The 203,590-nt window shown below is 41.5% G+C and overlaps 4 protein-coding genes and 1 long non-coding RNA gene across 8 annotated transcripts; 3 read left to right on the top strand and 2 right to left on the bottom strand.

Moving 5' to 3' along the window:
* The first annotated feature begins 1,009 nt into the window (after window positions 1–1,009).
* LOC136749794 (TBC1 domain family member 24) lies at window positions 1,010–8,287 on the top strand. Of its 3 annotated transcripts, none has more exons than XM_066704346.1 (7): window positions 1,010–1,499; window positions 2,154–3,135; window positions 3,278–3,436; window positions 5,572–5,635; window positions 5,870–5,971; window positions 6,302–6,587; window positions 7,222–8,287. In XM_066704346.1, the coding sequence occupies exons 1-7, from the start codon at window positions 1,106–1,108 to the stop codon at window positions 7,410–7,412; spliced, it is 2,178 nt and encodes a 725-aa protein (XP_066560443.1). In that variant the 5' UTR covers window positions 1,010–1,105; the 3' UTR covers window positions 7,413–8,287. The 3 variants fall into 3 exon arrangements, with proteins under 3 accessions (XP_066560443.1, XP_066560442.1, XP_066560441.1); XM_066704345.1 differs by having other exon boundaries at window positions 2,151–3,135; XM_066704344.1 differs by having other exon boundaries at window positions 1,011–1,499; window positions 2,109–3,135.
* A 427-nt stretch (window positions 8,288–8,714) lies between these two features.
* Window positions 8,715–22,772, top strand: cfap52 (cilia and flagella associated protein 52). The gene is made up of 14 exons (XM_066704347.1): window positions 8,715–8,876; window positions 9,291–9,490; window positions 9,768–9,904; window positions 10,948–11,076; window positions 11,782–11,881; window positions 12,166–12,282; window positions 12,984–13,084; window positions 13,247–13,417; window positions 13,983–14,131; window positions 14,728–14,873; window positions 15,109–15,260; window positions 16,142–16,244; window positions 19,108–19,219; window positions 22,402–22,772. Exons 1-14 carry the CDS (start codon window positions 8,816–8,818, stop codon window positions 22,593–22,595), a joined length of 1,872 nt encoding a protein of 623 aa, XP_066560444.1. The 5' UTR covers window positions 8,715–8,815; the 3' UTR covers window positions 22,596–22,772.
* An 859-nt stretch (window positions 22,773–23,631) lies between these two features.
* LOC136749797 (uncharacterized) lies at window positions 23,632–25,662 on the bottom strand. Of its 2 annotated transcripts, none has more exons than XR_010816791.1 (2): window positions 25,565–25,662; window positions 23,632–24,318 (listed from the first exon to the last, which is right to left on the bottom strand). It is a non-coding gene; the product is annotated as an uncharacterized LOC136749797 (long non-coding RNA). The 2 variants fall into 2 exon arrangements; XR_010816792.1 differs by having other exon boundaries at window positions 23,632–24,303; window positions 25,565–25,624.
* Window positions 25,507–146,333, top strand: usp43a (ubiquitin specific peptidase 43a). Its single transcript, XM_066704343.1, has 15 exons — window positions 25,507–26,453; window positions 39,194–39,340; window positions 67,129–67,229; window positions 81,197–81,289; window positions 87,703–87,838; window positions 90,953–91,097; window positions 102,059–102,221; window positions 111,752–111,863; window positions 121,452–121,555; window positions 130,918–130,995; window positions 132,036–132,165; window positions 134,098–134,422; window positions 135,128–135,286; window positions 135,549–135,710; window positions 141,383–146,333. Exons 1-15 carry the CDS (start codon window positions 25,857–25,859, stop codon window positions 142,480–142,482), a joined length of 3,552 nt encoding a protein of 1,183 aa, XP_066560440.1. The 5' UTR covers window positions 25,507–25,856; the 3' UTR covers window positions 142,483–146,333.
* Window positions 146,334–201,055: 54,722 nt separating this feature from the next.
* On the bottom strand, window positions 201,056–202,099 carry mchr1a (melanin-concentrating hormone receptor 1a). Its single transcript, XM_066705712.1, has one exon. The coding sequence runs from the start codon at window positions 202,097–202,099 to the stop codon at window positions 201,101–201,103; it is 999 nt and encodes a 332-aa protein (XP_066561809.1). The 3' UTR covers window positions 201,056–201,100.
* Between the last annotated feature and the right edge of the window lie 1,491 nt (window positions 202,100–203,590).

The raw sequence follows: 203,590 nt of genomic DNA, 5'->3' as shown, positions 1-203,590 counted from the left end.
CAGTAGGGTGGGGGGTCTCCCAGGACCAGGGTTGGGAACCCCTGCACCACAGTAAAGAAAGCGAACAACTGTTCATTTCAGGTATTTTTTGGCACCAGGCCCACAGAAAACATAACAATATACGAAATGCCTGTATGGTGGAGGATCGGCAGTTTGAACCTTTGGCATGTGGTCTGTTTGTTTTCATTGAACACAAGCACAAAGCTAACCAGGACTATATCCCATCCTCTGGACTTGCAAACCAGGTTTGAGCAGTTTGACAATTGCCATTTTAAGGGTGATTCCAGGTGGTAAGATCCTAGATTGAACTCTACCTGCCATGTAGGTGTGAAGTGTTTGACAACAAACACGCTCTGTTTGAATGATAGCAAAGGCTTCTTGCATGAAAAGACACGGTTAATGTTTGTGCAGTTCTTGGAAGAAAACATTATTCGCCTGACATTTTAATTTCTTAGAACAGCATTTAGAAAGATCTGATTTCCAGAAAACAGTTCTGTCTTATGCAAAAGTCAGTTAATAATTTATAGAACCTGTTCAAATAAAATAGGCATGTTTCAAAGTTATTTTTTAAATGTGTGCATAACCCAAGCAAACAAACATGTGTTGTTGTCTGTGGGGCATAACAGAACTTGATTTATTTTTAAAAGATAAAAATGCAAAATAAGCCACACTGGAGACCTTTCAATTATATATTCAACAAATCTATGGCCAGGGCAAATATCATTCTGTTACTTTATGTTAGTTGTTTTTTATTTGTTTGTTTATTTTTTAAAATCTTATCTGGTATGTTTTGAACCACAACATGCTGATAATATGCTTTTCACGTTGGGGGACATCAGTCAGGATGTCTGGGTGTCTGGGGAGGAAAGACATCTGCTGTTGGATGATCAGGGATAAGGGGAATTTTCCACCCTGAAGCTGGTAGAAATTGTAAACACCAAGACAGGGCTTCCTTCTCTTACAAGTACATCACATGTTATCAAACTTGGAGGCCTGGCCTTGTGTACAATCAATAAACACAGTGACTGTAGATGTCACTTTGCTCTCTATACTCCTGCAGTATAGTCACACAGGACAGTCTACTATAAAGAGGAATATCAACAACATGCTCCATGTTCCCCGTAAACACGATATTTCCAGCGGCATGGACCTAGACATCCCTCAGATAGACATTCTGAAAATAGACGAGGAGCTTCCAGACCTCTCAAGTTCTAGAAGACCAAGATCACAATCCTTCTATAACAGCAAACATGGGAAAAACCTTGAAGAAGACGAAGTTTCAGAGCCGGATTCGAGTAGGCCCCGGTCAAAGTCCTTCTACACTTCTGAGACATTACAACGCTATCACCTAGGAGCTTTCAGCAGGTCAAACGCTTTGAAACCTCGAACATTTTCTTTCCTGAATGCTGATGGTAAACTGTCTCGGTTAAATCTGAAGAGGTCCAAGACAGACCCCAGCAGCAAGAGCAATGCATCAAAAGATCTTGAGGATAAGACAAGTAAGATCAACTGCTAAACTACAATACGATCTTAACTGCAAGAAGGCTAAAGTACTAAAGAAATGGTAGCAGAAATTTTGGCAGATATAAAAATGCAGGTTATGTTGGATTTTTTTATTTGTATTTATCCATTTAAAGTTATGAAAATCAAGTTTTAATTTGATTAATAATATAATTCTGTATGTCACTGTGAAAAACATGTGCGTTTTAGTGATTCTTCAATCAATAACCAATCAACTACTTTGAAACATTCTTATTTTCTTATGTACCGAGATTACATTTTTCTGAACTGTTTGATTTATTTATGGGTTTTCTTTCTGAAGAAATGCAAATGAATATGACCAATGATATATAGCTTTATTCCAGGAGAATGGGTACTGAACAGTGTGATCCTGTATTATTTATAAGTGCAGAGAGAGATAAAAATAACTGTTAAAACAGGAAATAAAATAGGGTTAATTCTGAAGAAAAGCTGTCTTGTCCTGCTCCACAAGTATCTAACCCTAATCCCAATGTATCTCTCTTGAAAAGCATATGCAAGGATAAAAAAGTGCTACATGATAAATGGCCCTGATAGAGCACCCTTCCCTCACCTTTGTTTTCTCCTAGGAAAGAATGCATTCAATAATCCAATGTTGACCATATCTGAAGCAGATAACCGGGAGAAGAACTTGTCCCCGGAGATGGAATACGGACAGTTTGTGGACTGGGTGAAGATCGACCCTGTCTCTGCAATGATCTACCAGAAGATCCTGAAAAGCGATCATAAGCAGCTGAAGGGCATGGCCAGGGCGGGCTGCTGGTCCCGGACCCACACTCTTAGGGCCAAGGCCTACCACCACATCATCCACAGCATCAACTGCAGGTCCATCACCCCAGACAGGGAGGTGTACCAGCAGCTGTCGGGGGAACTGTTTGGGGAGCACAAAGTGAGCACTCACCCTTTGCCAGACTATATGGGGGACAGTTTCATCCCCATATACTGTCTCAACAAGGCCGGCCTGAACTCGGTGAAGAAGATTCTTCTCTGCATCGGCAGCCATTTCCCAGACATCACGTTCTGCCCGGTCCTGCCTGCTCTGGTGTCCCTCCTGCTCCACTATAGTGTAGACGAAGCTGAGTGCTTTCACAGCATTTGCCGTCTCATTGCCTACAATGACCCGGCCAGGCACTTTTTGGACCAGACTTTCCTCAGCTACAGGGCTTCATGCATGACCTTCGGAGACCTGGCCAACAAGTTCTGCAACAGTGGACACAAGCTCATCACCACCTCCAACCAGAGCTTCTTTGATGCCTATTCGGACTGGATCACTTGGATCTTTGGTGGTGGGCTTCCCTTCGAGTATGCCACCCGGGTCCTGGATGTATACCTGCTGGAAGGCTACAAAGTGCTCTATCGAGTGGCCCTGACTCTGCTCGCTGAGTACAAGGTTGCTGTGGCCTCCAAGGCATCACACAACGGTGACATCAGTCTGGATATTAATAGCTTCCTGGAGAATATCACCCACCATATCACTGTGGACAAGCTGCTGGAGAAGGCCTTCAACATTCACCTGTCACAGAAAAAAATCGATCTCCTCCTGGCTGCCAACAAGAGCACCCTCATGCAAAAGGGCATCACTATCCATCAGAGGAGGTAAGAATGATTTTTTCAGGTGCTTAACTTTTCTCCATGTCGAGTACAACAGTGCATGATCATGTTCTCAACTGTGTCCTGAAAACACATAGTTGTGTAGATTATGTCACCTAACTTAATGGCACGCTCTCTGTCCCCACAGGCAGTCGGTGCACATCGCTGTAGATTTCGATAGCTTTGGCTCCAGCATTGTCACTGGGCAAGAGATGAGGATTGTCTGGTCCTGGATCCCAGAGCGCTTTGCCCTGCTTTATCCCATCATGCTGTTCAGCACCAGAGAACATGGGCGCAGCCTGTCATCGTGAGTATTTCCTGAATGACACTAAGCTCTAAAGACAAAATATCTGTTTATTTATTTATCTATCTATACAATTTAATGATATGCTATTTGTCTGCATTGCATTTGAATGCATGCTGAACTGGAAAGTGTTTTATGAATTTAAACATCAGTATCCTGAGCATTAGGCATAAACTAAAATCATGAAAAGCTGTCATTGTGCAGAAGGTCTATTGTTGGTTTTGGATTTCTTTGGCATATCCAAGCCCGACCACTTGTACTGTACTTACCGTATCATTCACAATATATCTTACACCTATATCAGAAGATATAATAAAGCCCTGACTTAGAATAACACCATATGGATCCAGCAAATGACTACATTACAACGCCCCGGGATGTTGGTTACCGAGCTTTGCAAAGGGCACACGTTATCAGTCTCAACATGTTTTTATCAGTCTCAACATGAGTCTGACAGTGTGTGCTTTAGTGCTCTATTAAGAACTAATTTTACTAACACAACACCCTGAGAAATCTGTTTGAGTTAAAAATAACGTTGGTGTTCAAACAGAGCAGACTTACTGCCATTGCCAGGCAAGGTGGATTCAGGGACCTCTCGAGAACCCAAGAAAAGGAAGGGAATACTATTCGGATATGGAGAGTTTTCTTCGAAAGGGATGTGCTGTTTTCGTATGACTGAGGGAGGGTTTCAGTCAGTCAGCTATCTCCAAGTGAATCCCTCTTCTTCAGGCTGAATTAAACATAATTTACAAAACAGGCACTGTGGCCCACAATGTGGGCATTGATGGTGGTGGGAAGACAGGGGGCCTCCATGATGTTTTGTGTCAGGGATCAGTGAGGCAGGGTGGCTGGGGGACGAATAACAAGAACATCTCCATACAAACCACCTTCTCATGCCATGCCTTTGAGGAGCAGTACATGTGCAATGCTTTTTACATCTTTTTTCTTATTCTATTGTACACTTTTACAGTAACTCATTTTTACACCCATTTGGCAAGACATTCCACACACTGGATTTTAATTTAATAGTCCATTTTGTTTGAAAATAAGTTCTTCCATGTGTATCACATTGTGAAACTTCAGTAAGCCTCTATATACATAAATGTTTCTGAACAAAAGTGTTACTGTGCGTTTAGCAATAATAACCTCCACTGTGGAGAAGTGAATTGATTTCCTATATGTAAGCCTTGACAATTTTTCTGCTTTCCATATAAGTCCCTCAGAAATGTCAAGAGGTTAATAGCAGCTCTTTGTCTGGGATGGCTGCCTCCGTGTATGCTAAATTCTTCTTCTTTTTATGATTACATTTCCTCTCATCTTTCCCCCATCGCTCAGACATACTCACTTGCTCTAGCAAGCACAGCCATGAATGGGCACCTGCCACAAAGCAGGGTGGTCTGGGCCGGATGTGACCCCTTCTGTCCCTGACACTAAATAGGTCTGAACAAGACCTGATCCCCAATGCACTTTCACCTCTGCGGGGGCTGCAGAACAGACACACGGCTCTCCATTGATTTCACACAAAAGAATAAAAGACTCGAAGATGCTGATTAACGTTTGGAAGTTATCTTCTGAGGATTGTCTAAGAAGATGAACCATAATGAGACCCCGCTTCAACAAAATGGTTATTTACAATAACGAATACTCCATCTAGGCTCCATACTTCACCCTATGCAAGTAATTGAAGTTTAGGGTGTCTTTATGTAAAATAATAATTCACTGACGCAAATGCCAAGCAAACCTGAATGAATGAAACACAGACTTATAACAGAGCACAGTCACAGTCTTGTTTGCATGCCGATGTTGTTTAGGTTAACGGAACAGAAGCGTTGACCTTGCTGACCTCTATTGTTTGTAATAAAAAAATATTTTGTAATTAACCTAAAGCCAGATGAGATGGCAACCTGTATGGATAATTAAGTTAAACCGGACAGAATTTTACCCAGTAATGTATTTTAATGACATACAGTATATTCTTATATTTATGATACTATCAAAAGCACAAATATATGTGTGTCAAATAATTTGATTTCACATTCATGTGAAAGTTATAGAGCATTGTGAGTACTGTTAACTGTGGAATAAAAAAACATACTTTGTTTTTCTCATTCTAAAACAAGTCTGTTTTTCTACCCCAGGTTTTATTCCCATGTCGAGTGTTTCGAGCCAACTGTTCTGCTGATCCGAACGGAGGAGGGGGAGGTGAGCAGATACACATCTAGAATTAGCATTGTTTTAGTACAGAGGCATTGGAACACAATGGTCACACATGGCAGCTGGACCAGTGAGATGTCTAAAGATAAAAGACTGCAAAAAAAATATATATACATATACTTTCATGTATATCAAATCTCATATCAAACAAACTTTAAATTCTTTGCATATCAAACAAAGTGCCCAAGGTCTTGGTGATTCTTGGTATCATTCTCTCTGCAGGTGTGCGGTGCATTCCTGTCTTCCGACTGGAGTGAGAGGAATAAACCAGGCAGCAGGGGCACCAGGCTTTTTTTTGGGACCGGGGAATGCTTTGTTTTTACTGTAAGTGAATAGGAACCTGAACATGGAGGTGTCCACAGCAGTGTGTGGCTGTCACTGCTCTTTTGTTAAGCTCTTCAACATGTTGAGTGCTGATAAAATTCCCCTTATCTGAGAATTAAAAATAAAAATGACATTTGGGGAGAAATTGTATGTTTTTAAACTGAGCTTTTCATTAGGATAATCTTGCGGTGAGTGTGACACGTCTTTAGTTACTTTCCCGTTTCTGTTTGTGAATTTTCATGGATATTCAGAACTCTTCTCGGTCTTATTCACCTGAAGGAGACAGGTGTGAATTAATCTGAATATGAAGCTCTGGTTTCCCTCCTCCAGCTGCATCCAGACACCGAGCGATACGAGTGGGCCTTCCTCCACATGACGGACATCGCCAAAGAAGACCTCCCCCTGTCCTCCTTGCCCTCCCTCTCACCCTCACCCCCCCCCCCTGAGGTGACCTTGACCTGCCCTGATGGGACCACCCAGGATCCCAGCTACCATTTCCCCCCATCCCCAGTGCTCACTGAGATGCCCCCCCCAAGTCTAACTCCCAAAGTTCCAGAGCAGCACCCCCTGTCAGCCTCCATGTTTATGGCTGGGGGCAAGGAGAGGATTATCATCGGTAAGTTGTTCAGGAGTGAAGCTAACACTCTCTTTATGTGACATGTCTCGCCCCCGTGTTGATCTTGGTTTCTCGAATTCAAAGATGTAAAAAGTCTTGAGTGGCCTATGCTTGAAATGCAGTTTTGGTCCAGTTTAAAAAAAACGGCAACAACAACAACAACAATTATTACAGTTGTTGTAAATTGTAATTCTACTTACTTAACTAAGACAAGATTAGTTGCATATTGAGCTTAGCTTCAGATGACATTGTTAGCTAGGCTTTGGGTTGTTGCAAAGGCCTCATCCCAACTCAATCCTCACATCGCTGATAGACGGTATGAAACCTACTGACTTGATTTAACCACCTAACCATCTCAGAACTTCAACCTAGCCCTAACTCTTGCCATTACCGCCAATACCCTTACCAAATTGTTTCACATTGCTAGTGATGGGGCTAGTACAGATATTTATGGACCTAACTGTATTAAACCATAATCCCAAATAATAAATCCTCCTAGACCACATTCTACTAGAGACTACAAATGTACTTCATGATTCATTCCAGTCTCAACGATATTTGTACATATTCAGATGTTTTGCAATGTTTGAGGAACAGGACAGGTGAACACACTGTCCTCTCACTTGATCCTCAGGCGGAGGTGGGGGGCAGGCTCTGTGCATCGAGGCAGACCTGCTCAACGGGCGGACAGAACGATGCGACACCTTCGAGAACTCTCCCCTCTGCAGAGAACACTTCAAAATCCAGTGCCTGGAAGTCTGGGGGATCCAAAGCTCGACCAAATTCACATCGGCTTCCAGCAAACAGTCTGTTGATTATATATAGACCAAGAATGAGGTTTTGCTTCTGCTTCACATGAATTGTTAAATATTTGAGTCATGCTAATACTGTATTTCCCTCTTATTTAATACTCTTAGCATATAAAATATGTTTTACATTTTTCAGATAAAGAGATTCTTTATCACCCCCCAGGTGTAAAGTTGTATGTCAAAGCTTTTATTTCTGCAAGGTTTTGTGTGTTTTGTGGAATATGTGCAACAACCAAAGTAAAAATATGTGATATCAAGTTACAATATAACTTTATAGGAAAATTATTTTAAGAATGACATAGTATATATTATTGAAATTGTTATACTGCATAAATAAATACAAAGGGCATAATTTGTTCATTAGGTTCCTTTACAACAACTTTTAATGTCTGTAAATCTCGTCCAGGAATTATTATTGAACTACATGTGCATTGTTTCCTTCAGTAATGCCAGCTTCTAGCACTGTGGTTTTATTAATATTTGATTTTATATAAAAATAAAAAACACCCACAAAGGTGGTTTGGTTTTTCAGACAAAAGTTAAGTCACTAATAATTGTTCTCTCACAGATACAATGGATACAATGGTTTAAAAACCATTCATTATTCTGCATGTAATATATAATTATAATTATAATTAGTAGCAGTAGAAGTAGATTATTGTTCGTATTATTTTATGATTTTAATGGTTTGGGTACAGCGTTTTTTAAATCTGCTTCTATTGACATGTGATGTTGAAATGTGATGTATATTGTAAGATATAATTATATGTGAATTTGAAGAAATGTTGTTCAGTGAACCTGGAGTAAAGGCAATATATTGTATTGATGTTTAGATGTATCGTGAGAAGTGCTCCCACAAAAAGTGCTTGAATTAAAGTTTTTCCTCTTTTCTGTTGTTTCACTCGGCTAATCCAAAATGAAAATAACCTGGTATTTTGTAGTACTATAATGTTCTGTAGTATAGTTTAGTGAAGTGTTGTACTGTACTTGTATTAAAACAGTGTGTTAATACAGTCTAGTGTAGCACTGTTACATGCATACTGCTGTATTATCACTACTTCTAACACTACACTAACATAACTACTTTTATACTACCCCCAATAACCTTCATACTACTATCCATAATGACACATATTGAATGATGCATTGTGCAAAAAGTATTGTCTAATTTGCTAGGATACTTTAAACTCTACTTTTAACCATAATAAGGACAAGAGGGTAACTTTCCCATCACCGCGCATGTCCCAAAAAGTAAGAGCGAACTCAAACAACCTCACTGCGCATGTGTAAGCTCTGGTTTCATAGTAACGGCTGCAAACAAACTGCTCAGTTACTAGGTAGCGGCTGCGGGTTTCTTGCGGGAAAATATCCAACAGGCTGGAAATCAAAAAGTTAACATTTTAAACGACAAAAAAAAACATGTCTGCAGACACGCAGGAGGTGCCTCAGCTGGAGCTGGAATCAGTCATTGGATTTAACGGTAATAATTACCACTACTTCAATTCAAGACTTGAATATAAACTGGCACGAAGAATAACACGTTTGTATTCAGATCTCGTTGAGTGGCTCTGTCATTGATTAGTGGTCATGTAAACACATAACTATCATGAGTAACAAACTATGCACGTTTAAAAAGACATTATGTATTTTACTTAGCAGTTTGCATTTGATATAAGTTGTAGTAAACTTTATGTGGCCTATATAATTTGCATACTGTATACATTATACAAAATGGTACAATCTGCTACAAATTGAAGCACTTTGAATGAATGGATTCAATGTACCAAGTGTCATGCATAGTTAAGCGATAATAATAGTGTGCTTAGCTGGTAGGTTAATAAAAATCCTTATGGAGACGTTTTGTTTCACCGAAATACTTTTATTTCCACCCCAGGACAGGTGTTTTCTGGCCTGATTGTCCACCCTGACCGGGAGCACATTATTTACCCCCTGGGATGCACAGTCATCATCAAGAGCCTCAACAACAACAAGCAGGAATTTCTGCACGGACACACCAACAACGTGTCCTGTGTCACCGTGTCCCGGAGTGGGAAATATGTGGCTTCTGGACAGGTCACTTTCATGGGATTCAAGGTAAGGAAAAAAAAAGAGAAGATTTTTCACAATTAAAATGCTTTTCCACTTAACGGTGTGGAGTAGGCTGTGTGGAAATAAATCCTCATTGAAAAGCATGAAACTCTGAGGCACTGACACAACAACATGTGAAAAAGGGGGTGTTGTAGACGTATATATCTATAGGCACCGTATATATTAAAATAGTCATAATATTTATTAACTGTTCTAGGTAAATAAACATGCATTGCTGACGATGGGTTGTCTGGATGCCATTTTCTGTTTCTCCTCGTTGCAGGCAGATGTGATCATCTGGGATTACGACAGGAAGGACATGTATGCCAGATTGCAGCTTCACAAGGCGAAAGTGGAAGCTCTAGCTTTTTCCCCAAATGACCTATATTTGGTGTCCCTTGGAGGCCAGGATGATGGCAGGTAACCTTTGGCTGACAGAATCGATGTGATAAATTTATACGCGTGTGATTTGTAGGCCATGCAGATAATTAGTCCCTATGTGTATTCATCCCCATTGCACAATGACACACCAGGTCATATAACACGCCGAGCTACAGTGGGCATCGAGTTGCTGGCAGATCGTGCTCTTTCCTAGCAGGCTGTGGCTTCTGGTTTGGGCCTCTCACTCCAGTGCCCCTGCCAGCTCTTTGATCCACTTCTCTCAAGGTTTTGACCTGGTTTTCATAGCATGGCCTTATGAGCATGCGGTAGTTACTGTTATTATCAGCGTGATGATTATCGTTTCTTTGGCTGACACCAGTGCCCGAGGCAACTGAAATTGCAAGAAGAAAATGCGCAAAAGTAACAAGTAAAAAAACATTTTTACAAGAAAAAATGAAAAACAGTAACAAAACAACAATAAATGATAATGAAACCAAAGACTGAGGCAGAGTGCTTTCGACATGAGGGTAACGTTTCAAGTCTAGTCACGTTCAGATTTTCAGATCCTGTTAGGTCTACACTAAGCACATATGGTTAGCTCTTGGGGTTTATTGCTAGCAATGTGTATTCATAACAAATGGGTTCTGACCATTCCTGGAAATCAGAGAAAATCTGGAAAATATCAAACTTTATTTTCCAAGCCTGGTAAAGTAATGGAAAACAACACTAGAACAATGTTATGAACAGAGTAGTCCATGCACTCATTAAAAAACTACCAAATAACTAAACACTGCAAATTAAAACCTGGGATAAATTGGAGCAGACTAATAAAGCATTCAGTGCAGATGTGGTTCTGGGGGCTGTGTTGTATCTCGGGAAACCGCTAAAAATGTAACACAAAGCTCTGGATAAAGTCACTATCCCTCAGGGGCTTTGGGAACCCTGTGTAAGCATTGTTTTGAGTCCCCTCATTGTTCTGTTTGTAAATGTGCAGTGTTGCCAACATGTGACTGCTGTTTACAGTGTTCTTAGTACTACAGTGACATTTACTGTCAACACACGGGTTGTGTTTTGTTGAGCAGCATCGTTGTATGGAATGTGGAGAGCAGAGAGGCGATCTGCGGCAGCCCGGCCTCCGCTCACAGCGCCGGACACTGCCTGACGGTGAAGTTCTCCAACCAAAGTGATGACACCTTCGTATCAGCTGGGCAGTAAGTTTCATGGAACCGTGAGCGATACTTCTTGTGTGTTAATTTTAATTAGTAGACTGGGGTTCCCAACCCAGGTCTTGGAGGGCCCCCTACCCTGCTGGTTTTTGTTCCAACTGAGCTCTCAATTACTTAATTGAACCTTAATTGAAGTAACAATCTGCTTAGATTTTACTTTTTAAATTGTGTAAAAAAATAGTTTTTTCTATAATAATTATAATTAATTATAAATAAATAATTATATAATTCTATACTTAACTTCAAACCCCTACTGTTTAAAATAATGAAAAGGCTCTGATTTAGGACATTATTTGTTCAATTAAGAAATTAAGAGGTCAGTTGGAACAAAAGGGAGACCTCCAGGACTAGGGTAGGGAACCACTGAAGTAGACCACTGCATTAAAACTGTATTCCAACCATTTGAAGTCACACCTGCTTAACATAATGAATTGTGCAGCATAACAACCTCTTCTGCCCACTTAACCCATTACACACTAAAACAAACCTGACTCTCAGAAGGTTGTTTAATTGATTTAATGTGTCATTTCCAAAATACAACAGCAAACACAACTTCAGATTGGTAAGTTTTAATGAGCCCCAGGTAACCTACCGATCTAATCATTATTATCAGTCCTATTATTATTATTATTATTATTATTATTATTATTATTATTATTATTATTATTATTAATTCTCTTTCTTTCGCAGCGGCACACTGCGGGTCTGGGAGCTGGATCTGCCAAACAGGAAGATACGTCCCACCGAGTGCCAGACAGGACAGCTGAAGAGAATCGTCAAATGCCTCGAAGTAAGTCGGCATCAGAGTAGAGGGATGCTAGTGTACTTAAAAATACGCTGTTCACTTTGTATGGGTATAAGACAAGAAGGAATATACATGTATTATATATCTGAAATAAAATTATGTTGCTAGAAACGTTATTTCGGTTTACGTCTTGAACGTGTTCTAAATCGAAATCATGATGTAAATACATTTACACAACTGCACAGGGGAATCATATGTATGTACTTATTCAAACACAATCCACTGTTTCTTCAACGGTCTGTGTTTTGGATCTGACGCTTGTGTTTTAGATTCCAGAGGATGATAGTTTTTTCTACTGTGGAACAACGAGTGGAGATATCCTAAAAGTTAATTTCAGGACCAAACTTCTGAACTGCTGTGGCCCCGTGAAGGAGAAATTCAGCAAGGTTGGTCCCATCAGAGAAACACACTAACACGAGGACGGGATTGTATCATTGATTTGAAGACCACATTGAAATCTGAAAAGCTGAAACACTGACTTTCTATTGGATTAGGTTCATGTTAGTTTAAAATTGCTTCTAGACTGACAGGAATATATATATATGTGTGTGTGTGTGTGTGTGTGCACACATTGTGTCCATATGTTTATTACACATGAATGGATGTTTGTGACAATGACCGTTGTAATCGTAGTTCATAAAGAGTGACAGACATTTACTTAAGTCTCCATTGTGTATAATGTTGGAAACTTAGCTTTTATATATATAAAAAGCACTGCTATAACTGGGGTTCATTGTATCCAATACAGAACAGTATTGTTTGCTGGGAAGAAAACAGGGCCATAAAACATACTGTACAGAGTTAAAAGCTCCTGTTACACCAATTAAAAATACATTCTCAGCTTTGGCTATGGCTGATTTTCAGAAACAAAAGCAAAAATATATAATTGTATTATTGTCTTATCTACAAAAGGACTGCTTGTAGGGAAAATAAATTATGTAAATTAGTCTGAGCCTTAATTGACTGAACGTACTATAACTATTTAATTGCTTTTCAAGTCACTGTACATCTCCACACATGATTTCTCTTGTGTGCCGATTTTGATGAGATCAAGGTGAAGTGAGCCGCTGTGGTTGTGCCTCCTTAGGGAGTCAACGCTGTTCAGGTGCTGAAAACAGGAGACATGCTGGTGGGCTCGGGGGACGGCAGCTTCTCTCTGTGCCGAGGAGCAAACTTCAAACCTGTCAAGTAAGTTCTCCTCCAACAGAGTCCAAAGCGATGGAAAGCACAGCTCGTCTATGAAAAGTAAACTCTTTTAGCTTTCCGAATGGCTGATTTGGTCACTGATTCTGCGTGTGTGGTTCACTCTGTCTCTTTTTGGGTCCAATTGTTCCAATGTCTCTCCCCAAGGAAAGTGCAGCTGGAAGGGGGCGTGACCTCGATCGCCTTGCGAGGGCAGGGGCACCAGTTCTTCGCGGGCACCGAATCTTCACAGATCTACCGCTTTAACTACACAGACTTTAAAGAGGAACTGGTCAGCACGGGTCACAACCACACCGTGAACGACATCGCCTTCCCCCTGTGAGTGCCGCATGATCTGGGTCTACAGCACTGCCGTGTCAGTGAGAGTTTCACATGGTTTCTTTTAAAAACCCATCCAATTAGGAAAATTAAGAGGACACATTAAGAATGACCAGGTGCTTATCACCGACTAGACTGTTGGCTGGTTTGTTTGTTTTTAAATGCAATTTATCTGTATAATGGAAATGTGGCTTAGTCTAGAGCTAGCTACAGGCTACAGACATGCAGCTCTGTGGTTTTTTTTCCCTCTTTGAAATATCTTGTTTTGTTATCTGTATGGGCACCACCAGGGGGAGACGGTAGATAAACGAATGGTGACTTCAATGTGGGAATATGGTGAAAGCATGACTAGACAGAGTACTTTATTTTGTTGAGGAGAAGGTGCATCAATCTTGAGGAATAGCACCAGGTGACAGGAAATATGAAATATACATATTGAATCGGTCCTCCCCTGTGGATTTCTATAGGACTCTGTGTATGAGTGTTGATATTTATTACTGTGCCTTTCCATGCATAATAAAAAAGTGAGTTTCTTAAAAAGACAGCACCTCAATTCCCCCTGCAGTGGCACATCTGACCTGTTTGCCACGTGCTCCAAGAACGACATCCGCGTGTGGCACACCGACACCTCCAGGGAGCTGCTCCGGATCTCGGTGCCCAACATGACGTGCCACGCCGTGGAGTTCATGAGCGACGGCAGGAGCATTATCAGCGGTGAGGGGGGTTTCATTTAATTTCACTCTTGCTTTAACACCACATTCAATATGTTTGCGCTGATGACTTTGTGGAAAACGTAATGGGTGCATAAAAGTCTCTCGGCTGGAAAAAGTCAAATAAAACCCTTTTTTTTTCTGAGAGAAGCAAAACAACTAGGTATTAAGTTCCTTTGTACCTTCTTTGATTAATCCAGGTGCCCAGAAGCTGACTTAGTGTGACAGGCTCAGGTTAAAGAAGACACCTATTCCACACAAAATAAATAAATGAATCCCGTGACCATTTTCTTTTACTACTCCTACCTTAAAATGTTTATGGACTGACTGGCACATATACATCATCTGAACATTTGAAATGTAAGATGTAGACGGGGTGCAAATTGCGCGGATGAATCCACCTTGTTTTGTAAACCTATTTAGACAGGAATTGTTTTTAAAAGTACCGCTTGTTTTTTTTTAACTGCTTATGCCCATGATAGATTTGAACTGCTTTCAAAATAAGAAGAAGATACGAGGTTTGAAATGAAGACCCTCAGACTGACAGATTGTTAGGGGGCTCAAACCACTCTTTTCTGGTTGGTGTTTCTCTCTCTCTAGCCTGGAACGATGGGAAGATCCGAGTCTTTACCCCGGAAAGCGGTAAATTGATGTTGGTCATCAACAACGCCCACAGCATGGGTGTGACAGCCATCAGCGCCACCAGCGACTGTAAGAAGATCGTGAGTGGAGGGGGAGAGGGGCAGGTGAGCCACACGTGGGAGAAACTGATTAAACGAGAGTGACGTGTCCAAAATGAACCAATCTTACGAGTGGCTGAGCTACAGCCTGTCATGTGTTTTCTGCGTTCCCACTAGTCATAGTTTAAATAACTGAAATGTAGTTAATTGCTCTTTTTTTTGCCTGTTTTAGTTTTTTTTTTAAAGAGAATGACATGTCCTGTTCCTATTCTCTTATTTATTCCTGTCTTCTCGTGTCGAGGTGCGAGTTTGGGAGATCGGTAAAGACAGTCATCGCCTGGTTGAGGCCATGAAGGAGCACAAAGCCACAATCTCCTGTATAAAGATAAAGAGGAACAACCAGGAGTGCGTCACTGCCAGCTCTGATGGGACCTGCATCATCTGGGACCTGGTGTGAGTAACTCTGCTCCCCTGCTGCATTGGGACTGGTGTTCATCTGACATCTGCCAAGAAAAAGTAGCCTGAAAAAACAAAACAAGAGAAAACTAGAATTTAAAGTGTCTGAAGAGACCTTGTTGTACTTGTTGCAAAGTTTATTTTTGAATAGATATATTTTCTTATGGTAGTATACTCTCAGTGATGGTTTATAGGTTATTGTAAGTAGTAGAGGTAGAATTTAGGTTAGTAGTTAATAGTTAATAGTGTGTAAGTAGAAGTATATGTGTGTGATAAAAGTATGTATGTAATCGTTTCATTACATTGTAATATTGTCACATTGCAACAACAGTACACAGCACTACAGTACATTGGAGTGAAAGTGTAATAGAATAGAAAAGGTGAAAAGGTAAATTTAGGTACTTTCTTTCTGACTTGATCAGCACCATCAATCGGCGTCTCTCCAGGATTACTTGATATACAGTCTAGCAACTTTATTTCAAGCTCAAGTACAACCATCTTAGTCTGCTTACATTTTCCACCTCACCTTGTCAGACCCTGGCTCTCCGCTCCGGGAATCGGGAATTGTCAACGAACACCTAATGGTCTATTTTGAACTCTTCTCTGCTTCACAACACTTACATTCCTACTGAACCACAAACCGTGTCAAAGTTTTATACGTAATGTAAAAGTGGTGTTGGTTTTAAAATTAAATGAAGTGCTGCTTGATGGATCGAGAAACCCGCGCCGCCTCTCACTGCAAATTAGAAAGTGGTGAAGGCACTGAGTGAGGGTACGAGGAACAGTGAACTTATTTTTTTGGCCTGAAGATAACCTTCCAGCTGGCTCAATTGAGTGATTTCATCCCCCCGTCTCTTTTTTGTCATTGCCCTTGCTAGCCGGTTTGTGAGGAATCAGATGGTGCTGGCCAACACGCTGTTCAGATGCGTCTGCTACCATCCGGAAGAGTTTCAGATCATCACCAGCGGCACCGACAGGAAGGTAAGACGGCGGGAAACGCGTTAATGGACACATATTGTAGGGGTGGCGCTGAGAGCTCTGGCATTGTCTATCCTCTGTGGAGCGGCTCAGTGCTTTCTGATGTGAATTATTCTTTGTGCAGCCCCTCTGAATGCCCATTCATTAGTCTGCTATAAGATGTTCTGCAACAGTGACTGACTTTTGGTGTCGGTGAACAGACGCAAAGCATCAGACTTCGTAATAAGCAAGCTTGAAGAGGTATGGCAATCTGGACAGTCACTGTGGGATCTCTTATACCAGCGGATCTAAACCAAGACCCCAACCCCCCATTCATCATTGCTTCATGTTTCTCAGTTCTCTCTCACTAAACGATTTGGATTTGATAAAGCAATGCATGATGGGCACAATCTCTGTAAATCTTTATAATAATTATTTAAAATGTACTCGTCAATTTGATTTTATTATTATTATTAGACGTCTTTAAAATGGACAAGAATTAATTAGCATTAGTGAAAGCAAGCCAAAAAAAGTTTTTTGCTCACATATTGTACTTCCTGTTTTACTGCTCTCAAGAATGGCTCTCCGGAAGGCTGGTATCCCAGTTACATGCTATTTAATGACACCTCAGGATGGATTGTCTTTGTTCTTATTCATGAATAAATAACTGGATAAGTGTTCACTCTGTAGCCAACGCTGACGCTCACTAAGCAGCTGATTAGTGACCAGTAACAGGACGGACACTGTGGGTGGACAGTGAAGATGCCGCTGTGGAGAATCTGGCTTCACACCTTCGTGCAGATGGCATCAGTGCCTGCTGAGTGAAAGAGAGCCAGAAATACCATCTGTTGGCTGGAGACAGAGCTCGGCAGTCTTGTTCAGGACAAACGGCCCGAGAGGTTAATTTGTGCTGAGGGGCTCTACGTACTATGGAAAGAACTGCATGAAACAGATCTTGTATATAGTTCTGTGTGTTTCCTCCAACAGGGTATTGATGGCTAAGCACACCATTTAGAGAGAGGGGGTGAGCAGTTTGGAAAAGTCATTAGAACACATTTCTGGGGCGCTCCAGGAATCTGCTCTTGCCATTGTGACAGTAATTTATATATAAGATCTTCTGTTAAAATCCTGACACTGGTGAGCTGGGCCCCCGTCGTTAGCTAATTAAGAACATCGATAATTTGGCTCAATCGAGGAAGAATATGCCAAATAAATCCTACCATCTTCTTACTTAAAAACTGGGCCCTGTCCATTTATATATATAGTTTAACTGGATGGCTGTCAGAGTCTCACAGACCAGAAAAACAGATCACAAAACCCGAATATGCAACTTGATCTTAGATAAAGAGAAAGTTGTTTAATATTAGTGTTTACTACGTGACCGTGACCAAATATATGACCGAATCTGCAGCAAACACAACTGTTGATTGGAAGGCATGTGGTTATTTATGGATGTAAAGGTTTCTCCCTGAGTGGCCTAATTAAAGAGAGACAGGATTATTAATACGTGAGGAACACATAAGTGGATTACAATGTGAAATACATTGATAGCAAAACCCCCGGGTGAATGAAAGAAGAGTGAGAAAAAAAAAAAGGTTCTACTTAGTTCTACACTGTAGCAGAGTTTAAGCCATCCTCTGTGATCCATTGCTTTGGCATACAGAAACGATATGAGATGAGACAGAAGAACAGATAATCTACCACTGAAGTTTCACATTTACCTCAAGTTAATTGACTTCTCAGAAGCAGAAAAGGCCAGGCCAAGACCATCTTCCTCAGCTTATTAGCAAAACCGCAGAACCTAAAGCGTCTCCCCACAACACCAACGCTGCTGTCACTAATAAATGTCCGGATGTTCGGAGGAGATCAGATATAAATAATCACAGTCTCACCACGGCCACAATGTGAAATCAAGATGTCAAGCTCCTACCGTGTCTTGTATAGTGTTTCTGTAATGTTTAGAATAAGCACAACATCCCAAAGTCAAGTACTGGTAGCAGGAAAATTTGAAGAGGAAAGAAAAAAGGCCACAGAGAGAAAGAAAGCAGTAATAACATACATTAATCTAATTTAAAAAGAGTTTAAGCGCTCCTAGTTCAATTCCAGTCAGATGTGGCGCTGCGAAGGATTGCAAAGAAACGAGGGGTATTTTCATCTCGTTAGAAGCCGCAAGTCCTCTCTCCCTCCAAACTTCTCCTTTGTTTTTAATTTACAATCGTGTTGAAATAATAAAAAAAACGTCCTCGACTGTCGTGTTAATAACTCACTATAAATATCTTCAAATAACCACTGCTGGCAGCTCAAGCTGGAGGGAGACGGCTGCCAGCCCCAGAAACGATGAGATCTCATTGCGAGGCACAAACACAGCTTTTTGAGCTGCTGTACGTTGAACTGTGATAGATGCCAGTGCTGTGCATTTACATATAGAGGACTTATTAGGAGATCCAGCCCGAGCCACGAAAGCCACAAATGAGTTGAATCCTGTCCAGAATTGATGAAGACATTTGAGCCTTAAGTGCCTCATACCTTCACATAATAAGTGCTAGAACACAAGCAGGACGGATCCTGTAATGTGGTTTATATCAGGTTAAGATAGGAATAAACTATAAAAATATGTAGGCCGCTGAAATGGGTAATTGTAAGACACACACCAGACTGTATTAACAACATAATGGGTTATCAGCAGGAGTGATGGGACATGGGGACTTATCTGGGGACATTAAAGACAGAGGATCCGTTTTGCTTATCGGATCACAGACCCAGTCTCGGACCACTTAGCATGATTTACTCTTCATTAAATCATAATAACACATGTTGTTGTCATTGTTCATATGATCTCATGCTGTACAATTTGAACTAGTCTAAGTCTGTTCCCTGGCCTCTGCAGATCGAATACTGGGAAGTGTTTGACGGCTCTGCTCTCAGAGAACTGGAGGGCTCTCTGTCTGGGTCCATTAACGGCTTGGAAATCTCCCAGGATGGCCATCACTTTATCACAGGTAGGGGTCGCAGGGCAGCAATACATCAATAATATCAGAGGACACGGCTTGCCTGTAATATATATATATATATATATATATACACTCACCTAAAGGATTATTAGGAACACCTGTTCAATTTCTCATTAATGCAATTATCTAACCAACCAATCACATAGCAGTTGCTTCAATGCATTTAGGGGTGTGGTCCTGGTCAAGACAATCTCCTGAACTCCAAACTGAATGTCTGAATGGGAAAGAAAGGTGATTTAAGCAATTTTGAGCGTGGCATGGTTGTTGGTGCCAGACGGGCCGGTCTGAGTATTTCACAATCTGCTCAGTTACTGGGATTTTCACGCACAACCATTTCTAGGGTTTACAAAGAATGGTGTGAAAAGGGAAAAACATCCAGTATGCGGCAGTCCTGTGGGCGAAAATGCCTTGTTGATGCTAGAGGTCAGAGGAGAATGGGCCGACTGATTCAAGCCGATAGAAGAGCAACTTTGACTGAAATAACCACTCGTTACAACCGAGGTATGCAGCAAAGCATTTGTGAAGCCACAACACGTACAACCTTGAGGCGGATGGGCCACAACAGCAGAAGACCCCACCGGGTACCACTCATCTCCACTACAAATAGGAAAAAGAGGCTACAATTTGCACAAGCTCACCAAAATTGCACAGTTGAAGACTGGAAAAATGTTGCCTGGTCTGATGAGTCTCGATTTCTGTTGAGACATTCAGATGGTAGAGTCAGAATTTGGTGTAAACAGAATGAGAACATGGATCCATCATGCCTTGTTACCACTGTGCAGGCTGGTGGTGGTGGTGTAATGGTGTGGGGGATGTTTTCTTGGCACACTTTAGGCCCCTTAGTGCCAATTGGGCATCGTTTAAATGCCACGGCCTACCTGAGCATTGTTTCTGACCATGTCCATCCCTTTATGACCACCATGTACCCATCCTCTGATGGCTACTTCCAGCAGGATAATGCACCATGTCACAAAGGTCCAATCATTTCAAATTGGTTTCTTGAACATGACAATGAGTTCACTGTACTAAACTGGCCCCCACAGTCACCAGATCTCAACCCAATAGAGCATCTTTGGGATGTGGTGGAACGGGAGCTTCGTGCCCTGGATGTGCATCCCACAAATCTCCATCAACTGCAAGATGCTATCCTATCAATATGGGCCAACATTTCTAAAGAATGCTTTCAGCACCTTGTTGAATCAATGCCACGTAGAATTAAGGCAGTTCTGAAGGCGAAAGGGGGTCAAACACAGTATTAGTATGGTGTTCCTAATAATCCTTTAGGTGAGTGTATACTACCGTTAAAAAGTTCGGGGTCACTTAGAAATGTCCTTGTTTTCCATGAAAACATACATGAAATGAGTTTGAATAGGAAATCTAGTCATTGACAAGGTTAGAAATAATGATTTTTAATTGAAATAATAATTGTGTCCTTCAAACTTTGCTTTCGTCCAAGAATCCTCCATTTGCAGCAATTACAGCCTTGCAGACCTTTGGCATTCTAGTTGTCAGTTTATTGAGGTAATCTGAAGAGATTTCACCCCGTGCTTCCTGATGCATCTCCCACAAGTTGGACTGGCTTGATGGGCACTTCTTACGTACCATACGGTCAAGCTGCTCCCACAACAGCTCAATAGGGTTGAGATCTGGTGACTGTGCTGGCCACTCCATTATAGATAGAATACCAGCTGACTGCTTCTTCCCTAAATAGTTCTTGCATAGTTTGGGTTTGGGTCATTGTCATTGAGGAAATTGGCTCCAATCAAGCGCTGTACATAGGGTATGGCATGGCTTCGCAAAATGGAGTGATAGACTTCCTTCTTCAAGATCCCTTTTACCCTGTACAAATCTCACACTTTACCACCAACAAAGCACCCCCAGATCATCACATTGTCTCCACCATGCTTGACAGATGGCGTCAAGCACTCCTCCAGCATCTTTTCATTTGGTCTGCGTCTCACGAATGTTCTTCTTTGTGATCCAAACATCTCAAACTTAGATTCGTCTGTCCATAACACTTTTTTCCAATCTTCCTCTGTCCACTGTCTGTGTTCTTTTGCCCATCTTAATCTTTTCTTTTTATTGGCCAGTCAGTCTTTTTCTTTGCAACTCTGCCTAGAAGGCCAGCATGAGACTGGTGTTTTGTGGGTACTATTTAATGAAGCTGCCAGTTGAGGACCTGTGAGGCGTCTGTTTCTCAAACTAGACACTCTAATGTATTTGTCCTCTTGCTCAGTTGTGCACCGGGGCCTCCCACTCCTCTTTCTGTTGTGGTTAGAGCCAGTTTGCGCTGTTCTGTGAAGGGAGTAGTACACAGCGTTGTACAGGATCTTCAGTTTCTTGGCAATTTCTCGCATGGAATAGCCTTCATTTCTCAGAACAAGAATGGACTGACGAGTTTCAGAAGAAAGTTCTTTGTTTCTGGCCATTCTGAGCCTGTAATCGAACCCACAATTGCTGATGATCCAGATACTCAACTAGTCTAAAGAAGGCCAGTTTTATTGCTTCTTTAATCAGCACAACAGTTTTCAGCTGTGCTAACATCATTGCAAAAGGGTTTTCTAATGATCAATTAGCCTTTTAAAATGATAAACGTGGATTAGCAAACACAACATGCAATTGGAACACAGGACTGATGGTGGCTGATAATGGGCCTCTGTACGCCTACGTAGATATTCCATTACAAATCAGCCGTTTCCAGCTACAATAGTCATTTGCAACATTAACAATGTCTACACTGTATTTCTCATCAATTTGAATGGACACAAGGAAATGTGTAAGTGACCCCAAACTTTTGAATGGTAGTCTGTATATAGATATTTATTTATTTATTTATTTATTTATTCCCTATTTCGTCTGATATCCCACTTCATGCTTCAGAACAGACAAGAGACAATAAAAGCAGGGGAAAAAAACATGAACGCAATTGTACCATGCATTGCCTTTGATGTTTAAACACTGAAAGCACATTTAGACATTTCAGGCATCAGTGGACAGGCTTGTTGTTGTGTTGTTTCTCTCCAAAATAGATTAGGTCTACTTTAGTGGACTACGAGGAGAGCGCTTTGATGTCAATCCAGACATCAGGAAATCAAAGGTGTGGGCTCGTTTGTGCAGCTATTTTCAGCTCATTTTTTGGGGTGTTGGGGGGTCTTGTTTTTTCAATGCAGGAGGGGATGACAAGCTGGTGAAGGTGTGGGGCTACACCGAGGGAGAGGTGACGCACATCGGCGTGGGACACAGTGGGAACATCACCCGCGTCAAGATCTGCTCCAACAGCCGGTACATCATCAGCACCAGCGCCGACGGGGCGGTTCTCCGCTGGAGGTATCCGCACCCCGTCTCGGAGCAGAACCCCCACTGATGGACTTCCAGCCCGGTGCCCCGGTGTCATGTCATCTCAGAGCCCGTGAGGACGTCCACACTGCGGCTGTCATGGCGTCTTTATTTCCTTTCTTCTAAACTTCAGTAAATTAATTTCCCCTCTTCTCTCAAATAAACCATTTTGAAGAAGAAAATAAATGAGCAGAGTTGCATGAAGTCACTTTGTTTGAGCACATCATGCAGGGAACCCCTTTCCCATTTTTGTTTTTTAAATCTCACAGGCAAAGTAGCCAAGTCACATGATACTGACTCATCTGTAAGTAGGTGGGCATTGCAGCAGAAACTGGATATATTTGTTAATTTGTTTTTATTAAAAAGTGAATAAGCAAACAGGAAATGTCACACTTTTTTATGAGCCTTTATTTGATGTATGTATTGTAGTGCAACAGGACTCAATTTGGCACCGTTGTGTAAATAATGCCTGATTCAAATGTCAGTGTATTTCCCGGTGAGCACAGAGCCATGCAGTCAAACTACAACTGAACTTGTAAAGTAAAGACTTGCGGAGAAAAAGAACCCCTGTCTTGCTTGACTTCTCTGTAGCAGCCCTTAGCATCGACTGAAGTGTCATCTGGATTGTCCCCCAGAGGGCAGGAGTGAGGTGTTTTGGGGGGGTGATTGCTGGCTGTTCATTCTGAGTTCATTCTTTTTTTCGGTTCCTCAGAAACAAGCTCAATAATTGCCCACAAACTCTGCCAGTGCACAGTTGCATTAAGTCAGCAAAACATCAGACTTACAAAATAGGGCATTTGAGTGTCCCAGCCTGCCCTGAGTGCTGAGCAGAGCTGGGGCTACTTCAGTGCCCTACTTGCTCTGAGTTGTGAAGAGGAGCAGTGGGGGGGGCGGGGGCCAAGTCAGGTACACTTGAGTTTCTGCCTTTGGAGGACAGTTATTAGGGGGTCTCTGATGCGTTTCTCAGAATGATCTGTCCACACCTCAGTCCAAGAATGGTTTGTGATGCATACACCAGCCCTTACACATTACACTGAAAATAGATAACACACAAGACATGCAAACATATTTAAAGGCATATAATAAAATGTACTCTTCACGTGTTGTTCTTAGAACTGTCCCAAACTAGTTTTGTTAAAAAATACACCGATCAGCCATAACATTATGACCACTGACAGGAGAAGTGAATAACACTGATAATCTTGTTATCATGGCACCTGTCAGTGGGTGGGATATATTAGGCAGCAAGTGAACATTTTGTCCTCTAAGTTGATGTGTTAGAAGCATGAACAATTGGCAAGGACGAGCTACTGTAGCTCAAATTGCTGAAAAAGTGAATGCTGGTTCTGATAGAAAGGTGTCAGAACACACAGTGCATCGCAGTTTGTTGCGTATGGGGCTTCGTAGCCGCAGACCAGTCAGGGTGCCCATGCTGACCCCTGTCCACTGCCGAAAGCACCTACAATGGGCACGTGAGCATCAGAACTGGACCACGGAGCAATGGAAGAAGGTGGCCTGGTCTGATGAATCACGAGTTCAAGATGTTGACTTGGCCTCCAAATTCCCCAGATCTCAATCCAATCGAGCATCTGTGGGACAAACAAGATCCATGGAGGCCCCACCTCGCAACTTACAGGGCTTAAAGGATCTGCTGCTGACGTCTTGGTGCCAAATACCACAGCACACCTTCAGAGGTCTAGTGGAGTCCACGCCTCGACGGGTCAGGGCTGTTTTGGCTGCAAAAGGGGGACCTACACAATATTAGGCAGGCGGTCATAATGTTATGGCTGATCAGTGTATATAATGCTCAAAAACATATGAGATCATTTATCCACATGCACATGACTAAACTAGAAAACAACTGAAAAAACAACATGGAAAAATCTGACCTGGCTCTATTAAGAACTGCATTATATGTTATTTTTGACATTATTGGGGTCTAACAGAGATATTTCAAACATAACATCAGTACACCTGTTTTACACCAGTAAAAAACATCAGGGTGTAAACAACACAAAGAAAAATGTGTTACTCAATACAGGTTTAATAAAAACACACAGAGAAGTGTAACTCCAAGAAAACCTCAGTTATACAGCACATATTTGACTACATTGTCTTTATACTGAAATTAATTTACCTATTGAATGCCATCAAATCTTCACGTTTAAAGCAGCCGCGGTACAAATCTCCCATTTATTAAGTGGTTTCACTTTTAAATTACCTCTTAAATTGCAGTTGTGTTAGTAATACTATCAATAATATATACACATCACTTAATATACTATTCTAGCAAATAACAACATCAACAAAACAAACAGACGAACCCTGCCGTCACAAGAGTTAAGAGCTTTTTCCTGTTGGGCGGATGCCAGTCGGCACATCGGCACTGGAGGTGTCGTGCGTTTCTCTCCCTCACCACAAGGGGGCTTCAAGCACTTCTCTGCGAAAATCCAAACTAATTTACACCTTAATTGAGAGCACTTCATTAGGATATATATCGAACAGGAAGACATCAAACAAAAACTCAAAAACACAGTTTAATGTTGCGATCTTCAAATGTGATTGATATGTTTAAGATAAATTGCCAAATAAACACATTTCGGGTAAATATATTGGAACCGGAATAAAGAATGCTGAACTAGGATGTATTGTGACCGATTACATACATGTTGCGTATCTTTCAGTGTCAAAACTGCGATCGTGCTCGGATCACATAACGCGTCAATGGATTCGTGCTGGTCGTCCTGCAAAGCCCGCCGCTCTTGCACGCTGTGTCCGCGGCACTAGCGCCAGCTTTCCCGGTGTGGAGCAGCGTGTGTGCGGCCAGAGCCAATAACACGCAGCGGCACCTTTTCAAACTAAACCAGGCTAATAAGATTCAGAGTGGGAGGGCGGATCTGCTCTCCATCCACCAAACAGAAACACAGCCGCCCCTGGAGGAGAGAGAGAGCGCAGGAGCGACACAGAGACAGAAATATGGAGTTTCAGACAACTCACCTTTCCAGTCTTTCCAGGTGTCAGTCGTAGAGAAGAATAGGAGCGATGCGCGGAGGATCTGGCAGGCATCCTCGGCATGTCTGAGGCACGTTATCACACATGCACATCTGGCTCCTCTGCTGTGCCTTGGCACCCCACCGGTGCCACCGCCGTCTGCGCCCCCGCTGCCGCTGCGTCGCCTGAGGAGGAACTGCGCGCCTCCGGGGCCGGCAGGTGAGGCGCTGCGGCTTGTGCGGCTTGTGCGGCTTCTGGGTTTTCGGTTCTGTATGCATTGATCTCTCCCAACACAAGCATGGATCACCACAGGGAGAGCACAAGCAAGAAGCCGGCCAAGAATAAAACGTCCAAGCGCAAGGAGAAGAAACACAAACCCGGGAGGCTGTTCAGGAGGAAATCGCTCAAGTCGGTGGGGCATTTCATGAACCGGATTCTGAAAACTCTGGGCACTTTGGCGCACTTCGGCGACCCCGACGCGCCCGACCTGGAGGACGACGACGGGGGGTTTCGGGACGGGACCCCCTGCACGCTCAGTGCCAACTCAGGAAACCTGCAGGACGAGGTCCAGGCCGGCGGGGACAACCCGGGGAAGAAGAGCTCGACCCTGTCCTCCCACGGGTCCACCAAGGAGCGCCTGTCGTGGGGCTTCGGGGACAAGACGCCGGGCGTCCTGGGCTTGAAGAACCACGGCAACACCTGCTTCATGAACGCGGTGGTCCAGTGCCTGAGCAACACGGACCTGCTGGCCGAGTACCTGGGGCTGGAGCAGTACAAGCCCGACGTCAACGGGCTGCTGAGGAGCGAGGAGCCGGCCGTCACCGAGGTGCTGGCCTCGGTGGTGCGGGCGCTGTGGACGCTGGAGTACACGCCGCAGCTGTCCGTGGAGTTCAAGGTAGGTCACCGGAGTGTGGCCCGCTGTGTGGCCCGCTGTGTGTTTGAGGGATGTGGTCACTGGACTGATCTGAGCCAGCTGGACCCCCGGCCAGCAAACTTCAATTCACTAGAATACATTCAACATGGAGCACAACTCGGGGTGTGTGCATCTTCACGAAGGGGCCGGTGCAGGGCCAGGCGCCGGGGCTGTGGGTGTTTCTGCTGTGTTCAGGATTTTGTGCCAGAGCTTGATTAATTCGTGCCGCAACAGGTTTCACTCTTTTTTCTCGCTGTAATGAGATGAACAGGGATATGCAGATTTTTTAAATATATATATACTTTTATTTCCCCATGGCTTGTAGCGTAGTGACGCTTCCGTGAATCCGCACAGGTGATCCGGGCGGAGGAGGAGCTTTTACTGCCGGCATTATTGAACTGACGCCTAGAGGCCGGATCAATGCGGGAAGTATTGTAGTTTCCCACGGAGAGTGCATCCTTTTTTAGATCGGGATTTTACCCGGACAGGTGCACCGATCGTGTCTGGGGTCTTGGTGCCGCTCAGGGACCCGCAGATCGTACTCCTGCGTGGGTTTTACTAGCGGGTAACACTGGCTTAACTCAGTGTTTGCAGTAATAAACGAGACCAGCCTGCTTTGGATTGCTGCCTAATGGGAGCTTAATCCCAAAGCGCCTGGAAACCGTTCAGTTTTCCAGCGTGGGTTTATAGGCACATCATCATTACATTACTACGGCACAAGGTAATGTTCAGTGTTGAGGCAGATCTGATCAAGGGAGGTGATGGTATCTAAATTCCCAGGCCACAGCGACTTTTGAAATCCCTGCCATATCTGATACCCTTGTAATCTTGTGCATATGTTGAACATTGTATGTGAGTGGGTGTTAAACCAGGTACGTCACCTTGGATTGCCTCTGCTAAATCATCATCATCATCATATTCATTTTGCCCCCCATATATTAAGCAATCATATGAATATGGCAAATGTTCAAAATCTATTGAAAGGAACATGGGAGCACAGTCAAGAAGTTTTAAATCTGTTTAATCTCATGAGCTCTGAGGTTAATGGTTGGGAGGCTTCATGTTTTCGTCAGACTGCATTCCTGCATACAGGCAGGTGGAAGGACTGGAATGTGGGTTAGGAAGACTTTCTGGTTTCATAGTAGTATCATTATTCCCTATGTATCCTCAAGCCGTGAAGGTATATTTAGCCTGACGGATTTATATCAGAGTCATTTGCAAGTAAGTGTTGATGTGTTAATGTGTGACACGCCTGGCTCTTGTAAGAAATGACAGTACTTAAGGGCAGACCGGAGGAAGGTGGAATACACACAGTTACTCTACACTGCTTGTGTGTATCGTCCCAGGTGCTCACCCCCTCAGTCTCGAGTTCATCTGATAGAAATCATCTCTCTGCGTTCAGATTGCTTGATTCCTGTTTCCCATTGCTAGACAATCATATGCATGTCATAAATATAAATACATTTCTACCCATGCAGTGTTGATGGTAGTTGAGCTGCACGGCAGAACTACAAAGTGAGTGATCCTATCCTGCCCCTTCATTGTGTGGACTGCTCTCTGTGGGAATCGGCCCTGGAGGCTCTTGCAGGGAAGAAGGCGAAGCGAAGCATAATAGTGTAGTGAGTATAATTTAGTGGCCCCTGTTGGTACCCAGCTACCCCCATGCCTCCTCTTGCTGACTGCCGTGGAGAAGTTCCGCTTAACAGGGAGTATTAATCGATAGGTCCCGAGACTTGCTGGAAAACGTATGGCATGTGTCTCCTTCTGTCTGAGATAAGGGCTGCCCAAAGCCCCAGTGAATGATAGTTTCTAGCTGTGTATTAAAACATAACCGTCCCTGCTTCCTCAAACTATCAGAGGAGATGGGTTTTGTCCTGATTTGCCAGAAAGGTACTGGATTTCCAGGAATATTTGGTGGAGTTGTTTTCCGCAGCTGCCTGTGATAATACAATTACAGCCTTATATAATGGATACAGTTAAATAAAATAACACCATCTCATCAAGCTGGGTGGATGAAATTAGTCGGGGGGGGGGGGGGGGGGGGGACTGGTTACAGATATACAGGGCGGCACAGGATTGACAAGTGGGGAACGCTTGTGTACAAAGGGAAGGTTGTCAGTAAATATTAAATGTTGCATATGAAAGGTGAAATGGCTCTGTTTGAGGGCCCAGATGATGACCAAAGTGTCAGGGCTGTGTTCACACTGCCCCTTTGTTGCGGTCTGTGATGCTATATCAGGGTGTTACTGCCCAGTTTGCACCGTTCTCCTCTAATAGTTATCAGGGTTCACACTGCTAAAGACAACAGTGTGGAAATGTACCCTGACAGCCATGTAGATGCATCAAACCAATTACGGTTTCTAAATGACTGGGGGGGAACAAAACAAACACACAAAAAACCCCTTCTCTACAGCCAGCATCTGGGAATTGATGCGTTCGTTTGGGACAACAATGGGAATATGCCACGCGTCTCATTTTCAGATTGCTTTGCCACATAAGTAGACGAGTAATTATGCTTTGATTTAGAGCACAGCAAACAATCCTGAGGTTTAGTGTGTGTGTGTGTTAATGTAGCCCAGCACTTGACACTGTAAAAATAGCCTGTCAGAAACCCTCTCAGGATCTATACTGCGTTCCGCAAATAATGAGACAATGGTGACACTTACATTCTCCGATGGTGATAACTCGGTGAAACTAAGAGGAAATCGTCTGGGATTTAGCCGGGTTATGTCTTTATCAAGAACGGTACATTGCATTGAAAGAAAGCATAAGAATTTCAGTTGGGAAGGAGGATTTTTCACCAAATGACTGTCTTTGGATCAAAGTGGCTGCAAATAGTAATAGCTCAGAGGATTTTTGTCGATGAAACTGAAGACTATAATGCCATTTTAATAGACCTCAATAAATGGCTGCTATTTTATGTCAGTTATTGAAAATAACAGGTTTTTAAGAATCTGATATTGCTGCTTCCTATTTGTGTCGATTGTGTACAATTAAAAATGGTTAATCACAGTACACTCGATGATTGCAAATAGCTCTGCTTTGTGCACTGCGTTTGTGTCCAAACACAACAAGGCGTTGGTGCTGTGGATTGGTAGGTACAGTATGTGTAGATAAAGCATCCTTAGCAATTCCTTATTTTTAGAGTGTGGAAGGAAAACAGTAATTAGCCGCAGTCTGTGTCAGCAAAGGTCTCAATAGACGGGCGCGTCACATTGTTTTAATCATAGGTGGCCAGTGATATAGGCAGCTGCGGAAAAACACAAACTATTTTGTTTGGGCGGTGCAGGGATATGGTGTCCACTGATATTTCATCTGTCCTTTGAAGTGTCTTCAGACAGAGGTGATGTTTGTACTGCTTGCACGTTAAAGAAGCTCCCTGACATAATCTACAGTGACCTTGCTGTTTAAGATGCTCACCCATCTCCAGCGGTGGGCCCACCCCTGACACATCCCACCCGCCCCCTTCCACGACATCCCGCGTTTAAGAGACGCCTGGTTTCACGCTCCGAATGTCGCACTCGAAAGCTGCTTGATATTCTGGCAATGTTGTCGTTGCCTCTCAGCTCAGCGCATGCTAATCAGACCTGGAAATGCATTGGCGTGCGCTGATATGGCGTCTGAAGACTGGGAGGTCACTGGGCTTTGGTGTGTTTTTTTTTTTTTTGACTGTGCTTGTGTTTTCAACCCACAAGCGCTGATCTGCACTTCACAGCACACAATCCTGAGCAATGAGCCTCCTGTTCTCCGGGGAATCGCAGCCAAATTCAAACCAAAGAAAAACAGACAAGCGAAAATCAGAAACTGGCAGGATGGGTTATTTGAGTGTAATTCAGCATGCCGGTGTAAATCTGTAGTGTTACACTCTGTTGTCGTATGTGTGCATGATGAGGTGAGGGTTGTATTTCTGTGACTGCGGTTTAAACCAAGAACTTGCATTTTAATAAAGAACTCTCCACATGATCCTGACAATGTGAAGCATATAATTACTCGCCACTTTCTTAAACACATAATTCCTAATCATTCATCCAAATAATATCCCCGCAATGAGGCGTTGGCACACCCTGGGTTTTGAGAAACTCCCATACGTCTAAGGCACGGTTCGTTTAACTAAAATCAAATGCGACTTAATCGATTGAATTTCTCATTAATGACTGCACTCTGAATTGGAGAGCAGCGTGGTATTAAATTCCGAAGCTTGTTCAGTTGTCTACTGTTGCTACAGAGTGTGTGTGTTTGTGTGTTAAGTCTGTTTGTGAGTCGGGCCCCTTCCCTCTACCTAACCCCTGTGGGCTTTTTCATTCAAATCCATACTTGGGGGGCAAAGCAAAGTCACCTTTGAACCCTCTCGTTCTCTCGCGCACAATAGCAGACTTCACGGCAGATATCAAGGTGCAAAGTCCCTTGGAAAGTCAGAACTTTGTGGTGACATCTCCGAGGGGTTGATTCATGTGTTACAAGAGAGGTAACGGCAGTAGCACGAGTGCACTTTGAACCCCAGTCAGCAGAAACCTCTGTCTAAGGGAGCTAGCGTCTCTTTGGGCCATTCCTGTACCATACTTGTGTTTTTATCCCCCTCACACACACACACACAAACACTTGTAGAGTGAGATTTAAGCATTTTGCTTCTGATCAGCTGGTGAGTAAAAACCTAGACAGCTCAGAGAGTTCTCAGCCGGTCTTTCCCCTGCAATCATCCTCTTAACACCGCTGGTAAAATTCAAACGGGGAACCAAAAAAATAATTCCGCTCACTTGTGGAGACTGTTATGGTTGCGCTGGATGACTTTCTTGTGTTCCCCCGAATGACGAATGAAGCAGCCGGGAGACCGGGGAACAAAGAGAGGCTCTGTAAGTTTCTGCTTCGTTTGTTTGTTTTGAAGCAGCGAGGTCTGAAGGCACAAAGGACCGCACAGAAATCATACTCCTCGAGAAGAATGGCATTCTCCTCCGAGTGATCATATCAGCTTTTTCAGTCATACCCTCGGCGGTTGGGAAGGCCTTTGTGCTGCTCATTTCAGCATCCAGAGCACCCCGCGGAGTAAAACCATTTCTCTTGCAGCCGACTGTAAAGGAGCTGACAGTAATTCTACTTACAGAACCTGTGGGTGTGAGAGAAATCCTTTCAGTCGCCGCGTGGGCCCGAATGTGTGCCCGACCGCGCATGAAACAAAGCCGATGCCGTTTCATTTGTGTCTTTCCTGTTGACCGTACACTCCAAAATAAATATCCTAGCCTCTTCCTTAAGCTTTCATCCTTAATAGGCGTATAGTGTTTTGAAAGCGCTATCCAGGTTATTCCGAGGGAGAGAATGTAGTTTAATATTCAGGTTTTCTGTGAAGGCACTTCTTCTAGCTGGTTACACCTGGTGGTACAATTGGACACCCGGGCTGTTTCCACTTAAAAGACCATATAGACAAACGGCAGAATTTTGTACATCAGTGATTTATCCTAAGCTTCTCCCTGTTGAATTGTAGACTCTAGGGTGACTGAAGCTACATTCAGTTTTCCTGTCCAGGTGACGAATCCCTCGGTCTGTGTGATGTATTCCTCTACGTACAAAAAGCAGAGTGTGAAAAAATGTAATTCGTCTTGCAACCACCAGAGACTTGACCTTGACTTGTTGAATGTAGCTTCAGTCGCCATGGAGTTGCCCTTTGCTTGACCTTAATTGAAGGCAGTTTTATGTCAATATCTTAATGTTTAACGAGCGTGTCATTAAAGTGGGTTTCCGACAGAGAGAGCGCGCAACTAGATCTGACAAAACATTGTCTACAAGCGTGGCTGTGCTGACAGATTGTCGACGGTGGAAACTTGCAGAGGATTGCCGAGTGCCAGATATGGTAATGGGAATGAATACTTCGAATGAATAGGTCATATATCTGTGTCCGATGGTAACAAATCAGCCGCGGTGACATAAGGTGAAATTATCACTTGCCCCGTTGGGCAGGTAATCTGACAGACAGAACCTGGCACCTGTGTCGGGCAGTCGGGCAGTCCCTTATGTTGAACCATGCAATTTATGATACTTTGTGTGTGTCAGCAGCAACGGAGGCAGGTCCTATTTGGCTTATTCCCCCTTTCTCTTGCCTTATTCACCTGTCAATGTAATGCTAGTTTTCCCAAAAGCTCTTAAAAATCATTGATTGCTGACATCAATGTCCTTTGAGTCTTTGAGCTCTTAAGATACATTGCAGGATAATAAAGTATTTTTAGTATGAATGGTAAGATTTATAAATATCAATAACTATGACGACTGTTTCCCAGAAAATAAACCGCTCAGGGTGATTTATTATTGTAGTATTTAATTGTATATTTTAGGCACTATTTATAATACTAAGGGAGGGAAGGGAGCTGAAATCAATGGCCCTGCTGCAGAGAGAGACAAGTTTTATATTTTTGTCCATGGGTTGTGCACACACAAGTGACAGAAAAGTGCAGACCAAGGTGCAGCTTTGCCATGGAGACACCACGGCCCAGACAACACGGACGAGCGCAAACAAGGATTAGAGGCTAAAGCAAATACTGTGCTTTCTCCCAGGAACTTTCTGCCCGGGTCAGCAAAGGACAGAGATTTAGCAACTACCTATATTATTATACCTCACTATATTGTATGTGACTAGATTTGTATGGAACGATATCTGATTGGAGTAATTATGGTGGATTATCCAAACATTATCCGTGGCACACTGTTGCAGCATGTATCATTTCATCATCTTATCTTAAAATATACCCCCTTTATAATATGTAGTTCAAATGTTAGGGCTGTCCCACAGCTTCAGACGGTATAGTTTCCAGCAGTGCTCCGCAGGGGCTGGCCACGGTGGACAGAATTGACATGATCTGTCTCAGCCAGTGTGATTTCCACACAGGCAGCCCGGGACGAGTCAAAACAGAGTAAACAATACCCGGGGCAGAGTTAACAATTACCCCGCTGAGATGATTGCTCTAAATGAGCGAAATCATCTCTGATTACTGTAATTTTGTTTTGATAGATGCAAATAAACCAACGTGTAATTATGTTGTTTCAGGGAAGGAGATCGCTCTCTCGTCATTAAGAATCTTTCTGGAAAGTTTTTTTTTTTTTTTAACTGAAAGTTAAAATGAAAATGCCTTGTATCCTACCATCAATACATTTAGGCAAACATAACATTTCCCAGCACTTCTCACAGAGCTGTTGGAAACGCCTAGGTTTGTGACGTAGTGCAAGATTGTGTTGGTCCTCACTGTACAATGGCTTCAACTCTGCCCATACGCCAGTCTTCAAAATATCATGATACTCAGCCACAAAATCCAAGCTCTGCACAGCACATTACTTCAGTGACAATCCATGACCGGTGGACTGAGGCTTGACCGTTTGGTAATAGTGTTTCTGTCCAGTTTCAGACTCTTCTGCGGCACTGTGTGGGTACCATCTCATCTTACTGTTGAACAACCGCGAATGACACTTTTGAGAGCTGCAGCATGTCAGACTGCTATAGACTCCACAATCGCCTGGAGTGTTTTTCATGTTGGTAAATAAGCGGCAGAGAGTTTCAAAACAGATGCTGAGAAAATTAGCATCAGTTCTACATCCAAAACGCACTATTGGGGTTTTTCTTGTTCTTTCTCTCTCTCCCTTTCGCTTTAAGAGAAACTGTACTTTGAAAAAATCCTCATTGTCATTTTTTTGTTGTTGTTGCTAGGGCTGTTACAAAACATATCCTAACACATACAGTATGTTACCAAAAGAAGGAGGCGTGTTGGTCATGTATTGATTGCGCTGAGGTGGATTTTCTCACCCAACAAATGATCAGAAACATGGTTAACAAAAGGACCATATCCATTAAACCTTTTGTGTGAAACTATTAATATTTGGATCCTAATGACTTGTTGTGTACAGTTAGGTCCATAAATATTTGGACAGTGACACAATGGACATCATTTTGGCTCTGTACGCCACCACAATTGAAAGGAAACAATCAAGATGTGTTTCAAGTGTAGACTTTCATCTTTGATTTGAGGGTAGTTACATCCAAATTGGTGAATGGTGTAGGAATTACACCCATTTTTATATGTGGTCCCTCCAATTTTAGGGGCTCAAAAGTATTTGGACAAACTAACAATCATTAATTCAATTGTGAATTTCAATACTTGATGGTAAATCCTTTGCAGTCAATGACTGCCTGAAGTCTGGAACCCATAGACATCAGCAGATGCTGGGTTTCTTCCCTGGTGATGCTCTGCCAGGCCTGCACTGCAGCTGTCTTTAGTTCCTGCTTGTTCTTGGGGTGTGTTGCCTTCAGTTTTGCCTTCAGCAAGTGAAATGCTGCTCAATTGGATTCATGTCAGGTGATTGACTTGGCCATTGCAGAACATTTGACTTCTTCACCTTAAAAAAAGGCTTGGGTTACTTTTGCAGTATGCTTCTGGTCATTGTCCATCTGTACTGTGAAGCACTGTCCAATGAGTTTTTAAGTATTTTGCTGAATCGGAGCAGATAATATAGGCCTAAACTCTTCAGAATTCATCATCAATAAATACAAGGGAACCAGTTCCCTTGGCAGCCATACATGCCCATGCCATCACATGCTTCACAGATGAGGTGGTATGCTTCGGATCATGAGCAGTTCCTTCCCTTCTCCATACTCTTCTCTTCCCATCATTCTGGTACAAGTTGATCTTTGTCTCATCTGTTATAAGATGTTGTTCCAGAACTATACAGGGTTCTTTAGATGTTTTTTGGCAAACTCTAATCTGGTCTTCCTGTTTCCTGTTTACATCTTGTGGTAAACCCTCTGTATTTACTCTGGTGAAGTCTTCTCTTGATTGTTGACTTTGACACAGATACCTCCTGGAGGGTGTTCTTGATCTGGCCAACTGTTGTGGAGTTTCTCTTCACCAGGGAAAGAATTCTTCTGTCATCCACCACAGTTGTTTTCCTTGGTCCTCCGGGCCTTTTGGTGTTCCTGAGCTCACCAGTGCGTTCTTTCTTTTTAAGAATGTACCAAATAGTTGATTTGGCCACCTCATGTTTTTGCTATCTCTCTGATTGGTTTGTTTTGATTGCTAAGGCAAAACTGAAGGCACAACACCCCAAGAGCAAGCAGGAACTAAAGACAGCTGCAGTGCAGGCCTGGCAGAGCATCACCAGGGAAGAAACCCAGCATCTGGTGATGTCTATGGGTTCCAGACTTCAGGCAGTCATTTACTGCAAAGGATTTGCCACCAAGTATTGAAACTCACAATTTAATTCATGATTATGTTAGTTTGTCCAAATACTTTTGAGCCCCTAAAACTGGGGGGACCACATATAAAAATGGGTGTAATTCCTACACCGTTCACCCAATTTGGATGTAACTACCCTCAAATTAAAGGTGAAAGTCTACACTTAAAGCACATCTTGATTGCTTTCTTTCAAATCTATTGTGGTGGTGTCCATTGTATTATGGTATACTTAGCATCAGTGATTTTATTTATTAATGTCTCTCTTTCTATTTGTGTGAAGTCAGCTCAGAGAGGAGCCAGCGTTTGAAGCATGATTTGCTTCCCACCCTGTAATGACAGTTTTTGAATGATGGGCAGAATGGTTCAAATATAGCCTCTTGTAATCAGTGGAGGGGTTTGGATGGCTTAAATCAGGATGGGTTTGGTCCTACAGAGCCTGTGTCTCATTTAGAGGAATCTATCCACTTCCTGTCTCTCCACGGTCCATCCTTCACTTCTGTCCCCAAGCTTTTCCTGTCCCTCTGTGCTCCAGCTGTGCATCTCTGCACAGTTCTACCTGGAATGCACTTGTGTCATGGAATCACAGACTTGCACAAACCCTGTCCTCAGAGATGTCCGTTATCAAGGCCTTCACAGTTCCTCTAAAGCATTTTTCTTATTCAGACAACAATTCAATGTCTGCTTCTATGTAAAGCTTGAATAGTCCGCTCCCCCAGCTGAACCTTTATTGTGCTCTGTATGAATACACTTAATGCACTTAATGCCTTTCTATTGGGTACGAAGTTATATCTGTAGCGTTGCGATCTCACTCCTCAATTAAACAGTTATGCCAAGTCACACTTTCCTTTTCTAAAGAAAAACCCAGATGAATTGAGAATAACCTTCCTCCTACCTGTAGGGCCAGCAGCCTCCTCGCCTCACACTGGCCTCGGCATGGTTTCGTAGCTGACAAAGGGCTGTCCTTGGTGGTAAGTGATTAGCAATCGAAGGCCTCCCACACCCCTTGCGTTGTAATTAAGGTCATTAATTAACAGTGTCACAGTGGGGGGTCTCGCTGGCTTTTGTTTTGATGTTGACAGCTCGATGAATGCCGTTTTAATGAGCAAAGGAAAAACATGCAGCTTCTCCCATTCACTGGCAATGCGAAACAGGGACGAAACTCCGTTTGAAGGTGAAAAATGGAAGGGCTTTTCCCCACGAAGTGAGTGATGAGAAGAAATATTGAGCCCAGCTCCCCCGCATTGCTGATGGATGTGCCGTGGAAGTTAATTTCTTGTAGGTCAGTTTTGAGAGCAATATAGAAATCTCTGCCGTGTCAAAATCCTCAGGAGTTAATTATGAGAGGGCCCGCTTTCCCGAGCAGCAGGTTTACACAGGGGGGATACCGAAGGTCAACAAAACAATCGCTTTGCCAAAGAGTCACAATGAGGGTTTCCGGTACAGTATATCAGAAGTGGCACGAAGGGTCACTTTCACTACGGCTGTTATTTGGTTTTTCGCAACCACCATAGTGGACATACAGACGTCAGTGCCTTGTGTCCATCACTACCAGAGATCATAGCAGTAACTCTGGACGTCACCTCCTTTCCCCGGCTCTCATCTGAATTTATTTCACAGCTTCAGAGCCAGCAGGCGATTACAAGGTTGCGTTTATGACCTGTTTATTGAAGAAATCCCTCACAACACATGCTGTAAAACCGGCCTTCTAAAACAGCTGCTCTTGTGATTTAACAAAGTTTGAAAGTAGACTAGTGTTGTAATTTGAATAGATTTTTTTTAATCTAAATTATAAGGGCGTCATCTGTTCCTGTATGGCTTCACAACCAATAGTGTAGAAGTCTGTAAAGTTATGCTTGTGCAATTTTTAGGGCTGTTGGAAGTCCGTCTATTCTGATTTATTTCCCTTCCTGACTTTATCTGAACGACGCACACCAATTGAACTAGGTTCCACTGTTAAATCGCACAATGATGTTCTACTCTCTGTAAAGTCTCCTGATTGCTTTTAATTAGCAAGAAATCTGTGTTTCACTCCCAGCAGGTGCCTTTCATGTTTTTTTTCTTGAGATATTCAGCACAGGTGTGCATTGCAAACATGTAGGCATCACAGTACTGTGTAATATCAAGAAACTAATACATAAAACTGAGCACCGACTTGTTCCCATTCACAGTTACAATGCCCAATCTATTCCCCACGGGACTGAAGGTGAGGCGTGTGCGGTGACAATACCTAATCAGTAAAGAGCCCGACATTTCTTTTTGAATGGAAAACATGCAAATATAAGTAGGAGAAACTAATTGTGTGATTTAAGAATGGAAATGTGATCAGTTGATATGTGTTGCTAAAAAAAAAAAAAAAAAGACTTATGGGAACAGCTGGACTCCTGCCAGCCTCTGTGATTTTATTTTCTATTGTAATCGCACAGCACTGCTAGGCTCAAGAGTAATTACACTTGAGAAGTAAAGTAAAGTTGCCGAATGTCATGCTGTACACACACCTCTGCGCTGAGTAGGAGGGCACAGAACGCATGTGTGATTTTGCCTCAGGCTGAGATGTTTTCAGCATCTTCTCGGGTCTGTATCCTAGTTCACATTGTGCTGGGCTCGGGCTCGGGGACAGGGGATTTCGCATCTCCTGCTTCAGTTTACATTGCAGGTCTGCAGTAAAACGTCATATCATGCGGTGCTCAGGAACATCACAGTGTTGGAAGTGTATACCCTCCACAATACTGAGAATGTGTGTTCCTTCAGGGACTGAAGAATATAATTGATCATAATTGATGTTGTCTGGGTTAAAGACAGCCCGCTCTGTAGACAAACCTCTTGAAAGAGAGGAATCGGCAAAGACAGGGATACGTGTGGAATTCCAATAAAATAAACCCAACGGCAAATTCATGTTTTAGTGAAAATACGTTTCTTTCATGTTTCCAAAATCAGCAAACAAAGCTTTGGACAAATGTTTGCACTCCAGGGCTGTGAACCTTTGACCTTGTCAAGATCACAGACTTGTACACTAGGATCTACTTAGGTTTACGTGTGTGATTATTTTTGTTGAATGCCGTTTTATAATTCTTTCAAATCCAGAGCAGCCGGGGATTGCTCAGTCTAAACTATTGTTTAATTTGTATTGTGAGGTTACTCTGTGGTGATGCAGTTTGTTTAGGGGATGTTGCAACTCTTCCCAAGGATCTTCAGCAGACCTAAAACGTCTGTGTTTTTATTTCTTGTCTAAACAAAGATTTGATGTTTATACTGGTTCTTTTATCCATGCGTGAACCAGAATAATAATATATTATGATTTGACAAGATTTCAAATCCTGTTTTGTTAAGAGTAGGCTGGTGCATCAATGATTTAAAGTTAAATGTGTGGCATAGTGCCATTTCAAGAACATTGTCTAAGAAGGGGCCTCGCTAGGTCAATAAAACCTCAGAGTACATTACTCTCACAGTGAGCAAACTCTTTCTCCTTCTGCAATACATAAATGTCTTTTAACACTGTTGCTTTGTTTCTCTCCCCAGAATATCGTCTCAAAGTACGGCTCCCAGTTCAGAGGCAACTCGCAGCACGATGCTCTCGAATTCCTACTCTGGCTTCTGGATCGGGTCCACGAGGATGTCAACTCCTCCCCCAACAACAACAACAACAAGACCAAAGCTCCCGGGAAGGTAAGGGACTGTCTCCCGGCTCCCCCTCCCCCCCGCCTGGACACAGTGACTGAGTGCCGGCCATGGGTGAATGAAACGTAAGCAGATTAGAGCCATGTGTTCATTTGATAGCCTAGCCTCTTTCAGCACCGTCAGACAGCAGAGACAGTCTAATTGTATTGTCCATAGCCCCCAGATGGAGAAAAAATACTATTGTTTCTATCCACTGTGGAACAGACTCTTATTTTTCACAGACGCAAATCCCCTCTCATTCATTTCTCTTCCTTGAAAAACAAAATAATAAAAAAAACAACCGGGCCAAGCTCTCTCCCACAATGGCTTTAGCACAGAGAAACCTCCATCCTGCCAGTGTGCAGGTATGTGTGCCGTCAGGATTGTCCGAGGGTTATAGGTCGCCATAGTTGTGTGGCAGCAGAGACAGAACTGAAGCCAAAGGGCAGAAGCTTTGTGCTGACAGACTGGGTGTGCGGGAGGCGTGTTGACTGCTGCCCGCTGCTGCCCGGCCAACTGTGTCTGTTCTTGGCCACTGAGCCGCTCTGTCTTGGCAGCGAGAGGCACAGCGCCGTCTCCCACACTCTCCAGTCTCGTAAATCTCGGGGATTAGAGCTCTCTTGGGCCAGGGAGACGGCGAGCCGCTGATACGATATGATGACTGGTGATCACGGAGCAGATATATATATATTTTTAATGGTTTGGATTAAAGAGAGGAGAGAACATGAGAAGCAGCAGAAGTATTCCCAGGTCGGGGCTGCTGCAGGAGACTGGAATCCTTTAGTGGCGTTTCATAAACACACAGACATGAAATGCTTTTTAGTCATTATTAATGGCGGGGGAGATGTTTTACAATAACTATCAAGTGGCTTGAAAATCGATCCTGGAGTGGAACAAATCTTCCTCGGGTTCACAGGCAAGAATTTATGAGCGAAGAACAAGAGAGCATGAAAAACTGTACATTTGTGGTACCAGTATAGGAAGTATGCACTTTGCAGTGGAATTAGAAGTGTGTGTGTGTGTGTGTGTGTGTGTGTGTGTATTTTAAAGTCACAGTTTGTTCTTCTCAGCCAAGCTTTAAAGCCGTGATCACAGCGCACAATGCGACGCTTCTCTTCCCATGTGTTGTGGAAGGCTGTAATGTTGTGAACACAGCAAGCCACCTTGAAAAAGTCCTGTTAGATCTGGAATAAGCTGGTAGAAATCGGAATGAATACCAGCCATACCTTCGCTTGACATCTCTCTCCTTTCTGTTGGCTGGGTGGGGTGCTTTTAATGTATCGCTTGAAATCCCGGCCTATTGACTGAACAGAATTAACGAGGAGCAGACTTTTGTTTAATGAACGCAGCTCTCCTCCGATACCTGAATGGAATAATTCAACAGCACGGAGGCCCCGCTGTCTCCTATTGCAGGGTCCGTATTCACCAAGCCGCCTGACAAAACGTCCCACTGTGTGGTACACATGTACTGGTCTTCAAAACCAATCAAAGATGCGGGGTTTCTAACAGTGGTGGGAAAATGTGAATTGTTTCATTTTTTGTGCCTGGTTACATCCAGGGATCTGCAGTATGAATAATCTCCTGTGGCTAAATATAGGCTCTGTGTTTTTAATATTTACTCCGGCCTCTCCCGCCTCTCCGAACAGTCTTTCGGTTTTGTGCGACGTTACGAACTGCTGCCAACTTGCTGGCAAATGAATTCAGCCTGCATAACTGCTTATTCATCGCAGCTGTATTCATTGATGCTGATGAAATTAATTCTTTTGTGCCGGCACATAAATGGGGCAGAGTCTTCGGCTGTAAATACAGAGATTGTTGGAGTCACCTTTTTGAAAAGCTTCTTCTGTGCAATTTCCCCTCACTGAAGGCTTCAGCGGCATTTAACATAAATGCTTAAAGTGCCATCAGTGACAGCCGTGTTATGGGCGGCAGATGAGCCGGGAGAACAGGAGGGCAGTGTCTGTAAGGAGCTGCTGTGGGAGACAGACTAAGGTGGGGGGGTTTCTAATGCATGGAGAGTGTGTACAGCATTTGTCGCTTTAAAGACCCAAAGTATTATTGTAAGACATGTAGGGCAGGTTTCACTGACCAGACTAGCACTAGTCACGGACTACCCGATGTTAGGTACATTAGTCCTAGACCAGTACTAATCAAAGTCTATGAAATCAGTGTACTGTTTCAGTAAAGCATGATATGCAAACTTTTAGCTGATCTAAAAAACAGAAGAAATGATTGTGTCCTACCCAACTCTACCTCATGGTAAGTTTGTAGGGGCTCCATTCTTCCTTTGTCAAGGGAATTGTTTTCCAGCTTGAGTCTTTAATAGTGTATTTCATGGCTTATCCCTTTCTTGGGCTATAGTAATAACCAAAGTGTTTATGATATTATAAATAGCTTTAAATCTCTCATTAACTCCAGTGAGTCATAACAGTTTAAGTCCCATGATGTAGAAGACTTTATGATTATAGGTTAGCGAAATATATTTGTATTGTTCCCCCTTTTTTCCTTGTCATTCTTATTTGCAATCTCCTTTCTTGCTTTCAATCTCTGGATATCTTTATTTTTAGCTGTGTACAAGATAATGAGTCACGTGACTTCCTGGAACAGATGAACTGTCTTCTGGCCCATCTGCATAGTTTTGAGTGAAATAAACTGTTCTTGTTCTGCTATGGCAACTCGGACGGGACACTGGGCATGGCAAGGGGCCGGACCTCGCTTCTGTCTTGGCTTAGTGACAGATCTGTCTTTATTCCCCCCCAATGAAACTGACACACTGTATCCATGGATCAGTGCAGAATGGCTCAGAGAAGTTGGCTGCATGGAGGGGCAATAGAAAAATGTCAGAATTGTGTAGAAGAAACCCTTTGATTGTCCTCCTAATCGTGCCTTATTGAACTGTTAATCTCTGAGCTGTGCAATAGATATGTGCATGCCATTCCTGAAATGCTTCTTCCTGGGGGTATGTAAAGAAAGATGTGCCCATTCGTACAATTGATGTTCACCGTTTCATCTCCTGTAGAAATGTAAAAGTTTATTTAAGGAGTTCTATCGTTCGTCAAAGTTTGCCTGGTGCTGCACAGTAATTACACCAACCTACTTTGTGAAATAGTGATATAGGAAGGAATGAAAGGCAGCCATTGCTGTGAAGAAACCTTTCCACACAAAATCTGGGCTGCGGTATATGAGGAAGTCTTTAAGATCGTTGTCGGGAGACAGGTGGTGTGAGTGGGAGAGAAAAGGATAGTTGGCTTGGATATCTGCAGAGACAGTCAAACAGACTTCGAGTTACTTGCAAATGTGAGCAGAAGGGAAACTTCAGCAGAATTTGATTCTTGATCTTGATGGTTTGACAATTTCTGTGTAAAGAAGCGTGACTGCTGCAAAATTAAACCGGTATGGGATTTGAGGGTGTCTGGGGAAAAATGTGTTGCAGTTTCCCGTTTCAAAGCTGGCCTGCCTCCTAGCCAATGAAAACCCTCGATGGTGTGAGTCTTCTAACGATTGGTTTACCTGAAATTATTTATTATTATTATTATTATTATTTATTGCTTAGCAGACGTTATTTATTTTCTCTAAAGTACAAAATGGGTCTTTGGCGAACAGAGCCCGTCGTTATTTAGGATTTATTGCATGCTTTTTGTTTATTTTATACTCGGGCAATAGCCTTTGATTTGTATTCTTTATATATGGCAGTGAATACTAACTATGTCCTGAAAGACTAGCAAACCCGAAGGTCACAAACATTGGAAGGTTTTTCATTTTGGTTGTGGTTGTTAATGGCAAGATCATGGATTCTACAGATTCATGACATCTACTATTAGGATTCATAATTAATGTCTGCTACACATTTTAGTTGAAATTAATGTCAGCCCGCCTGTTGTTTTCACAGCCCCAGTAGCCAGTGGTCAGAGCGAGGAATTGTTATGCTGCTCCTAACGTTGAGGCATTGTTGAAACCCAGATCTTAAAGCATTTTGTGTCTAATCCTATTACAAGCTCTGATCCAATGGTACGTCTTACATATCAAAGCAGTAATGGATTTGTCCCTGTTTACATCGTTTTGTGTGGAGAGCAGTGGGCAGGTTAAGTGTGTTTTACTGCTGAACTACACAAGGTTAGTTAGTTGCGCAACATGGGTCTTGAATCAGTGTAAAGGGCCTGTTTGTTTTCTTCCCCATGAAAGCATTCAGCAATTGCAACACCATAGCATAAGCTTGGAAACGATGGTATCTGAGTGTTAGTAAGTTTAGAAACAGGCCCAGTGTGCTTGATCTTGGTTTAGTTTTCATTAAAACTGTTCATTAGAGTTTGCCCCATCAGAAGCCACACAAAACTGTTTGAATCACGTGCCACGTGGGTGGCGGCTCAAGGGCTGCCCGCAGAATGTGTGCTGCAGAAGTGACAAATATGTACATTAGTGCTGTCACAGTTATTTCTCCGTTAGTACATCTTCCGCATGTACTGGCTGCCCCGGCCATGCAGGAGACGCTAAATATATTCCTGAAATGATTTCCTAAGCCCCAGATCGTTCTATACACTCGCCTGCTCGCCGTCAGTGGCTGCTAATCTCCAGGACCACCTGTTACGAAAAGAATGGGTATTTGAACGGCTGGGCACGCGGGTCGTGTGTATCTAGCGATGCACTTCAAGAAAACCTCAATCATAATCTGAAATGAGCTGACCTTTACCGCGGGAATGTGGCTCAGGGAAGGTCTGGTTTGTGTCGCCCGGCCATGGAGAGGGAATACAGAGTAGATGCAACTCTCGGGGCTGAGATGGCAGGGAGGAATGTGGGAAGTAGGTGCCATCTGACGAGAGCCTGTGTGTGGTCTTATTTAATACAGTGATACCCACATTCTCCACCCCTCCCTCCCTCCCTGTGTAATGTATGTAATGTATGTTATATATTTATGATTAAAAGTAAAAAATAACATATCTAGTCCACTCTTCAGAGCTACCCAGAACAGAAAGCTCTGCCGTCCTGACGATACACGTGGACACATTATGTATGCATTATTCCAGCTTAAACGTCAGTAATGGCTGGCCTGTGTTGCAAAGCTACCTTTATGTAAACCGTTTTGACTTGGTAATTCAGTCCCTAGGTGCTGCCGTTCCTGTGCTGATGGCAACTGCAATCCTTTCTTTTCATCCTCTGGACTGTGCGAAGTGCTAATTCATTATGGGCGGATGACAAAAAAATAAATCAATATAAATAAACATGCAATGATTGACATCTTCTGCTCTGGAGGCCTGACAACTATTATCAGTGTTATGTTGGAGATACAGTCTACACTGGACTGACGCTTCCCGATTTAAAACCCAGAAGACGAGATGCCATCCGCATGCTTTCGGTGGACCCCCGGAGTTGCAGGTGTCCTATGTCTCATTTTGGTTTTGGTTTCCTCTTATTTTAATTTTCCATTCCCTCTCACGAATAATCACACCTTTTGTATTAGATTTAAGTGAGCTGCCTATACTTTCCTTATTCGTTACTAAACAAAACAACTTCAATATTGTGGAGGGAAGCTTCAAAGACCTTAATGATGCCTATTCTTTTTTTAGTTTGTTTGTTTGTTGGTTTGTTTGGTTGTTAGTTCCCCCCAGGCCTTCATAATTCTTAATTGCAGGTATATGTTTAGCTTTGAATTGGGAGGCAAGGTATTCGCCAACGATTGAGCCAGACTTGATGTGGTACTTGTTGAGATTTTGATTTGTTATATTTCTACAGTGAGGGGAAAAAAGTATTTGATCCCCTGCTGATTTTGTACGTTTGCCCACTGACTGAGAAATGATCAGTCTATAATTTTAATGGTAGGTGTATTTTAACAGTGAGAGACAGAATAACAACAAAAAAATCCAGAAAAACGCATTTCAAAAAAGTTATGAATTGATGTGCATGTTAATGAGGGAAATAAGTATTTGACCCCTTCGACTTAGTACTTGGTGGCAAAACCCTTGTTGGCAATCACAGAGGTCAGACGTTTCTTGTAGTTGGCCACCAGGTTTGCACACATCTCAGGAGGGATTTTGTCCCACTCCTCTTTGCAGATCCTCTCCAAGTCATTAAGGTTTCGAGGCTGACGTTTGGCAACTCGAACCTTCAGCTCCCTCCACAGATTTTCTGTGGGATTAAGGTCTGGAGACTGGCTGGGCCACTCCAGGACCTTAATGTGCTTCTTCTTGAGCCACTCCTTTGTTGCCTTGGCTGTGTGTTTTGGGTCATTGTCATGCTGGAATACCCATCCACAACCCATTTTCAATGCCCTGGCTGAGGGAAGGAGGTTCTCACCCAAGATTTGAAGGTACATGGCCCCGTCCATCGTCCCTTTGATGCGGTACAGTTGTCCTGTCCCCTTAGCAGAAAAACACCCCCAAAGCATAATGTTTCCATCTCCATGTTTGACGGTGGGGATGGTGTTCTTGGGGTCTTTCCTCCTCCTCCAAACACGGCGAGTTGAGTTGATTTTGGTCTCATCTGACCCCAACACTTTCACCCAGTTCTCCTCTGAATCATTCAGATGTTCATTGGCAAACTTCAGACGGGCCTGTACATGTGCTTTCTTGAGCAGGGGGGCCTTGCGGGCGCTGCAGTATTTCAGTCCTTCACGGCGTAGTGTGTTACCAATTGTTTTCTTGGTGACTATGGTCCCAGCTGCCTTGAGATCATTAACAAGATCCTCCCGTGTGGTTCTGGACTGATTCCTCACCGTTCTCATGATCATTGAAACTCCACGAGGTGAGATCTTGCATGGAGCCCCAGACTGAGGGAGACTGACAGTTATTTTGTGTTTCTTCCATTTGCGAATAATCGCACCAACTGTTGTCACCTTCTCACCAAGCTGCTGGCGATGGTCTTGTAGCCCATTCCAGCCTTGTGTAGGTCTACAATCTTGTCCCTGACATCCTTGGACAGCTCTTTGGTCTTGGCCATGGTGGAGAGTTTGGAATCTGATTGATTGATTGCTTCTGTGGACAGGTGTCTTTTATACAGGTAATGAGCTGAGATTAGGAGCAGTCCCTTTAAGAGAGTGCTCCTAATCTCAGCTCGTTACCTGTATAAAAGACACCTGGGAGCCAGAAATCTTGCTGATTGATAGGGGATCAAATACTTATTTCCCTCATTAACATGCAAATCAATTTATAACTTTTTTGAAATGCATTTTTCTGGATTTTTTTGTTGTTATTCTGTCTCTCACTGTTAAAATACACCTACCATTAAAATTATACAATGATCATTTCTTTTTCAGTGGGCAAACATACAAAATCAGCAGGGGATCAATTTTTTTTTTCCCTCACTGTAGATGTCTAGTCAATGTCTTAACAATCTGTGCAGTTTTGGGGTCTGAAAATCTGCCTGCATCCATGGTCTGAGTCAAATGGATCGATATGCTTCAAGCAGGCTGAGTACAATTGGTTTTAAAGACGTTGCTACACCAGCCGAACGCTGGTGACATCAAAGACGTGGATTGCGTGGTCTCCTGAACTCTCGCCACGATCAGATTACAATGCCAGTGACATACTTGAAATGCTTTAAATTCCACGTGGCGGAGCTCTTTTGGCAAGAAAGTGGATTTGTGGATGAATGTTTTTCTATCCACCCGAACCTATTCTTTTTGTATTGATAGAAAACGAAATTGATTTTCTCTGATGACGGAAAGTAACACTGAAAGTCAATAATATTAAAACACACACACACACACACACACACACACAACTTCTCATTGTAGAATCAGAACGAACTTGACAGATGTCTGCTGGGTTTGTCCATCCCTCCTTTGCCAAGGAAACATTAACAGGATCGGTCTATTGGCAGTGTTGTGTTGTGCTTTTTTTTTTTTTTTTTTTTTTATCAGTGTGAAAACATGCATGCTGATAACAGAGTCTCTGGGATTGCAGTAATAATCCAAGGGCTAGTACCTCCTAATAGGATTTACGGAGCAAAGAAACTTTCAAATCTCTGCCTTATAAAATATTTCTCAACATGCCTCTCCTTTCTGAAAGTAGGCTTCATGCATTATTTACATTTATCTGTTTAAGTATCTTTTCAGTTCCTTATTCTAAATGTGGTTCATTTTACTAGATATTGAGAAATTAATGATTGATCGGGCTATTCCCAACTTTTTAGGTGTGCATTTCCCCTTTCTGATGTGGTCTTGTAATATAGACATCAAGACCACCATCAAAGACAACAGGAAGCATTTGGGATCTCTTGTAATTATATTTACCTGGACAGGAGGTGGATCTGAATAGGCATTCATGACAATGAATTGCATATCTATACAGAGAGAAGACTGGACTGAAACCAATACTTATGTTTGTATTATTATTATTGTATGGTTCTTGGCAGATGCGCTTATCCACGGCGATTGATTTACACAATAAGCAATGTAAGCATTGCAGAAGTGCAGTAGTGCAATCGATAAAAAATTACAATAAGCCTACATCCCAGTTCAATGAGGTAACAAGTGCAGATATAACACAGGCCAGGGCAGAGGAATAATCACAGCCAAACAATAGATGTCCCAACAATGTAAATAAGCAGGAGCATAGTTATATAGTGGAAAATTACAAGAGTGCTGAACTGCTCAGGTTAATAAGCTGCTATGTTATAAGTACTGTCTGCCAAAAAGAATAGGAATAATGCAAAAATTACATAAAATACAGATTGGATAACCTGAGATTTTTTTCTTTCCTTTCTAACTGAGGTATAATTGAACAATTTTACAACCACGCACTGGACCTTGTGCCTTTACCAGACATGCAGTTCAATACGAGAGAGTCAGTGTTCTGCTGAGGAAATTAATGGGGATTTTCCCAGCTTTCGATCAACGGGGCATACTGTGTCTGATGGGGATGAAATCGTGTTCCGGTCTGCTGTCACTGGAAGGGCATGGGAGCTGGCCATGGCCGAGAGGTGAAGAGTCTGAGGCCGAGGAGGCAGGGAAGTGGGATCCTGTCACTCAGAGCTGCCGACTACTGCCAGCCCTGCGGGGGGACAAATTGCAGATAAAGCCAGTTACGTGGTGATGAAAGCGAATCAAAAAATCACTCTGGCAATGAAAGCTTTCAAGGGATTTGAACTGATCCCAACCATTCACTTCACAGGATAAAACGGAGAGCGAGAGACGGGGAGAGAGAGAGAGAGAGACAGAGACCGAGACAGAGACACGGGAGGGATCTAGAGGTACAAACCCCAGTGTGGCAGGTTGTGGTGGCACAGAATTAAATGGGGAAACAAGCCTGTTCTTTTCAACTGCCATTCAGGAGTGAGTGACAGATTCGAGGGACATCAGGAAGGGGGGGAGATAATCTGAAAACGTGCAAAATCACCCCCATTCCTCCTGGTTTCATGTCCGTATCACTTCACAAAGACATAGTGACAGCGCAGCACATTCAAAAAACTACATGAAGGGAGAAATCGTGTCTGAAGTTACTAAAGGCTTTTGGAAAGTTCTGTGCCCGGCGGGGGGTCCAGTGACGTCTCCTGGCGGGGTCGCTGCGCTGAAACGTTCATGCTTGGCTGCCTGACGTTTGCAGGCACCGGGATCTCTTCATATTTTGATTGAAGCATCAGAAAGATGGTGCATAAATGATTAAAACCCCTCGAGGATATGGAGGACCTTAAAATACAAAGAGCTTGAGCTACGAATCACGGGAACATTAGACACAGATCGATCAGTTCAGATTGCGAATCCGACATCCGGCACTCAAATGCTCCTTTGAAAGACCAGCAGCATTAATATTTTAAACGCGTACCATAATCAGCTGGTTGCAGATCCTTTATTTAGGGAGTTTGGATGTCATCGTATTGCAAGGTTACACCACGCTTTCTTTCTCTTTCTCTTCCTTAGTTATATGAAATCTTTACATGATATGTGTCCAAGGGCCTGGATTTTTCAACCGTGCCTAATTGGGATAATTTAAAACACAAAAGGCTTAGCGATTTGATCTGTGGATGGGATTGAACATAATCCCAGATTTAAACCACAGTTTCTAATTTATTAAACAAATTATGAGATTTGTAGTTTAACGGACAAGAAAACTCTAACTCATTGGGGACATGGGTTCAAATCCAACCTGTGTGACAAGATAAGTGAATGCAGTGTTTTTATACTGAGTCTGTGGATAATATAGAAGAAATAAAGAAAGAAAATCAATAATATCTTTGAAGCCAGAGCATTATAAGGAAGCGAAGCAAAAAATGCATGAGCCAGAACAAAGTGGTCAGAGTAGGGCCATGCTGACCACAAGGCATGATGGGAAACCTCCCCTCACTTAGGAGTGGGCAGGTTTTTCAGTGTGAAGAAACGGTCCACTGCGATCATCTCTCTCCTTTCACATGAATTATAAATAGATGGACCTTGACATAGCATTTATAAAAACAATAAACAAACAAATAAAACATTAAAAAGGAACAGAGAGGCTGAATTTGAGCTTGCAGTACAGTATTACACACGGGCCAGTGCATCTCCGCAATTTTTGGAGCTGAACCCCGTGACGTCTCCGGATAAGCCCATTTGTTCTGATCCCCCTGGCGGGTCGCCCCATCAGTCTCCAGCCCCCAGATTTGTGAACTCCCCCTGTCGGAGAGCCAACCACTCGTCTCCTGCGATGCCATTTTAAGGCCTCTAATGGATTTCATTCGGTCCTGAAATATTTAACAATGTCTTAAAAAACATTTTATTAAATCTGTAAATATTTCAAAATGCCTTTACATAGTTCACGAAACCTTTAAATATTTAGAGACGTCTTTACTTTCGGCAAGGATTCTTTTTTTTCATGATTCACCTTTAAGTTCAAAAGAGAAGTATTTGAATCTGCTTTGGGGTCCGTTGCACTGAAGACATTGTTGGAAATTCAAAGGTGTGAAGGACAACAGAATAGAAAGAGTGGATTGAATTCAGTGCATAAACACACTCGCATTATTTTACTATTCAGAGTCGATTGGGAGTGGAATTGCAGTGTGAAGTCATGGTTTGGGTTCTGGACTCTGGGATTATTTTTTCTATTGTGCTGGTTTTCTTCATAAAGTAATAGTCAGGTTTATTCATAAATAGTAGAAAACATCTCCGCTGGTGTGAGTGGTAAATTATTTGGATGGTTTATGGACTTCTCTGAAAAACATCAGAAACAAAATACACATCTGAGAATAATGATTAACTTCGTAACTTTTTTTTCCAGACTGTTCTTCTCCGAAAGATTTATGGCTCCCTTCTTGGGGGATCTGATTCTGCCAAATAACAAAATCAGAGCAGATCTGAAATATGGAGCAAATGCTTGAAACATCCATCGAAATCGGCGATCAAAGCAGATGTAATTACATGCCGAAAATACATTTACATTGATTTGTGTTTTGCTTCAGTCGGGGTGTAGCTGGTATGAAGACAATATTAAACCGCAGCCAAACAAACTGACGAGGGAATGTGTTTAGCCGGGGTGCAGTTACCAGTGGTTAGAAAAGAACATGCTGAAGCTTCACAATCTGAACTGAAGTTAATGGTGGAATGTATACATTTTTTGAAGACGAGGAAATCTAATATATTTTCTGCTGAAATCTAACTGAAAACACATCTGTGGTCAGATAAACACCGGGGTGGAATCAGCAGCACGTCACAATTGAGGCGGTATTCTCTAACGAACGAATGTTTCATTATCTTTTCACCACTCCTCAAGGGAATGAGTAACACGTACATTATAGAACGTGCTTTTGTTCAAAGACTCCTCACTGAGGTTGAGGTTTTTCCAGCTGCCCCGTGGTCACAGAACGTGTCGTTTGTCTAGCCAGATAAGCCCCGAGTTCCTGAAGTCGCCTTGCGGTCCCTTTCATTCATGTTTCTCCTCATCTCGCGTCACCCCTAATCTCCCGTGGATTAAGTGGCGAGAGAGAGACGCACACGTGAGTGCTGAATGCAGGGCATGGGGATACGAATTGAGGACCACCCTTAGGGTGGGTCGATATGAATCGTGGCTACATTGTAGCGTGAGTCTTGTGCTAAAGCTCAAGTTTCCCCAGCCCCCCGAAACACCTCGATCTTGTCAAAGCAATTTCCAGAACAATCAAATTAATTTAAACAATACAGGAATATGTGAGCACTTATTTAATTCCAGGTTTTTGTTTTGGACCCTTTCAGACACCTGAGGAAGTGAATCCTCTGTTGTTGAAGGAGAGAGACCACGCTGTATGGAACAAAATAAAATAGTGTGGCTGAAAAGCAGCACAATTCCAATTTTCACTCATTCTTCTGGGTAAAAATCCTTATCTTGACCCTTAACATATCTGTAGTATGTAACCAGAGTTTTTGCTGTGTATAGTTGTGGTCGATCTATTCCCTATTGGGGATGAATTTCCAAACTTTTCCTTCCTTTTTTTAAATTTTTATTTACCTTAGTCACAGCTGTGACACAACATATTGCGTAGGATCTTTTTTTTCTTTTTCCCCATGTGTCATTCATTACAACGCAATAACCTAAAGCTATGTCTCCCCTCAAAGCTGCCCAGCCAGAAAAACAACTCTGAGGAAGGACTTCCATTGTTGCCGGGCCCTTATGTCACTGTGTTTGTTTTCTCTCTCACCTGAACGCTGACGCTGTTTGTCAGCTGTGTCCTCTTACTCATCCCTGTGCTACGCAGGGCTTTCAACAACACCGTGTGCAAAGTCCTGACCCCTCACCCTGACATAGAAGAGATGGGCGCTGTTTACTCGCAGTATTAGGCTCCCCGTGCATTTGAATCCATTTTTTTCCGTGTGATACAGGGGAAAGTATTGTTTGAGAACATGCTGTGAAAACATCCTGAAAGATTAATGCAGACGGAGCCTTCTAAATTGTTGCTTGAGGCTCAATAGATTTTTTTGGTATTTTGTCAGCAGTTCAGGTTGAGGCATTTGAGTTGATGTAATTGTTGATTTTTCTGTAGCCCAGAGCCTTTCTGCCTAAGGCGGACCTTTGATATTATTTACATAAACTTCCTCTGTAACCTTCATTCTGATGAGCCACCGTAGGGTAGGTGTCTCCAACAGTGAGGCTGGAGCCATGAACATAATCGTTGGGACTAATTTAGCCAAATAACTTTTCTTCAACTGCTGTGATTGGGAACATGAGACCAAAACCACTGCCCAGCACTGCAATGTACATCACCGCTGATAAGGTCACTACAGCAAGATATGTTTGTGTTATGTGAACCAGTATAGGCACAATGGATTCCTGTAAGCAGAGACTGCTTGCCTCCTTTGACCTACTGGTTTTCCAGCTTTCTAAGAAGGACCAAGTGAGGTTGAATTATCAGCTTGTGAAGGGGTTTGCGCAACACTTGGGACATTGGGTTAAAATCTCTCTTGCAAAGGTGCCCGTTCAATAACTGATATCTCAACTTAAAGACTGTTTTATTTAATATTTCAGGTCTGGCACTCTTTCCTCTTTATTGTAAAGAGACTACATGTAGCCCTACCATCCCTCTCGGTTTAAATGGAAGTAGGAGCTGTATTTACACTAATGATGTCTAATTTTGACATCGGTCCCGATTAAATAAAAATGTTAACCCACGCACTAATTGCAAATTATAAACTCAATGCCAGCCCCTTATTAAGGAACAAAGCCAGTACCAGTTCAGTCATTTGTGATTAGTGGGTTAGTCAGAGTTTTGATTTACTCTTACATATACGTCATATATGTTGCATTTATAGCCGACCGAGCCTCTCGGATGAACTCTTTTATGTAATGCTTAGGAATGCACGCTTGTTGTAAATGAGGTTTAGAGGATTAAAAACCTTTCAAACCTCCAAATCAGACCCTGAAGTGGAACCACGACCGAACTGGCGGAGGTTCAATCCAGTTCACTCTGTAGAAAAGATGTTTTTTAAATCTTTCCAAAAATGTAGCAATGGAAATCAATTACCAGTAAATCTGTTGCTACAAATCAGGTCTTAAGTTTTTTTTGTATCCCCCTCAGAGATTTAATTGGAGAGCTCCCCTCCCTTGGCTATGTGTAAATCTCACTGCTGTCTTTCTCATTCCTCCGTCTGCCTCTTGATTTGAAGTTTTATGTTTGTATGAAGTGGCGAGTACGCTATCAAAACAGCATTCTTTATTTTATGACAGAGCATGAAAATACTGCATGTAAATCAAGACAGAGGTTCAAAGTATCAACGTATAGGAGGAGCATTCCCGGGGAAATTATTATTTATGTCTTGCACAATCGCAAGATTTGATTCCCTGTTTGTTTTCACTTTTTGCTAGAGGCACTTGAACCAAACCTTCCCCCTGGCGGTGTCTATGCCTCTCACCAGTGGTGCTAGCAGCCTTTACTGACTGAAACTTTCTCAGCCATGATGACAACTAGGGGGATAATCTTCTACTGAATCAAAACTGTGCCCATGTCAGAACTGGAGGGCAAGTTCTTGACTGGCCCACGAGTGTAAATTACAAACTGTTGCGTTTTTATTTATAAGCAGAAGAAAGTGACTACTGACAATAAATGAAGCCACGAGTGGGTACAAGTTTGTAATTTGCAAATCTGTGGGTTTGGTGAAGAATTTGATTTGGTCTAGGCCACTGTAAAGAGAAAACAAATGCCAAAAAAGAAAAGAAAAAGCTCCACTGTAAGGCTGCTAATTTATTTTGCGTATTATTTGTCACAAAATAAATTTAGCTAGACTCCGAATAGAAGGCTGTTCTCTCTAGACAACGCATGCCAACTCATATCTCATTCTTTGGAGCTGCCAAGAGCACTTGTCTGTAGGGGGTTATTTTCTTCCCTCTCTTTGTATTGTATTGGGCCCTGCGAGCATTTCCATAGAAACAAGCACAGGGCCAGGAGCGAGGATGTGAACAATGCTATTAGTCAAACTACACCTCTCTGGCATTGAGACACATCTGATATAAGTAAATAGTTCATAAATGTGCTGGACACTTTCAATTAACTAATGGTGCTTTTACTAGGATCTGTCAGTTAAATTATTTTATAAATTATTTTTTTTACAGTTGTTTGGTTTTCACAATGAATGTTCATTTGAACAAAGCACAAAATCTCTTTCAACTAGATTATGTTGAGGAGAGTATTTTTAACTGTTACAATGTCTTTGAATGTTCTTCTGCTCAAGAGGACTTCAGTGTCCTTCAAAATATTTTTTAGTGTGGGATCTAATCAATTTATATATATGAAACAAATTCGTTTTATTTAGTTTGTTGGCCACACATTCTGAATAGACTATCTGAAACATGTTTTAGGAGATAAATGAATATACCAACGTAATATACAAAGAGAGTGGTTATGAATTACACGGGAACAGCTTAAAGTAGTCATTTGGAGATGGCACACTTTCTGTGGAGGCGGCTCAAGTGATTGAGTGTGTTTGTTGGCCTGAAACTAACCCTCCTTCCTTCATTTATGTCTTTTTTTCTAATTATTTACCTGGGTCAGGATTTGTGAAGTTCCTGAAGTTGTAATTGTATTAAATGTTTTATTGTCACTTGTTTATTTGGGAACTTCAAGGCTGTTCCCCTGTCATAGGTCCCCTCCCATCCAGCCAAACTCCTGAAGTGCTTCGCTGTCGGAGTGAAACACACTGGCGCATCTCTGCTGATAATGAACTCGTTCTGTGATCAGAGGGAGACGTGGGAGGTGACGGACCGGGGGGGGACAAGATCCACAGAGAGGGATTACAATTGGAGGGCTGTGTGTGTGTGTGTGAGAGAGAGAGAGCGTTAGTGTGTGTGTGTGTGTCTCTGTGTGACAGAGAGTAAAGAGGAATGCGTCTGGCTTCCTTGCATTCTCGCCCCGACCGCAGCACTGCTGTAAGCCGTGTTGAATGGCATGAATTACCGACAGGCATCTGGGCTGAAAGGATGCAGTGACTCAGCCTGTTTACTGCACTGGTGGCGTTTCACCACTCCTCACATTATTGCTGACCTTTCCGTTCTCTTTCAAACACTGCCATTTTATTCCGTTATCTGCGCTGTTGATTTTAAAGAGGAAAAAAACTTGCAAAGTGGACGCGGGGCGGTTCATTAACAATGCCAGGCAGGCTTTCCTCAGACTCTTTTTGATCTTTTTGTTCTCCCTTGAAGAAGTTTAAAACATGTTGACACGGACCAATTGAGCTGAAAATTCACACTGTCACCGAACAAAAGTGATGGCTTTTGAAATATATATATTTTCTTGTTCTGGTTCTCGGTTTAAAGCTCATATTATGTCCCCCCACCCACCTCACAAAAAACTGCATTGGACCACAGCAACTTGAGTCATCAGTGCAATGACAGTACCTTGTGAAGAATTAATTTGGGGGGTTTCTTTGTCTTTTAAGCACCTTCTGAGAAGCGAATCGGATCCCCCAGCGTAGTAATTTGTGCCATCTTGGGTTTTATGCCACTTTGTGTCATGTTTTCTGTATAGTCAGGCAAAAGGAGACACAAAATATAAAAAATATATTCGCTTTTATGCTTTTGCAGCACAATTTATGCCGCACATCAGAATTCTCATTTGCGTCTCCGTAACTTCGGCATTGAATGCTCAATGTTTTCTATAGCCAAGCTGTAAATTGGAGAGGAAGGCTTTGCAGGTGATTAACCAGTCTCTCCTCTCCTGTCCACTGGGTTGCCTGCTTTTGCGACTTGTGAGTTTTATCTCTGAAACTATACAGAACCCTACAGCCGACTGGTTCTTTACCGTTAAAGTGACAAAACTCACCTGTGCATTTGACAAGCATTTGATAATTACTCTTCCCTGGTTTTGATTGGCAGATCCTGCTCCCTCATGTATTTTAATCTTTTTTTATCTGTATAAAAGAAAAGGACTGGAGAGAACGAAATTAATTTTAAACCCACACTCACTCACTCTCTCCCCGTCTCAAGGCCGGCGCTGTATATCGCAATCCTAGAAATAGACCCGAATGTGATTCTTAACCAGCAGACAGTGAGATTTAATTAAGGGGGTTTGAAAGAACATGGGCATTAAAATTTTGCACAAATGAATCACTGATTCAGAGCGGAACAGTTTTAATGCTCCACTGTAAGTCTTTGGTCGACCACGCAGTTTTCCTCCTGGCTCTCGGTGCCTCTGTCTCTCGTGCACTTGACAAGCAACACAATGGTACCGAATACATAAAGTGGGTTAAGTAGGGTTTGTAATTGTTTTAATTCATTAATAATTCAGTTTCATTGAATAGATGACTATTTGAATGGGCAAATTATTTCTGCATGCTACATATTTCCTACTGCACTAATGTTTTTGTTTTTTTCAATCTATTATTATTTTTCAATCTGCCTTTCATTATTTTTGTGTTGTGCGATTGTAAAATGTTCAACAACCAAAATTTTGAATGTAATTCTGTATCACAATGCAGTAATTCAATAGAAAACCATGTTTTTAGATTTGTGTACATAGATTGTAATAAACCACAGGAACTCTTTATCTGGTCTCTGTGTAAATATAGGTGTCTGTGTAATCCAGTGGAGGTATCCCAGTATTTAAACAACGTGGGCTGAACATTGATTTACAGTGTTAACCCCTGTAGGAGATGGGTCCTTCTCCGCAGGGTGAGCCAGGGGTTACATCAGGAATTGATGGAGTAATAGCTTTGACACTTACAAAGTGAGCTGGTTTCACACACTGTCAACAGCAAATTGGAACGGAGGAATTTATTTTCTCATCCCTAAGCCTATTACATTAAATGTGTCTTGGGTTCAGAGTTTAATGGGCAAAAAGCGTTGTTTTCAAGGGACCTATATAAAAGCCTGCCGAAGCCTTGGGGGAGGGGGGGCCTGATGTACGAGGCAAGTAAGACATGGCTCTTTGCCCTCCCTTGTAATGTCTGCATAAAAGACTCTGTCCTCCGTCTTTCATAAATTATATCGATTAAAAGTAATGTCTCACAGGGGCAGGCCTATTCCGAGACGTAAGAGAGATCCGGCAGCCTGTCACGCGTAGTGATTGATGCTACGTGAGGTGCCATCTGTCGGTAACAATTAAAGCCATCTTACCCAAGGTGCTTATTGTGCCGACCCGTTCGAATGGGCTGTCCTGACGCTTAGCAGGTCGTCTCTCCGGTGAGGTCAGGTGCCAACAGATAACGTTAAGCTATGTCTTGCTCGTCTCTGAGGTATTAATGGCCCGCAGGTCTTTCATCTTGAAGTAACAGGGTGAAGGCAAAGTTCAGACCGCTGCAGACAGGGGGATTCTTCACACGATGGATATATCCCCTCTACGTTAAACAAGAAAAGAAATGGAATCCCTTTAATGTGGACTTAATCCGTGTTCTGTAAACACGTTGAAATATCTCTGGTCTTCCTTTGATCCGGTTTAGTTTGGTTTTCCTTTCCCGTGTGAGGGAATTCACGAGTATTTATTCTAGCGCTTGCTGGCTCCATTCGTGCTGGAGCAGAGAGTGACCTTTGGCCTTCGCTGAAGATACGGCACGGATGGGGCCTTACTGTGAGCTCGGATAGTCCTAGAGCTCTTAAGATGCGGTTGTCAGGTTTACATGACCTTTGCCTTTCACACATCACTTTTTATTAGACGTCTGTCCTCATGCACAACTTTTTCTTCTTTTTAAGCTAGGCAATACACACTTCAGCTGAACGTGACCATTATTTTGTTTGTATTTAAATCCTATGCGTCTCAGTGCCTTTTCTCACACTGCAACTGTCACGGTCGTCGTGGTTTTGTGTGAATAGGGTATAATATTGTCAGCCCTCCCGTACCTCAGCCCACAGCAGGACTGTGCGTTCTGTGATGCGTGCCGTATGAATCTCTTTGAAGGGAGTCTGCTTCCATTTGTAGGTCGTCGCCTGGCATATGGCAACGCCGTGGTGCCGAGCGAACAGACCGATGATCACATGGAGACGGCCCATTGTGGCCCGAATTTGCTCCTGGTTGTTTTGTTTAGTTTCCTTTTTTTGGGGGGGTGGGGGGCGCTCTGAAAATCTATTTTTAGAAACTATCCTGATGCACCCGGAAAGACGGCCTGAGCAAGAGAGGAGAAAGCTTTGCGACAGTGGAAAATGTATTATTATTAGGCTTGCTTGTTTGAAAGAGTTCAGGTATCGCCATCGCTGCCCCAGATTAGCCTGCCATCTTTTTTTTTCATAACCCACTAACTCCTCTATGTACTCTATCTTTACCTCTATGCTCAATTATTTAGCACCTGTCCATTATGGCAGGCGTTTGCCCCATATTTCCAGGCTCTGTAACGGCTTAGGCCTCGCCCGGGTGAGTGGTTTTACACAGCCGTAAAGTTATTGCTTTCACAGAACGCCAAACCCGCCCAGACTCTTTAACCAGATGAAGAAACATCAGGAAAGGTAAAAACCTAAGTGTATCTTTGGTTTACAGACAATAACAATAGGACTTGCCAAGGTGTCACTGTGTTTTCAACAGAAAAAACTCAAGAGTGTTTTCTTGGATATACATTTACAGTAAATCAGGTCAGTGTGTGACATAATTAATTTCAAAGCAAAGGACTATTCAAAACCTCTCTGACTGAGTCTTTCAAGATTTGGACATGTGTTTCTGTACTCTGCTGAATATGTAGTACACAGTCATATTCAGTCTCTTGTAACCTGTCTGTGTCTTTTTAGCAGATGGACAAAAACAAACAAACAAAAACAACAAACACAGTCTACAGCTGTCTGGGCTGACGTGTTGAGGTGAATAGACCCTTAAAAGTCTCACATGTATTGCTTCCCAGTCACAGTTTCAGCCTGCAGTTTGCCTGGTAATTATATTCCCACTGTTTTCTGCACTGTAGCCCGATTACGTCCAGACGATACGAGAGTGTGAGAAAATAAATGGCGATTTACCATAGTTTTATCATCTGTCCATTGAGCGGGTTTTTGCCGTAGCTATTAGTTATAAATCTTTGTTATTTATCTAAATCCTGGAAATCAATTACACTGCCAGGGGTGTCGGGGCTGAGGATGCAAGTTTTAATTTGCTTAGTGCATCAGGGGATCTCAATGTGTTTCTGTTAGAATCGGGGCTTTTGGATTAGGCACAGTGTGACAATGTGATGGCTTAGCGTAACTTGAATATTAGTATTCATGTATTAATGCTCCTAGCTGGATTCTATTTTTGGTTAGACAGGCCTTATGGAGGTTGACAATGGCTGAGGAAAAAAAAGAAAAAAGATCTTACCCGGCACGGCACACTGTTCCTTTCACTCTGCTACAAAAAGCTTGAGTAAAATTGAGCAAGCACTGTGTTCAATAGCCATGCCTTTTCATGGTGTGCATGTCCATAGAAGTGCCTTTTGACCTACTTTTGAAAAGTACTGAAGCAAAGCAAATCAACTGTCTGTATTAGAAAGAAAAAAAGTTAAAGTTCCTGTCATGAATTACTGAATTTGTTCTTCAGAAAGCCTTCTCAAGTAGACTACCTTTAAACATCTAAAGTGGGGGTAGGACATGTGCATTTGCATTTGATCCAGATCCAGACAAAATACCTTTTTCTTTTGGCGGTTTCACATGGTCTCTTTCCTAGGAATAAATAACGGAGCAACTGGAGTATATATAAATAAACTGTACCAAAGTAACACTAGTTACAAAACTGCAGTATACAGCCACTTCTGAGTAATGGAGACATTGTATTCATACCTGCTGCACATATGAGGTTTATGACAATCCCTTTACCTATCACCCATCTGTGATACACTCTCTGTGTGACCGCCGTATAGAAGTGTTGTTTACTGAGACCAGCCAGCGCCGGGGACTGTGAGGTCTCTGGATACGCAATTAGGCGGGAGCGCACACTGTGGCCTCTTTTCTAAAGCCCAGTAGATCCCATGACATCTGGAAAAGATGCTGCCGAATTCTGAAAACCATTTAAATAAACATTACTTGTCCACCGTCGGGCATTCATTATTGATAGATCTGTGCGGGACAAATTCATGACACAGATAGCTGGTACAGTTGGCCGTAGAGCCGATTTTAACATTTCAGTGATAGTCTCTTGTAGTGTAATGCCTTTTTTAAGTAGTCTTATCCTCTTCTTCATTATCTTATCTTAGTGGTGGGCATCATTCTTTCTTTTCTTTCTTTCCTGAGCTTGGCAGAGCATGTTGCCTCTCAGATGGAAAGCAAACACACATGGCTTTGGGAATCCAGGTCACAGAATGAAAAAGACAAATGGAATTAGACTGTATGTATATTTACTCTTCTGTCCGTTTGTGGTTGAATTCTTATTACTGTAGATGTCGACCTTTATGTCTACCATGCGGGAGATCACACTTGAGTTACAAAATGCCAGGATTCGTCATCGGCTAGCCTGTGGGATTGTGTTCTTTTTTGCTGTTAGTTTGTTTTTGTTTGTTGGCCTGATATTTGTGTGACAATACCAACCAAACCTGATTATATGTTCAGCCCAACCACAAGAACATTTTTAAACCCTTTTTTTTTTTTTTAATAGCCTAGGTTGTTTAGTTGTTTAAGGAGCTTCTGAAACAATGCATTCAATTGTTTGTGTATTTTGTACTTATAACGTACCGTGGGGTTCCAGCCACAGCAAGACTCGATCCCTGTTCTCCCACGCCACAGTGCAGTGACCTTGCCACAACACCAAAAGGCCCAGGCCTCTTCACAAGACTTCAGAATTGCTTCACAAGATGGACCGACACAGCCTCTGCATCCCACTGCTGACACCAGTGTAACGTACTGTGGGGTTCCAGCCACGCGACACTCGAACCCCGTTCTCACAGCAACCTTACCACAACCCTAAAAGGCCCTGGCCTTTTAATGAGAATCACTACCATATATTTATGTAGGTTGCTCAAAATGTTTTTTAGATATTTAGAATTTCAGTTCTACAGTAGGTTAGGGTTTTGCATTCTACTGTAGCAGTCCTTAATAAAAGTGACTCCCTCCGTAAAGGTTAGACTGAATAAAGGGAATTAATGCACATTTAACAACACATTCAAAGAGCAGGTTGTTCATAGTTTCCAAAGTAAGAAATGGTGCTATATCCTACCTATAAGTCATACTGACCTTTTAAACCCTCCTTTGGGAAAGAAAACATAAGTTTTAAAAATGCTGAAATTATAGTTCCCGAAGTACGTACTTTTCCCTACATAGGTATCTTTGAGGGAAGCGTGTTTATTTGTGAAACCGCTTTATACCACTTAGACAAAAATTCCCCCCCCTGTCATTTTCTCAAATACCAGTTCCAAGATTTTCTGTTTTAAAGTGAGTACCTTAGGGGGTCGAACTGCTAAAATGAACTCGAAGGACTCGGCTGTTGAGGTTTAACACTAATATGTATTTATGTGCCGTGTCTGACTGAATGAAGAGACTTCTATACTGTTGAGGAGAAGAGTTTCCCTTTAGGTGATCTGAGAATTTTTTCAACGTGTGCTTGCAATGATATTTGAGCCGTCCTTCAGAGCTAAACTTAAATCCAGGGCATTGTCTTAAATATGGACTTAACATGTCATTTCAAAACGAGCCTCCAAATTTAGGATCTAGGACCAGCGGGGGGCTTTTTCATCATTATTAGCAGTACAGGTGTTCGCTCTGGGAAGACAAACAAGGCCACACTCAAAGAGACGGTCTGTTTCTCTATTTCCATCTGTTGCCTCATCGTGTTGGTGCATGTGTGTACGTGTGTCTGTGCATTTGTGTGTGTGTGAGAGAAAACTCACACACAAACTGGAATCCTCTAACATGAAAGAAAGCGAAAACTGAATAATTTGGCAAAAGTGATACAATTACCTCTGAATGCCTAGTCTTTAAGCTCCTTTCACACACACACAAAAAAAGAAACAAGATAACAGTGGAATGCATTCTTGTCCCAGGTTTGTTCTTCTTTCTTCCACTGTGGCCGCGTGCCAGAACCTGAATTAATTCTTAAAGGACCCCCCCCACCCCCCACCCCAAGATGTTTCAACTTTCATTCCCTCCCCGATCGTCCATTTGCCTTTTGATTGTCCGAGCCGCGAGTTCAGGGGGTTAGTGACTGCACTCACTCTGGCGAAGGGAAGGGAGTGGGTCTGTGAACTCGGAGCGGACGAGCTCCTGCGACCCGCGGGACAGCCGGCCTTTTGTGCATCTCCACTGGAGTGTTCTGCTGTGAAAGGTCCTGTTTTTTCTCAGGCTCGGTAATGTGCAAGTGGATAGCTTTTATGGTCCCATAGACTGAGACTGAATGGATGCACCTTTTCTCAGAAACTCGAAACCAGCAAAGCAGTTTTTTTTTGTTTAAAACTGTGATTAGTGGTCATGGTTAAGTTATCACCCTGGGAACAATTTCAGAAACCAAAGCAACCCAAATCATTTTCTTTTCTTTTTCTTTTTCTTTCTCTCTTTTTCTTGTATGTCCAAATTATATCTCACTTTGAAAATGTTGTTTTCCCAGTATATAGCGTTCTGCCTCCGTTTTAATATGCTGCTGGAATCATTCTCCCTTAAGGAATTAACAGCAACCATGAAGGGAAGGAGTTTGAAATTGAAAGTGCACATGTGTCTGTTTGCAGCTTCTGCTGTGAGATTAAGACATTTTCTAATTTAAACAGGGCTTTTTGTCCCTTGAGGGAAAATGGTATGAGAACTGGATGGAAGGGAAATGGTTGAAAGGAATAAAATAAAAGCAGAACGCTCTCAGGCGGTCCTTTGTATTTGTACTTCAGCTGGACCAAAACTTTCTCGACCAAGAGAAACAAAAAGTTGAAAAAATGGCTTACAGTAACTGAGTTAACCCAAGTGAAAATTAATACTTTTTATTATTTTTATTATTTCAATGGAACTCTTTGTATCCTTAAAACTGTCCGTTCCAACAGTGTTTTTTTTGTTTGTTTTTGTGTGCCTACTGAAGTGTTACTACCATAGGGTTGTGCAGAAAACAGGATCTCCCCCAAGAAATGTAGTCTTTTTCTTTACATGCATACGTTTTCTGTCTTGCACTGATAAAAGCCTGTCTGTGCTTCTGCATGGCGTATATTTATGGAGAAAGCATCTGTAGTTTGCTATGTTTTAACAGGACAGTAAAGCCAGTATGGGTTTATCGTTTTTGAAAGAGCAGCTGGATTGGACTGGTTTCTCTTATCGGCATCCTAAATGGTTTGCACGGAGTGAAACAGACATGTGAATCTTTAAAGCCCAGAGGGAAATCTGAAAGGCAATGAGCTGTTAATATCGCTTCCTGAAGAACAGCGTATAAAGGGAATAAAATGTAATGCTAATACAACTTTTCTTCACATATTCAGCATGTTCAAGGTCTCGCATTGATCAAGAAATCACCAGAAGAGATGGCATTATAAGCCTGTCTGTTTCAGTAGTGCTGTTAGAAACCGGCTGAGGCCAGAGTTTTGTGAAACTGGCTCAAGTCATTATACAGCGTTGGTGCTGAAGGAGCGAAATTTTGAGTATCTGCTATTTACTTCAGAATAGGCACACCTGTAATTGGATAAATATGAGGTCTGTATTCTGAGTACTATTCCCATTTGTATTTGGAGACATTTTTCCATTTAGATGTTCAAGATATTTGGGATGGAAGCTGTGAATGTGAGATATGCACGATATATAATGTATTACTGTGTGTGTTTCACATTTGAATAAGTTCCGTCTTTAATTGCACTCCATGAAAGTCTGCATAAACAGGCGTGCTACCCGCTGAGCTCAGGTGTCTGCAAACCTCTTTCCAAAGCCTTGTAAGAGCTCAGCAGGGAGTCGGTGCAGACAGCACTGTTCGTAGATGGAGAAAGTCAAACTCCAGAGCACCCAGTCATCCAGGGTTACCTGCTTTTGATTCCTAGAACTCAGGCAAGAAAACCATTTTGCTGCTAAACATAGATTCGGATACTTACTGCATTCAAACTACGAGGCCGTACTCCACATTGGGAGAGGAATGTGTCAGCGAGACCACATACTGAAGCACGGCACTTTAGCACAATTATCTACTGCACTGGTCTCTGGCATTCATTTTATATTGATTAGCAATTAGAGGCTGTAAGTGGTTGCCTAATTTAAAGACTACGGTTGCCTCCTTCCTACTTTTTACAGTTTTTCTCATATACATGGTGGAAAAAGGCTTAGTGATATGTAAATGATTATTTAATTGTATATTATGAATAAGCCCTCTCACTGAGGGGAAAAATAAATACCACACCGAGAGGGGCAATGCAGATATTCAGCATCGGCTTGTTTTAAATCCCTTTGTCAGGTCTTAATTTGATTCAAGGTCCTTTGAGTTTTTAAATTTAAAAACTGAGTTGAAGATTTGGTTGTTTCAGCAAGTTTCCCCCCTAGACAGAAAGGAGAAAAGACCAGGGAACAAAGGAAGTGCTTAATTGTAGGCCTACTCACACAGAAGCACAAACAGTGGAGCTATTTCATATCTGAAGACCGTGTTATTCTTCTTTAAAAGAAAAATCAAAGATATAAATGAGAGAATGGTACCAGCTGGGCTGCTTGTATTCATGATAGATGTATAATATATGGAAAAAGTGCGCACAATGAGGTATAGCACGTCCTCGAAAAAGGGCTGCCAGGACTGCATTTGAAATCAATATTAAACTCAGCTGCTACTGTTGTGTTTATCTGCAAATCAATTGGCCATCTTTCACATTATAAATGAATAATTTGTTACTACTCTTCAGTCATGATAAGATATTTACAAGCCATTTATCCAGATATATACTTTAGTATTTTCAACGAAGACCCAGAAGGATTCCCCTAACCATTTGAATGATAAATAGCCCTTTTAAAGGAAGTGTTTGAAATATATATCTTAACAAAAGTTTCTGAACAATCTAAAAGAACTGAAAAACTTCCCTTCGGGTTTTTGATTGCTACTTTCCTCATCCGGACTCTGTGACCACTGGTCTCTGGGCTATGGAGATCATTGACTGCACTTTGGGCATGGGCCTTGCCTGGTTCAGCCCCTCACGAGCCCTGATGACAATTAATCCCAACAGCAATAAGCTACAAAATTGCAGAATTTATTTCCACACACAGCAAAAAACACTCATTAAATTTAATCACAGCAATCTTTAATGTCATTATGCTATCAAAGTCGGCTCCCCCATCGAGCTGTCAGTCCAGGTAATTAACCTAGAAAAGATTCAGTGAATGTGCTGCTGTCACCGAGCAATAGATATTGAAAGATTATTGTTGTCAAAAATTAAATGGATGCAAGAGACTAAAACACACAGGGAAGTGTAGATTGATGCAGGCCTTTAGTGTGGATGATCTTGGTCTCATTTTGAAAATGTTTGTTTGTGTTTTATTAAGATATTCTCTAGTAATCAATTCAAGCAGTCCTTTGTACATTTTTGCACTGCGCAGGTGCAGACAACTTCATTTAATTTTGATTTATATACGTTTTCTTAATCAGTCTTAATTGCCGTTTATTGCCAGCATATTCTGTACTTTAAATCTTTTTGCTAGGTCAATAGTTTGACAGGAGTTTACAGAAAAGCATAGTAATTGTGTCTCATTTAACTGAAGAGAAATGCATCACAATTAGACAATCAGTGATTTTTTCTTTTGTGACTGAGGTTTTAAATATTTACAGTACAGCACACTGTGATGGCATGGGGATGTGTTCGACCTGCACAGTGGCTAATCTAGTAAAAGACTCTGCTCCTAGTTAAAGATGGGTGTTGTAGCCTGGAGGCTTTGCATCGAATTATTGGATCACAAATGAACAAGCACATTCTCGAGGCAGGTTAACTGTGGGAGTGGACATCAGAAATGGTCTGTCATACATGTGCCAAAAGCTCCCGTATGGGCTCACAGTGTACATGGCAGATGGCTTCTCAGTTCACACTTCTCAGAGGGCGTGTGGGTTTGTCTTCATTGGTCCCAGGCGGGAAGTAGAATTGGTTTGTTTTATCAAGTAATAAATCCAAAGTTGTGGATATGAAATGGAAGAGATCATAATTTAATTTCAAAATAAAAATAGCAGTAGGGATGTTTAATGTTTGATGCGCCTGATTTAATCTTTTAGATTGTTGTCCTTCATTATTGGCACTCTCTCATATCGTATGGGAGGGAGGTGCTGTATTAAATATCTAAGTGTCCTCATCACAGGAATAACAGAAGCATCACTGTCTGTTTTGTGCACATATCCCTCTGTTCAAACTTTTATGGCAAAAGCAAAAACCCTTAATCAAACTTTTAACATGCAGGAGGCTGGAGCGATTCCATGTCCAATTCTGAGCAGGCCTCCAGCAATGCTTTAATACTGTTTCTTTATGTATGTTTTAGCCTTATAAAATATTATCACTCCTCCCTTTTCAGTAGAATATGTTCAGGGTATTAATGAGGACAAAGGAAAGTGGAGACGATGTTGAAAGCCAAAGTGACTTTGAAACCATAAAACTGTGGTTGATTAGCGAGATGGGCCTGCAGTTGGTGTTTTTTTTATTTTTTTATTAAGCTTTCAGCTCCAGGGCATTTCTGTGATGGTGGTTTACTCTATGGAAATTACACCTCAACCCCCTGCACTTCCCTGCAAATGCGGCCTGTGTGTCTCTTTAGCTTACCGTAAATACACCAGGCGGGACTTATTAGAACTCCATATGGAGACGGGTCCCTTGGTTCACAGCCATTGCCGTATGTTCCCAGGGCCCTCCCCAAGCACAATTAGCAGTACATAGAGGGAAGAAGATACAGAGAAACTTATGAATGTAAAACATGCAAAATGAATGCAACATCCAGGCAGCAGAAAACAGCAATCCCAAGGGTTGAGATTAGACAGGGCTCATTTGCAGTGGGGCTTGGGGGAGAGTCATGTAGTGGGATCCCGGGGCAGGTGGTTGGTGGTGGTGTGCAGAGACCCCCGCACTCATTGAGTTCTCAAATGTCTATTTCCAGGGCCCGACCGGAGTGGAGGAGAGTGCTACTGTTGGGCCAGCGACCGCACAAGCAGGAGTGCGGCACAGCTTTGTACAAGAGCATTTCCAGGCACAGTACAGGTAAGGACAGTATTTCCACTGACCCAACACAGGATGCATTGGTTTACAAACAGTCTTATGCAGTTAAAAATCTTTTATAGTTTATGCTGCTGTAAGAAGATGCCGCAAAATGTCTTCCTCAGCCCAGTGCTACTGTGAAATGTTTAAAATGTTCATTTTAAAATAATAATGGTACTATTCACATAACAGAGCATGTAATTCCAAGCCTCATTATAATCCATAACTAGCTCAGCAATTATCCCTGCACCCTCTTTGGAGCACTCAGCCACTCATTATTTCAGCTGGACTAATCTTCCTAAAGATGGACTCCCCAAGGTCCAGTCCAGTACAAAGGAAATTGTGGTTCTTACTGTGAGAAAAAAATGAAACCAAAGAGTGTGTCTGCCGTTGTGTCCAGGATGGGTCTTTTCATGCTGCGGTACTGCATAGATCCTATCCAACTTCCTGCCAGACTCTCCGTTCATCTTATGTCCCACACCAGGGCAATCCTGAGATGTGGGCTTCTCTCAGAGTTGGGTTTTATGGCTTTAAAGATCCACTTGCTTAAATAATATAAAGAGGAGGTCACGACAAACACAACACCGCTCGACACAACACTTTTCAATGTGTGTAGGCTGGAACAAGTTTTGACGTAACTGCTGAAAGGTCCATTCAGCCCTGTGGTTGAAGTAGTATAATGAATACAAAAAACATATTTGAAACATGCAGCTTATACATAAATACATATATTTTAGCTTTTCACTGACAGCATGCGAATCACAAACCAGATTTCAGCAACGTTTAAATGTTTTTAAACAACTTGTTCTGCTGCAGCATACACAGTTTGAACTTCTTTGAATGTATTTAGATTTTTTTTCAATATAGTTTGAGAAGGTCATCCAAAATTTTGAAGCTATCAAACTGTGTGTGTGTGGGTGGGGGGGCGTATCCATGCCAACAGGTGTTTCATTTGCATAAAAAAACACACCGACTAACCTTTAAATGGGTCAGGATCATATCCGAGTGCTTCCTGCATTGAATTTGGCTTTATTTATTTATTTCCAAAGCACAGTATGAATAAGTTTAAAGCCACAAAAAAAATGAAAAGGCATATTCTAAAAATGTGTGAACCTGTTGTCCATTTATCTTTCGAATCGGCGGGCTCTGCAGTGGCCCTGTCACTGATCCGGTGTTTTCAAATCAATTTTCTTGAAAGCTTCTAACAATGATAATAGAGCTATCATTAGCTGCTGTCTGCTCCCAGAACTGCCTTCATCGATTCTGGCCCGTGTGCTCGCGGGGACGCAGTTATCACAAGGGCTTTTGGCAGGAGACCGTTGGCACGGTGCGCTGAAGGTCGCGATGCCCTGGTTAAAAATCACTTCCTCTTTAACTGCGGCAGGGTCACCGAGGGCTAAACTCACATGGATGTGTGAAACAAAGATAATTTTGCAGTCTAGCATGGCAAGAGAATGCTTCCATTGATTACCCCTGCCCTCCCACCCAAAGAAAATGTTTCCATAGTTATTCATTACTCACTACACTGTGGATTTAAAGAAGATCCTTCTTTGCTTTAATTTCACACTGGAAACTGAAACAGCTTGTCTCTGCTCTATTAGGTTTTAACGCTGTTAAAATGACAGTAAAGGGAAATAATTCAAACCTGCCGTGGACATGTTGGTTTTTTTTTTCTTTCCATCTCTCCTTTGCTATTCTAGTCAAGTGATTTTTCGTGTAACCTGTTTGCCGTCATTCAAAAGCCTGTTTTGGTAACGCCGGAGTCTGACCGTGCATGATCGGGACACATTAACAATTTATTAGCACAAGACAAAACATGTCTCCAGACTCATAAGCAAACCCTAAAGATAATTTGAGGTCTGTGTTTTTTAGGATGATTTTTTGTTTTCTTTTATATAAAATGAGCACCTTTAAATAATAGCCTACTTGATCCATTCATTTTTTATGTAATTCTATTTTTTTATATATATAGTGGCCTTTTCAAAATACTTTTCGAAAAATATATAATAATTTTTGGGAATGTCTCCTGAGGTCTACTTTCCTATGAGAAACAGCCTCTTTTGCCCAGTGATTATAAATATTTTAGTGACCTGTATCCATAGATACATTTGTCCCACCATTCTCTTAGTGCCGTTAAAATCCCACGGGTTTTACTGCTTTCAATTGATCTGCTATAAAAACTCACACGGTCCTTCCTTTGCGGTGCTTGACACATCGTTCATAATGGCGTGGGCTGACATCCCATTATGGCCCATTGAAGACCCTGTCCTCATTGATAGGACGAGGAAATAAAATCCAGAATAAACGTAACGGAGACCGCCGGGCTTCCTGTTTGAAACGGCTCTGTCTTCAGGGACTCACATTACCATGCAGACGGTAGCCTAATTATTTCTCACTCCAGTAATTACAAGCCTGAAACATCAATAATGACGTGCCTTGATGTGAAGAGGACTCGATTACACTATCCTTCCCTGTGGTGTGTGAACTCAAATAAAGGGTTCGGCGAGTGTGCAGGGTGAACACGCTATAACTGAGTCATGTTTAACGTATCGGGATTACTGTGGTTCTGATTAGACGCAGTTAAAATGTTATTTTCGTGTGAATGCAGGTCTCTCAGTGTTGCTTGAATGTTAATGCTCTTGATGAAAGTCAGAGGAATGGCCCCCAGCGATGTCTCCTGAGATTTGCACAAGGAGGAAGATCTACAGGCTGACCGTACAGTTACTTAGTTAAAAATTCCTGTCTGTCCCCCCTTATGAAAAAGTGTAATCCGTCTCACGCCATGAGCACCAAGTCATAAGCAACCCCATGCGAGAAGTAACCCTGTGTGTGATGCATCGAGGTATCAAGTTCTAGAAATCTGCATTGAAGGACTACATAATTATACATTTTGATTTTCTTCTAAGAGTTCTGCTCAGCCCTCCCTGCATTTCCTAACGCATAACCTTTTCGGATCTGTGCATCAGTGCTATACACTAATTACTAGACTCTGTTAAACTTTTAAGTTGCCTTGTAATTTTCTGAGCAGTTTTCTCACAGCCATGCTGTTTGAACGAGGAGAAAGCTTGCCTAATTGCTACCCAGCTGCAGACATATCTTAACTTGCAGTCGGTTTTGACCGAAGGGAGGTGGGAGAGTCTAGGAAGACTCAAAGGTCTGTGCAGAAGCCGGGCTTGGTGTTGCTGAATAAGATCAGTGTGATAGGCTGTGTTTATCTGCTCAGGCACTATCTCGCATTCAACAGTGGCAACGCGGTGTTACGTTGGCAGTCGTTTTCCTGGATAATCACACAACCAGCATGTGAATCCTCGGCACGCCCTGCCGTGTCCTGTTGAGTAAACACGGACTGTATGCTCTTTGGAATAGTTTGCATCACAGGTTGAATGGAAGTACAATAAAGGTAGCGATCATGAGACAGTATGGACCCAGATCTTTATCTGGACTGTTTAAGCATAAAGTCACACACTAAAGCCACACATTACAGCACTAAACAGAACTCTGAATAATTGTTTGTATACCTTTTTATTGTCCTATTTACTCACTTAATACTCTGTGTGAGAGAAACTTGTTTTATTTGTGTGTTTGTTAGTAATATCGTACTAGATATTACAGGACTGCATTTGTTACTACAGGATATATTCTTTTAGTAACTAGGAATGATAGGGAAAGAAATAAAAGCACCCCACTGTGACGATTACAGCACCGTTGATGGACTGGGGTGGCAGATGCATGGTGAGCTTTAACAACTTCCTTATAGATGCACAATTGCCAGTCCTGTCTGGTTTCCTCTTTGAAAGTAATTATTTAACTGCTGTTGCAGAGCCGCCTATACTTATTAACAGAAACAAATTTGCAAGCCTATACACTTTTTTTTTTTTTCCCTTTCTTAAGCAACACCTTATGGTGTTCAGCTGCGCACTGAATAAAGATCTGCAGATGCAAGCACCAAGCTTTGAGTTTCATTGTAGAGAGGCAGCAGAACTCCCATCACTGCGTCTGTCTTCACCCTGTTATTAATTGAGAGGCTTTCGCAGAACTGCCGCGGTCCCTGCTGCCCTAAGAGATGTAAGGGCCCCGTGGGCAGCAGGGCCCCGGCTCTGGCCATCTGATTAGCGAGAATCGGGAACTGATGAGCTAACTAGTCTCCGCGCAGTGTCTGTGCTGGGAGTCAGTTCCCTAACATCTTGAGTGTCGGTCTAATGGCTTTCGAATGTCATGGCAGTCTCGGGGGCTGGGGATCTGGACAGGACCGAGTGTGATTTGAGGAATTGGTCTCCTGGGCCGGATTGAAAGAAACAAAAGAATAGCAGGAGCTGGCCAGATTGATAACGGGCTGCCCTGTGCTCAGACCAGGGTGTGTCCCATGCAGGGCTGAGGAATATAAAAGCCCTGTTTTTAATTTGATTGGTCTAACTGACGGGAAGAGTGGCATGGTGGACGTAGCCCACAGGAGAACCCCTTCTTGTTGATTATTATAACGGTGTTGGAAATTGGACCACAGTAAAACTTGTTTATGATTTTGCAAATAGCAAACCATTAAATTGCAATAAACATGCCATTAAGATTTAATTGTATCAGTTTCCCATTTATTTATGGGATAAGAATACATCATGTCTCTATTATGGCCACGTTGGCCCCCGGACCCCAATCAGACTGTGCTCGGATTGGATTAGATATTTACAGAGCAAGATTCACATAGAGCTTATTTATTACCGTTTTCCCAGAAAGCATTGGTTTTATCAGGCTAGAATGATTACATGCATATTTATTTATTTACTGAAACTGAAGTGAAATATATTGAAATACAGCCAACAGCTCACAAATTCTCATTCAGAAACATAATATTATTATGGCAGGATATAGACTCTACACAAAACAAGTTTTTTTTTTTTTTTTTATATTAGGATAATAAAGCAAGTCAACAACAATAGTGTGTGTCTGTATTTCTTTTCTTCAAATAAATGACAAAATCCTGACATAATAGACAGTATACCTATGCCCACGTGCACATATAACTCTTTACAAATTATTGTATTTGGTCTCTAAATTACTGTACAGTGCAGGAAGATATTGTTTGACTGCAAGTAATCATATCCTTTCCTTTCATATCCATTTTTAATGTATAGTATAATGATTTGTGCATTTTTATTGTCTTATTATATAATGTGAAATCAAAAGTGCTAATATATAAAAAAAAAAAATCTGTGACCAGACACTTGTCAAATGCCACGGAGAGGACACACGTTCAAAGAATACACTCCGTACTCTGTAGTATTTTGCCAGGAACGTTGCTACGTGTAGCGGTGGATGGCCGGACAGGCCCCTGGACTGTGACGGTGTGGGGCCGAGGCAGATGTTTTCCCAGCCTCTGCTGGAATGTATGATGTCATGCTCCTTATCACACCATTAGCGCGGAGATTTAGATTGTTATTTTAAAGCCGTCATTTATCCTGCCTGGACTTTACAACCTGGGAGTGGAAATACCTCTCTGGGTCCTTTGAAGTCTCTGACTCACCGAATGTTTTGCACCTGAAGTCAGTCTAGGGTCTGATCATGTACGCATTGGGTGTATGGGATGTTTTGTTTGGCCACTGAGAAAAAAATATATAATAATACCTCACCTAATTTATTTTGCACATAATGAATCCCATGTCAGCTCATTGGGGGCTCTGACAAACAGGCAATTATCCGTCTGATGTCTCTGTTTGTCCAACCTTGAACTCCACTGAGTGAAATAAATGCCTTGCCAATTACCCTGACCTGCTACCACTCAGACTAATCGCAGTGCTGCTGCGACGGCCCGGTTTCATTTGTTAGCCTTTACAGCATTAAGGTATGATTTACTTTGCCTGTGAATACAAACAAATTATGTGATCAGTACTACACAAGTCCAGGACAATCGGCACTGTGCTAGCATGTCAATAACACAGGCTTACCTTGAGTCTAATGCATATTGATATACCACTTAATGGCCAGAGTGCCAGTATTGGTGTGGTATGTACTGTTATACTGCTCAGAGCAAAGCAACACTCGATAGGTTGTGCTCAATGCTGCAGATGTTTCACTAAACTAGAAATTCATACTAATTCACAGCATTTAATTTGCTATTAAGAAAAGGCTGTCGATCCTAAGCATCCCATGTTTACCACTCTGCAACAAACTCAAGTTAATTGCCAACATTTCTTAATTATATGCCGATATCTGCACAAGCTCCAGCCTGCATGGACTATTTCCAGCTTTCCTCGGGAAACGTGTTTTGGTTTATGCCTGCCACCAACTTCTGTAACGACTCGTCGAGTCCGGGCCCACGCAGGACTCCTGTCGTTACGTAGTTCTTGAGATTAGGTGGATATGCCAGCCTGAATGATGCACGTACTCAATAACTCGGAAGAAACATATGAAAAAGAAATCTCTCTCTCTGGTGTTCATTAAATATACTTTATTAAAGGGAAAGATAGTTGAGTGTATTGAGGTCTCATTTTGATATTGATTTGTCGTTATTCAGCATCACTGTTATCCGCCACCATCCGGCGGTAATTTACATCTTTCTCTGAGTGATTTCAGCTTTTTCTTCTTTAATTCAATTGCATATGGCTTGAGGAAGCCTTTTTTATAGGAGACCTGCACAAAATGCTTGCCTGAAGAAGCCCTCTGAATGCAGGTCATTGCTTTGCGATTGTGTCCCGTTCTCTGCTCTATTGTAGCGTCTCTTGTAGCCCAGAATAAAACGACTTTAGAATGCAGGGAAAACGGTTGCGAAGAATTAGTGCATTAGCTTTCATATCTTGCAACAACAGATGGCCACGCACATTCATGTTCCTTTTAGTAACTGCTGATGCTGAAGCATTGTGACAGCTAGTCTTGACATGGGAAACCTGAAATCATATGAAATAAGGATAATGTGAAATACTTATCACCCATGGAAATAATAGTTACTTAATTAAATAAAGTAAAGCTAATGACATAAACTCTGCATTCATTGTTACTCCTCAACTTCCATATTATTCCATATTCCATATTCCATATTCCATATTCCATATTCTGGTCCAGAGCTCTGGGTAGCTGGGTTGCTTTTCTGAAAGTCGCCACAAGATCAGCTTCCATCGGGTCAGTAGCTCTGCCTGGACGGACTCAGCAGGGCAAACTACTGAACTTTTCTTCAGGGTTAAATAATTTCCATCAGGGAATTGCCCATACCACAACCTCCAAGCTACTGGTCTCTTGCTTGATGCTGCAACACGAAGAGTCTCACAGGTGGAGAATATTTCATCAATGAGTGAAAAGACAGATCTCACACGGTTGTGCACGGCGATGTGAGAAGTTCTGTGAAGGAAGTTCTTGGATCTGTCGTGCAGTCTTTGGATTCCTTCTCTGCGTTTAATTTACTGCATTGCTTCTGTGCCAAAATGGGCTTGCTCTCTCCGCTGGAGGTGGTAGTTAGCTGTGGATGTGGGTCACCTCCCTCAAGGTGCACGGGCGTGTCCCAGACTGATTTATGCCCCCCGGAGCATATTCTAAACCAGATGTCTTAAATATTTTATTCATTGAAACGTACTTCCTCTGCGCATCTAGGTTATGCGCATCTAGGTTTTCTGTAAGAAATGAAAGGTGTTTTATGTATATGTGAGAAAACGAGGCCTTCATAAATCAGCATAAATCTCTTTCTGTTCAGAGAGGCCACTGTACAGAGAGACATGTCAACCTAGTTAAATAATGCTTTCTTTACCCTTGGATTTGTTTACCCTCCTGTGTGTATGTCGAACACTGCCTGAGATAGGAAATGCATTTAAACAGTTTAGCTTTTGGTTTAATTTCCCAAGGTGGCAACTCTTTGTGAGGGTTTTGTACGTTGGGGTTTGGAGCGAGAGCTTAGTGCAGCGATCCAGCAAGGCAGGCGAGTGCATGACCGGGAAACTCAGCACTTTACAAACCTCACTTCATTCTGCTGTAGGGGGAGGTCTGTCACACGGCGGCAAATTTGGCAAACTCCGAATACTGCAATTCCATGGGGTCCCTTGCAAGCAATCAAACCAGTTACCAAGTTGAGCTGTCGTTCCTCTCCGGACTGCCCCCGGCTTTTGTAATCATGACCTCTTCAGTCTCTTATATTATTTGGTTCTCCTACCTTTAGCTGAGAAATTTGACATGCCTAACAACCGTGAGATCCCTACCTGTCAAATAACAGGGGGCGCAGCAATACCAGCCAATGTACCATCGTCTGTGCAGCATTTCACTGTTGCCAAAAACCAACATTTTTTTTTTTTTTTTATTTAATTTAAAAAGAAAAAAAGGACTATCCCTTTCTGAATACAATGTGAAATAAAATGGATTCAGCTTAAAGGGAAAGTGACACAATCTGTGGTAAGGTTCAATACTGTTTACCATCCGCACCTCCCCAGCCTGGTGTCTTTTGTGAAACTGCGAAACAGGCTTTGGTTTCTGCTGATGACTTGGAAAACGTGTTTTCTAGAACTTGAATGATTTTTGGAGATTACCTGGTTTAAAAAAGCTCTGTGGTCATTTATGTGCTTGGATAATACACATATCCACCCCCTCAAAACCCCATGCAGTAGCAGTAGCCATAGGTCTAAATACAGATGTAATTGTAATTGGACATGAGAATGAATGACTCTGCGAGGGACTCACTTCTTTATATTTAGTAGCCGTGTCAGAATTAAATAATTACCCAGTACAAAAACGGGTATCTGGGTTGTACTTCAGTGTGGCAAGGTATCTTCGATATTAATGCCTTCTGTGTGCTTCAAACCCAAATGGGTTTCCCTCCAACCTGCGCATTTCAGAGAGAGAAGTTGGTGCGACAGTAAAAGTATTAAATGAAGGAAGGCATTGTATGTACATTGAGCCGACAGGACCCACTTTTACTAGAGATGCTTTTCAGTAAATTTAGCACCACCACAATAAAATAACTGTTTGAGTACTAATATCAGCAGGAGTCTTGCGTTATTGCATTAGGACGTTGTTGATTCGGTTGTAATGGAAAACAGCACTTCAGGGATTATTAGCACGATGGTGCCTTATGTTTAATAATGCTACTCTTGTACTTACATTAGCGCTGCATTCGCACTGGCGCAAAGCCTCGCCTGAGTAAATGATGAAAAATAGCCGGGGCTGCTGTTCATTGACAGGCAGAATTATAACAGCCCAGAATGAGGGAGTTCGCTGATAAACGACTCGTTAAAGCAGAAAATTGTTTCCAAACCGAGAACAGGCAGAGAAACGGGCTTTACTCTTGACGGCTGCAACTTCTCCCCTGCAGGAGGCTGGGGGTCCCAGAGTTATAATGAGGTGGGAACACAAGGAACATGCCACTACTGCAGACTTAAATCTTGATTGAATTTAAGGACTGTTTAGGCAGATCTGAAGGGAGGAGGACATTTGCTGTTGGATCATAGGCAGAATGTGTCATTTCATAGTTGCATTTCTTTGAAAATTACAGACCACACAGCCCTGTAAGAGATGTAGTAGTTAGATCAATCATCACTGACCAAAAGCCACAGGTAATCTGTATACAACTGCTCACTGAAATTCAAAGCAAAGACCACCCACAACCTAATACTTTTTCAGTCCACAACTCTCACACATGATCACTGTATCAATTACTGTGAAGTGTAACTATTTGCTAGTACACACCATGAAGGTAAATGTGCCACAAGTTGCACTTGACAGGAAAATACGTAGATAATTATTTCCTTATTGATTATTCATGTGGCTTGCATCAAAACAACAAAAAACAGAAACCCCTAGAAAACATGATTATCCTGAAAAGCAAATTGTGTTTCCTGCAACAAGTAGTCACACTGTCATTCTCTCTCATCTTGGCCGGTTAATGCATCTTGTATGAACTTTAACTTGTGTAAATGGATGATGAGTGGTTTAGTTAAAGAGCTTCAGAAAATGGAACAATGCACCACACAACTGGTATTTTTTAAAGCCTGATGTGTGTGTGCTGTAGATTATATTCAGATTGCCAAAATGGTCGATATGGTAACTCAGTTGGATGGGACTCAAAGTCAGTCTGATAACGAGCTGCTTGCTATTGCATTTTCGGGGCTGCTGGCCAGCTTGGAAGGCATTTGATTTAGTGACTAATTCATAGATCCTTCGCTTGAATATTGTTACTTTGGTCCGACAGTCAAAGAATATAAAGAAATCTGAACTGATTTTCTCCTCTTTCTTCGCTTGTAGGTCGGGTGACAGAACATTACAATAAAGCAGGGCAATCCATTTCAAGTTAGCGCAGGTTTGGTCACCAAAGCAACCGGCTGTCGGCATTTAGTTCTCCCTTCAAATAAAACTGAAACAAATCGCTGTGGATCTGTGACTGTAGTCTGCAACACCTTCCCACTTAAGAGCTGAGAAACAGATTTCTTGGCTCGTTTTAGCAAGCCCATTAAACCCCACCTGTTCACCGCTTAATGTTGCGCCTCATCTCCCTTTGATCTCCAGTTCTGTAGGACACGATCGAAACTCAGCACTTGGAATGCAATATGTTAGTCCACGTGATAATATTCCCGATGGGTTCTATCGTCCTCGCCGAAATAGATTTCATTTATTTTATTGACAACCCTGCTGATGTACAAGCTCGGGTTATGGCATCAAAAGAACGTGTGGGTTAAGTATTAATCACGGAATAAACACAGCACAGAAGGAGAGGTTGTGGGCTGGGACAGGATATTTTAAAGGATAACTGGAGGAGTATAGGGCAGCATGTCTTACCCCTGTGTTTCATTTCCTGTACATTTATATTTATCTGTTGTATAATCCGACACACATACAGTACTGTTCAAAAGTTTTAGGCAGGTGTGAAATAATGCTGTAAAGTAAGAATGCTTTCAAAAATAGACATGTTAATAGATTTTATTTATCAAATGCAAACTGAGTGAACAGAAGAAAAATCTACATCAAATCCATATTTGGATCAGTTCTTCTAGGTACATTTGCACATAGTCAGGTGTATGATTAAACCGTTATACCAAACAGGTGCTAATGATCATCAATTCAATATGTAGATTGAAACACAATCATTAACTGAAACAGAAACAGCTGTGTGGGAGGAATAAAACTGTGAGGAACAGCCAAACTCAGCTAACAAGGTGAGGTTGCTGAAGACAGTTTACTGTCAAAAGTCATACGCCATGGCAAGACTGAGCACAGCAACAAGACACAAGGTAGTTATACTGCATCAGCAAGGTCTTTCCCAGGCAGACATTTCAAGGCAGACAGGGGTTTCCAGATGTGCTGTCCAAGCTCTTTTGAAGAAGCACAAAGCGATGGGCAACGTTGAGGATCGTAGACGCAGTGGTCAGCCAAGGAAACTTACTGCAGCAGATGAAAGACACATCATGCTTACTTCGCAATCGGAAGATGTCCAGCAGTGCCATAAGCTCAGAATTGGCAGAAAACAGTGGGACCCTGGTACACCCATCTACTGTCTGGAGAAGTCTGGTCAGAAGTGGCCTTCATTGAAGACTTGCGGCCAAAAAGCCATACCTCTGACGTGGCAACAAGGCCAAGCGACTCAACTATGCACGGAAACACAGGAACTGGGGTGCAGAAAAATGGCTGCAGGTGCTCTGGACTGATGAGTCTAAATTTGAAATATTTGGCTGTAGCAGAAGGCAGTTTGTTTGCTGAAGGGCTGGAGAGCGGTACACGAATGAGTGTCTGCAGGCAACAGTGAAGCATGGTGGAGGTTCCTTGCAAGTTTGGGGCTGCATTTCTGCAAATGGAGTTGGGGATTTGGTCAGAATGAATGGTCTCCTCAATGCTGAGAAGTACAGTAAGATACTTATCCATCATGCAATACCATCAGGGAGGCATCTGATTGGCCCCAAATTTGTTCTGCAGCATGAGAATGACCCCAAACATACAGCAACAGTCATTAAGAACTATCTTCAGCGTAAAGAAGAACGAGGAGTCCTGGAAGTGATGGTATGGCCCCCACAGAGGCCTGATCTCAACATCATCGAGTCTGTCTGGGATTACATGGAGAGAGAAGCAACTGAGGCTGCCTAAATCCACAGAAGAACTGTGGTTAGTTCTCCAAGATGTTTGGGCCAACCTACCTGCCGAGTTCCTTCAAAAACTGTGTGCAAGTGTACCTAGAAGAACTGATGCTGTTTTGAAGGCGAAGGGTGGTCACACCAAGTATTGATTTGATGTAGATTTTCCTTTTGTTCACTCACTTTGCATTTAGTTAATTGATAAATAATAATCTATTAACATGTCTATTTCTGAAAGCATTCTTACTGTACAGCATTTTTTTCACACCTGCCTAAACTGTTTACACAGTACTGTACATTGTATACAAACATAATGGAGCAACTTATAACTATCTAATAGACTTTAGTTGCAATTGGTAAACTAAACTAAACTAAGGTGCAGCATATTGTAAACCAATATTACTGCTGAATTACTATTACAATGCTATAGATTACAGACCACTATCATGACCGGCATTCTGCCATTCCTGAATTCCTGCCCTTCTGTATTTGTTGTATCTTGTACTGCATTTTGCTGTGCACTAGAACTTACTTTTGTATTGTGTTGTTCAACAAAGAACCAATTAAATCTTCGTTTGTTATGAACTATAAACTCTTACAATGTGTAGCACTTGGGAGTTCCTTAATTAATGTAATCTTGGCAAATACAACAGCCAAATACAAATGTAATAAATGAAGTATTAATAATAATAAATAATAAACTGACTGCCACTACAATGCAGTACATTTGTAAACCAGCATCATTAGTGAAATATAACTACACTGTGAGTGTATTGCAGATTATTATGAATACTGAAGAAGAACTGTGCCGATGCTTACATAAAATACACACTGGGGGCTTGTGACATTCCCGGGGTCTCTGGAAACACCCATGAGCTTTTCCTCCGATTAATCGAAATGATTTGATTGGGGAGGTTATTGAGGATCTGTTTCCCAGCAGAAGTGTATTGATTTGACTTTACATTTGAATAATGTTTAGACTTGTTTTGAGCTCGTCTACTTTCTGCATGGGTTTCCCTGCCGACATGTCAAAGTGTGAAGGGGAACCCTTTGCCCGGAAGAACTTTGCATCTAATGAACGTGTCGATATGTAGTTCTTTAGTGGAGTAATAACTGACGCCCACTTTGGCAGGGAGATGGGAGATCTCCAAACAAGTTTGACCTGGTGTCTCTTTATTTGATGCACAACTTGAAGGGGTTGGAATGGGGGGGATCAGCTGTGCTTATTGACTCAGTGAGCATTTAGTCATCAGTGAAGTTGTAGTTACACCTCAAATCTAGCCTTCCTAAATCCCCTCGTCGTGACACAGGCACCCTTGACTTCACCAGAGACAAGCACCTTCTCCCCAAACTGCTTCCTTATCTCTCTTAAGCCATGTTGCAAACCCTGACTGGATTCTCTTTCCTCTTCAATATTTTCTTCAATATTTTTTCTTTTATTTTTCGGGTATAGCAAGATTGGAGATGAATGCTTTCATGTATGGTGTGGAAATGTGCTTTAGTTGTCTTCCTGTTAAATAATGAAGTGTAATTATTAATGAGAATTGCACACACGTGGGAATTGAAAATGAAGGATTCTTATTCCTCCCCGGCTGGGCAAAGTACCTTACAAAAAGCTCAAACAGACAATTATATACGCCACCCAGTTTTCATACACCTTTATATTTAGAAGTGAGGACCTGGTGTATTTTACACTGGGGTCAGCTGAACACCTACAAGCAGAAGGAACTGATGTCATTGTCAGTATTGTTGTATGTTGAAAGCATTTGTCAAAAGTTAGTCTTAGCCAATCATGAAAGTGAGGGGGATAATATGCCAAGCTTTCAATGTAACACGCTAGAGACATTCTTTCTTATAATTCACTTTTTAAAGAACAAGATGGCTTTGTGGGCAGAAAGAATCCAGATACTTTAACTAATCCTTCTGTTTTATTCTTCTTTCTTTTAGGTCTTCTTTGACCTGCCCCCATTGCCTTAAACAGAGCAACACCTTTGATCCGTTCCTGTGCATCTCTCTTCCCATCCCTCTGCGCCAGACCAGGTAAGTCACACGGAGCATTGTGTACTGGACACAATGGGAGAGGGGTGTGTAGGGTGTGACTTGTTTTGAGCGTCTCTTCTGGGCTGAAGACTCCCTGAACCAGAAAAGTGAGAGTTTTGGAGGAAGGTCTAAAATTACACATGAGTGAAGACAATGGCCACCCTGCTGGAATCTCTTGAGTGTGACATCACAACGTGGAACAATGTGGCATTCATCAGAGCTCTGATCACGTGTCGCATTCTTGCATTCTTGAGTTGACTTTAGGTTCTGGGAAATGTAGCCACTTCTCATTACCTTTCCTCTTCCAGGGGGTTTTACATTACTATACTGCAGGCAACAGTAATATAACTCCATTAAAGATTTATGAACTTTCTGGCAGTTATGACCCAATAAGTCAAAGCATAATGAAAGGTCCAGAACTTTTAAATGTCAGCCTACTTTCTCTGTGAACTAAAGAAATGGGAAAAAATATTTCTGGGAAAAGATCTTGCCTATTCACACTCATCCAGACAGAGAGAGAGAAAAAAAAAAAAAATGGCAAAACGTTGACTTATCTTTGAAGAATTGCAGGGGGTGCTTTGCACTGCTCCGCATTCACAGACAGCAAAGACTTGGGAGTTTCCCTTGTGAATTCCTAGTGTTGGATGTCAGTGCACTGCAGCTGCTTCACTACCACTGGTTTTCCACGGACGGTGTCAGGGGCAACCTGGCAGTAACACTGCACCCCCTGGCGTGCCACATCCTCCTTGTACAGCAGGAAGGACACTACCGAAAATGGGAGAAGTACTATGTGGTGTAGACCTGCAGTAATGCCCAATGATAGCATAGTTAAACAGGTTCCTGCCATCTCTAGCTCTTGTCCATTTGTTTAGGGAGCTGCCCTTGTGAACTGTGAACTATATCCCTGAATCCCATGAGCACAAGAGGTGGACCTGAGTGAAGTACACTGTATTCAAGAACTGCACACACCGAGAGATTGTGTCCCGCTTTTTAACACACACATCAAAGTGTGCATGAGGCTTCCCAGGTACTGCATTGAAAGGATTTGTTAAACACAAAGCCAAAATGAACAGCTTGCCTTCCAAACAAAGCCACTATATTTAATCAATTTTACTTTTGGACGTTAGAGAGTGGAGGAGAAACTTTATTCTCTGAAGGACGAGCAGATGGATAGCAATATACTGCTGTCCCTCATTTTATTCCAGGCATATGGACACACCTGTAAATGCATGCGCACACACACACACACACACACACAGAGACCCATAGACACTCACACATGCGCACACACACACAGACACACACACAGACACTCTCTCTCACACAAACAGACTATTGCTGAGATTTCACTTATAGTGTCTGTGAATTGTTACCATGCTCAAAAGCTGCCCAAATGTTTTCATTAAACATTTCAAAGTTTAGCTGCAGGTCAGCAAAAACAGGAGCTAAAAAGTATTGATCCCCTTTGCTGGCAGAGTGTGAGAAAAAAAAAAAAGGTCTTCCACGCAGTGGGAACATCGCAGCTTTGTAGACAGCAGTAATATAGAGTTCCCATTAGACTGCTTGATCACAGTCGATTTTTCAAAATTCCATTCACATCGCCCCAATTGCAGCAATATTTCATAATTACTGCCAGGTATTTATGCTAAGTTTGGTGCAGTTTTCAGCAAAGCATTTTCTCCTCAGAGAACCCCTTTTCGGTTTGCAACTTGCTTAGATAACTACTGAAGATCCTTGGGAATATAATCTGTTCGTTTGCTGAAGATACCTAATGAGTATTTTTATTTCAATGGGTACATTTTGCTTGATTGTGTCTCTCTTGCCCACCTTGTCCAGATAACACCGGCTCCCAGTTAGCTTTCCCAGGTACTTTGAAATCTTGTTGTGTGCTACAAAGCTTGCTCAGTTTAGCTCCTCCCGCTTGGTCTGCCCTTCTGCAAGTTTACCCTGGTAGATATACCACAGGATGTGTGCACTTTGAACTTGCTTTCCCTATGGCTTTCAGAAGCTTTGAACCGTTATATAGAGGTATCCATTGTTGTGTGTCTGCAGAGTGTGGCATCTTCAGACATTAAAAGTTAAATTAAATCATTCTTAAAATGTGTTCTTCACACTCATACAAATGTTTCAGATCAGCTAAATGAACAGCTGGCTAGGACTTGCTGACCAGATCCAATTAGTCCAATCTTGAAAAGTTGAAAAGCTCCTGGCTGATTGGAGCCAAGTCTATATTTAGGATATGGACTAGGGCCATGGTTTTGTTTTTTAGTTATATATGTTTTTCTTTTATACTTGACCATTACACACACACATACACATATATTGGGGCGTTTGTTATTTTAAGATGGACATTTTTCAGGAATGCCTTTATGTGTAACATGGCTATTGAGTATTTGTAACACGTCAACTTCGAACTAAGTGGTCTAATTAATGTGAGTTCAGGATGCTGTTCTGTATCAGACGTGGATTAATGAACTGCTGTCTATTAAATTTGTGTTTGCAGGAAAGATTATTGAAGGGTCTCGTTAGACGGGTACTGACTCTTAATAATTCTTTCTGGGATCGGATTATTAGACCCCTGTTTTGGGAATATGGGTCCATCTGACAACCTCCATACTACCACCCAAAAAGGAGGGACTAAAGCTATGCAAAGGAATGTGATTGGATTAACATCATAAACTTAGTGTCGTTTTAGTTGCTTACTGCATTTGTTAGAGCATCATATATGTAATTTAATATGTAGGTTAGAAAAAGGCGTCAATTAATGAAAAAATATATAATCCTGTCATATACACTCACCTAAAGGATTATTAGGAACACCATACTAATACTGTGTTTGACCCCCTTTCGCCTTCAGAACTGCCTTAATTCTACGTGGCATTGATTCAACAAGGTGCTGAAAGCATTCTTTAGAAATGTTGGCCCATATTGATAGGATAGCATCTTGCAGTTGATGGAGATTTGTGGGATGCACATCCAGGGCATGATGCTCCCGTTCCACCACATCCCAAAGATGCTCTATTGGGTTGAGATCTGGTGACTGTGGGGGCCAGTTTAGTACAGTGAACTCATTGTCATGTTCAAGAAACCAATTTGAAATGATTCGACCTTTGTGACATGGTGCATTATCCTGCTGGAAGTAGCCATCAGAGGATGGGTACATGGTGGTCATAAAGGGATGGACATGGTCAGAAACAATGCTCAGGTAGGCCGTGGCATTTAAACGATGCCCAATTGGCACTAAGGGGCCTAAAGTGTGCCAAGAAAACATCCCCCACACCATTACACCACCACCACCAGCCTGCACAGTGGTAACAAGGCATGATGGATCCATGTTCTCATTCTGTTTACACCAAATTCTGACTCTACCATCTGAATGTCTCAACAGAAATCGAGACTCATCAGACCAGGCAACATTTTTCCAGTCTTCAACTGTCCAATTTTGGTGAGCTTGTGCAAATTGTAGCCTCTTTTTCCTATTTGTAGTGGAGATGAGTGGTACCCGGTGGGGTCTTCTACTGTTGTAGCCCATCCGCCTCAAGGTTGTACGTGTTGTGGCTTCACAAATGCTTTGCTGCATACCTCGGTTGTAACGAGTGGTTATTTCAGTCAAAGTTGCTCTTCTATCAGCTTGAATCAGTCGGCCCATTCTCCTCTGACCTCTAGCATCAACAAGGCATTTTCGCCCACAGGACTGCCGCATACTGGATGTTTTTCCCTTTTCACACCATTCTTTGTAAACCCTAGAAATGGTTGTGCGTGAAAATCCCAGTAACTGAGCAGATTGTGAAATACTCAGACCGGCCCGTCTGGCACCAACAACCATGCCACGCTCAAAATTGCTTAAATCACCTTTCTTTCCCATTCAGACATTCAGTTTGGAGTTCAGGAGATTGTCTTGACCAGGACCACACCCCTAAATGCATTGAAGCAACTGCCATGTGATTGGTTGGTTAGATAATTGCATTAATGAGAAATTGAACAGGTGTTCCTAATAATCCTTTAGGTGAGTGTATGTTTACAAATTATAATTTTGGAGAAACATTAAGTGTTTTGACCAGTCAGACAGCAACCGTTTCAACAGCTTTTTAAATGTCAAGCTTTTATTCAGTGGATCTTGGAGCTTTTGAAGTTGACCATGTCCTTCAATCTCAAGTGTTTCGAAATAATAATAATAAACAATGTTTGTGTTGATTTTTGCACTTGCAGCACTTTTTCTTGAGTGTTTGCTCTGTGCTTTGTAGTGAAGCCTGGCTTTGCTGTTCAATACAAATTGACCCCGAGATGACAGTAGGAGACAACCCTTCTCTTGTCTGTTTTCACAAAGGTGTCTGAGCAGAATATATTATCCATGGTACAGGATCATATCTGAGGCCGTATTGGATGTAGACAGCCAGGCGACGATCGCTTTCTGTGAAGGTACTTTCTGTGAAGGCTGTTTACCTGTTTATGCATCTGATTTCCATGCCGTGTGTTATGGTAATTCCTGGTATGCATTAGATGATGTGATTTTTTTCAACACAACCTCATGACTGTTTAGATCCAATATGAGGGCACACTGTGAACACTGAACAAAGCCGTTTAAAAACAGAGTATAAAGTGCAGGCAGAGATCAGACCTCCCTGGTAGTCAGCGATAAGTTTATAAAATGAGGTTAGCAAATTATCCGCAAAGTGAAGAGGACTGGTCTTAAAAGCACAATTGCTTGAAATACAGGGAGTACTTTGCCTCGCCTTCACCGTTGTTTATTGTGAATCCCCTAAAGCCAAATTATGTGATTAATTGGAGAGGATTAGGTTGTTGTTTTTTTTTGGTATCTCAGAAAAAAGGAATTGGCAACTCGGGAGTTTTTCTCTGTTAAACCCGAAAATCATCCCCCTCTCGCTCTCTCGCTCCCTCGCTCCCTTGCTCTCTCTCTGCAACTCCTACATCGGGCTCGCGCCGCTCCTGTGACAGCACCGTATCGGCAGAATACAGAGAAGGCCCTGTCCTCGCTTTAATCTTCCTTGATTTATTACTCTAAAGTGATGCACTGCAGCATCCATTGTACACCCCCCCCCACACGTGCGCACACACACACACACACACACACACACACACATTTTACCACTTTTTTGTGGCAAAAATTAAGCCGCCGCCGCATCGGACTTACTCTTTCGACGGCGCAGAGATGCTTCGGGGAGCTGCAGAGATGCCACTCTGCATTTGCGCTTAATTTTCAAAACCCACTCCGCTAAGTGGGTACTTGTGGAAGAAAAAAAGTAATTGCTTTGCTGTTAATCAAAAACCAGATTGCTTTAGTTGTGCGGTTTACATTGTGTTTGGATTTCTCCTGAGGGCATCTGCGGCTTTCGTAAAACCCAGGCTTCAGAACCGTGTTGTCTTGGAGATGTGAAAGACATAATCCCTGATGGGGTCCCAGGTTTCGAAATCCTGGTGACTGACGGCTTCAGTTCATCCTCTCATCGTGCACATTACCCTGCCCATGTCCGTCTCCCAATAAAATGATCACCCGGGGTTCAGGCGGTCGCTCACAAGCTGCCGGTCTCCTCTTGGTGGCGGGGACTGTGTGCCACTGGGGGAATACAGGTGTAAATTGATAAGCAGGCTGGCAGGGAGAACACAGAGGTCTGGTCCGGTCTCACGCTGTCTGCCTGGCATGGCTCCGGGTTGCAGCCGGTGCCGAAGCCTTTCTCATTACAGAGAAACAACAGGACATTCACACACTATATGCACTATATGAAAGCATTCAAAAAGGAATCTGAGAGTCTAGTGTGGTTTAAAACAGAAAAGACTAGGGATTTGTACATTCCTGCAGCTCCTGGGAAGCTGACGGTTTAAAAGTGACCGTCATTAGAGCATCAAGCTCTAAACAAATACAATAATAGTATATATAAAATCACAGTGTTGCTTTGTTGAGACCATTTCCCCCATTTTCTTTTCCTTTTGATATTGGAACCTCTTAAAAGAGAGAGAGAGGAGAGACAGAGTTTGAGAGATAGACAGAAAGACAGAGACAGAGTGTGAAAGATGCAGAGAGAGAGAAAGAGAGAGACAGAGGTTAAAAATAAGTTGTCAATAGGTCACACATTTTCTAGGAATTTCTGCCCATACTCAGCAGCCCGTTCACTCCAGCTGTTTTACAGAAATCAGTTGAAGGTCAGGTCAGGTCAGGGGTCTGTTCAGCACAGCACACTGGTAAGGTTATGGTTATGGTTGGGCTGAGCTTTAGGCGTGTGTGGAAATGTGTGGATACTTCACAGGGGGTGAATTCGATGGAGAGGATTTTGTGGGGGTGGGGGACATAAGACCATTAAAATGAAGGTGAAAGAAAAGGGAATCCAAAACCCCTCACTTTTTTTTTTTACTTCTGCTTCCAGCCTGTATTGCTTTATCCCTCCCTTGTCTTCCAGACCCCTGTACGTGACACTGGTCTTCAGCACCAAGGGGCAGCGGTACCTGCGCGTGGGCCTGGCCGTCCCCCTGTTTGGCACGCTAGCCTGCCTGAGGGAGCTGGTGGCAGAGGAAGGGAAGATCTCCCCAGATCAGGTGACTCCCCGGCACCGCCGCCGCCGCCTCACCGGGCGCCGTCCTCAATCGCGGGCGGCGCTGCGTAGTAAATTATGCATCTCTGTCAGCCGTCGCTCTTTGTGACAACAGCGTCTCACCACGAGCCTTTCATTGCAGCAGCAGGTGTTGTGGCAGATAGCTAAATATTTTAAAACCTTTCCTGAGCACCTTGTTCTCTCCCCATTGTTGCTTTTAAAGCTGTAAGCTCTCCAGCAGTCAGATCTCCTTCTCACCTGCTCCGGCACGCTTCCTGTTTTCCCACAATACCAAAAAACGGGTGGGGAAAGTGTCCATCCTCAGTCCCCCCGAACAAATGTGATCAGTGGCTCAGATTCGTTTTCTAAGTTCTCCTGATAACATCGTTCCTGCCTTTATTTTCATTTTGTGCATCTTTGGTGTTGGCAGGTAATTCACACAAGCCTACTTTTTTAGTTCTCACCTTTGTTAGAATTTTTAGCATTCGAGTGGCACTACATTATATTATAACAATGATGTAACTGTAATTGATGGAGACTTTTTGTTTGCCTCATGCAACAAAACAATCAGTTGCTGTCTGGCAAAATGTGGTAAAATCCCTTTTAAATAAGACCCTCCGACAAAAGAAAAGTCAGACCTGGACTAAGTGTTAAAATTGAGGCATGAATGTATCCATTCCAAGTTTCCCTCCCTTTTACTAAACATTTAGTATAAATAAATAACAATAGTAATAAATGAATAAGTAAATAAGATCTTTGGGCCTTGACTGAAGGTGTATTACTATTAAAATTTGAATTAGTAATCACCCATGAAAATCCCAGGACTGGCAGCCTATTTATTAAACACAATGTCTGTTCTTGAGCTGCTGTAGATGGAGACTCTCACAGAAGGGACCCCAGGAGACAAGTTGAATCTATGTTATACCCAAATTTGTGCAAGATTTATAAGTCAATTAAAGACCTGATGTGTATTCAGTGATTTAAATTGGCCATAATAAACTAATGAAAGCACCCTTTTATAAAACAGTTTTTTGTACGGCTTTATACCCCAAAGGAGTCCTCTTTTTCTTTTTTTCTCTCTCTTTCAAGAGATTTGGTCCATTAACTTTCAAGAACAAGTTGTTTAATGTTTTTCAGTCTTAATTAACTAAATTGGCTTAATGGTATGTCGAATATTAATAGAAAGCACAAGTCTCAGACTAATAAAACTAAAACGCTTCCTTTGTTCGGAAACCTCCATGGGGTATAAATTAATTTAATAGCACGCTATAGTCCATAAATGTGCTTAATGTCAATTTCTGCCACTGTAGCTCATAATCAATTTGGGGAAATTAGATTATGTTGTGGGATAGGGCATATTAACACCCAGAAGTTAGTACCAGCCTAATAAAATACAGTTTGTGGTGGCACATAAAAAAATAATATTATTGCTTTGAAATTCCTCCACCCTCTCTGTTCTCGGTTTTATGACTCGGGTTGTTTCTCAGTTGTTCTTGATAGCTGTGCTACTTCACCGTCTCTCTCACGAACAGGGAGATAATTTTATTTTCTGTCTCTCTGGACTTCAGGATGGTCTATAATTTAGATACTGGCCATTGCTTCAGTGAGACATCTGGCTCAGCCTTGACCAATGGCTTTAGGAGAGCAAAGGACAGAGGTTAATTGTCCTAGCCCTGTTGTATGGTGGTTTTAAGCGGGTCCAACATCTGGAAACCATGTTCTTTTGTGGCATTTAATCCCTATGAAGAGTAGGATACACTCAGCATGTTTAGTCTGTGGTTAAAACTTTATTCTAGTTGCAAAGACAAGAACTGTTGGACTCGAACACAAATTCCAAACCTCAAAGCTCCTTCACAACATCCCTGTATTCGTCTCACCTCAACTCTAGAAGAGGTCTCCCTCTTGTGGCAGTTGGAGGGATCCCCTCAACAGTCTCCAACATGGTCTCCAACAAGGACATCTAAAGGGGGGAAAAAACATGTCTGCCCAAGAGTCTATTGTTTTATCCTGATGTCTGAAAGAGATCTTGGAGGCCTGTTATCTTGGCCTCCAAATTAAGTCTCCTTTTAAATACAGTCCAAAAGCACAGCCGTGCCATGTTTAACTGCCAAGGTGAAATCTCTTTAGGATTAGCAATGCTATCTCCCTAATCCTCTCTGAATCATACAGTTTCTGTGCAGTTCGGGGAGGGGGAAATATGAAGACAGTAATGTAGAGGCCTCCCGGTCTAATCATGTGCAAGCCTCTCCATCGATCATCATTGCAGGACCTGGAGCTGCAATTTAAATACATTTTCGATGTTAGGGAGCATGTGCCAGTGTGTTCCAGAGCATATTAAATAACATTCTGTGGAAGCGGCAACAATTTAGCAGCGCACCTGTCATGGGAAAATTGATTGCTCTTCCTTTTAGTTTAGATTTTCTTTCTTGCCTTTATTCTTGCCGCACTTGCGTCGGATTTCACACTTTATACTATTACACAGAGCATTCATCTTCTCGCTGCCACATGGCGACATTAAAGCACTGTGGTGCAGTGTGTATCGGTGGTGGAAATTCTTTTGATAAGCAAAGAAACAAAACTTTAACTCTTGGTAAGATTTCCTAGTATCATTACTAATGTTGTTTTATGCTGATATGAATGTTGGTTTATATTTGAATTAAAACACTCTACCCGCCCCACCCCCCACCCCAACTGCTTCAATCCTTTCTAAAGACTGAACAGTTACTTCTAAGCATTTGGAAACCCATCTGTTTCAAAGTGAAATGACACTCGTGCACAATTTGTTTAAAGCACAGATTTCCAGACCCATATTTCTAATTACCTGCCTCATTCAGCATGATTCCCCATCAGTCATTAATCTCTGTAGTAAGTAAGCAGTGTACAACAAACTTTTTGACTGCCGTCTTCTTACATAACCTGATCTTCTAGAAGTTGTCTTGTCTTTTACTCTCTGCCTAGCCTTCGAATTGCACTGACTTGGCTCGGGACACAATGACATTACCCAGTCTGCACACACCGGCAGGTTCAGGTCTTATGGCCATGTTTTGCCTCCAGCTCAGGGTCACGTCTGTGCTGCAGACGCATGCCCTCCTCTTTGACCGTGCCATGTTTCTCCCAGGTGATCCTGACCGAGATCTACACCACGGGGTTCCAGCGCTCCTTCTCCGATGAGGAGGATTTGACCAGCATCGCCGAGGGCGACAACATCTATGCCTTCCAGGCTCCGCCCCTCTACGGAAGGGGAGGCTCCGCACGATTCTCAGGTACGCATCGGCCGCCTGGAGTCAACACACCAACAGCGGGGCCTGAGAAAAGAATAGTGGAGTAGCAGGACTCTAGAGCATTCTAAAACCCTGGATTGAAATGGTTTTTATTTATACCTAAAAACTTTTTACACATGCACCCCCTCAAGTAATAAGAGCTGTCTCCCTTAGCAATACCTACCATATAAACTCTACTCCATGGATACAGCACATTGAGGCCTCAAAACCTTAGTTTCTCATCTAACCTTCTATGGAAGGCTTTCAGAAGCTCACCTGGTTTGAAAAGAAGTTAAGTCATTGTTATATCATTGCTTTTTAAGTTAATGCAATGTTTTACTTTTTACTTTTGACTGGTGTCTGACAGTCTGAAGTACATTTTTGGGTCAGTTCCCTCAGTAGGGGTTTGGTTTGCATAAGTTCACCCGTATGTAACTCCTAGATCTGATCTTATGTTGCAAATCCCATTCAACACTGTTCTTTATAATGAATGGTACTTGGTGAAAAGTTGTTTCTAATTATTATGTGCAGGCTATGAGCCAATTATTTAAACAAGCTTTATGTTTATTGATGGATAATCATGATTGATCATAAGCATTAAAGCACCCATTAAAGTTGAAGGAACCACACACTTCTCAGTTCTGTCCAGTCCAGGTTAAATTGAACCAATGAGTAAGAAAAGACCGGCCATGATCTGAGAGTGGTATGGACACCCATTCCAGATCTGTGGTGGGAAATATAGGACAGGTTGCCTTTTGATTTACTGTCTTTAAAGTGCAGATGAATTTCAGGAACGCAGCATTATTTAAAAAGATAACGAGCACATTTCCATTACAGACCAGCCGTTTCCCTTTGTGATATTGGTGCCCTGCAGGGAAAGAAAGAAAAAAAAAAAAAACTAAAAGTCATGTGGGTGAATAATTAAAATCGTGAGAAATGTAGGTAGAGTAACCTCCCAGTTTATTCAGAGCTTTGATGTGCTATAACTAAAGGTTGACTTATCAAGACAATACCGGTGTACACTTGGAATTTTTAGACACAAATAAACACATTGTAAATGCAACCTAAACTTCACTTTGTGGCACAAATTATATATATCTGCATCATATTCAAAAGCATATCTCCGTTCCTCTCTCTCGCTCTCTCTCCCTCTCCGACTCCTCTCTGTCCTGAAAGAGAGTCTTATGCTGCCTCCATCGCATTCACAGTGATGACTGGCCACACCCCCACGAAAGCCATATGGGACACATTTGGATTTTTATCAATCACTGTTAACATGGCAGATAGTGACCTTCCCATCAGGTGGCTTATTTATTAATTTTCCTGAATCGATGTATTCACCTTGAGTTCTCCAAGGGAAAGGCTGTCACGGCAATTGGAAAACGATAGCTGTGCTCTGGAGACACCGAACGGGATGATTTTGTGCTTGATCTTTAATGAAGAAGCAAAAGAAGAGATGTGTTGGATTTCTTTTTTTGTGTAGGCTGTGCTCAGCAGTTTCTTGGGGGGAGGAGGAAGGGAAGGTCTTGTGTACGGAGTGGGCCAGGTGTGCAGACAGTAAGGGGGGACAGTGTTTCCATGGGCCTCCCTGCAGAGGCTAAAATTAGGAGCCTGTTCTCATTTCTGTTTGTGTTGCCTCAGCAAAACAGAAGCCAAATTTGTTGTTCAGGTACAGAGCACTTGTTCCTCAGACTGCTACACAGCCCTCAAACCCTATCGCCTCCAAACCGCACAACCATCGTCTCTTCAGTTGGTCTTTGTAATCCCAGGAAGGACACGGATAAAATAATGGTTATTTTAATCTCCACTGCTTGGCTTTGCTTTTCTTTGCTTTGCTTTGCCCTGGACTCCCTGTGCTGTGTTTGTCAGCTGTCACCATCTGGCGATGCAATTAGTCAGTTCGAATTATGATCAGGTAGCATATTTGTCTATAAAGTTTTATGGACATCATAAATGGATCAGGTGTTTTAAATTGATGACATCACGGTGCAGCTAGTGAACATGCTGTGCCGTGCGTCACGGTTGCATGATGGAAGAGTGATGTGATGGGCAGATGTTCCTCAGCAGCTCATATGTATTAAGTCGATAGAAAAATATTGCTGTTCATATGTTTGTCGTCTCTTTCTGACTCAATTGACACCACAGTTGATCGGATCACATGGACAGCTGTGCACCCGTGTGCCTGTCCCTATTATTTTTATTGTTATTATTATTATTATTTATTTCTTGGCAGACGCCCCTTATCCAGGGCGACTTACAAAAGATAAGCCCAATCAATACAAAGTGCAAAAATACAGTGCGGTTCAAGGCATAAAACATTGCAAATTCCAATTTACAAATAGTGAAATTCAAAGCATAATACATTTTCCAAATTCCAGTGTATACAATCTGAGTTCTTACATCCTGGATTGTAAAAGCTGAGTGCAGACAAGATGTTAGGTCACAGTCAAGGGCCAAGGGAAAGGCAGCATAGGGGAAATCAAAATAATACGAGTACTAGTAATGCAAGGCAAGTAGTATGATACAATGTTGTAAAGTGCTATCTTACAGGAGAGTAAAGGACTAAATTACAAGTGATAGATGAAATGAAATGAAAAATTAAAAGATGTGTCTTGAGTAAGTGCCAGAAGGAGGTCAAGGACTCTGCTGTTTTGACTTCGGTGGGAAGGTCATTCCACCACTTAGGGTCCAGGGATGAGAAGGAGCGGCTCTGGAGGAAGGGGAGTGGAGAGGAGGCAGGGTTAGTGTTCTGGCACTGGAGGAGTGCAGTGGTCTGGAGGGGATGTATGGGGAGATGAGGGTCTGAAGGTAGCTTGGTGCATTGTGGTCGAGACAGCGGTCGGTGAGGGTCAGTGTCTTGAACTGAGTGCGTGCCGGTATCGGGAGCCAGTGGAGGGAGCGGAGGAGTGGAGTAGCATGTGCGAATCGGGGCAGAGAGAATACCAGACGAGACGCAGAGTTCTGGATGAGCTGGAGCGGCGGGTAGTAGTTGCAGGCAGGCCGGCCAGGAGGGAGTTGCAGTAGTCCAGGCGGGAGAGGACCAGTGACTGGACGAGTAGCTGAGTCGAGTAGTTGGTGAGGAAGGGTCGGATTCGGCGTATGTTGCTCAGGAAATTAGGCGTATATTTCCCTACATCTTGCACACACCCGACTGGCAGGGTGTTAGAAAGCAGGATCTTGTGTTCGAGTTAACTAAATCTGAAAGGCTTTTGGAGAGAAATGCATTCTGCCGAAAACACAATGGATGAGGCTTAGAGATGCCCATGTCTGTTGCCACTATGTTTGGACACTTGTTGGGTTCTTAGTCAGCTTTGTTTATGGTTCTTACATGGCCTCTGACTCAGCTTCGGTCCTTTTGTTTCTCAAGGATTGGTTCTAAAAGAAGAATCGTGGAAATGAAAGAGTCCTGTGGCAAATTGATATGTTTTTCTATCACAAGACGCCGATTAAATGTATTGTTAACTCCAGGATCTAGCAGATGTGCCTCTGCTTCAGAGAGTGACCGGCGATCATGGTACTGGAAGTATAATGTTGTAGCTTCTGTGAAAGAGATATATTGCAAGACTGGCACACGAGGGCAAAGATAGTATCGAGCTGATTAATTATTTTCATCCACATCCCAAGTTTCTGAGGTCTTCTGAGAAATCCCCAACTTGTTCTCCCTCCAGGAGGAATGCTCAGACTGAGATATGGTCTTTCTTTTCGCGTTAATTTAGTGGCAGTTTGAGGCTCCTGGAGATGAAGAGGAATGGGCAGCAATTTCTCTTGTCTTCAGGGAAATTTGAAGTCCGTGGATGACAGAGGAATTTAAATTTCTTTCTCTCTCTGTGACCCAGTGCGACACCAGGCTCTTCACCAGCCAGACACCCTCTTAAGGTAATCATTGTCGGACGAGTTTTACAAAGAAAAACATATTTTGGAACTGATCTCAACCGTGCAGAAAATAAATTCATTTCATATGCAAAGTGAGTGTTCGGGAAACATTTAAAAACATTTAGCCATTCTGTGCTGAAATGCTTTAAGGTCTATGTTGGTGTCGCATTCGATATTCTCAGACATGTAAATTTGTGCTCAAACAGTGAGCATGTCAGACAACATCTACAAACGAGAGGGTGCAGCTGGGTGTGGCCGTCTTACAGGAACATCCTCCCTTTGTCTGGATTACAATGCGCTCACTGATCATGTTAGCCAGACGATGCATCAAGGCATTTATGGATCACGCAGCTCTGTAATTGTAGTTCCTCAGTGCCTGGTGGGATTTATCCTCTGTTTGTGTGTGAGGTGATGGCAGTCTTCTCCACTCAGGAATAAAGAGATCTAGTGACAGATTAAGCAGCACCGGCTCAAGCCTCCATCATCTGGCCGGTCTGGTCTTGTCTCCTCCAAAATTAGCTCCTGTGATGGCCACCTTCCCCTAAATTTCCCATTGCGCTGCCTGGCCTCATAACAATGAATAATGCTCCCTGGAAATGCGATCTGTCTTCCGCGTGCTGTGTTTGGTGTGTATCTCTTTTGCAGTGTAATTTCAGCCACTCGCTGGAGGGAGGCAGGCCAATTTTGTCTCCTGCTAATAACAGCCGGAATTGAAATGTGAAATTTGGTTCAAAAACAAAGGTATATCTATCTATCGCCCGTCGCAGATGAGCCTCTGTGTGAATCTTCAGCTGTTCGAATCGCTCACATTCGTTTTCTGTCACTGACACCGAGAATAGGGCGGCCGTGTCATTACCCACGCACCTTTTGAGACCTTCCTGTCTTTGCTGTAGGAGCCCAGTGTGATGTTGGTATCACAAACAGACACCTGGTAAATTTGGGATTATTCTGTATTCTCTTCAGCCCTGTGTAATGTTTTGGGTTGACATACCAGGTTCTTAAGGGTTACCTTTACTTTCAGTTAAGAGACCAAAATATGGAGAGCTAGTAAAAGCCTAGAAAGTGTAGATGTTAATTCGCCACCCAAGAGGTCAACGGCAGTGAGGTTATTGCCAATTAACCCACACGTTCCTGAGATGATTTTATCTTTAAATCTACACATCTGTTTGCATTTCTGTCAGGCATTTTCAGGTCTTGTGTTTTGAGAATTCAAATCTATAACATGTTTGTGCTCAGACCTGCTGTGTTGGAAGCTGAAGCGTGTTTTATGCAGCAGTAGGTTTCTGTTGTGCTCAGTGGTGGCGGTGCCGAGAGCCACTGAAAAGCGATAAAAGTGCATCAAGAATCAATAAAACATAATTCAGACAAGTGGAAAGTGTTTCTGAGACATATATTAAGAACATAAGAAAGTTTACAAACGAGAGGAGGCCATCCGACCCATTGTGCTCGTTTGGTCTCCATTAATAACTGAGTGATACAAGGATCCTATCCAGTCTATTTTAAATGTTCCCAAACTTTCAGCATCTACCACATTGCTAGGGAGTTTGTTCCAGATTGTGACAACTCTCTGTGTGAAGAAGTGTCTCCTGTTTTCCATTTTGAATGCATTGAAGACCAATTTCCATTTGTGTCCCCGGGTGCGCGTGTCCCTGTTGATCTGGAAAAGCTCCTCTGGTTTGATGTGGTCGATGCCTTTCATGATTTTGAAGACTTGGATCAAGTCCCCATGTAGTCTCCTCTGTTCCAGGGTGAAAAGGTTCAGTTCCTCAGTCTCTCAGTAGGACATTCCCTTCAGACCTGGAATAAGTCTGGTTGCTCTCCTCTGAACTGCCTCTAGAGCAGCGATATCTTTCTTGAAGTGTGGAGCCCAGAACTGTACACAGTATCCAGATGAGCTCTAACTAGTGCATTGTACAGTCTGAACATTACTGACCTTGTTCTCAATTCTACACTTTTGACAATATACCCTAACATTGTGTTTGCCTTTTTTATTGCTTCCCCACATTGTTTGGATGGAGAAAGTGAGGAGTCCACATAGACTCCTAGGTCTTTCTCATGTGTTACTTCATCTAGTTCTATTCCTCCCATAGTGTAATTAGTGGACATTTTTGTTACCTTGCATGTAATACCTTGCACTTGTCCACATTGAATTTCATCTGCCAGGTGTCTGAATGTTATCTAAGTCCCTTTGAATAGCCTGTGCTGCCGAGATTGTATCTGCTGAGCCACCTATTTTAGTATCATCTGCAAATTTGAAAAGTTTGCTAACTATCCCAGAATCCAGATCATCAATATAGATTAGAAAAAGCAAAGGCCCTAGTACTGATCCCTGTGGAACTCCACTAACAACCTCACTCCAGTTAGAAGCAACTCCTCTAATCGACACCCTCTGTTTCCAATTTGAGGATCAGTCTTTGGTGTGGGACCTTATCAAAAGCTTTTTGAAAATCAAAGTATATCATATCATATGCTTTCATTTGATCTACAGCTGCAGTTGCATGTTCAAAAAAAAATCTAATAAATTAGTAAGACATGATCTGCCTCGTCTAAACCCATGTTATTCTCCAAGAATATGATTTTCATTAAGATGCTCCTCTATTTTCTGTCTAATCATTTTTTCCAACATTTTACAGGTGATGCAGGTGAGACTGATTGGTCTGTAATTTCCTGGCTCAGTTTTGTCCCCTTTCTTGTGGATTGGTATGACATTTGCTGTCTTCCAGTCAGTCGGCACATCCCCTGTTCTAAGTGTCATTTGGAATATTTGAGTTACCGACCTATAAATAATTTCCCTCATTTCTTTAAGTACCGTTGGAAATATACCATCAGTCCCAGGTGATTTGTTTGTTTTTAATTCTGCTAGTCCCTTTAGTACCTCCTCCTCATTTATCCTGATCTCTCTTAGGGTTTGACTGGACTGATTTGTTAACCTGTGGCATGTCATCTGTGTTTTCTTTTGTAAAAACCTCTGTGAAATACTCATTTAGAACATTTGCCACATCTTGTTCATCCAAAATACTTAGTTTTGCTCTTTATCGGTTTCACTTCTTCCTTTATTGACCTCTTGCTGTTGTAATATTGAAAAAAGCTCTTTGCATTAGTTTTAGCTCCAAGAGCTGTTTCTTTCTATTTCCCTCTTTGCTTTCCTGATCCCGTTCTTAAGATCTCTTTGCTGCTCAACATATTCCTTGTATTTTTTTGTCTCCATCCCTTTTGTATGCGCTATACAACTTTTTCTTTCTCTATTTTTTTGCATACTTCTATTAAACCATTTTGGCCAGTGTTTTTTTGGTCCTCAATTTGCTAAGTTTTGGTACAAAACGTTTGCTCTGAGCACAAACAGACACTGCGTGTCGTATGAACTTCAAAAAGGAAATCCAGTTGAGATGCAAATAGAGACACTATTTTCCTGCTTTTAAACTGCAAGGAGGCAACATGTTCCCTCCAGCAAACTTCACGACTGACCATTTCTTCATTTATTTTCCACCTCGCCTCCATCACCGGCAGATTGCTTTATCACCGACTGGCGTAACCCGAGTGAGACAGGCGAAGATGAGGTGATGCACGGAAGTGTCTGCCTGTTAATTGAAAGGTTTATCAAGTGCCTGGTGGGACTAGATTGCGGGGATTGTCTCGACGATGGGAGCAGAAGATTACGCTGACAGCAGAGCGCCTGTGTGTGCTGTCTTATTCCCACTCCTACTCCACCACGGGAGGCAAGTCTGCAGTTCGCACAGGATGGAGAGAGTCCGCCAGGGAGGGCAGGAGCTTTCTGTCCCAGGAAGCGTCGGATCCTGCAAGTCTCGTGTGGATTAAAAGCCTTTCTGTCCACGTGGAGTGGAGCTCATGGTGAAGGCTAGGGTCTGGCCTCAGTTGGGCAAAGACAAAGGACAAAGTTGACAAAAGTGACACTCAACCGGTTTTGTCTTGTGTTTTGGTTAATTAAGCATCAGATATTGTCCTAAAATCTTATCTAACAGCAATTTATTTTCCTTTTTTTGAGAATATGCATTTGCTTCACTCACATCTTTGACAAATCCCCAGACACGCATGCACGTACACACGCAAGCCAATGTAGAGCTTAATTCTCTGCATCACTTTTTTTTTTTATGAATAAACATGCATTTATTTATCTTAATCTTTACTTCCCCTGGTGTCGGGATCAGGAAGACAGCCACATATATGTATAGAACTGTATAGTAAAAAAAGACAGGCCGAAGCATTTCATTTAGAAACGTGATGCATGCGCAGAAGGATAATAAAGGCCTCTGTATTTGTCTCCGTCTGGCAGCTTTGCGTTTTCATTACGGCCCTGTCAGTTTGAGGCATGAGTAATGCCGGCTAATAAATACGTTGTCAACATTGTTTACATATCGCATCAGTGCTGAGTGTGTCCCAGCTAAACTCGCATCAAAACAGACGTGGAAGAAAATGAAAACAAACAAAAATAAAATCATTCTCTGTCCAAAGGTTGCAGCCAGTTTTGTCCTTTTGGTGGTTTTGAGCAAAATCCACTGTTTTGAGTTACTTCTGTAAAAGGAAAAAAAATGGGAAAAAATACCTTATCTGTGTATAAGACAGATTTAAAAAATCTGGATAATTTATCAATCTTCATTATTTTTGTTGTTTTTATTGCTGTAGTATTGTCATGTCTTTATCATGTTCCTTTTTTACACTTTTTTAAATGTGGAAGTAGTTGAAAGTGGTCGAGTTCTGGAAGCAATTTTTTCTCTGACACACAATGGGCTCAGGCCCGAAATGAAGGGATCACAGGGAAGTTTTGTTCCATTGCCCCCTATGTAACCCCCGCCACTGTGTCAGGTGTGTGTGTGTACCTGTGTTTTGTGTCTGTTGCAGCAGCTCGTCTCGAGAGACTCGTGTTTATTTTGTTAGTCTCGTCTTTGTTGTTCAACCCTACTAATTGACTTAAGTTATTGGCTATGGGAAAAATTATGTTCCATTGTGATATCATATGGGTATGGATCACTGTGGACTATATATAAAACTATACTTCTGTTCAGGGATAGTGTTTCACAATCCCTAATCACACAGCCCTGCACTGCAGAGAGACTATAGTGTCGTACCAAGCAACGTAAAAGGTCTGCGATAGAAATGTAGTAGTAAACGTAAAATGGGTTTCTGAAGCTCAGCAGGTTAAAATTGAACCCCAAAGTTAATGTCCTTGAATAGAGTATTTTGTATTTGTGTGTGTTGGCTGAAATGGGCATGGATCTCTCCTGTGTCTGCGGTACATCTTTATTTCAATCTCCTGCTGCGTGCTTCACAATGACCGGAGATCGGCTCCACACACGTTCAAAACCAGGATTCACAGGATTTCAGAGCTGATTTCTAGCTTAGCGGTCGAGACAAAAAATGTCGGCCAGCCTTTTCAAATTGACGGTGGCAGCGGAGGAGACCTGTGAAGAGGATCTAATGGTTTACTTAAAGGCCGTGCCGACACACCTCCTTGCAGTCGGTTCCTGGATGTGAAAATGAGATGTTGATCACCACCATTTTTTGTGCCCATCCAGGGATTCGAGGGACATGCAAGGAATTTGGAAATAAAATAAAACTAGCTATTTTACAATTTGGTTCTACAGAAAATTACTGTGTTGCTGAGGATACAATTGTGGCACAATTCTTAAAACACGTTTTGTTCTGCGATGTTTAAGATTACCTTCCCGTGCAGTGTAGGTCTCCTTCTCTGGCCTTTTGAAGGCTATTATGTCCAATATTTGGAAATTCAATATCAACCTGAAGTGAGAACATGTTCCAATTTAAAGGCTACAGAAAGGGCAGTGAGGGAAATGAGTCGGAGCGGCACCAGCGTCCTCGTGTTCTTGAAAAATATCTCCTTTGTACATTTAATAACCTTCCAGGGACAGCTCGGTGAAAGGAAATCTTCTCTTAGACTGTCTAAAAAACAGGACTGGTATGTTTTAGGCCAACTTATGCTTCACCTCTTATAGCCCTTTTAACAACTTTATTATTCTTTCTTTTCATTAGTAAAGCTGAGGTGTGATATTACGTGCTTGATATTATAGAAAAGCATCACTGAGGATCCAAGGAGAACATCTCAGTTCTACTAAACCTATAAAGGGTTAAGGCCTAGTATTGACTGATCACTGTCAGCAGAAAACGAGTTTGTCCACAGACGTCCTCCGATGGCTTTGCTGGTTTGAGGTTCATGTTGCCGCATTGACCGTTTTAAAAGAAGCCACAAGAACAGTTCTAACTCCAAGCTGTGAAAATACTGAGCAGGAAAGTTGTTTTCTTCTGACGTCGCGCAGACGAAAAGGAAACCTTGTGTTGCGCCGACGTAAGTGTGACATTATGCGTTGGCAGTGATTAATTACTCTGTAGGGCCAAACAAGTACTTTTAATTAAATCCGGCGATAATGTCAAAATTATGCTGGGGTAGAGATGCATATCTGCACATCTCTCCTGTTTGCTGCGCACATCCCTAAGTCCCAGTAGCCAGCTTTTTATTTGATTAATAGCAGCACCAAATCAGATGACACACGATGCCACGCACGATAAAGCTTTCAGTTCAGAGGATGACGGCCACACAGCATTGTGCGGCTCGGCACACGTCACCCCTGTCATGAGGAGAATACAGCGGTTTCATATTGAACTTGATCGTACATACAGTGGAAGAGATTTTGTCCTGACCTTTTCCTCTGAGAAAAACAAAGTACAGTACAACACTCTTATACTCTTCCAGAGTTTGTAATTGTAATGGTTTTACAATTCCCACGGTCCAACACATCCAGACAATTGAAACTAATTTCCGAGAACTGTACCTCGACTGTTACCACGTGAATGGGTAATTTTGTGACAGGCAGTTAATGCTGACATGAGCTGTTTGCAGATTCAAATCACTAGATTGTAAAGGATGAGCCTTTGAAAGAAACTGTAAAATGTTCCCTGTCACACTTTTCATCAAATCCTTTTGGAAACTACTGAGATGAAGTTATACATTAGAACCAGCATGTAAAAACTGCTTTATAAAATGTGACTCTTACCAAACTATTTCACTTTAACGTACAGAGCTCTGAGTGTAATTTTCCTTGCTTTTGTCCTTCCCCCAGGTTACCATCACAGCCTACCCTCTTCCCCTTACACCTCTGGACCTGAAGGTCAAAGGTTACCTCCCACCGGCACCTTGTCCTCCGAGTTCTTGAACCACGGCAGCTCCTCGAAGATCCTCCTCCTCGTCTGTAACACGGCAGGGACCCGGCAGCAGGCAGTCAGGTAATTACACTCTCTATACCTGTAGCTGTACAACGGTAGCTTCGTTAATAAGGACTGGGAAACAAGGAGCAGAAACACGGAGCCAGGATTCAGTCAAAGCTCACCTGTCAAGTTTAATGAACAAACTGCAGCCGCATCCGGGAAATTAAAGCTGACACCACCACCATCGCAAACACAATTTGGACATTTCAGTTTGGATTTTTATCTTCACGGCACCAGGGGGATCAATTATTTCTTTTAACAACCCTTACAGAGTAGAAGAGCAGTTAAGTTCAATATAAGTGTACTTTCAATTTACTAAATATAAACTTCTTGACCGGAATTAGCAGTCGTATACTGACTGTATATTGGCTATATATCAGTACAGTTTACAATGTTAAAAGTGTAAAATTGTATACAGTGAGTAAGCAACCATCAATTCAGGAGGCAAAAGTTTGTTTTTAGACATTTGTGCATACAATAAGTACATCACAAACTACTAAGTTCCCTTCAGAACATGACTTCTAATTCACTTATTTTACATAAATGTAGTAATGTTGTGTAACATGGTTCCTCGGAGGAAGTTTGCTTCCAAGAGAACATGTTTTTTAAAGTTTTCAATTGTTCTCCGAGAGTGTTTCCACCGCGACCGCCTGTTTCAAAGTCGATTGACAGCCTGCGAATGATCGATGCCCCGGTGCCAAGAGTTAAGAAATTTGATTCGCTCCTCATTTGCGCTTTGCAACAGGGGGATCTTCACGCAGTTCACACTCAAATGAAGTAAAAGGTGAGACTATTATCGATTAGCTTGTTTGTGCCAGCAGGCGTTATTTGTCAACCACCGTGACTTATAATATCATTTGAGCCCCCTCGACTGTATCGCTAGGGCAGAGTGAGCACTGTAGTTGCCCCCCCTTCATTTGTCAGTGGACGACTCAAAACAGGTTATAATCGTCCGTGTCGCTATCATGATTCATTGAGGCTGTCACCGGCACGCCTCCGTGGTTGTGCGTCCTGTCGTTCGAGGGTGTTAGCGGTGTGGGTTTGACTGAATGAATCCAGCTTGCTGATTCAGAGAGGCATGTCTGGAGGCAGTAAATCCCTAACTGTTGGACCAGACAGGTGCCAGGAATTAAAAATGAAATAAGCTGGAGACGGCCTTATCAGAGGCCTCATCGGCCGATATCACGTGGCCTAATTTTGATTTTATTATTTATTTTTACCCAGGCCATTAGGAAAAGCAATAAAAGGAGCAGTGGCGAAAGTAATTGCTGAATTTGTTCTGCCTCGGTGTGAAATGAATTCTGTTTAAAAGCATTCGTTCCCCGTTGCTGGGGCGCATTGGTCGGAAGTACGAGAGAAAAACCCAGAAATTAAGTTTTTCCTACCAGGCAGATTGTAACACAGCAGGTGTGTGATTTTAAATGAGTGGTTCAAGAAAAAAAATAAGGAAAAAAGCAGTAAAATATGTTTCTGTATCATTAGCTCCTAATTCATTTATCAGTTTCTGTTATTATTTTTCTCAGTACTCAGGTGTTTACTTGGCTGTAATGCCAAGATAAGTACTACCTGAAAAGCCATGGCTTATACAGTGCTGTGTTAGGTGTGAAAAAATGCTGTACAGTAAGAATGCTTTCAGAAATAGACAGACATGTTAATTGCATTTAGTTAATTAATAATAGATAATAGATAATAATATAATAGATTATATTTATCAATTAACTAAATGCAAAGTGAGTGAACAGAAGAAAAATCTACATCAAATCAATATTTGGTGTGACCACCCTTTGATTTCAAAACAGCATCAATTCTTCTAGGTACACTTGCACACAGTTTTTGAAGGAACTCGGCAGGTAGGTTGGCCCAAACATCTTGGAGAACTAACCACAGTTCATGCAGCCCCAAACTTGCAAGGAACCTCCACCATGCTTCACTGTTGCCTGCAGACACACATTTGTGTACCGCTCTCCAGCCCTTCAGCGGACAAACTGCCTTCTGCTACAGGAAAATATTTCAAATTTTGACTCATCAGTCCAGAGCACCTGCTGCCATTTTTCTGAACCCCAGTTCCTGTGTTTTCATGCATAGTTGAGTCGCTTGGCCTTGTTGCCACGTCGGAGGTATGGCTTTTTGGCCGCAAGTCTTCCATGAAGGCCACTTCTGACCAGACTTCTCCAGACAGTAGATGGGTGTACCAGGGTCCCACTGTTTTCTGCCAATTCTGAGCTGATGGCACTGCTAGACATGTTCCGATTGCGAAGGGAAATAAGCATGATGTGTCTTTCATCTGCTTCAAGTTTCCTTGGCCGACCACTGCGTCTACGGTCCTCAACGTTGCCCATCTCTTTGTGCTTCTTCAAAAGAGCTTGGACAGCACATCTGGAAACCCCTGTCTGCCTTGAAATGTGTGCCTGGGAGAGACCTTGCTGATGCAGTAGAACTGCCTTGTGTCTTGTTGCTGTGCTCAGTCTTGCCATGGTGTATGACTTTTGACAGTAAACTGTCTTCAGCAGCCTCACCTTGTTAGCCGAGTTGGTCTGTTCCTCACCCAGTTTTATTCCTCCTACACAGCGGTTTCTTTTTCAGTTAATGATTGTGTTTCAACCTACATATTGAATTGATGATCATTAGCACCTGTTTGGTATAATTGTTTAATCAAACACCTAACTATATGCCTACAAAATCCATGACTCCCTGTGCAAGTGTACCTAGAATAATTGATGCTGTTTTGAAGGCAAAGGGTGGTCACACCAAATATGGATTTGATTTAGATTTGTCTTCTGTTCTCTCGGTTTGCATTAAGTTACTTGATAAATATAATCTATTAACATTCTTACTTTACAGCATTATTTCACACTTGCCTAAAACGTTTGCACAGTACTGTATTTGAAGACATTTTCAAGCAAGAGGGAAGTGAAGGGGGGGTTAAAAACCAGAAAAGACATTAAAATAAAGCATTAAATAATGTAAAGGCCTCTCAGCTTTCATATAGCACTTATTTGTACAGTGTTGCAATATAGAATCATATCATATCCATATTGTGCAGCATTGACCGATCTATGGGAATCTGGGCATGGCAGGTAAATCTCTGTCAAGATTTTTAAATATATATAAAATTCAAGAAGATTGTGATCTTCCATATACAAGAGGTTAATCTCTTTTTTCCAGTGAATGAGCAGTGAGTCAGAGGAGCAATGCACTCAATTTTTAATATTTTCAGGAACTTTTTCTTAATATATAATGGCATGACGTCACACTTTAAAGACCCAACTTCACCCACCAGCATGCATCGAGGAAACTGTTCAGAAGAGAGCATCTGCTAACCAAAACGACAACATTTAATTAGTTTCAGAAATGAGGTCAATGCTATTAATTTACTCCAGTTTGGCCAGTTTTCCTCCTTTGTACTTGCTTGAAAAGTAAGGCACTGTGGTACCATGTAAACAAGTGAGACCATCGCCCTTGACAGGAATAGTGAGTAACTCATGGACACCAAACGAGCACTATGGGTCGAATGGCCTCCGCTCGTTTGTAAACTTTGTTATTTTGTTCTTATCAAGATAAGAACTCAGCCACATCTTCTGTACTCTGTTGTTGTTGTTGTTGTTGTTGTCCGCTTCGATACACTGGGAAGAGCACCGGCAATATACAGCATAGGATAGGATGAATTAGTTTTGATGTCCAGCTACATATTTCCTATGTGAATTAGCCATTTCAGTGCAAAACAAACTCCGAGACCCCCCCCACCCCACCCACCACCCCGTTTGCCACAGTGACAAAGCCTCAGATGACCAACAGATTATTCCTATGCCTGGAATTCATTTTCAAAAAACAAATTGAAAACAAAAAAAATCACCTCACCTTGTCAGGAAGTTAAAAACAAAATCTGATTTCTGAAAACAAACTGCATGTTAAACGTATTAAAAAAACAAAAAAAACAATGCAGCACTAAAGAGTACATCAGCAGTTTTTATACACTCCTTTTGTGTTGTATTATTGTATTGCTTCTGCCTCATGACACTATAGACTAATGTTTGTTTAAGTTCTTAGCTCTAATTTAAAACTGATTCATTTTGTTTGGAGAGAAAAAACACGTTACTCGTAAAGAATGCGAAATTTGAAAGTTCACTCAAGCTTCCTTATCTGTTCCTCAGATGTTTTATCTAACAGAGAGACACACTGAGGCAAAAAGACATTGAAAACCATCCCGTCAGAAATTGCCTTTGTATTTGTAGGGGCGGGAAAGTCTAATGGAGTCAGAACTGGCCTGTTTCCCATCTTTCTTGTGTCTCAGATTCCTGCTTGAGTTCAGGAGCGATCTTCGCAAATAGTGCGCAGAATGATAACAGCCTTTGATAACACAATTTAAAGCAATTGTACATAACGACCAAACTTATTTTTCTTTTAGAAGCATCTCCCAAACTCTGAGATGAACTCGAATTCTCTTAAGGTTTTTAAATGATTCAATATCTATCTCATGTTGGGCCTTGGCATCGCTTCTGGAGTTACGTGAAGGGGATCCATGTCTTCCAAGTACTGCAAAACCAACGACTTCCCAGACACATTTATTAACCTGTCCCTGAGAGTGGGAGCAGGAGCGCCGAGTGAATCATGAGGTGGAGTGGTATTACCTAAGACAATTACCATAAAGGTCATTCCTTTCAGGTGACACTGGTGGCATGTGTGCTGTAGTTTGTAAGGAATATATGAAGGCTGTGGCCTTGCAATGCATCCTGCCTTGGTCACTTTTCTTCACTTTTCTTCGTCCAGGGGGGGTCAGAAAAAAACTCTTCTTCACGGCTGCATTCTGGTCATGCGATGCTGTACGTTAGTATTCTCTAGAAAGGCTGGTATGCAAATTACACGATTTGCTTATGGGCATTGTAAGCAGACTGAGAAAAGCCCAGACTTTACTGGATGGAAAAAAACAACTTCATCAGTATAAACAGTGAAATGGGAAGCGGCCCTTTCATTTCTGCATCTGTAAACCACCATTTTATTATTACCTTGAGTAATTGTTTTTTTGTTTTTGTCAAGGTTTTATTCTGTGATTTATTTCCCAAATTTCAGCTTGCTCGCTCCAGTCTGTAATAAAGGACATTTATTCTTGTGTCTGTGTGCCCTGTGGTATCACATTTTTTGTGAGTGAATGTAAAGTCTAGTGTAAAATGCGAAAAATACATTTTTCACGAGTATGTGTCCTTGCGGAGGCTTTCTTTTATTATGATGAATGTTCGCTGCCCAGTCAAACAGAGCCTTTTCTCTCCTCACCAGTTCAACTGAAAGCAGTCTTGACATGACTTTGTGTCTGTACTGTCATGACGCCACAAGAGAAAACCCTGCAGACACAAAGGCTTTTGTTCATCTCAAAGCCTTTTAATTCCCAGCGAGATTCACGAAACGTGCTGTGGGAAACATGACTGTGAGAAGGGATTAAAAAATGCTGTGTACATTCGTGTGCATGATCTTTAAAGAGAGAGCAAAAGCTCATCATCATCTCGTCCCCCGGAGCGCAGAGCCGTGGACTGGTCGCCAAGGTGTCCTTCATCCTGTCTCACCCAGACACTGTCCTACTCTGGGTGGCCGTTTTTCATATCTCAGTCATTACACAGTTTTTCTGACACTGAGCTGGAACACATGCGTTCACTCATCGACAACACTTTGATTAAAGAGGCTCTATGCCAGTGTTTCCCAACCTTGTTTCTGGGGAGCCAATATGTGGCTGATTTGTGTTCCAGCTGAGCTCTCAACTATTTAATCAAAACCTTAATCGAATGAAATTGCTTCTGTGAATGGACTCTTATAGTTGTTTAACTAACAGAAATTTGGAGAATTCAAGTCCCTTACAATGATTTTATATTTACTCTGTAATCTTCAACTGTGAAAAATGATTCATAAGCTGTGATTGGGTCAATTATTGGTTCAATGAAGTCGTTGAGAGCTCGGTCGGAAAAAAACATTGGGTTCCCAGGACTGGGGTTGGGAGACGCTGCTCTCTGCACACCCTGCATGTCCAGGCTGAGATTGGGGGTGATTCTGGGGCACTTCCAGTTAGAGATATCTTGCCATGATGTTTAATACAGAGCTGGATATGAGGAAGTTTAAAAACAAATAGCAAAAATACACAACCACGGCTTTCCCATGGTTATCCCAGCTTATCCCACACAGACACTCTTGTCCTGTCCTGAAAACCAGCCCACTCACCCTGGTACCCTAATTCACCAAGGCTGCATAGCCCATCTCATCCACCGAGCTGCTCATTGTGGATCTTTTCCATAAGTCGCATCACTTTCTGTGTTGATAGTGGCCTGCTATTCTTGCCCCCCAGATTCCCTCACAGACCCATCACAACAAGACCTTTGTCCTCAGCCTGACAACCTTGACACAGACCAATACCCAAGAGCACCTGCTTTCCCTTCTATTGACATGCTTTTCTCTGTAGCTGTATAGTGCAACGGTGAATCCCCAATATCCAAAGAAAAAAACACTACTTTCTCCACTTCAAGTAAAGTCTGGCATCCAAGTATTTATGCATTTTATTTATATGCGATTCGTCTTTCATTGCCCTCCAGCGTTGCCCAGACATTGTATGCGTGAGTTTGTGTGTGTGTGTGTGTGTGTGTGTGTGTGTGTGTCTGTGTCTGTGTCTGCTTTTGCAATTCACCTATGCCCACCTTCTGAGGCACACGGCTGAGAGGGACAAGATTTCCATTGCTCTGACACCCAACTCAGTAGATCTACATGATAAGAGGCTTGTACTGGCCAGCCAGGCTTCCTGTGGAGGAACCTGACTCCACTTCCCACAAACCTGTACCTGTCATCCATATAGCAACGATCCAGGCATCTGGAATTTTTTTCCTGTCAGGAGCCATTGGGCCAAGAAGCTGTCAGTTTCAGACACTTCCCTTATTGTCTTTTATTAAATAGATATATTAGGAGCCTGTGGATTTCATTGCCAGTGAAACTGGCTACCGTTGATGTGTGATATGCACTCCAGAAGGGAAATACAAGAACGTTAAAAGGGATGTGGCAGGATACTGTGTTCCAGGAGCCATCTGGCAGCCAGGAGAAGAAAAAGAAAAAGCACAACAAGCTGACCAATGCTCGTCCACTAGCATATGCTCTTTGTGTGACACGTGTCACTGGGGGCCTTACAGAACAGCCTGGGTCACATAATCGCAATTAACCGCTTTGAATTAGTCTCAAACAAATACTGTAACACTTGCAAACTCCTTTTAATATTTACATGTCTCATGGCTGTACTGGGCAGTTGGACAGCGATGTGGAAAGGAAATGTCAAGGTCTTCAGAGGAAATTCTCGGGGGCATGGACCAGCCGGACTGAGTGGTGGCTGTGGGGGGTGGGGGCTGAATCGCAGTAATAAATGAAGGATAAACTCTGGAATCTCTATAATACATATTGAAAATGTCAAGACCTTGCTGCAGGAGTTTTTGCAGGTTTCTTTCTATAACTGCAGGAGTTTCTACTCCTCTGTAACCTCTTCTGTAATGAATGGCTTAATGCTGCTTCAGAACTCTTTTTCGTTCTTTAAGTGGTTGCTCACTGATGTATGCATTTTTTTAAATAAAACTATCATCGTATCTTTTTTTTAATAACCAGCGTTACAGGGATCGCTGAGAGGTAATTAGATGACATCTTTTGATGTTTCCCAGCGCCTGGCTGCCGAAGCCGTGGAATGCCCGAGCTGAATTAATATTGATTGGAAATTAACATCATATACTTAGAAAATTAGCACTGTCAGCTGACTCTGGTACTCATGTTAATAATTACAATGAGATTAATTTTGAGGGTACATCTATGTTGAAAATCTCCATGATTCACAGGCACATTTTACCCTTGAGTAAATAAAATTGTAATCCGTCTGATGGAAAATGTTGGGTTTTGTGGTATCGATTTGAGGTAGAAAAAAACAAAAAACAAATTGCAAGGGTTTGTCATCCATGTCTGACTTTGTTTTTATTGTTTTTTTCTTCCTTTTCTCATCGCTTAATTAGATTGCAAAGTAAAAAAGAAAAAAGTTCAAATAGACATCTCTGTTTAATAGGGGGAAAAAAAGTGAAAATTGCTCAAACTCCTGCCGTCCCAAAGGGGCCAGAGATGAAATTGAAATGGAGGCTGAAGTTCTCGGTGAGTGACGCCTCTGTGATGTTTTATTCATGGGGCTCACTCTCAGCACTGGCGTATGGAGCTGGAAAAAGGGACACAGACCTTCAGGATTGAGCGCAGCTCTCTTAAGGCAGATGCTTAAAATGTAAATCATTGGAGCCGCATACACTGGGATATTAATATTGTCCTGAACTTGTTTCTCGGCACGGGAGAGATGAGCCACGTGCAGCTTTCCTTGTTAGGTTGTTTGTCCAGCCTTTGTGATTCTCCTCTTCCTAGTATGTCTTCAAGAAAACGCAACTCCTTAAACTTTCATGGCCAATTCCATAAAACTGAGGGATTTTTAGATCAATATGGCTCACAGTCAAGACCATAAAGGTCTGAGTTGACGTTAACCAGTTGAGACAACCAGCCACAGCCTATACTGGAACCGGCAACTTTTCGACCGTACGTTACCTCTCCCCCCAACATCTAAGATTGAGGCATTCTAGCGACTGGGAGAGCCCTACCCGATAAATACTAATCAATACCAACCACAAGGGTAGACCAAGAGTGCATGATACCATGTGACGTCCACCCTGTCTAACCCTGTGGTTTAGTGTTTGTCAGGCAATGAAGTGCTTCCCATTGGGGGATTGTTTCTAAGTTGATGCCAGCTTGGTATATTTACTCACCCCGAACCGGGGTTTGATGAATCTGATGAAGTGAATGACTTGAGTATAAGATGCATAAAACTCACAGATGGAGGCTCTGAGATTCTCTGTGGACCTTCTACCCCTGAGCTCACTTATGTACACAGCTTTCTTACCCATGGGATCCATCTTAACATTTAAGTTAGGTGTCTATGCCTCTTTTTTCCTTTTTCCACTTATTCTCCCCTTCTCTGTCTACAGCAATTATCTGTCTGAGCTGCTAATAAAAGCTTGTAGGATCTTGTAAAAGCTTGTGTTTCTGTGGAGAGCAGTGCAAGTGTGCTGACTGTACGGGGGGGTAGGGGGGCAAGCTCTGTGTAACGGAATAAAAGCAAACACCGTCGGAACACATCAAAGGAAGAAGGGCTTTGGATGCCATTAGCATTCCAGCAGTGTGCAGATTGAATTCCTCGACCTCCGCGAGATGTTAAATGTGTAAATGAGATGGGGCCGCCTGTGTCTCGTCCAGTGTATTGAGCAGTGTATTTCGATATTTTTTCTAAAACCGCTTACTGCTGATGCACAGTTCCAGTCTTGCACCATGCTGTGTAGTGCACATTTTGTTTTGATAGCATCCACCAAAATATACCAAGCATTTTTTTTAATCCCTCTATATATATCATGATCTATTTTATGTTCTCAAATTGGTTTCATAGACTTCTGCCAGCTGTAATAATGTTTATAAGCTGATAGCTGGACTGACTTTCTGTACCCCTTTCTCTCCCCCTCCAGATTCGGGCCCCCGTTTCTCATGAGAGAAGACAGGACTGTAACCTGGGACCAATTACAACAGAGTATCCTCAGCAAACTCTACTACCTGATGATCAATGGAGCGCAGACGCAGGTGTGTGTGAAAGACCGCTCTTTAAGACCTGCTCTACCACCCATTTATACTACCAGACTATCAGAGATGATGTCTTCCCTTTCAGACGAGTCCACAGACAAGAGTGCTAGCTGAGGTTGTGGAGAATCTGGTGCTCTTTCCCAAATGAGTTGTAACCTTTGCCCTGCATTGATTCCCTGGCATTGACTCCTGTGCACTTGTGGCCCTGTTCGCTGCTGAATCTATTAACAAAGAGATGGCATAATAAATAAATAACACATTTTGCAAATGGGTTATCGACGCCTGTTTTGGGACGGGCACCATTGGGACTAAGGATAGTACCAGGATACCCGATACCTCTGTTTCAGCAAGTTTCCACTTTGTTAATTTTGCCACTGATTATAAGCATGTTCGAAAGCAAGTGAAGCGGATCACAATACTCTGTTTACATCTAATTTTATCATGAAAATGCACAGTGAATTACTAACAATGATATGCAAATTCTATATACTTACATCTACCGCCATATTGAAATAGATTTTAGAAAACCACGCTATGGCACAACAACCTTAGCCCACGTTTGGTGTGGGGGGAGCTATAAATGTAACTTTTGGGGCGTGTGATAGTATATGTATATGAGTGTATATTCATATAAAAATAATATAACCAGAATTTTAAAGAATACACACAGGTAAAACCGTAACTAAAGGAAAAAAAACATAATTAATTTATGAATTAATTAATTAAAGTGTAATGGATTTTTTTTTCAGTTCACAGCTGAATGTTTTTCTTTTTCCTCCTGTTGCTGAAGCATTTTATTGCCTGACTCGAGCTTCCAAATAAAATTCTCTTTTAAATGCAGCATGTCGGGTCTATCCAAGACATATAAATTATTTATTTAAAAAGAAAGAAAAAACAGAACCACATTCAGTTAAAGGGTGCACTGATTAATAGCATGCTATGCTGACTATCAATTAGGTTACAAAAGTAAAATGTCAATTTGTTTTGTTTTAAAAAAAAAAAAAAAAAAAAAATCTTGCCTGTTTGATTATAATTTCCATTTAGAGTTTCATTGACTTTGTTAATTTGTTGTCAGGAAACGTAGCACTCAGACGGCATGTTAAGTGTGGAAGAAGCCAGGAATGTACACCGAATGTCGCAATACCGTAATTTTTGGAAACAAAATAAGTTACGTTGGACAGTATCCGTTTGATACGGTTTCATTTAAACAAAGAGCAAGAGGGAGAAAAGACGACACCAGGACAAGAGATGAATCTGAAGAGTTGGCAATTTAATTAAATTATAGCTTATTAAATCATAATCGGTCACCATCAGGGACAAAAATGAAACCTTTTTACTTTTTTATAATGGATCTCTGCCTGGTTGAGGATAAAAATATGTCCGCAGCTGCAGTGGTGTGCAAAAGTTTGATTTAAAATAATCATCATAAAAAAAGTACAATGCTGATTCTATTACACACTTAGACCAAAACTCGTTAAGTAAGTGTTTAGTATTACTAAAGGAGATGTTGCTTTGAATTGTGATCAAAACACCAGTGGATAATATCACGGCAGGTCATAAAACAAGTGCGTCCACCTGAGTCTGAAGATCTTACACTTAAGAGCAGGGGTGAGTTTGCAGAACAAGTATAAGGATACTGAGTGTCCTGAATTTGTCTCCGATAAAAGCAATGGTCTTTTCGTGAAAAACATGTTAATTGTCCAGTCTCTTGAATTTGAATTAACTGAATTATCAATTTGCTCCGAGGCATGAATTGACGGGGGTGCATTTGAGCACAGAGACCTAATAGATGATAAAGACTGTTGAGGCAGCAGACGGAAACGGTTACCCCATGGCCTCAGGGTCTATCCCCTCAGGGCCCCCACTGCATTTACAAACTGGCAAAGCTTTAAAGCTTGAGATCTGGGAAGCAGCATTACACAAAACACGAAAGCCTTGGGGCCGGCCTATCACTCTCCCAGCCAGGGAGTCCGCTAATGTACACGTCTACAAAGCCATTGCCTTTTCATGTTGTGTAAATCCCCTGGTGTGCTTTACAGAAAGAGCATTTCTGTAGCAATGCAGACAGTTTTTTCAGGCGCACACCCACCCACGTGTAGCCGCGTCGCGCTCCAGCTGCTGAGAGAGGCGTTCAGTGGCTCTCGTGAAGAATGGAAACCAGGCTGGCAGTGACACATCACGATGCCAATCATCCCCTGTGATTGCCTTTTCTTTTGATCTGTCACTTAGAATTCCATGTCAGAAATCCTACTTTTACAGTTTTAAACTTTAATGTTTAAAAGTCCCTGTCCTTCCCCTCCAACTTCTCCTCATCCCTCCAGTGTGGTGGGATAATGCTGGTCCAGGGGCACATCTCAGGAAGCAATTGTACACTGTTGAGGTGTGCGTGCGCATGTGTGTGTGGGCGGTGTTTTTCCCTGAACGAATTCAGCTGGAATAAAAGTAAAGTAGTTTAAAATATGAGATGGATTTCAGTGGAGTCAGCAGTTAGATATCCAGTTATATATACAGCTGTAATCCAGTCAGCGCTGCCCCCTGGCTACATGCGGACCGAGACCAATTTGACTTTGAACCCAGGTCTCCAAGAGTAACAGATTTCACACTGCACTGACCCTTTCTGCCACCCGGAGCGGTTTTCTGTTTTCCTTCATTCCTGTTTTAATCAAGTGAGATTTGTTGCAACTCTATAGTGGGTATGGAAGACTCCCGTGTACTCATCATAAATGTAGATGGTATATTAAGTCATTCTTTGTTCCCGATGCATTCAGCTTGTGTTCGCCATGTTTTGCTCCTCCGCAGTCTGTGGGTTTGCATGGTCATTAAGGCCGATGTGAATTCATTGCCGCACTTAGGGCTGTGCTGGGTGCCCAAGGCCGCGTGGGCACAGGCTTTTAATGACACCCCAGACGTGTTGTTGTTGTGCCTGTTTATTGTTTTGCCCCGAATGCTTGGAAGAGATAAAACCGATTTGTGAAGTGCTCGGACGCCAGCGATCGAAACCCAGTCCAAATTGTCTTTAATTAAAATTTGTAGACATTCAATTAACTTCGGGGATGGGTGCGCTCTTCTAATTGACAGTGGTGTATTTATAGGAGGCTGAAAGCACAGGCAGAAAAAAAATCCCAGTCTGACACGATAGATAATGTAGCTGCCACTATAGAGATAAGAGCTCTGCGTCTCTCACTGGGTAATTATCTCAAGGTAGAATGAGTTGGGAAGAATATTCGATGGATAGCTGCTTCCCATATGCCTTTCTGACAGCGAACGGACATCAAGAATATCAAATGAATCGTTGTGTGCATTAAAAAAGAAAAAAAAGAAAAAATCCGGGTGAATAATTGAAGATTAAACTGAAAGCTTATGACAACCGGTGTTGTCCAAGGCTTCAAAGAATGGTGAGAAGGTCTCCGCCACACGGGCTCCCAGACATAGTGTAGAGTGACGTTTTCTACCCAACAGATCTTCCCAATTATTCTCCTCCGTCTCCTACAGCTGGAACATGGCGTTTGCTTGTCTTCTTGGACATTCAGAGCCTGCAATGTCAGAGATACACAGCTAATACATCCAGGCAAAGAAGGGCACACCGGCTCTTTCTGTCCTAAACTTATTTTTGCCCATTTAGTCATCTGCAGAAGATCAATACCTCAGTGAAGTGAAGTCAAGCTTTTTCTGTGAGGATTGACAACATTGTATATCCAGCGTGTGAAGTTTGGGTTCTCGCCCGAGATTAAATGCAAGAGTGGACAGATGGCAAATGAGGTTACAGGTTGTGCTAATGTATATACTCAGGGCAGCAGCAGACAGGGAGTTGGACTAAGAAAATACTTGGAAAAGGGAGATCTGATCCTATAGATATTATTTAATGATAAAATGAAAAATAGTCAGTGAAGGTTTAGGATTACGGAATCCAAATGTTTTAATGAAGTATCAAGTTCTCCAGGACAGAAATAGTCAGTAAGATATCTGTGAAATCATAATGAATGTTCTTAACAGTTTAGTTTCTCCTTTCTTTCTATCTTTCGTTCTTTCTTGTGGCATCCCTCATACTTTGGCATTTCATGTTGCCTGTGTAGATGCTTGTGATTTTTGCGTTTTTGGCACTTCTCAAAGGTGTGTAATAAAAGCCAAATTCCAGGGCCTCCATCTCATTAAGGTGTGGATAAAGACATTTCCCCAGCAATCAGGACTGGCATCAGAGAAAGCCCAACTTCAAGAGAGAGTGCGCACCTGCGTCACTGCGGGCATCTTGAAATCAGTTTACACTCTTAATTTATAAGCAAATTTGGGGGATTGCAAACACTCTCTCTCTCTGTATTTGTTTAACCCCACTCTTTACTCATTATCCAGCTCGGCGCTAGGCCACCCTTTGTGTAGAATAGTAAGGTTTGTACTATAGATATGGGGCTGAGGTCATGAGATCATTTATCACTGTGAGGCTGTTATTTATTTGCATAGTAAACCCAAGGAGAGATTAGAGTGACAGGAGGAGTCCTCATACCTTCGCCCGTTCCAACATCTGCCGAGAAATGGATGCCCTTTGTAGCATGTTGGCAAGCAGTAGGTTGCTGGAATTAATAATATTAGAAAACAAACCAGCTCTCAATGAAGATGAAATCAGCTTGACTGTGACTGCACATGCTCTCATATCTCCCTACTAACGAGAGTTTTTTTCAGATGTCTGAGAAAGTCTGAATTCCTCCATTGTTGGACTGACAAAATTCAAATAATCAGCAATGCAAAGTGCAAAGTACATGTTTTTGACCATGCTGTCACTTTCAATGTTCCCCTTTTGCAGCCCGGTACAATGTCACTCAATTGACTCGATTTACAAAAACCGAAATGACATGATGCTTTTGAGATCTGGTAAACACAAAGCCTTTTTTAACTTAGTTTCACTTAATGTAAAAGTGTTTGCTGACAATTCTGAGTCACCTGGAACTCCGATCTCGGTGAATGCGACTGATTGCTGTCCCCCTTTTCCTCTGTTGAATATTGGTGCACAGAGATCTTGGTTTGTCTCCAAATTAATTAATTAATAATAATAATTATTATTATTAATTTCTTAGCAGACGCCCTTTTCCAGGGCAATAGTACTATGCAATTAATCATACTGATGAGCAAGTAGATGCTTCTGGCATTTCCTCTGACTTTGTTTCACTTCCCTCAGGTCACACTGGACCCAGAGCCTAATGAGGCTATGCATTTTGATATCAACAAATTATATACACCAACTCCACCTGCTGGCTGTGCCATGCATTGCATCTTTTTGTGACTTGAGTTTAATTAGAAACACCCAGTGCTGGAAAAGGAACCATGGCTTCTTCCATGGGATTTCCCACATGGTCTATGTAATGCTTCATTGCCTTAGTGCCCGTGGGGTAATTAGCAGCTGAAGCAGAATTGACTTCCCCATAATCTGCGTGGAGGGCCAGTTCTGTCCTCCTTCATTGATTGTGGGCTTGAGAGGAAAGACAAATGTCTGGGCTGACTGGGCTGAAGAAACCAACCCAGCTTCGACATTAAGGAAAACAACAAAAGAAATCGTAGTCGATTGGGATTCACACCAGTTTTAAACCAGATCCTTGGCAACACAGAGGCGGCTCCACTTGCTTCTGAGTAACAGATAAAAGGGCTGTTGATTTTGTATGTATGCGTTTAATTTTTTTTTCCTTTTTTTTTAAATCTTTTCCATTTTCTAAGATCCCCCGTGTTCCTTCCCTGGGTGCCTGTACAGCTGTTTTGATGAGATGGAACTGGATTAATTACCATTCTGGCACTGTATTTCCTCCTTGGCTTTGTGTACAAGAGAGCAAAGAAAATAAACCCAGGGATTTGGTATCTCAGTTCAGGATATTTCCCAGCCAGATGGGTTGACCGGAGCTCTTGTTTTTTTGTTTTTTTTTCCTGAAAATCAACTGACAGCCAAGGCACACAGTTTCTGAACTTGACAGCAGAAAATATAACAAAACCTGTCAAGACACTATCTCGAAACATTGGTCAACAGCCCATAGCTGCTGTGTGCAGACTTGCACTGAGTGGGCGTGTGTGTGTGTGTGTTTCTTCTCCTTTCAAAAATACGACAGATGGCACAGCAGTATGTCACCTCCAGCTTGGCCATGCCTGGGTGGTTTCCTGCCAGCGACCTGCTAAAAAGAAATCCCCTTTACTCTTCATCGCAGTCGGTCTTGAAGTGAAAAGTCAAAGCCCCCATTTTCTCCATGTATCATTATTTACAAATCGCCGTCCAAAGAATGAGACTTCAGGTCAGGCCTTAACTTGGACAGCAGCCAGCTCAGAAATTGTCCAAATCACACCCCTCTGCACCCCTTCACTCACTTATTAGAGTCAGTTTAACATGTGCTGCCGGCTCCCATCTCAAAAGGCAGTTAAAAGCACTTCGCGCTCACCACAGAATCGCCCAGTCGCTCCAGCTGAACCATTTCGGGAGCACATAGACACGCTGCTCTTGAACAACAAATCTAGCTTGTGATATGGCAGCCTTGTCAATTGGGGAAGGTTTTCCACATGTCTGTTTCTACACCAGGAAGGGCAACTTTAAGGCTGCCAGCACAAGTCATGTAAGATTAGCTGACATGCGCCTGGCTTCATTCCTAGTGCTAAATGTTGAACAAACTATTAAGCACTGTTTATACAGTCAGAGAAAACAATTATCGAATGATTCATCCCTGGGACTGAGTCAGTCTCCGTCAGAGCACTTGGGAGGGGCCACAGTCGACCTGAACCGACTGCCAGAGCTGCTTTCAGGTCATCATCCTCCCTCGGGTTTTGTTGTGTTAAACCTCTGCGTGTACTTGGTTTCTTGTTGACTTTTGTATCCCATATGCATGTCTTTCCTTGAGTAATCTCTGTTACTGTAACTGATATGAAAAATGCTCAGAGTAATTCTGTATTATTTCATAAGTCAAGGGATTCAGTCGTAATTATGTGATCAGTTCAAAATGCAACAATGGACCATTATTATGAGGGTGTCAAACATGCAAATTGCAAATTGTATCATATACAAGATGTGTTCCCTGCTGGGAGAGGTGCGGGCAGACAATAGAACTGATATAAACTGGTGAGACTATACAATTAACTGCAGCGTTCGTCCCATAAAGTTTGGCCTTCTGTCAGACTAAAGTAAACACTTCTGAAGAATGTTGCTCATGACAACAACACATCTGTTTCGTATTCTGTCCCGCGGCCCCAGAATCCACTCGCTTTTGGAAGCTTGGTTTTCTTCGGGATTAAAGTTTTTTGTTTATGCCGCAGTGTAGATGAGATGATGTTAAAGAAAAACTAAATTATGATAAAATAAAAAGTGGACCATAACGTAAGCCCTTATTGTTTCAGGAAATACATGCTTCATGTCTTCACTAAATCAGAAGATCATACCACACCAAAGAGCTCTGTTTAGTTTAGTCCTTGGCTAATATTCCCAAACGGATTTCTATCCCTGACTGAGAGACGTCGGATTTTCGATGACTTTATTGCATTAACATATACAATAGAGCCCATATTGGCCTTCTTGAGTAGAAAATCTGCCAGAGGTCCCTTTCACTGTTGCATTCAAAGGTGACCTTAATCCAGAGTTTATCTGCCACAGCTGCGCTGTTACCGCCTGCAATCTCTTTGTCTTACACGGAAGAAAATGTTTTTTTTTTTGCAAAAATATGTAGCTTATTATTGTGCTGTGATGCACATAATACCCGGCAGGATCCTGGAGGCCTTGTATAGAATTCAATTGCTGGGAAATGAACAGTGTGCTATCAAATAATACATATGTTCCAACAGAAATAATGGGATGAAGGAAGAAAGAGGGACTGTGTGTGTGTGTGTGTGTGTGTGCGCTCACATGTTTGGTGGTGGATGGTAGGTAGGTGGGTGGGCTGATTCCAGAGATAGCAAACCACAAAATCCTTGAAACATGAAGAGTAAAATAAAAAGAAAAGAAAAAAAAAATGTATGTGAACTGTGAAATATAGCAATGCAGTTCAAAAGGTCATTTGAACTCTTGACGGAGGAAAATATCTATCATGCAGATCATTGCATCTCTGTGCTCAGAAATGCAGGCCCTCGCTGCAGCGAAAGGGAGGGCAGCGTTTTCACGGGCTCTGCTGCCCAGATAGTACACAGACCTGGAGGGATGTGGGCTGTTGTGTCAGCCGATTGTCGGTGTATAGATGCTACTACAGTCCCATCCGTGGTCCAGCTACTACACACATCCTTGAGCTTCATGCTGTCAATCCACTGACCCAGTCTCAGTGTATCTCCTGGATGCCTGCCGGGTCTTGTTCTGCACAGCTGTCTGTGCCCTCATTGGCTGGATGCACCAGCTAGTCTAGTCATTCTGTATTTAAAATCAAAACACATTACACTATTCTGTGGCTATGTTAACATTATTAAAATTGATTGTTTGATCTTTGATAAAGCTTCAGCTTTATTTTGCTTTTTTCCTTGTCTTTTTATGTTGTGGCATTATATTTTATGCTTTCTTTGAATACTTGGTATTTTGTTCCAGGAAAGGTGCATAATAAGTAGAATATACTACAGGCCAGCTGTAATGGTTATAATATAAGTTGCTATAGTGATGTTTTGTGTAAGAAACTCTACTGCTCCATGTGGAATATTAGAGATATTTAAAATTCAGCATTTTCATTTTATTCTCATTAAATGAAATAGTATTTTAGCTTGTATTCCACATTTTATTGCTGAAAACTGTCATGTCTGTGGTCTACCATCTCAAGTATACATCCGAACTTGCATGCAAAGTCACAAACCTTCAATTAATAAACTCTATTAACCATATATATTTGTGTTTATGTAAAGCATCCCCAGACTCAAACTATTTAGTCATCAGAATGAAAAGGTTTATTGGCAGACTGAGACCAGCTATTCCAGAAAACATATATCTTTGAAACGCCAAGCAAAATATTTCTGCCTTTTCATCTCATGATTAGTTTCCATTATGTACCTAATTTATTTCTTTGAATGCTTGGCTGCAGCTTTATTCTCTTGTGGCACTATTTAAAATCACCCCATTAGGAGAGTGTTTATATATATATTTATACATTTAAATCTTTGATTCTCTTGTCTGTTGACTCTGTAAATAAGTTTTGTAATCTAGGTTTTCTTGCCTTTATATTTACTTGCCATTTGAGAAACAAAAAGCTGAACCAAACAGAATTATTTGTATTTTATAGATTAAAAACCATTCGGTTTTTCAGTGCTTGGGCATTTTAACATGAACATGTAAGCTTTGTGTGATTTATCCTGTGGTCCAGCTTGGTGTCATGCAAACATTGATGTTTATTGCTCACTTACTGTTTGTATATTTTTATACCACACTTATATTTTCATTATGTCTCACAAGAACATAATTCAGCCATTAGCAACTATACTTATTAAAGGAGCTTAGCTGGGAAGACTTTATCTTTTGTTGGGGGGGGGGGGGGGGGGATAAATTAGTGCAAATACTGCAAACGCCCTGTTTCTGGTTCTTGTGTACTTGTTGCATGCAATGGGTTGTGGTGAAATGTAACATAACTGTACCATACCGTGACAATTTGTGCGCTGTTTTTCTTACAGAATGTAGGGGTCCTGTTTAAAATCCGAGTGGTGGGAGGATCAGCGGCCTACAGCTACCTGTCTCCTCAGGACAGCCGGCCTCTGTGCCACCCAGCCGTAGACAGGTAAGAGCCCCCAACCATCAACGGCCGTATCAAACCCTAACTGAGAAACAGTCCCCAGAGCGCTGCTCCAAGGGGGCAGCAACCTGTACAATTTCTGTCTGTTCAGTTCAGAGTCTTTTCTTCTACTTTATCTTTCATGATCTTTAGCAGCAGGGTCAAGTAAATAATTAACGACCAATTAAGCAATTACAGACCTGACGAGATCAAACTCCTTCAGGGGAATGTACTACAGCTTTGTCAGGTCTGTTGTGCTCTCTACATTTCATTAAGAAGTGTGGTGCATTCATTTTCAATTCCATATATATTTCACCCCCAGGCTTTTTCTTCTCCTACAAATAGGAGAGGAACTAGTGTGATGAAATAGTTGGAAATACCTCATCAATTTGTGTACCACGGCTACTCCAGTTTTCCAGTGTGACTTTAGTATATCTGACTTCTGGTTTATGAATAGCTTGTGTCGTGCAACATAGAAAATCCTCGTGCTCTTTACTGAGCTCACCGGACAAATGAGGGAAGCGCAAGTGAAACTTCTGACAAGGACGAGCATCTGAAGAAGAAATGCGTTTACTTACTAGTGGGACTGTTTGTTTCATTTTTTTAATTAAAGGAAGACCACATGCTTGGCTTGAAGGGGCGAGTGGGAAACAGTTTGCTACTGAAACTGGGGTGCAAAAGTTAAAGGCTAGCCCCAACTCAGTATGGTCATATCTTTAGGGAAGTTGGACTGAGAATAAAGAAGGGAGTGATATAAATGTGCCCAACCAATGGTCTTGTCTGCTGGTTATGAAAACTCCAGGTATATGACATGCCTCATTGTTGTAGATATGAACATTACTCTCTATTCTGTCAATACTTTCTTGTCTGCTGAAGAGTATAATGGCTTTTGGAGGGAAAAGAAAATCTATAAATAGTCTCGGTTTTAGTTTTACTTCTCGTGCCGGCTGGCGTTAGGAGACAATTGATTTAATTCGGACTTAACAACAGTGACATAAGAGTTAGGAGATTGCGGTGGAACAACAGAGCTTATCGAGAACTTCTTCTGGTGAACAATAATGCAAAAATAAGTTGCATACTGAAATCTTGGTATCGGTCAGTCTGTTGGTATATCCAGACATTTGTCATCGATAAGGAGTACTTATCAACTACAATTGAAGATTATTATTAATAATAATAATCCGTTAATGGGCTGCCTTCATCTCACCACTGTCTGATCTGTTAATGTATCTTATTTCCAGCAGGAGAGAAAATATAAAAAGAAGAATGAAACGCATGAGAATCAAACGTAGCTATTTCTAGCACCTTTCTCACAAATACCAGTCAGGTAAAGTGAAGACTAATTACTATTTCTGAGCCCAGTGAGCTGCCTCAGATTAAATACCTGCGATACCTGAATGCCTCTTCCTAGGTGAAGAATAGGCTCTGGACACCCAGTTTATTTAGCTCTATTCCTTGATAAATGGTATCTTTTACATCCATTTTTACCTCGCCATAAGCCGTACAGCATTTGTTACAATGACCCTTTGCCTGTGTGAGTGTGTGTTATCTTCTGCCCCTCACAAGCCTGTGTGATTGCTTCCACAAAGCGTCACCTCGCCTTTGACCTTTGAACTTCACAGCCCTGAGTCACAAATTTACTTGCCTTCTCATAAACACCTCGGCAGGTCAAGTCGGAGCGTAATAAGGAGGGAAATCATATCGCCCGAGAAGGAGCAGAGTTCACAGCCTTTGTGGAGTTGGTTAGGTATTCTTTGAAAGGAATCAGAATCGATTATATGTGTTTTATTATTTTTATTTCAAATACTTCACTCTGCTGGGGAGGAGCTGCTTTGCAGAAAATGTTCTCGGGTTTTCTCCTCTGCAGTGTTTTCCTATATCGTACAATGCTATGGTACTTTCTCATTGCCCAGCTGTGTATTCTGGTCGGTGGTGGGGATAATCACAGGTCACCGGGCCCTGGGGGGTGGACACACATCTTAGTCTCAAATATCAGTCTGTGAACCCAGCAATAACGTCTGGCTCAGATGCGCAGCTGACTCCTTGCCTCCCAGCAGTGATATTAATGTCCCGTTTGCATAGATACTCAATGCTATTCCACAGTCAGGTTAACTGCAGGTTGTGGGTTTTTCCTTTGCCTTGAAAAATCCTTGTTCTTTTGGGAGAGGAAGTCAGATGTGATCATCCTGCTTCCACTGCTTTTAAAATAACTTTTATCCACCACTGGATAAATCTGTGGATTCCCATTAAAGGTGCATGACTATAAGAATTAGACACACACACACACACCAAATATAAAGTACCCTACCGGTAGATTGTGCAGCACACATTAGCATTGCAACTAATTTCAGGACCTGCACGTCTGAATGAATTCCCACACAAAAAGGACATTTACTTTCAATATCTTAGCAACGCAGTGACGATAATCATAAGCAAACTACTCACTGTTTATTAAGGTACCGCTTTAGAAAATAATAATAATGAAAGCATTTTTACTCTGTACTCCTCTTATCATTATTCTGTGCAATGTTTCTCTTACGAATGGTGATGTTGCTATGATTTAAAAGCTATGCCATATTATTTCCAGTTACGTTCAGTGTCGGTAATTGAGTGTATTTTGCAAATGCTTCCTGAGATGCTGACAGGCTGTGCTGAAGTACAAATCGAATGACTCGGAGCAGCGTTTGTTCTGCATATGGGACTTGGAACAAAATAGTATTTAATTATATTTCCTTCCTTTCAGTCCATGTTGAACACGATGTACGATATTAATGCAGGTATGAACAGGTATGGCTGTTTTGTTGTAAGCATCCACCTCCGAGGCCAGCTCTCCCTTGTCCGGAGACCGAGGCAGAAAGGGCACCAACCGCAGACAACGCAGGCAACAATTGGTTTGAGTTTCAGTTCCAAATCGATGGCTGACAGAACATAGATGTTAGAGATTTCCAGCACCATCCCAGATTCATCTGATGACTCCAGTTGTTTTTGTTGAAATGACAAGAAGAAAACAATATATATGTGTGGAAATTATATGTATTATCCATCTCAATCATACACAGTGTGAGTGTGTGGTGATCTCAGTCCATCACTGTGTTATTTGCTGCATGCTACAAAGACCGTGCGTGGGTAGCAGTGATTAAACCAGGAGAATCTCTTGGTGGAAGGAATTTAATGACCCTGTTGACCTCCGACTTGTGGGAGTCATTCCCTCACCTCCTGCTTTCAGACTCGTCCGCCAGACACGCTCCTTCAAATCCACGCAGATGTGGAGTGACTCCTGGGGCTCTTTAGGAGTTTGAAAGGAGTCTGCAGGTTGAAAAGGGCCAGGTAAGAGGAGAACATCAAAGATCTGTCTCTTAACTATGCGCACGATGGACCTGGAATGTCAAATTAGATAATTTAATAAATATTTGCCGTGGGCTATCAAAAATATTGCTTATAGGTGTTGATTTATTGAAGCACACAGTGTGCGAGAATGAAAGAAACGTTCAGGGCATTTCAAAGTGCACCACTGTATACCTTATCGGGAGAATTGACTGCCGTGAATGTCTGAGAGGCTGAGAATTAAAAGTAATCTTTTTTTTTTTTCTCCATCGCTGACGCTCGGAAATAATCGCTGGTGCATAAATGATAAAGTCAATTAATTCTCTGCACGTTGCCGAATTATTTCACGCTGTCTTGAAATCCTCTTGGAAACAATTGCAATTAAGAAAAGAGGTTTGCTTGTCAGGACTTCATCTGACATCATAAGTTGTGTAGAAGTGCAAGAAAGCCTTTATCTTTATTTCTTTATTTATGTATTTGTGTGTGTGTGTGGCATGTGTTTATTAGACACACAAACCATTCTACAGGATTTCACACCAAGATCTGAAGATCTGAAATCTCTGTTCTTGTGCTCGCTGTATCTCTCTTCACTGTAAGAGGAGGAAATACACACCACTTAAGAGTCTTTGTACTTCCTCCTTTAATCTGAGCCATAAGCTGCTGTGACTGCTGCCGTTGCTGCTTTTTAGGAGCTGACATCGCCCACTGAAGACATTTAATAGTGTGCTGGAGAACGGCCGCATCACCAGTGAGATTCTGGGCTCGGGTACGTTGCTGTCGCCCTGTGAATCCTGGGAAATATTGACTATGCAAAGGAGTCCACTGTCTCTCAGGTGTGACTGCCTGGATGACTCTGCAAGGACCTAGATGTGATCCCAGTGTTCCTCTCACCAAAAACCTCTCTTCCCAAGCTGCACATAGGATGAAACTGACACCTTTCACTTGAGACTGTGTTTGCCAAAGCTCAATCGATGCATCTTCTGAAGTCTCACCTCATCAATACTTTGATTGGTAATAGTCAAGGATTCATATAAAGCACATTGAAAAAAGTCAGAACAAACTCACGAGATCACAGGTAAGAAGACGACAGATGCGGCACAAGGCCTTAAAAAAGCTTTATTTGCTTTTGAAAGCCTGCGAGACAGGCCACGGCTGAATATACAGCAGATGTACTTCTCAAGAGTTAAATACCTCCTACAGTAAACAGGATGACAGATTGAGCCGTGGTGCAGATGTTGGCTCTATTGCAGCATACGCATCACCACGATAAAATATGAGAAGAAGAATTTAATAAAACAGGAATGTAATCTGATTGAATTTAGAATGAAGTCCTGTCGTGGTATGATTACAGGGCTAAGAGGGATTAGAGATATTTGGTTTTAATAAGGTTGATTAGTAATTACGCCATGGTATCGAGGAGAATTGAATCGAGCATCAAGATGCATCGATGAGATGTAAAGTGCCCGTTTATTGCTTTAGATTTAGATCTGCTTCACAGTAAAGTGATGCTAAAAATAAATGCCCAGATTTCAATAAACACGTTCCTTTCTTACATCTCAATCTGAAATGGGGGGGTGTTTGTGTCTAGACAAGACTAGAAGCTTTTTCTTAATCAGTCTCTCCAGCTCCTAAGGGGCAGATTTCAATCTTAGGCTCTTAAGTCTTTGGAAATTATGTATTTCTTCCTCATTCTTTTTGGTTGTCTTCATCTTCTTCATATCAATTAATTCTGTCAGAAAGCCTTGCTCAGACACCAGCCGTAGGAGTGAAATATAGTTTTGAGTTGCAATGTGGATTAGTTCTGTGAAGGAAGAGTGCAACTTTGTTTTTTATTATTTCTCTCCGAAGCTGAAGAGGAAAGTAAACCTACCTTTTCTGAGCAGATTTGGTCCTGGATGCCGAAGTCTCAAAAAAACAATAAAACGCTTCTTGGATTCATAATGCTGTATTTATTGAGTGATTTGATTCTTGTTCAGGACTTGTTAAATAAAGGTCCCTCAGGCCCCAGAGGATTACTGTAATACTTAGAAGACATCAATAAATTTCAATAACTTAAGCATCATAAAATCGGTCAAGCCTCTGTAGCTGGGGCAGAATATACTGAATAATAGATGTCACTGCCTTGGATTTAATTGCTTTACTCCTTAGTAAACAATTATTATTATTATTATTATTATTATAGTTAATTTCCTAATTTTTCACCCCATTAACCACAGAAGTCTGTAGCAGGCTTTGTGTTTTTTTTTTTTTTTAGAAGCAGTAGCATTCACATTGTGAGTGTATGATATTGGTTTGAAGTGCAGTTCCTGGTGCATACCAAACCTGCAGGTCAAAACACAACTTTGAGCTCCATTAGTCTTCAGCCTACCATGGAGAAACAAAAGCAGCAGCAACAAGAACGACTGGTGTATTACACTCGTTGCGATAAAAGTAAAATGGCGATGGGCAGAAAACTGAGCTGTTTGTGCAACTTGTGTGTAGAATGTATTATTTATATTTTCTGCCACCCAGGCCAATGATTTACAGTGGCAGCCTCACGTTGTGCTCTTTGCTAAGTGATTCGTTTTGATTTCAGTTTCACTTCCGTTCAATTCAATGTACTTGTTTATCCATGAGGAGAATCCGGCCTCCGCTCACATTGCGATGGACCCGAGACGACAGCGGTAATATGTGAAAGCACACATCTGTGTGAGGAACGCGCTCGCACAACACTGATGCGTTAAATGGATGATTGGTAAAGGGAATGGAAATCTTGCCCCCCCCCCCCCCCCGTTGGTATATAACCTGCCATGTTTGTTTATTCCTGCACAATGTGCTCAGTCTTGCACAGCCAAAGATCTTGAAAGATAAGAGGGAAATGAAGCATGCGTTTTCCTTTGGCCCTTGCTTTATAAAACACAAAAGACCAGCCTTGTTGTCTTGAAAGGTTTGGTTGATAAAACACTCTGATTAGCATCTCCTGCTGGCGGCTAATTTCGTTCACCTGCTTTGAAATCTGCCCATAATTAGGTTCAATTTTGCACTATGCTTTGTAAATAAACATCCTAATAGCACGATTAAGATCAGTTTAATTTTCTGTCGAATACAGAGATGCTCATCTGTTTTGAGATTTATTTCTTTATTTTACTGGCATACCTTTATCATTCTCCCTGTAGTGGGATTCATCCGTTAGGTGTAATTCGTTACGAGCCAATTCTGATGACGTTAAGAGTCTCATGAAGGGGCTGATGATTGATAATAGATATGTTTTAAAAAGGCATTCCCCCCCAACCCCCCCCCACTGCAAAAGCTGCTGCTTCAAAAAGACTCTGACTTGCATCCAGGCCTCCATCATCCATAGTTAAACAAAAAGCAGAAATGACCAGCGCATGAAATTTTCATTAGTGACAAGTTGCCTGAAAGCTGTATTATTACCCAGAACGGGGACTTGTATGATGCCACAGTAATACATCTATTAATATAAATGATTCATGTCACTTGCAGTTGCCATTTCGCATTATTTGGTGTATTAATCAAGATTGGTGCAGCTTCCTTCTGTGGAAGGCAGGAGCAACTCAGACTCATCTGGAGGAATGGACGAGATCTGGCACCAAAACATCTGCACCTGAGCAGGCAGGATGCCAGTGGAGTTGCAGAGGGGCCCGAAAGATCATAAAGTGATGCAAAGCTTCCCATTCAGCTGTGCTTTGAAATTTTATGCACAGAAAGTGTTAACTGTGTGAACCTTGTGATTCCACTTGGATAAAGGCAGCTAACAAATGTATACATTCATAATGATAAAAGTAATAACAATGATGATAATATTTACTCAAGTTAAGTTTTTGCGTCTTAAAACTTGGGTGATGCGAGATCATTTAAATTGTTCGTGCTTATGACAGATTGGAGTTATATAACGGATGAAAGGAAGTCATAATCGTATTATAGTACTATAGTGGAGGAGGGGTTGTTCGCTGCATTATTGCAAGGAAAAGGATTACATATCGGGACTTACGTGTTTCTGAAACTTTTAATATATATATATATATATATATATGTTCATACTCAGTGCAAGCGAGAGATCTTGTATTGCGCACAGCAGACGTTCGTTGTTTCCTTCCCATTGAATTGAATCCTCTTCCTTCCTCTTGCCCAGCGCGCTCTTCTCGTGTCCTCTTTCACTGACAATGCTTGCATCGCAGCCAAATCACTGTCCATGGCCTACGGTGGGCAATGGGAACCTGCTGTGGGGCGCACTGCTCAATCACAGCAATTTGTTCAGGCAGAGCTCACTGGCACCATGCTGTTGTGCTCCCATGCATCCACGGTACTCATCTGGCGTGAGCTTTAATGTGCCATGCAGGTGTCCTGTCTCTGCCTTCAGCGCTGCTCTCACTGCACTCTGTGTGATAATGCAGAAACCCTGTAACATCAGAGCCCTATCTATATGAATGGCTTGCAACCTGAACATATATTGTTATCCTATGTAAGTAGCTCCTCATTTTGACTGTCTGTTAGTGTTAAATCACAGTCTCAGCTCTCACACTTCACCCTACAAAACTCAGGTCTCCTTGCTTCCCTACAAAACGCATGACTGCTGTTCACTCGGCTGCTCTGTGAACTGAGAGGTTTCCATCAAGGCCTGGTTGTTGAATATTATTTGTTACCTGCTTGGAGCTGCTTTAAATGTCATACTGATTGCCGCTGTGAATCCTTGCAGATGAGTTGACTGCATTTACTGCTGTTGTATAATATATATACATTATATATAATGACCTTTTCAATGCTGTGTTCATTTTCCTAAGAGACTCTATGGTTCTGTTTCCTGCATTCCTGCATGCCTGATAAACAGGCTGGGGGGGGACAGCTGCACATCCCACATGTGGCACGGCACACTGACCCATAGAGGAGCGTATCTGAAATGCTGTTTTGTGTGCGGGAACGGGAACCTTCATAAAATACCACCATGGAATCTGAAACCATGTTGGCTTTATCTCTGGTCGTCTACAGTGGCTAGAAAATGAAATAATTGCTGTCTGGTTACATTCAATGGACTGATTAGGAACCCAAATGGGGTTATAAGGGACCGTTCAAATGGTCATTCAGTGCATAATCACAGTCCAATCAGTGGTTCTTTCTAGTTGTGGATAACGGATCATTTAACTGCCAATTAAAATAAATAATAGAAGAAGAAGCAACTTGATCTTCTGCATTCATTTGATTTTGATGTCACTATCCCTGTATCAGGTTCCGCACGCCTGGAGGATTGAAGACGGTCAAAGATTGTTTGCTCTCCGATGGAGCTGGTGGGGGGAGATTGTCATTGAACAGTTTTTATTTTTGGTTTGGCGATTTATTATTCATGGATTGAGATCCGTTCTATTTTCAGGGTGCTGTTCTGCTGGCCTAGCAGAAATCTACACCCAAAAAAAAAGTACAGCTTGAAAAGATGCATCCGATTATAGATGTTATTTATCTTCTCCAATGTAAGACGAATCTGCCCTTTTCGGCAAGTTTTTACGCTTAAAAAATCACAAACGCAGAACTAGTCATGTTTGGTTTATGTTGAATTTTTCCCAACCTTGCGTGCAAAAGTATAGATGTAATGCATATCGATAATTATGCCCTTTCTAGAATAGTAAAGTCTCTTTGCCTAATAGAATCCTGACATCTTGTGGTCGTTTCAAAAGGCACATTTCTTATCCTCCCGTGAGTTACAATTGATTCGTAGGCAAAATAGGAACAAATAAAGGGCAGACGGCGAGAGAAGGAGTATGAGAATGAGACGGAGGAACAAATGTGGTCACTGACTCAGTGTGTCCTTTATCTTTCTTCATTTTGCTCTTAGTTTGTTGGTTTTTGGACCTCAAATCCACAACTGAAATTAGAATCCTTTGCCAGTTGAACCCGAGAGGTCAAGTGGCAAGTTGGGAGGATGGGAAGACGTCAGCAGGCACTTTACCAAATGGTTGGCCGTGTGGGGGCGTCAAAGTTCACTGATCAGACCCTGGTGTAGAGATCAGTGCGCCCCTTCTAGAACTCTGACCCGTCTGCCATTGTGTCCCTAGGGCCCTGAAGTTCTGTGGACCGGGAGGACCTCCGCATGTGAAGCTCATCATCGAGTGGGAGCACAAGATCAAAGAGTGGTAAGGAACAGCTCTCTGTACTCGAGGACTAGGGAACACCCGTGACAGATCACTCTATATCGCAAATGCTCAGCCTAGCCGCGCTTTATTTAGGTTGCATAAGAACCTATATACAGTCAACCAGTTACTAGGCGACGAGTCGGGCAATTCGTCAAGCTGAGCTGTTGATTTTATGGAACGGGGGTTATCAAGTAGAGTGAGGAATACAGGGCTTCCTACTTTTCTCTCCCCACACTCCTCCTCCACAGTATTTACTGCTGGAGCAGAGGGGAGATGTGAGAGGCAGGGAGGGTGTTTGAACCTCCTACATTGATCCTGCCACTTCTAGGATGTGTCCAGGCTGGGTGATGGTGGTCACAGTGGATGGAAAGGTGGTCAAGATCATTGTGGGAGGCACTCAAGAGACTGGTGAGCTTTCCACCAAGCAAGGGGGAGAGGCAGTCCTCTCGGATTGTGACCATGTCAGTGTGGGAGGAATAATAATGACTTGGTCCAAATTCCCTTGTTGAGTCCTTCTGGCCTTTTTATGTATTGAGTTGCAAACGCCGGTGATACTTATTGGCGATGCGTTGTTCTAACGAGGCTACGATTGTCAGAAATGCGAGTCGTCTTTGTCACTCTCTTCCCCTTTTTATTATTGCCTTCGAGTGCCTCTTACAAACTGCTGCACGGCTGTGAAAGATGTCTGATTTAATCCCCCGTCTGTCGATACAAGAGCCTTCCTGTGGCTGTAGTAACAATAACAAAGAGAGACGTATGCACGGTAAACTGACAACTGGCAATGATGGCGTCTGTTTAGGAGCCCTGCCAGAGGAGTGAATGTGAGATGACACGTTAGCAGAAATCACTCGATCACACAAATCACACAATTTTCATAGAGTGATGTTTAAACCCACTTGGACCCACTTGTGACAATGTCCACACATATTGTTTGAAGTTCCTCTCGTCCTGGTTTTGAACTGACTGATGATCTTCACCCCATGTGTGTACATGCGTGTGCTCATTCGAATGTGCATGTCTCTCTCTCTCTGTGTCCACAGCCTGTTTGGCAACATCCAGGAGGAGGTGGTCCACGATGCGGACAGCGTCAGGGCCCAGCAGCAACAACACCTGCAGCAGCACAGTTGTACCCTGGACGAGTGCTTCACGCTGTACACCAAAGAGGAGCAGGTACCCCATCAGCCTGGCGCTGTCCTCTCCATCGCTCTCTGGCGGTCTCTCTCCCTCTTACTTGTCTCTCTCTCGCTCTCTGATTGTCTCTCCCTCACTCCTTGGCTGTCTCCGTCTCACTTTTTAAGTCCGTGTCGCTCATGATTCCAGCTGGGAACTCGCCAGCAGCGAACGCATTTTTTTGTTTTGCTTAAAATGTCGGCAGGGAGTCCTCAGAAAAAAATGACAGACTTTTCGGGATTGCAGTTTGGTGGTGTAACCGGCAGGAAACTCCACGATGTGGAGGAGTGAAATTCAGGTAACCTTACGTGCCCCAGCACCTCCAGAACTGAGATGTGAATACCGGGAGGGGATTGGCCTCTGTGTGTGGGTGCCTTTGTTAATGCTATTTCTGACCTCACTCCCCCCCACCTGGGAACCCTCAGCCCTCTCTGTAGATCTCCAATATTTCTATTGCTGATTCCCTTGGCATGTGTTCGTTTTGTAAAACCATTATTAAAAAAAAACAACCCATTTCAAATTGCAGGGCTTACAGTTGTTCATTAAATTGTAACCTGAGGCTCAGCCATTTTATCTGCGCCTTACTCTTGTGGTATTTAAGGTAGTGGTTTATTATTGTTTTATTTTTTGGTAAGTTATTACTTTTCGTTCGACAAGCACAGGAAAGTTTTGACAAGCTGGCTCTTGTCTTGTCCCCTGAGAGCTTCAGGGGACCATTAAACCATTAAACGTGGCAGTAAATAACTTAAAAACCTGCTTGATGAGACGATTAATGAATAAGATCCTCAGTGCCTCGATAGCAGAGTAACTTGAACGCTAAAGTGTTTGCGTGCATTTTCGTTTTACATGCAAGTCTCAGAGGCCGTGGGATTTTTGGTTTTAAAGATTCGTTTCAGCAAGCACCCAAGTGTAAGACCTTTAAAGTAAGCATCATAAAATTGTCTTGAAGATTCATGATACATTTATGGGCACAGTAGCTCGTAGCTGTATATAGTTATTGAGCTCTAAGTGAGTCTCTACGTTTTATAACTTAGCAGGTTCTTTAAAAAAATTATTTGCTCGAACGGCATTTCATACCTAAAACAAAGTTATTACAGGCTTTTCTGTTTGACGTGTTGAGATTCCAAAAAGGTCACAAGTTTGTCGGAGAAGAGCACTCAGCTGGGATCTTAATAACATGTTTTAAATATAGATGTGCTGCATCTGAAGGGCAACAGAGCTCGGTGTATCTGGCTTTTTGCTCTCAAAGGGGGAGGACCAATCGGCTTGGAATATCTGGGCCAATCGGAGAGGAAGTGACAGGCAACTTCGCTGATGGGCCGATTGCGTAATGCCAGTTGAGGGGGCTGACTCGTCCTTTCACGCTTTTTAACAGACATCACTAAAATGGCCCCAGAAACAGTGTCAGGGCGCTGACGCAGGGAGCCTCATCAAGCCCACAAATAATTCAGCAGCCGAGAAAGCAAACTTGTGTTCGGCATCCGGTGCCACCGCAAACTCGAGCCAGACAGCAGATTGTCCTCCTCTTTGGTCGTAGCTTTCCTCCCCCTCTACAAGGTGCGACTGATGTATGAGGCCTGTCTCTCCTCCCACTCGCCTCAGATGCCTCCCTAATTTAGCTGGGGCTTGGGGGACTACAAAGTGGCTAAGTGCTTCTCAAAGACATGTGCTGGATTTGTCTGGAACAGGGTGCCTTGGCCCTCGGTGCTCGTGTTGAAATTCCACTGAGAGAGCAGCTACGCCGAGAGTTTGTCTGCTCACGGCAGGTAGATTTATTTCTCATACTCGTTCCCGCCCATCCAGCCTCATTGGGAGTTGGCCAATCCCAGGGACCAGCCTGGACGCCTCCTCTTTCAGTACTATGTCTGTTTGACATGTCGCGGCCTTGCCCCCTCTTCCTCTTCCTAACACCCGCTTTGTGCTGTCCCCCAGCTGGCCCCGGACGACGCGTGGAAGTGCCCGCACTGTAAGAAACTACAGCAGGGTATGGTGAAGCTCAGCCTGTGGACGCTGCCCGACATCCTCATCCTGCACCTGAAGCGCTTCCGGCAGGTGGGCGAGCGGCGCAACAAGCTCTCCACGCTAGTGCGCTTCCCGCTGACGGGCCTGGACATGGCACCCCACGTGGTCAAGAGGAGCCAGAGCGCCAAGACGCTGAACCCATGGCCCCCCGAGGCCGGCCAGCCACCCGACTTCCTGTACGACCTGTACGCCGTGTGTAACCACCACGGGGGGATGCATGGTGGCCACTACACAGGTATGGCACTGCGCCACACACACTCACACCTCCTTGGGCTTTTAACCCAACAACTATAACATCCGAATTTCTCTGTGATTATTTTCTGTGGTTTGAAGTTCAGTGTATGATGTGCATTTCCAACACTGTGTGCATGGTGCCCTCTAGTGGCAGAATGAAGCAAGGGCTGGCATTTCTGGGCATTAACGATTTCTTCTGGATGTAATCAGACACGAAACCACAAGTCAGTCCAGTTAAATAGTTGATGTGTGGATATAAAATTCATTACATTTTTTGGATGAGGCTTCTGTAATTATTCTGCCCCCAGGTGCTGTGCTTGGAAAATGTTTCCAATAGCTTTAAAATGAGTGTTTCTATAGCGACAGATTAGGTTACCTGTTTTTTCACATGCAGATTATTTAGACACATACATTATTTAGGTCTCTTGGTTGCTTCACGTTGTTTAGCAAATGTATCTTATGCAAATAACAGCTGCACGAGAGAGACCACTATATGGTGATTTGAATTTAAATGTATTGTTTATAAGTATTCAAAAACCACTGTACTTAATGTCCCTGGTTCTCGCTTTCGCTGCTGTACGTTAGCACTTCACGAGTCACTCCCAGACAAAAAGATATGATAAGCAAAAAGTTAAACAACGGACAAAACTACCCCCTCCCCCGGACCTACCACCGTGTAACCCGTGTGTTGCTGTGTCGTGTGCAGCGTACTGCAGGAACTCAGTGGACGGGCAGTGGTACAGCTACGATGACAGCAGCGTGGATCTGGTGCCCGAGGAGGAGATCTGCACCCGCGGAGCCTACATCCTCTTCTACCAGAGACGGAACGCCATCCCCCCCTGGTCTGCCAGCAGCTCGATCAGAGGTGAGACAGGGAACACGTGCCGTAACGCTCGGGGCTGGGGACACCGGCAGCCTTGTCTGGAGACGCGCGCTCTACAGGGTGACTACATGAAAATGTTCAAGCTCCCACTGATTGCAAATTTCTCTGTCCCTCTCTCTGTTTCTCGGACTTCTTCTGTCTCTCTCTCTCTCCTACCCTCTGTCTCTGTTGGTTCCTCTCTCCCTCTACCCCTATCCCTCTCTCTCTTTCACCCCTCCCCTTCTCTCCCTCCTCACCCCAACAGGCTCCACCAGCTCCTCCATGTCTGATCACTGGCTCATCCGTCTGACGGGAGACAGCAAGAGAGGCAGCCTGGTGTCCCGAGTGTCGACCAACTGCGTCGCCTCCCTCCCCGACTCGCCCGAGTCCCCTGTCTTTCAGGACGAGCCCCTGAAGGAGGAGAGAGGTAGGGGATCATTTGAGGGAGTTCTAGGTCTACAGTACAGCAACAAATAACTAGAATATATATATATATATATATATATATATATATATATATATATATATATATATATATATACACTCACCTAAAGGATTATTAGGAACACCTGTTCAATTTCTCATTAATGCAATTATCTAACCAACCAATCACATAGCAGTTGCTTCAATGCATTTAGGGGTGTGGTCCTGGTCAAGACAATCTCCTGAACTCCAAACTGAATGTCTGAATGGGAAAGAAAGGTGATTTAAGCAATTTTGAGCGTGGCATGGTTGTTGGTGCCAGACGGGCCGGTCTGAGTATTTCACAATCTGCTCAGTTACTGGGATTTTCACGCACAACCATTTCTAGGGTTTACAAAGAATGGTGTGAAAAGGGAAAAACATCCAGTATGCGGCAGTCCTGTGGGCGAAAATGCCTTGTTGATGCTAGAGGTCAGAGGAGAATGGGCCGACTGATTCAAGCTGATAGAAGAGCAACTTTGACTGAAATAACCACTCGTTACAACCGAGGTATGCAGCAAAGCATTTGTGAAGCCACAACACGTACAACCTTGAGGCGGATGGGCTACAACAGCAGAAGACCCCACCGGGTACCACTCATCTCCACTACAAATAGGAAAAAGAGGCTACAATTTGCACAAGCTCACCAAAATTGGACAGTTGAAGACTGGAAAAATGTTGCCTGGTCTGATGAGTCTCGATTTCTGTTGAGACATTCAGATGGTAGAGTCAGAATTTGGCGTAAACAGAATGAGAACATGGATCCATCATGCCTTGTTACCACTGTGCAGGCTGGTGGTGGTGGTGTAATGGTGTGGGGGATGTTTTCTTGGCACACTTTAGGCCCCTTAGTGCCAATTGGGCATCGTTTAAATGCCACGGCCTACCTGAGCATTGTTTCTGACCATGTCCATCCCTTTATGACCACCATGTACCCATCCTCTGATGGCTACTTCCAGCAGGATAATGCACCATGTCACAAAGGTCGAATCATTTCAAATTGGTTTCTTGAACATGACAATGAGTTCACTGTACTAAACTGGCCCCCACAGTCACCAGATCTCAACCCAATAGGGCATCTGTGGGATGTGGTGGAACGGGAGCTTCGTGCCCTGGATGTGCATCCCACAAATCTCCATCAACTGCAAGATGCTATCCTATCAATATGGGCCAACATTTCTAAAGAATGCTTTCAGCACCTTGTTGAATCAATGCCACGTAGAATTAAGGCAGTTCTGAAGGCGAAAGGGGGTCAAACACAGTATTAGTATGGTGTTCCTAATAATCCTTTAGGTGAGTGTGTGTATATATATATATATATATATATATATATATATATATTATAAACATTTCATTTTTATGCATGGTATTAGCAAAAGAACAAGATTAAAAACAAGTATAAGTAGTCACAGACCAAACTTTCTCAATCAATTTTAACATGTGCCCCACCCTCTTTTGAAGACCCGCCTTCCCATTGGCCTATGAGTTGGAAGTCCCACCATCTTCCTCGCCTCCTCTCCCCCCCGACCTTTGACCCTTCCCATTTGCCATGTTTGTGGTGTTTTTTTTTTTTTTACTTGTCAGGATGTTCCACCATCTTGGCAGGAAGCACCACTATCTAGACAGCAGGCCCCACCATGTTGTTTGTAGTTATTAGAGGCTGATCTGAGAAGTGCACGAACAAAGGGCACGCATGTGAAGAGAGCATGTTTCACAATGGTTATCAGATCAATATACATACACAGTGCACAAACCAGCTTGGCTGAGGTTTAAGAGGAACTTGACAGTGGTTCGAGACATTGACAGGCAATGGCATGCGCATGTGGTGGAGATGGGTCAGTTTTCAAAGTTCAATAGCGGTATGAAATACTTGTATACATGTGCCATCTAAATATGCATGGGCAATCCCGTTAAAAAAACAAGACTGGTAAAGAAGTGTGCGTGGCATTTAAAATAATACTCAACCAAGGGCACGTTCCAAAGAAACTGCAGATAGACCAGGGGAAACAATTCCTCAGCCAGGGTTTTCAAAGTCTTCTAAAACAAAAACAAATTGCACATGTTGTGACAAACAGTAAAGTGAAAGCTATAAAATCAAAAATGTAGAAGTACTTTAACATCCATGAACACTTTCAGATACTGGTAAACTTCCAATACTCGGCAGGTCTCAAATCGCAGTCAGTCTCCAATACTCTCCGAGTTGATTTGCATAATCATGTAAACATGCAGTTATTTGGAATAAATGCCGGGGGCGTTTAATTGAAGCACCACACCCCAGTAAGCGATCTCTAATCATCATTATGCATGCAGGGGGAGCACAGGTTTACTTCAGCACACATAGACGTACTGAGTCGGACAAACCTCTTGGAGGATAAACTTTGACTTTTGCTAGCCCAAAACCTTCACATATTATTTCAGGGTGTCCTATGGGGTACAATGTGGTTTAGTTTACACACGGGTACAAACTGGACGAGACTGAAGTTGGCTTCTTATTCACTCAGCTTGCTATTCAGTCTAAAGTACACATTTATTTATACAAGTTGAATATTGAACAATGAAAGTAACAGGTTAAATCACCTTGGCCCACTGATGTCTGTGTTTTCCTGACAAGGGATAATCCAATGAGGTTCTCTACCAGCTCCAAGTCTATGCCGTTAAAATTTTACACCAGGCATGGGACCTACATAATTTAGGTTTTTGGTAGTGTTAAAGAAATAGGGAAAATGTTCTTTTGCTCTGCTGAACCCCATTGCTTTTGGCAAATTGCCAAGTTTCATAGGCAAAAAATGTTGGGTATCAGTTCCTTAATTATCAAGTAGTTATCATATCCTTTACCAATGTGTTAAATAAGTGTAGTTTTTGAAGGGTCATATTCGTTGTTAATGTGTGAGGCATAAACGTAATTTGGTACGTGTCCCCGTATCCTTCTTGCATTTGAAATAGAAGAAAATGTAATTTTCCGATTTCTTGGGGATGTTGATTCTGCTCATGTAGCATACATGATTGTCCGGAGTCTCAATAACACACTTACAGCGTCACAGACATATCATTCATGAGTTATAGGAAGAAATGTGCGTCCATATAGAAAAAGCTCTGAACACACTGAATCTCATTGGCAGCGGCTTTAGCTACACATCTGCAAAGACGGGCACCTCCTCTAAAGAATATTTTACATACAGAACATCTCGTGATTGTATCTTTAACCACAAAACAATGTGGGCCAAATGCACTTTGCACAGATTCCAGGTTGCCCCTGCAGCGACGCTGCTTCAGCTATAATAAAACAGAGAGGGGGTGTCACGGTATTGTGCTTGGTACAGATATTTTCTCCTCATTGTGAATGAAGCTAAGCAGTAGCTTAGCACTTGCTCAGATAACACAAGTAAACAGCAGAGTTTACATACCTCCACCACTAGTGTGTTCTGTGTTTTGGAAGGAATGGGTGATGGTGTATGTGTTGGGGTTAAAGGGTATCTCACTGGTCTTCCTCGTTGAAGGCAGTAATGAAAATGTCTGGTCCATATTTTCAATTTGTTTATTAACTGTTAGCATATAAAAGTGAAACAGATATGGATGCAGTAATTATGTACATTATTTGTCATTACTTTGTCTTAGAAGAAGCCTTAGAAGAAATAATATATAATATTTTTTTATAATGTAGATAAAATGTATTGTTCTATGTCACTACAATTGTCTACCATAAAGTAAACCTCAAACAATACATTACATGTGCTGCTGTATACCTTCAGCACTCGTGCCTTTGGCAGTTCGAAGGCACTGTTTGTGACGTATGTGTGGAAGGTTGCAAGTCCCACTCTCCTACCATTACCGCTGCTTGTACTCGTTGCCTGATCCACCAGAGCCTGCGTCGTTAATCATTGTTCCAGTATTTCAACTCTTTGAACGTTTTCATCCGGTAATATCACAAAAATAATACAAACATAAATACATTAACTATGTGATTACTATACATGCCTCAAGATATACCTATTATCTGAAGTATACTTACCATCAACGCTAGGTAGGAGTTCTAAAATATCTTCGTATTTATGACTAGTAGCCTGACCAAGAGAGTAGCTATGAAAAGTGGACAGTGATGAAGGAGTTGGAGTCTGCAGAAGAAGGAGAGTTAAATATAGAATACATAGAACCATATACGAACATTTACTTAATCACTTTACTTACGTACTTACTCTCGTCACAGTTTTAAGTATTCTTTACTTTTCTCTACAGTAGAATAATGAAACCCCTGTATAAGTGGTGAATTACTTGATAAATGTGAGGCCCTTTCGAATAGATGACCCCAGCCAGCTGCATCACCTTTGTCTAACTTTAGATTATGAACAAGGGAGTGCTTGGAGTAGTGTGCGCTTATATTTGACAAAAAAGTGTCACACGCTTGCTAAATGTTGTGTGGTGTGTTCCTCGTACCTTACATGGAATACATATCACACTGCAGACCAAAGAAGAAGTGAAAACTTTTACATAGCCTCGAAAAATGATTTAAGTAGAAAAAAATAGGGTTTACTGACAGTTTGTTAGATACTGTGGATGACAAAGTAATACAAATAGTTCAGCAGATTATAAAAACCTATCATGGGACTATCATGGGTTTTACAAACATAAATACTGTATCCATGTATCGTCTGCATTGCTGTACAATAAGAAATTACACTTTCATTCCTATATGTTTCAGAGAAAGAGAACCTGGGGTTCCTTGGGACCACTTTTACTTACGTCTGAGGAAGCTCTGATTGAAAATGTGATCCTTACTCTAATAAGCTGCAAGATTGGTGAAATGTATGAATCTGTAGATCCTGATATAAAACCGATGGTTGAGGAAATTGAGAAAACGGTGCAGGGCCTTCCAAATGTGCTCAAGCAAATGCTGTATAAAGAGGCTCAGCTTGGTGAATGTGCCGTTACAACTGTCCAAAAAGGTCTGCACAGCTCTTTTGGGAACACTATCTCTCTCATGACCAAGGCCAATTTCTACACGATCCTGGAAAGAATAGCAATGACCTGTGCAGCTGCCTTTGCCAATAAACACATAGCCACTGTGGGTGTTGTAGACCAGAGAGTAATGATCACACGTTTCAGTATATAATCTCCGTCTACTTCTGACCTGATGCCTTGTTGTCATATACAGGCCTGTCACAATAAAAGACTACCATTGATGCACGTTTTTACTTTGTTTCCTTATAATGTCCATAGACTTTTATTTATTTATTTTATTCTTAAATTAAATTTTTCTTCTGCTAACAAAGAATAATCCTAATCATGATCAGAAACATAAAATAAAACAACCCTCTAACTAAGCTACAAACACTAACAAAGTTCAACTTCTAAAAACTACAAACAACATGGTGGGGGCGGCTGCCAAGATGGGGGTGATACCATGGCAAGTAAAAAATAAAAAAAAACATGGCGGATGAGCAGGGTCAAAGGTCAATTGAGGGGGAGGTGGGACTTCTGGTTCAAAGGGCAGTAGGAAGGCAGTACTTTGGTTCAAACGTCAAAAGGGAGCAGGACACCTCTCAAAATCGGTCGAGACAAAAAGTATGGTCTGTGACTACTAGTATACACGAAAGCCCAATGAAAACAGTATATATTTATGAATGTATTTATTTTCCCCAGGCGGTTTTGACACCAGGCCATTTGTCCGCGGTATCCAGGGCAGGAGTGTCAGCATGAGGACGCCCACCAAGACCAAGGAGAGCATCGGCAAGGTGCTGCCCCTGCGCTGGTCCTTCGGGTCCAAGGACCGCAACAAGCCAGCGCCCGGGGAATTGGTGGAGTACCTGGAGTCGGGGCGCCGGCCGCGGTGCACCAAGGACTCCATCGTACCCTTGATGACGGTGACGAGTGACGAGGAGGGGGGGGGCGCTGCGGACGGGCGGACACAGGCTTCTGCCAGCCCGTCCCGGGGCATCGGCATGAGCTGCATGGGGAGGCCGAGTGGGGAGCCCTCGGACCCCAGCAGAGCACCCGAGGGGCAATCCAGACAGGCCAGCGAGAGGAGCAGCGCCTCGAGGAGGAGCAGCAAACAGAAGGATGACGGCACCCTGACCAGGAGGACGTCCAAGAAGACCAAGCAGGATCTGCCAGGAAAGCCTGAGGACACCTCTGCAGGGGGGCCCAGGAGGAGCTCCAGTGGGGTCATCCAGTCAGGCGCCAATCCGCCACCCAGCTGGGACACCACCTTGAAGAGGAGCAAGGCTTTAGCGGGCGCCAGGGATCGTGGGGATGGTGAACAGCAGTCGCCCCCAGAGGAGGACAAGGCGAGGAGGACCGAGGACACCAGGAGCCACGAAGGCAGGTTCTCCTTTTTAAAACCCAACTTCCTCAAGAAGGACTCCAGGAAGTCCAGGGAGTCAGAGGCGCACAGGAGCAGCGAGGCGACCAGCAGCTCCTCCAGGATCTCTCTCTCCAACGGCACGTTAAACAGGGCAGCCGAGGGCAAGGCCACCAGCAGCAGGAATAGGGAGGAGCTGGCCAATGGCAGGGTCAGCCGCTCCGCTGTGGACATCAAGCGCTCCCAGAGCTCCTCCAACATCCAGAGCAAATCCGAGCTGACTCTGCGGAGGACCGCCTCTCTGCACAAGAACGGTCTGTCCAACCCTGTGCCGCCACGCAGCGTCGCCTCCGACAAGCCCTCCTACGCCACGCTGCAGCGGACGCGCTACAGCACCGCGTCTCTGGGGAGGAAGAAGTCAGTGCCTGAATCAAGCTTCTGAAGATGTGGGAGGGAAAATACAAAACCCGACTCAAAGCGTCTCCAAGTCAAGCAATATGTACCAAGTGTACAGTTTAGAACGTGTACCTCGTTTCCCAAGATGCACCACTCCCGCTGAAGGAGTCCTCAGTCGAGATGCTGATCTCGTCTCGAGAGAAACAACAGGCTGGATGTGACCCGTGGGGAATTAGCAGCCATTTTAATATGCAGAGAAAAGGCAGTTGTGTTATTGGGGAGATCGAGTGAGAAAAGCTCAGATTTAAGCAGAATGGGTGTTTCTTTAGATTTTATCAGTTCTGTTTTTTTATCGTTTTGTTCAGGGTGTCTTCGTGACACCTAACCTGACAGTAAGTGCCTCTGTAAACTGATTTTCCAGTTCACAAACGTCTTTGGATACAAGTGTACAACAAGAGCATGTCTAGTTCACACAGATCTGGCACTCGTATCTCAACACCATGAACTGAGTTTCCCGAAAAGGCTCAGATTTATTTTTCTTTCCCTCTTTCTTTTGGTTTTGTATGGAATTTGGAAGCGACATGTAGAAAAACAAGACATCTATGCAGAAACACAATCTAAAACAGAAGAAAGATGACTATTTTATTTATATTTTTTGTATGGCACCACTAAAGCAATTCACTCCCCGCATTCTTTGTAAATAGAAGTGGTTTAAAAGATACATATCAGTTAGTACTAACTTAGCTAACCACACCGTAACAAGCCGAGCTCTGTGAATAACGAACAGATTTTATTTGTGCTTGTATTTCATAATGGCTGCTAGATTTTAAGGCTCGTGATGACAAAAATAATACAAATACTGTATCGATACAAAAATGTTTTTTTTTTACTTTTTTGCACTTTTTTTATAAAGCCAACACCACCAAACCTTTACTTTGCCTGCAGTGTGTGTTTGAAAGTGACAATCTGAAACTGGCCCAAGAAAGTATAGACCATTTTCTTCATTAACTTTCTGCATCAGTAGTTTAAATGGATTCATTTTTAATTTTCAAAAAACGAACTAAGAAAGGCAGTGTTAATGAACATGAAACAACCGGACACTTTTTTTCCACTGACAATCAACAGTAGCCTGTACTCTGAGATGGACAAACAATTTATTTTACCAGGTCTTTCCTCTCTCTCTCTCTCTCTCTTCATCAGATAAGGCATGTTTATTATCTTTTTTCATTGATCACTTAGATCAGTTTGTTCCAAAGAAATCATGTAACGTAAGATGGGTCAGCAGAGTGTGTTCATGAGAGAGGCTTATAACGTCTCCAGAACACGCAATGTGTTGAGTGTAGTGTTGGGGCAGTGCAGTGACCATGTTTACATTTGCAACAAGACTGTTAAACTGACTTCACACCTTGCCGTTGCTTGTGTTTAGGGAAGCAGACAGGGTCATTTGCTTAACAACCCCAATTTCAAAAATCAATCCAAACAAAAGAGATAACCACTTAAGTGTTTTATCACATACAAAAGCCATCAGTGACATGTGACCATGCCTTCTCGCCTCAGTTCTTTGGCACCACTCCTTGGCATTGAATGTCAAAGCTGGTTTGTTCTGACACTCCCATTCCTTCTGCTGTTTCAAGTCCTCTCTACACGCTTTGTCTGAGCTCCCATTGGCTCTCCCCCCCTTAACATTGACCGAAGAGGGTTACATTTTCGAGAATAACTCGGCACAGGCCTGGTCTTTATGCAGGAGAAGCTGACGTACTGCTCAATTCAGTCTGATCACTAAAATCTAGACCTTGTTTGTATCCGATAAGAAATGTCACCAGCCGAGCTAACCTAGAACACAAAGGCAGTCCGAATCCAGCTATGCATAAAAACACTGAAGTTCGGCTTGGAGACCAATTTGATTTTACGAGTCCGGTTTCCCAGAAAATAAATTGGCTGGAAGCATCATAGTTAAAATCTTTCTCTTTCTTAGAGTGTATGTCTGGCCTCACAGAGTTCATCATGTACTTGGCATAAGGTTGGCGATTTTATAATCCATGACCTTTACGAATTCACAACAGCAATACACCATTGCAGAGGACGTCCAGAAAGAGCTTCAAACTTGCAGACTTTTTTCGCATTATGATACCCTGAGCAGCTGCTGTGCTTTACATCTCATTTTTCATTGTATGGCAGTCTTTACGTTGTGCCGTAACTTATATGACACACATGCAGCCTGACTGGGGCATTAATTAATGCACCGGGGTCCTGTGTACAGAATTGAGTCTTCATCCTTCTCTTTTGCAGTTATTATTGCAGGAACAGTACTCTCACATTTTTCATATGCATAAACTTGTGCGCTAAAAGATTTCCCAGGTGGATATAAATCATCCCAGATACCATCCCTTCGGTCGTAGTAATTCCTCACGCCAGGAACCTTTCAGCCCTTTTACATCTAGAACAAAATGCTGGCAGCTCTTTGCAGTTTTATCTGAGTGCGACGATTACTTTGATCAATTGCTGTTAAGTGTAATGGAGGTCTCCCCAAGGGGAACTGAAAAATCACATATTACTCAATGAATCTAACTGTTTATTTTCTGCATCTTTGCTTTTTATGTGGAAGCTGGAGTCGTCTGCCGATTTAACATCTCCCAGCGGCGCTGTTTTCTTAGAATTTACCGGGATGAATGCTAAAATGGTTGTTTCGCCACAGATTGTGTATTTCTACACTATTCAAGTCATTTTTTTAACACCACTTACTATCATTTGCACACAGAACGATGATATGACTATGAACTCTTGCTCAACAGAACCATTTATTTCCAGATTCTGTTTTTCTCAGTTTTCCCAAAGTTACATCATTAATTGTGTAAGTGGCTTGTCATAACCCTTCTCAAGATCATTGGCAGTGCAATCTTAAGTGGCCGGGATCCTCCCTCTTGCACATAAAGTCCCAACAAGATCTCTATAGCTTTCTGGAAAAAACGGCAGGCGGTGGGGGGGTTTCTTTTGGTCTGTGATCATTAAAACTTCTGGGTTTAATGACAAACCAGAAGTCAACAGCAAAGTTTTGGTTTTCAGTATGTTTGTCCCTTATTAGATATAATTCCACTCGAAGGAATTCTTGCCAAATTGCTGTATGTAAAAGGCATTAGTCAGAGAATGTAAAAGAAAAAAAAAAAGCTTGATTATCATAATTGTACAGTGGCCTTTATTATAAAGTTTGTACTGCATTTACGTCTTATCTTGCAGGCCCAAGAGTGCACATCCATATTCAGACGGATATTACCAGTGCAGTTCACATTTAATTATTTGTTTAGTTTCGGGTTTGTTTCATTGAATTGCTTTACAGAAGAAAAGGAACAGAGGATTAAAAATCTGAACAAGATCCAAAGCTTGCATTTTGTATTTGTTTCCAATATTAATGTCTTTGTTCCTGCTTCTCTTTACATCCATACACCACAAGCACCCAATCACAATGTTTACCAAAATGAGCACTTGTAAAAACAGAAATAAAAAATAATGAGGGAAAAGAATAAAAAGAAAAAACTTAGTATGTGAATGAAGGATTTTTTTTTTTCAGTACTTTGTGAAATGTGTGGGGTTGAGATGTTTTTATATCCTTTTTTTGTAAGGTTTTACAATTTATACCTGCTTTGTAAATAATTGTAGATGTGAAATAATGTGGACTCTCGAGTTCTGTTCGGTGGGCTTGGTGTCGGAGGGTAAAGCACAAACGTAGAACTTCAATCAAGTCCATCTTGTCAGCTGTTGAAGGGTGGGTATAAAATGGGCCTAGCACACACGTTATAAAATTATAATGACAACAAAGGTTTGTATTTACCTAAGATGTCTGCTTTACATGATATATGGTTTTATTTTTAATACTGCAAATAAAACACATTATTTATCACAGTTATGGGCTCTGAGCATGTTTTGACCACACACGCCTGGGTGACTGGTCTTTTACAGTGTGATACTTCAATTGAAAGACATTTGACCCCTCGCCTTCAAAAGGACCTGCGTATGTCTCTTCATTTTTCCTTTCCCAACCTCCTTCGTTATGCTGTTGTATCTCCTGCTTCCTGTGAGAGTCAATAACTGTTGTCTCTGTTCTATGAACGGCTCGGAGAACAGAGACGCACACAAATGTAAAAAAAGAGAGCTGTATCATATAAATGAAAATGTATACGAGCAAAGATGTAAATTCCTCAGCCTGGGTGCTATTTTTTTTATAGCTCTGAACATGTTTTCCCTTCACAACCCTCGTTTAGTCCCCATTCGGGACTATGTTGAGATCAGCTTATTAGTATGAAAGTCACATTTGTTTCCTCCGTGTCAATTCTGCTGTTTGGTTTCAATAAGAAGCTGTTACAGTTCTTGGGCTCGGCCTCTACAGCATTAATATAAGCTGCTGATGCCTATTCAGTAGCAAGGCAAGGAACTTGGGTGTTTATAGGAGCTGCTACCCAGACTCCTGCAGCTCATCACCAGAGTTGTGCAGTTGTGTTAATGTCTAATTGAAAGCCTCAAAATGTACCCAAAAAGTGCAGTCATCTTCAGTGTGCTTCCAAAATTATTTTTATTAACATTCAGATGCCACAGCAGTATAAACATTATGCAAAATTGTGTGTAGAAACCAGTTTGCTTTCCTTCCAGCTCCAGATTTAATTAATTTCACACTACGAATCTGTTGCAGAATATTCTGTCCTTTTTTAATGTACAGGAATATTTTCTATTAGGCACTTTGTATTCATACTTTACAGAGTAAACAAAAAAATATTTGTTAAATTATATAAATTCTTGTAAATTGCCCTAGATAAAACATGCATATGTTCAAAAGGAGAAGAACAATAATGTATATAAAATATATTGATAATAAAAACCTATATGTTTAAAAGCTGTATAAAGTTGTGATTAAATTATTAGGCAGAGCAAATTTTATTTAAACCATTAAACATCCCTCCTATTGGACAACTACTATATAATTACCTGTATTTGTATCCTTGTACACCTTTTCTGTTTCAATATAATTATGATTATGATATACAGTTAGGTCCATAAATATTTGGACAGTGACACAACAATCATCATTTTGGCTCTGTACACCACCACAATGGATTTGAAAGGAAACGATCAAGATTGTAGACTTTCATCTTTAATTTGAGGGTAGTTACATCCAAATTGGGTGAGCGGTGTAGGAATTACATTCATTTTATATGGGGTCCCCCCTATTTTAGGGACTCAAAAGTATTTGGACAAACTAACATATTCATGAATTAAATTGTGAGTTTCAATACTTGGTTGCTAATCCTCTGCAGTCAATGATTGCCTGAAGTCTGGAACCCATAGACATCACCAGATGCTGGGTTTCTTCCCTGGTGCTGCTCTTAGGCACAGGGGCAAATATGTTTCTTTCATTTGTACTCTTTTCATTGCAATCTCTTTCTATCTCACATATTTCTTATTTCCTACCAATTTTAAGTCACTATATACAGAAATCTGGAGATCCCCAGCCCAACTGTGACTCACAGGCAATCAAACTGCATTTGGAAGGACCGTGTCTACATATTTATAACGATTATGACAACAGGTAGGTGTGAAATATCTAAAGCATAGACCTGGGCTTTTCTGAACAGTTCCTCTGAATTCATCTAATCTTCAAAGTATGTCCTTAGAGCGATTCTTTCATTCCATCCATTGGCCTTGGCAAACTTGTACACACAAGAGAAGAGATCAGGAAATACAGCAAACAGGTCAAGGGCTGCTGCCTCAGGCTTCCTGAAGAACAAGAACATAAAAATTATTTATTACATTTCACTGTTGGTGTAAAAGCTTTGGGTTGCCAACAGAAGACCTTTAAATGATACTCATATGACCCATGGATTGCTGGGCAGGAGTGTTTAACAGGAATAAAGGACCCTCTCACCAGTGCTCGTGCAAGTTGCGTATAAAGCGCAGAAGGCCCAGTGTGTTTTCGGGATACGATTTCTTCTTCCTGTCCAGCTTTTTAACCAGCTCAGGGTCCAGCTTAAAAACACAGGAACTGCGCTGTTACTTAGGTATCTTTATTTAAATAAAAAAGTGTGATCTTTTATAAAAGCATATTTATCTAAATTATATTTCTATAAATAAATGTTATGCCTAAAATGATACAATGTTATCAAGTAATTACAAGTTGCCCTGTGGCTATTGAGACATTCATCATTTTACAACGGTCAATTATCTAACAGGATCCAGACAATGTTGCTGCTTGTCCTGCAGACGGCTGCTGTTGAATGTCCTCACCTTGGATTTCCACTGACTGAATGATCTCCCTGCAGTCAGCTGCTCCAGAGCCTCAACGATCTTCACGTCAGCGTTGTCTCTTTTGACAACCTCCTCTTCATTGCCAACTTTGACCAGGTACTCAACTTTCCTGAATCAGAGGAGCAATTTGCTTTATTTTAATTCAATCATTATTGAGTCATAAATTATCATTAGGTCAAGTGACAACTGAACACGTCACCATTTCACCAGTTAGACTAGTTAGGGAGAGGGTCTCACTTTTTATCAGTCCAGAAGTAGGGATGAATGAGGACCTCCTCTATACTGGGTCTTTTCTCTGGCTCACATGTAATCATCCACTCGATCAGGTCCTTCGCAAGGTCATCCTGCACTCTGTCCAGATTGTAATCCCCTTTCAGAATGTTGACCTCACAACTAATATAGTTTCCAAAGGGATGATGACCGCCAGACAGGGTGTAATACATCAACATCCCAGCCACCTGAAATAAGCAACATTATTCAAACAAATCCTACACAGTGATTCTATGGTAGCCTTAGAAATAAAACAACTAAACAACTCATAAGCCAAAGGCGAGGGCGCTAACAAAAGTCAAGGTCATCTGTCAAACGTTAGAGCCTGCGTTGAGAGAGCTCTATTGCTATTATAAAACCGTTATTTTTTAATGTAATGAACTTAACCCATATTTACCTTAATATTCTAATATTTAAAAATAGTTCCCAATGTATTTCGAATGAAAAAATGACATATATGTACAGAAAATGTATATATTTTTTTGGCATAAATATATCCGTATTCATTTTAACTACCATAACTCTCAAGTCTCACACATTGAGGCTCCACCTCACGCTCTCATACCTTGTGGTCAAAACTGTCACACAAAGAGCCCCCCCAACCACTCAACAACTACAAACACCCCCCAGGTAACACGAACGTGCGCACCCTCACACACACACACTCAACACCTACCTGCCCAGTTTCTGTCACATTCTTTTTATTACTATTGTGTCATTAGTCTTTCTTGAATTGGACATTGCCAGAGAAAGTAACGTTACAGTTACTGACCAATCCCTGTAGTATTCCCCTAATGAATTTACAGTTGGGCATTTCATTCTACTACTTATGAATTAAAAGTTTTATTTAAACAGGTTTTATTTATGTTTTTTGCAAGTCTATCTATTGATTTAATTTAACAGAATACCAACCTGGATATCAGAGCAGCGTTTATACCCATGGTCTCTATCCTGGTCAATGGCTTCCCAGGGCATCCAGCATCTGGTTCCCATGCTTTTAGTGTGAAGAGTAGTTTGATCCACATGTAATTTACGACTAATGCCAAAGTCTGCCAATCTTGCTTTCCCAGTTATATCTATTTATAAACAATATAGAAAGAACAGATTGTTGGTTAGACATTTATAATCTTAACTTAGTTTGCAAATATTTATTTGTTTAAAAATTATCATCTGTACATGTAATATGATTTTATTCTTCTTACCTATTAAAACATTTTGGGGTTTGATATCCCTGTGGAGTATCTTGGTGCCTTTTTTGTGAAGAACAGATAAACCACTGAAGATATGACGAAGGAGTTCCTTCACAGCCTCTTTACTGTTATCCTGGGGTAGATGGTCTGTGATGTATTCTTCTAGGCTGTACTCACACAGCTGAAGAACAAGGTAACCAAAGTGTTCATCTTCAGCAAAATCTACATAATGGACAATGTGGGGGCTGTCAAGGTGTGCGAGACGTATAATTGATAATTCATGCTTGAGAGCTTCATAGTTTGACTTTAGAATTCTTTTAATGGCTACTTCTGTCCCATCATCCCTCAAACCCAGATAGACTTCAGTGCCATCATTTCCTTTTGCTATCCGGTACTGGTCAGAGACTTTAAAATTCAGGCTTCCCACCTTTGTCATGTGACTTGAATCCATATTGGCCAACATTTGCAACTGTGATTTCCACCGAACAGAGATGCTGTGCCAGCGACGGGGGAACTTTTTTGATAAGTCAATGAAAGGATTGGTGACATCATCCTTAATCGAATCCCCAGATATAGTAGTAGTAGTAGGTTGGGGGTCTCCTACTTCTTCAACTGGTGTGCCCATTTTACCGTCAAAACGAGACTGTGTCTTCTCTATAACACTGCTTTCCATTACTGCTTCTGAAATGATGCCTTCTTCACCTTTAGATTGCTCCTTCAATCCTGGCCTCTTCTTTTTCTTTTTTTTCTTTTTCTTTTTAGACAATGTTAAATTCTTTACTCCGTCAGACAAATTGTCACCAGTCTCCTTTGAATAGCATTTTTTTGATAGGGCTGAATTCAGGTTTCTAATTCTTTCTTTCATCTCCTCATTCATTCCCATATCTGCAGTCTGAATTATTTTCTCTGGTACTGAAGTGATTCTCATTTCAGTGATCATGTCAGATACACACTGGTATTCATACAGATCTGCAATTATGGCATAGGCAACTATCCCCACATCTGGAGGGTATTCAGTTGCAGTAAAAGAAATGACTCCTTTGCAGAGGTTTTCAATAAATAGTTTCTCCCAGCCATACTGACGTCCTGAAGTCTTTTGCACAATCACATATAGTAGTGTAAGAATCGTGTAATGCATTTCACATGAGATTCTCGGGTCAATAAGTAATTCAAGTAAAGTGGGAACAACATTAATTGAAAGCTCTAGAGGTATTTCTCTCAGCACACAGCAAACTGCATTTAAACTTTTAATTGCAAGCTGTTTGTAACACATTGTAACTCTTGATAACCTGCTGGATATTTCATTAGCATACACATCAAGTTTTTTAGTTTTCTGTAATGCCTCAATGCACAGCCGATGGAGGTCCACATTATCCAGGCTGAAGCAAACCTCCACCATAGTGTGATGGTGCACTGGGTGTTCTTCCTGCAGATCCTCTCTGTACTGTGTCAGCACTTCTTCTGGTTTTGCGTTCCCCCACAATGTTACTGTGAAATCATACAACTTCTTAATTGTGACAAAATCCTGACTTTTTGAGGCCAAATTCTTGAGACTTTCCAATACCTTTTCATGAGTTTCTCTATTAAAGTTTACACACATTTCAGGACTTGCTCCAGATAGTATTAGCTCCTTAACAATGTCATCCCTTTGAATTGTAGCAGCAAACTGAACTGGTGTCATAAGACCAATGACATTTGGATCAGCATTTGCTGCGATCAACTGCTTTACTATATTCACTGAACTATACGAGGCATAATTCAGGACAGACTGTTTATTTATTGAAAGCATGTTGGGATTTGCACCCTGTTTCAGCAGGAATGTACAAATGTCTTCTCTGCCTGACTTTGCTGCAGCCATCAATGGGGTTATGTAGTCTATGGAAATGGAACATGGATGAAGCTCATTTATGTTCTTCTCAGTTATCAATTTCTTCAGCTTTCTCAGGTTCCCCTCTTGTACAAGCTGGATGATGCGATGTGTTTCGGTAGGTTCTGGGGTGTTGGGTGTTGGGCTCAGAAACAGGCTTCCCAAGTTGAATGCAGCCATTGTACTGTGATACTCAGCTCACCTAAGAAAATAAGATAAACATGTCATGGTCTGGTAGCAAGATGCAATGGTTATGTTTCTCATGGGTGCCCTCAAAAGAATATCCACTTTCTTTTTACAGATCTCTTGACTGTTCCAGTGTTGAAACTTAGATGTAATGGGGAGCTTGCTTTTCAGTTAAGGCCCCAGGACTCTGGAACATGTAGTCTTCCAGATGAGATTAAGGCTGTTAAAAGAGTCTGCATCCTCTTTTAAAACTCTTTTGAAAACTGATTATTATAAATCAGCATTTTTTTAAATTTCATAATTTTACTGCCTTCTGATGGTCCTCATTTAAATTTTATTTTTGTTATGTTTTATGCATTCTGTTTTATCCAAAGCACCCTGAACGTTTTGTTTACGAAGGGTGCTATATAAATAGTTGTATTATTATTATATTTACTGTCACAATAGTGATAATACTAATAAATAAATTAATAAATAAATAGATAATATGATAATGTAATAATTATGAAATTGCAAGCAGCAATCCATGGTGGCCTAGCAAGTATGGCAAAAAGTAGAGCAAAGGTGTAATTGGGTGTTACCAAATGTGCATGGAATTCAATATTGTGCACAGTATCGGGCTTTATATCACACAACATATAGCAGTGTGCGGAAATGGAATTTGGAAACAAACGTGTCAGTTGGCTGTATCCAAAAGTGTAAAGTGTTATATGGTGAACAACAGAGCAGGTAGTGGAAATGGAAGGTATAAACAAGGTCTTGAAACTTTGGGAATACATACATGCGAAAGCAGTACATGTAGTACGAAATGGCAATATGGTTACTGTAATGTTTTGTATTACAATGAGGATACAGGATTCATTCAACAGACCCATTTATTGAACAAACTCACTGCCGGGATAACTACACACAGAAGAACCCGCACCTGAAAACGAGGTTCTGTTGCCCGGCCTAACTACCTAACACCAGGGGTCTTCGCAATAACTGGAACAGACATTCTCTTAACTTATTACAGCTCCCTAATGATGTGACCAAACCATGACCATTGTAACAGTGGTTTCAGATCTTAGCTGCAGTTCCTGTGAATATTAGTGAATACAAGAAAGAAAGAAAAAAAATCCTAGAATCCTAAGGTACTCTCTGAGAGGTTCAAAGCACCAGAAACATAAAAAGGGCAGTAAATATGAAGAAAGTAAGTTTTCTTTATGTATACATTGATTTATTAAGAAGCATTTCTTAGAAAATGTGGGGCTGCTTCATTGAACTCACCTGTAGTTATAAGATTCCGATAGTTATTCCAGTCTTGGCATCCCTTGACAATATGTATTGGAGAAACAATTCGGACTCCTCGGTCTGTGCATTTCCACAGTGTACTCACCTGCCCTGCTGACGTCAGAGTTCGGCTTCTCTCTCACGTCTGTTTATACAGTTAATGACAACCTGAATCAGTTTCACTCTCATCAGGCTCTATATAAACCAAATCTGGCCTCTGTAGGTTAAAGCGTTCATGTTAAATTAAGATGTAGAAATGGCAAATAGAGCAGGCTAGTGAAAGTCATGTCTGCGCAGTCTGAACAGCAGGCGGGCAGCTCCTCTTGTGTCCTGGAATACAGAAACCAGCTCTGCCACGCCCTGCAATTGCATTATACATCATGTATCATGTATGCATTGACCACTTTGCTGTGCTATTCCATGTGTGTCCAAATTTCTCGTTCCATTTATTGCTAGCTAGTTACTGCCACACAAAAAACACCTTTTAGTTGTTATTTTTAAGCAAAGAATATTGGATTTCATAACCTAATTTAATTCTGATTTTAATTGTTATTTTTACAGGAATATCAGAATGATCTAAATGTAGGTTATAGGGGTGAGGTAGGTGTCCCTGATGGGTGCTGATGTGCCTATATTATATGTGTGATATTAGTGTAAGATTTGTCTTGTAGCGCCGCCTCCTGGCCAAATGGAGACTTTGAGAGATTATATGAATTGTTGACAAATGGAGCTTCATACCCCGTGTGTTTGAAATCTTTTTACATTCTGTGATAAAGTGAAGATACACCTGCTCTTCTTGACCTCTGTGTGGAACCAGGGTCACTTACCTAGCTTGAAAACCTAAAAGAAATTGGCTCTGTCAGAAAAATACTATAATAATAATAATAATAATAATAATAATAATAATAATAATAATAATATTCTACAATGTATCGGCCCCTGTGCATTTTAATGTAATTAAAATATAAATAAGCTACTAAACCAGTCACTGAGCTCTGATTACTCAGCTGCAATGATGTGGTTCAGTAGTGAGGAATACTGCAGCCACAGACCAAGAAAGAGCTAAATGATGAAGAAGAAAAATTGTGCTGATGGCTTGATTTCTAAAAATATCTTTCCCTCTCTTCATGAGTGTAACACCAGGGTTAGATTTGTTGTTTTTTAAAAAGTGATGTAAATGTTTCCTCATTTTCCAAACACACAAAAAAAATTGTTATAAGACTGTGCTTCTCTGTTTCAGGTAAACCATGTTTTAAATACAGCAGGATAGTCACAGAGTATGGACTGGGTGTTGGCATTGACCTGTTTCCTTGTGGTCTGGACGCACCAGCCTGCCAAAAAGGTACATTTCACTGTGTTATTTGCAGGTTTTCAGGTAAAGAGCTTTCAGACTGGTGTGCACCAACGGTACCAATAAGGAGCAAAGCCAAGGCTGCGCCCAACCATTAAAAGCTGACCTTTCACCGTGTTGGTGTAACACAAGGCTGTGTCAAAACTGGACTTTGAGCCACCCACAGATCGCAAATACCATGCTGTGCGTTATGATTTAGAAACGGCAGAGTGGCTATTAACAATACATTAAACCACAACAGCGAACATATTTGTACTTTGCAAAGTATTTGATTAGGTCAAGCCTTTAGTCTATATCAGTGTTTCCCAACACTGGCCCTGGAGGACCCACTACACTGTTGGTTTTTGTTCCAACCGAGCTGTCAATTACTTAATTGAACCCTTAATTTAACAACAACGAAATCACAGCCTTTTCAGTATTTTAAATAGTAGGGGTTTTAAGTGAAGTATTACTGTATCATGATCTTGTTTTCTAATTAACGAACCAATTGTGTGTCAGTAACACATTTGAAAAAGTCAAATGTAAGCAAATTATTAGTTCAATGAAGTAATTGAGAGCTCCCCAGGACCAGGATTGAAAACCGCTGTCTATATGGCACCTTGGACATCCGAATCCTCTGGTTGGTCTTGTTCGGAGAGTTTGTCTCTGTCTGCCTGCCTGTCTCAGGGAGAGGAGCCATCCAAGTGGGGGTGGGGTCGGAGTAGGGACATGACATTCAATCTGCACCCGATAGAGCATGTGAGAGTATGACAGCAGGATTACACTGTAGTGTTTGTGCCTGCGTTCAGGTCACAGTAGATGGCACTATTGTTCACAGCCCGGTTTGCTCTGTATCCAGGATTAGATGCTGCTTCCAGTTTTCAGCTTCGCATCGTTGCTCCAACTGATGATCGGTGCAGCACTGTGTTTTCCGTACTTTTTAAGATTTTATTTTCCATAATTAAGAAACCGTGAGAGGTAGCAACCAGCAACCCCTATAGCACAAATTATTGAAACATTCACTAATACCTGTTTGCAAATAGGATGTTTGTCTGGATTTGTGATGAGGCATTTAAGCCCATCAGTCATCCAGTTTAAAATCAACTAATTGCGAAAATTGAAATTTATTCTAATCAACTCTTCACATGTTAACTCCTGCAGATTTATCCGCGGTCTCTCTGCCAGCAGTCCAGTATGTTAATCTCTGAGCCCTCCACCTCATTCCAGGAGTGTGTTCCCTCTTTATTGGCAGTGATCATCAGTCACCCCATATTGCTGACCTTTGACTCCTGTCAGGTTTCATGAAGGTGACATTTCAGAATTACTTTTTTTTTATGTACACAGAATACACACAAGCTGAACCAAAGTCACACCTGTCAAGCACTGATATGGGACATTCCGAGTAAAATGTAAGGCTTTCAATCATTTGAAATGTTTTTCTCACTTTTTAAATTGAATGTAATGCCACGACTGCTTTTGGCATACTAATAAAAGTACTGTGAACAACTTCTATAGGATTATTAATATTTCAGGAATAGCCTACGGCATTTTAAAACGCACGTTTGCTTTGATGGATAAGGTGCTTTGCTCTAAAGCAGCCCTGTGAATATTTGTGTGGGCTGTGATTTGAAATGTAAACCAAACCAATTGTCTGATTATTCAGAGTGAGGCCAAGGGAAGGTTACCTAAATCTGAGGAAAAGTCACTTTTAGACGAGATATAAATTGACAAGAATTACAAACTAATGAATATTGCTCACGAGTGTTGATGTTATGGCGAAAATGCTGCTATCCAGGGAAAACTATAGATTTTTTTGTGCATAAATATCAATTTTTATATCTATTTATGTCTTCAGTTGTAGGCCCCCACTTTTGCCTTGTACAACACAATGTAATGAACCTGATGGTTTGTATTTATCACTGTGTGCTCGCTCGTGTGGAATATGTAAAGCAACAATAAGATGAATGATTCTTTACTCATCACATAGGCCTACAGAAACATATTTCTACTTTTTATATATGAAAACATACTATAGATATTACTCAAAAGTTAAAAACCTGACAATATATTTCTTGTAATGTAAAACAAAAAAGTATCCCATGTTTTCTGTCTTTAAGAGTTGGGCAGGAATGGACGTGGGAGTGTTGAGTGATTTACATCGGGTGGCGCATAGTCCTCCAATTCATTTTCATGATGTTCAGATTAAGTAAACGGTTCTGGTGTGTAAATTGGTTTCTAGTTATGTCTAACGATGTTATTATAACCCCCCGCTGCTCTATGTAATTGTAATTAGGCAGCTGAGAACAAGCAGCACTTGATCTTGTCGTGTTGCTCATTCAGGGCTCGTATCGCCCCCGTCCTCCGTTCCATTATCGCTGGCTCTTCGCGGTGAAGAGTCGCTTTCTCTCCCCGCGTCGGACTACAAAGGCCATAAGAAGATCTTTAGGGAATCCAGCAGTGGCTCGGTTTAGCATGTTTGTTGGTGGTTTGTGTCTCGTCTGTCTCCTTCCCTTCTAAAACTTTAAACCATTACTCTTATCGGTGGGGAGGAAGCGTAGGAATGTCGCACTGGTTTCTGTGGAAATTAATCTCTTTCTATCTCGACACTAGGCCATGCTGTCAGGCCAGCGTGGATATTTTTATTCTCATTAGTGGTAAAAGCAGTTTCAGTTGCCTTACAGGATTTTTCAGCTGAAAACTTAATTATCTGCCTTTAAATCCAGTGGGGTTGTTTTTTGCTGCATTCATCTTATACTGGAGGTGGAAGTGATTGTCTTGGAGTGTAAAGATTAATTCCCTAAAAAAGAAAAACAACAACTTTCACACATCTATTTTACTTTTTTTGTTTAAAGAATTCTTGATTATTCATTTTATTTTTATCTAACAATTTAGCCACCTTTATACTTGTGTGTGCTTGCTGTACCATTTCTTGATCCACGAAGCCTTGGGGGAGACAACTGTTATTGCAAAGGTCGTGGCAGCGCTGGGCATTTTGTCAAGGCTAACATGATTCACAAAGGTGCTGCTGCTCTTTCTTGTGTCTATGATTTACTGCCGTCATGTGAAATTTTCTTTAAAGAGCTTTTGAAAGTCAAGGATACTAGTGTTCATTGAATTTGTGACTAATAAAAAACAGCCTCCAAGCTTTTGCATTAGTATTTTCTGTTTCTCAGCAATGTCTGGTAAAGCGACTTATGTTCCTGGTTCTGAGTTTTGTCATGAGCCAGTGGTTTTCATTTGCATTTCAACTAATAGAGAACAATAAAATTGACAGACAGGCAAGTGAGCAGCAACAATGAGGCGTCGAGAGTTAATTATAAACCTACCCCAGCAGAGGACGTACTCCTGTACTTTTCTAAAGGAGCTTCACAGATTTCAGAGCAAGATATTTATTTCCATTCGTTTTTTTGATTTGGGATATTTGGCTTTGGTTGTGAGCACAGTACCGCAATACAATTCACAATATCAGTGTCATTAGACCATATATTTTTGTTATTATAACTTAGTAGATGGCCATAGCCAGTGTGACTTATAAAGCACACAATACAGTCTGCACCAGAATCTGCACAATCCAAACAGAAACAGGTGCATAGATATATTTGTATGTATGTGTATATAATTATACCTTAAAACCCAGTGGAATTAATTTGAAAGAAAACATAAACCTCAGAGAGGCAGCACTCCTGCCCACAGAAATCCCTCGAGGAGGCAGACAGGTCTTGGTTTGTCCTCCTTTATCCCACGAGGAAGATAACGATTGCAACTATGATCCTTTGTGAGGATTTATAGCAATTTGTATTACAACAGTGAGTGTTCATCTATCTTTCATTGCTATCTCTCCTGTTGCAGTGGCCACCTGTGTTTGTGTCCTGCATTGTGTGTGTTTGTCGATGTCTTTGCATCATGGTTTTCTCCATTTAAAACTTACTGTAGTTTCAGCTGTAATGATTCCTGAATAATACAGAGTTGGTTGTGTACAATTCGTAATTTGTTCTTAGTGGAGATTTCTGTATTGCTCTTCATTTTCCCATTTATCTACCACTGGAGAGAATCTCTTCTGTGGACTTAAAACGACTCCAGCTCTTTTACATCCTCTGTGCCTGCAGCACAATCTGCTCTGTCAACAGTATGGGGTGTTGGAATCAGCAAGGGACGTGTAGGTGCATTTCTAAAGCCTAGCTGCGTCTGTTAGCAGGACCCACAATTAATACTGAGCTGCTGTAGCTGAAATTAATTTGTGAAGCCGGCGTTTTTCAGAAAAGAGTTTGGGTTTCTTTTGCTGTAATATATCATAATGTCAGAGTGCTGCACTTAGTTTATTCCTTTGAGTTTGAAATGTGCTTGGCGGAGTTGCTTATACAGCCGTTTTTTGTTTGTATGTTGGTTTGTGTGTTTTAGTTGGGTGATTTCATGTTGCCCAGTAGGGTTTGCTATGCTCCAGTTGTGTCGTGTTGGTCTCTGTGCATCCAGGTCCCTGACTCGAGTGCGCTCTCTGGATAGGGTATCGGACCAGAGGTTGAATTCCTGTGAGTGCCTTGGGTTAGGAGTAATACGCATGATGGGACCATGCAGAAATCTTATATAATGACACAGAACTTTACACATCAGAACAACCGAAAGCCGCAGGAATCTTCAAAGCACCTTTGGGTTTCTTCTTTGCTAACATTTTATAAAAGCACACATATTTGGAATACTTTGTTACCCTGAATATGGGTGTCCTGAATCAGACGGGTATCCTATTCAGATAAATCCTTTTACATGCATGTGGATTGTGCTATTAACAGCTGAATTGAGGTTTGCCACTGAGCAAGATCAAATGTCACTCAGCGCATGTGTCTGTAGAAAGAAGCAGTTTTCAAAAGACAAAACTCATATTGTACTAATAACTCCCAAAATTACTTCAGGTATCATGTTTTTTAATTTTATTTGGATGCAATATTTACAATTTGTAATATTGCCGATCATAATCCCTAATATGATTTTTAGAGAGAAGTTTAATATGTATACTAAATATTTTATATGAGGTACATTTTCAGAGGGAAATATTGAATTTGTGTGTAAATTGTGTTACTTATTGAGCGTTTAATTTAACTAAAGTAATGTGTCCCTGAAAGCAGAACGTATGAAACAGTGCATTAATTGATTTTGTTAATTTCTTAGACAAGCCAGCTTCATAATCAACTTTACTGATATGTTTTCTTTCTTTACCTAATAATGCAAATTAGGTTCGATCATTCATTCTTGGTTTCCATCAAATTTAAAATCCTTCTAGTTCAGTGCCGGAAGTTTTTGTGTATGTGGTCTGTTTGTTCTTTTATAATTTATTTATTGTAATTAAAAATCAAGCAAATGTTTGTGTATGGTTTTTATTCTACAATCCAAGCAGAAATGCCTTTTTTAATTAATGCGGTAATGCTATTTACTGTGTGTAAAATAGCAGACTACTGAATTGGAAATAATATTGGCATACTATTCACCACATCAGTTAATAGTTCCCTTCAAGTGTGATGAAATTCAGAAATTGAAATGGAAAATAAATGTTGATGTGATGCTTTAATAAGGTGTCTCCATTAATCCAGCAGAGGGGGTTGTGTTCCAATAGGAGCTCCCAATTACTCAATTTATTTATTTTCCCAGTCAGGTTCATTTCTACACCTGATGGATAAAATCTTGTCATGTACTCTAGATGTTGTGCCCATAAAACTCTGCAGGGTCTGGAAAAATAAGTGTTAAATTCATCCACTTAATTAGTTTAATTGGGAGCAGACAATTGAGCTGGAACGAATGCCAGGAGAAACAGTGCCCCCTCTGAACTGGAGTCTGATCCCCCTGCCCCAAATTAAAACATTTTTTGTCAAGGACCATCTAGCGCCAATGAAACCTATACACAAGAGACCAAAAGCTTCAGGTAGATCCGTTCTTCATGGTTTTTCAAGGTGTTCTGCGTTGTCAGCGCGGCATTTCTTGTGCTAATGCCATCCTCGCACAGGAGGTTCGCAAAGGTTCACAACACTCTCACAATGTAAGCTAATTGTATCTGGGTTTGCATGCCATTTTGATGTGTGCCCTTTGGAAAATATAATTGGTGCTCAGGTGATAAAAGGATCCTGAAAAATCAAAAACGTCAATAACGTTGCTCAGTATCTTCTTCAAGGAGTTGGGTGAGCATTTAGTGGAATAACTTCTGTGTGTAAAAGTACCCAGTTGGAGAAATTCAAAAATTGATGTCTGCATTCTGCATTCTGGAGATCAATATTTCATGATTTGGAAATGTGGTGAAAAAAAAGCATTCAGATCTTTAGCTGCACTTGCAAAACATTCATTTTCCACCCAAGTTAGCAATTTGTTCTTGTGGCACTGGGATTCAAATCAATGGATCTCTGCACACAGTAATGGCTATACAAAAAGTGCTCTGAAATGTGTGATGTTAAAAGGAAACGGCACAATGTTATAGTTGCTGTATTCTACATGTTATTATTAATAATTTGTCACTGCACTACCTGTCTCGCCATGGTTAATGAAGACGATGCATTACTGTGTTTCCTAAAACATTGCGAGAAATACCTGAGCAGAGCCTGTGACCATGACAAATATGTGATTCGAACAAAAGTACCTCTGATGTATTGTTTACCTTTTGAAAGAAATGACAGTTTCCCCAAGTATCACTTTGCCTTTTAGCAAGTAGAGCAAGATTATTATTTTTTATTTTCCATATAACACTTTCCATTTTCTGTGCCAGAGAACTTGCAGCTTTTGCAGTCTTCCTCTGCAAGTGGATTACTAATTATTTGTAGAGCTTCTCTGTGAAAATATGAAACTGAACTGATCATTATAACTGAATAGCTATGGTATTTTTTTTTCCCCTTCTGGTTCAATGCAGTTTAACACAAAAAAGCATCTAACAAAGCAATTCCATTAAAATAATCTTTGTTTTGGCCGCTGGGATACATTTGGTGATCTCAATAGCCAAACAATGCTTTTTGCAACATTTAAGGTATATAGGTTGCCAACGTATATGTTGTTTAGACACGCTGCACACAAATCCTGCTTGACGCAACCACTGCTAATGTGTATATGCACACGTTTGACGCACATAGTGATGGATTTAGAATGCTTTTGTATTTATACTGAAAAATACCGAACATACGGCTTCATCTTCCTGCTAAATCGACTTTTAGTTTAGTTTCATCAAGGGTCTGAAAACATTTACAGACAACTTTATAAATATATATATATTGTGTGTGTGTGTGTGTGTGTGTGTGTGTGTGTATATATATATATATATATATATATATATATATATATATATATGTATATATATATATATACAAAATACATGACAAAGAGCTTGCCACAAAAATGTATTCTCCCAAGAGAGCTTTGCTATCATATTCCCTCTTCATCTTGGCAGGGGGCTGGTGAGTAATAATAGAGTCACACGCTAAAAATATGGTCATGTTTTGGTATTGGGGTTTTAACTACTCGACTGACAGAAGTGTATTGGAATAACTGAAAAAGTGTAATGCCTCTTGGTTGCACATTCTTAAGCATTTAATCTTTAGTTCATTTCCCTTGCTGCATCTGTGGTCTAAATAATTCAAGATTAGCTAAATTTAATACCCTAAATAAAAACAGCAGCTATAAAGATCATGGCCTGTTATGGTCCTGTTACAAAGGTGAGCTTTACTACTTCACCCACATGACTCTGAACTTCTCATTATCGATTTCTGTGGTTTCATTTATTGATTTATTCCATTCTTTGAAACACAAACATCTATCCATCCATCCATTTTTGAAGCCACTTATCCTGGTGAGGGTCGTGGGGAAGCCAGAGCCAATACAAACATTTCTCTTTCAATTGATTTTGTTTAACAGGTGTTTAAAATAAAACCGTTTTTTTTTACCAGCTCAGTATGGAGATCAATACCCAATTTTGAAACTGTGAAGGAGGGAACTGCCTTTACCGATCAAATGAATCACAAGATGACTTAATCAGGGGTCGCATGAATATGTCATGCATTTTATATTGCAGGCAAAGAAAGTTTTCTCTAAATCCAATAAAGCAAATATGTATTCAAAAGGTAATTGCATCAAGAGTTTTGTAATTATTAATTTTCTCTTCCTTCCTACGCTTGACCTGTAATTTAATATATTACCAGGTTGAAATAACCATAATTTCCGATTGCTAGTTATAAAATATTAATGCCAGGTCTTTCTCTGCTCTGCAATTACAGTAATGGCAGTGGGAGCACAGACAGCTGAGAGAGTCTGAACCCGCTCTGATCGGGAGAGATGGGTCAGTGTTGAATGGCCTGAGAACTGGGTTCCGCAGAATTAGTGGTGACTCTGAATTACGTCATCATTTTAATGCTCTGTGGCCCTTGTTGTCCCAGCTTGCTTGCTGTGCCCTTGTTTCTGAGCGATTACTTTGCATTACAGTGCTTGTTTGGTACACCATGTTGGGGCAGCTGAAGGAGCACAGACTCCATAATTACTCTCGAAGTGGGTCTCCATCAGTATTCAGGTGGTATTCTCTACCCTGACTGGGTTGCTTGTTGAGCTGCACTGCTTTATAAGGTAAGGCCACGGGGCCATTTCTGAACAAGACATTGCTCGTTCCGCACTAGGGAATTCAGACGGCAATAGCAAATGTATGTCTTTGTTTATGATCTCCGAGTCCAGCTGTTTATAATACACACTGCTTGCGGTTACATTAAAACATTCAAATCAGTTGCTGTTGTTTTTATATGCCGTAGGAGACAAATAAGCTGCCTGTAAAGGCCAGGTGTGATTAAATATCAGACGCATCTACTTCATAATCAAGTAGATTATTAAATATGAATGTCAGTATTTTTTCTGCCATTTGGTAATATTGTGATATGGTTATAAAAATATACTGTCTGGACATTTTCCATATAAGGAAAGTTTTTTTTTAGTATATATTAACCACTGACTTTATCTGTGCTCATACTGAGCAAACATGATGAAGACTCAAGATTCAAGATGCTCATCCCAGCAACACTCAGCTATGCCCTAGTCAGCATCAACAAGGTACCAATGAACACAGCTGTGTGGCTGAAACACATGTGCAATCACATAGGGGGAGTTTGTATTTGTTAAAACACTGGGAATTCCATATCGTGAAATACCAATAGTACATTTGTGGCACGTTTTACTTTCTTTAAACATACAAACAAATCAAATAATTTGTCTTCACCTGTTTCTTGGTTCCAAGGTTGATGTCTTTCTCTCTTTCGCACGTTGATATTGACATGACACTGGTGAAAACTCCCACTCGTTCCCCGGAGACTGTGCACCCCCTGGGGTGAGCATTAGTGAATTGGCAACAAAACGAGGGTCAGTCACATGACATCTCCTCATGCCGGAGGATTTCAACAGGCGACAGGCGGCCATAAAAACAAAGCGAGTTTCTCATTAAGTGCAACGACCCACTTTAAGTCCTCAATAATCTTTATCCTGTAGGCATCTGAGTCCCCAATAATGTGGATTGTGAGTGTCGTGTATCAAACGCAGCCACCAGAGACATCGTTATGGGACGTGGATAAGGCAATGAAATAGATTGTGTACCAGAGGGTCCTAACATGTTAAAAATAAAACTAACAAAAAGGAAATTCAAACACGTGTGCAAATAGAGTTGAGAGAATAGAGGAAGATCAGAGTTCTCTGAAGAACTCAAGCTCTGTCACAATATCATCATCGTATTGAACAGGTTGTGTAAAAATCTCCGGAGGACATGAAGGAGGTGTATGGGGTGGGGGTGGGTAGCTTATTCCTTCACAGAATTTCAGTCATTAATCAGATGCTTAGTGGGAGGAAGAGGAAGTTATTTAAAATAGTTATTAATTAATAATGAGTTCAAAGGTAAACAAAAAGGCAGAAACCACAAAGAATGTGGGCTTTAAAAACACAGGGAGCTGAATTGCACAGTTAGTCTATTAAATAACTCTCCATGATATCATTTCATGGTCATATCAAAATGTCAGTAGAATGTGCTGCTATTGACAACACAATAATCCCTGTCTGAAGTGCCATGAATTCAGCAGCGAGGCAGTGGAAGAGGTCAGTCTGTGCTTTCTCTGAGTGCTGTGCATTCATGCTCTCCCCGCGGACACACGACAGTAAGGATGCATGGAGATGAGGTTATGTTTCTTAGGTGACAGGGTTTTTCTTTTACCATCTCCCTTTTTATTTGAGCAGTGAGCTGACAATAGCCTCTTACTGAAGCTGACACTGTCCTGTCCTGAGATCCATAGATATGATTATGGTTACTGTATAATTTGTCAACTGACCAAAGGACTAAACATTTACACAAGACTCTCTTTTTTAAATATAATAATTGTGAGGTCCAAATACGATAATATTATATTTTAGATTGGGTAATATATATATATATATATATATATCAGAGTCTGTTCCCTGAAGCAGTGAGGAGACCACAAAGTGAGCCCCACACCTGGCAGACAACACTGGTAACACTGTAACTGATCCTTTGTTTTGGATTTAGACTTGGAACAAGAATGATCCACTGGACAGGTTGCTGTGTGTGTGTTTTTTCATCTAGTTGTCAGTGTTTTGTCTCTGGACAGGGCCCCAGGAAGAAGTCTAGTCAGACTCAACTAAGCGCTAAGGTTATACTTGGTTTATGTTTGGTTTCCATCAACCCCTCACTGTCTTATATTAAATCGTGTCCATTTGCACTATATTTCCCTGCCTTCTTTGGTCAGTTTCCAAAGACCCCGCCTATTTAATGATCTCAGGTCATCCCCGAATGGTGCCACTATATAAGAAATTATAAAATTAGCAGGCCTGACATGGAAAAGAGAAGCTGTAGATTGAAGTAAGTGGAAACATCTTGGGGAGGCCTTCATCCAGCTGTGGATCGATTATAGGCTGGTAGTGATGATATATATTAACAAATCTGCTGAGATTTGAACAGCCAGCACTTGCTTTTCAGTTCAGTATGAAATTAAAACACAGGACACGAAAACACAACTCAGTCAATTAACAAACATTTCAAATAAACTGATGTATCATTAATGACAAATGCTTAGATTAAAGCACATAACGTCAATAGAATTAGAAAGATGAATCAAATGTGCTTGGAGAATATGACTTTAACAACAAAATAAGATGCAGATTAAAGGAATATTTTTTCTTTTCTTTTAATTAAAAAATAAAATTGAAATTCAAGATATAAATTGATGAAGTAGCTTTGACAGTTTCGGGAATTACTTTTGTTTTGTTTTTGTAATGTGCTCAATTAAGAAAACAAACTAAAGTTTGCAATTATTTAAACCAATTATTGATAATGCCAACAATTAAAACAATGCATAAAGCCCTCGATCAGCACATGAATATGCATGTCAGAGTTTACATGGCATAATGAAGGAGTGTGTACTCTGTTGAGAGTTTCTCTGGGTTTGAGGTGCAGGGCTTGGTGTCCAGAATTTGCAAATCAAAGGCGATGGCCAATTGGTTACTAGTGACAGTCTTGGGAAACTACAACTTCTCTGTGGCTACCCTGTGGAGGGCGCTATAAAAATCAAAATGGATTGATTGATTGATATGTTCACATCCATTGTCTGTAAGGAGCTCTCCTAATAGCTTTGGGTTCTCAGCAGTTCTGATAATGGATTATCCAATTATGCGGTTTGCCCTCAGATTATTATTTGTATCCCCAACTGAAATTTCTATGACAGTCTAACTTTCTTCTGTTTCATTTCTGAGTTTATTTAAAAATAAACTAGACCTTGACCCAAAATCTAATCCCACTTCTTCTTTTTCCAAAATTGAAAACAAAGCCATCCTCACAGAGTCTGCTGAAAATCACCTTACTCGGCAAACTCAGAGTTGTGTACAGCATTTATCTGGTCTCTCTCTCCACTCCTCTGTTAGCATTATTTCCTTGTAATTCACTTATTACTTAGATGTGTGCACTTGTTTTTCTCTTAATCACAGTTGTTTGTTGCCCCTAATGACCCACTAGAGGGTGACATCAGCACCAGCGGCGCCATTAGGTCTGGGCGTCTGGGGATACAGCCCCGAATGTTTTATGAATAGTCCCGGATCTCAAAAAACTTTTTACAAAAATAATAATAAAAAAAAATAGCCCAGAATCTATTCATCTGTCATTCCGATCATGCATTAAAGCCCTCGAACATAATATGATATCGTTGATCAAAAATGCAAGTATGTTTTGGGTCCTCTGTGTGTCATTCAAGAAGTAGACCTACTTCACATCACTTGGCACCGTGCATTTTGTGTGAGCCAAGAGAGTGAGAGAGCGAGAGAGAAAGAGAGAGCGCACCGGTTACACGGCTTGTCATTGTTGACATCTGCTGGTAGCTAATTCACTAAGGCAAGACTTGAGTTGAAGGGCGACTATGGATTTCAAAAAGAAAAAGGATCATGAAGGCAAGTAGGCACAGGCGAGGCTAGAGGAGGTGGAGGATGAGGATGAGTTATCTCCTGTAGCTGTAGCAGCAGATGAGTCAGGACATGAGAGTGCCACTGCCTCATCTAACGTTACAAGCTCAGGTTGGTGAAGAACTCTTTAGCTAGCTAGCTAGTATAGCTCAGTGGTTCTCCAACGTTTTTGTCACAAGGCACACCATTTATGAAAACAAGTATTTCCAAGGCACACCTTTACATAGCTATGTAAATCATCATAAATAAGACTACTTCCAAGGCACACCTGGCCAGCTCCAAGGCACACCAGTGTGCGACGGCACAGTTTGAGAACCACTGGTCTAGCTAGCCTGCACTCACTGTGATATTGTGGAACATGGACTGAGCATAGAAAGAAAGTGGGATGAGCTTACTTTACCTTTTTAGAATCCAATTGATAAGATAAGTATTCGAGCCATAATTAATTTCCCCTGAAGCATATGTATGACTCATGTGCATCTCTGCAACTGATTTGGCGATTGAAACACTAATTTTGTTTATTTTGATTTCATGTTGTAACCAGCAAAGAGACATAAGGTTGACATTAGGGTGTTTTTTCCACACAACATGAGTGCTTATAGCTAAGCTAGATATTTATGATTTAATGAAAATATTCCAAGAATAATATTAGAAGTACAGCTGAACACTTGATGTCTGATTGACAATGTATAAGTCTAGCTAGCTAACATTATTGCTGGCTGGAGATTTTTTTCAGATCAGATCAGTGGGGTCACTCCTGCCCTGCGCATTACCTGGAGTGCTGGTGGTCATGGGCTGGTGGTGGTGTTCGTCACGGAGGAACAAACTTTAAGCCAACCCCTGCCACGACGACTTCCAATGCCTTGCTGTCCTGGGGCAGGGGACATTTGGAAAGGTATATCCCAGTGACCCGAGTCATAGTGGTTATAATGTGGGGCAGCTCCAAGTGATCGGTAATTCAATCAAGGATGTGGAGAATAGATATTTGCTCAACCCCAGTTTTCCTAAAACATATTTGTGGACACTTTTGAACTGACGTCCACTTTCTATCCTGTAACAGAAACAGTGTCTGTGACTTATAAGTGTAATTAGTGGAAACGTATTACTAAATGCTTGTGTTGTGAGTGTCACTCCTGGGCTTGAGAGTGGAGTTTGCCCATCTTGAATCTGTCTTGCTTTGACAGGTGTTGCTTGCCGAGGCCAGAAACACTGGTGAGAAGTATGTGATTAAAGCACTGAAGAAAGCAGACTACCTAGGCAGTGAAGATTTTGACAAGTATGCAGAGGCGCAGCTGCCTGGGGGCCCAAGACTGAATTAAAAACTCCGTCAGCCACCCCCCACCCCACCCCCGCTCTCACCGGAGAAAACACCGTCAGGAGCTCATGGGCATCAATTTATTTTACTTTTACAAAATATGTTAAAAAAAAAAAAAAAAAAAAAGTTTTTTGCCTAGGGCCCCTACAGACTCTAGAATCGCCACTGCAGGTATGGCTTTCTTTTGGTTCTAGTGAGGCTTCTGGGTTGTTCAGCAGAGTAAAGATAAATAAACCTTATCATGGTTTTAATGCTTTAGACCAAGGGACCACATTAGCAAGGTCTTCATTGACTTTTTTAACTGTCTTACTCTGCAGGAGAGCCACCATTTCTTCACCCAAACTGTTGATAAATGTATATTCAGCTGCTGTCTGTCTTTTGTCTCTCCCAGCCTCATGTGCGAAAGGCGAGTGTTTGAGGCAGTAAGCAGTGAGCAGCACCCATTCCTGGTGAACTACTTTGGTGCCTACCAAACCAGCGGGCACGTGTGCCTCAAAATGGAGTATGTTGTAGGGGGAGACCTGAAGATAGACCCGGGCGTGGACGTGTTTCCTGAGCCCCGAGCTGTGTGAGTTAAACACTGAGCTGCATGGGGTTTCGATAGAGAAGCTCACTCTGCCAACAGTAATGATGTTGAACTGTGTACCTATATAGTCAGAATTGGTTGCAAATTATATTTTATATGAACTTTCTTGTTGTTGGTCTCTTTTCTAGAACAGGTTTACTGCTGCCTGTGTGGTGGTGGGTCTGGAGCATCTACACAGCCACAACATTGCTCACAGGTAAGGTTTCACACATCAGCACTTTTTACAACATACAGAGAAGAAAACATTCACAGTGTCACTGAGATCAAACCCCACCTAAACTATTCTCCCATTTCATGTAATTTCTCGTAGATTTTGTAAATGATTGATTGTGACTCATAAGAGAAGCCACGTCCTAATATCAGTGCAGACATGAACCTGAATGCACACAGTGTGAGACGTGTGTGTTTCCTTTAATAGCTCACAGTGAAATAGTTCTCGTGTTCTGAGTATGTCCTCTCTCTATTCTGCAACCATGTGATTATACTGTATTTTTATAGCACAGATCTGAAGCTGGACAACCTGTTGCTGGACAGAGAAAGCTTTGTTAAAATAGCTGACTTTGGGATATGCGAAGAAGGTACATTACGAAAACAATAGTGTTGATTTCCTCTTTTAGCACTATGTATAATTACAATTTTTGCTCCAATGTGTTTTTCCTGACTCTTCATTGTTCTTGCCAGGCATGGGTGCCAACATTCATTGGCACAGCCGACTTCATTGCCCTGGAAGCCAGAGCTGTGCACTGGTGGGCACTGGGGGTGCTGCTGTATGAAATGCTTGTTGGCAAGGTGGGTATTCTAACACCACTTCATTAAACCTTTAGATTTTGTAAATGCCAATCTAAAGGAAAATGTAAACTAATAGCTCAAGTCAGTCAAGTTACACAAGTCAGTATTTAATCTCATACAGCTCTCTCGTGCACACAGAACCGAAAGCACACACCTGTATTGCCACTTTGTTCACCAGGTTTGGTTCTCGGGAGGATTGTGGTTACTGCAGTGATGAATTTCACATCCTATTCTATAATTGATCTGCTTTAATAAGTCACACAACCGTTTTAGGGCTCTGTCCTATGAAGGCGGCACCACCTTAGCCTTCTTTTCTTCTCTCTCGTTTCACAGCGTGGATTGGCCAGCGCTGCTTGCCAAGAACGTGACGCCTCCTTTCATCTCCAAAATCAGAGAGCACGAGGCCCTGTACAGCTCCGCAGCCCCCGTGTTCACTCGGCCCCACAAGCGCAGGGCCCTGACTGAGGAGGAGCAAGAGCTCTTCAAGGACTTCGAATATGTGGCCGACTGGTTCTAGTGCCAGCGTTGGGTAAAAGAGACAGACAGTCACACAGAGAGAGACAGACAGACATTGAGAGCAACATCAGAACATCAGCTCTCCCCCTCCCCTCCCCTCCCACACACACACACAATAATTGCAGGATGTAAGACTGAGAGGATCCTGCAGCTGTTGTGATGGACCTGACCGTGAGACATGAACACTTGAAACACCTCCAGATGGACCTGCTCAAGTCATGTGTCCCTCCTCAGACTGCAGACTCAATAAAAAACAACAACAATCACTTAAAGATGCCTCGTGTTTGGAATGTTCTGCACTGATTCATTCTTCTTGACTGTAAAACAGGGAACTGATCTCCTGTGCCATACACAGCTGTATAGACCGAGTGAACATCGGTGCCGTAGCGTGTGTGGACAACTAGAATACAAATACACAAGAATTACGCCTAAATATCCTCATAAGGGATTTCAATACATAGGTCTACACGTAACCAAACACAGGGAAGGCTGGATGGAAAATGGGCCAGTACAGAACAATAGGGATCGTGCTACCAAATAAAGTGGTTACCCAAAATAATGAATATAGTAATAAATAATAAAGTTGACTACAGTCCACACTGTGCAAACCAAATAAAGAATAAACAAAAGAACAATATACACAGATATTTCACCAGTGATCTCCTACACTGTTTATTTATTTGTCCGGAAGACCCAGTTTCTATTTTTTGATTAATACACAATGTGGTATAGTGAAATTTCACACACAGCAGTTTAAAGACCAACACAACATTTGTAGACTACTTAAGCCATCAGTTATATCTGTTATAGATTGTGTTACCTATAAACTTATTATAAACAACAATAGTTTGTGTTCAGCATGCTATAACTCATGATGATCTACCACAGGTTTTGAGAAATATAGCATTATGGATGTTACTAGACCTGTTTAAACAAATTCAGCACAAACATTCGTATTAACCAATTAAAAAATAAATACAATAAAGGACAGTATGACAATAAAATGACTGAATGTAATATAACTTGGAAACGTATTAATTGTGGTATACTTTAAATGCCATAAGATGTCATCAGTTTAATAAGTTTAATAATTAAATTGCAATTAACTAGGTCTGTTCCCTTTGGAGAGTGTGTGTAAAGTTTTCTCCATGAGTTTGGGTATAAATCTAACTGACGCAGAGGGTGTTCAGGTATATATTGGGACTTTCAGGTTTTGATTAAAGCATTACAAATATATGGCATCGATAGATATGGCATCGAAATGCATTACCACTTTTGAGCAGCCCAGGAGTAGGGTGCAGTATAACACAAATCTATTATATTTCTCATTAGCCATCACAGTTTTGTTTAGATCTCACATCCCAGGAGTCATTTAAAATACATGTATCATTGGTCAAATTTTGGAAATTAAGTACTTTCACTTGCAATGCATTTTACAGTAATAATGTTTAAAGGCTAATAAAAACATTTCAGAACAAATTATCATTGTGTTTTATAAACCAGTTTAATGTGTGTAATGTAGTGACCTCTACATGTGAATAAGATACACTCACCTAAAGGATTATTAGGAACACCATACTAATACTGTGTTTGACCCCCTTTTGCCTTCAGAACTGCCTTAATTCTACGTGGCATTGATTCAACAAGGTGCTGAAAGCATTCTTTAGAAATGTTGGCCCATATTGATAGCATAGCATCTTGCAGTTGATGGAGATTTGTGGGATGCACATCCAGGACACGAAGCTCCCGTTCCACCACATCCCAAAGATGCTCTATTGGGTTGAGATCTGGTGACTGTGGGGGCCAGTTTAGTACAGTGAACTCATTGTCATGTTCAAGAAACCAATTTTGAAATGATTCGACCTTTGTGACATGGTGCATTATCCTGCTGGAAGTAGCCATCAGAGGATGGGTACACGGTGGTCATAAAGGGATGGACATGGTCAGAAACAATGCTCAGGTAGGCCGTGGCATTTAAACGATGCCCAATTGGCACTAAGGGGCCTAAAGTGTGCCAAGAAAACATCCCCCACACCATTACACCACCACCACCAGCCTGCACAGTGGTAACAAAGCATGATGGATCCATGTTCTCATTCTGTTTACGCCAAATTCTGACTCTACCATCTGAATGTCTCAACAGAAATCGAGACTCATCAGACCAGGCAACATTTTTCCAGTCTTCAAGTGTCCAATTTTGGTGAGCTTGTGCAAATTGTAGCCTCTTTTTCCTATTTGTAGTGGAGATGAGTGGTACCCGGTGGGGTCTTCTGCTGTTGTAGCCCATCCGCCTCAAGGTTGTACGTGTTGTGGCTTCACAAATGCTTTGCTGCATACCTCGGTTGTAACGAGTGGTTATTTCAGTCAAAGTTGCTCTTCTATCAGCTTGAATCAGTCGGCCCATTCTCCTCTGACCTCTAGCATCAACAAGGCATTTTCGCCCACAGGACTGCCGCATACTGGATGTTTTTCCCTTTTCACACCATTCTTTGTAAACCCTAGAAATGGTTGTGCGTGAAAATCCCAATAACTGAGCAGATTGTGAAATACTCAGACCAGCCCGTCTGGCACCAACAACCATGCCACGCTCAAAATTGCTTAAATCACCTTTCTTTCCCATTCAGACATTCAGTTTGGAGTTCAGGAGATTGTCTTGACCAGGACCACACCCCTAAATGCATTGAAGCAACTGCCATGTGATTGGTTGGTTAGATAATTGCATTAATGAGAAATTGAACAGGTGTTCCTAATAATCCTTTAGGTGAGTGTATATGTGGGTTAATATAAGAACATAAGAACATAAGAAAGTTTACAAATGAGAGGAGGCCATTCAACCCATTGTGCTCGTTTGGTGTCCATTAATAACTGAGTGATCCAAGGATCCTATCCAGTCTATTTTTAAATGTTCCCAAATTTTCAGCTTGTACCACATCGCTGGGGAGTTTGTTCCAGATTGTGATGACTCTCTGTGTGAAGAAGTGTCTCCTGTTTTCTGTCTTGGATGCCTTGAAGCCCAATTTCCAAATGTGTCCCTGCTGATCTGGAAACGCTCCACTGGTTTGATGCCTTTCATGATTTTGAAGACTTGGATCAAGTCCCCACGTAGTCTCCTCTGTTCCAGGGCGAAAAGGTTCAGTTCCTCAGTCTCTCAGTAGGACATTCCCTTCAGACCTGGAATAAGTCTGGTTGCTCTCCTCTGAACTGCCTCTAGAGCAGCGATATCTTTCTTGAAGTGTGGAGCCCAGAACTGTACACAGTATCCAGATGAGCTCTAACTAGTGCATTGTATAGTCTGAACATCACTGCCCTTGTTCTCAATTCTGTTTGCCTTTTTTATTGCTCTCACTCCATTTGTTGTGCAATCAGACTCTGCTAGCGTCGGAATATTTTGGACTAAATGTGTACACAGTTTCAAACTTTATCTCATCACTTCAGGGATTATAGACTCTGCACAGAAACGTGCTTTGTTGTTGCATTTGAGCGGCTTGGATGTACAAGATACATTCGCCATGTTAGACGACACAGGGGAAGACAAAGATTTTGAAGTAGCATTAAACAAGCTGAATGATCACTTCACCCCACAAAAGAGCATTCCATATGAGAGGAATGTTTTTGGCAAGCTACACAAGTGCAAGGGGGATCGGTTGACACATTTGTGAGCAGGCTGAAACAATTAGCTGCAAGTTGTGATTCTGGCGATCATAAAGAGGACTTTATACGCGACCAAGTGGTTGACAAGTGCATTTCAAATGCTTTGTGGAGACGACTGCTGCGTGAGAGGGATCTCACACTCTCCAATTTACAAGACATCGCCAGGAGGTTACTGATCAGCAAGTGGCTCAAATGGAGAAACTTATAGTTAATGCAGTCACTAAGCAGCTTCATCACAAACAGGTCAAATACAATGATTCAAATGAAAGACAATCATCATGCTATCGGTGTGGTCAAAGTGGGCATCACAAAGGGGAAACAGTGCCATTCCTGTGGAAAAGAGGAACACTTTGCAGCCATGTAAAGAACAAAATTGAAACCAAAGATAAACCAGGTGACAGACAGTCAGGTTACAGATCATATAGCTTCCGTGAACAGCGTTGATAGTGATGAGAATGTTTTTACTTTACCTGGCTCTGCAGGAGATGGTGAAATGGCCATAGTAATAAATGATCAGCCTGTGAATATGCTCATAGACTCTGGAGCTAGTTGCAACATTGTGGGCAGTACTGTGTTTAAGTCATTGCAAGGAAATTGAAACATAGGCCTAAAACCCATCACTAAGAAACTGTATGCTTATGGCTCAGAGACAGTAGAAGGACTGTTCACTGCTGCAGTTAGAACTGCTCATGGGTCTCACTCGCTTACGACTGATGTGTTGGTAGTGAAAGGCTTACAGACATCCGTGCTTGGGTGGAAGACAGCCATTGCTTTAGGTATTTTGCATATTGGGCCAAAAGCACAAGTGAATGCTGTACTACCTGAGGATACAGGGACATTTAAAGCTGCATTGCAAGAAAAATACATGTTTTGAAGGACTGAGCAAGCTAAAAGAATATCAGAGGATATGGACGTTATTGAGAATGTTGATGGACCTACTCTATGGGTCTCACCACTGGTTGTTGTGCACAAGAAATGTGGAGATGTCAGGAGTTGTGTTGACATGTGCAGAGTTAATGAAGCTATTGACACTGAAGTGTGACAGATGTGGCTTCAGAATGTCGGAGATAGAGTTCATGGGTCATGTTCTCTCTAAGAATGGCATCAAGGCAGCACTGTCCAAAGTGGAGGCAGTTCAGAAAACCCTGAGGCCCACAAATTTAGCTGAAGTCAGGAGCTTCCTGGGTCTCGTTAATTACTGTGCTTGGTTCATGCCCAATCTGGCAACCACAGCAGAACCACTACAACGTTTCACCAAGACAACCTGCACCTGGAATTGGGGTACAGACCAGGAGACAGCCTTGAATGCACTCAAATCAGCACTGGCAAGTTCCCACACAATGGCATACTCCAATCAGGAAGCAGAGATGCATGTCATTTTAGATGCCAGCCCAGTAGGCCTAGGAGGTATCATGAGCCAAAAACAAAGTGACGGTTCATTCACGCTTGTGTATTATGCCAGCCGTGCACTCACAGATGTAGAAAGGTGCTACTCACAGGCCGAGGAAGTGTTGGCCATTGTCTGGGCCTGTGAAAAGTTTAATTTGTTTCTCTACGGCAAACAGTTTGTCATGTTCACTGATCACAAGCCTCTGGAGACAAAAACTTGAATTGAGTTGACACTAAATACTTATGCAATCAACAGATTTCATTTTTATCTTTTTAGTTTTTACTATAACTTATCTTACCATTAAAAGTCTTTAGTTTGAGCATTCAGGTTATGAATGAAATAGTAAGCAATAAAATGTGTATGCATCATTGTGTAATTTCACAAAATACAACACCATAGAGTCGTTTGCAAGGCACTGTTCATGTATAAAAACTATTGTTTTTAGAAAGCTGTTATACCTTTTTATGAGTCCAATTGAATAAGTAAAATACTGTTTATTGAGTGAATATTTTACATTTACAAAATTAAAACAAATCAAATTTTAATACTCATGATTATTATTTTTTTAATTCAGTTCTAAAAACCATATAAATATAATATAAATCATAATCAGAACTTGAAACAAAACCAAGTGAATTATGTGTTTAAAACAATAAATACATGGAACTAAATCAAGTGCAAAAGTGAATATCCAAATAAACAAAATTCAATACAAAACAATCTGATGCATTGGAAACTTAACAGTAAATGCCTTAGACAAAACAAAGAACATAAACCATCAATTGGAACCAAACAAAGCTAGCTAATGTATTTTGAAAGAAAAAAAAGAACAGTTAATGCACCAGACAAAACAACAAAACAAAACCACCAAAAAACAAAAACAAATCAGGATACAAAATCAATATTCAATACATTAAAAACAGTTACAATTATTTTTTTAAAGTAATCATCTTTGGATCTGGCTCCTGCTTATTGAACAAGCAGGTGTTCCGTCCCTCCCACATGGCCTGTTTCACCACGCAGACCACACACCACCATCACCTCAGAGATGTAGATGTCAATCCTCTGGCCAGTCCGTAAAGGATCTGTTGGGTGGTCGTCTGCACAGGAACAGCAAAGCCAGACCATGCACACAAAGGGACATTCCTTAAAAATGTGAGCCTCTGTCTCCTTTCTCAGGCAACCCTTGTAGGGGCAGATGTCCACCTGGGATAAACCCCTTCTGTACATGAACACTTGAGTGGGGAGACACCGACTCACAGCCATCCAGGACATATCTTTCTGTGTATTTCTGCAGGTTTTGGGAGGAAAATCTTCTATTCTGCTGGTCTCCTGGGTAGATCTCATCTGGCTACAGATGGTCTTGTTGTCCCAGGAGACCACCGAGGCTTTGTCGAGGCCTACGTCGAGTGCAAAGGCTCGGAGAGCCTTGTATAACAGCGGGGGATCCCACAAGTGCGGGCTGGTGTTATCTATGGCGCAGAGACCGAATAGTGTCAGGCTGCTGGCAAAGTAAAAACGGTTCATAAAACTCACTTTCTTGCCCACAGCCTGGATGTTCTTAACCACATATGCCAGCCCCTGCGCCTTAATGAGCTGCACAATGTCAGGGACCCCCCTACCTCCATCCAGGGTGCCCTTCACCATTTGCACTCTTTTCAGCCTCTCCATTTTACTTTCCCCAGACAAACTGAAATACAATTCTAGTAATTATTATACTCGTATGCCTGTCTGGGGGAAATATCATGCCTACATAGAGAATAATAGGGAAGAGGATGGCCTTTACGACCAGCACTCTACCAGTCATCGTGATCCCCAGAACCTTGATAGTCGGCTTCACAGCGAACACCGTCAACGGGCCCCGGCTCTCAGGCCATGCCTGAGGGAGGTAGACCTCACTCTTGGCCTTATTGACAGCAGCCCCCGCTCTGCAAAAGTCCAGCAGTTCTTCCACCCTGGCCATGGACGGCGGGTCTGTTCAGTCCACAGCCATGTCGTCCATGTAGGCCAGGGCTTTGCTCTCCACCGGTGCCCGGGAGATGGAAACCTGTCACGCAGGTGTACCGGCGGATCCTCCAGACAGAGGACATACAGCAGGGCTGACAGGGGACAACCCTGTCGAACCCTTGACCTAACTGGGAATCTTTCAGTCAGGTGGCGGTTCACAAGGACCCGATCTTTAAGAGAGAGGAATCTGAGAATGGAAGCAAACCAATGTACATCGATCTTCCACTCGAGGGCTTTGAAAACACTTCACAAAAACAGCCAAAAATTTAGGAAACATTTACACTAAAATATATTACAATATTTATTTGTATGATGATCAATATTACATGAAGGTAAAAATAATCGGCAAGTTTTCTTGTTATTGAAACACATTGCTACTGACCCCCTTGTCAATCTGCTGTAACTATATAGTGTATGGCTAGGCAGTGCCAGAATCCTTATCTAGGTTTCAAACTTTTTTTGCAAATACATAAAACATGATATTATAATGTATGACTAATCAAAAAAACACACTGAAAAAAAGGTCCTTTATTGGTTTACAAATGTTTTGATGAACATACACCCAATTCTTGCATTCCTTGGCATAGACTTAATCCTTATCAGTTAGTAGTTCCAAGAATGCCTGATTGGATCACGGAAAAAGCATTAATATATATATATTATAATATATTATATTATATATATATATACACACACACACACACATACAGTACTGTGCACAAGTTTTAGGCAGGTGTGAAAAAATGCTGTAAAGTAAGAATGCTTTCAAATATAGACATGTTAATAGATTATATTCATCAATTTATCAATTTATCAAACTAAATGCAAAGTGAGTGAACAGAAGAAAAATCTACATCAAATCAATACTTGGTGTGAACATCCTTTGCCTTCAAAACAAACAGGCCATTAGGAAAAGCAATAAAAGGAGCAGTGGCGAAAGTAATTGATGAATTTGTTCTGCCTCGGTGTGAAATGAATTCTGTTTAAAAGCATTCGTTCCCCGTTACTGGGGCGCATTGGTCGGAAGTACGAGAGAAAAACCCAGAAATTAAGTTTTTCCTACCAGGCAGATTGTAACACAGCAGGTGTGCGATTTTAAATGAGTGGTTCAAGAAAAAAAATAAGGAAAAAGGCAGTAAAATATGTTTCTGTATCATTAGCTCCTAATTCTTTTGTCAGTTTCTGTTATTATTTTTCTCAGTACTCAGGTGTTTACTTGGCTGTAATGCCAAGATAAGTACTACCTGAAAAGCCATGGCTTATACAGTGCTGTGTTAGGTGTGAAAAAATGCTGTACAGTAAGAATGCTTTCAGAAATAGACAGACATGTTAATTGCATTTAGTTAATTGATAATAGATAATAGATAATAATATAATAGATTATATTTATCAATTAACTAAATGCAAAGTGAGTGAACAGAAGAAAAATCTACATCAAATCAATATTTGGTGTGACCACCCTTTGATTTCAAAACAGCAGTTCACTCACTTTGCATTTAGTTAATTGATAAATATAATCTATTAACATGTCCCACAAAATTTAGTTTTTGGTGACCAGTCACTGGCCAAAAATATTATATAATAAAAAAAAACATAGTTCAGGAATTTCCACATTGAAAGGCTAGTATCCATGAAGGAAGGAATTCTTATGAAGTACAGTAATTAAACATCGCCTTAAGCATAGCACTAACTGGACGATGAAGCTTCTGATGCTGATTCACATTCAGCATCTTCATCCAGCTCATCTAAAATAACAAAATCCTCCATGCTCTCAGGAAAGACACACACTCTCTCTCACATATACATATACATATATACACATACATATGTATATATATATATATATATATATATATATACATACATACAGGGTTGGGGAGTAACAAGTAGCAAGAATACAAGTAGCGGCGTTATGTAATCAGATTACAGAATTTTGATACTTGTATTCCCGTTACGTTCCTCCTGTCAGACGAGTATTCTGCTTACCAATACTTTTAAAAAGAGTAACGATCAGATCAGAGGGCAAGTAATCGCATCACAGCCCGTCTCACACTACACGACCATCGGCAGCAGGGACGTGCCCCGACCAGGCTGCTTGTCGTGACGATCAGGGCCAAATCGAGCTCAAATCAGGCCTAAAATCGTGTAGTGTGACCCCGGCATAAGAGATTACTGATTACTTATACATAATTTACATTAAGTTGAAGTGTACAAGTGTAAGGGAAACTGAAGGGGCCCGTGTGTGGTATTTGTGCAACATAGTTTTTATTTACGGTCTCTGGCCAAAAAGCCGCTGATTCGGCGCCATTGTGCAACAAGCAGCAGAATGGAGCTGCTATATAGTCAGCGCTATCCCCGCCAGTAACACACAGCTCTACTGCGGTCGCTGCGGCAACACTGTGTGAACAGGGGTTTAACTCGTGCAAGTACAGGCTATTGTTAATTTCCAAAGAAAGAAAATGTAACAAATATTACAGTGCAATACAACATGTGCCGACCACGGGAAAATGTCTGCTTCCGAGGACTTAACTTAAAATAATAATAAAAAAATAAATAAAACATCTGGAGGTAAGATTTTATTTTTAAATGTGTGCAACTGTAATACAATTATGCTTGACATGCGAGTAGAAAATACTAATTTTAATCACAATTATAATAAATACAATTTCATAATTACATATTTTATGAAAGCATAATAAGCAAAACGGCAGCACAGAAATAGTATAACCAAAAACATCATTGATAGTTTGTATTTGCAGTAATAAGTTATCCTATCTTAATTTAATATACATCCACGTACATTACAAAAAGTTCCTGTGCATCCTAGCTGGTTCTGTGACCTTAACAATTAAATACTTAATATAATACCAAAATAACATCATACAAACAAATTACACAAACTGAATGAACTCCTGGCCCGTGGCGTGCTGTGTGGTGCTCTTTACAGAGTGTGCATTCAGGATCCTCACATGTCACAGCTGTAAACGTTTACAAACCCATAGATTTCACTTAAAAGAAGGTTAGATGTCAATAATGTGTTAATTGCAGAAACAAGATGCATAACATTCCTCACTTGTTGATACTTAAAAATAACGCCCTAATTACATTGATTTCAAACTGTGTTTTTAGTGCAAAAGGGGTAATATTGTGCCCCCTCACTTTATATTTTGATCCGGTTATTAATTGTCTATGTAGAAATGTCTTATGGTAATGTGCATTCTTGTTTAAAAAAAAAAATTACGTTTCAATTTCAATCTGTCATCCATATTAGAATGTGTAGTACATTTTGTTTCACTTCTTGAACTCGGCTGCTTTTGTTTTTTAATAAAGAAAAAAAAGTACTCCAAAAGTAATCTAAAAGTATTCTGATTACGTTACTGATTTGGAGTAATGTATTGGATTAGGTTACAGATTATTTTCAAAAGTGGTCCAAGGAAGGAAAAGCGGTGAACCGGTGACAGGGTCATGGGCGGCCAAGACTCATTGATGCACCTGGGGAGCGAAGGCTGGCCCGTGTGGTCCGATCCAACAGACGAGCTACTGTAGCTCAAATTGCTGAAAAAGTTAATGCTGGTTCTGATAGAAAGGTGTCAGAACACACAGTGCATCGCAGTTTGTTGCGTATGGGGCTGCGTAGCCGCAGACCAGTCAGGGTGCCCATGCTGACCCCTGTCCACTGCCGAAAGCGCCTACAATGGGCATGTGAGCATCAGAACTGGACCACGGAGCAATGGAAGAAGGTGGCCTGGTCTGATGAATCACGAGTTCAAGGTGTTGACTTGGCCTCCAAATTCCCCAGATCTCAATCCAATTGAGCATCTGTGGGATGTGCTTGACAAACAAGTCCGATCCATGGAGGCCCCACCTCGCAACTTACAGGACTTAAAGGATCTGCTGCTAACGTCTTGGTACGCATCTTTTGACGTATTAAATGACGTGCTCTAATCACTTAATTTTCATCTCTGTCAGCTGGAAGAATTGCATGTTCTGGAAATGGGGACCTAAATGTGAAGGAGACAGAGACTTGCCCTTAAAAGGTATGTCCGTTAAAACTGAAATTGTTAACCACTCACAAGTGGAGAATTAGTCCATGATGGGGACTGCCTTTCCGGAGGTTCCTCCTCATGAATAAATATCACTATCCCTTGCAGCATATTGATTTTTCTTTCTCCTGAAATATGAAGGACTTTGCTTTCATAAAATGCATTTGGAATTCCTTCTCCGCTTCTTAGCACTGCACTCCTCAAATTATCGCAACACCACTGGCATGCATTCTTAAATGATACTGTTAAGCAGTTAGACTGTGCAAATAAATGCGTTTGTAAAGACTTTCTGATGTGATCTTTGGGTTAAAATACCAAGTAATATTCTCATTTGTTTATTGATTTATCTGAAATTGAATAAGTGTAAAATTCTACACACTTGCACTGCCTCTGCCCTCCAAAATCCCAATATAGTATTCAAGCAATGCGATGATGTTCGTGGTCTTCTTATTTTTCACTAATTTGAATCCTTCAAGCGATGGTATAATGAAGTTAAGAGAGTAAATAGAGGTCTGCTCAGTCTCCTGGGTGACACACGACGCACAAGACCTTTTATCTTCCACAATTGATTTGCAGCTGTACTAAATCCGCTCAGAAGAAATGTGATTATGGTGACATTCAGATTAATAAAGGCTATTTGAATAGTACAGCAAAAGAGGCCACAACACAGGTAATGTGGAAATAATAATCCTTCGGTAAGTCATGCTTGAAAAAGACCCAAGTCTGTCTGGTCTTTTCACATCCATTGTCATTGGGTGTCAGTCAGTTGTGTAAAGTAGTTTAACATGAAAATTGTGTTTGTGAATCATGACATTCAAATACATATTCTCACTATCATGTCTCTTTTTTTTTAGTTACTTCCCACAAATGATAGCTATTAGTATTACGTATCATCTCGGAATATACATTTTATACATTTTGTGACTAATAAATATATAAAACTATATAAAACTATACCCTGCGTTATGTCATGTAAAAGACTAATACAGTTACACGTAGTGACTGCTTTTGAACATGACCTGATTAACTGTTCAGATCTTTCACAGTGTAAAAAATAATACATCTGATATATAACATAGAAGGATGAGATCAAAAGGATCTGAGATTATACATTCTTGATCTTGTGTTTCCGACATGGCCACTGGCAACTTTGAAGCCTGGGTGCTTTACAGCAACACTTGTTTTAATGACAGGCAGTAATACATTTGGCAAACAGAACTGATTTCTAATTTGAGCCAAAAACGCATCAATGACGCATCAAAAACTGATATTATAAACGTGCTATTGTTAAACATGATGACCTCAAACACTAATGAACATTAAAATTGATCAGCCGTGCGTATCTAAGCCACGCATCTTCACATTTTACCCTGCTCTAATGCTACTTTACTTGCATACCTCATTTGCAGATGTACAAAAGAGAACAATAACAAGCAATAACCCAGAATGACACATAAGTAAATTTCTCAGATGTGTCTAAGGGAGTAAACACAAGGATCAATACAACATGCTTGTATGTAGGCAGCCAGTTAAAAAGCTGGTTGCTCTTCAGATTTACTACGTTGATCAGTCTTAAACAGATGTGCTATATCACTGCCCAAGGTCTGTGCTCTGGCACCTTACATATCATATTAATTGGTAGAGGTGGGATTTCAGGAATGGGGGTTATACACAGGCAAACACAACTTTGGCAAATTCACAAATGGCAAATAGTTCGATTTATTTGTATTCAGAAGCAAATACATTTGCATTTGGCCACAGCTCTCATAATGAGAACTAAACAGTATCTTGATCTGGGAGGACAGGCATGACTTAAGACTGGAGCCACAGCCTCTTTTGTGTAATGCACTCAAGTCAATGTGTCATTCAATTCCACTGACTTATTCTCTGAGACACTTTGGGGCTTTCATAGCAAGCCTTCTAGGTTCATTTCTGCACAGTTTGCTGTAAATTGCTGTCTTTATCCTGTACACTAGTTTGAATCTTTTAAAAAACACTGTTTGTTGAAGTCAGGCAAAGAAAAGAACAAAGATAAATGAGAGAGAGGAGATAAAACTCAATACTAGATAATCACAGTGGGGGGGAAATGGTCATAAATGAAAGCCAGCTGTTCAAGGGGGAATAGTTAGTTCGAACTGCAGAGCTGGGCATGAAAAGAGATGAGAGATGGGAAATCTATAAAGGGGATTAGGTTCACAGCTTCTACAAGAGGATCCCTGTTGTAGAGCAGCTCCTTAACACTGAATAGGGGCACTAATGGAATAGAGGTAATTCTCTGGTAGACAGGTTTCACAAATTCCTCTTCCAGTTTAACATTCCTTCTCAGTTCCAACAGAACTGATGTACCTTAAGTTGTATCATCTTGTTCGGTGGAGCTGGAAGATTATATGGTTCATCTGGAAAGAGAAAACAGCATCTAGTCAGTGTAGCACTGCTTTGTCAACATCTGGGCTCGGGGGGGCGTCTGATTGACTCCAGCCCTTCAGATCCAGTTTGCAATCAGTGACAGCTGTCCCCAGTCGCTGTCTGCCCTGCAGACTCCTAAGGGAAGGGAAGCAGGTGACCTGACAGAGCATGTGTAGGTTGTGGTCAGCTGTCCAGTTTTAGCATTGAGGTCATTCTGAGTTGAGGTGATACCGAATAATGGGAGGATGTTCAAAAGTCCACCGCTGTGTACAAGAACGTGTAGGTAACACAAGTAGGAAGTTTTTCAAGTGCAGGAATCAAACCAGTCTAGATGAAAACCCTCCCAGAGTGCATAACATTGACCTGTTATTTAACCTGTTGTAGGCACCCCCTACACACACACACACACTTTTCTCTGTACTCTCAAACATCATGCTGCTGATTAAATGATCGTGATTTTCCCCACACCTGTCAAAATCAAAAGGAGTTTTCAGGTGTGTTTTATGCAATAAACACAGGTACGGGATGAAGCTCACTCTCTTTGAAAATATATATAATTTATTTCATGCATCTAATATTTCCTACCCTCATACATCAGCTTCTTAATCATAGAGGTGTCTGCAGAGTCTGTGAGAACAGCACAGCATAAAGGTCTTTCTTGTAAGTGCGAGAAGGATTTCTTTTTTCTTTCTTTTTTAAGGGTTCATAAATAGCCTGGATAAGACATGAATACTAATGCACCATGTACTGGTACTTTGGATGAAAATGTTTTTTAAGTAAAAAGAGAATGAAAATCATCCTATTTAAGGAAACTTACAATTCAGTGTAACATCAGTTGTATGTGCAAAAAGCCTTTCACAGCAGCTTCATTGTTTGAATGATGATCTTTCGACAGACAGGGAGTTGTTAATGTAACAAACTATGTGTATGCCCATATAATTTTGGAAGATTTTGTGTATACCCTCGTATAACTTCCTATAATAAATAATGAATGTCGATAAATCGCCAGCATACCCAATACATCAGTCACCACTACAACCCTGCTTTCTATAGGTCTGTCAATGGCCAGACCTCCCTACAGCCAAGAGATCTCGGCTGAAAGCCTCTGAAGAGTACCAGCCGGAAATATGAAAAGAAGTACAATGAATAGAAAATAAATTAAAAACATGAAACAGAAATGAAAGCACCAGCACTTAGAAGATGCAGTTGGTAGCCTGATTTGATTTCATTTCAATGGGGACCTCGGGGGAAAAGAAAAGACATTATAAAGTTGCATGCCTTTCTCAGAATCTGCTTTCTTATGAGGCCAAGACCGAAGTCAGCCTACTTTCCATTTTACAAGATCAGACATCATTGACTTCAGAGTGGCATTTCTGGTGTACAATTGCTCCTCTCTACTGGCTCGATCCTTTATTGATTTTTCACTTAAAAACCATATCTCCTTCAGCAGAGATTGCTCTCAGGGAGCAGGCTGCTGCCAGGTCTCAAGTTAGCTTCCTGAATTAACTTCCCATTTCACTGCCGTGGTCAGGATAACTCTTTCTTCCTCAGACAAGGCCATAAGAGCAGTCGTTTAAACCTGGATGTCTAGAATCTACACTGTAATACAACTCCCATCTTCCCTAGGTCTCTTCAGACCCCTGTACCAGGTGTCCTTGTGCTGTGACTTGGACTCTCATGTTAATTAGCACCTTTAGGTTTGCCAGGTTCTATGGTATTGGTCCAGATATGAAGCATGTCAAGGGTCAAATATAAAAAGGGGCTTTGCTAGATTAGTAATGTGGTCCCAGGAGGTGATAGTTCTTTCATTCATCTCTGAAAGACTCGGGACACTCGGAGCACAATTGTTAAAACATATGACCTTATTCTGACATGCAAAAAACAGAATGATGCCACTCAAAGGATATTAAACATTCGAAAAAATATTGAAAAGACATTTTAGAGTGGACCCTCTAAGTTAATCTGTTTGTCACTTGCACGCCATGTTGCAGTTTGATGGTCTTATTTTTCATCCTTAGGCTTTTTCTTTTCCTTGCTTAGTCTTGTTTGTTGTCTTGGGAGGGTTTTAACTGTTTCTACACTGTGTTTACTCTTGTACATGGAATGTGGAATGATGAATCCTCTGTACATACAGAGCCATACAGTAAAAATCATCACCCAACATCCATGTACCCAACAAACTCTTTGACTCTTTTTCAAATCCCACTTAAAAACATTTTTTCCTAACCTTCCAAAGATAGGTTGGAGAATTGTAGGTTATGTTCAGCTATTTGAAGTGGTGTTTATATACACAGCACTTTATATATATATACTGTATATATGTTGTACTGCGGGGGTGGCTAACCCTGGTCCTGGAAAGGGTCTACAGGATTTTGTTTTATCCAGATCATTAACTGCTTAATTGAACCAATTGTGGGGTGTAATTAGGCAAAATGTCCCTGTGTTCAAGGTATCCATTGACTGGTAATTTAGCAAGACCTGGAGAACGAACACTGATAATATACACTCAAACTATATGACAGATTCAATATAGAAAATCAAAGTACAGTACCACAGTACAGTATTTCAAGTAGGCTAGATAGCAACTACCAGACTAAAGATCTAATTTGTGCTACTGCAGACAAACCACAAATCACAGGCATGTTAATTATTTAGGGTGCACACCGTGCTGGGAAAAAAATCATATGAAATGTATAGCAGCAAAACAATATTAAAACAATCATATGTGATGGTGATAAATAAACAATACCAATAAGGCCAGTTGTCTAAATATATTAAAATAGGTATGGTGAGAAAGGAATAGAGAATAGTGAATAGAGCATCATCATTCAACATAATGTGATTAACAATTAACTTCCTCAGCTCAAGGCAAGGAACATTTAATGTCAGGGGAACTGAATATCTCCCACAGACTTTTCAAGACACCTGACTCGGGTTGCTACATAAAAGTTTCACAATAATTCTGCCTTTGCATCAGCGCACATAATCAGTGTTTTCAGTGATTTGGTATCAGCTTTTCACCTTAGGTCAGAACCAAACTAACAATTGTGACCTCCCCGACAAGTGCAAAGTACCAATTCCAATACTCAATGGCAACATTTCACTCAACAGAGGACACTTCATCCTCCTAATGTGTGCATTACATTGAGTGCTGTGTTTCTAATTTGCCATTACCGTGTGGGTCTCAGGGGAGGAGAAAAACAAGCGTGCTGCATGAAACATTTCCACAAATAATTCAAACACACATATAATAAATTACAGTCATATTAATGACTCTGGGTCCAAAATATGTTTTTAAGGCAGTCAGTAAATTCTCCATGGTCATACAAGAATATTACTTTCCATCTATATCTGTATCCATATATATATCTTTGGATCCCACAGTGAAATCAGTAATTGCTATGTTTTCTGCAATATCAATATAGAGGGAGAAGCTCAAGCTGATTTTCAATTTCAACCCCTTGACTCTCCCAGTGAAAATAGATTAAAAAATATGTTGTCATATAACTGCAGATATGTTTAAATGGCAAAAGTATATAAATCCTTGTGAAGACACAGTGCAAGACTTGTTTTCAGTTCATCGCTGTTTGTCATCATCAGCCATGATTGGTGTGTAGGTGTTCCACAGGGATCTCTATGAGGTCCGCGTGTTTGCTACCAATGATCAATAATATGAAAATAACTAAGAAAAGTTATATATGAAAGATGAACAGGGCCATTTGTGTGTGTGTGTGTGTGTGTGTGTGTGCGTTTGTGCTCACCGTGATTGTGATAAACTCATACCACTACCTATATATATAGAAATGCTGGATTGTACAGTTCTGTTCTGCAATGCAATTTGAATGCATCATGATCACAAATGTATATTGAAAATACAGAGACAGCTGTTAAGAAAAGGTCTTCTCCCCCGTCGCGGTGCGTGCCCTTTCAGATATGCAGAATGACAGGTTAGCAAATTAGTATGTCCCCCATCACATTTTAAATCCGAATCTGACTCGGGGGCATCAGATTCCTGGAGGGAATCATTGAACGGACCTCAGTGGGAATTCAATAACTCCTGTAGACTGATCAAAATTAGTTTTGAGGCAGTTTGTAGTTTTTCCCTTTCAGAATTCAGAGCTGTCAGTCATCGCTCTTCCTGAATGCTCACTCTTTTATAAGATGCCTGTTCCCTTAGAGAAGAAACTCCAAGACACGGCAAGGGAGCGTTTGGGAGAATAATCTAAATATCTACTGCATGTTAAATTTAATTATATTCAAATCTTAGCCTTTTGGATAATTAGCCTTATATAAGGGGTCTGAAGTGGGAAAAGAATTTGAGCTTCTCTGTGACCATCCTATGGGTGATATTTACGATTTAAGTCTATGGTTGGATGTTGATTTTGTCTTCGGTGTGAGGCTAGGGCCACAATTATGTCTGGACTCGGGATGTGATTAGGTTTAATTAAGCATCAAAGTTAAGAGAGAATATTTTTAGAGGAATATTTACATTTTTCAAGGCATATTTAGTTTTTCACTTTAGACCACGGTTAAATGCTGGTGCAGGCTACGGTCACGGTTAGATTGAACCCAGTACAATTTACAGTATAACAAATTGTCTGATTCTGTTTAGTCTTTTTTTTTTGGCCACTGTAATCCAGTATCACAGTTCAGGATAAAGCAGCTTCATTTAGCTGTTTGCTCTCTTTCTCTCTCTAAATATATAAACATATCATCATTATTTTTAAAAGATACAAACAAATCAATAAAAGAAAGAAAGACCCCTATAAACGAGGTTTAACTGACAAGAAGGTTGGTCCTTAAAGCTCTTGTGTCATGTGATTAAACCTCCTGGACAATGATGTACAAATCTCTTCTGGTCACTCTGTTATATAACTGATAATATGTAATACACGATTTAATGAGCAAGAACTGCTTTATGAAACCTTTGATTCTCTGTAAATATCTTCTCAGAAATCTAACACAGCGCCAAAGAAAATGAAAAAAAAGATCATTAAAAATAAAAAACATTTTGAGGGTCCTTGTGCAGTCCTGATGAGACACAAACAGTTAAGTTTGACTCAAGGTTTACTGCTAATGCCTTTAAGGATGGGATGCAGCTGCCAGACTTCCATTGCTATTAAGCATAATAAGGGCTGATGGCCACTCAGTCAGAGCTCACTAATAGCTTATGAAACTCCATATTGATCACAGAGCAGATTATCCACTCTTCCTAAAGTGACCCTTTTTAACCCCTACCAACCTTCTACTATTGTGCTTGTGTCAGCGGGATTCATTGTGAATTGCACGCACACCAGTGATCGTTTTCCCATTTTGTGGTGCTGTTGGGTATAACTAGGAGATTCATGTGTAAGAAAGGTTTGCACATGGCAGCAGACTGTCTCGCCCATCAAGGAGTCTCCTGTTGAATCTCATCAAGGATCCTCATGTTTCAGGGACCTTCGAGTTAACAGTGATTCCAGCATCTTTCAACTCTCATCCAGCTGGACAAAGAGGCAGCTAGGATCCACTTGTATTAACAAAACAATGAGAGCACGTAAACAAACCATTTGACTAGTTATCATGCGTAGCAGTAGCACTTCAGTTATTGAGTACTCTCATCATTTCAAAATTCAGATTTTAACACAATTAGAAGGGATTATGTATTACTTCGCCATTTTTCCATTACCTTTCCTGACAGAGCCTTAAGAGAGGCATGTTATCCTCCCTGGCATATAGTTTTGTGAACTGGAATAATCACATCTTTTTTATATGAAAAATGTATTGTGGAGCAACCAAAGTGCTCTTGGGTGCAACTGCCATTCATGTCCAATTCTGAAATGCCTAGCAACCAGAGATTTATTTTTATTTATGTTCTCTCCTGAGTCTGGCCTACCTTTAATGTGCCAAGCATTGCACAGCACTGTTTCAAAGAAGGCTGAGCTTCCATATTCTCTGTGAAGAAGTGGGATTTGAGAAGAGCAAGTATTTGACAGAATTCCACTGTAATGCTTGCGTCACCTTCCTTTACAAACCCAGGGGAGTGTTTTTGCACTCCTTTAAAGGGAGTACACAGAGATATTACACATCTCAGGAGAGACTCCCGTTCATTAATTATTCTAGTAATGGATGTGAAACCGTTTGGGGGTGTTTACACCAACATGGGATGTGATTTGAACACCCAGTGAGAGGGACTGTGTGCAGACTTGTGCCAATTTGAATAACACCTGCCCTGGGACAGAAGGCAATCATGTTTGAGCATTAGGATAGTTCATTCCATCCATGTCTACATCAGTTATATAATGTCTTACGTTTTATATTCTTTGTCCCAAATCAGTGACTCAATGTTTTTTTTCACACACTACAAGAGTGTATTTCTGCAGCTTGTGTCTGTGGTCTATTTAGAGGCTTCGAGGCATGAGAAGATGAGAAATCCAGTAACCTGGCGTCACTCACAGTTATGGAAACTGTGACTCTATCTGAGGTGATCTTAATTAGGGTTCCCTGCCACACTGAGAAACCACGCACAAAACAGGAGAAGAAGACATTTCCTTTAGGGATGAGATTACAGTGCTCTAGCATGGCAGCTTCCTGTCCTGTCTAGCAACATGACTTTTCTAATTGCCAGACACAGCAACACTGCAGTGAAGAATACCTATTCCTGACAGCAAACAATCCCCCCAGTAAACAAAGAACAGGTATGTTTAATAACATTATTTACAAATATCTTATTATCTTGCTTTACATTTTAAATGTACTTATTCTGTGTTTCTGAAAATGCTTTCACTATAGTTGGAACAGCACAGAATTGCCTTTATAATATATATATACAAATTGTGTGTTGAGGATTCTCCCCATGTAGTCAGCACTGAGCTTTACTTACACTGGGCCATGGAGATACCATGATATACCACAATGAATGTTTACTATAGGAGTGCGGGGGAGGGACACATGTTTGGTTAAGGGATATTGGTGAAAGGAGGGTTTTCTTCGTCTACGGAGTTGGGAACTGGTCACTCCTGAAAGAGCTGGAGTGGGAATGAGGTGGTGGTGTCCACAGGGCTCCTTCCCACCCGTGAGCACTCCCTGTCGCACTTGCGGTCTCCCTGTATACAAGCTAACATGTCCCCCTGCTGTTTATGTCTCCCAGGCTGCCATCTTGTTCAAGATCGATTTTAATTGATAAGACAAAATTGGTCATTATATCAGAAACAGGTTTACAATTCATCATGATAATAGAATTAGAAAACATGGTCATGAACCTTGAAGTCGAACTAAAAAGTAATATCCCTGGATCTTCTGTATTTGAAGGGGTGTCACAGAAAATGTGTCAGCTAGTACTTAGTTTTTTGCTTCAGCAAAGATGATCCCTCAAGGTGTTTGTAGTGATTTCACATTTCCTGCAGAATCATAAAAGCCATGACTGGTCCTCACGGACAATTACAGGATTTTAGTTTACCTTCACTTCTCTTCCCTTTCACACTTAGCAAACGCACAGCTCACTCATGTATCTTCTGAGACTTTGTGTTCAGGCTGCTGGGGCTCTTGTATTCTACACGGCTGAACAGAAAAACACAGAAGTAACAAGGCAGACAGATAGACAACGCAGCACAATAATTACTACACAGTCCCGCTGAGCTAACCACACATCGACATGACCATACTGTATAGGTTTATTGATTAATCTAGTTCTCTGTTTGTTTTGTCTACCCATACAGTCGTAATTTCAGAAACCCAATGATACTTCTCTTGATTGGTGATGTTCCCTTTATTACGGATGATCTCTTTATGCTTTTATCAGAGATAAAGGGATAAATTATCTTTTGTTGAGACCTGTACTTTTTCTCTTTTTCTGGAAGACTTAATTCATCCCCCAGCCTTTGAAGTGAATCGTCAATGCAGAAGGAGTATACACATTGTGTAAGCAGCTCTTTTTATGACACTTGATTTTACTAAGGATAACAGAATGACAGAATTGTGATTTTACTTGTTTTGATAAAAGCACATTTGTTAATGTCACAAACACAAAACAGAGACTTGTGCCAAGTAGCTTATTAACACCTCATTATCTTGCTTTACTTTGCTTTGTAATAAGGCCCTTAGAGCTGGATTATTATCTATAAATAAATAATTTCTTGAAGGTTCTTTTTTGACTTCTGGAAATATGCAATAAACACACTTCGACCATTTCCCGTCCTATTCAGGAGTGTTGTCAGTGTTGCCATGGCAGACTACAGGATATGGAAGGGTGAGTTATCAGCAGCTTCTCATACAAAAGCAGCCTGGTAACCCGAGCTTTTTAAAATTTCGATAATGACCAAATCCATACAGGGACCTTCACCTGTGGTGTTTTGTTAATAAACAGCGATTTAATTTGTGCTAGCACATAGGTGTCAATCTAGAGTGCATTCATTAATTCAGAGACCAGGAGACAAAGATAAAACCCGCCGTCCACTCACACTCCGTTTTCTTGTGAAAATGAGCAATGACTCAAGGTTGTCTCGTCATGCTTTGGTCGAGGCACTCTTGTTCGTATTGTCTGTCAGGGGGCCAGGCTTGGTCTTGGTTTCCTTCAGTCTGTGCTTTTAAAAGGTCTATCTGCACTAAAGCATTTGCTAATGTGTGCATTAATTAAAAGCTCTTTTTTACTCAGGAATACTTCTCAAGACCCTGACTGTGGGCAACAAGCTATTAAAGTCCAGATGGCAGATAATTACTTCCTAAGAGTCCAAATCTAACATTGCTCCTATCATCTGAGTATAAGAGGCAGTATACAGTTAGGTCCATAAATATTTGGACAGTGACACAGTTGTCATCATTTTGTCTCTGTACACCACCACAATGGATTTGAAAGGAAACAATCAAGATGTGGTTTAAGTGTAGACTTTCATCTTTAATTTGAGGGTAGTTACATAATAATAATAATAATAATAATAATAATAATAATAATAATAATAATACACATAACACAGCCAAAGGATGAAGAAAACCTCCGATTCAAATCTATTAAGAACCAAAGCATACTGCCAAGCTATTATGTTTTTATAATTGTATGTAAGTTGAAAACCTCCAAGCAGAGTGCATCTTTTTATGCACTAATGCACTTCTCCCTTCTCAATAGAGATTTAATTGGAGCTTTTTAGAGTCGTGACAAAATACTTTTTTTATAGGAAAATCTAATTTTATAGTAAGCCCTACATTAAAGAAAAGTAATATAAATCTTTGCAAGCACATCCACATTAAGGGACTGTGGTCTTGGTTTTTCCATTAAAAAGTGTTTGTGTTGTCGATGGCAGAACTGGTTTACCAGGCTTTTATTATTTCTACTGGCAGTCCTTTAGTCCTGAGTAGAAACAACACCAGAAATTCATCAAAGGTTGCTTTAACTAAGGTCTACACACTGATATAACTTCCACCCAATATCAACATAACTTCACAGTATTCTTGTGAATCCTGTGATTATGTCAGGAATTACAACCCCTTAGATGTATCTATACTTTAACCAGCTAGAGTAAAACTAATCTTTGAGATAATAAAGTCATACGGGAGGTAGGCGTACCATAAACAGGAATTACACACATAAACTTGTCAACCCCACACCAATCCCAAAGGATTGGCACATTCAGAAAATCTTATCTTTTGCTACGGTTTAAGTAGTATTGGTTTAACAATGAAAGACTGAGCTCCAGCTGTAACCTGAATAGTTTAATTCAATGTCATATTGGGTGTCAGAGAAGGTTCCTTGCCAAATGACGACCAGGCTCTCCTGTCATTGTGTTCGCTGAAGAGCTCGTAAGCCATAGATTTACTGGGAACAGCCTGCATGTTCTTCTGAAGAAATTAAGGAGAAATGTTTAAAAAGTTTTTTAAAGCGTGCAGTGTTTCTGTTTTTCACTTCAATCACAGTCTTTACTCATCACAGGTGTCTGTCTGAAATCTCTTAATCCCTGGTGTTTTAATATGCTTCTGCCATTGCAGAAGATGGGGAAACAACAAAGAAAACGTTACATGACTCATTTCATGTCTGATTTTTAGTGGAGGTTGAACAGGTTGTGGTTAATAAGAGACTTGTTTTTAACCCAATTTTCATAATTTTCCAAGCTCCCTGTGTGACAAACTGTGTCAAGATGTTTCCTTTAGAGTTTACGAAAGTAACTAGAAAACAGTTGCCTCAGATTTCATGTCTGAAGGAGCCGTAATGGTGGTGTAAAAAAAAAAAAAAAAAAAGCCATTTGCTCATTTGCATAAATATGTTTCTATCATCCCTAAGGTAATTTAGCACTTCATTAGTCACTGTCCTTCTTTTTATCCTTAGTTGTCTGAGATTTCAAAGCACCAGCCAACATTACTTTAGATTTCCTCAGCTGAAGTAACCTGGTTAGAGAAAAAATGCATTTCTGCGCTGTTATCTGAACCTTAGAGTGAGATTTTTCTTTATAGTTTTCTTTAACCAGGGAAACAAATGTTCAGCTCAACTCAAATTTTCACTGGAGAATTCTATATTGTATATTAATTATAGGTTATGAAAGCTCTAGAGGCAAGTGTAAACATCTTGGATAGGCCTTCATCCAGCAGTAGGAACAATATGGGTATACAATGTATTGAATGTCTATTTACTAAGCAACAATGGAAATGATAAACTTACTAAGATAATTGTATATGTGGCTCCTGCCTTGTCTATTTATTTAGTTATTTCTCAGTACAAAAGTATTCTGAAGTAAATCTAAGGTATACTAATGCAAGGCCAGGGTTCAATAGCCCTCTGTAGACCAGCCTATGCATTATCGACGAAATGTGTCCTGCTGAAACCAACACGGAGCACCCTCCTCTTTTGTCTGTTTCTGTGCTGCTCCTTGACTCCTCTCGCTCCATAAATTAACCTTCCCTCATCCACCGTGGGGCGTTATAATCTAGACAGCTAATCATATTTGCAGGTTAGGCTTCTGACCAAGATCAATCCCCCCGTCTGGCCTTCAGCCCTGCAGCCATTCAATCCTACTGAGGGCATCAATAGGCATCCCCTCACAATTTCTGCAGCTATCACTAGTTTATATTGGCCTTTACAATGCTTTATTATTATTTCATCAAGAATGCATAGGCTGGTCTTCCACTTCTAAGTAAATATATGTTAAGATGGTAAAAATAAATTTAATTTGTGGGGGCATCTGTTTTAACAAAAATGTTTTTCAGTGTGTTTTCAGTTCTCCGAAGTTGCACATTCGTATAATTTTCCTATAATTTTATTTCTGTGTGTAAATCGTTCAGAGTTAACCTTCATGTAGTGGTTAGAGTATTAGCACAGTGGAGCAAAATTTCCCAAACACCGAGAGGTTTTCCTAAGAGCCTTCTCTGTTGTTCGCCTCCTTCATAAGCCCGTTTCTGTGTGCTGAATTTCCTCTCCTGCTCCCACTTGACTATCTCTCAGGGGCCTTTGCAGAAGGATTACTTTAAAGTTGGCTATTACTCTCAAGTTCCTGTTATACTTGATGAAATGATTCTCCAACACCAGGTTACTGATTTGTTGAAAATCTCTGTTTTGGCAGCCCCCCGGACATTTTTCTGTTTTCCACAACATCTAACAAAAGCATTCAACTGTAAAGACATTTAAAGTAAATCAAAATGTGCACATAGAAATGTTATAGAAACCCTGATGTCCTTTCTCCATACCTCATCCTAAACCTTGTCTGTGTTTCTAGTCAATATCCAGGAGACACCACCGCCGATTACTTTGTTCATGTTTCTTTGCAAAGATAAAAGAAGAAACAAACGCCCTTCAGGTTGCAGGTTGCCAACTGTCCCTGTGGATCGCACCCTGTCTGACTCCCTCCACGGGGAGCAGGAACTATATGTTTTCACAGCACTGCATGTCTGATTTAAGTGGTCCCACAATCCTACACAGTTACTACAACATTCGCTTTGTAGATAATAAACTCTGTGTGTTTGGCAGGTTGTCTTAACAAGTTTGTAAATGGCAGTCCTCATCTGTAATCCTTTGAAGGCACCTCAAGCAGCATATTGCACCATAATAACAGTCCTTGTGTTGTTGCAATCCAATAATATGTCTGATCTGTATGAAATGGCATGGGAAATGAACCCTTGGAGAGTAAGAGTCAGTTATGCCCTTTGCTAGGTGGTCATTCGAGGCAACAGCACTATGCTGATGGCGTGCTTGAGAGATAAGAGATGATTCGTGTTGCCAGTTGACGGCAATCAAGCCACTGAACGTTAATCTGTGCAGCAAGCAATCAGGTGCTGTTTGAAGCCTTTTATTTTTTAACCGTTTCTCTCGGAGCAGCGGCAGTGCAATTCTCCGGTCCATATAAAGAGGCTGTCCTGGAACGATGATGATATCTTCAAAGCAGCAGATATATCTCCAAATCACCAGAAGCAGAACAAGAATGTAATGCAGTTAACATAGCCTGAAAAGTTCTTACATGTTTTTTGTGTTGTATTTTTTGTGTGAGTTACAATTTAAAGGTTCAAACATTCAGGTGGAGATATGAATCTTTACTTGCAGCCTGCCTGATTGGGCTCAGCAGACTGTGTACCACAGATTTCATTAGATTAGCTTGTTTCATTTTCTGTTCACTACAAAAATAAGAGTGCCAATGGGCTGCAAAATTGTGTCTAAAATCGACAACAAGCAGAAAATCCAAACAGACGGCTTGGGTCCTCTTTATATTCAGGCAATCTCTCTTTCTCTTGGGTCATTAGCAAGCTTGTTGGATCAATTCCTTTTTATATATTCTTTATAGATTAGAACAAAAATAAATAAATGGTAAGACTATGATTATAAATGTGTTGCTGTAGACGGAGGTCTATTGAACTCATCAGCTTGTGTGTGTAAGGTGCCAGGTGGGGGGATTATGTATCAGGATGACAGCCCTTGCCCATTCTCTTATCATAACAGAATTAATCCAAGTTCAGATCCTTCTTGTAATGCCTGTCTGTGTTTCCTGGTGACACAAAAACACATCTGCTGAAAAATATTTATAATGCTAAGAATAGGATGTGTACATTTCAATGTATTTGCATTTAAAGGTTACTTCAGCTTTAGATTTATGCCTTTCATTTTATTTTGTTGTGATGGGATGACTGCGTATGTTTACAAAATACATTATTATTTTCTCTTTAATCTGTTTTCATGCTAATGATTTGTTCTGCAGGATTAAATAGACAGAGATCAGCATCATAGGGTATTCGCTTGTGTAGAGGTTGAATTCAGCAAACCTTGTTTTCATGGGTAATTCTTGTTGCCCAATTTATAAATATTTTAGATGTTTTAGATAGATAGCTAATTTCTGGATGTATTACAATAAGGCATCCCTAGTGAACTTTTTGTATTTGTCAACAAACCAAATCTTTGCCCAATTCTGTAAATCAATAAGATGTATTATTCTTTCTTGATTACATCATTGCCCAAGATTCACTGGGCATTGTTGACAATGGCCGGCCAGTGTCCAAAGCTTTCTACATTTATGTCATCGCAAGTCATCGCAGATTCTTTAAAAATGCACCTGCCGATCAAATCACACTTTAAGGATCCCGCTCCACTGAGAGGCAATCTCTGTCATTGCACACACCCACAGAGAACCCCTCAGACTGTATAGTATTTTCTCACAGCGTATTTTCTGTGGTAAAACAAATGTGATATGTGAGAAATGAGAAATGTGATGGCAAGTTCTCATTAAAGATTGTCTCTTCTTTAAAGTTGAGTGTTTATAGAGCGTGTTCAGTAAACAGGATGAGCCCCTTCTATTAAAGATTCAAGGGAGTAGCACAAGTTGGTGAAATGGAAATAAAATGCAAATTCTGAACTTGCCAATTCTGAGACTGTATTTCTCATTTGATGTAATTCCCCTTCACTGGTTTTCACAGGAAGAAAATTGAATATGTTATTAAAAACGCATCATAATATTTTGTGGACAGTACTGATCATATCTTTCTAAAAGGACTTGAGGAAATTGATCAATTATTGGAAAATGCTTTTATGCTTGGGACACTGTTTAATTAATACAAGTGTAAAATGTCACCAAGTGGGAAAGACATTTGTCCTGATTGCAAGACTGAAGGCTGCTCATGAGATGGGAGACCCTTAATGAGAAAGAGTACTGGAGGAAAACTGTAATTTTTCTAAAGATCTGACAGTTTAATTGACCACAGACAGCTGAAACAGTCTGTGGAAGTAAATCCAGTGCAGCAATTTAAAAAATACCTAATGAACAAACCACATGCGCTCTTGGGGAAATGATTCTGAAGAATACAAACAGTTAATTAGGTTTTTTGCAAGTCGTTTGTGCTGGCTGTAATTAAATCAATTAGAAATGAGACAAGGGAACTTAACCTATCTGCCAAGGTACTCAAAATACATTCAAGTGGTTACAGGCAGAGCTAGTAACAATGAACTCTTAATTACAAGGCTTTCAGGGTGAGTTCCCCTCTGGAGTGTCTAATTGTCATAAACAGTCCCTTGTGTGTTTGTGTGCATGTACTGTCTCAGACACTTTTTGCAGCAGCATGGATACATGGAGTCCAAAGAATTGACAAATCAGCCCGGCAGCTGTCAAACTGTTTTTATGATTTCATTACACTTTCAGTTAACACAATATTACATAGTACATTAATTTACAGCAAAATCTTGCATTCGGAGCAATACATAACGAAGTGTATAGAACATGAACATGAAGGCAAATAACTATACAATAATAAACAAACACAAAAACAAACTGATAAATAAATATTGACATATTTATGAGTTATTTATTTACAGCACTGGAAGATAGCTCTAGAATGAGAAATGTGGGGATGTATGAGAAATGTTTGATTTGAAATAACAGTGATTCCTCATTGTCAGGTAGGTCAATAAAGAATTATTTCTGCTGGTACAAAAATACAATATGAATGGAGGCAGGAAGAAGGTCAGGGCCACTCAATAGTGACTGACATGGGCTTCAGAGAGACAGTAATGAAAGAAAATTAAATATTGTGTGTATGTTTGTGCGTATACATGGTTTGGATCTAGCTTCCAAATATCCTTTACATATCTTTTTCGGGGGTGGGGGGTGTACTTTAATGCCTCTTGAATGTATCTGGCACTTAAATAGGTTATTAAAATAATCTGATGCTAGCATTAAAAAAAATAAAAACTTCCAAAAAAACAAACCAAAAAAAATATATAATTCCTGGGTCTAGATCTAGAAAAACAAAAACAAAAACACAAAAATAGACAGTTATACAGTTTTAGATCAGACCAACGTTCATTTAAAGTGCTTATCAAATTCTGAATGCAGTTCAGGGTATAAGACATTACACATAATTCTCCCTGACATTTACATCACATACAGGTAGAAAACTAAGCGCATGGGAGAACAGTGATGCCTGGTCTGCAGTCCCCCCTCTCTGCAAAGATGTGTATAAATCGGAACAGCTTAATGTACAAAAACAGCTTTAGACATCCTATAAATCACATGACCATTCACAATTCCTCCCGCTGCCAAAGGTGCCCCTGCAGAGAATGAGATTTGTCTGCAATAGCTTGTCTAAAAGAGGCAGTTTGATCGGGGGGGATCCTGAAGATCTAAAGAAGAACGTATTAAACCTTTATAGATCCTGGGCGTTCAGGGGATCTGAGCTGTGTGAGTTATCCTTTTTGTCATCTGATGTTTAGAAAAAACACCTCATTAACCACACAACTGTACTTTTCTTTGCCCACACAGAAAGCTTATAAAAGGATATTACACCGTTCCTCAGATAGGCACAAATTAGGCTGGAGCCGGTCTGCAACTGAGTGGCACGCAGCCCTAACAGTGCACAGCACAAATGACACACTGAGATCTGTGCTCTCATAACGAGGTTCATTCCTGGTTATAGACTTAATTTGTCAAAGTCTGCCACGTTTTCTTCATTTCGAGAAATAATAACCCATTTTAAAATCAATTATTTCTTTAATGAAGTGTGTTATTAGTCTGACAGGAGTCCATTATTATTGGCATCTGCGGGTGTTCATGGTTAGACAATAATTTAAACCCTTCCAGATTCATAAAGTGCTAATTTATTTAATGTTCCCGGAATTCAGACAACCCCAATCGACGTACTGGCAGAAGGTAAATACAGTTCATGTTGGCCTAGATTATCTGGGAACAATGCCCTGGCCAAGGAGGACCGTCCCCACATGTGGAATGAGACAATTATGAGGCGCTGTTGGCATATAGGAGGAATTCAAAGCATCAAATGCTAGGAAAGTTATTTTTTTCTAATTTTCCAAATACTTGGAAAATACTTGCGTGAGATTGGTGTTGCCCTCCTCCCAGACATTGTTTAACTCCATTTAATTTAAAGCATGGCATTTCACATGGAAGAAATATGACAAGCTGAAAGTTGTGTTTCCCATATCACAGATAGTAAACGTGTTATGTATAGGGAGTGCTGTGGACAGTGGCGATGCAATGACAAAAAAAATAATTACACTGCCATTATTATTCAGTGTTTGAACATTTCATTAATATAGACATCAACAACATTGTAACACCTCACTGTAACCTCCCCACATTGCAACCTGATCCCCGACAAATTATGCAATTCAACATTAGTAAATTAAATTACAGTAAGTAGGGGAAGAGGGGTTTTGAAATATACCAATATGTGGCATCCATAATCCTGAAATAAAAGATGTCTGACGCTGTCTTCCACAGAGGTTTGGTTGAAAATATATCAGTTGAAACATTAATAAAATCTGTCTCTCTGTTCTGTTGCGTTCTAGGTCTGGAGATGCTTGTCACAGATGATCCCGCTTTTATAACCCTAGTTGATGTAATCACCTCCTAATTATCAATTCTTTATGATTAGAAAGAGTTCAGTGGAAGTGACCAAGGAGCCAGATCAGCACTGTACCCCTACAGAGAGTAATATGCAGAAAGCTGCTTTTTGGTTAAGTGAAATTGAAAATGCCATTCAGAAAGGCAGCTAATCAATTCATGTCACCACTCCATGGAGATGTGCATTTAAACATAGAACTGTTGAGGTAAAAAACTGAGAGTTCATATTACTTACAGGAGCCACTGGAGGATAAGCGTATGTATGTAAATGAAGAGCTGAGCATTCCTGCTTAAATTCCACAGGCTGTGGTGTCCTCAGTGAACGGCTACGGTGACTGGCAGCACGTTGTGGGAGAACTCTCCAGAGAAATGCGACTGCTGCGTGGACTCCGCCGCCATCCTCAAACTCACACTGCCCTCCGTCATGCTGTTGTTCACCCGGAACTCCTTGTGTGCCGGCCGGATCGCCACAATGAACTGCCGCTTGAAGGTCTCGCTGAGGATGATGTAGAGGAAGGGGTTGATGCAGCTGTTGGCGTATCCCATGCTGATGGCGATGTTGTAGGCATAGAAGAAGGCCACAGAGGGCCTCTGGACCCCGAGATGAGCCAGCTGGAGGATGTAGTATGGAGCCCAGCAGATGAAGAAGGCCAGGCAAATTGCCACGGCCATACGGGTCACCTTTTTTGTGCGTACCCTCAGGCTCCTCTGAGGCAGCGGGGCCACCGTTGTGGACATATGCTGGAGGATCTTGAAGTAGACCACACAGATGATGATGAGGGGGAAGGCGAAAGCTAGCATGAACTGGTAGAGGGTGAACCAGTAGGCATCGGTTGCAGGGTTGGGCAAGAGGAGGGCACACCCCACCGTGCCGTCCTTGAGGGGCATCAGGCCGGCGTACATCCAGACAGGAATGATGGTCAGTAAGGACAGGAGCCACACCAGGCAGATGACCATGGCTGCCACACAGGGCGTCCGCACATAGTTTGACTTGATAGGGTGGACAGTGGCCAGGTATCTGTCCAGGGTCATCATGGTGAGGATGTAGGTGCTCACGATCTGGCTGTTGGAGTCCAGGGCGGTGATGATGGTGCACATGACGGAGCCAAAGCACCATGAGCCATTGCCCAGCAGCTGGTGGATCAGAAAGGGCATCCCCAGCAGGAAGAGCAGGTCCACGATGGACAGGTTGAAGATGAAGATGTCGGGGACTGTCTGCTTGGCTCTGAACTTGGTCTTCTTCACGATGGTGTAGATCACGATGCAGTTGCCTATGATGCCCAGGAAACAGATGATCCCAAAGATGCTCGGCATGATGACATTGGTGTACGCAATGCCTTTTTCTGCTGCGTTGGACAGAGGGAGAGAGCGAAACCAAGTGAGAAAGCAGTTAATACAGTCATATAGAGTGCTGCAGGGAAATCCAACATCCCAAATGTTCTGAAACACATCATGTTTCTGATGCTGAGGACTTTTATTACCACTTTTGTTTATAAATATAATAACGGTGGAACAGCCCTGACCTTCAAACCAAACAGAGAGTCATTGTGGATATCATATTTTCTTCAAATTCCCAATATTAAGATCTGACGCAAACACAGAAGAATGGGAGCCAAAGGTTTTGACTTTGATTACCAACAGTAAATTGTATGTCAACTGCACTAAAATATTGTTGTCTGTAAAAGGAGCAAAAAAAAAAGAAATCGATTTTGAATGCAGCTCGAATTTTGAAACAATCATTACAAATATTACCTGAAAAGCAAATCTTAGGGTAGTACATTTTGACAGGCTGTTTTCATATCTCATCTTAAATCTGAAGAGTGCCATTTAGATATGCCAATAGAAAGAGCTCCCTCTGTTTTCAAAGAAACATGTTCTCTAGTCAGTTGTTTAAAAGCCTGTATATGTCTGAACATGAAAAAAAAAACTGTTTCTATATCTATGTAAACCCGTGTAAGTAATGATGCATGTTTTACCTGCGTCCTTTTATAGATAAGACCATAAGAAAGTTTACAATCGAGAGGAGGCCATTCGACCCATCGTGCTTGTTTGGTGTCCATTAATAACTGAGTGATACAAGGATCCTATCCAGTCTGTTTTTAAATGTTCCCAAATGTTCAGCTTCAACCACGTCGCTGGGGAGTTTGTTCAGATTGTGACAAGTGGCTTTCATTGCCAACAGCGATCACAGACTGTATATTTATACTAAAATCACTGCTCGTCTTCTTTCTTCTTTCACTATGGTGGTACAGTCCACGCAGGCATGATGTGTAATAGTGCCAGGCGTGAAAGGTACAAAAACCGTGTGGAGCCTGATACACATATGTCCCTTTTGTACATACATGCATACATACATACAAACCTCGACATCGTGGTAAACCCATTATTATTGTAGATATATGAATTAACTCTCTGAAGTTTTCAAATTAAAAACACACAAGGACAAAAATGGTGGAAAGGGTTGATTAGAGTGGCTGGTTTGATGATTCACAACTTTTTTGTCCTCATCTAAATCCCTTCTGCGTCTCTGCCAGGGCTGACCCTGCGGCGCCATCAGGTGCTGTCCTGCATCGTGGTGCTGAATTCACGGGAAGAACAAACGCGCCTTGGAAACAATGGGTTACTTGGCAGATTTCTTCATCGTGAATAAAATACATCCTTGATGCAAACGCGTCGAGCACACTGTGCATTGCCTGATATTCTCCAGTCACGCCGCAGAGCGATTCAGAAATTGTGTGTGGAATAGAAATTGATACATACGTCCTTATTTGTTATAATTAAACACACACATGTATCTAGTCCATG

This window comes from Amia ocellicauda, chromosome 5 (genome assembly GCF_036373705.1).
Source record: "Amia ocellicauda isolate fAmiCal2 chromosome 5, fAmiCal2.hap1, whole genome shotgun sequence".
NCBI classification, from domain to species: domain Eukaryota; kingdom Metazoa; phylum Chordata; class Actinopteri; order Amiiformes; family Amiidae; genus Amia; species Amia ocellicauda.
The sequence above is the reverse complement of the archived record's forward strand: the minus strand, read 5'-3'. Positions and strand labels throughout refer to the sequence as shown.

What these genes read in the sequence shown, in the direction of transcription:
- LOC136749794 (XM_066704344.1), top strand. Translation starts at nt 1,106, where the DNA reads ATGCTCCATGTTCCCCGTAAACACGATATTTCCAGCGGCATGGACCTA. An exon ending in GGGAATGCTTTGTTTTTACT is followed by an intron (nt 5,972 to 6,301) that starts GTAAGTGAATAG and finishes TCCCTCCTCCAG; the next exon opens with CTGCATCCAGACACCGAGCG. An exon ending in CAAGGAGAGGATTATCATCG is followed by an intron (nt 6,588 to 7,221) that starts GTAAGTTGTTCA and finishes CTTGATCCTCAG; the next exon opens with GCGGAGGTGGGGGGCAGGCT.
- cfap52 (XM_066704347.1), top strand. Translation starts at nt 8,816, where the DNA reads ATGTCTGCAGACACGCAGGAGGTGCCTCAGCTGGAGCTGGAATCAGTC. An exon ending in ATCAGTCATTGGATTTAACG is followed by an intron (nt 8,877 to 9,290) that starts GTAATAATTACC and finishes TTTCCACCCCAG; the next exon opens with GACAGGTGTTTTCTGGCCTG. An exon ending in TCACTTTCATGGGATTCAAG is followed by an intron (nt 9,491 to 9,767) that starts GTAAGGAAAAAA and finishes TCCTCGTTGCAG; the next exon opens with GCAGATGTGATCATCTGGGA.
- usp43a (XM_066704343.1), top strand. Translation starts at nt 25,857, where the DNA reads ATGGATCACCACAGGGAGAGCACAAGCAAGAAGCCGGCCAAGAATAAA. An exon ending in ATCCCTCTGCGCCAGACCAG is followed by an intron (nt 81,290 to 87,702) that starts GTAAGTCACACG and finishes CTTGTCTTCCAG; the next exon opens with ACCCCTGTACGTGACACTGG. An exon ending in GCATGGTGGCCACTACACAG is followed by an intron (nt 134,423 to 135,127) that starts GTATGGCACTGC and finishes TGTCGTGTGCAG; the next exon opens with CGTACTGCAGGAACTCAGTG.
- mchr1a (XM_066705712.1), bottom strand. Translation starts at nt 202,099, where the DNA reads ATGCCGAGCATCTTTGGGATCATCTGTTTCCTGGGCATCATAGGCAAC.